This window comes from Accipiter gentilis, chromosome W (genome assembly GCF_929443795.1).
Source record: "Accipiter gentilis chromosome W, bAccGen1.1, whole genome shotgun sequence".
Classification (NCBI taxonomy): Eukaryota; Metazoa; Chordata; class Aves; order Accipitriformes; family Accipitridae; genus Astur; species Astur gentilis.
The window spans coordinates 550,929-839,286 of record NC_064918.1 but is presented as its reverse complement, the minus strand read 5'-3'; the positions used below and the strand labels follow the sequence as shown (position 1 = coordinate 839,286).

The 288,358-nt window shown below is 45.2% G+C and overlaps 2 protein-coding genes across 5 annotated transcripts; both read left to right on the top strand.

Annotated features, from left to right (window-relative positions):
• The first annotated feature begins 71,903 nt into the window (after positions 1-71,903).
• Positions 71,904-240,764, top strand: LOC126035374 (uncharacterized). Its single transcript, XM_049793912.1, has 2 exons — positions 71,904-72,494; positions 239,927-240,764. The coding sequence occupies exon 2, from the start codon at positions 239,932-239,934 to the stop codon at positions 240,667-240,669; it is 738 nt and encodes a 245-aa protein (XP_049649869.1). The 5' UTR covers positions 71,904-72,494; positions 239,927-239,931; the 3' UTR covers positions 240,670-240,764.
• Positions 120,958-278,392, top strand: LOC126035252 (amyloid-beta A4 precursor protein-binding family A member 1-like). 4 transcript variants are annotated; one of them, XM_049793582.1, is made up of 13 exons: positions 120,958-121,096; positions 187,181-188,385; positions 211,943-212,041; positions 215,581-215,620; positions 219,389-219,534; positions 251,351-251,383; positions 252,294-252,380; positions 253,025-253,210; positions 269,842-270,021; positions 270,798-271,010; positions 273,968-274,087; positions 274,724-274,864; positions 275,220-278,392. In XM_049793582.1, exons 2-13 carry the CDS (start codon positions 187,234-187,236, stop codon positions 275,289-275,291), a joined length of 2,469 nt encoding a protein of 822 aa, XP_049649539.1. In that variant the 5' UTR covers positions 120,958-121,096; positions 187,181-187,233; the 3' UTR covers positions 275,292-278,392. The 4 variants fall into 4 exon arrangements, with proteins under 4 accessions (XP_049649539.1, XP_049649541.1, XP_049649540.1 ...); XM_049793584.1 differs by lacking the exon at positions 211,943-212,041; XM_049793583.1 differs by lacking the exon at positions 251,351-251,383.
• Positions 278,393-288,358: the final 9,966 nt, after the last annotated feature.

Sequence of the window (288,358 nt, the reverse complement as noted above, 5' to 3'; positions counted from 1 at the left end):
TTCAGCCAAGGCCTAGTCTTGTTGCTCAAACTGACATTCTTTCACACAGAACTCTGCTCGCACAACTTTTCCATAGACCCATGTCCTTTTTCATCAAGCCAATTCCCAACAAGCCGGGACATTTGCAATTTCAGTGTAAAGAGGGGTGAAACAAAGTAGAAGTTGGGCCTAATATATGCCCTCGTTGTCATAAAGGGAGACATTATGCTAACCAATGTAGATCTCGTTTCACAAATGAAGGTGTAGCTCTGCCACCTCGAGGTACCTCGTCGCCAGGAAACTACAAGAAGAGTGCGAGGAGCGGTGCGAGCGGTGCGATGACCCCAACAGCTCCAAAAGGATCCCAGAACGGCACCAAGAAGGATGTCTGGCAGAATTGCCAGCCTGAACAGCTGGAAGTGCCGGAGTGGATGTCTCAACAATAGAAACCATTCTACTATGGAACTCTCAGGTACGCCATGTGCCAGTAAATGCACAAGGACCATTAGGTAATGGGCTTAGTGCCCTGTTGTTGGGATGGTCTAGTATAACATTACAAGGAATTTTTGTGCTTCTTGGGGTGATTGATGCGGACTACACAGGTCGCATTCATGCTATGATTTGGATGCCGTCTCCACCAGTATCGATACAGGAAGGAAGCAGAATTGCACACTAGTCCCTTTTAAAGCAAATGTACCATGTAAGGTTAATCAACAGCATGGCAATGCAGGGTTTGGATCTACAGGATTAGAAGCTCAAATTATGTGGTCAATGGAGATCAATAAAATAAAACCTAGTATATCAGTAGAGTTACAAAATGCAAAGAACAGGCCAGAAAAAATAAAATTACAAGCATTAGTGGATGCTGGAGCAGATGTAACAGTTCTGTCATGGGAGGACTGGCCTGTCACTTGGGAGCTTTCTGAGATGGATTTGAAAATGTTCAGTGTGGGAGGATTATCAAAAACTCGACAAAGCAAATATATGATTCAATTGATTTGTCAAAATTTAATTTGTTATATCAAACCTTATGTGACCAATATCCCTATGAACCTGATAGGTAGGGATGCACTAAGTCAAATGGGATGTGTGCTTATTACAGGAGACAATTTTGTGGTGTGGCCATTGACAGGCGACCATGCCTAAAACTGAAATGGAAAACAGAGGAACCGGTTTGGGTAGATCAATGGCTGCTGATCTTGAAACAGTTAGTACAGGAGCAATTGGAGCAAGGGCACTTGGTGAATACCATGAGCCCTTGGAATACACCAGTTTTTGTCATTCCAAAGAAAAAATCTGGGAAATGGAGTCTGTTGCATGATTTAAGAAAAATAAATGAAGTAATGGAAAATATGGGAGCCCTTCAATTAGGCTTACACATGCCTACTATGATTCCACAAGGATGGAATATTTTGATTATTGATTTAAAGGATTGTTTCTTTACAATATATTTAGACCCGAAAGATGCGCAAAAATTTGCCTTTTCTATCCCCACCATAAACAAACAGGAACCCATGGAACGTTATCATTGGGTAGTTCTGCCACAAGGAATGAAAAATTCTCCAACTATATGCCAATCCTATGTATCTGTCCTGGTTTCAGCTGGGATAGAGCTAACTGTCTTCCTAGTAGCTGGTACAGTGCTATGTTTTGAGTTCAGCATGCGAAGAATGTTGATAACACTGATGTTTTCAGTTGTTGCTCAGTAGTGTTTAGACTACAGTCAAGGATTTTTCAGCTTCTCATGGCCAGCCAGGGCACAAGAAGTTGGCACAGGACACAACCAAGGCACCTGACCCAAACTGGCCAATGGTGTATTCCATACCATGTGACGTCCCATCTAGTTTAGGAACTGGGAAGTGGGGGGGGGGGGGCAGGGAATCGCCGCTCGGGGACTGGCGGGGTGTCGGTCGGCAGGTGGTGAGCTATTGCCCTGCGCATCATTTGTACATTCCAATCCTTTTATTAATACTGCTGTCATTTTATTAGTGATATCATTATCATTATTAGTTTCTTCTCTTCTGTTCTATTAAACCGTTCTTATCTCAACCCAGGAGTTTTACTTTTTTTCCCGATTTCCTCCCCCATCCCACTGGATGGGGGAAGTGAGTGAGCAGCTGCGTGGTACTTAGTTGCTGGCTGGGGTTAAACCACGATAGTATCCCAAGCTCTAAAAGGGTTTAGACAACAAAATTCAGACTTGATTATTTATCACTATATGGATGATATCTTGATAGCAGGGAAAACAGAGTTATCTGAAAAGCTCAAAGAATTGACTACACTATTTTCTGATTTTGGTTTAAAAATAGCACCAGAAAAGATACAAAAATGCAACCATGGAAATATTTAGGCTGGAAGATTTTAGAAAAAACTATAGTTCCACAAAAATTGGAAATTACAGACAAGATTGAAACATTGAATAAAGTGCAAAAATTACTGGGGACAATCAGTTAGGTTCAAACACTGTTGGGAATAGATAATGAGCTTCTGACCCCTTTATTTGAAATGTTATGAGGCGACACTACCTTAACGGCACCTCGACAATTGACCCCTCAAGGTAAACAAGCATTACAACAGATAGGAGATATAATATCCCAGAGTCAGGCTTTTAGGATTAAAGAAAATCTTGACATTAATCTTAGCATTTTAAACCGAGAAAAACAACCCCTGGGGATCATATATCAATGGGAGGGGAGTCACAAAGACTTGTTAATAATAGAATGGATCTTTTTAGCTCACCAGGCCCAAAACCCCATGTTTTCTGGAACTGAAATTATTTCAGAATTAATTATAAAGGGGAGACGTCGGATTATTGAGATTTGTGGACAAGAACCACACACGATTGTCGTTCCTTTGACTCAAGGATATTTACAATGGTGTCTACAGAATAGCCTAACTTTACAAATTGCTTTTGCAGATTTCGAAGGAAAGATAGACATTCATCTTCCTGCACACAAAATGTTTACCTTGCTACAGAATATACAACTAGAAGAAAAAGACTTGTGTGCAGAGTTACCTACTGATGGTCCTACGGTATTTACAGATGGCAGTGGAAAAACAGGAAAGGCAGTAGTAGTTTGGAAAGAAGGTCAGGTATGGAAAAATCACATTGTCGCATGTGAAGGCTCCCCCCAAGTGGTGGAACTTCAAGCTGTAATAGAAGTATTTAAAAAGTGGCAGGATGTTGAGGTCAATATTATTGCTGATTCTTTATACGTGGTAGGTGTAGTAAAACGCTTGAGACAGGCTCATTTGAAAGAAATTGATAACATCACATTGTTTGGAAAATTTAAGATGTTGCTATTTCTGTTAAACCAACCGACAAAGTGTTATTATATAATGCATGTGCGAAGTCACACCAGTTTGCCTGGATGGATCACAGAAGGGAATAAACGAGCTGATTTACTAGCTAATCCTGTATGGACTGGGCCACCTCCCAGTAAACTTCTACAGGCACATGGAGCTCATAGTTTTTTCCACCAACCAGCGAAAGTATTAGCCAAACAGTTTCAAATTTCTATAGCAGATGCCAAAGCCATCATTCAATCCTGTGCTGAGTGCCAGAAATTATCTGGGCATGGAGATGGCGCTGTAAATCCTAGGGGTCTGCAATACTTGCAATTGTGGCAGACTGATGTGATTCATGTACCAGCTTCTGGAAAATTGTGTTATGTTCATGTTTCTGTTGATACATATTCCTTGATGATATGGGCCACAGCACTTGTGGGCAAAACAAATCGACATCTACAAACACACTTACAACAAGTATTTGAAGTAATGGGTGTCCCGGCCCAGATAAAAACAGAGAATGGACCATGTTTTATAGCACAATGGACTCAGGATTTTTTTCAGCAATGGGGAGTTACTCATATTACGAAACACAAAAAGGGGGAGTAGGGAATCTCTCTCCACATGAAAAGTTAGATAAAGCCAAAATTAGGGGTAAGGTCATGGTTTTAGTTAAGAATCTAGAAACAGGGCAATGGGAAGGTCCATTTCCATTAATAACCTGGGGGCAAGATTATGCTTCTGTTTCCACAGATGCAGGCCCACAATGGACTCCCACTCGATTTGTACGACCATCATTATCTGTAACATCCTAGATGGTGCAGCAACATGAATACCAATTCAGACAAAAACTAGCGTGTAGGTCACCTTGGCCAACATAACAAGTCAAGATTCTTTGTGCATTGCAACCACATCACAAAGACCATGAACCAATAGACAGGATGGTTATGACTCGTGCAGCGCACCTGGCCAGTGAGCGCATGCGTCATAGGTTGCAACTGAGGCGGATTTTGGCACCCGCTGGCCACGTGTGCTGCAACCCGTTCCTCTGCAAATGTATAAACACCGGGATTTTCCGAAGAGCATCGGGCTGGTGTACAGCAAGGCCATTGTTGCCTTCGTGGGGACGCCCATGGAAAGCTGGCACCTACCGATTGCTGGGCTGAGTTCGCAGAGCAAGACGGCACAAGAATGTACGGATGGTCCATCCTTGTATGTTGCAATGTGTTTAAAAATTAATTGATAGATCAAGTAAGGCTGTGTTAATTGACAAAAAACAAAAAAGGGGGAATTGTGGACACATATTTAGCTAACAGTCACAAGAGCATTCCAGATGCCTTTAGAAGGCCTTGAACAGAATAAACAAGAAGACAAAAAAAAAGAAAGATCCCGATTAGGAGAACACAGGTGCGCATTCCACGATAAAAGGAACTTGGCACTGTTGTGGAGGATCCACAGGGGAAATCACGCACAGACCAATGTGATCAAGTGAAGTCCATTTACTACAACTTTTAGCACAGTTATATACCTTATGTGCTTGTGCATGTGCCTTATACAATACTCTAATTGGTCCAATACCCCGGTTCACGTGACACTATCTTATCCTCTATTGGCTGTGCAAGCTTCTTCACGAGGTGTCCAGCAGTTACTTATCTCATTCTTCGGCATCCAGGAGTTGCTTGTCAGGCTCTTCTTATCTTCCTTTTTCCCAGCATACAAGGGCACAGCGTCCTTGTCATCTCCTGCACTTTGTAAACTTATGCTTCGTTCCCACCTAACGGCTGGATTGCTCACATGCCCTCGCCCAGCCAAGAACTCCTCAACATGGCACAACCAACCTCAATTCGGCAGTTTATCTTGACCAATTAGACTGAGACAAGATTCGCATGTTTTCGTTGATATAACCAATTATATCTTATGTTTATACACGTGTACAGTGTCGATATAACCAATCATATTTTATGTTTGTGTGTGTGGACACCAAATGCTTGCATGCAGCAACCAATCAAAGCTTCTAAGCAACTTAGAGAATTGTATAAGAATGATCAACTAGGCTCAATAAACTGGTGACTTTGATCATCATATTGGTGTCCTGTTGTCCATCCCCGCATGGAATTTCACAACACAGGATATTGACCTTGACAAGATTACAGTGTTCCTGTGAGAGAACAAGAAAGGATGAGAAGCATGCCTGGGAAACTAAGCTTAAGGAATGTGTTGACCGTTTGCAGTTGTGATAAGGAACCTGAAAAAATGACACAATGAGGGGTGAGAAAAACAACTTCTGACAACTTTCTGACCAATGAGGGACAGACATATGTACAAGGTAACAAGTATAATGGGTATAAATTTGCTGGCTTGTAGTAATAAAAAAACCTTCTTTGCTTGTACTATAAGAATGTGTACTTGATGTTTGTCCGTCTCGACCACGACAATTGGTGACCCCGATGTGATGATGTAAATAATGCTTGTGAGTGCGAGAAGTACAGTGGAGACAGAGCCCAGCATAGCTTGAGAGCGGCGGGAAGAGCTGCTAGTCCGGACCCATACTTGACACCTGGAGATAAACAGGTGAGCTGTCAGGAACATGGGCGGGACCCTCAGTAAAGAGGACGCCGGAATTGTAAATATGTGGAACATAATATTGCAAAAGAGAGGACTTAAAGTAGGAGAGTTGATGTTGCGGAAAATGCTCTTATGGGGCAAGCAACACGGATATAAAGCAGATACATTGACTGCATTTAGTGTGCCTGTGTGGCAAGGACTCGGGGACAAGCTGTTTGACAGTGCATCCTGAGGGTCTAAGGAGGCAGCCAGCCTCCTGATAACGTAGTACCTGCTCCTTGAAACCGTCAAAGACATTAGAGAACAAAAGGATAGGATGAAGGAGCCAGACGTCCCTATCGTGGGGGGAGGACAGTCCTCTCCCACAGAGGATGTGGGCTCTGTTGCCCAATCCTCTGGCAAGCGTGCAGGGCAGCCAAAGCCACAGGGCCCACAAAAGAACCCTTTCGTTGATGACTCTGATGATGAGCAGCCCTCAGGATATCCTCGGACTATTAAAAATAGAACATATAAGCGGCCCCAGGACTCGCTTCCTGGTCGTGATGTATGCCCTGCTGAAACGGCAGAGGCGCCGGTTAACCTGTCCGCCCCCCTTGCCGCCTGATTCAGAGGATCAAGAAGGGATGAATAGCCCCCCCCGGGCCTGTACCCCCCTCTGCCAGCTGAAACATCAGAGGGTTGGGGATGATCCCATGGACAATGATATGGGGGATCCTGAATCTGGGGGGGTCTGCTGGAACACTGAAGGAGGGACAATTACAGGGAGGCTCGCATTGCCAAGGACAGCCCTGGGTCCTTCCGCCGGCTTGAATTACTGTCAGTCCCCACAACCCCCTGAAATTCTGGCAGCAGGTGAAAGCTTGAGCTCTGCAAGAAGGAAATTGGGACCTATCCGAGCAAATTAACGTTCCTGTAACAGCAGGCAACTCCGGTGAAATGAATTTAAGAGGGACTGGGGCGATGGCTTTCCCCATGGTACGGGGTGATCCAGGGCAAGGAATTATGGATGAACATAGACCATATTCCTGGAAAGTTATACAGGATTTACAAAAGGCAACTGCACGATATGGTCCCAACTCCCCCACAGTTATGCAATTAATAAGCCTATTAACTATGGAAGAAATGACACCTTATGAAGTTGCTCAAATTATTTTCCAACCTGTGCAATGCGCCATTTTTCATAGTATCTGGACACAGAGAGCAGAGGTGCAAGCAGTACACAATTTGCAGCTTTCACAAACTGATTCACGTTATGGTAACAGAGCTGATGTTCTGACTGGGACTGGTCAATTTAATAATCCTCAACATCAGGCTCAATGGCATCCGCTTGTATTGGAGCAAGTAAAGACTATTGGTGTAGAAGCTTTGATCCGAACGGTGGAGCTGGCGGAACCTAAGGCAAGATATACCATGATTAAACAGGGGGCTAAGGAACCGTTTCTGTCGTTTGTAGAGAAATTGATGGGGGCTATAGAGTGGCAGGTATTTGATACACATATATGAGAAATGCTGGTAAAACAGTTAGCCCATGACAATGCTAACGCAGATTGTCAAAAGGTGATTGAGGCGCTCCCTGGGGATCCAACCCTAGAAGCTATGATTACGGCTTGCGGGAAGGTGGGCTCTGTTGAACACAAAATGTCTGCATTAGCTACAGCTATGTCTGCAATGCGTATGTCTAATCAGAAATGTTACTGCTGCGGGCAGACTGGACATGTCAAGGCTAACTGTCCCACTAAAAATAGAAAAGGAGGAGCTGGGCAGGTGGCCGCGGGAGCAGCTACATGTCTTAAGTGCGGAAAGCTGGGACACTTTGCAAAGCAATGTAAATCTAAATTACATGCTAACGGTCAACCCCTCCAGTCGGGAAATGGCAGAAAGAGCGTGAAGGGGCGTGTGCAGACACAAATGCCCTACCACTCCAGCAACCCCTTTCTGGTACAACAGCCAGCGCAGACACCACAAGCCTTTGTGACAAGTTACGGGGACAAACCCAAGGAGCAGCCGGGATGGATGTATGCACCGCCCACACAGTAACTTTATCTACCCAAGGAGTGCATAAAGTGCCCCTGGAAGCCTGGGGACCGATTGGTTAAAGGATTAAGTGCCTTACTAATAGGACAATCAAGTAATACTTTGCAAGGGTTAATGATGCATGTGGGAGTTATTGATGCTGATTATCATGGGCAAATATCTGCAATGGTATCTACTGCAACCCCTCCAGTCACTATAGAAGGAGGCACACGAATTGCTCAACTCGTACCATTTATGAGCTGTGTGCCTGCGACAGAACAGGTAACTCATGGTACTCAAGGTTTTGGGTCCACTGGAAAGCCGCAGGTATTTTGCTCACAGCGCATTATGGAAAGCAGGCCAGAAATTACCTGTACCCTCTGTTGCGTCCCAAAGTTGGAGCGACTCAGGTTTGTGGATTTCCTTTGTCAGAATTACGGTGAAACGACACCAGGGGAGTTCAACCAACAATCAACATCTATTCAACCTAGCTAACTTTGTCCAAGTACACATGAACTTGTTAATATGAACCTTGCAACATGTCATTAAGCAGCTGTTTGAGAAGAGGAGGGAAGTATAGAAAAATGAAATGGAAAAAGGAACATGAAATGTATCAGGAGAGCCCTCCCGTTGAGTTACGAGGTTCAAAGCAGACCCCCTTGCTTTCTGGACTCCTTCTCAGAGAGGAGCTCAGGGGTGGCTAGATCCACTCCTAGTCTCAGACTTGGTCAACGGTTTATGTTTAAAAGGATGAGGTGTAGGGACTGTGGAAAAGAGAGAAGGAAAAGAGGGAGAGAGTGAATGAGAGAAAGAAAGAAAGAAAGAAAGAAAGAAAGAAAGAAAGAAAGAAAGAAAGAAAGAGAGAAGAGAAGGGTTTCACCAGTCCTGGGTCCAGCATTGGTCCAGCCAGCGTAGAGATCCAGTTCAGGAGGGTGCGTGCCAAGGACTCGTTCTCCCTTCTTTTATAGTTTGTTAGTCGATGGTCTCGACATGCGCAGTCCCATTCCCGGGGTTCTCTGGAATCGGTTGGAGAGCTTCGGCGGGGGGAGTTCATTACAGAGTTGCCTCTCTTTTTCTGCTGGCATGACCGCTTAAGATAGAAGCACAGTCCCAACTTCTGTGGGGCCTTCTTCCTCCAGGCACATATGCTGTGCTCCTTCTCCTGGTCACTTAAGATAAGAACTTGCGGCTTTGGAAAAGCGTGGTCCCACCCTCCGGGGGGCCCTCTCCTTCGGCCACATTGTCCTGTTCACAAAACTCCAGCATTTTCACAGAGGCTGTTTTCTTCACCAAAGTTCTTCAATGAATGTTTCAGACATTGACTATAATTTGTCAGACTGTCACACCCTCACTATGGCAAATGCATCCCCATCACAGATAAAATTGATAGGTTTGCTGGACTCTGGGGCTGATATGACCATCATAGCGCAGCGTAACTGGCCCCCTTCGTGGCCATTGGTTGTAAATGCGGAAGGAGTGTTGAGTGTAGGTGGAGTTTCAAATAGTTTTATTGCAGCAAAACCTGTGCTAAAAAGCAACCCAGAGGGACAGAAAGCCACTGTGAGGCCATATGTCACCACTTTGCCACTTAATTTATGGGGTCAAGATGTGTTGGATCAATGGGGGGTGCGTCTTACTACGGATTTTTCATAGGGGCCACTGTGCTGCAGGGCGTGGAGCGCCCGACACTGGCACTGACCTGGTTAACAGATAAACCAGTGTGGGTGGATCAGTGGCCCCTCAATCAAGAAAAACTCCTCGCCTTGAAATCTTCAGTTGCAGAACAATTGGCTGCAGGATATATTGAGGCCTCTCATAGCCCATGGAACACACCAGTGTTTGTGATCAAAAAGAAATCTGGAAAATGGAGGCTATTGCATGATTTACGAAAGATTAATGAGGTAATAGCAACCATGGGGGCATTGCAGCCAGGGTTACCTTCTCCAACTATAATTCCAATGCAATGGGAAATTATTGTAATGGACTAAAAAGACTGTTTTTTCACCATCTCTTTAGCCGCACCTGATATGGAGAAGTTTGCTTTCACTGTACCCTTAGTGAACAACAGTGAGCCGGCGAAAAGGTATCATTGGAAAGTTTTGCCTCAGGGAATGAAAAATTCTCCCACCATTTGTCAGTGGTTTGTGGCAAAGGCCTTAAGTCCAGTTCGTGCTGCATTCCCAACATGTTATTCTTATCATTATATGGATGACATTTTGTTAGCCGCTCCATCTCAACAGATGTTAAGCAAAATGGAAGTCACAGCACGTGATTCACTACAGTGATTAGGCCTAGTTATTGCACCTGAAAAGGTACAGCGTCAACAGCCGTGGCTGTATTTGGGTATGAAAGTATTAAATCAGACAGTTGCACCACAACCCATTCGGTTACAATTGGAGATAAAAACTTTAAATGATGTACAAAAATTGGCCGGAGTGATCAGTTGGGTTCGACCCTATTTAGGGTTGCCATCATCGAAATTACAGCCACTTTTGGATTTATTGAAGGGTGATATAGATATTGCTGCACCGCGGGCATTAACCCCTGAGGCAAAACAAGTAATTACAGAAGTAGAGCAAGCAATTGTGCAGAGACATGTGTGGAGAATTGATCTGACAGTTTCAATTCAGGTTTTTGCATTAACAGACAAATTGGTACCTTTTGCCATGATCGCACAATGGAATTCTGATTGGCCGGATCCATTGCATGTGTTAGAATGGGCCTTCTTACCGTTCAGACCAAACAAAACTGCCCCAGGTCTTTTTGAGCTTTTAGCCCAGATTATCATAAAGACCCGAGTTCGATGTATGGAATTGATAGCCAGAGACCCAGAATGTATCACTGTGCCTGTTAAAACCGATTATTTTGAATGGTGTCTCGCTAATAGCTCCACATTGCAAGCAGCCTTGGCAAATTATACTGGGCAAATTGGGTATCATCTTCCCTCTCATCCGTTAATTAAAATGGGAAGTCAAATACGCTTTGCACAAAAGCAACTAAGTCAATCAGAGCCGGTGATTGGTCCCACGGTGTTCACTGACGGTTCAGGGAAAACAGGAAAAGCAGCCATTGTGTGGCATGATGGCCAGCAATGGCAAGAGAAGATAGAACAGCAAGAAGGCTCCCCTCAAGTTGTAGAACTTTGAGCAATGGTGATGGTGTTTCAACATTTTCCAGGTCCTGTAAATGTTGTCACCGATTCAGCTTATGTGGCAGGTTTGGTTCAAAGATTGGATAAGGCTGTGCTTGGTCAGGTGGGAAATGAAAAGTTATTTGGGGTGTTGAAGCTGTTATGGATGGAGATTCAGGAACGCCGCTCCCCATATTATGTCATGCGTATTAAAAGCCACACAAGCTTGCCTGGTTTTATTGTGGAAGGGAATGCTCATGCAGATGCTCTCGTATCAGGGGTGGTAATAGGTCCAGTACCAAATGTGGGACAACAGGCAATCGAAGCTCATCGGTTTTTTTCACCAAGGGCATCAGGCCTTAAAGCGGCAATTTCGATTGTCGAACTCTGAGGCTCGTGCCATCATCACTGCGTACCCTGACTGTCAGGGCTACCATGTACCTCATTATTATGAAACCAACCCTAGAGGCCTTCGTAACTTGCAAATCTGGCAGACTGACGTGACACATATTCCTGAGTTTGGGTGGTTGAAATACGCTGTCCTGGTTTCAGCTGGGACAGAGTTAACTGTCTTCCTAGTAGCTGGTACAGTGCTATGTTTGGAGTTCAGCATGCGAAGAATGTTGATAACACACTGATGTTTTCAGTTGTTGCTCAGTAGTGTTTAGTCTAAAGTCAAGGATTTTTCAGCTTCTAATGCCCAGCCAGTGAGAAAGATGGAGGGGCGCAAGAAGTTGGCGCAGGACACAGCCAGGGCAGATGACCCAAAGTGGCCAGCGGGGTATTCCATACCATGTGATGCCATATCTAGTGTATAAACTGGGGGGAGGAGGGGTGGGGGATCGCCACTCGTGGACTAGTTGGGTGTCGATTGGTGGGGGGTGAACTATTGCACTGCGCATCATTTGTACATTTCAATTCCTTTATTACTACTGTTGTCATTTTATTAGTGTTATCATTATTAGTTTCTCCTTTTCTGTTCTATTAAACTGTTCTTATCTCAACCCAGGAATCTTACTTCTTTTCCTGATTTTCTCCCCCATCCCACTGGGTGGGGGGGAGTGAGTGAGCAGCTGCGTGGTGCTTAGTTGTTGGCTAGGGTTAAACCACGACAGTCCATTTTGGCACTCAACGTGGGGCACGAAGGGTTGAGATAACGACAAACCTGACCAGAGCTTGTTAAAACAAATTTGTTCTAAGCGTTCATTATGTTGATTTATGTGTTCTTAGAGTTGTTGCTCTGGTTTTTAAAGCTCTGTTATGTATCACCTCGCTTGCTGTACGTAGTTCCTCTTCTGCTGCTTATCATCCGTGGGAGGTGGATTAAGGTTTTCGCTTTGATGTATGGTATAACACTGGTTTATGGTATGATAAAGTCATTGACTGTGGGATTAATCCAGTATTTGCACTTAGCATTGCCACCTTTATACTGTGGGAGCCATCTGTGGGAAACTATTAATAATTATACAATTTACCTTTCCTCCATGGAAAACCAGTCTATGGGTGGGGTACCTTTCTTCCCCTCTCCTTTCTCCTTCAGTCCAGTTACAATGGTGTTTGAGAATTTTGAAAAATTTGAATACTGCTGGGATGTTGGGACTAGCAGGGTCCTAGCCCTACTGCTAGGAATTAGCATACTTCTGAATGTGGTTCAGCTCTCGTTTAAGGTTAAACAACTATTTAAGAAGATCACCCAGAGATCTTCCCCAAGGCTGGATAATTATGAGTGGCAGGGTGTGTGGGGTAGTATGGGCAAGTACCTAGAAAAGTGGGCACCTCCAATGTTTTGGAAATTCACCCCTGAACAAGTGCAGGGTCCAGAAGAACTAGTAAAATATTTGGAAAAGGTATGCTGTCACCCCGGCAGCTCCAGAGAGATACAAATCACTGCAACGTGCTGGGGCCTGGCCCATGCCTATCGAGCCCTGCTCAACACCACTCAGTACCCTCAAGGGGAAGAGAAAGTCTCTAGACCTAACAACAAAAGGATGAGCACCGCAGCCACCCAAACCTCAGCAACAGGCACTGCAGCCCCTCCAGCCGCGGCAACAAGCACGGCAGCTACCCAAACCTTGCCAACGGGCACTGCGGTCCCTCCAGGCCCAGTGACGAGCACTGCTGCTACCCAAACCTTGGCGACAGACACTGCGGTTATCCAGAACCCGGCGAGCGATACTGCAACTGAACCAGCGGACCAACCTGCACTAGTATCAGTTGCCCCCATACAGAAAAAGAAATATACAAAAAAATCAGTTCGCTTAGCAAAGGATGAAGGTGAACCAGGGTCATCATGGGAACAGGAGGAAGAGGCAGAACCAGAGGTAATAACCCGGTCCCTATGCCTGAGTGAGCTGCGGGATATGTGAAAAGATTTTGGCTGCCGTGTAGGTGAGCATATTATCACCTGGCTCCTCCGATGCTGGGACAATGGGGCTAATAGCTTGGAATTAGAAGGTAGGGAAGCCAAGCAGCTGGGGTCGCTTGCCAGGGAAGGTGGCATTGACAAGGAAATTGGAAAAGGGACTCAAGCCATCAGCCTCTGGAGGCGACTCCTGTCAAGTGTGAAGGAAAGGTACCCCTTTAAGGAAGATGTTATATGTCAATCAAGCAAGTGGACCACCATGGAAAAAGGTATCCAATATCTGAGGGAATTAGCTGTGCTAGAGACGATTCATCATGACCCGGACAACCCACAATTACCCAAAGATCCAGACGAAGTCCCGTGCACACGACCCATGTGGCGGAAGTTTGTACGGAGCACACCATCGTCCTATGCCAACACATTGGCAATAATGTCCTGGAAGGATGAAGAGGCACCAACAGTGGATGAAGTGACTCGCCAACTCCGTCAATACGAAGAAAATCTCTCCTCCTCCCTACAAGCCTGCATTTCAGCTGTGGAGAAGCTGTCCCAGGATGTCCAACAAATCAAAGAGGATATGTCCTACTCCACACTTGTAAGGACCAATGTCTCAGCTATTAGGAGTGAGCAGTCTTCTGCCCAAGAGAGAGAATATAGAAGGTTGTATTGGTTTTGTTTGGCAAGGTTTTGGTAGCGGGGGGGGGTTACAGGGGTGGCTTCTGTAAGAAACTGCTGGAAGCTTCCCCTGTGTTCGAGAGAGAGAGCGAGCCCATATTAGCCGGCTCTGAGACGGACCCGCCGCCGGCCAAGGCCAAGCCAATCAGTGATAGTGGTAACGCCTCTGTGATAACATTTTTAAGAAGGAAAAAAAGTTGGGACGGAGAGAAACTGCCGCCGGAGTGAGGAGTGAGAACATGTAAGAGAAACAAGCCTGCGGACACCAAGGTCAGTGAAGAAGGAGGGGGAGGAGATGCTCCAGGCGCCGGAGCGAAGATTCCCCTGCAGCCCGTGGTGAAGACCCTGGTGAGGCAGGCTGTCCCCCTGCAGTCCAGGGAGGTCCACGGTGGAGCAGATATCCACCTGTAGCCCGTGGAGGACCCCACGCCGGAGCAGGTGGGTTCCCGAAGGAGGCTGTGACCCCGTGGGAACCCCGCGCTGGAGCAGGCTCCTGGCAGGACCTGCGGATCTGTGGAGAGAGGAGCCCACGGAGCAGGTTTTCTGGCAGGACTTGTGACCCCGTGGGGGACCCGCGCTGGAGCAGTGTGCTCCTGAAGGACTGCACACCGTGGAATGGACCCATGCTGGAGCAGTTCGTGAAGAACTGCAGCCCGTGGGAATGGCCCACGTTGGAGGAGTTCGTGGAAGACTGTCTCCCGTGGGTGGGACCCCACGCTGGAGCAGGGGAAGAGTGTGATCAGCCCTCGTCCTGAGGAGGTGAAGCGGCAGAAAATAACGTGTGATGACCATAAACCCCATCCCTGTCCCCCTGTGCCGCTGGGGGGGCTTGGTGGTGAAATCCGGGAGGGTAGTTGTGCCCGGGAAGAACGGAGGGGTGGTGGGAAGGTGTTCTGAGATTTCATTTTACTTCTCATTACCTTGCTCTGGTTGATTTGTAATAAATTGAGTATGTTTTGCAAAATTGAGTCTGTTTTGCCCGTGACGGTAATAGTGAATGATCTCTCCTGTCCTTATCTCGACCCGCGAGCCTTTTGTTATATTTTCTCTCCCCTATCCAGCTGAGGATGGGGGAGTGATAGAACGGCTTTGGTGGGCACCTGGTGTTCAGCCAGGGTTAACCCATCACAAAGGTACACACCGCGAGGTGCCCTGTGGTTTTACCTATGTGATCAGGGAGAGGACATGAGGAAATGGGATGGAAAACCTACCTCGGCCCTAAATGCACGGGTATGTGAGTTGTGAGAAAAAACCACCACAAAAGGGGATTATCCCAGGAAAAATGCCACTCCAGTTTCCAAACAGAGTAGAAGGGCTGATTTTATTTCCGATCCTCTTGAAGGGACTTCTGAGCCAATTTTACGAGAAGTGAATACTGAATACTCTGACCAGAATTAGAGGGGCCCTGCCTCCAGCCATGTGGAGGAAAGGGATAACCGGTTTGTAGGGTTTAAGGTTATTCCATGCGGGGCCCGGAAGATAGAACACCAATATGATGATTACAGTCACCACTTTATTGAGCTTAGCTGATCATTTTTATACAATTCTCGAAGTTCCTTAGAAGCTTTGATTGGCTGCTGCATGCAAGCATTTGGTGTCCACGCGCACAAGCATAAGCGGTGATTGTTTACATCGATACTGTCCACGCATATAAACATAAGATAAAGTTAGTTATACTCACTCTGTACACGCGCATAAACAGAGGACATAATTGGCTATGTCAACTAGAGCATGTGAAACTTGTCTCAATCCAATTGGTCAAGATGACCCCTGAATTGAGGTTGTTTGTGCCAAGTTCCCTTTATCGTGGAATGTGCACCTGTGTTTTTCTAATTGGGATCTTTCTTCTTCTATCTTCTTGTTTATTCTGTTCAAGGCCTTTTAAAGGTGTCTGGAACACTCTTGTGACTATGACCTACTTTCAGGCTCATATAATTGAACCCTACACCGGGTCTATTGGACTGTGTGGATTCAATGGCCTGGCACATCAGACCCATTGGACTATAAGACTCTAGTAGACACCGGCTCACAGTGCACTCTAATGCCATCAAGTTATAAAGGGGCAGAACCCATTTGTATTTCTGGTCTGACAGGGGGATCCCAAGAGTTAATATTGGAAGCTGAAGTAAGCCTAACTGGGAATGAATGGCAGAAACACCCCATTGTGACTGGTCCAGAGGCTCCGTGTATACTTGGCATAGACTATCTCAGGAGAGGGTATTTTAAGGACCCAAAGCGGTATCGATGGGCTTTCGGTATAGCTGCCTTGGAGACGGAGGGCACTGAACAGTTGTCTACCCTGCCTGGTCTCTCTGAGGACCCTTTGACTGTGGGGTTGCTGAAGGCTGAAGAACAACAAGTGCCAATTGCTACCATGACGGTGCACCAGCGGCAATATCGGACCAACCGAGACTCTCTGATTCCCATCCACAAGTTGATTCGCCAACTGGAGATCCAAGGAGTGATCAGCAAACCTCACTCACACTTTAATAGTCCCATATGGCCAATGCAGAAGTCTAATGGGGAATGGAGACTAACAGTTGACTATTGCGGCCAGAATGAAGTTACGCCACTGCTGAGTGCTGCCGTTCCAGATATGCTAGAACTTCAATACGAGCTAGAGTAAAAGGCAGCCATGTGGTATGCCACAATTGACATTGCTAATGCGTTTTTCTCAATCCCTCTGGCAGCAGAGTGTCGTCCACAATTTGCCTTTACTTGGAGGGGTGTCCAGTACACTTGGAATCGACTGCCCCAGGGGTGGAAACACAGCCCCACCATTTGCCATGGACTAATACAGACTGCACTGGAAAAAGGTGAAGCTCCGGAACACCTGCAATACATTGATGACATCATTGTATGGGGCAACACAGCAGAAGAAGTCTTTGAGAAAGGGAAGAAAATAATCAAACTCCTTCTGAAAGCCGGTTTCACCATAAAAGAAAGTAAGGTCAAGGGACCTGCACAAGAGATCCAGTATTTAGGAATAAATTGGCAAGATGGACGTCGTCAGATCCCAATGAACGTGATTAATAAAATAGCAGCTATGTCTTCCGTGACTAATAAAAAGGAAACACAGGCCTTCTTAGGTGTCGTGGGGTCTTGGAGAATGCATATTCCAAATTACAGTCTGATTGTAAGCCCTCTCTATCAAGTGACCAGGAAGAAGAATGATTTTAAATGGGGCCCTGAACAACAACAAGCCTTCGAACAAATTAAATGGGAGATTGTTCATGCAGTAGCCCTTGGACCAGTCTGGGCAGGACAAGATGTTAAAAATATGCTGTACACTGCAGCTAGAGAGAATAGCCCTACCTGGAGCCTCTGGCAGAAAGCACCTGGGGAGACCCAAGGCCGACCCCTGGGGGTTTGCAGTCGAGGATATCGAGGACCCGAGGATCGCTATACTCCAACTGAAAAAGAGATATTGGCAGCATATGAAGGAGTTCAAGCCGCCTCAGAAGTGGTTGGTAGTGAAACACAGCTCCTCTTAGCACCCCGACTGCCAGTGCTGGGCTCGATGTTCAAAGGGAGGGTCTCCTCTACACATCACGCAACTGATGCCACGTGGAGTAAGTGGGTCGCACTGATCACACAACGGGCTCGCATAGGAAAACCCAGTCACCCAGGAATTTTAGAAGTGATCACAGACTGGCCAGAAGGCAAAGATTTTGGAATGTCGCCAGAGAAGGAGTTGGAACAGGCTGAAGAGCCCCCGCTGTATAATAAACTGCCAGAAAATGAGAAGCAATATGCCCTGTTCACTGATGGATCCTGTTGCATTGTGGGAAAGCATCGAAGGTGGAAAGCAGCTGTATGGAGTCCTACACGACAAGTTGCAGAAACTGCTGAAGGAGAAGGTGAATCGAGTCAGTTTGCAGAGGTGAAAGCCATCCAGCTAGCATTAGACATTGCTGAAAGAGAAAAGTGGCCAGTGCTCTGTCTCTGTAGTGATTCATGGAAGGTGGCAAATGCCCTGTGGGGGTGGTTACACCAATGGAAGCAGAGCAATTGGCAGCGCAGAGGTAAACCATTTGGCCTGCTGCACTGTGGCAAGATATTGCATTCCGTCTAGAGAATCTGGTTGTAAAACTACATCACATAGATGCTCATATACCCAAGAGTTGGGCCACTGAAGAAGATCAAAACAACCAGCAGGTGGATCAGGCTGCCAAGATTGAAGTGTCTCAGGTGGGCCTGGACTGGCAACATAAGGGTGAGCTATTTATGGCTCAGTGGGCCCATGATACTTCAGGCCATCAGGGAGGAAATGCAAAATATAGATGGGCTTGAGATCGAGGGGTGGACCTGACCATGGACACTATCGCACAGGTTATCCATGAATGTGAAACATGTGCTGAAATTAAGCAAGCCAAGCAGTTAAACCCCTGTGGTATGGAGGACGATGGCTGAAATATAAATTTGGGGAAGCCTGGCAGATTGACTATATCACACTCCCACAAACTCACCAAGGCAAGCGCTATGTGCTGACAATGGTGGAAGCAAGCACCGGATGGCTGGAAACATATTCTGTGCCCCATGCCACTGCCCAGAACACTATCCTGGGCCTTGAGAAGCAGGTCTTGTGGCAACATGGCACCCCAGAAAGAATTGAGTCAGACAACGGGACTCATTTCCGAAACAACCTCATAGACACCTGGGCCAAAGAGCATGGCATTGAGTGGGTGTATCATATCCCCTATCATGCACCAGCCTCTGGGAAAATCGAGCAATACAATGGACTGTTAAAAGCTACATTGAAAGCAATGGGGGGGCGGAACTTTCAAACATTGGGATATACCTTTAGCAAAAGCCACCTGGTTAGTCAACACCAGAGGATCTGCCAGTCGGGGTGGCCCTGCCCAATCAGAACTTTTACATACTGTAGAAGGGGATAAAGTCCCTGTAGTGCACATGAAAATTATGTTAGGGAAAACAGTCTGGGTTACTCCTGCCTCAGGCAAAGGTAAACCCATTCATGGGATTGCTTTTGCTCAAGGGCCTGGGTGCACTTGGTGGGTGATGCGACAAGATGGAGAAGTCCGATGTGTGCCTCAAGGGGATTTGATTTTAGGTGAAAATAGCCAGAACTAAACTGTATGATATTAGTTGCTATATACCCCTGCTACTGTATGTTATCATTGCTATAATTTTTATATGCTATATCCATAGTACTATAGTAAGAATCATTTGGATCAAGCAAGAATGAACTGTGATAAAACTGAGCAAAGCGCAGTAGTAATGGAACCAGACCTGACTCCAGCATGCAACAATCCAACGGTGCACATCATCCTCCTGCTGCGTCAAATGTCATCTGCTCGTCACACCGCACCGAAGCCCAATTCTGCTCTACCGACTGAGACGCCTTTGCACCATCCCTCCTGACCAGAAAGACTGGTATGACAGATCGAGCCCAGAGTTGGGAACTAAATGGTCTCGACGAACATTTTATGAACACGACCCATAAACTAACGGAATGATATCTCTGTATGTGTATACATATATATATATATCTATCATTGTTTATATGTCTCAAAGGGATGGAAAAGGTGATGATGGTTGATCAGGATGTAACTAAAGGTATGGGAACTGAGCATGACGTCAGTGGTATAGAATAAGTGGTGGATACTGTCCTGGTTTCAGCTGGGATAGAGTTAACTGTCTTCCTCATAGCTTGTACAGTGCTATGTTTTGACTTCAGTATGAGAAGAATGTTGATAACACACTGATGTTTTCAGTTGTTGCTCAGTAGTGTTTAGACTATAGTCAAGGATTTTTCAGCTTCTCATGCCCAGCCACGGCACAAGAGGTTGGCACAGGACACAGCCAGGGCACCTGATCTGAACTGGCCAACGGTGTATTCTATACCATGTGAGGTCCCATCTAGTTTAGGAACTGGGAAGTGGGGGCAGGGAATTGCCGCTCGGGGACTAGCTGGGTGTCAGTCGGCGGGTGGTGAGCAATTGCCCTGCGCATCATTTGTAAATTCCAATCCTTTTATTACTACTGTTGTCATTTTATTAGTGTTATCATTATCATTATTAGTTTCTTCTTTTCTGTTCTATTAAACCGTTCTTATCTCAACCCATGAGTGTTACTACTTTTTCCCAATTTTCTCCCCCATCCCACTGGATGGGGGGGATTGAGTGAACGGCTGCGTGGTGCTTAGTTGCTAGCTGGGGTTAAACCACAACATACGCACATGTGTCTATTGATACTTTTTCTTATGTTGTTATTGCCACCGCTCATACAGGTGAAGCCGCCAGGGATGTTATTCGACACTGGCAACGAGCGTTTTCTGTGGCTGGTGTACCTCAGCAGATTAAGACTGACAACGGTCCATCCTATCTTGCTACCAAGGTGACTACCTTTTTGCAGCTTTGGGGAATTACCCATGTCACCGGTATCCCTCATTCTCCCACAGGACAAGGCGTTGTAGAGCGCGACCATGGAACTCTAAAGCATATGCTTCAAAAACAAAGAGGGGGAATGATGGGTGAGGGCCCGGAGGCTCGACTTAACAAGGCCACGAATGTATTAAATTTTTTGCAGGTCACTGATGATGTTCAACAACCACCAATGCTGCATCATTTTGGGTCATTGACAAGTATATCTGGTGTGACCCCCAGAGTTGAGGTTCAGATACGGAACTGCAGATGGGTCAATGGTCTGCACTTGTGACTTATTAACCTGGGGTCGAGGTTATGCTTGGATCTCCACAGATACTAGACCGCGATGGGTGCCGGCACAACTGGTAAAACCCTACTCAGAAGTGTCATCGTCTGCTGCAGTCTCCTCAGAGTAGTGGTTGCAATATAGGTACCATCGCAGCCCAAGATGAACGCATGGGTAACGCTTGCAAATGCTATGGGCCAAGAGGGATGCTGGCTAAGCACGCAAAGCAATGCTACATCACAAGCTCTTTCTGGATTATTGCTAGATATAGATTCTATATGCCATGCTATGCTATAAAACAGATCAGCTATTGATTTTCTGTTGTTGGCCCATGGCCACAGTTGTGAAAACCTTAATGGTATGTGTTGTATGAACCTATCAGTTCATTCGGTGTCAGTGTCCCAGAGTATCCAACAGCTGCGAAAGGAGGTGCAGAAGCTGATAGAAGATGTTGGGTGTTTATTGGGTTGGATGGCTTGTTCTCTCAATGGGGGATTGGAGGATGGTGAAAGGGAGTATTGAAAACAGGATTATTAATATTGGCAATTATTATCAATGCACTGAGCATCCTCCCATGTGTGCTGTCCTTGATGCAAAGGGCTCTGCAGCAGACAATTCACATGGCATATTTGGAGCAAAAACAAAAAGGGGGAATTGTGGAGGACCTCGGCTGGACCAAGGGGCCTGGGGAGGATATTGGCCTTGACAAGATTGCAGTGTTCCCGTGAGAGAACAAGAAAGGATGAGAAGCATGCCTGGGAAACTAAGCTTAAGGAATGTGTTGACCGTTTGCAGTTGCAATAAGGAACCTGAAAAAGTCACCCAATGAGGGGTGAGAAAAACAACTTCTGACAACTTTTTGACCACTAAGGACAGACATATGTACAAGGTAACAAGTATAATGGGTATAAATTTGCTGGCTTATAGTAATAAAAAAACCTTCTTTGCTTGTACTATAAGAATGCGTACTTGTCGTTTGTCTGTCTCAACCACGACATGAAGACCCTTCGATTGTGGGGTTGCTGAGGGTTGAAGAACAAGTGACAATTGCTACCACGACGGTGCACTGGTGGCAATATCTCTCCAACCGAGACTCTCTGATTCCCATCCACAATTTGATTCACCAACTGGAGAACCAAGTAGTGATCAGCAAAACTCACTCACACTTTAATACTCCCATATGGCCAGTGATAAAGTCTAATGGGGAGTGGAGACTAACTGTTGACTATCGTGGCCTGAATGAAATTATGCCACTGCTGAGTGCTGCCGTACTGGATATGTGTCCTAGTTTCAGGTGGTAAGAGTTAACTGTCTTCCTAGTAGCTGGTGCAGTGCTATGTTTTGAGTTCAGTATGTGAAGAATGTTGATAACACTGATGTTTTCAGTTGTTGCTAAGTAGTGTTTAGACTAAAGTCAAGGATTTTTCAGCTTCTCATCCCCAGCCAGCGAGAAAGCTGGAGGGGGACAAGAAGTTGGCAGAGGACACAGCCGGGGCACCTAACCCAAACTGGCCAACAGGGTATGCCATCCCATGTGATGTCCCATCTAGTATAGGAACTGGGAAGTGGGGGCAGGGAATCGCCGCTCGGGGACTAGCTGGGTGTCGGTCGGCGGGTGGTTAGCAATTGCACTGCGCATTGTTTGTGCATCCCAATCCTTTCATTATTGCTGTTATCATTTTATTAGTGTTATCATTATCATTATTAGCTGCTTCTTTTCTGTTCTATTAAACAATTCTTATCTCAACCCAGGGGTTTTGCTTCTTTTCCCGATTTTCTCCCCCATCCCACTGGGTGGGGGGGGGGGGGGAGTGAGTGAGCGGCTGCATGGTGCTTAGTTGCTGGTTGGGGTTAAATCACAACAATATGCTAGAACTTCAATACGAACTAGAGTTAAAGGCAGCCAAGTGGTATGCCACAATGGACATTGCTAATGCATTTTTCTCAATCCCTCTGGCAGCAGAGTGTCATCCACAATTTGCCTTTACTTGGAGGGGTGTCCAGTACACTTGTAATCGATTGCCCCAGGGGTGGAAACATAGCCCCACCATTTGCCATGGACTAATCCAGGCTGCACTGGAAAAAGGTGAAGCTCCGGAACACCTGCAATACATTGATGACATCATCGTATGGGGCAACACGGCAGAAGAAGTCTTTGAGAAGTGGAAGATAATAATCCAAATCCTTCTGAAAGCCGGTTTTGCCATAAAAGAAAGAAAGGTCAAGGGACCTGCACAGGACATCCAGTTTTTAGAAATAAAATGGCAAGATGGACGTCATCAGATCCCATTGGACGTGATCAACAAAATAGCAGCTATGTCTCCATCAACAAATAAAAAGAAAACACAGGCTTTCTTATGTGTCGTGGGTTTTTGGAGAATGCATATTCCAAATTACAGTTTGATTGTAAGCCCTCTCTACCAAGTTACCCGGAAGAAGAATGATTTTAAATGGGGCACTGAACAAGAACAAGCCTTTGAAGAAATTAAATGGGAGATTGTTCATGCAGTAGCTCTTGGACCAGTCCAGGAAGGACAAGATGTTAAAAATGTGCTCTATACTGCAGATGGGGAAAATGGCCCTACCTGGAGCCTCTGGCAGAAAGCACCTGGGGAGATGTCCTGCTTTCAGCTGGGATAGAGTTAATTGTCTTCCTACTAGCTGGTACAGTGCTATGTTTTGAGTTCAGCATGTGAAGAATGTTGATAACACTGATGTTTTCAGTTGTTGCTAAGTAATGTTTAGTCTGAAGTCAAGGATTTTTCAGATTCTCATGCCCAGCCAGCAAGAAAGCTGGAGGGGCACAAGAAGTTGGGAGGGGACACAGCCAGTGCAGCTGACCCAAACTGGTCAATGGGATGTTCCATACCATGTGACATCATGTCCAGTATATAAACTGAAGGGGAATGGGGATGGGGGGAATCACCACTCGGGGACTAACTGGGCGTCAATCAGCGGGTGGTGAGCAATTGCATTGTGCATCACTTGTATATTCCAATCCTATTATTATTATTATTTGTAGGGATTGGCGCTCGGAACATCTCGCGATGTACGGAAAGAGAAGGGTTAAAGGAGGCGGGATGACCGACAGACAGTATATAAGGGCGTGACGCAGTTGAATAAACGCCATTTGCAGCATCCTCATATTGGTGTCAGTGCTCTGTGGCCCAGGGTATGGTGGACCCTGTGCCGAGTCCCACGGGGTGATCAGACGGATGTCTACAAGTGGTGACCCCGACGTGATTGGACATCGGCGGATTACGCGGGGCGTAATCGAAGGCCTGGCCAGGCATGGAAGGAGTCCTGAAGGTGTTGGACTCGTGCTCTAGAGAGGTAAAAATCCCTATGGGACAAAAAGAAGCGAAAGCTTGCCTAGAGCGGCTCCTGAAAGAGGAAGCGATAGAGCGCCCGGGGGACATATTGTCTCCTGAGTGCTGGCCGAAATGCACCGCGGCTTTAGCGGAACGCGCTATGGCGACGCAGCATGGTCCGGAGTTAAAGACGTGGGGGCGGATTAGGGCGATTTTCAGGAAAGTGCGGGAGGAGGGCTTAACATGGAAGGAAGCAAAGAGATTGATGCACGCGCAGGCGGATCGGGGCGTGCAGGCGGATGGGGAGGCGCGGACAGAAGGGCTGACGGAGGTAGCGGAGCAGACGCCTCTGGTGCTCCCAGTGCAGCCGTCGGCACCGGCCGAACCACCGGGATACCCTTGGGAGGAGTTTGAACGGGAGCGTGAACGGGCGAGAGAGGAGGAGCGGGAGAAAGAGCGACAGTTAATTCAGGAGGCAGAGGAACCCGTGGCTGAGCAAAGGAGACAGGAGAAGGAGAGGCAGAGACTAGAGGAGGCGGAGAGGGCTGTGATGAAGGGATCAGAAAAGGAGCAGGTAGAGGAGGGAGCGGTTCCCCTGTATGATCCGGAGGATTGGGTGCCGGGACGTGTTTTGCGAACCGTGCCACAAGCTCACCCTAAGATGGCGCCGACATCCGCTTTCTCCCCGGATGTCTCTCCGGAGGTCGGGAGAGGCGGAGCACGGCCAAAGGAAGGAGGAAGGAAAGTCAGGACACCCCCTCTTACGCGCGTAGCGGAAGAGGGTGGGCCGGACTCAATCGAGGGGTCGGCTCAACGGTTAGAGGAGGCGTGGCAACTGGTGGGCGGAAACCGCTGTCGTCCGCCGCACATAGCGGTAAAACAAAAGGCTATCTCCGGCTGTAAGGCGCAGTCGGCAGCAGCCAGTGAAAAGGCAACGCCTATGCCTTTAACACCTGCGCCCGACCCAGCTACAGATCCGCTGCAGATGTTGCAGCGAGTAGTAGAGGAGATGCAGGAGCAGGTGAAGCAACAGCGGCAGCTGCTACAAGCAGCTGGGGAACAGAAAGGAGTTCCCGATTCACCGAAGGTCACGTTGCCAGACTGGAAAATTGTAGCAAAGGAATGTGTTATGGACGGCATACGCTTTGAAGGACCCCCTTTAGTTTGCCCAGTCCGAGCTGGTCCAGGTGGTGTAGGGGTGGAGTGGTCTCCGTTAGATAGCAAGCTTTTGCAACAAGTGAAGAAGACCGTGGATGATTACGGCTTAGGACATCCCATGACAGGCTCTCTTTTAGATGTGGTTTTTTCAGGTTCACTGACTCCCTGGGATTCGCGACAGTTTTGCAGTATGATTTTGACTCACACCTTTTTCTTGATTTAGAAAGAAGCTTGGACAAACAGATTACAAGCAGCACTAGTTGAGACCCAACAAGAAAGACCCAGAAACAGGAAAGTGGGAAGGTGGGAGGCGCTTGGTGACACAGGGAAGAGGGTATGCTGCAGTACAATCATCAGAGCACCCAGACTCACGTGTGCGCTGGGTGCCGGTACGGTGGTTGAAACCAGACCTCAGTCAATAACGATTTGTTGTGAGTTATTTTGCAGGATGCCGTTCAAAAGATCGTCTGAGTACCTGCACTGTGGTCGTTGTGACCCTTGGGTGCTTGTCAAGTATGACCGCTGTGGACAACAACTCTGGAGACGCACCAGCCGAACATCAAAATGGTGTGACCGATGTTTTGAACACCGCAGATCCACTTTACAGCAACCGCTGTGTGTACCCCATAAGCAGGGGACTATGATATGCTTTTAGACAAAGCCAATCAATTACAGGAGGCAGGTGACAGTGGCTTGACAATCTCCTCTCGTCGACCTGGCAATGGCTCCTGTCTTTGATTGACTGAAAAACGTTGACCCTATTTGGAATCCTTTTGGTGGTGGTTATTATGGTTTGTTGTGGGATACCAGCACTGACTGTTTGCGTGCGGAAACTCTTTATACAGAGTGCGGGTACCCACCAGTACACGAATTACCATGAGGTGGTGGGATCACTTATAGCTGTAACGCCAGTTTGTACCGTCGGTCATCCGCCATAGTGAGGGGGGACTTGTAGGGATTGGCGCTCGGAAGATCTCGCGATGTACGGAAAGAGAAGGGTTAAAGGAGGCGGGATGACCGACAGACAGTATATAAGGGCGTGACGCAGTTGAATAAACGCCATTTGCAGCATCCTCATATTGGTGTCAGTGCTCTGTGGCCCAGGGTATGGTGGACCCTGTGCCGAGTCCCACGGGGTGATCAGACGGATGTCTACAATTATTGTAATTTTAATATTGTTATTATTACCATTAGTAGTTTCTTCCCTTCTGTTCTATTAAACTCTTCTTATCTCAACCCACGAGTTTTTCTTTTTTTTTCCCGTTTCTCTCCCCCATCCCACTGGGTGTGGGGGGGAAGTGAGTGAGCGGCTCTGTGGTGCTTAGTTGCTGGCTGGGGTTAAACCATGACAGAGGGCAACAAAGCTGGTGAAAGGGCTGGAAGGCATGTCCTATGAGGAGCGGCTAAAGAATCTGGGTTTGTCTAGTTTGGAGAAAAGGAGGCTGCGGGGTGACTTCATTGCTCTCTACAGCTTCCTGAGGAGCGGAAGTGGAGAGGGAGGTGCTGATCTCTTGTCCCTGGTATCCAGTGACAGGACGCGTGGGAATGGTTCAAAGCTGCATCAGGGGAGGTTCAGACTTGACATTAGGAAGCATTTATTTACCGAGAGGGTGGTCAAACACTGGAACAGTCTTCCTAGAGAGGTGGTCAATGCCCCATGCCTGTCAGTGTTTAAGAGGCATTTGGACAATGCCCTTAATAACATGCTGTAACTTTTGGTCAGCCCTGAAGTCATCAGGCAGTTGGACTAGATCATTGTAGGTCCCGTCCAACTGAAATATTCTATTCTCTTCTATTCTTTTCTTTTCTTATCCCACACTCAGACCAATGCCAAGCCAGTCTCTGAACAATGGCCTCCTTAGAAGCCAAAAAACCCCACCACCTTCTTCCTCTATCCCAATTTTTTATTGCTGAGTGTGAAATTATATGGTATATTGTGGGAGCAGCTCGGAACACCTGGCATTTGTTTTCAAGAGTGACCGATAGAATTTGTTGTGCTGCATGTTTGCCAAGCCTTGAAGAACTAGTTTCACAAGGTCAGGTTGGAGGATGGCCTTGTGTAGGCCTGGGAAGATGTGGCTGAAGACAGTCAGGAGTATGTATATGGAATGTTTTTATCTTTAACTGTTCTGAGGACTGGCAAAAATCCCAGCTGAGCCAGATATGTGCTCCTGTGTTGGTATTATTGGCTGTATGCTGTTAGTTCTTTCTAGATCTTTGTTGAAACATATATAAGTTTGATCTTTTAGTGAAATAAGGGGAATCTTGCACAGAGAGCTTGAGCGCTTGATTCAGTTGACGCAGTATATGAAATATCTCTTTGGTCAGTTTGGGTCAGCTGTCCTAGCTGTGTCCCCTCCCAACTTCTTGCACACCCCTAGCCTACTCATTTAGGGGGCAGACTGCCAAACAGAGAAGGCCTAGAAGCTGTAGAACCACTGTTCAGCCATATCCAATACATTGGTTTGTTATCCTGGATAGAAATTGTCAGTATACTCTTCTCCCTTTCTCATCAATTGTATGGACTCTCTGACGTATGTTTCCAGCCTTTCTTTTTGACTACTGGGGTGATTACTGTAGTTGGGGTTTGGATACCTGTCTCAACCATGATGTCCTCATATATAGAGGCTCTCCTTCCTCCACTTCTCTGTGCTGAACAGAGTCTTGGTAGGCATGGGCTAAGCCCCAAAACAGTGCTAAGAGCTGCTGAGTCTCACTGGGATCACAGAATATTTTGGGTTGGAAAAGACCTTATTTTGGGTTTGTGTGGCAGGGTTTTGCTAGCAGGGGAGGGGGCTACAGGGGTGGCTCCTGTGAGAAACTGCTAGAAGCTTCCCTGGCTCCAAGTCGGACCTGCCTGTGGCCAAGGCCAACCCAATCGGTGACAGTGGTAGCATTTCTGGGATAACATATTTAAGAAGGGGAACCTGCAGCAGGGGAGGAGATTGGAATGTGAGAGAAACACCTATGTAGACACCAAGGTCAGTGAAGGAGGGGGAGGAGGTGCGCCGGAGGAGGTTATTCCCCTGCAGCCCGTGGTGAGATGGCATGCTGTCCCCCTGCAGCCCATGGAGGTGAACAGTGGAGCAGATGCCCACCTGCAGTCCATGGAGGACTCCATGCCTGAGCAGATGGATGCCCCTGAAGATGGCCATGACTCCATGGGACAGCCCGCGCTGGAGCGGCTTGTGCCTGAAGGACTGCAGCTAGCAGAAAGGACCCATGCTGGAGAAGTTCATGGAGAACTGTCTCCCGTGGGAGGGACTCCACACTGGAGCAGGCGGAGTGAGGAGTCCTCCCCCTGAGGAGGAAGGAGCGGCAGAGACAATGTGTGATGAACTGACCGCAACCCCCATTCCCTGTCCCCCTGCACCGCTGGGGGGAGAAGGTAAAGAGAACTGGGAGTGGAGTTGAGCCGGGAAGGATGGAGGGGTGGGGGGAGTTGTTTTAAGATTTGGTTTTACTCCTCATTATCCTTGTTTTGATTTGATTGGTAGTAAATTAAATTGGTTTTGTTTTTTCCCCAAGTTGAGCCTGTCTTTTGCCTGTGACCATAAGTGGTGAGTGATCCCTCCGTGTCCTTATCTCGACCCACGAGCTTTCCTTTATATTTTCTCATCATCATCCCACTGGGGCCATGGGGCAGGAGTGAGTGGCTGCATGGTGCTTTGTTGCCAGCTGGGCTTAAACCACAACAGACTTTAAAGGTCATCTAGTCCAACCCTCCTGCAAATAACAAGGACATTTGCAACTAGATCAGGTTGCTCAGACCCCCGTCCAACTTGACCTTGAATGTTTCCAGGGATGGGGCATCCACCACGTCTCTGGGCATCCTGTTCCAGTGTCCTACCACCCTCATAATAAAAACGTTCTACCTTATATCTAGTCTGAATCTACCCTCTTTTAGTTTAAAACCATTACCCTTTGTCCAATCACTACAGGCCCTGGTAAAAAGTCTTTCTCCATCTTTCTTATAAGCCCCCTTTAAGTATTAAAAGGCTGCAATAAGGTATCCCCAGAGCCTTCTCTTCTCCAGGCTGAACAACCCCAACTGTCTCAGCCTTTCCTGATAGGAAAGGTGTTCCAGCCCTCTGATCATTTTTGTGGCCCTCCTCTGGACCTGTGTGGTGGGTTGACCCTGGCTAGATGCCAGGTGCCCACCACAGCCATTCTATCACTCCCCCTCCTCAGCTGAACAGGGGAGAGAAAACATAACAAAGAGCTTGTAGGTCAAGATAAGGACAGGAGAGATCACTCACCAATTACTGTCACAGGCAAAACAGACTCAGCTTGGGGAAAATGAACTCAATATATTACAAATCAACCAGAGTAAGGTAATGAGAAATAAAACCAAATCTCAGAACACCTTCCCTCCACCCCTCCCTTCTTCCCAGGCGAAAATCGTACTGCGCAGAATCACATAAGAGAGGTTAACTATCCGACAAAGTGAGGAAGACTATGGAAGACCACCAGAGGGCTTATGAAGACCACCAGAGACTTTCCCACGCCTGCGTAAAGGGATATTTACATATGCTAATGATTTATCGGACAGTTGATGATTATGTATGACATTTCCCAGAAATTTAGTGAATATGTTTAACAGGTATGTATTTAACCTGCATGATTAAACCAGACAGGTGCACACACTAGGTGGAGTGATCCCCTGTGTGCCCAGCACTGCAATAAAGAAGTGCCTGCTTCTTAACTTCTCATTGCTGTTAAGGAGTTTTATTCCGGATTTCGGCAACAGTTTTGGCGACCCAGTTGGGACCTTGCGAGTGAGACTGGATGAGATCAAGTGTTGATCGAGCTCTGGCCAGCACTGAGGGATTCTCGGGGAGAACCATCGATCTCGACTCATAAAGCTCCTCGCAACGTTCCCTGGAGAAAGGGTAAGGCACTTCTTCTTTGAAACTTGTTTGGGTAGCTGTTGGAGTGGCGGAGGAATGCACATAAGTCGACCCAATATGAGTGATAGAAGTGATTCAACTTTATTTGCACGGATAGCTCATATTTATACAGTTTGCGATAATTATGCCTACTAGTCCTAATATGATTGGTACATTGCTAATGTTTATTCATTACTAAAACACACCCACTTGTGGTTGGCAGCTACGCGTGTTCAGTAACTTTCTCATGAGAACTTCTTCAAAAGTTACTTGTGAAGTTATGCCAAGGTCACACCGTCCCTGTCTTTCTCCTGATAACAGCGAGACCAGCTGTTGTTTTTCTCCCAATATCAGTAAAGCCAGCTATTTTCAGCCAAGGCCTAGTCTTGCTGCTCAAACTGACATTCTTTCACACAGAACTCTGCTCGCACAACTTTTCCACAGGCCCATGTCCTTTTTCAGCAAGCAACTTCCCAACAATTCCCCCTTTTTCTTTTTGTGCGAGTAGAGCTTGGTGTGTCAGCTTTGAGACTCCTCTCATCATGTACCCATACGCAATTTTAACTATTACACAGATTAATATCAATATACCCAACCATCGTAAGGCTTCCTTAATCAATTACATTAGCCGTGGTGTTATCCCACCAAATATTGACTGTAACACCCCATCAAACCAACTAGTTTCTTGCTGGATCTTTGTGTATGTTTCTTCAGCCAATTTATCTGTTTGTGAATAGATTGAGGTAAAATTTTAACACCTGCTGTATTGCCCTTTGCAAAGATCTGTGAACACAATTAATTAAACACAGTAAAAACAACATTATACCTAATAAAATACATAAGCACACAAAAAGAGGTTTGATTAATAGCTTTAGCTAGTGACACCCAAACATTCTTACTGTCCCATGGCGTTAACCGATGTGGATCAATCACCGGTGTCACTGTCATGCTGCTTACTACAGTCAGTGTGTTCCATATCAATCTCAGCATAAGGTTTCAAATTTATGGGTAAATCAGGAACGTATCTGCCAGACATGGAGGATGTGATTTTTTGTCCAATTGCTGTCAAGGCTTGCCGTCCCGGTGCACTTAGTTGTCTTGTAGAAGTTAAGCTATCGCTGCCCCTCAATAAATCCAGCAGCGGCTGTAAGTCTGTATTTGTAATACCACAACAAGGTCGAATCCACTGTAGGTCTCTGTTTAAATCTTTCTCCCTCTTTTTGTTTTTGAGCAATCCAGGCTTACTTAATAACTTGGGATGCCATTTTCCTTAATAAGCTGAACAAGGTAAAACTATTACAATAGCTACAATCACAGTAACTACAATAATGCCCATAATTCTTTGAGCCAACCTGTTACCCCTAATGACCCAGACCATGAGGACTATGAGGAAAATGAACCATCCATACATTCTTGTGCCATCTTGCTCCACGAACTCAGCCCAGCAATCGGTAGGTGCCAGCTTTCCGTGGGCGTCCCCACAGAGGCAACGATGGCCTCACCGTACACCAGCCCGATGCTCTTCGGAAAATCCCGGTATTTATACATTTGCAGAGGAACGGGTTTTAGCACACGTGGCCAGCGGGTGCCAAAAGTCCGCCTCGGTTGCAATCTATGACGCATGCGCTCGCTGGCCAGGCGCGCTGCACGAGTCATAGCCATCTTGTCTATTGGTTCGTGGGCTTTACGATACAGTTGCGATGCGCAGAGAATCTTGACCTGTTTATGTTAGCCAAGGTGACCCATACATTAGTTTTTGGCTGAGGTGGTATTCATATTGCCACATCATCTATGATGCTCCAGATGATGATGGTCATGCAAATCGAACAGGAGTCCGTCGTGGGCCTGTATCTGTGGAAACACAATCAAACTCATTCCCAGGTTATTAATGGAAATAGACCTTACCCCTAATTTTGGCTTTAACTAACTTTTACATTTACCCCACACTGTCTTCCCGTAATCACACTATGTTTAATCAAATTATGCTTAACACACTTTTTACCTAAAGCAAGTTCTATATACAATAAGGCACGCTGTTCTAAAAACCTCTCTGAAGGACTCAGTGTCCGCTAGTAATACTCTATTAGTTAGAATCTGTCGGATCAGTGGCTTCAGCACCCGCCGGTGCCGTGCCAGTCGCCATTGGGACAATTCCGGGTCCAGCATCAGTGCGAAGCCATGGCTTGACCCACTTAGCCGGGATCTCCCAGTAAGTTTTACTTCTGCTGATCCGCACCATTTCCCGGATTCTGGGTCCTTATACATTACCATGATTCCTGTACTTTGTTGCGTCCTTTCTGCCTGTAAAAGAACATGATGCACTACCATTGGTGGGTCTTTGTGATCACCTGTCAATCTAAGATAATTTAGCACAAATAAGTCTTTGGCCAATCGTTCCTCTGGGAGTAAGCCCTGGGTTCCCCCTTTTTGTTTTTGCAGCATGTTCTTTTAGGGTTTGGTTGGCCCATTCGATAATAGCCTGTCCTGTGGGAAGATGTGGAATACTGGTACCATGATGAATTCCCCACAAATTACAAAATCGAGCAAATCGTGTAGAACCGTAGGCTGGGCCGTTGTCCGTCTTAATTTCTTTAGGCACACCCAGTACTGCAAAAGAAGCGTGAAGATGTCATTCAATATGTAAGGCCTTTTCTCCAGTTCGTGCCGTGGCCCACATGGCAGCAGGATAGGTATCAATACACACATGCACAGAACGCTTTGCACCAAACCACGTGACATGGGTGACATCCATTTGCCACAACTGCAATGGCAAAAGACCTCATCGGTTAACCCCACGGCCCAAGCCCAGCCCTTCCTTTTGACAATCAGGACATGCTTTAACGATACCTTGGGCATCAGTGAGTGGTAAGTCAAATTGCTTTGTTAACATCCTAGCGGGTTGGTGCAAGAACGCATATGATTGCCATGCTTTGTTGAAAACGATTCCCTGGAGGAGGCTCCCGTGGCGCTGCAACCAATTGGTCAGCTCTGTCATTTCCCGTTTCTCATCTGCACAGTGTTCTCATACCCAAGAGTTCTACCAGAGGGGTCATATCGCAATTAGTGATACCGCAAAGATTCCGCACCCACTGGATATCTCCCACAAGCTTCTGGACATCATGTAACATTGAAATTTCTCATGTTATTTGAACCTTCTGAGGTTTAACATTGCTAGCATTTATGTGCCACCCCAAATACTTCCAAGGTGCTGCCTTTTGCACCTTTTCAGGAGTGATTATTACTCCGCGATGGCTTAAGATGTCCTGCAATTGAGTTAAAATCTCATCCTGTGGCAAGTTACTGAGGTAACTGCTTTCTTACAGGCTCTGATGCCCAGGCCACATACACCTGACGCATCGTGGGGGAATTGCGCATTCATTGCGGTAACACGACCCAATGGTATCTCTTATAGGGTTCTGCCTTGTTAATCGATGGTACCGAAAAGGCGAACCGTTCAGCGCCATCTGGGTGCAATCTTTTAGATTTATAATTAACAAATCCCATTCTTCTGGAAGCATAACTGGAGATGGCAAACCTGGCTGCAGGGCTCCCATACTGTGCATCACCACATTCACAGCTCTGAGATCATGTAACAGTCTCCGCTTCCCACTTTTCTTGGGAATGGTAAATATTGATGTATTCCATGGACTAGTAGAAGGAACAACATGTCCCGCTCTCAATTGGTCCTCAACTAACCCTTGTATTTTTAGTAGCCTTTCAGAATTTAGCAGCTACTGATCAATCCAAACAGGTTCATCTGTTTTCCAGTTAATTTTCAGAATCGGCTACCCCTCAGTGACCGCTCCTAAAAAGGATGCGTCACTAACATTGCCTTCATTTGGCTCAATAAATCATGGCCTACGAGGCCAAACAATTCAGTTGGGGTAGTCATGACATACGGACACGTTGTAATGTGTTCACCATCGGGGAACACAAATGTAATCGGTAGCTGACTTACTAAGGTGGCTTGTGTGCCCCCTATCCCTGCAATACCAAAGTTTGGATTGATCGATGGCCATGATGGAGGCCAAATGCATTGTGAAATAATCATAACATCAGCACCTGTATTGATTGTCATCGGTTTCTTGACAACAACTCCATCGGGCCCTTCCAATTGCACTACCTTTTCTGGTTTACCTCTTGTTGTGTCCATGGCAAAGTATACCTGCGGTTTCCCTGTGGAGCCGAATCCACCATCTCCACGTTGTACTTCACCTGGGTTCGGAACACACGACCTGAATGGAACTAATTGTGCTATTCTGGTACCTTTAGGAATAGAAACAGGAGGGATTAAAACATGAATCATAATTTTCACAGTCCCACAATAATCTGCATCAATAAGCCCTGGGAGCACCAGAATTCCTTCTAGAGCTGTTGAAGATTGCCCCATTAAAAATGCACTAAGTCCAAACCCCAATGGTCCCTTTATGTTGACTGCGGTTTCCACATCCACTCTGGAGCTTCCTGCGGTGGCGGATCTGGTGGTTGCGAGGCTGCCTGAGGGCTGGCACCTCAAGCCCCTTGCATTCGTGTCGTCGCGCGAGGGGCCTTCGCAGTCAGTGTAAAGTTTCCCTTCTTCCTGTATTCTTGGTGGTATGGTTATCTTTCTTACACTTGTTGCAGCACTTACTGTTAACAGTACCTGTACATTTGCTCCTAATGTGTCCACGTTTGCCACAGTTAGAACACTTGACCAAGGGTGTCTTACTGGCCTTGTGTTTCTTTGTAGCTCCTTGGAGAGCTGTGGCAGCATAGGCTACTTTCTGTGAGTCCACTGATCGATCCGTGTATTCTATCATATCAATGATGTCTGCATTTTTCGGCAAATTACACAATGCTTTGCGTGTCTTTTCAGTAGCATTTTCAAAAGCGAGTATTTTGAACATGTTTTCTTTCATGCCCTCGTTCATGTCAGGGTGGTCATAAATTGTATTCTCCTGTTTCACCTGGGTAAAAGCATGGCTGTACATATTGTCTGGTATGGTAAGAAAAGCTTGATACGCCAAGATCTGTGATAGATTATGAACCTCAGTGACACATTGTAACTGAGCGTTCCCTGATGCGAAGGGTCCAGTACCCATCGGCATCTGCGTGGTTACTCCCCATAGGGGATCTGTTTGTTGTCGTGATGTTGCTTGTTCCCTATCACAGAGCTTCTCCCACTGCCAGAAAAACACTAACATTCGGGCGGGTGTCAAAATCAACTGTGCTAGCTGTTTAATATCTTGAGGTATCAGCGTATCAGCAGAAAAAATGAATTGCAGTATTTGGTGAGTTAACGCAGATTTGATTCCGTACTGACTCACAGCATTCCTTAATTTCTCAATGACCTTCCAGTCAAACACCTCCCATTTTTTCTGTCCATTTGATGCAATAACTGGGAATGCTTAGAGCATAGTCCCTTCTATAATGGCATCTGTTATTACACCCCTCCAATGTCTCTGCCTTTCTTCTGCAGCGGCTATTACAGGCGGCTCCGCGTCTATCACGGGTGCGGTTGGTTTCCCCGTCTCTTTTCCCCATTTCCTTTAACAATTCTAACATCGTCTCTTTTTGTTCTATTATTAGAGTAGCCAAGTCCTTGTTTGCATTATTTGAATCAGGGTGTATGCTAGGTATAATTTGTTCATGTTGAACGGTGGTATCTGAGGGCTGGTTTTTCGTAGGCAGATTTTTACTCACTCCCTGATTCTGTAGGGTTTCCTTTAATCGTACGGTTAGGGAGGCTTGGGAACTGTCGGATGGCTGATTAATATCGGCAGTCCCAGGGAGTGGAGCAGAAGTCAAGGGCACGAGAATAGGCAAACAAGCTCCAAAAAGTCTCTCTCGCTGCATTATGTTTTTCTCCCCGCTTTTCCCTTTCGCTTGCGGTTGGAGAGAGCGAGCAGCAAAAGCAGACGCAGACGCTTTACGATCTGCTTTCATTTTTTACAGAGTTGTCTTAATCAATTTCCATAAAGTTGCAAGATCTTTAACTTCTTTAGACCCGTCACTAATTTCATCCCATAGGGAGGTTCCGATAGCTTTCTGGGTACTAAGCTCAAAAGCTGTACCCACACTAATTGAAAGGTTTCTGTCCTTGCTTCATTAGTTTTTTTAGCTGATTTATCATCATCAGTTACTATATCCCATAATACGTCTCCTAATCTACGCCATTCACTCTCCTCAAATAATAAATCCGGATTCTTAAAGCATCCCTTAATGCGACCCAGCGCGACTAACCCCGAAATTTGCTTAATGCAGTTTACTCCCCGCTTTTCTAAAAAGCACTGTAATAATTTTAGGGCTACCTCTTGATCCATTGCCGGCCGGCTTCTTGATACTCCTGGGTGCTACCTTGATTAAGGCACCTCGGTTAAAAAGTCTTTGCAGCCTTTTTCCAGTAGCCCTCACTGACGGCGAACCCCTTTTGGACGGTCCAGGCACGAGAGTTAACACACCAACCAAGACGATCAGCGTTCGGTTAATCTTTTGCCCCCCGGTCGCTGCTACCGGTGCTTCTCAGTGTCTGTCGCTCCAATTCCCCTTTCTTCGGTCCCCGTTCGGGCGCCATTTGTTGGAGCGGCGGAGGAATGCACATAAGTCGACCCAATATGAGTGATAGAAGTGATTCAACTTTATTTGCACGGATAGCTCATATTTATACAGTTTGCGATAATTATGCCTACTAGTCCTACTATGATTGGTACATTGCTAATGTTTATTCATTACTAAAACACACCCACTTGTGGTTGGCAGCTACGCGTGTTCAGTAACTTTCTCATGAGAACTTCTTCAAAAGTTACTTGTGAAGTTATGCCAAGGTCACACCGTCCCTGTCTTTCTCCTGATAACAGCGAGACCAGCTGTTGTTTTTCTCCCAATATCAGTAAAGCCAGCTATTTTCAGCCAAGGCCTAGTCTTGCTGCTCAAACTGACATTCTTTCACACAGAACTCTGCTCGCACAACTTTTCCACAGGCCCATGTCCTTTTTCAGCAAGCAACTTCCCAACAGGTAGCCTGCCCGTAAGGCATGGTGAAAGTTTCACAGGGTTGGGGCTGAGAGGATACCCGTTTGTGTAGAAGCCTAGGCGTCTGCCCGTAAGTCATAAGCAAAAGCTATTGCAGGGTTGGACAATTTTGGGAAACAAGGGAACCTATATGCTATAGAATTCTCAAAGGTAGTGCCTCCAACTGAGGTTGGAAGTTTTAAGTGCGAGTATATTTTGCTGATTAATAATCATGCCAGGGATATTGGTTATGGCTCTTGCCTAGGGAAGTCGGCTTTGTCCGTGCCTTGGACAAGTAGGTGGACTCCATTACCTGGCAACAATCATTATTTGCATTTGTTTGATATCTGGTATTTGATACATGCATTTGGTATTTGAAACTTTGTACTTGATACTTGGCATTAGAAACTTGGTTTGGTATTTGACATTTGATATTTAATTATTGACATTTGATACTTGATATTTGATATATATATTTAATAGATATTTGGGTTTTGATATATAAACATAATGGCATTAGCCAAATTATTTAAGAGTAAGAGTATGGGAAATTTATCCACTGATGGAAAGATACCAAAACCATCTCTGTTGGGATGTTTGTTGGCACATTGGGGTGAATTGCATGATGACTTATATAAAAATAAAATGATTGAATATTGTAATCATTTGTGGCCCTTGTATGTTTTGGAAGATCAGGAAAAGTGACCAACAAATGGAACTTTAAGCTATAATACTATATTACAGTTAATGTTATTTTGTAGAAGAGAGTAAATGGAATAAAGTGCTATATGTAGATTTTTTTCTTTCAAGTGAAAGTATCTGACGAAGACCGGAGGGGAGTCTTCCAGTAGAATCTCTGGTTACAACTAAACTGGTAGAACAGAAAATTGAATTTGAATTGACACTAGAGTCACCTTTTCAGCTTTAAATACCTTAGAGGGAGAATTAAGTTCTGAAGAAATTGGTGGTGTTGGTGAAACAAGTGAATGAGAAACTAGACCCTTTTTTTTAAATCTTTAACAATGAAATTAGGAAAGCAATGGGTCACTCATCAGTTTTTGTACGTGACAAATTCTCTTAAACTCCTGCTAAGGAGAGATTTATTTGAGAATTTAGAGGCAGAAATTAAATGTTAAAAATTGAGAGATTAAAATTTTAATTCCAGAAACTAAACATATCGAAGCAGTGGCTTTGTTGTTGCAGGACGGTCACCGAAAGCAGAGGATCATACCAGTCAAAGTAAATAATGCTATAATTCCAGTCCTCTGGGCTGGGGAAGTTCCTGGTAAATCCAAAAGAGCAGAGCCTGTGAGAATTGATTTAAAGCCAGGATCGAGTCCAGTAAGAATTAAACAATACCCCCTAAAACTGGAAAGTCAGAAAGGGTTAGTACCGATAATACAAAAATTTCTAAAGTACAAATTGTTAATAGAATGTGAATCCAAATATAATACCCCAATTTTGCCTGTTAAAAAGGCTAATGGAAAAGATTACAGGCTGGTTCAAGACCTTAGAACAATAAGTCAAATAGTACAAGATATTAATCCGGTAGTAGCAAATCCTAATACTTTGTTAACAACCCTAACAGAGAAACAAGAATGGTTCACAGTGTTAGACTTAAAAGATGCCTTTTTCTGTATTCCCTTGGATCCCAATAGTCAAGAGCTTTTGCTTTTGAATGGGAAAATCCTGAGACTGGGAAAAAAAATGCAATATACATGGACAGTCTTGCCTCAAGGCTTTAAGAACAGCCCTACCATTTTTGGAAATCAATTGGCACAAGAATTAGAGATTTGGAAGAAAGAAAATAATCAAGGAATCTTGTTGCAATATGTGGATGATTTATTAACTGCAGCTGAGATGGAAGAACAATGCACAAAATTAACTATTAACTTTTTGAACCTTTTGGGTATCAGTAGATATCGAGTGTCAAAAGTAAAAGCCCAAATAACCCAGAGAGAAGTAACTTATTTGGGTTTTGAAATCCTGAAAGGACAGAGACAATTAGAAACTGAGAGAAAGGAGGCAATTTGTCGTCTCCCTGAACCTAAGACTCTAAAAAAATTGCGAACATTTCTGGGAATGGTTAGGTGGTGTCACCTGTGAATTGCAAATTATGGCTTGCTGGTCTGACCTTTATACGGCAGCTCAAAACCTCAAACAATGGATTTATAGATTGGACTGATGCCGGGAAAGTTGCTTTTAAACAACTAAAACAGGCTTTAATGGAAGTGCCAGCCCTAGGCCTGCCAGATCTCACAAAGACATTTGAACTCTTTACTCATGAAAGAAGAGATATAACTCTGAGTGTCCTGGTCCAATATCTGAGACCAAGTCGGCGAGCTGTAGCCTACTTCTTGAAACAATTAGACAATGTGAGTCTGGGATAGCCTGGTTGTCTGAGAGCCATGGCTGCAACTGTGCTACTGATCCAGAAAGCTTGTAAGTTCACCTGAAGACAAAGGATTACTGTGTATGTTCCCGATATGATAACTATTGTGTTAAAACAGAAAGGGGGCATTGGTTATCCCCTGGTAGAATGCTGAAATACCAAGTGGTGTTGCTGGAGCAAGATGATGTTTACTTAAAAACTACGACCATCGTTAACCCTGCTGTGTTTTCAACAACTGATCAAGTTAAAGGAGAACTGTAACATGACTGCTGGCAGACAATCGAAGGAGTTTACTCCAGCCAACCGGATCTCTGAGATGCACCACTGAAAGAAACAGATTGGGAACTATATACCAATGGAAACAGTTTCATCCATGAAAAAAAACCACGGTTATCAAGATATGCAATAACTCCTACTGAGGAGGTAATTGAATCTTGAGCTTTACCTTCAAATATCTGCCCAAAAGACTGAATTGATAGCTCTTACTTAAACACTGGAACTAAGTCAAGAAAAACGAGTCAACATTTGGACAGACTCAAAGTGCTTTTGGAGTAATACATACACATGGAACAATATGGAGAGGAAGAGGACTGTTATCTGCACAAGGAGCCACCATTCAACATGCAGAACAAATATTGAAATTGTTAGAAACCATCCGAAAACCAATAATGGTCATGATAATATACTGTAAAACACATCAGTTAAGTAAGACTGTTCCTGAAAGAGATAACCGATTGGCTAATAAAGCTGCTAAAGAGGCTACAGAAAAAGGCATCCTAACACTAGTTTCAGAGAAAAGTGTAAATTTGCCTAAAGAAACTCCAAATTATAATGAAAAAGATGAAGAATTAATTACTAAATTACAGACTAACAAAATGAAACAGGATAGGCTGTAACACTGATAAGTCAAATAATAGTCCCACCCACAATAATGAGAGAAATTGCCCTAGCTGAACATAACAAAGTATATTGACGAACAGAAAGCAAAATATGACAAAGATTGTTTAAACAATTATAAGCGGATGTAAAATTTATATATAAAATTATCCCCAAATGAGTAATAAGATTATCTTTGGAAATATTAAATAAGGAAAACTTTTTTTTTAAGAGAATTGTCCTGAAAACAAGGATATATCCTAGTTTTAGTTGATATTTTATTGGGTGGCCTGAGGCTTTCCCTTGTTGCACCAACAAAGCAAGAAAAGTAGTTAAAGTCTTGCTCAAAGGGATAATACCAAAATTTGGAGTGCCTGTAAGAATGTCATGCGGCAATGGCCCTCATTTTATAATAAAGATTATGAGACAAGTTGAGCAAAGTATTAACTACAGATTGAGACTATCACCCCCCATATAGACCACAAGCAAGAAAAAAAAAAAAAAGAAAAAAAAGAACTATACCCTTAAACAACAGTTGAGCAAAATTTGTCAGGAAACCTCACTCACATTACCCATAAGAGTCTTATGTTTTTAGTATTTTGAGTACCTTTGGAGATATGTTTTTAAAAGGGTGTTATGATTTCTTTAAGAAATTCTTTTTAAGAACTGTGTCAGTATGTCTCCACAGCTGGACCCTTAGAATTAGACATAACAGCGCATCCCTTCTGACCAGGAGATTAATTTAGACAAACAGAAGAAATCACACATCTTAAATACAACTGTATGAAAATTTATACTTGTAACTCTTTTGTAACCCAAAAATCCAAAAACTTTATCTAGTAGCTAAAGCTCTAAGATAGGGATATATTTATAGAAATTATAATAATATTTTAAATTATATTTGGCCCTTTTTTTTAATAATGGAAAAATTTCACTTGGAATTGACTGTATTAAAGGAGAGGTAAAAAGTTTAAAGTTAACTGTTTGGGTGAATAGTGATAATATATGATCTATTCACCTTTTTATGAAAGACATGATTATTAAGAAACATGGAGTACGTAGATACATTGGACTTTTAAATTATTTATGTTATATCTACATACCAAATGTGACAGATGATATAAACCATCAGATAGACAGAATAAAACATGTAACTCAAAAACTTTAGATTTTTTTCTGACTGGATGGTTGACTGAGCTTTTATAAAATATAATTTTGATAGTTACTATCATTGTTATAATCTGTGTCACTTTTAACTGCCTTAAACAAGCTGTGACACGATCTATATTGAGATGAAGATACTAAAGTTAGTTTTAAACAAAAGAAAGGATACAATTTGTGTGATTTGTCTAATTTTTTTTAAGAAGAAAATCAATCATAAAATTATAATCATCTAAGCTGTTACAAGACAGCAAGATGAATAAACAATCCCAGAATTTGTAATTAGTACAATTATAGTGAAAGTATTGAAATTATTTTCAAAACTTTCAAAGGGGGGAAATGTTACAAATATTCTGATAAGTTAAAATTTTATATAAGCTGGGTTTGATCATGTGATGGGTTGACCCTGGCTCAACACCAGGTGCCCACCAAAGCCGTTCTATCACTCCCCCATCCTCAGCTGGATGGGGTTTATGGTCATCACACGTTATTTTCTGCCGCTTCACCTCCTCAGGACGAGGGCTGATCACACTCTTCCCCTGCTCCAGCGTGGGGTCCCACCCACGGGAGACAGTCCTCCACGAACTCCTCCAACGTGGGCCATTCCCACGGGCTGCAGTTCTTCACGAACTGCTCCAGCATGGGTCCATTCCACGGTGTGCAGTCCTTCAGGAGCACACTGCTCCAGCGCGGGTCCCCCACGGGGTCACAAGTCCTGCCAGAAAGCCTGCTCCGTGGGCTCCTCTCTCCACAGATCCGCAGGTCCTGCCAGGAGCCTGCTCCAGCGCGGGGTTCCCACGGGGTCACAGCCTCCTTCGGGAACCCACCTGCTCCGGCGTGGGGTCCTCCACGGGCTACAGGTGGATATCTGCTCCACCGTGGACCTCCCTGGACTGCAGGGGGACAGCCTGCCTCACCAGGGTCTTCACCACGGGCTGCAGGGGAATCTTCGCTCCGGCGCCTGGAGCATCTCCTCCCCCTCCTTCTTCACTGACCTTGGTGTCCGCAGGCTTGTTTCTCTTACATGTTCTCACTCCTCACTCCGGCGGCAGTTTCTCCCTGTCCCAACTTTTTTTCCTTCTTAAAAATGTTATCACAGAGGCGTTACCACTATCACTGATTGGCTCGGCCTTGGCCAGCGGCGGGTCCGTCTTAGAGCCAGCTAGTATGGGCTCGCTCTCTCTCGAACACAGGGGAAGCTTCCAGCAGTTTCTTACAGAAGCCACCCCTGTAACCCCCCCCCGCTACCAAAACCTTGCCAAACAAAACCAATACAGATCAAAAGGTAAAGATTGTAGAATATAGGGGTTTGAAGCTCGCAATGTAGTCATCGAAACTTAGGAACATACAAAATGTGCTGTATACAGTCATAAGAAAATAAGTATTGTCTAAAATTAGTTAACCATAGAAACTTTGACAGATTTGTTAGTTTGTAGTATTTTGTCCTAAGAAACTAAGAGAGATCGTTATGGACCTTAGTTCTGTTGCTTAGAAACCCCACTTGGATCAAGATTCCAGTTAGTGGAATTAAGTAAGATTATCCAATGAATGTTTTAGTATAAGAATATTGAAAAGGTGGTGTGACTGATGGCCAAACACTAGAAACGTTAAATTCAAGAATTAACATTGAATGTACTTTTATGTAAATCTAATACATGATGGTGAAAATCATACTGTGCAGAATCACATAAGAGAGGTCAACTATCGGACAAAGTGAGGAAGACTATGGAAGACCACCAGAGGGCTTATGAAGACCACCAGAGACTTCACCAGGCCTGCGTAGAGGGACATTTACATATGCTAATGATTTATCGGACAGTTGATGATTATGTATGACATTTCCCAGAAATTTAGTGAATATGTATAACAGGTGTGTATTTAACCTCCATGATTAAACCAGACAGGTGCACACACTAGGTGGAGTGATCCCCTGTGTGCCCAGTGCTGCAATAAAGAAGTGCCTGCTTCTTAACTTCTCATTGCTGTTAAGGAGTTTTATTCCGGATTTCGGCAACAGTCCTGAGAAATTGGGATGTGACAACCTGGCTCCCAGGCTACTTCACTTACTGTCTGGCTAGTCCAGTTTGATCTTTGCTAGTGATCACACACTCCACTCACACACGCACACTTGCTCCAAGTTACTGACACCACAGACACGAGCCCCTGTGACCTGAGGTTCCACTCCATTTGCTGGCACTCAGACCCCCATACACACACATGCTGACAGAATAGAGAGTCCCTCACCCAGGAAAAGAGTTAGAAATGAATATAATAAGAAAGGGAAGACTGCACTGACTAGGTGCAGAGCAAGGCCAGACTAGCATACTGACCAGCTATTTACACACGACAGGCTCTCTTTATTCTCTTACACCTCTATTTTCCCATGCTTGTTCCTCCCTTAATCACCTAGATCTATCCCTTTCCCCACCTTTGGTTCTTCCCCTAAGCTTCCCATAATAAGACCTGTGCAATCCTGAAATGCTCTTCTCCTCCATCCCATAATGTGTCCCGTACCCCTAGGCAATAACCCCCCTTCAGTCCCAGAGCTGCTCTTGTTGACTCATCTTGATTGGTGTCACACCTAGACCATGGGACTGAGACTTTCCTGGGACAGTTCTGGGAGGGGCCCAGAGGATGTCCTTTCCTCTGAGTCTTTAATTTGGGTTCCCTCCCCGCCTGCCTTTGGGTTTCCATGCTCCTCTAGGCTTTTAGAGATGGGCCTTTGATTGCTGATGGGTCCTGTGATGGTCCTGGAAGGAGCCAGGGCAGAGTATTATTTGGGCTTCCTCTCCCCCCTGCCCCATGCTCCCGCTGCCATTGCCTGTCTGTGCTCCTTTATGGCTGTGCAGATGAGCTTTTATCACGTAACATAAAAAACACCAAGAGAACAACATGAAAACCACTGTCATAGCATTTTGAGTGAAAGATTACAGAGATGAGAGTGGAAAGCAGGCTACAGAGTTGCATAAAGAAGTCCCTTAGCAATACAAAAGGCTAAGTCCCCTAAGGCACTGTGTGTGGTGGTGCAACAAAACCAAATCTTTTTCAGCAAGAACCTAGTCATTTTGTGTTTGAAAATACCCTCCATATCACAAACCAGAAGAGAGACTGGTAGTAGTTGCTGAATCCAATAGCCCAATAGAGGCAAGGTCGCTGCAGCTCCATGTCGCCAGGTCCAGCCAGTAGCAAGGCTGAGAATGTATTCCCAATAGGCACCCATATACACAATACATATGTGTATATATATGTAAACACACACACACACAAACACAGAGCTGACCACACAGATAAAAACAAACAAAAACCACAGCACTCCAAAACACAAACAGCACCAAAGGCCTCATCCTGTTCCCCTCTCTGGCTGAGCAGGACGGAAGTTGTGGTGGGTTTACCCTGGCTGGACACCAGGTGACCACCAAAGCAATTCTATCACTCCCCCTCCTCAGCTGGACAGGGGACAGAAAAATATAACAAAGAGCTTGAGGGTTGAGATAAGGACAGGAGAGATCACTCACCAATTACCGTCACGGGCAAAACAGACTCAGCTTGGGGAAAATTAACTCAATTTATTACAAATCAGCAAGAGTAAGGTAATGAGAAATAAAACAAAATCTCAGAACACCTTCCCTCCACCCCTCCCTTCTTCCCGGGCACAACTTCATGCCCGGATTCTCTACCAACCCCCCCCCAGCAGCACAGGGGGACGGGGATGGGGTTTACGGTCATCACACTTTATTTTCTGCTGCTTCATCCTCCTCAGGGGGAGGGCTCATCACACTCTTCCCCTGCTCCAGCGTCGGGTCCCACCCACGGGAGACGGTCCTCCACAAACTTCTCCAACGTGGGTCCTTCCCACGGGCTGCAGTTCTTCACAAACTGCTCCAGCATGGGTCCTTTCCACCGTGTGCAGTCCTTCAGGAGCACACTGCTCCAGCGTGGGTCCCCCACGGGGTCACAAGTCCTGCCAGAAAACCTGCTCCATGGGCTCCTCTCTCCACAGATCCGCAGGTCCTGCCAGGAGCCTGCTCCAGCGCGGGCTTCCCACAGGGTCACAGCCTCCTTCGGGAACCCACCTGCTCCGGCATGGGGTCCTCCACGGGCTGCAGGTGGATATCTGCTCCACCGTGGACCTCCATGGACTGCAGGGGGACAGCCTGCCTCACCATGGTCTTCACCACAGGCTGCAGGGGAATCTCCGCTCCGGTGCCTGGAGCATCTCCTCCCCCTCCTTCTTCACTGACCTTGGTGTCTGCAGGGTTGTTTCTCTTACATGTTCTCACTCCTCTCTCCGGCGGCTGTTTCTCACTGTCCTAACTTTTTTTCCTTCTTAAAAATGTTATCACAGAGGCGTTACCACTATCTCTGATTGGTTCGGCCTTGGCCAGTGGCGGGTCCGTCTTAGAGCCAGCTGGTATAGGCTCTCTCTCGAACACAGGGGAAGCTTCCAGCAGCTTCTTACAGAAGCCACCCCTGTAACCCCCCGCCCCCCCCGCTACCAAAACCTTGCCACACAAAGCCAATGCAGAAGTCCACTAGTGAGAATATATATACATATATACAAGGTGGATCCCTCCAGCAACTCAGACACTCAGTCTGCCCCTGGATCCCAGGTTCCCCAGTTGCTGGCACCTGAACATACATGCCCCTAAGGCCACAGCCCCACATGCACACACACACACGTACTATGGAGCCCTCCAGTAACTGTCTTTAGGTGCTCAGTCTATTCAGTAGAAGCATAGAATCATAGAATATTTCAAGTTGGAAGGGACCCATAAGGATCATCAGGTCCAACTCCCTGCTCCTCGCAGGACTACCTAAAAATAAACCATGACTTGAACTCTGGCAGGCTTGGTGCCATGACCACTTCCCTGGGGAGCCTGTTCCAGTGGCCAACAACCCTCTCAGTGAAGAACCTTCTCCTAATGTCCATTCTGAACTTCCCCTGACACAGCTTCATGCCATTTCCTCGTGTCCTATCACTGGTCACCAGAGAGAGATCAGCACATCCCCCTCCACTGCCTCCCTTGAGGAAGTTGTAGTCTGCGATGAGGTCATCCCTCAGCTTTCTCTTCTCCAAGCTGAAAAAACCAAGTGACCTCAGCTGCTCCTCATAAGTCTTGCCCTCAAGGCCTTTCACCATCTTGGTCACCCTCCTCTGGACACACTCTAATAGCTTGATGTCCTTCTTATATTGAGGAGCCCAAAACTGCACACAGTACTCGAGGTGGGGTCGCACCAGTGCGGTGTAGAGTGGGACAATCACCTCCCTTGACCGGCTAGCTATGCTGTGCTTGATGCACCCCAGGACACGGTTGGCCCTTTTGGCTGCCAGGGCACACTTTTGACTGATATTCAACTTGCCATCAACCCAAACCCCCAGATCTCTTTCCACAAGGCTGCTCTCCAGCCTCTCATCCCCCAATTTGTATGTATAACCAGGGTTACCTTGTCCCAGGTGGAGAATCCAGCACTTGCTCTTGTTAAATTTCATATGGTTGGTGACTGCCCAGCTCTCTAGTCTATCCAGATATCACTGTAAAGGCCTCTCTACTCTCAAGGGAGTCCACAGCTCCTCCTAGTTTAGTGTCATCGGCAAACTTACTTAATCTAGATTCGATTCCTGCATCCAGATCATTTATTAAAACATTAAAGAGCACTGGCCCTAAAATTGAGCCCTGGGGAACGCCACTGGTGACTGGCCGCCAGCCTGATGTAACCCCATTTACTGTAACTCTTTGAGCCTGACCTGTCAGCCAATTGCTCACCCAACATATTATGGACTTGTCTAGCTGTGTGCTGGACAGTTTATCCAGAAGGATACTGTGAGAAACAGTATCAAAAGCTTTGCTAAAATCCAAACCCACCACATCTACTGGCTTCCCTTGGTCAACTAGATGGGTGACCTTGTCATAAAAGGAAATTAAGTTGGTTAAGCAGGACTTTCCCCTTGTGAACCCGTGCTGGCTATGACCAATGACTGCATTGTCTCTCAAGTGTTTTTCAATAACTCCCAGCATAACCTTCTCCATAATTTTACTAGGCACTGAAGTGAGACTGACAGGCCTGTAATTACCAGGGTCTTCCTTCTTACCCTTCTTGAAAATTGGGACAACATTTGCCAGCTTCCAGTCAACTGGGACCTCTCCAGACTCCCAAGACCATTTAAAAACAATGGAGAGAGGTCCCGCAATGACATCAGCCAACTCTTTCAGTACCCTGGGATGAATCCCATCAGGCCCCATAGATTTATGCACATCCAGCTGGAGCAGCAAGTCTCAAACAAGTTCAGGGTCAGCTGGAAGTTTATCATTCCCCCAGTCACAGTTGTCCAACACAGGAGCTTCACCCTGTTCCAGTGCAGTCTGTATCAATCCATGGCAAATGGTAGGGATGTGTTTCCACCCCTGGGGCAGTTGATTCCAGGTGTACTGGACGCCCCTCCAAGTAAAAGTAAAACGTGGCCGTCACTCTGCTGCCAAAGGGATCGAGAAAAAATGCATTAGCAATATCAATTGTGGCGTACCACTTGGCTGCCTTTGACTCTAGTTCATATTGAAGTTCTAGCATATCTGGCATGGCAGCAATCAGCGGCTGCATGACTTCATTCAGACCACGGTAGTCTGCTGTTAGCCTCACTCTCCTTTAGATTTTTGCACTGGCCATATGGGACTATTAAAGGGTGATTGAGTCTTACTGATCAGTCCTTGACTCTCCAGTTGACAAATCAGCTTATGGATGGGAATCAGGGAGTCTCGATTGGTACAATACTGTCACCGGTGCACCATCATGGTAGCAATCGGCACCTGCTTTTCTTTAACCTGCAGCAACCCCACAACAGAAGGATCCTCTGAGAGAGTAGGCAAGCTAGACAGCTGTATAATCATCTCCGTACTCAAGGCAGATATACACACTGGTACCCTTTTGGTTCTTTGAAATACCCTCTCCTGAGGTAGTCTATGCCAAGGATACATGGAGCCTCTAGACCAGTCACAATAGGATGCTTTTGCCACTCATTCCCAGTTAGGCTTACCTCAGCATCCAACACAGCCAGCTGTTGGAATCCCCCTGTCACTCCAGAAATACAGATGGATTCTGCCCCTTTGTAATCTGATGGTAGTAGGGTACACTGTGCACCAGTGTCCACCACAGCTTTATACTCCCGTGGGGCTGATGTGCCAGGCCATCAAACCTACACAGTCTAGTAAACCTGATTGCCCCTTTTTTCTGCCTGGCCAGAGGCAAGGCCCCTTTATTCCTGGTTGGAGTATTCATTACTTGATTTTTGTAACTGCAAACCAGAAGTCCCTTCATCAGGGTCAAAAGTACAATCAGCCCTTCTACTCTGCCCAACAGAAACTGGAGCAGTAATATTCCTGGATGGATGCTTTTTTGGCTGTTGTTTTTTTCTTGTAATTCCTGTACTTGAGCTTCTAGTCTCCAGATAGATTCACCATCCTACTTCCTCATGTCCTCCCCCTGTTCACACAGATAGAACCACAGGGTGGCATGTGGTGTATGCCACTGGTACCCTCTCCCTTGAGCAGAAAAACGTTGACTCTTAATAGCTGAGATATTGGCCGTTATGAGTGAGGAAGAAGACATATCCTTTCTGAATTGCTGGGACAATCGTTTGGGACAGTTTCTCCACAGCTAAGACACAGGTCTGTAGGGAGGAAGTGAGAGTCTCTTCGATTTCTCAGAGTTGACTGGCCAATCCATCCACAGTTGGTGCCTCTGTGTCTGTTCAGCTCATTATCGCCAGGGTGTTGGTGTATGATGTCAGTGCACTTTGTACAAACTTTTGCCACATGGACCACGTGCACCAGGTTTCATTTGGGTCTTTGGATGCCTGGTTGTCGTCCAGGTTGCTGTAGATCACCTCCACCATGGCTAATTCCCTCAGTTGCTGGATACCTCCCTTAATGGTGGTCCGCTCGCTTCGGGAATTTGCAAGATCTTCCTTGAGGAGATACCTTTCCTTCACACTCAACAGGAGTCACCTCCAGAGACTGAGGACTGTTGCCCCTTTTCCAAATGCAAGGGATCCTAGCTGCCGGGCTTCCTTACCCTCTAATTCCTGACTATTGGCCCCAGTATCCCAGCATTGGAGCAACCAGCTGATAATTTGCTCTCCTGGATGACGGCTGAAATCTTTTCGCATATCTCGCAGCTCACTTAGGGATAGGGATTGGGTGGTTTCTGTCTCGTTTATGATTTCAGTGTCTTCCCCCTCCTGTTCTTGTGACTGCTCTGCTGCAGAACAGGCTGTCTCTTCTGACTCTCCCTCCTGCTCCGTCTTAAGAGAAGCTTCTTCCTCCCTTACTAAACGAGTTGACTTCTGCTTCCATTGTTTCTTCTTGACTACCACTATAGGGGCGACTAATATAATTGAGGGTTGGGTCTCCGATTTAGCCACAGTGTCTGTTTGCATGTCTTTGGATCCAGACACCCTCTCTTCTCCTTGAGGGTGCTGAATAGTGCTCGGTAGGCATAGGCCAGGCCCCAGCATAGTGCGATAAATTGTTCTCTTTGGAATAGCCAGGGCATCCTTTTTTCAAACATTCTATCACTTCATCAGGATCCCACACTTCTTTGGGGGTGAAGTCCCAGACCATTGGAGGTGACAGCCTTTCTATGTACCTGCCCATATTCTCCCACATGCCTTGCCACCCATAACCACACTGCCTCGGGGCATATCCCTGGGTGATATTCCTAAATAGTTGGTTAAAAAAAAAAGAAAAAATATTCTTCAGAAGTACCAATAGGAGTATTTTGGTTACCCAAGGATGTTCAAGATACTGAAGACTTATTGTAACAAGGGAGAAAACATCCTCCATATGGGAGAAGGTGGTGAAGGTGCCATTCTGTGTTTCCTCCACTGAATGCCTCTCAGGAAAAAAATGTAATTTTTAATTGTCTCCATGAGATGGTTCCCAATGCCAGGGATGGCATCAGTGCAGAGCCCAAATATCAGATGAAGCTCAAGGCCAGTGCTTTTATCATAATTCTCCCAGGCAAAACACCACCAAGTGGTACACAGCACAGCAAATTGCAAAAGCTGTCTTTAACACATACAGCAAAAAAGGGAGTGTGGCACAGATCAGATAAACCAGCGTTGAGAACAGGTAAGTCAATATTGCGACCAGAAACAGTTAAACAGATATAATAAGTTCCCTCTAATATGCTCTAGTCAAATCTGTTGTTATCGCAAATCTTTCAAGCTACATGTTTGGCACCAAAACGGACTGCCAAGGTTTAACCCCGATAGGGAGCTAAGCTCCACACAGCTGCTCGCTCACTCCCTCACCCAGTGGGATGGGGGAGAGGATCAGAAGGGTAAAAGTGAGAAAGCTCATAGGTTGAGATAAAGGCAGATTAATAATTAAAAAAAAAAAGAAAAAGAAAAAGAAAAAGAAAAAGAAAAGAAAACAACAAAGACAAACAAAAAATCCCAAGGAAAAGAAACAAACAAAACCCAAGTGATGCAAAAACCCCTCAAAAATTGCTCGCCACCAACCAAACAATGCCCAGCCAGTCCCTGAGCAATGGTAGCCCTGGCCAACCTCCTCCCCCCCCCCCCCCCCCCCAGTTTTTATTGCTGAGCACAGTGTCATATGGTCTGGAATATCCCTTTGGTCAGTTCGGGTCACCTGTCCCAGCTGTGTCCCCTCCCAACGTTTTGTGCACCCCCAGCCTACTTGCTTGCGGAGCAGTATGAGAAGCAGAAAAGGCCTTGTTGGAGAATTTTTATGGTACCCCTTGAGGCAAATTAAACACACGTTTGTGCTTAAATAAAAAAATAATAATAAAAAAAAATGAACAATGCACTGGACAGAATTCTACTGCCATAAGCAGTTCTACAAGGAGTCTGCAAAGATGCGTCATGAGCTGATTCCATATATACATTTGCACCAGCACCAATCCTGTGAGCGGGTTGCATGGGGCACCTCAGCATGGCCTTGGGTCCATCCCCCAGCAGCAGCTCTGCTGCCCAAAGGTGGCCCCTTGATTGATCCCTGCATTCCAGGATGGCTACAAGACAATGCTGCAGCTGTTTCTTATGTCATCACCAAGGGAAGCTTCACTCTCTTACAGGGAATCCTACTGTCTCTGGCATTCCTGCTTTCATCCAGTTTAACCCCTTCTTGCAGTCGAGCCTTCTTGCCCTCCATGCCAGATCATTCCTCGGTCACTAATTACCACTGCTGAGCAGTTACGATTTGAATTTCCCCTTCATTCCCCCTTTTGTGAGTAGTTATTACTCACACACATTCATCATTACAAGTCTTTCAAATTCCTCCTTATGCTTCTTTCTATAGATTTCCATTTCCAAAAACATTTGCTTTGCCTCACCTAGGTGTATTCCCTTTGCTCCCTCCTTCATTTATTTACAGTTTAATTTCAGGAACCTTCAGATAAAGAGGTTCTTTCTCTTAAAGGTCTGCTCATGACTCTTGAGAGCCCAGGATTGATCACTGCGTGGGCTGTGCTGTCCCATCATCCGTTCTTGCCTTTAGATTTTGTAATCATTTATAGTCATTAGTCCAAGGACTTCTTCCTTTTCTTCTTCCTTATCCTCCAACATATTCAGCATTATTGTCCTGGCCTCTGCTTGCGTTATGCCTTGTTCTATCCTTTTTACATACCAATTAGCTACAACATAAGATCAACTGAACTAATACATACATAACCACCAAAGTTGTTAATCCCAACAAATTGTACTTCAATGCTGTCTTAAGCAGCTTCCTAACCATCCTTCCATGTCTGGGAGCCATCCCCACCAGTCAAAAAGTTTTTCTCCAGGTATTTCATGCAGTATCTGAAGTTTACCTCAAATTTTATGTACGTCCATTTCTATTCTCTGATCTTGGTCTGCATATGTACAGCAAGTGGTGTTAACCAATATACACGCACCTTTCTTGAGCAACGAGCACATAATCTAATGCCATTCTGTTTTGCAGGGCTACCTGAGATGCCTGTTTTACCTCTAACTGTAAGGCTGAAACAGCATTACCCATCTCTTCCGTTGCAGTAGATATATTTACAATAGCCCTTTCTAATTCTGATAGTCCTAGCCAAAGGATGAATGCTCATGCAAACTGGTGGAAGCCAGTTTGTCAAATAACAAGTGGATTTTGCACAGACCATTTTATACTTTGGTATGCTGGGGTAAGTTGTGCCCATCATTCCAGAAGAGGTCTGGACGTATTGAAATGCCAAGAAAAACAACCAGCCCATCCTAATGTACAGGTGTTAGTCCAATTAACAGGCAGTATCTTAGAGGCCTTAGAGCCACATACCCCTTGTAATCCTTCATTCCTTAAGGGATGACATGGGGCACCATAGATTTATGCACATTCATCTAGAGCAGCAAGTCTCAAATAAGTTCAGGGTCAGCTGGAATTTTATCGTCCCCCCAGTCACGGTCTTCCAACACAGGCCTCTGGGGGTCCCAGGGCCCATCATCAGTGTTGAAGATGGAGAAAAAGGCAGCATTAAACATCTCTGCTTTGTCTATGTCCCTATTTGTAAGGTGACTGACCTCATCAAGCAACGGACCAATGGATCTCTGATCCTCCTTTTGCTATTAACATATTTTAAAAAGCCCTTTTTGTTGTCCTTCACAGTGCTTGCCAGCTTGAACTCTAATCGAGCTTTGGCTGCACGAATTTTCTTCCTACAGTGGCAAACAGCATCTCTGTAGTCCCCCCATGTCGGCTGTCTTTGCTTCCAATGTCCATACACTTTCCTTTTCCACCTAAGTTCTAGAAGATCCCTGCTCATCCAAGCTGGCATTCTGCCCTGCTTGCCTGAACTTCTGACACTTTGGAATTGCCTGCTCCTGCACTCTTAAGACATGGCGCTTTAAAAGTAACCAGCGTTCATGGATCCCAATACCTTCAAAAGCAGATTCCCAGGGGACCTGTATTGGTTTTGTGTGGCAAGGTTTTGGTAGCGGGCGGGTTACAGGGGTGGCTTCTGTAAGAAGCTGCTGGAAGCTTCCCCTGTGTTTGAGAGAGAGCCAATACCAGCCAGCTCTAAGAGGGACCCACTGCCAGCCAAGGCCAAGCCAATCAGCGATAGTGGTAACGCCTCTGTGATAACATTTTTAGGAAGAAAAAAAAAGTTGGGATGGGGAGAAACAGCCACCGGGAGAGAGGAGCGAGAACATGTACGAGAAACAACCCTGCGGACACCAAGGTCAGTGAAGAAGGAGGGGGAGGAGATGCTCCAGGCGCTGCAGCAAAGATTCCCCTGCAGCCCGTGGTGAAGACCCTGGTGAGGCAGGCTGTCCCCCTGCAGTCCAGGGAGGTCCACGGTGGAGCAGATATCCACCTGCAGCCTGTGGAGGACCCCATGCCAGAGCAGGTGGGTGCCCAAAGAAGGCTGTGACCCTGTGGGAACACCGTGCTGAAGCAGGCTCCTGGCAGGACCTGCAGATCTGTGGAGAGAGGAGCCCATGGAGCAGGTTTTCTGGCAGGACTTGTGACCCCGTAGGGGATCCACACTAGAACAGTGTGCTCCTGAAGGACTGCACACGGTGGAAAGGACCCATGCTGGAGCAGTTCGTGAAGAACTGCAGCCTGTGGGAATGGCCCAAGTTCATGGAGGACTGTCTCCTGTGGGTGGGACCCCACGCTGGAGCAGGGGAAGAGTGTGATGAGCCCTCCCCCTGAGGAGGATGAAGCGGCAGAAAATAACATGTGATGACCGTAAACCCCATCCCCGTCCCCCTTGTGCTGCTGGGGGGGCTTGGTGGTGAAATCCGGGAGTGAAGTTGTGCCCGGGAAGAAGAGAGGGGTGGAGGGAAGGTGTTCTGAGATTTGGTTTTATTTCTCATTACCTTGCTCTGGCTGATTTATAATAAATTGAGCTAATTTTCCCCAAGCTGAGTCTGTTTTGCCCGTGACGGTAATTAGTGAATGATCTCTCCTGTCCTTATTTCGACCCTCAAGCTCTTTGTTATATTTTTCTGTCCCCTGTCCAGCTGAGGATGGGGGAGTGATAGAACGGCTTTGGTGGGTACCTGGCATCCAGCCAGGGTCAACCCACCACAGGTCCTTACTAACTAGTTCCTTCAGCATCCCAAAGTCTACTCTCCCCATATCCAGGGTCAAAGTTTTGCTGACTGTTTTTCTCCTATCACCAGTGATTTGAAACTCAACTACTTCGTGATCACTGTGACCAAGACAGCCACCAATCACCACTTTGCCCACGAGTCCCTCTCTGTTTACAAACAACAAATCTAGGCACCTTTCCTAGTCAGCTCCCTTAGTACCTGCACCAAGAATTTATCTTCAGTGTGCTTCAGGAATTTTTTGGACCTGTTTGTGTCTGCTGTATAATATTCCCAGCTGATGTCTGGGAAGTTAAAATCACCCATAAGGACAAGGGCAGTTGATCTAGAGATATCCCTTAATTCCCTGTAGAATAATTCATCGGTGGCTGCCCCCTGGATCCCCTGCTCTCCCAGATACCTCACACACAGATACACATATCCAATGTGTCTCTGCTAGCAGGTCCGGACCTATGGCCTTTCCAGTAGCCAATCCCTGGATCCCTTAGTCTCCCCAGTAGTTGTCTTGGTCCCTCCAGTAACCAACACTCAAACCCTCTGGTCTCTCCAGTATCTGTCCCAGTGTTGTAATTTAACCCCATCTGGCAATTAAGCACCACACAACCGCTCGTTCACTCCCCCCTGGTGGGATGGGGGAGAGAATCAGAAGGGTAAAAGAGAAAATTTGTGGGTTGAGATAAAGACAGTTTAATAGGTAAAGCAAAAGCCATACATGCAAGCAAAGCAAAACAAGGAATTCATTCACTACTTCCCATTGGCAGGCAGGTGTTTAGCCATCTCCAGAAAAGCAGGGCTCCATCACATGTAACAGTTACTTGGGAAGACAAACACCGTCACTCCGAATGTCCTCCCCCTTCCTTCTTCTTCTCTCAGCTTTTTATTGCTGAGCATGACATCATTGTTGTGAATGGGTGATTTAGATCGCTTAAAGAACCACTGTCAATGGTATTAGCAAAAGTGGTTTTAATATGATGTTGTAAAAGTGCAACTTAACAAAGTTCAACGGCAAGGTTCACTCTATTTCTTTACAGCACAATCATTTGAACAATGATTCAAAACTACCAAGACAAAATCAAAGTTACCAAGTCACAAATCAAAGTTACAAAGGCACAAATTAAAAAGTTACCATACTACAAGGTTATGCACGATATCAGTCGCTTACCAAAGATCTGCCATTGTTAAAAGGTCTCTCTGCCTCAAGGAGCAACCTTGAGAGGTGCCCCAGCTCAAGGGGGAGATCACCGCCACACAGCCAGGCTGCTTAGCAGGGAGAGCTCAAAGAAGGCTCACTTAGGCTGTCATATTTATGGAATAAAGTTGTTGGCTTGTAGTCAAATTACATGCGATGGGAAAGGTATGCACGAGACTCCTTGTACCCACAACTTTCTTCGTTCCTTAATAAACGAGTCTTGGAAAAGCCACCTGCTATTCACATGTTAATCGCATGATCGTTGTTCCAAGCTCATATACATCAATGCTCACTGTGTCACTCTGCTCCTTTGTGGGTTTTCAGAGAACAGATTGGAACTAGAGGAGTTCTTGGCCTGGTTACGGCTTAGGCCTTTACCTCCTTTGGAGCCTGTACCAAACTACTGCTAGTTTGGTTAAGGTGTTGAGTGTATCTGTCACAGTCATATGGTCTGGAATATCCCTTTGGTCAGTTGGGGTCAGCTGTCCCAGCTGTGTCCCCTCCCAACTTCTTGTGCACCCCCAGCCTACTTGCTGGTAGGGTGGTGTGAGAAGCAGAAAAGGCCTTGACTCTGTGTAAGCACTGCTCAGCAATAACGAAAACATTCCTGTATTATCAACCCTGTTTTCAGCACAAATCCAAAATATAGCCCCATACTAATTACTATGAAGAAAATTAACTCTATCCCAGCCAAAACCAGCAAAACAGGACAGGCTGCACTGATCAGGAGCAGAGCATGGCCAGAGAAGCGCACCAATAAACCACCAATTTACACGACTGATTCCTTTTATCCCCTTTTCCCTCTGCTTTCCCACATTTGGTCCTCCCCAAATCACCTCAATCCCTCCCTTTCCCTGACTTTGGTCCTTCTTCTAAACATCCCATTATAGATCTTGTGCAATCCCAAAATCTTCCCCTGCATCCCATGAGTCCCATACCCCTGGTAGGCAATAACCCCCATCAGTCTGTAAGGTGCTATGGGGAAAACCTTTCCCTGTACTCATCTGGTGGGTGACACACCTGGACAACGAGCTGATGGCTCTCCTTTGGTGGCCCTGGGAGGAGCTGGGTCAGGGTGCTCCATTTGCCCTGATTAGGTTTTTGGGGTTCCTCCACCTGACATTGTTCCTCTGATCCTTTATGTTTATGTAGATGAGCCTTTAATCACATAACCTAACAAAGACAATAACATTACCTGTTATCAACAACCCTAAAACCTTCCTGCTGGTTCCAGCAATTACAGCCAATTAGGACATAGCCAACAGAGCAACCTATTGAAATTACACATATGAAGATAGATGGCCAAAGTAGAAGTAGAGGGCAAGGCAAAAACAAGGTATTCCCTTATGTACCTGTAGAACAAACATGAATGAGTCCAGATGGGTATACCAAATGCAAGGTACCATCTCTGAATTCAAGGGCTCTAGTAAACTTCCCATTATGTTTGACACTGTTTTGAATGAAAACAGCCCAAACTTTCTGAAATCAAGTAACTATTTTACAAAGCAACAAGTTTGTCACAGGGAAAAAATATTGATTCTGAGTGTGAATTAAGGTATTTTATGCTCAGTACACAAAATATTTCTTCTGTTATAACTTAAAAGAAATTTTCTTTTTGTGAGGTTATCTGATAAAAACTCATCTGCACACCCACAAAGGAGCTCAGACTCTAGAGCAAATATCAAGCCAGACTAGCTGGTAAATAGGTGAAGCAGCCTGGGAGCAAGGGGGTGAGTGGGTCTCTAAGGGCCAGCTCTGGGTGTGAAAACACCTGTGTGTCTTCTAAGGGTGAGAGCACAGGGGGTTGGCTATTGGGGACCGGGGCAGTTCCATCCAATTCGGGGTGTGAGAGTGCCTGTATATCTCTAGGGGCGAGAGCACAGCGGGGGGTTGGGGGGCAATTATTGGTACCTGGAAAGTCCTGGCCAGCTCTGTGTGTGTGCAACAGTCTTTACCAGCAACTGGAGTGGGACTGCGGCCTCAGGGGCTCATATATCCAGATGCCAGCAACTGGGGAGACTGGGATCCAGGGACAGCTACTGGGCAGATTGAGTGTGTGAGTCCAGCTGCTGGAGGGATCCACCTTGAACATATGCATATATATATATAGTCTCATTAGTGGACTTTCATCTTGCTCAGCCAGAGGGAAGCAGGATGAGGCCATTGGTGCTTGTTACAGATGCACACACACTCAAATCCAACAGGTGTTAAAGCTCAGATTTATTCCTCAGTAGAAAAGTTAGTTAGAACTCTGGTAACAGTAGTGAACTACAGGCTCAATGATGTAAGGGGAATTAGTACTACACAGTCGACTTAAGAATCCTTAAGATTCAAAAGTGATGACTCAAAATGCGCATATCACTCACCTAAAAGCTGAGGGCTCTCTTCCTTGAGGAGTTACCTCGGGCAGTGTCCCAACCCAAGGGGGAGTCCCCGACTGCAGACCCGCTGCTCCAAGGAGGACTGATTCTAACATGTCCTCTGGCGGGACCCTGTTTATACCCTTGTTGAATCTGATCTGTGGTCATTTTAAACCCTATTAGCCAAGAAGGTCACCTCAGTGTACCTGGCACGTCTTGATTGGCCAGTTCAACTTTCAACCTGCGGCCTCTAGGGTTTAGGGGTTTTTTTCCTCTTCTCCCTGCCTGGAGAAGTTTCATTTCTGGCTGGGGGGGGAGGGGGGGGGAGTGTACTGCCACAGTGCTGTCTATGTTTCTGTGAGGGCTCTGAGTGTCTGTGAGCTGTGTGGCCAGCCATATGTGTATATATATATGTGGTGTATATGTGTTCTCTGTGTGCATGCACCTGCTGGGAATGCCTCTTCAGCCTCACCACTGGTTGGACCTGGGGAAATGGAGCAGCAGCAGCCTCACCTCTCTTGGGCTGTTGGATCCAGCATGATATATTTTCCTCTAACATCTTTCTAAACAGACCATGGACATATGTTATAGATAGTTCTGGTCCAATATTCTGCTTTATTGACTGAATTTCTTGACCGTATGCTAGATATATCTTGTTACCTTCTGTTGTCTGATAATCACTGGACTTTTGAGGGGTTCTGTTGCTATCACTACTCCTGCTCTTCTTAGGTATGGTAAGGCTGTACCTCACTGGTAAGATTGTTACACTTGTCCTGCCTTGCTGTTGCCTTTAGCTCCTGGCTTGCCTGTACTTGTAGAGCAGTTACTGTTGCTGTCTTCTGATAGTTATTTTTTTCACTCTTGATTTAACTACTTCTGCCCAAGCTAAAAAAAAATGTAGGATGCTTGACACTCAATTGCTTTCTTTCAACTTGTTGGTCTAGTACCACAACCAGAAAATATTTTCAATTTAGAAAGCCTCTCACATATTGCAAAGCATCTTTAAAGCAGATTGTGCAGTCCTAGTAGCAGTAGACTCAGAAGCTAATGCTTCATGACATATGAAAACTTTAATTGTAACCTTTCAAGCATTAAAGGTATATGTGTGTTTGGGGGGGGGGGGGGGGGGGGGTGTTCTTTGTGGTTTTTTTTTGTGCATGTGTGCGTCCCTAGTGGATCTTGAGCTATCTGACCTTAAAGATCCATCAAGTTCAATGTTGGCCTTTTCACTCTAAGAGGACTTCTGTGCCTTTGGCCCAAGGCTTGAAAGTAGCAAGTTCCAATAAAACCCAAACCCCACCAAAAACAGGCCACCTGATCAAGGGGAGGGTGTTGATGAAGTGTTCTTACTTCAACTACAGGAAGCATCATGCTCACAGGCCTGATCCTGCTAAGGGATTTCAGCCTACTTGCTGGTGGGGCAGTATGAGAAGTAGAAAAGGCCTTGACTCTGTGTAAGCACTGCTCAACAGTAATGAAAACATACCTGTATTATCAACACTGTTTTCATCACCAATCCAAAACATAGCCCCACACAAACTACTATGAAGAAAATTAACTCTATCCCAGCCAAAACCAGTACAGTATGTTAGTCAGAAAAGGAAGACAAAATAAATTGTACCCACCCCCCTCCACCCCCTCCCCAATAAATGAGACAGAGGATCTGATGGCAACTGACATGGAGAAGGCTGAGGTACTCAACAATTTTTTTGCCTCAATTTTCACTGGCAATTCCCCCATCTCTCGAGTCTCTGAACCTCAAGGCAGGGACTGGGGGAACAAAGTCCCATCCATCATAGCAGAAGACCAGGTTTGAGACCACCTGAGGAACCTGAACATACACAAGGCCATGGGACCCAACAAGATGCATCCCAGGGTCCTGAGGGAATTGGCAGATGTAGCTGCCAAGCCGATCTCCATCTTATTTGAAAAGTCATGGCAGTCAAGCAAAGTCCCCAGTGTCTGGAAAAAGGGAAACATCACAACCATTTTTAAAAGGAGTAAAAAGGAGGACCCTAGGAACTCCCAACCAGTCAACCTTACCTCTGTGCCTGGTAACATCATGGAACAGATCCTCCTGGAAGACATGTCAAGGTATATGGATGACAGAAAGGTGATTAGAGACAGCCAACATGGCTTCACCAAGGGCAAATTGTGCCTGACTAATCTGGTGGCCTTCTACAATAGAGTGATTGCTTTGGTGGATAAGAGAAGAGCAAGTGATGTCATCTATCTTGACTTCTGCAAGGCCTTTGATACAGTCCCCCACAACATTCTTGCTGCTAAACTGGAGAGATGTGGATTTGATGGATGGACTGTTAGATGGATAAGGAATTAGCTGGATGGCCACATCCAAAGAGTTGCAGTAAATGGCTCTGTCCAAATGGAGATCAGTAACAAGTGGTGTCCCTCAGGGGTCCATATTGGGATCAGCACTGTTCAATATCTTCATTAATGACATAGATAGTGGGATTGAGTGCACCCTCAGCAAGTTTGTGGATGACACCAAGCTGAGTGGTCCAGTTGATAAACTATAGGGAAGGGATGCCATCCAGAAGGACCTTGACAGGCTTGAGGAATGGGCCCATGCAAACCTCATGAAGTTCAACAAGGCCAAGTGCAAGGTCCTGCACCTGGGTCAGGGCAATCCCCAGTATCAGTACAGACTGGCTGCTGAATTGATTGAGAGCAGCCCTGCAGAGAAGGACTTGGGGATACTGGTGGATGAAAAATTGGACATGAACTAGCAAAGTGCACTTGCGGCCCAGAAAGCCAACTGTATCCTGGGCTGTATCAAAAGAAGTGTGGCCAGCAGGTCGAGGGAAGTAAATTTGCCCTTCTACTCTGCTCTGGTGAGACCCCACCTGGAGTACTGCATCCAGCTCTGGTGTCCTTGGTACAAGAAAGACATGGACCTGTTGGAGCGAGTCCAGAGGAGGGCCACAAAAATGATCAGAGGGCTGGAACACCTCTCCTATGTGGAAAGGCTGAGAGAGTTGGGGTTGTTCAGCCTGGAGAAGAGAAGGCTCTGGGGATACCTTATCACAGCCTTTCACTACCTAAAGGGGGCCCACAGGAAAGCTGTGGGGAAACTCTTTATCAGGGAATGTAGTGATAGGATGAGGGGTAATGTCTTTAAACTGAAAGAGGGTAGATTACATTAGATATAAGGAAGAAATTCTTCACTATGAGGGTGGTGGGACACTGGAACAGGTTGCCCACAGAGGTTGTAGATGCCCCCTCCCTGGAAGTGTTCAAGGCCAGGTTGGATGGGGCGTTGAGCAACCTGGTCTAGTGGAAGGTGTCCCTGCCCATGGCAGGGGGGCTGGAACTAGATGATCTTTAAGGTCCCTTCCAATCCAAACCATTCTATGATTCTATGATAAATTAAGGATTCTGGTTGTACCTGTGAAATAGGGCACTACCATGTAGAGCGGTAGCTTGAAAGAGTACCTACAAGATATAGTAATAGCTGTTGCAGAAATAACCAGAATACAATTTAGATTAGGTTGCAGTGATTAAAGAGGCACTTGGGATGACAACAAGATGGTTCCAAAGCAATGGCAAAAAAGGAACTCTTTATTGTCTCTTACAGCATACTTATATGTTACTAACACAGGAGCGCATATCTGGCTAGGCTAGGATGTTTGCCAGTCCTCAGAACAGTTAAAGATAAAAACATCCCATACACATACTCGTGACTGTCTTCAGCCACATCTTCCCAGGCCTACACAAGGCCATCCTCCAACCTGACCTTGTAAAACTAGTTCTTCAAAGGCTTGGCAAACATGCAGCACAACAAATTCTAACAGTCACTCTTGAAAACAAATGCCAGGTGTTCTGAGCTGCTCCCACATCTCCCCCTTTTTTGTTTAGGAACATCAGATTCACGAGGAAGGCAGCGAGGACTCTAGCTTCGAACCGATGCAATCCTCGTACTGCTCCTCAGATTATTCTGATTGCTGCAAAGACAAAACAATTAATAACCCTCCAATAGCAATATAAATTTGGATACACAGATTTAAACCTTCAAACCATGGTTTTGGATTTAATCATTTAACACTATTAGACAATTCTTTGAAAAACATTTTGTTCTGCTAATTTTGTATATTTCCCATTTGATCTTGTAATATCTGTGCAAGACCTTAGATATCTCCTGGAATGTTAGTAGCAAATGCACCTTGTAAATGCGCCTTCACCTAATCCCAATCACATACACTTTCATTCCCTTGTAAAAGACTTACATACAGCCCTTGTTTTCGAAATTCCCAATCACAATGTAATTTCATTCTATTTTGTAATGCACTCTGTCTATCTCTATGTGATGGGTTGACCCTGGCTGGACACCAGGCACCCACCAAAGCTATTCTATCACTCCGCTCTCCTCAGCTGGACAGGGGAACGGGAAATGAGGTTTGCAGTCAGTTCATCACATGCTATCTCTGTCACTTCATCCTCCTCAGGGGCAGCACTCATCACACTCTTCCCTTGCTCCAGCATGGTATCTCTCCCATAGGAGACAGTCCTCCACGAATTCTCCAGCATGGGTCCTTTCCACGGTGTGCAGTCCTTTAGGAGCATACTGCTCCAGCGTGGGTCCCCCATGGGCTCATAGGTCCTGCCAGAAAACCTGCTCCGTGGGCTTCTCTCTCCACAGATCTTCAGGTCCTGCCAGGATCCTGCTCCAGCGTGGGCTTCCCACAGGGACACAGACTTCTTTGGGCACCCATCCGCTCTGGCATGGGGTCCTCCATGGGCTGCAGGTGGATATCTGCTCCACCGTGGACCTCCATGGACTGCAGGGGGACAGCCTGCCTCACCATGGTCTTCACCACGGGCTGCAGGGGGGATCTCTGCTCCAGCACCTGGAGCACCTCCTCCCCTCCTTCTTTACTGACCTTGTGGTCCGCAGGGTTATTTCTCTTACATGTTCTCACTCTTCTCTTCAGCTGCCGTTTCTGTGTGCCGCAAACCCTTTTCTCTTCCCACTCTCCAGCTGTTTTTTTCTTTTCTCTCTTTTTTTTTTTTTTTTTTTTTTTTTTCTAATACATAGAGGCACTACCACTATCACTGACTGGCTCAGCTTTGGCCAGCGGCAGGTCCATCTTAGAGCCGGCTGGCATTGGCTCCATCAAACACACGGGAAAACCTCCAGCAGCCCCCACGGAAGCCACCCTTGTATCCTCCCGCTACCAAAAACTTCCCACACAAACCCAATACACTAGAAGCTAAATTACCGCTGCTTCTAAAGCTTCCAGTTGTGCTAGTATTGTTGATCAATTTGTAGCTGGGTATTCATTCCAACCGTAACATTTTCTAATACATTAGCTACTGTGTGAGCAGTCTGAACGGGTTTCACAAGCGCCGTGGTAGCAACGGCGGCAGTGTCGTGAATTAACCCCAGCCAGCAACTAAGCACCAAGCAGCCACTCACTCCCCCACACACCCAGGGGGAGAAAATCAGGAAAAGAAGTAAAACTCGTGGGTAGATAAGAACAGTTTAATAGAACAGAAAAGAAGAAACTAATAATGATAACACTAATAAAATGACACTAATACTGATAAAAGGATTGGAATGTACAAATGATGTGCAGTTCAATTGCTCACTACCCACTGATCCAAAACGAGCTAGTTCCCGAGAGGCGATCCCCTGCCCCCACTCCCCCCAGGTTATACACTACATATGGCATCACATGGTATGGAATACCCCATTGGCCACTTTGGGTCAGCTGCCCTGGCTGTGTCCCATCCCAACTTCTTGTGCCCCTCTAGCTTTCTCGCTGGCTGGGCATGAGAAGCTGAAAAATCCTTGACTTTAGACGAAACATTACTTAGCAACAATTGAAAACATCAGTGTTATCAACATTTGTCTCATACTGAAGTCAAAACATAGCACTGCACCAGCTACTAGGAAGACAATCAACTCTATCCCAGCTGAAACCAGGACAGTATCCACCCCCTTATTCTATACCACTGACGTCATGCTCAGTTCCAATACCTTCAGTTACATCCTGGTCAACCATCATCACCTTTTCCATCCCTTTGAGACACATAAACAATGATAGATATATATAGATATGTATACACACAGAGAGATATCATGCCTTTAGTTTATGGGTCGTGTTCATAAAATGTTCGTCGAGACCATTTAGTTCCCAACTCTGGGCTCCATCTGTCATACCAGTCTTTCTGGTCAGGAGGGATGGTGCAAAGTCCTCTCAGTCGGTAGAGCAGAATTGGGCTTCAGTGCGGTGTGACAAGCAGATGACATTGGATGCAGCAGGAGGATGGTGTGCACCGTTGGATTGTTGCATGCTGGAGTCAGTTCTGGTTCCATCACTACTGCGCTTCGCTCAGTTTTATCACAGTTCATTTTTGCTTGATCTAAGTGAATCTGACTGTAGTACTATGGATATAGCATATAACAATTATAGTAATGATAACATACAGTAGCAGGGTTATACAGCAATTAATATCATATAGGTTAATTCTGGCTATTTTCACCTAAAATCAAATCCCCTTGAGGCACACATCGGACTTCTCCATCTTGTCGCATCACCCACCAAATGCACCCAGGCCCTTGAGCAAAAGCAATCCCATGAATGGGTTTACATTTGCCTACAGGCAGGAGTAACTCAGACTGTCTTCCCTAACATATTCTTCATGTGCACTACAGGGACTTTATCCACTTCTACAGTACGTAAAAGTTCTGACTGGGCAGGGCCACTCCGATTGGCAGATCCTCTGGTGTTGACTAACCAGGTGGCTTTTGCTAAATGTGTATCCCAATGTTTGAAGGTTCCACCCCGTATTGCTCTCAATGTAGTCTTTAACAGTCCATTGTATCGCTCAATTTTCCCAGAGGCTGGTGCATGATAGGGGATATGATACACCCACTCAATGCCGTGCTCTTTGGCCCAGGTGTCTATGAGGTTGTTTCGGAAATGAGTCCCGTTGTCCGACTCAATTCTTTCTGGGGTGCCATGTTGCCACAAGACCTGCTTCTCAAGGCCCAGGATAGTGTTCTGGGTGGTGGCATGGGGTACAGAATATGTTTCCAGCCATCCGGTGCTTGCTTCCACCATTGTCAGCACATAGCGCTTGCCTTGGTGAGTTTGTGGGAGTGTGATATAGTCAATCTGCCAGGCTTCCCCATATTTATATTTCAGCTGTCGCCCTCCATGCCACAGGGGCTTTAACTGCTTGGCTTGCTTAATTTCAGCACATGTTTCACATTCATGGATGACCTGTGCAATAGTATCCATGGTCAAGTTCGCCCCTCGATCATGAGCCCATCTATACGTTGCATCTCTTCCCTGATGGCCTGAAGTATCATGGGCCCACTGAGCCATAAATAGCTCACCCTTATGTTGCCAGTCCAGGCCCACCTGAGCCACTTCAATCTTGGCAGCCTGATCCACCTGCTGGTTGTTTTGATGTTCTTCAGTGGCCCGACCCTTGGGTATGTGAGTATCTACATGACGTATTTTTACAACCAGATTCTCTAGCCGGGACGCGATATCTTGCCACATTGTGGCAGCCCAGATGGGTTTACCTCTGTGCTGCCAGTTGCTCTGCTTCCATTGCTGTAACCACCCCCACAGGGCATTTGCCACCATCCATGAGTCAGTATAGAGATAGAGCACTGGCCACTTTTCTCTTTCAGCAACACCTAATGCTAGCTGCATGGCTTTCACCTCTGCAAACTGACTCGATTCACCTTATCCTTCAGCAGTTTCTGCAGCTTGTCGAATAGGACTCCATACAGCAGCCTTCCACCTTTGATGCTTTCCCACAATGCGACAGGACCTGTCAGTGAACAGGGCATATTGCCCCTCATTTTCTGACAGTTTATTATACAGTGGGGCCTCTTCAGCACACGTCACCTCCTCCTCTGGCGACATTCCAAAATCTTTGCCTTCTGGCCAGTCCGTGTTCACTTCCAAAATTCCTGGGTGACTGGGGTTTCCTATGCGAGCCTGCTGTGTGATCAGTGCGGCCCACTTACTCCACGTGGCATCAGTTGCATGATGTGTAGAGGAGACCCTCCCTTTGAACATCCAGCCCAGCACTGGCAGTCGGGGTGCTAAGAAGAGCTGTGTTTCAGTACCAACCACTTCTGAGGCAGCTCAAACTCCTTCATATGCTGCCAATATCTCTTTTTCAGTTGGAGTTTAGCCGGCCTCAGATCCTCGATATACTTGACTCCAAAACCCCATGGGTCAGCCTTGGGTCTCCACAGGTGCTTTCTGTCAGAGACTCCAGGTAGGGCCATTCTCTCCAGCTGCAGTATAGAGCACATTTTTAACATCTTGTCCTGCCCAGAATGGTCCAAGAGCTACTGCATGAACAATCTCCTGCTTAATTTGTTCAATGTATTTTGTAGCTCAGTGCCCCACTTAAAATCATTCTTCTTCCGGGTGACTTGATAGAGAGGGCTTACAATCAGACTGTAATTTGGAATATGCATTCTCCAAAAGCCCACAACACCTAAGAAAGCCTGTGTTTCCTTTTTATTGGTCAGTGGAGACTGTTGCTAAATTCCATGCGGGGACAAACGACAGGACACCAATATGATGATCAAAGTTGCCAGTTTACTGAGTGTAGCTGATCATTCTTATACAATTCTCTAAGTTCCTAAGAAGCTTTGTTGGCTGCTGCATGCAAGCATTTAGTGTCCACGAACACAAACATAAAATATGATTGGTTATATCGACACTGTACATGCGTATAAACATAAGATATAATTGGTTATACTAACTCTGTACAGGCGCATAAACATAGGACATAATTGGTTATATCAACTAAAACATGCAAAACTTGTCTCAGTCTAATTGGTCAAGATAAACTGCCGAACTGAGTTTGTTTGTGCCAAGTTCCCTTTATCATGGAATACGCACCTGTGTTATTCTAATTGGGATCTTTCTTTTTCTGTCTTGTTGTTTATTCTCTTCAAGTTCTTCTAAAGGCATTTGGAATGCTCTTATCACTGTGAGCTACTTTCAGGCCCAGTCACTAAGTTCCATATAAGTGACTCTTAACAGGAGACAAAGCTGCTATTTTGTCAATCACGTCCATTCGGACCTGACGACGTCCATCTTGCCATTTTATTCCTAAAAACTGGATCTCCTGTGCAGGTCCCTTGAACTTACTTTCTTTTATGGCAAAACAGGCTTTCAGAAGGATTTGGATTATTTTCTTCCCTTTCTCAAAGACTTCTTCTGCTGTGTTGCCCCATACGATGATGCCATCAATGTATTGCAGATGTTCTGGAGCTTCACCTTTTTCCAGTGCAGTCTGGATTAGTCCATGGCAAATGGTGGGGCTGTGTTTCCACCCATGGGGTAATCGATTACAAGTGTACTGGACACCCCTCCAAGTAAAGGCAAATTGTGGACGACATTCTGCTGCCAGAGGGATTGAGAAAAACGCATTAGCAATGTCCATTGTGGCATACCACTTGGCTGCCTTTGACTCTAGTTCGTATTGAAGTTCTAGCATATTGTTGTGGTTTAACCCCAGTGTCCTGGTTTCAGCTGGGATAGAGTTAACTGTCTTCCTAGTACCTGGAACAGTGCTATGTTTTGAGTTCAGTATGCGAAGAATGTTGATAACACTGATGTTTTCAGTTGTTGCCCAGTAGTGTTTAGACTAAAGTTGTTGGAGCGGCGGAGGAATGCACATAAGTCGACCCAATATGAGTGATAGAAGTGATTCAACTTTATTTGCACTGATAGCTCATATTTATACAGTTTGCGATAATTATGCCTACTAGTCCTAATATGATTGGTACATTGCTAATGTTTATTCATTACTAAAACACACCCACTTGTGATTTGCAGCTATGCGTGTTCCGTAACTTTCTCATGGGAACTTCTTCAAAAGTTACTTATGAAGTTATGCCAAGGTCACACCGTCCCTGTCTTTCTCCTGATAACAGCGAGACCAGCTGTTGTTTTTCTCCCAATATCAGTAAAGCCAGCTATTTTCAGCCAAGGCCTAGTCTTGTTGCTCAAACTGACATTCTTTCACACAGAACTCTGCTCGCACAACTTTTCCATAGACCCATGTCCTTTTTCATCAAGCCAATTCCCAACATAAAGTCAAGGATTTTCCAGCTTCTCATGCCCAGACAGGGCACAAAAGGTTGGCACAGGACACAACCAGGGCACCTGACCCAAATTGGCCAACGTTGTATTCCATACCAAGTGATGTCCCATCTACTATAGGAACTGGAAAGTGGGGGCAGGGAATCACCACTCGGGGACTAGCTGGGTGTCGGTCGGCGGGTGGTGAGCTATTGCCCTGCGCATCATTTGTACATTCCAATCCTTTTATTACTATTGTTGACATTTTATTAGTGTTATCATTATCATTATTAGTTTCTTCTTTTCTGTTCTATTAAACTGTTCTTATCTCAACCCAGGAGCCTTACTTTTTTTTTTCCTGATTTTCTCCCCCATCCCACTGGATGGGGGGGAGCTGCGTGGTGCATAGTTGCTGGATGGGGTTAAACCACGACAGTCCATTCTGGCGCCCAACGTGCGGCAAGAAGGGTTGAGATAACGACAAACCTGACCAGAGCTTGTTAAAACAAATTTGTTCCAAGCGTTCATTATGTTGATTTATGTGTTCTTAGAGTTGTTGCTCTGGCTTTTAAAGTTCTGTTATGTATCACCTCCCTTGCTGTATATAGTTCCTCTTCTGCTGCTTATCATCCGTGGGAGGTGGATTAAGGTTTTCGCTTTGATGTATGGTATAACACTGGTTTATGGTATGATAAAGTCATCGGCTGTGGGATTAATCCGGTATTTGCACTTAGCATTGCCACCTTTATACTGCGGGAGCCACCTGTGGGAAACTATTAATAATTATACAATTTACCTTTCCTCCATGGAAAACCAGTCTATGGGTGGGGTACCTTTCTTCCCCTCTCCTTTCTCCTTCAGTCCAGTTACAATGGTGTTTGAGAATTTTGAAAAATTTGAATACCCTTGGGATGTTGAGACCAGCACGGTCCTAGCCCTACTGGTAGGAATTAGCATACTTTTGAATGTGGTTCTTGTTTAAGGTTAAACAACTATTTAAGAAGATCACCCAGAGATCTTCCCCAAGGCTGGATAATTATGAGTGGCAGGGTGTGTGGGGTAGTATGGACAAGTACCTAGAAAAGTGGGCACCTCCAATGTTTTGGAAATTCAGCCCCGAACAAGTGCAGGATCCAGAAGAACTAGTAAAATATTTGGAAAAGATATGTTGTCACCCCGGCAGCTCCAGAGAGATACAAATCACTGCAACGTGCTGGGGCCTGGCCCATGCCTATCAAGCCCTGTTCGACACCACTCAGTACCCTCAAGGGGAAGAGAAAGTCTCTAGAGCTAACAACAAAACAATGAGCACTGCGGCCACCCAAACCTCAGCAACGGGCGCCGCGGCCCTTCCAGGTCCGGCAACGAGCATTGCAGGCACCCAGACCTTGGCGACAGGCACCGTGACCCCTCCAGCACCGGCAACGCGATCTCAGGCTACCCAAACCTTGGCAATGGGCACTGCGGTCCCTCCAGCCCCAGCGACGAGCACTGCTGCTACCCAAACCTTGGCGACAGACACTGCGGTTATCCAAACCCCGGTGAGCGATACTGCAACTGAACCAGCAGACCAATCTGCACCAGTATCGGTTGACCCGTACAGAAAAAGAAATATACAAAAAAATCAGTTCTCTTAGCAAAGGATGAAGGTGAACCAGGGTCATCACAGGAACAGGAGGAAGAGGCAGAACCAGAGGTAATAACCCGGTCCCTATCCCTGAGTGAGCTGCGGGATATGCAAAAAAGTTTCAGCCACCATATAGGTGAGCATATTATCACCTGGCTCCTCCGATGCTGGGACAATGGGGCTAATAGCTTGGAATTGGAAGGTAGGGAAGCCAAGCAGCTGGGATCGCTTGCCAGGGAAGGTGGCATTGACAAGGCACTTGGAAGAGGGACACAAGCCATCAGCCTCTGGAGGCGACTCCTGTCAAGTGTGAAGGAAAGGTACCCCTTTAAGGAAGATGTTATATGTCAATCAAGCAAGTGGACCACCATGGAAAAAGGTATCCAATATCTGAGGGAATTAGCTGTTGTAGAGACAATTCATCATTACCCAGACAACCCACAATTACGCAAAGATCCAGACGAAGTCCCGTGCACACGACCCATGTGGCAGAAGTTTGTACGGAGCGCACCATCGTCCTATGCCAACGCATTGGCAATAATTTCCTGGAAGGATGAAGAGGCACCAACAGTGGAGGAAGCGGCTCGCCAACTCCGTCAATACGAAGAAAATCTCTCCTCCTCCCTACAAGCCTGCATTTCAGCTGTGGAGAAGCTGTCCCAGGATGTCCAACAAATCAAAGAGGATATGTCCTACTCCACACTTGTAAGGACCAATGTCTCAGCTATTAGGAGTGAGCGGTCTTCTGCCCAAGAGAGAGAATATAGAAGGTACTCACCACAAGGTGCCCTGTGGTTTTACCTATGTGATCAGGGAGAGGACATGAGGAAATGGGACGGAAAACCCACCTCGGTCCTAAATGCACGGGTACGTGAACTGCGAGGAAAAAACCCCACAAAAGTGGTGTCCTGGGTTCAGCTGGGATAGAGTTAATTTTTACAGGAACCTGGGAGGTGGGGGCATAGCCGGGGCAGCTGACCTGAACTAGCCAAGGAGCTATTCCATACCATGTGACATCCTGCCCAGTATATAAATGGGGAGCAGGCCGGGGGGTGGTCTCTGTTTTCGGTGGGGGAAGTGGCCGAGCGTCGGGTCCCAGGTGGTGAGCAGTTGCACTGTGCATCACTCTTTTTGTATACTTTTTTTTTTCATTAGTGCCGTTGTTGTTGTTGTAATCTCTTTGTGTTTGTCCCAGTAAACTGCCTTTATCTCAACCCTCGAGGTTCCAGTTTCTTTTTCTTTTCTCTCCTCCGTCTCCTCCCCATCCCACCGGAGGGGGGCGGAGGAGTGAGCGAGCGGCTTCGTGGTCCTTTGTTACCGGCTGGGCTGAAACCACGACAGTCCTTTTTTGGCGCCCAACGTGGGGCAGAAGGGTTGAGATAACGACAGATCTGGCCAGAGCGTGTTGAAACAAATTTGCCAAACGCATTTCTTAGATACATAGATGTTAGTCACAATGTTGTTTCATTTGTTTACATGGTGGCGTTTTGTAAGCTCTTATATGCTCTATGTATTGCCTGTAGTTGCGTATCTCATCTTTGGGAGAGTGATTGGGATTATCATTTTGCTGTACTGGGCAATGTCAAATTATGAAATGATTACATCACTGGTCATGAGGTTAAGCTGGTATCTGTATGAGGCAGTGATAATATTTCCATACTTTGGGCGCCTTCTGTCGGATTTTATTGGTAATTACACCCAATCCATGGGGAAATTAGGGGGGGATACCTCCCCCCATCCGTTCACCTCCCTCTTCTCCTTCCGACTAATTACAACAGCTTTTGAGAATTTTGAATATCCTTGGGATGCGCAAGCCAGTGTGCTGTTAGTGCTATGCCTTCTGAATATGTTTCAGTTCTTCTTTAGGGCTACAAAAAGGCTCTTTAAGAGTACCACTCAGAGATCTCCCCCAAAGCTGGATACTCATGGGTGGCACGGCATGTGGGAGCATATGGGCAAGTATCTAGAGAACTTCTCACCGCCAGTGACTTGGAAGTTCACTCCCGAACAACTACAGAACCCTCATGAAGTGACAGAATATTTGAAAGAAAAATGCTGTGTCTATTCCAAAGACATACAACTCGCCTCACTGTGCTGGGCCCTGGCCAGTATCTACCAAACACTGCTTGATATTATGCAGCACCCTCGGGGGGAAAAGGGGGAAAAGATGGAAAACAGGACAACATGCACCGTGGCTACCCAAACCCTGACAACAGACACCGTGGCTGCCCCTACCCCGACAACAAGCACCGTGGCTGTCCCTACCACGACAACAGGTACCATGACTACCCCTACCCCGGTGACAGACACTGCAGCTAAACCAGAGAACCAGCCTGTGCCAGTATCAGTCGCCCCTGTACAGAAAAAGAAACACACAAAGAAATCAGTTCGCTTAGCGAGAGATGAAGATGAACCAGGGTCATCGCGAGAACAGGAGGTAGAGGCAGAACCTGAAATAATTACCCGATCTCTATCCATGAGTGAGTTGCGTGACATGCGAAAAGATTTTAGCCGCCACCCAGGTGAGCACATTGTTACCTGGCTGCTCCGATGCTGGGATAGCGGGGCTAGTAGTGTGGAATTAGAGGGTAAGGAAGCCAAGCAGTTGGGATCTCTGTCTAGGGAAGGGGGCATCGACAAGGCGATTGGGAGAAAAACACAAGTCCTCAGCCTCTGGAGGCGACTTCTGTTAGGTGTAAAGGAAAGATACCCCTTCAGGGATGAAGTTACATGTCACCAAGGCAAGTGGACCACCATGGAGAGAGGTATCCAGTACCTGAGGGAATTAGCCATGCTGGAGGTGATTTACAATGATCCAGAAAATGCGCAATCACCCACAGATCCAGATGAAGTCCAATGCACGCAACCCATGTGGCGGAAGTTTCTACGAAGTGCACCACCAACCTATGCCAACTCATTGGCAGTAATGTCCTGGAGAGAAGGCTATGGACAAACGGTGGATGAATTGGCTGTCCAACTCTGGCAATACGAAGGGAGTCTCTCTTCCTCCCTACGGGCCTGTGTCTCAGCTGTAGAGGAGTTGTCCCGAGAGTTCCAGCAATTCAAAGTGGATCTGTCCTCCTCCTCACCTGTACAGGCCCGCATCGCAGTTATTGGGAGTAAGCGTTCCTCTGCCCAAGAGAGAGGAGAGAGAAAGTACACTCGACGGGCTAACCTGTGGTTTTACCTGCGTGACCATGGAGAGGACATGAGGAAGTGGGATGGAAAACCCACTTCAGTCTTGGATGCACGGGTACAGGAGTTGCGAGAAAAAGCAACCAGAAAAGAGAATTCTTCTTGAAAAACTGCTGCTCCAGTTTCCCGTGAGCAGTCCCCCAGATGCAGTAGATGGGCCGATCTCATTTCTGATCCTCTTGAAGGGACTTCTGATTCACGTGTGCAAAAAGTGAGTAATGGACATTCTAACCAGGATTAGAGGGGCCCTGCCTCCAGCCAGGTGGAGGAGAGGGACAACCGAGTCTACTGGACAGTGTGGATTCGATGGCCTGGCACATCAGACCCACAGGAATATAAGGCTCTAGTGGACACTGGTGCACAATGTACCCTAATGCCATCAAGTTATAAAGGGGCAGAACCCATCTGTATCTCTGGTGTGACAGGGGGATCCCAAGAGCTAACCATATTGGAAGCTGAAATGAGTCTAACCGGGAATGAGTGGCATAAACACCCCATTGCGACTGGCCCAGAGGCCCCGTGCATCCTTGGTATAGATTATCTCAGGAGGGGGTATTTCAAGGACCCAAAAGGGTACCGTTGGGCCTTTGGTATAGCTGCCTTGGAGACGGAGGAGATTGAACAGCTGTCTACCCTGCCGGGTCTCTCCCAAGACCCTTCGGTTGTGGGGTTGCTGAAGGTTGAAGAACAACAGGTGCCAATTGCTACCACGACGGTGCACCGGCGACAATATCGCACCAACCGAGACTCCCTGATCCCAATCCATAAGCTGCTTTGCCAACTGGAGAGCCAAGGAGTAATCAGCAAGACTCACTCACCCGTTAATAGTCCCATATGGCCCGTGCAGAAATCCAATGGGGAATGGCGACTAACAGTAGATTATCGTGGGCTGAATGAAGTCACGCCACTGCTGAGCGCTGCTGTGCCAGATATGTTAGAGCTTCAATATGAACTGGAATCAAAGGCAGCTAAGTGGTATGCCACAATTGACATTGCTAATGCATTTTTCTCCATTCCTTTGGCAGTGGAGTGCAGGCCTCAGTTTGCTTTCACTTGGAGGGGCGTCCAGTACACCTGGAATCGACTGCCCCAGGGGTGGAAACACAGCCCCACCATTTGTCATGGACTGATCCAGGCTGCACTAGAAAAAGGTGAAGCTCCAGAGCACCTGCAATATATTGATGACATCATCGTATGGGGCAACACGGCAGAAGAAGTTTTTGAGAAAGGGAAGAAAATAATCCAAATCCTTTTGAAGGCTGGTTTTGCCATAAAAGAAAGTAAGGTCAAGGGACCTGCGCAGGAGATCCAGTTCTTAGGAGTAAAATGGCAAGATGGGCGTCGTCAGATCCCTGTGGACGTCATCAACAAAATAGCAGCTATGTCCTCACCGACTAATAAAAAGGAAACACAGGCTTTCTTAGGTGTTGTGGGTTTTTGGAGAATGCATATTCCAAATTACAGTCAAATTGTAAGCCCTCTCTACCAAGTTACTCGGAAGAAGAACGATTTTAAATGGGGGCCTGAGCAACGACAAACCTTTGAACAGATTAAGCAGGATATTGTTCACGCAGTAGCTCTTGGGCCAGTCCGGACAGGACAAGATATTAAAAATATGCTCTACACTGCAGCTGGGGAGAATGGCCCTACCTGGAGCCTTTGGCAGAAAGCACCTGGGGAGACCCGTGGCCGACCTCTGGGGTTTTGGAGTCGGGGATATCGAGGATCCGAGGCTCGCTATACTCCAACTGAAAAAGAGATTTTGGCAGCATATGAAGGAGTTCGAGCCGCCTCAGAAGTGGTTGGTACTGAAACGCAGCTCTTCTTAGCACCTCGACTGCCAGTGCTGGGCTGGATGTTCAAAGGGAAAGTTTCCTCTACGCATCACGCGACTGACGCCACGTGGAGTAAGTGGATCGCACTGATCACACAGCGAGCTCGCATAGGAAACCCCAGTCGCCCAGGAATGTTAGAAGTGATCACGGACTGGCCAGAAGGCAAAGATTTTGGAATGTCGCCAGAGAAAGAGGTGACACGGGCCAAAGAAGCCCCGCTGTATAATAAACTTTGCAGAAAATGAGAGGCAATATGCCCTGTTCACTGATGGGTCCTGTCGCATTGTGGGAAAACATCGAAGGTGGAAGGCTGCTGTATGGAGTCCTACACGACAAGTTGCAGAAACTGCTGAAGGAGTAGGTGAATCGAGTCAGTTTGCAGAGGTGAAAGCCATCCAGCTAGCGTTAGACATTGCTGAAAGAGAAAAGTGGCCAGTGCTCTATGTCTATACTGACTCATGGATGGTGGCAAATGCCCTATGGGGGTGGCTACAGCAATGGAAGAAGGGCAATTGGCAGCGCAGAGGTAAACCCATCTGGGCTGCCGCACTGTGGCAAGATATCGCTGTTCGGATAGAGAAGCTAGTGGTAAAAGTACGTCATGTAGATGCTCATATACCCAAGAGTCGAGCCACTGAAGAATATCAAAACAACCACCAGGCAGATCAGGCCGCCAAGATTGAAGTGTCTCAGGTGGACCTGGACTGGCAACGTAGGGGTGAGCTATTTATGGCTCAGTGGGCCCACGATACCTCAGGCCATCAGGGAAGAGATGCAACATATAGATGGGCTCGAGATCGAGGGGTGGACTTGACCATGGACACTATCGCACAGGTCATCCATGAATGTGAAACATGTGCTGCAATTAAGCAAGCCAAGCGGCAAAAACCCCTGTCGCATGGAGGGCGATGGCTGAAATATAAACAGTGGGAGGCCTGGCAGATTGACTATATCACACTCCCACGAACACGCCAAGGCAAGTGCCACGTGCTTACAATGGTGGAAGCAACCACTGGGTGGCTGGAAACATACCCTGTGTCCCATGCCACTGCCCCGAACACTATCCTGGGCCTTGAAGAGAAAATTTTATGGCAACACGGCACCCCAGAAAGAATCGAGTCGGACAACGGGACTCACTTCCGAAACAACCTCGTAGACACCTGGGCCAAAGAACATGGCATTGAGTGGGTGTATCACATCCCTTATCACACACCAGCCTCCGGAAAAATTGAACGGTACAATGGACTGCTGAAAACTACATTGAGAGCGATGGGGGGTGGAACTTTCAAGCATTGGGATACACATTTAACAAAAGCCACCTGGTTAGTTAATACTAGAGGATCCGCCAATCGGGCTGGCCCCGCCCAACCAAGAGTTCCACATACTGTAGAAGGGGATAAAGTCCCTGTAGTGCGCATGAGGAGTATGTTAGGAAAGACAGTCTGGGTTAGTCCTCCCTCAAGCAGAAGCAAACCCATTCAAGGGGTTGTTTTTGCTCAAGGACCTGGGTACACCTGGTGGGTGATGCAGAAGGATGGGGAGGTTCGATGTGTACCTCAGGGAGATTTGATTTTGGGAGAGAATAGCCAGTGAATTGGGCTGTATGATATTTAACTGCTAAATAACCTGCCAATGCATGTCATTGTATCTATAGTGTCTATATGCCATATCAAGGGTATTATTGTGAGAATTATCCAAATGACTACAGGATGGACTTTTGAAACTGAGCCAAGTACAACAGCGATAGAACTTGAACTGGCACCCACCAATTTCCTCAAGATCAACATCTTCGACCTGCAGACCAGGGGCATGAGTTACACCAAATGTACTAGCCACAAGTTCCAGAGGCAGCATACAACAACCCAACATCTCACACCATCTCTCTCTTATCCTGAAGAACTGTTACAACAGATAGAACCCCAAAATCGATGGACACATTAGAGGGATAGCCCATAGGCTAAAGGAACACAGTGTGTGTGTGTGCGAGGTCAGGGGGTGGAGTCCATATACTTATATATAAGACAAGGAAAGTTGTAGTGGTTGATTGTAAAAAAAATGTAAGATCTGGGCATGATGTAGATGGTATAGAATAAGGGGTGGATAATGTCCTGGGTTCAGCTGGGATAGAGTTAATTTTTACAGGAACCTGGGAGGTGGGGGCATAGCCGGGGCAGCTGACCTGAACTAGCCAAGGAGCTATTCCATACCATGTGACATCCTGCCCAGTATATAAATGGGGAGCAGGCCGGGGGGTGGTCTCTGTTTTCGGTGGGGGAAGTGGCCGAGCGTCGGGTCCCGGGTGGTGAGCAGTTGCACTGTGCATCACTCTTTTTGTATACTTTTTTTTTTCATTAGTGCCGTTGTTGTTGTTGTAATCTCTTTGTGTTTGTCCCAGTAAACTGCCTTTATCTCAACCCTCGAGGTTCCGGTTTCTTTTTCTTTTCTCTCCTCCGTCTCCTCCCCATCCCACCGGAGGGGGGCGGAGGAGTGAGCGAGCGGCTGCGTGGTCCTTTGTTACCGGCCGGGCTGAAACCACGACAAGTGGATTCTACCAGGAAAAATGCTGCTCCAGTTTCCAAACAGAGTAGAAGAGCTGACTTTATTTCCGATCCTCATGAAGGGACTTCTGAGACAATTTTACGAGAAGTAAATACTGAATACTCCGACCAGAATTAGAGGGGCCCTGCCTCCAGCCAGGGGGAGGAAACGGATAACCAGGTCTATTGGACTGTGTGGATACGATAGCCTGGCACGTCAGATCTACAGGAGTATAAGTCTCAAGTAGACACTGGTGCACAGTGCACTCTAATGCCATCAAGTTATAAAGCGGCAGAACCCATTTGTATTTCTGGTGTGACAGTGGGATCCCAAGAGTTAACTGTATTGGAGGCTGAAGTAAGCCTAACTGAGAATGAGTGGCAGAAACACCCCATTGTGACTGGTCCAGAGGCTCCATGTATCCTTGGCATAGACTATCTCAGGAGAGGGTATTTTAAGGACCCGAAGGGGTAATGATGGGCTTTTGGTATAGCGGCCTTGGAGACGAAGGGCACTGAACAGTTGTCTACCCTGCCTGGTCTCTCTGAGGACTCTTCGACTGTGGGGTTGCTGAAGGTTGAAGAACAACAAGTGCCAATTGCTACCACGACGGTGCACCAGCGGCAATATTGCACCAACCGAGACTCTCTTATGCCCATCCACAAATTGATTCGCCAACTGGAGATCCAAGGAGTGATCAGCAAAACTCGCTCACCCTTTAATAGTCCCATATGGCCAGTGCAGAAGTCTAATGGGGAATGGAGATTAACAGTTGACTATCGCGGCCTGAATGAAGTTACCCCACCGCTAAGGGCTGCCGTTCCAGATATACTAGAACTTCAATATGAGCTAGAGTCAAAGGCAGCCAAGTTGTATGCTACAATTGACATTGCTAATGCGTTTTTGTCAATCCCTCTGGCAGCCGAGTTTTGTCTACAGTTTGCCTTTACTTGGAGGGGTGTCCAGTACACTTGGAATCGATTGACCCAGGGGTGGAAACACAGCCTCACCATTTGCCATGGACTAATCCAGACTGCACTGGAAAAAGGTGAAGCTCCGGAACACCTGCAATACATTGATGACTTCATCGTATGGGGCAACACGGCAGAAGAAGTCTTTGAGAAGTGGAAGATAATAATCCAAATCCTTCTGAAAGCTGGTTTCACCATAAAAGAAAGTAAGGTCAAGGGACCTGCACAAGACATCCAGTTTTTAGGAATAAAATGGCAAGATAGACGTCGTCAGATCCCAATGGACGTGATTAACAAAATAGCAGCTATGTCTCCCCTGGCAAATAAAAGGGACACACAGGCCTTCTTAGGTGTCGTGGTGTTTTGGAGAATGCATATTCCAAATTACAGTCTGATTTTAAGCCCTCTCTATCAAGTGACCAGGAAGAAGAATGATTTTAAATGGGGCCCTGAACAACAACAAGCCTTTGAACAAATTATACGGGAGATTGTTCATGCCGTAGCCCTTGGACCAGTACAGGCAGGACAAGATGTTAAAAATGTTCTCTACACTGCAGCTGGGGAGAATGGCCCTACCTGGAGCCTCTGGCAGAAAGCACCTGTGGAGACCCAAGGCTGACACCTGGGGTTTTGGAGTTGAGGATATCGAGGACCCGAGGATCACTATACTCCAACTGAAAAAGAGATCTTGGCAGCATATGAAGGAGTTCAAGCCGCCTCAGAAGTGGTTGGTACTGAAACACAGCTCTTCTTAGCACCTCGACTGCCAGTGCTGGGCTGGATGTTCAAAGGGAGGGTCTCCTCTACACATCATGCAACTGATGCCACGTGGAGTAAGTGGGCCGCACTTATCACACAACGGGCTCGCATAGGAAAACCCAGTCACCCAGGAATTTTAGATGTGATCAAGGACTGGCCAGAAGGCAAAGATTTTGGAATGTCGCCAGAGGAGGAGGTGGCATGGGCTGAAGAGGCCTCGCTGTATAATATACTGTCAGAAAATGAGGGGCAATATGCCCTGTTCACTGATGGGTCATGTCACATTGTGGGAAAGCATCGAAGGTGGAAGGCTGCTGTATGGAGTCCTACACGACAAGTTGCAGAAACTGCTGAAGGATAAGGTGAATCGAGTCAGTTTGCAGAGGTGAAAGCCATGCAGTTAGCATTAGATATTGCTGAAAGAGAAAAGTGGCTAGTTCTCTATCTCTATACTGACTCATGGATGGTGGCAAATGCCCTGTGGGGGTTGATACAGCAATGGAAGCAGAGACACTGGCAGTGCAGAGGTAAACCCATTTGGGCTGCAGCACTCTGGCAAGATATTGCGTCCCAGCTAGAGAATCTGGTTGTAAAAGTACGTCATGTAGATACTCACGTACCCAAGGGTCGGGCCACTGAAGAACATCAAAACAACCAGAAGGTGGATCAGGCTGCCAAGATTGAAGTGTCTCAGGTGGGCCTGGACTGGCAACATAAGGGTGAGCTATTTATGGCTCAGTGGGCCCATGATACTTCAGGCCATCAGGGAAGAGATGCGACATATAGATGAGCTCGAGATCGAGGGGTGGACCTGACCATGGACACTATCACGCAGGTCATCCATGAATGTGAAACATGTGCTGCAATTAAGCAAGCCAAGCAGTTAAAGCCCCTGTGCTATGGAGGGCAATGGCTGAAATATAAATTTGGGGAAGCCTGGCAGATTGACTATATCACACTCCCACAAACTCACCAAGGCAAGCGCTATGTGCTGACAATGGTGGAAGCAACCACCGGATGGCTGGAAACATATTCTGTGCCCCATGTCACCGCCCAGAACACTATCCTGGGCCTTGAGAAGCAGGTCTTGTGGCAACATGGCACCCCAGAAAGAATTGAGTCAGACAATGGGACTCATTTCCGAAACAACCTCATAGACACCTGGGCCAAAGAGCATGGCATTGAGTGGGTGTATCATATCCCCTATCATGCACCAGCCTCTGGGAAAATTGAGCGATACAATGGACTGTTAAAGACTACATTGAGAGCAATACGGGGTGGAACCTTCAAACATTGGGATACACATTTAGCAAAAGCCACCTGGTTAGTCAACACCAGAGGATCTGCCAATCGGAGTGGCCCTGCCCAGTCAGAACTTTTACGTACTGTAGAAGTGGATAAAGTCCCTGTAGTGCACATGAAAAGTATGTTAGGGAAAACAGTCTGGGTTACTCCTGCCTCAGGCAAAAGTAAACCCATTCATGGGATTGCTTTTGCTCAAGGGCCTGGGTGCACTTGGTCGGTGATATGAAAAGATGGAGAAGTCCGATGTGTGCCTCAAGGGGATTTGATTTTAGGTGAAAATAGCCAGAATTAACCTATATGATATTAATTGCTGTATAACCCTGCTACTGTATGTTATCATTACTATAATTGTTATATGCTATATCCATAGTACTACAGTCAGATTCACTTAGATCAAGCAAAAATGAACTGTGATAAAACTGAGCAAAGCACAGTAGTGATGGAACCAGAACTGATTCCAGCATGCAACAATCCAACGGTGCACACCATCCTCCTGCTGCGTCAGATGTCAGCTGCTTGTCACACCGCACTGAAGCCCAATTCTGCTCTACCGACTGAGAGGACTTTGCACCATCCCTCCTGACCAGACAGACTGCTATGACAGATGGAGCCCAGAGTCGGAAACTAAATGAACTCAACAGATGTTTTAAAAACATAACTCATGAACTAAAGGAATGATATCCCTGTGTGTGTACATATATATGTCATTGTTCATATGTCTCGAAAGGATTGAAAGCTGGTGATGATTGATCAGGATGTAACTAAAGGTATGGGAACTGAGCATGACGTCAATGGTATAGAATAAGGGGTGGATACTGTCCTGGTTTCAGCTGGTATAGAGTTAACTATCTTCCTAGTACCTGGTACAGTGCTATGTTTTGAGTTCAGTATGCGAAGAATGTTGATAACACTGATGTTTTCAGTTGTTGCCCAGTAGTGTTTAGACTAAAGTCAAGGATCTTCCAGCTTCTCATAGCCAGATAGGGCACAAAAAGTTGGCACAGGACACAGCCAGGGCACCTGACCCAAACTGGCCAACGGTGTATTCCATACCATGTGACGTCCCATCTACTATAGGAACTGGAAAGTGGGGGCGGGGAATCACCGCTCGGGGCTAGCTGGGTGTCGGTCAGCAGGTGGTGAGCTATTGCCCTGCGCATCATTTGTACATTCCAATCCTTTTATTACTATTGTTGTCATTTTATTAGTGTTATCATTATCATTATTAGTTTCTTCTTTTCTGTTCTATTAAACCGTTCTTATCTCAACCCATGGGTTTTGCTTCTTTTCCCAAATTTCTCCCCCATCCCATTGGGTGGGGGGGGATTGAGTGGGCGGCTGCATGGTTCTTAGTTGCTGGCTGGGTGTCGTGGTTTACCCCAGCCAGCAACTAAGCACCACGCAGCCTCTCACTCACTCCCCCCCACCCAATGGGATGGGGGAGAAATTTGGGAAAAGAAGCAAAACCCATGGGTTGAGATAAGAACGGTTTAATAGAACAGAAAAGAAGAAACTAATAATGATAATGATAACACTAATAAAATAACAACAGCAATAATGAAAGGATTGGAATGTACAAATGATGCGCAGTGAAATTGCTCACCACCTCTGAACCGACACCCAGCTAGTCCCCGAGTGGCGATTCCCTGCCCCCACTTCCAAGTTCCTACACTAGATGGGACGTCACATGGTATGGAATAACCTGTTGGCCAGTTTGGGTTAAGTGCCCTGGCTGTGTCCTGTGCCAACTTCTTGTGCCCCTCCAGCTTTCTCGCTGGCTGGGGATGAGAAGCTGAAAAATCCTTGACTTTAGTATAAACACCATTTAGCAACAACTGAAAACATCAGTGTTATCAACATTCTTCGCATACTGAACTCAAAACATAGCACCGTACCAGCTACTAGGAAGAAAGTTAACACTATCCAAGCTGAAACTAGGACACATATCCAGAATGGCATTACTCAGTGGTGGCGTAACTTCATTCAGGCCACAATAGTCAACAGTTAGTCTCCACTCCCCATTAGAATTTATCACTGGCCATATGGGACTATTAAAGGGTGAGTGAGTTTTGCTGATCACTCCTTGGATCTCCAGTTGGCGAATCAACTTGTGGATGGGAATCAGAGAGTCTCGGTTGGTCCGATATTGCCGCTGGTGCACCGTCATGGTAGCAATTGGCACTTGTTGTTCTTCAACCTTCAGCAACCCGACAGTCAAAGGGTCCTCAGAGGGACCAGGCAGGGTAGACAACTGTTCAGTGCCCTTCGTCTCCAAGGCCGCTATACCAAAAGCCCATCAATACCCCTTCGGGTCCTTAAAATACCCTCTCCTGAGATAGTCTATGCCAAGGATACATGGAGCCTCTGGACCAGTCACAATGGGGTGTTTCTGCCACTCATTCTCAGTTAGGCTTACTTCAGCCTCCAATACAGTTAACTCTTGGGATCCCCCTGTCACACCAGAAATACAAATGGGTTCTGCCCCTTTATAACTTGATGGCATTAGAGTGCACTGTGCACCGGTGTCTACTTGAGACTTATACTCCTGTAGATCTGACGTGCCAGGCTATCGTATCCACACAGTCCAATAGACCTGGTTATCCGTTTCCTCCCCCTGGCTGGAGGCAGGGCCCCTCTAATTCTGGTCAGAGTATTCAGTATTTACTTCTCGTAAAATTGTCTCAGAAGTCCCTTCATGAGGATCGGAAATAAAGTCAGCTCTTCTACTCTGTTTGGAAACTGGAGCAGCATTTTTCCTGGTAGAATCCCCTTTTGTGGTGGTTTTTCCTCGCAGTTCACGTACCCGTGCATTTAGGACTGAGGTAGGTTTTCCATCCCATTTCCTCATGTCCTCTCCCTGATCACATAGGTAAAACCACAGGGCACCTTGCGGTGAGTACCTTCTATATTCTCTCTCTTGGGCAGAAGACCGCTCACTCCTAATAGCTGAGACATTGGTCCTTACAAGTGTGGAGTAGGACATATCCTCTTTGATTTGTTGGACATCCTGGGACAGCTTCTCCACAGCTGAAATGCAGGCTTGTAGGGAGGAGGAGAGATTTTCTTCGTATTGACGGAGTTGGCGAGCCGCTTCCTCCACTGTTGGTGCCTCTTCATCCTTCCAGGACATTATTGCCAATGCTTTGGCATAGGACGATGGTGCGCTCCGTACAAACTTCCGCCACATGGGTCGTGTGCACGGGACTTCGTCTGGATCTTTGCGTAATTGTGGGTTGTCTGGGTCATGATGAATCGTCTCTAGCACAGTTAATTCCCTCAGATATTGGATACCTTTTTTCCATGGTGGTCCACTTGCTTGATTGACATATAACATCTTCCTTAAAGGGGTACCTTTCCTTCACACTTGACAGGAGTCGCCTCCAGAGGCTGATGGCTTGTGTCCCTCTTCCAAGTGCCTTGTCAATGCCACCTTCCCTGGCAAGTGATCCCAGCTGCTTGGCTTCCCTACCTTCCAATTCCAAGCTATTAGCCCCATTGTCCCAGCATCGGAGGAGCCAGGTGATAATATGCTCACCTATACGGTGGCCGAAATCTTTTTGCATATCCCGCAGCTCACTCAGGGATAGGGACCGGGTTATTACCTCTGGTTCGGCCTCTTCCTCCTGTTCCTGTGATGACCCTGGTTCACCTTCATCCTTTGCTAAGAGAACTGATTTTTTTGTATATTTCTTTTTCTGTACGGGTCAACCAATACTGGTGCAGATTGGTCTGCTGGTTCAGTTGCAGTATCGCTCACCGGGGTTTGGATAACCGCAGTGTCTGTCGCCAAGGTTTGGGTAGCAGCAGTGCTCGTCGCTGGGGCTGGAGGGACCGCAGTGCCCGTTGCCAAGGTTTGGGTAGCAGCAGTGCTTGTTGCTGGGGCTAGAGGGGCTGCAGCGCCTGTCGCTGAGGTTTGGGTAGCCACAATGCTTGTTGCTGGGTCTGGAGAGGCTGCAGCGCCCGTTGCTGAGGTTTGGGTGACCACAGTGCTCATTGTTTTGTTGTTAGGTCCAGAGACTTTCTCTTCCCCTTGAGGGTACTGAGTGGTGTTGAACAGGGTTCGACAGGCATAGACCAGGTCCTAGCACCTTGCAGCAATTTGCATCTCTCTGGAGTTGCCAGGGTGATGGCATACCTTTTCCAAATATTTTACTAGTTCTGGATTCTGCACTTGTTCGGGGCTGAATTTACAAAACATTGGAGGTGCCCACTTTTCTAGGTACTTGCCCATACTACCCCACACACCGTGCCACTCATAATTATCCAGCCTTGGGGAAGATCTCTGGGTGATCTTCTTAAATAGTTGTTTAACCTTAAACAAGAACCACATTCAAAAGTATGCTAATTCCTACCAGTAGGGCTAGGACCGTGCTGGTCTCAACATCCCAAGGGTATTCAAATTTTTCAAAATTCTCAAACACCATTGTAACTGGACTGAAGGAGAAAGGAGAGGGGAAGAAAGGTACCCCACCCATAGACTGGTTTTCCATGGAGGAAAGGTAAATTGTATAATTATTAATAGTTTCCCACAGGTGGTTTCCGCAGTATAAAGGTGACAATGCTGAGTTCAAATACCGGATTAATCCCACAGCCAATGACTTTATCATACCATAAACCAGTGTTATACCATACATCAAAGCGAAAACCTTAATCCACCTCCCACGGATGATAAGCAGCAGAAGAGGAACTACATACAGCAAGCGAGGTGATACATAACAGAACTTTAAAATCCATAGCAACAACTCTAAGAACACATAAATCAACATAGTGACCAGTGACTATTAGACCAATATAATGAATGTTTATAACAAATTTGTTTTAACAAGCTCTGCTCAGGTTTGTCATTATCTCAACCCTTCGTGCCCAAGTTGGGCGCCAAAATGGACTGTCGTGGTTTAACCCCAGCCAACAAATAAACACCACGCAGCTGCTCACTCACTCCCCCACAACAAGTGGGATGGGGGAGAAAATCAGGAAAAGAAGTAAAACTCCTGGGTTGAGATAAGAACAGTTTAATAGAACAGAAAATGAGAAACTAATAATGATAATGATAACACTAATAAAATGACAACAGTAGTAATAAAAGAATTTAAATGTACAAATGATGCGTAGTGCAATAGCTCACCACCCACCAATCGACACCCAGCTAGCCCCCGAGTGGCGATCCCCCACCCCCCAGCCCCCCAGTTTATATACTAGATATGGCATCACATGGTATGGAATACCCCGCTGGCCACTTTGGGTCAGCTGCCCTGGCTGTGTCCTGTGCGAACTTCTTGTGCCCCTCCATCTTTCTCACTGGCTGGGCATTAAAAGTTGAAAAATCCTTGACTTTACACTAAAAACTACTTAGCAAAAACTGAAAACATCAATGTTATCAACATTCTTCTCATACTGAACTCAAAACATAGCACGGTGTGATGGGTTAACCCTGGTTGGACACCAGGTGCCCACCAAAGCCGTTCTATCACTCCCCCATCCTCAGCTGGACAGGGGACAGAAAAATATAACAAAGAGCTTGAGGGTTGAGATAAGGACAGGAGAGATCATTCACTAATTACTGTCACGGGCAAAACAGACTCAATTTGGGAAAATTAACTCAATTTATTACCAATCAACCAGAGCAAGGTAATGAGAAATAAAACGAAATCTCAGAACACCTTCCCTCCACCCCTCCCTTCTTCCTGGGCATAACTTCACTCACGGATTTCTCTACCACCACCCCCCAGCGGCACAGGGGGACGGGGATGGGGTTTACGGTTATCACATGTTATTTTCTGCCGCTTCATCCTCCTCAGGGGGAGGGCTCATCACACTCTTCCCCTGCTCCAGCGTCGGGTCCCACCCACAGTAGATGGTCCTCCATGAACTTCTCCAACGTGGGTCCTTCCCACGGGCTACAGTTCTTCACGAACTGCTCCAGCATGGGTCCTTTCCACCGTGTGCAGTCCTTCAGGAGCACACTGCTCCAGCGTGGGTCCCCCACGGGGTCACAAGTCCTGCCAGAAAACCTGCTCCATGGGCTCCTCTCTCCACAGAACCACAAGTCCTGCCAGGAGCCTGTTCCAGTGCGGGGTTCCCACGGGGTCACAGCCTCCTTCGGGAACCCACCTGCTCTGGCGTGGGGTCCTCCACAGGCTGCAGGTGGATATCTGCTCCACCGTGGACCTCCATGGACTGCAGGGGGACAGCCTGCCTCACCATGGTCTTCACCATGGGCTGCAGGGGAATCTCTGCTCCGGTGCCTGGAGCATCTCCTCCCCCTCCTTCTTCACTGACCTTGGTGTCTGCAGGGTTGTTTCTCTTACATGTTCTCACTCCTCTCTCTGGCGGCTGTTTCTCTCTGTCCCAACTTTTTTCCTTCTTAAAAATGTTATCACAGAGGCGTTACCACTATCTCTGATTGGCTCGGCCTTGGCCAGTGGCGGGTTCGTCTCAGAGCCGGCTGGTATTGGCTCTCTCAAACACAGGGGAAGCTTCCAGCAGCTTCTTACAGAAGCCACCCCTGTAACCGCCCCCCCCCCCCCAAACCAATACACACCGTACCAGCTACAAGGAGACAATTAACTCTATCCTAGCCGAAACCAGGACAGGCAGTGGCTGCAATAATGATAGCTGATATTATAAAGGCAATTAGCCATCCTATAAATCGTTTTGGGCGACTAATTTTCTGCTTTTAATGCCTTGATAATTGACTTAATCCTTATTCCCCTTCCCACGATTTGGTCATATTTACAGGGATCCACAATTCAGCACGACATCACATTGGCATGATTACTGTAAGACTTAGTTCAGATATATTCTTATGAGTAAAACAGCTAAAATACCAAGGTTAACTCGGATTAGTTTCAAAAGTATGGTTACATAAAGCGATATCTACAAATTGAGTTGCTACAAAAACATAAGGATGTGAAGTACATATCATCACTGAATCTTTGTGATTCTGTGTCAGGTTCAAATTTATACAAGCAATTGTTCTTTCGATAATCACCATGAGCTATTTGTCATTTTATAAATGTCATACCTATCACCCATGACTTCATGGAAAAAGGTCCAATATTATTATTATACTGAGCTTGTAATACTGGCCAAGACAATCCTCCCTCAGACCATTTCAGGAAATAATGTGTGTCATTGACACGGATCCATTCTTTCTTTTTTTCTAGTGGGCCAGGAGGTAGTATCCATACCCCTCCTGTCCACTTTGTGTCATTTACTAGAGACAGGAATCTCAGAATCCCACCATGTTACTGGCCTAAACAAGGGAGGGTCAGTAACATGGGCCCAATAAAAATGTTGCCTGAGCAATGGTGACAATGTAAAGAAAAAGGATCAGAATTCTTACAATACTGTTGCTGGCCACTATTGCCAGGTATGCTAAAAAAGGTATTTGGAGTAGGATACACATTGCATCATCACACTAGCTTGTTGCTGCATTCTCTTCAAATGTCTCCACGTGATAGCTTTTTCATTCTTGATGCGCCGCTTCCTCCTCATTTGTTTCTCCTCTTTCAAATTCAGAGTCCTCATCTGCAGAATTGGTTGTCCGAGTGGTTTTGCCAGCTCATGATATGGCTTCACGTGTTTAGCTGGAATCCACTTGGTTCCTGTGGGAAGAAGAACACAAGCATACCCTCGCCCCCAAGTTATTAGTTCAATAGGACCAAGCCATGAGTGAGTTACTAATGGATCTCGATATAATACTTTTGGTCGTTCGGTAAACTTCCCATGTTCACCAGAATAATGCTTTTCCATGGGTGTGACAGATTGTTGAGAATTCACATTTAAAAAAATTAAGGTATAAATTGCATTGTCTAATTGTTCCTGTGGGCTCATATTCCCCCTTTTTTGTTTTAATAGCATATTTTTTAAGGTCGCATGGCTGCATTCAATTATACCTTGTCCTTGTGGGTTATAGGGTAGCCCTGTGACATGAGCTATACCCCTTTGTTGCAGAAACAGTTGTGTGCTTTTAGTGGTGTAACCAGGCCCATTGTCGGTTTTAATCATTTTAGGAACCCCAAGAATTGCAAAACAACAGGTCCAATGTTTTTTAATATCTTTTACCTTCTCCCCTGTGTGTGCAGATGCACACAGTGCTCCAGAAAAGGTATCTACAGATAGATGTACAAGCTTAAGACGGCCAAAAGAATTTACATTAGTAACATGTTTGCCATATTTGATTAGCTTGTAGGCCTCGAGGTGTAACACCACTAGGAAAATTGTGTGGTGCCAGTTGCTGACAATCAGGGCAAGAGCGAATAATGTCCTTGGCTTGAGATAAAGAAATCTTAAATTGTTTGTGCAAGCCAGCAGCATTTTGGTGAAAACAGGAATGAGATGCTCTCACATAATCAAATTGTAATACAGCTACTGTCAATGAAACTGCTATTGCATTACCTTTTGTCAAGGGTCCTCGTAAAGTGGTATGAGATTGAATGTGAACAATAAATAAGACATGTTTTCGATGGGAAATCAAAGACTGAATTTGAAAAAGCAAATCAAAGAACTCTGTCATTAATTTCTTTCACAAAGGCACCTGTATTGGTTTTGTGTGTCAAGGTTTTGGTAGCGGGGAGGGTTACAGGGGTGGCTTCTGTAAGAAGCTGCTGGAAGCTTCCCCTGTGTTCAAGAGAGCCAATACCAGCCGGCTCTGAGACGAACCCGCCACTGGCCAAGGCCGAGCCAATCAGAGATAGTGGTAACGCCTCTGTGATAACATTTTTAAGAAGGAAAAAAGTTGGGACAGAGAGAAACAGCCGCCAGAGAGAGGAGTGAGAACATGTAAGAGAAACAACCCTGCAGACACCAAGGTCAGTGAAGAAGGAGGGGGAGGAGATGCTCCAGGCACCGGAGCAGAGATTCCCCTGCAGCCCGTGGTGAAGACCATGGTGAGGCAGGCTGTCCCCCTGCAGTCCATGGAGGTCCACGGTGGAGCAGATATCCACCTGCAGCCTGTGGAGGACCCCACGCCAGAGCAGGTGGGTTCCCGAAGGAGGCTGTGACCCCGCAGGACCCCCGCGCTGGAACAGGCTCCTGGCAGGACCTGCAGATCTGTGGAGAGAGGAGCCCATGGGGCAAGTTTTCTGGCAGGACTTGTGACCCCGTGGGGGACCCACGCTGGAGCAGTGTGCTCCTGAAGGACTGCACACGGTGGAAAGGACCCATGCTGGAGCAGTTCGTGAAGAACTGTAGCCCGTGGGAAGGACCCACGTTGGAGAAGTTCATGGAGGACCATCTACTGTGGGTGGGACCCGACGCTGGAGCAGGGGAAGAGTGTGATGAGCCCTCCCCCTGAGGAGGATGAAGCGGCAGAAAATAACGTGTGATGACCATAAACCCCATCCCCCTGTGCCGCTGGGGGGGGTGGTAGAGAAATCCGTGAGTGAAGTTGTGCCCGGGAAGAAGGGAGGGGTGGAGGGAAGGTGTTCTGAGATTTCGTTTTATTTCTCATTACCTTGCTCTGGCTGATTTGTAATAAATTGGGCTAATTTTCCCCAAGCTGAGTCTGTTTTGCCCGTGACGGTAATTGGTGAATGATCTCTCCTGTCCTTATCTCGACCCTCAAGCTCTTTGTTATATTTTTCTGTCCCCTGTCCAGCTGAGGAGGGGGAGTGATAGAACGGCTTTGGTGGGCACGTGGCGCCCAGCTGGGGTCAACCCACCACAGCACCATTAATACATTGGACAATATTAACAACATACTCAGAGTCACATACTATATTGTCGTGGTTTAACTCCAGCCAGCAACTAAATACCACGCAGCCGCTCACTCACTTCCCCCATCCAGTGGGATGGGGGAGGAACTCGGGAAAAAAGGTAAAACTTCTGGGTTGAGATAAGAACGATTTAATAGAGCAGAAAAGAAGAAATTATAATGATAATGATAACACTAATAAAATGACAACAGTAGTAATAAAAGGATTGGAATGTACAAATGAGGCACAGGGCAATAGCTCACCACCCGCCGACTGACACCCCGCCAGTCCCCGAGCAGCGATTCCCTGCCCCCCCCACACTTCCCAGTTCCTAAACTAGATGGGACGTCACATGGTATGGAATACACCGTTGGCCAGTTTGGGTCAGGTGCCTCGGTTGTGTCCGGTGCCAACTTCTTGTGCCCTGGCTGGCCATGAGAAGCTGAAAAATCCTTGACTATAGTCTAAACACTACTGAGCAACAACTGAAAACATCAGTGTGTTATCAACATTCTTCGCATGCTGAACTCAAAACATAGCACTGTACCAGCTACTAGGAAGACAGTTAACTCTATCCCAGCTGAAACCAGGACAGTATCCACCCCTTATTCTATACCATTGACGTCATGCTCAGTTCCCATACCTTTAGTTACATCCTGATTAATCATCACCACCTTTCCAGTCCTTTGAGACATATGAACAATGATATATATATATACACACACAGAGATATTATTCCTTTAGTTCATGAGTTATGTTCATAAAACATTAGTTGAGTTCAATTAGTTTCCGACTCTGGGCTCCATCTGTCATACCAGTCTGTCTGGGCAGGAGGAGTGGTGCAAAGTCCTCTCAGTCGGTAGAGCAGAATTGGGCTTCAGTGCGGTGTGACGAGCAGCTGACATTTGACGTAGCAGGAGGATGGTGTGCAACGTTGGATTGTTGCATGCTGGAGTCAGTTCTGGTTCCATCACTATTGCGTTTTGCTCAGTTTTATCACAGTTCTTTCTTGCTATAGTACTATGGATATAGCATATAACAATTATAATAATGATAACATACAGTAGCAGGGTTATATAGCAACTAATATCATACAGTTTAATTTTGGCTATTTTCACCTAAAATCAAATCCCCTTGAGGCACACATCGGACTTCTCCATCTTTTTGCATCACCCACCAAGTGCACCCAGGACCTTGAGCAAAAGCAATCCCACGAATGAGTTTACCATTGCCTGAGGCAGGAGTAACCCAGACTGTTTTCCCTAACATAATTTTCATGTGCACTACAGGGACTTTATCCCCTTCTACAGTATGTAAAAATTCTGATTGGGCAGGGCCACTCCGATTGGCAGATCCTCTGGTGTTGACTAACCAGGTGGCTTTTGCTAAATGTGTATCCCAATGTTTGAAAGTTCCACCCCCCATTGCTTTCAATGTAGTCTTTAACAGTCCATTGTATCGCTCGATTTTCCCAGAGGCTGGTGCATGATAGGGAATAAGATACACCCACTCAATGCCATGTTCTTTGGCCCAAGTGTCTATTGGGTTGTTTCGGAAATGAGTCCCATTGTCTGACTCGATTCTTTCTGGGGTGCCATGTCGCCACAAGACCTGCTTCTCAAGGCCCAGGATAGTGTTCCGGGCAGTGGCATGGGGTACAGAATATGTTTCCAGCCACCCGGTGGTTGCTTCCACCATCGTCAGCACATAGTGCTTGCCTTGGCGAGTTTGTGGGAGTGTGATATAGTCAATCTGCCAGGCTTTCCCAAATTTACATTTCAGCCATCGCCCTCCATACCACAGGGGCTTTAACCGCTTGGCTTGCTTAATTGCAGCACATGTTTCACATTCATGGATAACCTGCGTGATAGCGTCCATGGTCAAGTCCACCCCTCGATCTCGAGCCCATCTATATGTTGCATCTCTTCCCTGATGGCCTGAAGTATCATGGGCCCACTGAGCCATAAATAGCTCACCCTTATGTTGCCAGTCCAGGCCCACCTGAGCCACTTCAATCTTGGCAGCCTGATCCACCTGTTCGTTGTTTCGATGTTCTTCAGTGGCCCGACCCTTGGGTACGTGAGCATCTACATGACGTATTTTTACAACCAGATTCTCTAGCCGGGACGCAATATCTTGCCAGAGTGGGGCAGCCCAAATGGGTTTACCTCTGCGCTGCCAGTTGCTCTGCTTCCATTGCTGTAGCCACCCCCACAGGGCATTTGCCACCATCCATGAGTCAGTATAGAGATAGAGCACTGGCCACTTTTCTCTTTCAGCAATGTCTAATTCTAGCTGGATGGCTTTCACCTCTGCAAACTGACTCGATTCGCCTTCTCCTTCAGCAGTTTCTGCGACTTGTCGTGTAGGACTCCATACAGCAGCCTTCCACCTCCGATGTTTTCCCACAATGCGACAGGACCCATCAGTGAACAGGGCATATTGCCTCTCATTTTCTGACAGTTTATTATACAACGGGGCTTCTTCAGCACGTGTCACCTCCTCCTCTGGCGACATTCCAAAATCTTTGCCTTCTGGCCAGTCCGTGATCACTTCTAAAATTCCTGGGCTACTGGGGTTTCCTATGCGAGCCCGTTGTGTGATCAGTGCGATCCACTTACTCCATTTGGCGTCAGTCGCGTGATGTGTAGAGGAGACCCTCCCTTTGAACATCCAGCCCAGCACTGGCAGTCGAGGTGCTAAGAGGAGCTGTGTTTCAGTACCAACCACTTCTGAGGCGGCTCGAACTCCTTCATACGCTGCCAGTATCTCCTTTTCAGTTGGAGTATAGCTATCCTCGGATCCTCGATATCCTCGACTGCAAACCCCAGGGGTCGGCCTCGGGTTTCCCCAGGTGCTTTCTGCCAGAGGCTCCAGGTAGGGCCATTCACCCCAGCTGCAGTGTAGACCACATTTTTAACATCTTGTCCTGTCCGGACTGGTCCAAGAGCTACGGCATGAACAATCTCCCGTTTAATTTGTTCGAAGGCTTGTTGTTGTTCAGGGCCCCATTTAAAATCATTCTTCTTCCTGGTCACTTGATAGAGAGGGCTTACAATCAGACTGTAATTTGGAATATGCATTCTCCAAAACCCCACGACACCTAAGAAGGCCTGTGTGTCCTTTTTATTAGTTGGGGGAGACATAGCTGCTATTTTGTTAATTACGTCCATTGGGATCTGACGACGTCCATCTTGCCATTTTATTCCCAAAAACTGGATCTCCTGTGCAGGTCCCTTGACCTTACTTTCCTTTATGGCAAAACCGGCTTTCAGAAGGATTTGGATTATTTTCTTCCCTTTCTCAAAGACTTCTTCTGCTGTGTTGCCCCATACAATGATGTCATCAATGTATTGCAGGTGTTCCGGAGCTTCACCTTTTTCCAGTGCAGTCTGGATTAGTCCATGGCAAATGGTGGGGCTGTGTTTCCACCCCTGGGGCAGTTGATTCCAAGTGTACTGGACACCCCTCCAAGTAAAGGCAAATTGTGGACGACACTCTGCTGCCAGATGGATTGAGAAAAATGCATTAGCAATGTCAATGGTGGCATACCACATGGCTGCCTTTGACTCTAACTTGTATTGGAGTTCTAGCATATCTGGAACGGCAGCACTCAGCGGTGGGGTAACTTCATTCAGGCCACGATAGTCAACGGTTAATCTCCATTCCCCATTAGACTTCCGCACTGGCCATATGGGACTATTAAAGGGTGAGCGAGTTTTGCTGATCACTCCTTGGCTCTCCAGTTGGCGAATCAATTTGTGGATGGGAATCAGAGAGTCTCGGTTGGTGCGATATTGCCGCCGGTGCACCGTCGTGGCAGCAATTGGCACTTGTTGTTCTTCAACCTTCAGCAACCCCACAACCGAAGGGTCTTGAGAGAGACCAGGCAGGGTAGACAACTGTTCAGTGCCCTCCGTCTCCAAGGCAGCTATACCGAAAGCCCATCGATACCCCTTCGGGTCCTTAAAATACCCCCTCCTGAGATAGTCTATGCCAAGGATACACGGAGCCTCTGGACCAGTCACAATGGGGTGTTTCTGCCACTCATTCTCAGTTAGGCTTACTTCAGCTTCCAACACAGTTAACTCTTGAGATCCCCCTGTCACACCAGAGATACAGATGGATTCTGTCCCATTATAACTTGATGGTATTAGAGTGCACTGTGCACCGGTGTCTAATAGAGCCTTATACTCCTGTGGGTCTGACGTGCCAGGCCATCGAATCCACACAGTCCAATAGACCCGGTTATCCCTTTCCTCCACCTGGCTGGAGGCAGGGCCCCTCTAATTCTGGTTAGAGTATTCAGTATTCACTTCTCGTAGAATTGGCTCAGAAGTCCCTTCAAGAGGATCGGAGATAAAGTCAGCCCTTCTACTCTGTTTGGAAACTGGAGCAGCATTTTTCCTGGTAGAATCCACTTTTGTGGGGTTTTTCCCTCGCAGTTCACGTACCCGTGCATTTAGGACCGAGGTGGGTTTTCCGTCCCATTTCCTCATGTCCTCTCCATGATCGCATAGGTAAAACCACAGGGCACCTCGCGGTGAGTACCTTCTATATTCTCTCTCTTGGGCAGAAGACCGCTCACTCCTAATAGCTGAGACATTGGTCCTTACAGGTGGGGAATAGGACATATCCTTTTTGAATTGCTGGAAATCCTCGGACAGCTTCTCCACAGCTGAAATGCAGGCTTGTAGGGAGGAGGAGAGATTTTCTTCGTATTGACGCAGCTGGCGAGCCACTTCCTCCACTGTTGGTGCCTCTTCATCCTTCCAGGACATTACTGCCAATGCGTTGGCATAGGACGAGGGTGCGCTCCGTACAAACTTCCGCCACATGGGTCGTGTGCATTGGACTTCGTCTGGGTCTTTGGGTAACTATTGGTTGTCCGGGTCATGATGAATCGCCTCTAGCACGGCTAATTCCCTCAGATATTGAATACCTTTTTCCATGGTGGTCCACTTGCTTGATTGACATATAACATCTTCCTTAAAGGGGTACCTTTCCTTCACACTTGACAGGAGTCGCCTCCAGAGGCTGATGGCTTGTGTCCCTCTTCCAAGTGCCTTGTCAATGCCACCCTCCCTGGCAAGTGATGCCAGCTGCTTGGCTTCCCTACCTTCTAATTCCAAGCTATTAGCCCCATTGTCCCAGCATCGGAGGAGCCAGGTGATAATATGCTCACCTACACGGCGGCCAAAATCTTTTCGCAAATCCCGCAGCTCACTCAAGGATAGGGACCGGGTTATTACCTCTGGTTCTGCCTCTTCCCACGGTTCCCGTGATGACCCTGGTTCACCATTATCCTTTGCTAAGCGAACTGATTTTTTTGTATATTTCCTTTTCTGTACGGGGGCAACCGATACTGGTCCAGGTTGGTCCTCTGGTTGAGTTGCAGTATCGCTCGCCGGGTTCTGGATAACCGCAGTGTCTGTTGCCGAGGTTTGGGTAGCAGCAGTGCTCCTTGCTAGGCCTGGAGGGGCCGCAGCGCCCATTGTTGAGGTTTGGGTGGCCGCGGTGGTCATCGTTTCGTTGTTAGGTCTAGAGACTTTCTCTTCCCCTTGAGGGTACTGAGTGGTGTCGAACAGGGCTCGATAGGCATGGGCCAGGCCCCAGCATGTTGCAGTGATTTGTATCTCTCTGGAGCTGCCGGGGTGACAGCATACCTTTTCCAAATATTTTACTAGTTCTTCTGGATCCCGCACTTGTTCAGGGGTGAATTTCCAAAACATTGGAGGTGCCCACTTTTCTAGGTACTTGCCCATACTACCCCACACACCCTGCCACTCATAATTATCTAGCCTTGGGGCACATCTCTGGTTGATCCTCTTAAATATCTGTTTAACCTTAAACGAGAGCTGAACCACATTCAGAAGTATGCTAATTCCTAGCAGTAGGGCTAGGACTGTGCTAGTCCCAACACCCCAGGAATATTCAAATTTTCCAAAATTCTCCAACACCATTGTAACTGGACTAAAGGAGAAAGGAGAGGGGAAGAAAGATACCCCACCCATAGACTGGTTTTCCATGGAGGAAAGGTAAATTGTATAATTATCAATAATTTCCCACAGGTGGCTCCTGCCGTATAAAGGTGACAATGCTGAGTGCAAATACCGGATTAATCCCACAGCCGATGACTTTATCATACCATAAACCAGTGTTATACCACACATCAAAGCAAAAATCCACCTCCCACGGATGATAAGCAGTAGAAGAGGAACTATATACAGCAAGCGAGGTGATACATAACAGAGCTTTAAAAGCCAGAGCAACAACTCTAAGAACTCATAAATCAACATAATGAACGCTTGGAATAAATTTGTTTTAACAAGCTCTGGTCAGGTTTGTTGTTATCTCAACCCTTCCTGCCCCACGTTGGGCGCCAAAATGGACTGTCGTGGTTTAACTCCAGCCAGCAACTAAGTACCACGCAGCCGCTCACTCACTTCCCCCATCCAGTGGGATGGGGGAGGAACTTGGGAAAAAAGGTAAAACTTCAGGGTTGAGATAAAAACGATTTAATAGAGCAGAAAAGAAAAAATTATAATGATAATGATAACACTAATAAAATGACAACAGTAGTAATAAAAGGATTGGAATGTACAAATGATGCACAGGGCAATTGCTCACCACCCACCGACCGACACCCCGCCAGTCCCCGAGCAGCGATTCCCTGCCCCCCCCACTTCCCAGTTCCTAAACTAGATGGGATGTCACATGGTATGGAATACACCGTTGGCCAGTTTGGGTCAGGTGCCTTGGTTGTGTCCTGTGCCAACTTCTTGTGCCCTGGCTGGCCATGAGAAGCTGAAAAATCCTTGACTATAGTCTAAACACTACTGAGCAACAACTGAAAACATCAGTGTGTTATCAACATTCTTCGCATGCTGAACTCAAAACATAGCACTGTACCAGCTACTGGGAAGACAGTTAACTCTATCCCAGCTGAAACCAGGACATATATTTAAGGGCTCATGTGAAAACAAGTTGAGGGCATGCAAAAGTGCCCAGAATTCAATTTTCTGAGTAGATCTGTCATGTTTTGTTACTGAATGTTTCCACTCAATGTTGTCATGCCACGCTACAGCTGGTTTTCCTGTTTTTCCAGAGCCATCTACAAAAACAGTTTTAGCATCATTAACAGGTTTCCATTTAACAATTACATATTCAGCTAGCGGTAAATTTATTAAGTTATGTAAGAATTTATCGGATGGATAGGAAAATGTAATTCTGCCTACAAAATCAGCTAATGCAATCTGAAACTGTTCAGAATTTTCTAAAAGGAATTGATAATTAGATGTAGTGAGTGTCAAATTAATTATTTCTGGATCATAACCGGTAATACTTTGTACCCAAGCATGGCCTTTCATTATAAGAAGAGCATACAGTTCAGCTAGATTAGTGATTGTTTTCTTTAGCGTGTTGGGGAGAAAAATCCATTCCAAATAATATACTTTGTAATTTCTAGCTGTCCTATTAATCCAATTGGTTGATGCTCTGTTCTGAGTACAAAGAAATGGACAGGCAAAGAACTCCTTATGCGATCTGCTTTCATCTTTGAAATGTGTTGAGTAACTTATTTCAGCTCTTGCTCTGCAGCAGAGGTCAATGTTCACTTCGAAGAGAGATCAGAATCACCCTTTAATAAATTAAAGAGATTACACAGTTGATGATTAGCTAATCCAAGCATAGGGCGAACCCAGTTAATAGCTCCTAACAGTTTTTGTGCATCTTTGAGGGTGCTGATTTGTACATTTAGTTTCAGTGTCTGAGGTTTAACATGTCGTTCAGATAAAACCCACCCTAGATATTTCCAGGGTGGTATGGACTGAATTTTATCTTTTGCAATTTGCAATCCATGAGCTTGAAGTGCTATCAGTAATCGTTCTAAGGTTTGATCAATATATGTTTGTTCTTTAGCACTGATAACAATATCATCCATATAGTGATAAATGATACTAGAAGGGAACTGTTGTCGAATGGGTGCCAGAACGGCAGCAACATACAGTTGACAAATTGTAGGGCTATTCATCATTCCTTGTGGCAACACAGTCCACTGATATCTATCCATTAGCTGTGCATTATTTACAGGAGGCACAGAAAAAGCAAAATGTTCACAATCTTCAGGATGGAGAGGGATAGTGAAAAAGCAATCTTTTAAATCAATTATAAAAAGGTTCCAATCTGCTGGTAAAAGAGTAGGATTTGGGATTCCTGGTTGTAAAGATCTCATTGGTTGCATTACTGCATTAATAGTTCTCAAATCATGCAATAGTCTCCATTTCCCTGATTTTTTAGGAATAACAAAAATTGGGGTATTCCATGGGCTATTAGACCGAACAATGTGCCCTGTTTGAAGCTGTTCCTGGACTAGTTGTATGGCATGAGTTAACTTTTCCCCTTTTAATGGCCACTGATCAACCCAAACTGGTTTTTCTGTTAACCATTTCAGTTTGAGCAGGGGTTTAATGTCAGTGACCGCTACAATAAAGTTGACTTTTCCGTGGTTAATGTCATGTCCCATTGCTGCAACAAGTCTCATCCCCATAGATTCATGGGTGTTTGTATTACATAAGGTTGAATCCATGCGCCCTTTTTTTCAGGGCCAGTTACAGCTAACAAATGAATGCTCCGAAGTGGTACTTGCAACCCCCCTATTCCTGTGATGGTAGTATGTACTGGTTCTAAAGGCCAATCAGGTGGCCAAACATTTTGAGAAATAATCGAAACACTGGCACCTGTATCTACTAGTCCCAAAAATGTTTTTCCCTGTATTTGAATTTCTAATGTGGGCAGTTTTGTAGTAATAGCTTTTGTCCAAAAGACATTTTCATTTGTGCTACCAAAGTTTCCTTCACCTCAGGGAACTTGTTTTGAATTTGGAACCCAATATGGAAATAAAAGAAGCTGAGCAACTTGTTGTCCTGGCTGCAGAACGTGATAGCCAAACAGGACAGTAATCATAATTTTTAATTCTCCTTGATAATCAGAATCAATAACACCTGGTAGTACTAATATACCTTGTTTGGAAGTACTAGAGCATCCTAATATTAAGCCAACCATGCCTTTTGGAAGGGGACCCCAAATTCCAGTACTAATTAATTTTATTTCATTCGGTGTATTTAATACTACTTCTGTGGTAACTGCAAAGTACAAGCCAGCACTTCCTGAGGTTGCTGAGCATAGGTCTGTGACTCTGTATCATTTAAGTTGGTTAACAACTGATTCATCTGCATCATATGAGGCAGGGTCCTGTAATTTTGAGGGGCGCAGGACCAGATGCTCCTTCTCCCGTTTCCCGACAATGGGCGACCATGTTTATTAAATTTTGAGCGGCATTGATTGCTCCAATGATAACCCTTTTGGCATCTAGGACATAATTGAGCTGGCTTTTTGTCTCCTGGGTTTTGTCACTTTTCAGGACAGTTTTTACTGATATGTTGTCACGGTAGAGACGGACACGACAACTATTAGATCATGCAAAATGGCTACTTTATTGTTCTAACACACTTTTTTATCCCCTTCTTCAGAGTATGTGTTAGTATATGATTGGTTTAGTTAGTAACTAACAATTCATGATTGGTGAGTTCGTCAGGACGGTTCTTCTTATCATTATCTTGTTTTTGTACTGCTCTTCTCGGATCTTTCCAGACTTTCAAGGATACGCTACAAGCTGCTCAAGGTCACGCTGTTCTCGAACTGTCAGGCATTCCACAGACCCGTTGCATCCCCCGACAATTCCCCCTTTTTGTATTTGTGCTAAAAATATCGTCCCGGCTGCCCTCTGCAGGGCCCTTTGCAGAAGGCTGAAAAGACAGGGCAACATCAGGAGCATAGTTATCACAACCAAGATCACTACCCCCACAGTCTTGAGCAGAGATATCAACCATCCAGACAATCCCCAACCCTCAAACATCTTTGTCAGCCAATCTAATTCATTGCTTTCTGTCAGCTTCCTGACTCCCTTCTTTAATTGTTGAATACTACTGAAAATGGATTCTGTGTGATCGGATAAATTCATACAACACATCCCTTCAAACTCATCACAACCATGTCCTTGTGCTAAAAGCAAGAAATCAATTGCAGCTCTATTTTGTAGTGTAGCATGTCTGACACTATCAACGTCTAACAGTAAATCAGATAATACTACACCAGTCTGTATTCAGGGACCCCAGAATTTGTGATTCCTGGGGTGGCAATGAGGGTGAATGCCCAATCCGTGGAAACCAGGCATTCCCATCCATTGAGTCCATGACCTGCTGCACAGGGGTCTCCATCAATAAGTTCTTAAACTTTGTTGATGTCAGTGGAACCCCCTATTAAACCTGTGAAAAAGGGATTGCTTGGTGTTACTGTACTGAGGTATAAGCAATCTTGTCTGGTCACGTCAGCCAGGGTCATCCAGATGTTTTCTTTGGTTTGCGGCGGTATCCATGACTATGTCCATCCGAGGACTGTGAGGAAGATGAACCATCCGTACATTCTTGTGCCATCTTGCTCCGCAAACTCAGCCCAGCAATCGGTAGGTGCCAGCTTTATGTGGGCATCCCCACGGAGGCAACGATGGCCTTGCCGTACACCAGCCTGATGCTGTTCGGAAAAATCCCGGTATTTATACATTTACAGAGGAACGGGTTGCAGCACACGTGGCTAGCGGGTGCCAAAATCCATCTCAGTTGCAACCTATGACGCATGCGCTCGCTGGCCAGGCGCGCTGCACGAGTCATAGCCATCCTGTCTTGGTTCATGGGCTTTGTGATGCGGTTGCAATGCACAGAGAATCTTGACCTGTTATATTGGCCAAGGTGACCTACACGTTAGTTTTTGGCTGAGGTGGTATTCATATTGCCGCACCATCTAGGATGTTCCAGATGATGATGGTCATACAAATTGAGTGGGAGTCCATTGTGGGCCTGTATCTGTGGAAACACAAGCATAACCTCGCCCCCAGATTAATAGCTCACATGGTCCACTCCGCTGACCAGTAACTAAATCTTTAACATGTACTTTGATGCCTTTTTGTAAATTCTGTGTTGAAAAAAGAGAAGAGAAATGTTGAAAAAGAGGAGGTAGAGAAGAATTATCCCCATAATGGAGAAAGTTAAGAACATAAACTGCTTTATCTAAACATGCCTGTGGTGGCTCCCCAATCATTCCCCCTTTTTGTTTTTGAAGCTGCTGCTTCAACATGCCATGTGCACGCAGCTCTACTACTTGTGGAGAACCATTTTGATATACTACTTTGCTGTTCCAGTTGTAGTTTTCATACCATACTACTGCTGCTTTACCTGTTTTTCCAGAACCATCTGTAAAGACACTGGGGCCTTTCACAGGTTCTGGCTGGCTTAAATTTTTCTGACCAAATAGTATTTCTTGAGCAAATTTTGGTAGCGGGTGTGATGGTAGATGATACGAGATCTGCCCTTGAAAACCCGCCATAGCCGCTTGCAGCTCGTAATTGTTTGCCAGACACCATTCAAAATACCAATTTTCAACAGGTAAAACAATCGTAGCTGGATCACATCCTGTTAGTTCTACACATTGTTTTCTGGCTTTTATGATTACATCAGCAATAAGTTCAAACAAGCCAGGAGCAGTTTTTCGTGGCCGGAATGACAAAAACATCCATTCTAAAATATGTAATGGGTCATCCCACTCAGAATTCCACTGCACCAAAGCACCAAATGGCACAGTTTTGTCAATTAGTACAAAGAATTGTACCAATTTTGCAACTGCAAATTGGTCATTCCAAGATAGGGCCTGATCCAGTTCAAGGATCCCATCACTTTCTGTACATTGAGTGCCTTAACCGCAAGGCTGAGTTTCACAGGTTGGGGCACAACCTGCTTGCTTGTAATTGTCATTCCCAAATATTTCCAGGGTTCTATTTTTTGCACTTTTTCAGGGGCAATAACTAACCCATATTGTAACGCATTCGTGGCCAAATTTTTCATGTCATTCAACTGCTCCTTGTTGTCTGATACTAACAGAATGTCATCCATATAATAACAATAACTGGTAGGGAATTTTTCCCTTACAGGTGACAGAGCTTGTGCTACAAACCATTGACAAATTGTTGGTGAATTTTTCATGCCCTGCAGCAGAACTCTCCACTGATATCTTTTTGCCGGTTCTGCATGATTGATAGAAGGCACAGAAAATGCAAATTTTTCTTTGTCTTGGGAAGCTAATGGAATTGTAAAAAACCCAATCCTTAAGGTCCATGAAAACGATTTCCCAATCTTGAGGGATCATGGCAGGTGAAGGCATGCCTGGTTGCAGAGCCCCCATTGTGGCCATGACAGCATTGACTTGCCACAGGTCATGCAAAAATTGCCATTTCCCTGATTTCTTTTTTATCACAAACACTGGAGTATTCCATGGACTCTCAGATGGTTCAATGTGTCTGGCAGCTAGTTGTTCTGCTACCAGTTCTTGCAAGGCCTTTAATTTTTCAATTGATAGGGGCCACTGATCCACCCACACAGGGTTATTTGTTAACTGTTGAGGATTTCTTGGCTGGGCAAGGGCACGTGAGCAATCCAGCCGTTAGGTGGGAACGAAGCATAAGCTTACAAAGTGCTGGAGCAGACAAGGACGCTGTGCCCTTGTACGCTGGGAAAAAGGGAGATAAGAAGAGCCTGACAAGCAACTCCTGGATGCTGAAGAATGAGATAAGTAACTGCTGGACACCTCGTGAAGAAGCTTGCACAGCCAATAGAGGATAAGATAGTGTCGCGTGAACCAGGGTATTGTACCAATTAGAGTATTGTATAAGGTACATGCACAAGCACATAAGGTATATAACTGTGCTAAAAGATGTAATAAATGGACTTCACTTGATCACATTGGTCTGTGCATGGTTTCCCCTGTGGATCCTCTGCAACAGTTAACCAAGTTAAAACAAGCATGGGTTGTCTAACACCCTGCAGCACAGTGGCCCCCGTTAAAAATCCGTGGTAATTCTCACCCCCCATTGCGACAAGCAATCCCTCCCCCATAAATTGAAGGGAGCTGCCGTCACATATGGTTTAATGACTGCTTGTTGGCCCTCAGGATTGGTAATCAGAACTGGTGTGGCTGCGGTATTTGCTTGTGTGGATCCTCCCAGCCCCACTACTCCCATACCAGCCTCCTCTGTTGGCCAGGTGGACGGCCACAGATAATCGGCAATAATACTCACATCGGCTCCGGTGTCCAGGAGCCCTGAAAGCCTTACTGTATTCGGAGATCTTCCGTGATTCGACAGCGTGCACGTCATATGTGGTCGGGAAGATGAAACAGTCTGAGACCAGCAGACCTGAGGGGGTCCAGTAGAGCCAAAGCCTCCATCGCATCACAGTCGCTGTTCTGCTTTCGAAATACAACTCAAAAAAAGAATAAGTTGAGCAATGCGAGTACCTTTTGGGACTGTTACTGGTGGGTAGGGGGTTGAAACCAGCGTGCAAATTTGACCTGTAAAATCAGCATAAATAACTCCTACATGCACAATTAGTCCATTTAACGTGCTACTTGATCTTCCCAGTAGCAATGCACTCAGTCCTCGTCCGATAGGACCCCTTGCATTAAGAGGGACCTTAACGATGTCTTTTGTGACTATAGTGACTGTGTCGGCAGTGGATACATCCAACCCTGCTGAGCCAGCTGTTGCGGCTGACAATTGTTCACAGAGGGGAGTTGGCCGGCTGTCGGGAAGGGATTTGTTGTCCTCGCGCGCACTCTCGCGCTCTTTTTGTGGTTTCCCTGTAGCAGCTGCCCATTAACATGAAATTTGGAATGACACTGTTTTGCAAAATGTCCTGATTTTCCGCATTTGTTGCAATTAATCTCCGGTGGGTTGTTCACCGGTTGTTTACCTGGTGATGTTTTGTATGGACAAGTTACCTTTATGTGCCCGTCTCTGCCACACCCAAAGAATTTTCCTGAATTTCTCATAGCATTGGCTAGGGTGGCCACCGTGTGTTCCACTGTCCCAACCTTAGAACATGCAGCTACCATGTCTGGAACAGAAGGATCTCCTGGTAAAGCCTGTATTATCTTTTGACAGTCCTCATTAGTATTATCTTTTGCTAACTGTTTGCACAGCATTTGTCTTAACACCTCGTCTTCTACCTGTTTTTCCAGTGCAGCATATATTTTTTCCACAAACTGTAAAAAGAGTTCTCTGGGGCCTTGGTGGATAGCAATGTATTTTTGCTTCGGACCTGCCATTTCCATGGTTCGCTTTAATGCCATAAGCCCTAGATTTTGTGCCTGTTCGAGAACTATGAGGAGGCCATGTAGCCTGCAGCTGAGGGTAACTAAACGGCCCTTCACCAAGCAAAGCATCCTCTCCAAGGCCTAATCTCAGGTCACCCTGTGGCAGTCGTAAATTATTCTGTTGTAGGGTTTAGGGTTCTTCCATGCGGGGTCCGGACGATAGAACACCAATATGATGATTAAAGTCGCCAGTTTATTGAGCCTAGCTGATCATTCTTATACAATTCTCTAAGTTGCTTAGAAGCTTTGATTGGCTGCTGCATGCAAGCATTTGGTGTCCACGCGCACAAGCATAAAATGTGATTGGTTATATCAATACTGTACACACATATAAACATAAGATACAGTTAGTTATACTCACTCTGTACACGCACATAAACAAAGGACATAATTGGCTATATTAACTAGAGCATGCGAAACTTGTCTCAGTCTAATTGGTCAAGATAAACTGCCGAATTGAGGTTGTTTGTGCCAAGTTCCCTTTATCATGGAATGTGCACCTGTGTTTTTCTAATTGGGATCTTTCTTTTTCTATCTTCTTGTTTATTCTGTTCAAGGCATTCTAAAGGTGTCTGGAATGCTCTTGTGACTATGAGCTACTTTCAGGACCAGTAACTAAGTTCCATATAATTGACCCCTACATCTCCCCCTTTTTTATTTTTTTTTGTTTCAATTAACACAGCCTTACTTGATCTATCAATTAATTTTTAAACACATTGCAACATACAAGGATGGACCATCCGTACATTCTTGTGCCGTCTTGCTCGGCAAACTCAGCCCAGCAATCAGTAGGTGTCAGCTTTATGTGGGCGTCCCCACGGAGGCAACAATGGCCTTCCCGTACACCAGCCTGATGCTCTTCGGAAAATCTCAGTATTTATACATTTGCAGAGGAACGGATTTGAGCACACGTGGCTAGCGGGTGCCAAAATCCACCTCAGTTGCAACCTATGACGCATGCGCTCGCTGGCCAGGCGCGCTGCATGAGTCATAGCCATCTTGTCTATTGGTTCATGGGCTTCGTGATGCGGTTGCAATGCACAGAGAATCTTGACCTGTTATATTGGCCAAGGTGACGTACACGTTAGTTTTTGGCTGAGGTGGTATTCATATTGCCGCACCATCTAGGATGTTCCAGATGATGATGGTCATACAAATCGAGTGGAAGACCATTGTGGGCCTGTATCTGTGGAAACACAAGCATAATCTCGCCCCCAGGTTATTAATGAAAATGGACCTTCCCATTGCCCTGTTTCTAGATTCTTAACTAAGACCATGACCTTACCTCTAATTTTGGCTTTAGCTAAATTTTTTTGTGTAGAGAGAGTCCCTACTTTTTTTTTTCTTTTTTTTTTCTTTGATGATTAAATGACAACATATCAGGGTATCTTAATACTACTTCCACATTCGGCTCTTATCAATAATGTTTCACCAGATGCTGATCAACATTAAATCATATATATTTGCTATAATAACTCTAAGCTGCTTATTCTCTATATGATTAGTTATAGGTTAGTTGGTTAGTTAAATTTCTATTACAACGATTACACACACCAAAAAAAAAAAAAAGTTGGTTTTTTTTTTTCTATCCCTTCCACCCACTTGCACTAAGATACATATCCAAGGCCGGCATCGTACTCCGTGTTTTTCACACACGTTCTTAATTTCCGCATTGACTGCTGGTCTCCGTCGTGATTTGTCTAGGCAGTCTATCTAGGGCTTCGGGACCTGCTGAAGTCTCCACTGCCTCTTGTTCTCGATCTTCTGAGTTGTTTGTGACATCTGGTCGCTCAGTCCATGGCTTGACCCATTTTGCTGGTATCCAATGGGGCTGTTCGTTACCACAATAAGGCCAAATCCACTGTAGGTCTCCGACAAGTTTTTGTACATCACGTATATTTCGTATGTCTTTGTGTAGCGACAGCTTTTGTGGACAGAGGCTTCCGCAACTTGCAAACCCAGATATAGTGTTAACGGCATTCTGTCTTTTTTAAACCTTGATCGACAGTCGCTGGCTTTGTGTCCGAACTTGTTGCACCTCTCACAGACCCCAGGAAAGTTTGACCGGCTGCCATTAGTTAGTGCCGGCACAGATCGAGGCTGCGTTGCTATGCGTTGAGGGCACGCACGTCTCAAATGCCCCGACTGACCACACCAATGATGCGCTGAGGGGTCTTTGTATGGGCTGTAGTCTCCTTTTCCCTGTTGCACTATCAGTCGTAATGCTACCGCAAGCGCTGCAGCGTGAGCTTCAGCATGTATTTTAGCTCTCTCTTGTTCCTGTATCAGAGGCAAGTGATTACAAGCCTCGATGATATCCACTAATGTAGCTGTACGTGGAAGCGACGCAATGATTTGTCTGCATTTTGCATTTGCGTTTTGAATAGCTAAGTCCTTTCCAACCGCAGCTTTCGCTTTGGGGATTAAGGTGGGCGATGCATTGACAGCAGTTTTTAAACGGTCAAGGAATTTCATGTACGGATCCTCTTCCCCTTGTATACTTTGAGAATATGGCGGAACCGGTTTTCCCACTTGCGGCACCTCTGAAATAGCTTCCAGAGCTAGTTGTTGCGCCAATTGTAAAATCTCTGGTCTTAATGCAGCCTGAACGGGACCAGTAGCAAACTGTCCCGTGCCAAGTAACATGTCTACACTGACAAATGCAAGTGGATTTTGTGCCCCAGCATCTAAATTTCTCACGTGGGCTTCTGCTTTCTGTCTCCACCAATATGAAACAACAACCTCTGAGTTGGTTCAAAGAACATTTCCACCAAAATCTTTATATCCGCTGGCACTAAGGTTTGTGCCTTAAAAAAATGTTGTATCATTTGTTGTACATACTTATTGTCTATTCCATATTGCATAATGGCTTTTTGCAGTTCTCGAACTGTTTTCCAGTCCAGAGGCGCCCATTGTCGCTTTCCTCCTGGTTCAGTGAACACGGGAAATGATCCGACAGTAGGTGGCAGTATTATTCCTTCTATAGTGGCTTGCTCAATAATTCCTCGCCAACGCTGTCCCGGCGAAAAAGATGGATGGCTGGGTGGTGGGGGGGGGGGCGTCCTGCCCGGGCTGGTTCCGTGTTTTGTAAGGGTGGGTCTGTTAGCCGTCGCATTCCTTTGTATCTATCCTCGTATCTCCATTTAGACCCTTTTTCCTCATCGGGCATTAATTCCCCTTTTTGTACATACAGGTTAATCAGTTCTTGCATTTTATCCTTGGGGGGGGGGGGGTTCTTCCCCATTGCCCACCACTTTAGCAAAAGAATCCATACTTTCTACGATTGCATTTGCTGCTTTTTCATATGCCTTTTACGTCAACGGCTGCCCACATTTACCCCCGTCTCTTTTTCGCATTTCCTCCAGCAATTCTAACATTTTCTCTTTTTGCTCTATTATTAGAGTAGCCAAGTCCTCGTTTGCATTATTGGAATCAGGACATAGGTGATTTTGAGCTTCCTCAGTATTTTCTAAGTCCCGTTGGGCCCCCCAATCATCAGTGTCCATGGGCAGGGGAACGTCTTCCGCTCGTAATAGCGGCTGACTTGTCTTTTTCGGAAAAGGATTTACCATCGCCTGTTCCTCGGGTGTTAATGGGGCCATGGGAACATCGGCGTTATTTCCCCTCCCCCAAAAATTCAGCTCTTCTACAGGAAAAGCCGCAACCGGTGTTTTCTTTTCTTCTAATGGCGGCGCCGTTAGCGGCAGGGGGGGGCTCCTGTGCTCCGCGTACTGTCTCTGCTGCCGAACAATACGCTAGGGGAGCAGGAGCATTAATAGTTCGAATTTCTGTCGCTAAAGCATGTTTTAGCGCATCCTGAGCAGCACTTTCTGATGTTATTTGCTGCATCATTTTGAGACACTTTTTCCAATGTGCTGCCAGACGTGCAGCTATTTTATTTCCTTCTTGTATAGAGTCCCATATTTCCCTTCCTAATTTCTCCCAAATAGACAATGAAAAGAGAGCCTCAGAGTCCTTAAAAAATCCTCTTCTTTGGCCCCACTGTAACAAATCCTTTTTAATATCTATTTTTGTTTCTTCAACCAGCCTCATAAATGTCTTTACGGCTGCTTTTTCCTTCACAGATGCTGCGATACCCATGCCGCCCTTTTTACCAACGTAAGCTTACGATTTACCTGCCTCTCTCGAGCAGTCCTGCCTTTCTCTAGCAGCCCGGTGCTTTCTTTCAAGCCCACCGGAATCCGCAGCAATTCCCCTGCCTTTTCAGTAGCATTGCCTATTATTTCTCATTGGATCACGTCGGAGGTTGCCAAATGTAGGGTTTAGGGTTCTTCCATGCAGGGTCTGGACGATAGAACACCAATATGATGATTAAAGTCGCCAGTTTATTGAGCCTAGCTGATCATTCTTATACAATTCTCTAAGTTGCTTAGAAGCTTTGATTGGCTGCTGCATGCAAGCATTTGGTGTCCACGCGCACAAGCATAAAATGTGATTGGTTATATTGATACTGTACACACGTATAAACATAAGATACAGTTAGTTATACTCACTCTGTACATGCGCATAAACAAAGGACATAATTGGCTATATTAACTAGAGTATGCGAAACTTGTCTCAGTCTAATTGGTCAAGATAAACTGCCGAATTGAGGTTGTTTGTGCCAAGTTCCCTTTACCATGGAATGTGCACCTGTGTTTTTCTAATTGGGATCTTTCTTTTTCTATCTTCTTGTTTATTCTGTTCAAGGCCTTCTAAAGGCATCTGGAATGCTCTTGTGACCATGAGCTACTTTCAGGCCCAGTAACTAAGTTCCACATAATTGACCCTACATTCTGTGCTGCTGTGCGTGCCATCTGCCTCCAAGTAGATTGAAACACTTGCAATTGTACAGGCTGAAACAGCACTTGTGCGAGATGCATAATGTCATATGGACACAGCAGATCTGTGCTGATTATTTGAATAAATTGCATCAACTCAGAAGAATAGATTCCAAATTTTTGTACTTTATTCTGCAAATCCTACACCACTTTCCAGCCGATTGGATTGTGCTCATCGTGCTGGTTTGTGCCTGCAGCAGCTTTGAAAACAGGAAATGTAGCAGGAGCCTCTGCTGCTTTATCTAGAAGCTTTAGAAATGCTGGTGTTAGAGAGCACGGGCTGAGGCGATCTACTAGATCCCAGGTGCCAGTGTAGGCAGCATATCTCTTAACTCCCTCCCAAAACTGATCAGGGGATCTTGGGACTACAGTTATTGTGGATGGGAGGAGAGTCCATGGCAGAGGTTCTTTCGTTATGGTTTTATCTGCGAGCTGCAGAGATCACATAGCGTCAATTAGAGCTTCTTCTGCCTCACTTTCATTTCGGCTCTCACTTTCCAGCTCAGTGTTATTCGCCGGATTCGCCGTATTTTTCTCCTCAGGGGGGGCTGATGGAGCCACCCCTTCCACTGCTGCACCACTAGGTAAGGAGGGCCTCTCATCACCCAGTAAAGTATTTAATGGCGTAGGAGGAGGAGGTGGATAAGGGTATGATCTGATTTTGCCCATGAGGGGTTTTCTGTCCGGAACTGCTGATACTGCAGCATCGGCTTCAGTTGTTCCTTGGTCAGAATCTTTTTCCTTCCTAACATTTTCTGGTTTCATATCTTTCTTTTGCTCATCATTCGCATCACATTCTGCTTTCCATTCCTTCAGGGTCTCGCGTAATAGATGCCATACGATCGCCAACTTACACAGCTCTTTCTGTCCTTTAGAGATCTCATCAAATATTTTCCATCCCACTGCTTGCCATGCACCCACACTGAATGCAGTAAGTGTTGTGGCTGCAAAGCCTTGCATCTTACACCATATTAAAATACTTTCCAGGCTTTGTTCTGGGGTTTTAACCCCTTTTCTTTTTAATAGGGCTTTCCAGGTAGACAAAATCGTCTCCTTTTCTTTTGTTAATTGCTGCCCCATTCTAACAGTTTGGTCCCCGGTGGCTCACCTTTTTAGGTGTCGAAGTTCAGGTCCAGACCAAGCAGATTCCCACTGCTCTCAGCTTCACTGCGCTCCGTCTCCGCAGCTCTTCTTACCGATAGTATACTCCTCTGCAGCTCTCGTCACCACTGGTATACTTCTTGCTAGTGCTGGATTTATCGCCTTTAAATGATCTGTTCACCCAAATGCATCGGGGTCACCATTTGTCGCAGTAGAGATGGACACGACAAGTAATAGATCATGCAAAATGGCTACTTTATTGTTCTAACACACTTTTTTATCCCCTTCTTCAGAGTATGTGTTAGTATATGATTGGTTTAGTTAGTAACTAACAATTCATGATTGGTGAGTTCGTCAGGACAGTTCTTCTTATCATTATCTTGTTTTTGTACCGCTCTTCTCGGATCTTTCCAGACTTTCAAGGATACGCTACAAGCTGCTCAAGGTCACGCTGTTCTCGAACTGTCAGGCATTCCACAGACCCGTTGCATCCCCCGACAATATGTCCCTCTTTTCCACAATTGAAACATTTCAGAGAAGTCTTTTGTAATTGAAGTTGTGATATCACAGCTGCTAACGTGGATGCACGGTGAATTTCCGTGCCTATATTTTGACATACCTTTATATATTCACCTATGTCAGTAGCCTTGTCTTTAACGGGCATTAGTGCCACCTGACAATCGCTGTTAGCGTTTTCAAATGCTAATTGGACTAATAGTGCATTAGCAGCTTCAGCATTATCAATTTGTCTTTGAATTGCATTCTGCAATTTGTCAATAAAGGACAGATAAGATTCTTGTGAACCCTGTCGAATTGTAGCAAAAGATCCTGCTCGGTTCCCTGTCTCAGGCACTCGCTTCCATGATCGAATAGCAATCTGGGAAGCTTGTGTAAAAAGTCGATGATCTTGTATGACTTGATTTTGAGGGCTAATAAATTGCCCTGTTCCCATTAACATATCAATACCAATAGGAACACCATTCTCTAGATTTTCCGTTGCCTGCACGGTAGCTAATTCATGGTATTCTAATTTCCAGAGTACTGTGCTGAGGTAGGCACTGGTTTCATTAACATAAACCAGTCCCAAGGTGTCATTACATAAGAATTCCAGATAGCATCTACAATTCCAACTGTAAATGTGCTCTGTAAACCATTTTCTGTATGGACTTTCTTAATTCTTTAAAAACCTGATAAGGCAAGCCATCATGAACAGGGTTTTGATTTTGGCAAAATATTACAGAGAAAGCAAAAGTAGTAAGATCTCTTTGTGACATAGCCTTCTTCCCTGCACCGCTGTAAAGCAGGAGCCACAGGATTAGACAGGGGCATAGAGGTAGAGGGATTAGCAGGAGAAGGAGATACAGGCAGTGCAGCAAAGTCAGGTTCCGTTTTAAGTTCTGAAAATCCTGGAGAGGGAGTACCGGGCGATTGGGGGCGGGGGGGGGGGGCGGGGGGGCCGGCGGCGGCGAAGCGGGCGTGGCGGCCGCGGGAGGCATCGGCGAGGCGGCGGGGACCCATATGCGGTGGTGAGGGCCGGCAACCCCGCGGAGCCCGTGCTGCCCGCCCGCTGCCTGCCTGTCTGCCTGCCGGCGGGATGTGTGCGTTAACGGTGTTGGTCCGGACGGTGGTGGAGGTAATGGGGGATATAAATCTGGTTCTTGTTCGGGGTCTACTGGAGCCAATGGAATAATATCATCAGAATCATGGTTATTATCACCATCAGCCTCAGGTTTTTGTTCCGCATTGATATAGAGAACGAACTGCTAATTGCTTAATGATTGTCTCTCAGTAACTTTACATACCAAAGACTGGTGTTTGTCAAGGATTAAGCCTGTCTGAGACTGGTACTTGGGAATGATGAGCAAGAAGGAACCATGAACAATCACAAAACTTAATTAAATGTTTGATGAATTTACGATCTTGTTGAGAAGGCACAAGGAGAGGCCTTGCTTGAATAGATAGGGCCAGAAAAGATAAGAACTCCTGCCTTTGTTCTCATCCTTGTAGATAATTTAGCTTAAACTAACCATATGGTTCTACACCACTAATGAAAACTTAGCTAATAAGAGCACTAACAAACACTGATGTACCAAAACAAGTAAAAGACCATACTGTGCAGAATCACCTGAGGAGGGTCAAACAGCGGACAAGTGAGGAAGACTATGGAAGACCACCAGAGGACTCCTGAAGACCACCAGAGACCTTCAATGCGCCTGCGTAAAGGACATTTGCATGTGCTAATAGTTTCCCAGAAAACTAATGAATATGTATAACATTTCTCAGAAATCTAGTGAATATGTATGTAGAACATGTACTTAACCTGCACAATTAGACCCGACGGTGTGCACAATAGGTGGAGCGATCCCCCATGCATCCAGCGCTGCCAATAAAGAATACCTACTTAATAGTTAATCAAACTATTGAGTTAATTTCTTTGAATCAGCATCAGGCTCAGAAGCCTTTAACAGTTGTAAAGCAGCAAAAAGGAATTTCCACGTTATAATAGCTGAATCAGGAATTGCAAGCCCTAGCTCCTTTCTTGTTTGCAAGTGTTCCCACACTCTTTCCAAAAGCTTTATATCAAAGGTACCATTCTGCAGAAACCAATTACAATGTTCTTTTACCAAGAACAATAACTGTTCTAGTTGCTTTTCAGTAAGCTTAAATCCTACTGCACGAACTATTTGTTGCAAAACCTTTAGGTATAAGTGATGCTCTTGTGATACATCTTGTCCCATCATGCTATTCTACACAACCCCATAGCTTTTCCGTTCAATGGACACTACTGTTCCTTATTTGTAAGGAATTGTGGCCACAATTACTCACCTGTCAGGTTGCGGGTCGCTGGAAAGTTCCTCCGAGCTTTCTGAAGTCTCCTGGCTCCTCACACGGGGCACCAAAACTGTGGCAGTGAAAGAGGCACTTGGGATGACAAGATGGTTCCAAAGCAATGGCAAAAAAAGAACTCTTTATTGTCTCTTACAGCATACTTATATGTTACTAACACAGGAGCGCATATCTGGCTAGGCTAGGATGTTTGCCAGTCCTCAGAACAGTTAAAGATAAAAACATCCCATACACATACTCCTGACTGTCTTCAGCCACATCTTACGAGGCCTACACAAGGCCATCCTCCAACCTGACCTTGTAAAACTAGTTCTTCAAAGGCTTGGCAAACATGCAGCACAACAAATTCTAACAGTCACTCTTGAAAACAAATACCAGGTGTTCCGAGCTGCTCCCACATTAGGTCAGGCAGTTTATTACAATAGCTATAGGAGAGAACACAGAGCAGTCAAGTGACAGCCTCCACTGGTATGAACTCTATCCAAATGAAGCAATTACAGAGTTTATATACCTTTAGGTTATACAACCCCTTCTTGACCAAAACTGCGTCAGATAGATAAGCATGATATGATAAACAACAGCAACTGAAATCCTTCAGATAAAAGGATGCACTGACTAGAGGCTCCTTACAACAACTACTTTGTTGATTAAATCATACTGACTGGCAAGACCATTAGCTGCAAATGTTTCTTAAATAGTTGTCCTGGTTTAACCCCAGCCAGCAATTAAGCACCATGCAGCCACTCACTCACTTCCCCCCCACACCCAGTGGGATGGGGGAGAAAATCGGGAAAAAAAGTAAAACTCGTGGGTTGAGATAAGAATGGTTTAATAGAATAGAAAAGAGGAAACTAATAATGATAACAATAATAAAGTGACAGCAGTAATAATAAAAGGATTGGAATATACAAATGATGCACAGTGCAATTGCTCACCACCCACCAACCAACACCCAGCTAGTCCCCAAGCGGCGATTCCCCGCCCCCACTTCCCCATTCCTAGACTAGATGGGACATCACATGGTATGGAATAACCCATTGGCCAGTTTTGGTCAGGTGCCCTGGCTGTGTCCTGTGCCAACTTCTTGTGCCCCTCCAGCCTTCTTGCTGGCTGGGCATGAGCACCTTAGACTTTAGACTAAACATTACTTGGCAACAACTGAAAACATCAGTGTTATCAACATTCTTCTCATACCTAACTCAAAAACATAGCACTATACCAGCTACTAGGAAGACAATTAACTCTATCCCAGCTGAAACCAGGACAGAACATCTCACCTCCAGTGTCTTGGAATTTCACTCCCGAACAACTACAGAACCCTCATGAAGTGGTAGAATATTTGAAAGGAAAATGCTGTGGCTATTCCAGAAACGCACAACTTCCTGCACTGTGCTGGGCCCTGGCCAGTATCTACTGCTTGATATTTGGCAGCACCCTCAGGGGGAAGAGAGGGAAAACAGAGCGACAGGCACCGTGGCTACCCCAACCCCACCAAAAGGCACTGCAGCTAAACCAGAGAACAAACCTGTGCCAGTATCAGTCGTCCCTGTACAGAAAAAGAAACACACAAAGAAATCAGTTTGCTTAGTGAGAGATGAAAGTGAACCAGGGTCATCATGAGAACAGGAGGAAGAGGCAGAACCTGAAATAATTACCCGATCTCTATCCATGAGTGAGTTGCGTGACATGCGAAAAGATTTTAGCCGCCACCCAGGTGAGCACATTGTTACCTGGCTGCTCCGATGCTGGGATAGCGGGGCTAGCAGTGTGGAATTAGAGGGTAAAGAAGCCAAGCAGTTGGGATCTCTGTCTAGGGAAGGGGGCATTGACAAGGCGATTGGGAGAAAAACACAAGTCCTCAGCCTCTGGAGGTGACTTCTGTCAGGTGTGAAGGAAAGATACCCCTTCAGGGATGAAGTTACATGTCACCAAGGCAAGTAGACCACCATGGAGAGAGGTATCCAGTACCTGAGGGAATTAGCCATGCTGGAGGTGATTTATAATGATCCAGAAAATGCGCAGTCACCCACAGATCCAGATGAAATCCAGTGCACACAACCGATGTGGTGGAAGTTTCTACGAAGTGCACCACCAACCTATGCCAACTCATTGGCAGTAATGTCCTGGAAAGAAGGCTATGGACAAACAGTGGATGAACTGGCTGTCCAACTCCGGCAATACGAAGAAAGTCTCTCTTCCTCCCTACGGGCCTGTGTCTCAGCTGTAGAGGAGTTGTCCCCGGAGTTCCAGCAATTCAAAGTGGATATGTCCTCCTCCTCACCTGTATAGGCCCACATCACAATTATTAGGAGTAAGCATTCCTCTGCCCAAGAGAGAGGAGAGAAAAAGTACACACGACGGGCTAACCTGTGGTTTTACCTGTGTGACCATGGAGAGGACACGAGGAAGTGGGATGGAAAACCTACCTCAGTCCTAGATGCACAGGTACGTGATTTGCGAGAAAAAGCAATCAGAAAAGAGGATTCTTCTTGGAAAACTGCTGTTCCAGTTTCCCGTGAGCAGTCCCCCAGACAGAGTAGAAGGGCTGATCTCATTTCTGATCATCCTGAAGGAACTTCTGATACATGTTCACGAAAAGTGAGTAATGGATACTCTGACCAGGATTAGAGGGGCCCTGCCTCCAGCCAGGTGGAGGAGAGGGACAACCAGGTCTACTGGACAGTGTGGATTTGATGGCCTGGCACATCAGACCCACAGGAATATAAAGCTCTAGTGGACACTTGTGCACAATGCACCCTAATGCCATCAAGTTCTAAAGGGGCAGAACTCATTTGTATTTCTGGTGTGACAGGGGGATCCCAAGAGTTAACTGTATTGGAAGCTGAAGTAAGCCTAACTGGAAATGAATGGCATAAAAACCCCATTGTGACTGGTCCAGAGGCTCCGTGTATCCTTGCCATAGACTATCTCAGGAGGGGGTATTTCAAGGACCCAAAGGGGTACTGTTGGGCCTTTGGTATAGCTGCATTGGAGACAGAGGAAATTGAACAGCTGTATACCTTGCCCAGACTCTCTGAGGACCCTTCGGTTGTGGGGTTGCTGAAGGTTGAAGAACAACAGGTGCCAATTGCTACCACGACGGTGAACCGACGGCAATATCGCACCAACCGAGACTCCCTGATCCCCATCCATAAGCTGATTTGCCACTTGGAGAGCCAAGGAGTGATCAGCAAGACTCACTCACCCGTTAATAGTCCCATATGGCCCATGCGGAAATCTAATGGGGAATGGAGACTAACAGTAGACTATAGTGGCCTGAATGAAGTCACGCCAGCGCTGAGCGCTGCTGTGCCAGCCAGATATGTTAGAGGTTCAATATGAACTGGAATCAAAGGCAGCTAAGTGGTATGCCACAATTGACATTGCTAATGCATTTTTCTCCATTCCTTTGGCAGCAGAGTGCAGGCCACAGTTTTCTTTCACTTGGAGGGGCGTCCAGTACACCTGGAATCGACTGCCCCAGGGGTGGAAACACAGCCCCACCATTTGCCATGGACTAATCCAGACTGCATTGGAAAAAGGTGAAACTCCAGAACACCTGCAAAACATTGATGACATCATCGTATGGGGCAACACGGCAGAAGAAGTTTTTGAGAAAGGGAAGAAAATAATCCAAATCCTTTTGAAGGCTGGTTTTGCCATAAAAGAAAGTAAGGTCAAGGGACCTGCGCAGGAGATCCAGTTCTTAGGAGTAAAATGGCAAGACGGGCATCGTCAGATCCCAATGGATTTGATCAACAAAAGAGCAGCTATGTCCCCACCGACCAATAAAAAGGAAACACAGGTTTTCTTAGGTGTTGTGGGCTTTTGGAGAATGCATATTCCAAATTACAGTCTGATTGTAAGCCCTCTCTATCAAGTTACCCAGAAGAACAACGATTTTAAATGGGGGCCTGAGCTACAAAAAGACTTTGAACAAATTAAGCAGGAGATTGTTCATGCAGTAGCTCTTGGACCATTCTGGGCAGGACAAGATGTTAAAAATGTGCTCTATACTGCAGCTGGAGAGAATGGCCCTACCTGGAGTCTCTGACAGAAAGCACCTGGGGAGACCCAAGGCTGACCCATAGGGGTTTGGAGTCAAGTATATCGAGGATCTGAGGCCGGCTAAACTCCAACTGAAAAAGAGATATTGGCAGCATATGAAGGAGTTTGAGATGCCTCAGAAGTGGTTGGTACTGAAACACAGGTCTTCTTAGCACCCCGATTGCCAGTGCTGGGCTGGATGTTCAAAGGGAGGGTCTCCTCTACACATCATGCAACTGATGCCACGTGGAGTAAGTGGGCCGCACTTATCACACAACGGGCTCGCATAGGAAAACCCAGTCACCCAGGAATTTTGGAAGTGAACACGGACTGGCCAGAAGGCAAAGATTTTGGAATGTCGCCAGAGGAGGAGGTGACGTGTGCTGAAGAGGCCCCACTGTATAATAAACTGTCAGAAAATGAGGGGCAATATGCCCTGTTCACTGACAGGTCCTGTCGCATTGTGGGAAAGCATCAAAGGTGGAAGGCTGCTGTATGGAGTCCTACACGACAAGTCGCAGAAACTGCTGAATGAGAAGGCGAATCGAGTTAGTTTGCAGAGGTGAAAGCCATCCAGCTAGCATTAGACATTGCTGAAAGAGAAAAGTGGCCAGTGCTCTATCTCTATACTGTCTCATGGATGGTAGCAAATGCCCTATGGGGGTGGTTACAGCAATGGAAGCAGAGCAACTGGCAGCACAGAGGTAAACCCATCTGGGCTGCTACACTGTGGCAAGATGTTGCTGTTCGGATAGAGAATCTGGTTGTAAAAGTATGTCATGTAGATGCTCATGTACCCAAGAGTTGGGCCACTGAAAAACATCAAAACAACCAACAGGCAGATCAGGCCGCCAAGATTGAAGTGGCTCAGGTGGGCCTGGACTGGCAACATAAGTGTGAGCTATTTATGGCTCAGTGGGCCCATGATACCTCAGGCCATCAGGGAAGAGATGCAACATATAGATGGGCTTGAGATCGAGGGATGGACCTGACCATGGACACTATTGCACAGGTCATCCATGAATGTGAAACATGTGCTGCAATTAAGCAAGCCAAGCGATTAAAGCCCCTGTGGTATGGAGGGCGATGGCTGAAATATAAATATGGGGAAGCCTGGCAGATTGACTATATCACACTCCCACAAACTCACCAAGGCAAGCGCTATGAGCTGACAATGGTGGAAGCAACCACCGGATGGCTGGAAACATATTCTGTACCCCATGCCACTGCCCAGAACACTATCCTGGGCCTTGAGAAGCAGGTCTTGTGGCGACATGGCACCCCAGAAAGAATTGAGTCAGACAACGGGACTCACTTCCGAAACAACCTCATAGACACCTGGGCCAAAGAGCATGGCATGGAGTGGGTATATCACATCCCCTATCACGCATCGGCCTCTGGAAAAATCGAACAATACAATGGACTGTTAAAGACTACATTGAGAGCAATGGGGGGTGGAAATTTCAAACATTGGGCTACACATTTAACAAAAGCCACCTGGTTAGTTAATACTAGAGGATCTGCCAATTGGGCTGGCCCTGCCCAACCAAGACTTCCACATAATGTAGAAGGAGATAGAGTCCTTGTAGTGGGCATTAAGAGTATGTTAGGGAATACAGCCTGGTTTAGTCCTGCCTCAAGCAGAGGCAAACCCATCCAAGGGATTGCTTTTGCTCAAGGACCTGGGTACACTTGGTGGGTGATGAAGAAGGATGGGGAATTTCGATGTGTACCTCAAGGAAATTTGATTTTGGAAGAGAATAGCTAGTGAATTAGGCTGTATGATATTTAACTGCTAAATAACCTGCCAATGCATGTCAATGTATCTATAGTGTCTATATGCCATATCAAGGGTATTATTGTAAGAATTACCCAAATGACTGAAGGATGATCTTTGAAACTGAGCCAAGTACAACAGTGATAGAACTTGAACTGGTGACCAGCAATTTCCTCAAGATCAACATCTTTGACCTGCAGACCAGGGGCATGGGTTACACCAAATGTACCAGCTGCAAGCTCCAGAGGCAGCATGCAACAACCCAACACCTCACACCATCTCTCCTATCCTGAAGGACTGTTACAACAGATGGAGCCCCAAAGTCATGGACTAAATAAAATTGATGGACACATTAGAGGGATAGCCCATCGACTAAGAGAATGCTATTTGTGTGTGTGGGGGGGGGTCTGTCCATATACATATATGTATATAAGACAAGGAAAGTGGTGGTGATTAATTGGAAAACGTAGGATCTGGGCATGATGTAGATGGTATAGAATAAGGGGTGGATAATGTCCTGGGTTCAGCTGGGATAGAGTTAATTTTCACAGGAACCTGGGAGGGAGCACAGCCGGGGCAACTGACCTGAACTAGCCAAGGAGCTATTCCATACCATGTGACATCATGCTCAGTATATAAATGGGGAGCGGGCTAGGGGGTGCTCTCTCGGCTTTCAGTGGGGGAAATGGCAGAGCATCGGGTTCTGGGTGGTGAGCAATTGCACTGTGCATCACTCTTTTTGTATATTCTTTTATTAGTACCGTTGTTGTTGTTGTAACTTCTCTTTTTGTGTTGTCCCAGTAAATTGTCCTAATCTCAACCCTCGAGGTTCCGTTTTTGTTGGTTTGGTTTTTTTTTTTGATTCTCCTCCCCATCCCACTGGAGGGGGGCGGGAGGAGTGAGCGAGCAGCTGCGTGGTTCTTTTTTACCGGCTGGGCTGAAACCACGACATGCAGTTTTTTTGCATTTGCTGTATTTTTAAGTTCAAACATGTTAACATGTACTGTCTGTGATGTGATTTGGGTTAGTTTGTGTCGTGGTTTAACCCCAGACAGCAACTAAGCACCATGCAGCCACTCAATCACTTTCCCCCCACACCCAGTAGGATGGGGGAGGGAATCAGGAAAAGAAAGGTTTAATAGAACAGAAAAGAAGAAACTAATAATGATAACACTAATAAAATGACAACAGTAATAATAAAAGGATTGGAATATAGAAATGATTCACAGTGCAATTGCTCACCACCCGCCAATCGATACCCAGTTAGTCCCCGAGCAGCCATCCACCTGCCCCTGCTCCCCCCCAGTTTATACACTAGATGTGACGTCACATGGTATGGAATACCCCGTTGGCCACTTTGGGTCAGCTGCCCTGGCTGTGTCCCCTCCAACTTCTTGTGCCCCTCCAGCTTTCTTGCTGGCTGGGCATCAGAAGCTGAAAAATCCTTGACTTAGTCTAAACATTACTTAGCAACAACTGAAAACAGCGGTGTTATCAACATTCTTCGCATACCTAGCTCAAAACCATAGTACTGTGCCAGCTACTAGGAAGACAATTAACTCTATCCCAGATGAAACTAGGACAGTTTTTTAGGGGAGAGAAATAAAACAAACTTGTCAAAGTGCACATAGGAAGCTTTCTACTGTAGCGTGTTTTCCTGCATGGGCTCATAGTGACTAAAGCAAGCTGCATACATACCCTTTCCTAAGCAACAGAATCCGATTTGATGCATTTGTTGCTCTTGCTGTTAGAGAGTGGCTATGACACTACACCATCCTCTTCTATTGGGGGAAGAAATAGCTAGTTTCCTGCGTGCATCAGCTGCGCCTACCTGAAAAAAACAGCTCATCCTGCACCCCTTTTCTCGGTGTGTTAGAGGCTGGAGAGAGAAAGCTGGTCACGTGGAGGGAGGCGGGGTAAGAGAGGAGTAGGCAGGAGCAGGCTCTGCTGGTGATTGTCAGAGTAGGAGGAGAAAGAAGATGGTGGAGTTGGTGATAGCAGCAGTTGAAGGAGAGGCTTGTTTCCTAGGTTTCCAGTTGTTATTTGTGCTGTCAATTTCACTGGTGTCATAATTGCTGTCCTGCGTGCTGAGGTAGTCCGCACGGAATCAAGTCAAGGTATAAGGCAGCTGTTCTCTTTAGGGCTTAACTAGATAGGGGGAGGTTTGGACTAGGAATAAGATGGGTGGGGGGAAGGGAAGGGAATGGAATCTCTGTCGGTTACAAGTCTATTTGCATGTTGTACTGATCATGATCATAGTTGTTAAGCTTTCCTGAGGAAGGATAGGGCTCATTTGGAGTAACAGTAGGAGAGTCTGGATGGCTGCATGTAGATTCATGTGTATTGTGCTGGGGGTATATTATAATCTGTGATGTGTATAAACTGTGTAATGTTGTAGGAGTATACTCTTTGCTTCACGGGATTTCTTTTCAGCTAATGATGGTGCAATTGGAAAAAAAATATGAGGCAATGGCGGCCATTAGCATCAGGAGTGCAGTGCTGGGGCAGGTACTTGGTGTGTAAATCATGCACCAATGAGAACATGGGAATGGATGACAGTAGGTTGTAAGACTCTGGGTGTGTATGAGAGAAATTTGCATCTGCTTTTTAAGCTGTAGCGAAAGATATAAAGATATATTAATGCCCTGGGTCCAGATGCAAATAGTGGCTTCAACAAATAACTATGTGCGCTGGGTTATTTTAATAATAGAGAGATGCATGGAATATTACTGTACAGAACTATTTATACTCTACCATAATTTTTCTTTTTATTCCTCCTCTGATTAAAAGGAGAAATGGAGGTCAAGAGGAAACTGAGGAGCAAGCAAAACATGGTTGCAACAAGACAGGGAGTGAAGATGTGTCCTGACAGGGTCCTACTAGACTGCTGGCTTGTGGGAGGGGTTCAAGGGAGAGGAGACCTTCCCACCCCTATTTGTAAGCTTCCCTTCATCTTTGAGTTGGGAGAGGGAGCTAACCAGCTGTTAGTATCAAATACTAATTTTAGGAAAGGGAGACCTCTTGATTCTTCCTGGAGGAGCATCTGTATAGCTTCTGGTGCGATTAGGGTGTGGATTGCTTAAGTTATCTTCCTGATTGGTGCAGCCATAAATATTTTACTTTTTTTTTCTAGGAAGTTTAGTCTTAACAGAAGCCATTTACTGCAGCTTGTTTCACTATCATCTCATGTAGAGCTGCATTTGGAAAGAGACTGAGGACTTGAGCCTGGGATGAAAGAATTATTTTTTTTCCTTTCCCTTTTTGTGGCCTTATTGGGCTGTAGAATTATAGTTTATCTTAGCATGCCCTATGGATCTGACTGTCATAGCCACTAAGAAACTAAAGTAGAAAGGCTGGAAGGCATAGATTTTTCCCAAACTCTGCATATTATTAAGGGTGAGCTAACATGGGTGTGGGGCAGATCAGACATAGCATTAATTCTTAACTTTACTATGTGTTACCTTATGTCAGGTGATAAGAATACATCTATATGGCAAGGATTTTGTTTCTTCTTTTTAGACATGGCTCACGGGCTCCCAAACAACTTGCTCCCTAACATATTCCAGTCACAATGGTTTAAATTCTACTGCATTGCATTCAAAATCTGAACTGACTGTCCTTATCTCTGCAGCCTGTACCTGTCATACTTCCAGAAATGGATGTGTAATATATTTTTTTACAAATGCTGAAAATAGCAAAGAATGTTTATTTTCTAGGTATTGCAATTGTGATATACAACTAATAAAAAATGAGGTGCATGTTTACCTTTTGAGTCAAAAAAGGCCCCCCAAAAAGCCCACCACTGTGAGTGCACAGAAGTATGCTTACTTAGCATTTTTAATTGCAGTAATTTCTAATGGTGTATGTAGCTCTTCTGTCCAGCTAGTTCAAAACATTTTATATTTTTCTGTTTGTTTCAGCTTTTCCTCCAACTCTTAATTTAAAATAGGATATTATAAGATTTTCAATAATTAACTATGTAAGAATTTAAGATTTTATGCCTGTGTAGTTGTTCAAATCTTGTTCTTGTTAGTTCTATGGAACCACAGTCTAAATAGAGGAAGAAACAGTTGTTTGTTCTGTTTAAAAGAAACAACTGTTTCTTTTAAAAACTATTCCTTACTACTTGCGAGTGACTGCCACCACTTCTAAGGACAGTTACTGAGTGATTCTGTTCTGTCAGTGTATTTGTATATTTACACTGAAAAGTTAAGTCTCCAGTAAGTATTAATGCAAGACTGTGGAGAAAACTGTACAAAAGCAGTAAATCCAGCATTCTAATACATTTTTAGAAGGATTTTATGTACGTCTAACGGATGAAATGCAAACCAGTGTGTTTGGAAGAGGAAAAGCAGCCTATGTTTATTGGGGGGGTGGAGGATGTAATTTGGTTGTGGTGGGGCTGGGGGAGATTTGTGGTGGTTTGTTTTTTGTTTTTCTGGTTTTGGGGTGTTTGTTGTTTTGGTTTGGGTTTTTTCTTGTGGGTTTGTTTTTTTTTTAAGAGGTTTATGAGCTTCAAGGCCAAACTGTTTTACCAAGTAATGGCTGACTGAGGCTAGTTGTATTATATGAATCCTATAATTCATGGTCTAGGTTTACTGGACCTTTTTAGATGTAGTTCAGTGATACACTTATCTTATATTCATTGTTCTCACTTAAAATACCAGTATTGTTTTTCTGACTATTCTGTCTTCTAACAGATGCAAGGCCTGCCTTTTATAAGGCTATTACAGACAGTGTTCATAGATTGGCCTTTCGGTTAAAAAAAACCTGAAAGAATGCCAGGGAAAGTAGATTTAGTACAGCTTGCTATCAAAAAAAGATAGCTGTGGTGTATTGTATTGAAGAGATGTCCTGTTTAGAATTACTCTTTCAGTTTTATATATACTTTAATACAGTATACATAGCTCCTTTTGTTATAGAATAAAACAGTTCAGGTGGAAAGGACCTACAACAATCATCTAATCCAACTGCCTGACCACTTCAGGGCCGACCAAGTTAAAGCATGTTGTTAAGGGCATTGTCCAAATGCCTCTTGAAACACTGACAGGCATGGGGCATTAACCACCTCTCTAGGAAGACTGTTCTGGTGTTTGACTACCCTCTCGGTAGAGAAATGCTTCCTAATGTCAAGTCTGAACCTCCCCTGATGCAGCTTTGAACCGTTCCCACGCGTCCTGTCACTGGATACCAGGGAGAAGAGATCAGCACCTCCCTCTCCACTTCCCCTCCTCAGGAAGCTGTAGAGAGCAATGAGGTCACCCTGCAGCCTCCTTTTCTCCAAACTAGACAAACCCAGTGTCCTCAGCTGCTCCTCATAGGACATGCCTTCTAGCCCTTTCACCAGCTTTGTTGCCCTCCTCTGGACACATTCAAGGACCTTAACATCTTTTTTAAACTGTGGGGCCCAGAACTGCACACAGTACTCAAGGTGAGGCCGCAACAATGCTAAATACAGAGGGATAATCACCTCTCTTGACCAGCTGGTTATGCTGTGTTTGATGCACCCCAGGATGTGGTTTGTCCTCTTGGCTGCCAGGGCACACTGCTGACTCATATTGAGCTTACCGTCAGCCAGCACCCCCAGATCCCTTTCTGCAGGGCTGCTCTCCAGCCACTCGTCTCCCAATCTATACTTGTGTCCAGCATTACTCCATCCCAGGTGCAGAATCCGGCATTTGTACTTGTTAAATTTCATGCCACCGATGATTGCCCAATGCTCCAGTCTATCCAGATCCTTCTGCAAGGCCTCTTGTCCCTCGAGAGAGTCAACAGCAGCTCCCAGTTTGGTATCATCAGTAAACTTGATGTCATCTCCAAATGTGTAGTTATAAGTTTGTAATTCCTTATATCTTTGGCAAGAATGGGAGCATTCTTCACATTTTATTGTTTTATAGCTGTCCCAATGTATATTTAGATAATAGGAAGTAATGCTTTGGAGGAGATTCTGTGATGCTGAATGTGATGGAGTAGTGATGCCTGAGGTGAAAATTCTGGTGTAGTGAATTGTGCCCTTCCTCGCTATTCCAGGATGGTTAAAGTGGGTATGGATTTTCTGAGGTAAATATGAAAGTCTTTTGCTGTGTGTGGATATTAAAAAAATCCATAATGCTTTTAATTAAGAGAAATCTTACTGCTAATTTCTAGGCTAAGCTTTGTGAGAATTTAACCAAGGAACAGCTATTAAAAGCATGATTTATCTGAATTGATTTTTGCAGCGGAGGATCCACAGGGATCATCACACACAGACCAATGTGATCAAGTGAAGCCCATTTACTATAACTTTCAGCACAGTTATATACCCTATGCGCTTATGCACGCACCTTATACAATGCTCTGATTGGTACAATATCCTGTTTCACATGGTGCTATCTTATCCTTTATTGGCTGTTCAAGCTTCTTCATGAGGCATCTTGCAGTTGCTTATCTCGTTCTTCGGCATCGGCATCCAGGAGTTGTTTGTGAGGCTATCCTTATCTTCCTTTTCTCAGCGTACAAGGACACAGCGTCCTTGTATGCTTCAGCACTTTGTATGCTTATGCTTCGTTCCCAGCTAAAGGCTGGATTGCTCACATGTCCTCGCCCAGCCAAGAAATCCTCAACAATTTTAATGGAACAAGGGGTTGACTTTTTCTTTGTTAGTTTAAGCCATAGACATACAATATTTATTATTCTTAAATTAAGAAAAATCAAGCTATAAAAGCCTGCAACGTGAGAATTATGTTTGCCTATGAAATGTTCTTAACCTTCTGTTATTACAAGTAGCACTTATTGGTACTAGAGCAGAGATGAAAGGCATGATTATGGGTGGGGGAATAGAATCTCATTTTTTTCTTTTCTTTTTTAATTTTTTTTTTTTATTTCCTGTATTTAACATAAAGCCATTTGTAGTGCTTTAATTCGTTTTAGGTTGTGGGGTGGGGTTTTTTTGGTTGTTGTTTTTTTTTTTTAATGGGAAATACTTTATTTGACATATTTGCTGATGGCAAAATAAGGGCAATAGATAGTAAACCTAAAAATATCAGATAGCAAAAGTAATATGTATTCATTGCCATGTTGCTGTATAAATGTGAGGACAGGATTAGAATCTAAAACAAATTCCCATCTTTTAAAAAAATGTTTCTAGATTAAGGTTTTGGAGTCCTTCAGGCTGACGAAATCAAAACAGAGGCTAAAACTTATCTCTTGTCTTTGTGCCTAGGTATTGCAAGTATTTTTTCCTTTGTACATGAATAGCTCTATTGACTGTAATTGGTTTTGATTCTTACTAGACTGTGCATGAGAATTGCAACCCCCCCCAGGTGTTCCTGATAGTTTAATGTATGTTGCCAGTAGGCAGTGCAGCATAATTGAGGCATAACTTCCTATATGATTATATCAGCGTACATATGTCAGACTCCGTGATGTTGTAGTACCACACTTTAAATGTCGTTTTCTTATTGCAGTAGAAGCTGAAAATTTCTACTTGATATGAGATCTAGCAAGTTATTCTCTGATCATTTATCTCTAATGTAGGGAGGGCTGCTGCTACTACCACCATTAATAAAGTAGAATTTTCCATGGTCTAAGTGTGTATAAGCAAGCACTGCTGATAGTCAGTGGGGTTACTAGCTTCCTTTCTGGAGTATACAAAAGCAATGTGATAGAAGTATTTAAACCAATGAATAGTCTACATGAGATAGACCAGGAACTTCCCTTTCTGCTATCTTGTAGTGAAAGGAGATGACATTCTGTGAAATGAAGACAATTAAAAAAGCAAATATTTTAGACCTGTGACTTTCATGGCTCTGGCTGCTCTCTCCCCATGCTGTCATTATTCAAAATCTTGCTCATAAGTCAGTGATTAAGTAACACTTGGATTCAGCTTTGCGTGTTTTTTTGTTTGTTTTTTTTTTTTTTTTTTTTTTTTTTAATGAGCACTTATATAAAACCTATTCTCTGTGGGTAGAAAACCATCTTATCCCACATTGGAGAGAGTTAGAGTGGGAGACTTCCAAACAAAATCTGTGGGGAAAGGTCATGGCAGATGAGTAGTGTACCCCCGAGGTTTTGGGTGAATCCTTTTAAGTAATAATTTGTCTTCTCAACTAGTTATACTATTATAAACCTCTGTGACACCCTCTTTGAGCACTGAGAGTATCCCTTCTGAATTTGATATTCAAACTTTCAGCTGTAAAAGATGAGTGCAGATGAGAAATATCGGGATAGCAGAGCTGTGGAGTCTATTAAAAAACTAGTCATCCTCTATCAAGATAATTTGAGCAGGTTTCTGAAATGAATTTTATTGTATTTTTCTTGTAGTGCTTGAGATGTATGCCTTGGGAGGAAATGCTTTTCTGTGTGTGTGGTTGAGGTAACAGATTGATATATGGGAGATCTAGATTTGATTCCCTGCATTGATCTGGCTAAGTCATTGAATTTTTCTAATTATTTTATCTTTTGCAGGTAGCAAAATAAGGTGGTTTCTATTCTTTCCACTTTTGCCTTTCTGGAATCAATAAGTGCTTCATCAAAATCTTATTTGAGAAGAAAAGCCTTTTGCTCAAAACTTGGTTTTACTTCTGGGGATTGAGGAGGGATAGAGTAAAATAAAGTAATATTGAAGGGGAGAGAAGAAACCCAAATGTAATGGACAGTTTTTAATATACAATACATAATACATGAAAACAATTCTGGAAGCAAATCCAACTGCTTTATTAATGAAGAGCTAGTATCTGTAATTAGCTATTGAACTGATTTCTGGTTGTGTTTTCTGGAGGTTTTTTTGGTTTTGTTTTTTACCAAGGTATCTCAGCCTCTTGATCTTCCTTTTGCTTATAGACTAGCGTCCTGGTTTCAGCTGGGATAGAGTTAGTTGTCTTCCTAGTAGCTGGTACAGTGCTATGTTTTTGAGCTAGGTATGAGAAGAATGTTGATAACATGGATGTTTTCAGTTGTTGCTAAGTAATGTTTAGACTAAAGTCAAGGATTTTTTTTTCAGCTTCTGATGCCCAGCCAGCAAGAAGGCTGGAGGGGCACAAGAAGTTGGAGGGGACACAGCCAGGGCAGCTGACCCAAAGTGGCCAATGGGGTATTCCATACCATGTGACATCACATCTAGTATATAAACTGGGGGGAGGAGGGGCTGGGGGAATCGCCGGTCGGGGACTAACTGGGTATCGATTGGTGGGTGGTGAGCAATTGCATTGTGCATCACTTGTATATTCCAATCCTTTTATTATTGCTGTTGTCATTTTATTAGTGTTATCGTTATTATTATTATTAGTTTCTTCTTTTCTGTTCTATTAAACTGTTTTTATCTCAACCCACGAGTTTTACTTCTTTTCCCAATTTTCTCCCCCATCCCACTGGGTGTGGGGGGGAAGTGAGTGAGTGGCTGCGTGGTGCTTAGTTGCTGGCTGGGGTTAAACCACGACAACTAGAAAAGGAATATACACAGTTTGGAAAGTGATAAAAAGTTTATAAAGCAGTACTGAGTTTACCTGAACTGAAATGAAGAATACATCCTTTGTGAACCTGCAAAAGACCACTGTCAGAAGTGGTTTAATACTTCTGTAAAATTTAGTTCATGGAAAAGTAAGTAAAACTGACTGAAATGAGCTGTAGAAGAGGCTTTTAAAAAAACAACCAACCCTCCTCCCCCACTTCTTGCAAGAGGAGAATTTTTAAAAGATTGTGATGTGTTGGCTGCACCTATCACTATTTTCTGTACCTTTTTTCACCAATGTACTACATCAGGTACATCTTTGGGATTACTTTAGTTGCTGCAGATGACAGAGAATGTTATCTTCTGTTTGCACTAGGTATAAGGATAATGGACTAATGCTGGGATAGTTGCATTGTTTGCTCATCAGACATTTCAAAGAGGAGATTGTCCTGTGTCAAAACTGTCATTGGATAAATTGCCCGCCTGATTATTTTGCTGAACAGTTGTTGATGCTTTGAACCAAGTAGTAATGGGGAAATGACTTTCTGAAAAATATATGTTAAAGTTGCAACTATAACCTCTGTTCTGTTAATTAAAATAAGGCTCATACAGTCAACTTTGGCAAAAATAATTGGTTCCCTATACCAAGAAGTTGCTACTAATTTTTATACATGGTAACTAGTTTCTTATTTAAGGAGGAAGAATTAGAAAATGTCAGAACCACTGTTCAATTTCAGGAATTTCTTCATATACTTTTCCCCCCCTTAACCTAAAAACCTTTTAGACTGCTGGGGGGGAGGGAGGAGGTACAGTTTGCAGCAGTTATGCCAAGGAGGAGAGAGAAAAAAAATATCATATTGCCAAGAAACCTTCCAGATACTAAATCTCCAAGAAACAAAAAGGATTTACTAACAAGTTCTATGGTTGGTTGGTTGGTTGGTTGGTTTTTGTGCACTAGTTACTAGTTCATGTAGCAAATGCTTCAAAAGTTTCATTGCTCCTTGGAACAGAAAAGTTAGCCAGTATTTGTTTTTTAGAGGCTATTATGGAAAAATCCCAAACACTTAAATATTGAAGAGATTGTAGATGTAAAGAAATCAGAGGTGATTTCTATAGTAATTTATCAGACAGGGATCTTTCTACATACTTTTTCTGCTAGTTTTTCCCTGCAGCATCTGCATATGCAATTAAAAATGTTGTCTAGGTTACCCGAATTCCTCTTTGTAGAGGGCTTGATATAAGGTATATAGAGGAGTGTCAAATTTAGTGCTTGAACTGATTAATTTGCTAATCCATTAATTTTTTCTTGTCTGAATTCTCTAGCAATGCCTTCTGAGCCTTTTTAAACTCCTAAAAAGGAGCAATTTAGTATGTAAAGCAAATTTATATGTTATAGAAAGAAAAATAGAATAGAAAATAAAATTACTAACTCACAATTGGTAATGCTATACTTTGTCAGCTATAACTCAAAATGCATGAACTGTACAGTGCCTTGAACATTGTGTAACAAGTCCATGTAGCAGCCTCACAGTTGAGCATAGAAGCATTAGATTGTTCTAGTATTCTTTCTAGTTTGATATGTGGTATGTCATGAGAATTTAGAGGTGAAGTAGTCACAGAAGCATGGCATTCTCTAAATAACTTAAATTTTATGTCACTGAGAGGGAATGGGTATGGTACATGAGTTACTATCACCTTTTAGTCTCCTGCTCCAAATGTTCTAAGGATGTGAAGTTATTAAGAGTTTATCTGTGCTGCTTTGTTTCTTTCCTGCACATACCTCCACCATTAGAGCAGGGAAGGTGTAATCCAGAGCTTTTGGATAAGCCTCCTTATGGAGGGTTGACATTGGCTGGCTACCAGATGCCCACCTGGCTGCTCTCTCACTCCCCTCTCCTCAACAGGATGGGGGAGAAAATGCAATGGAAAAGCTCATGGGTTGAGATAAAGACAGAGAGGTCATTTAACAATTTCTGTCACAAGCAAAACAGACTAGACCTGGGGAAAATTAATTTATTGCCAGTTAAAAATAGAGTAGCATGGTGAGAAAAAAACACCTCCCACCCCTAGCAACACAGGGGGAATGGGGGGTGCAGTCTGTTCATAACACTGTCTCTGCAGCTCCTTCCTCGCTCTTTCCCCTGCTCCAGTGTAGGCACTCTCCATGGGTTGCAGTACTTCAGGAACTGCTCTAGTATGGGTCCTTCCTGCAGACTGCAATTCCTGCCAAAAAACCTGCTCCTACATGGGCTCTCCACGGGTGTCACGTCCCAGTTTCTCAGGATGATGACTCGGGTTTTCTCATTCCCAGGTCAGGATTAGGGTGAAATGACACCAGGGATACTTTAACTCACAAAACTCAACTTTTATTTGCTCACCACAAGAATTGGCATGCTCACCACAAGAATTGGTATGCTCACAACAAAAATTGGCATGAAACTATGTCAGTAAACTGTGAAACATGTGCTAACCATACATCACCAAACATATACTACAGGCCTTGCTTATTTGGGGATCAGTTCAGGGAAGACAATAAGGAGAGCCCTCCCGTTGAGACACAAGGTTCAGAGTGGACCCCCTTGCTTTCTAGACTCCTCAGAGAAGGGGCCTAGGGGCGGCTGGATCCACTCCTAGTCCCAGACTTGGTCAACGGTTTCTGTCTGAAGGGATGAGGTGTAGGGATTACAGAAAAGGAAAAGGGAAAGAGAGAGAGATAAGAGAAAGATTTCACTGGTCCTGGATCCAGCATTGGTCCAGTCAGCCGAGGGGTCCGGTTCCGGTGGGCTTGCATGCCCAGGGCTTCAGTTTGTGTCCTTTTATCATCTCCTTGCCCCTCCTTCAGGCGGGCACTCGAACTCATTAGGCTGATTAGGTAGCCTTTGGGCCGTGGGCTTGGGGGGTCGTTTAGGGAGTAGCTTCCCCTTCCCTGCAGTCGCCATACATGGTGAGCTGCCATGATCAGCATATAGGAACAGCACAACAAAACAGGGAGCTGTGCACCCTGCTGCATGCCCTCCCCCTCCTGTTGCTGATGGGCGCTGATGGGTTTCTTTTCACCTGTGGTTCCTTGCTGTGCAGGGTTCCTTGTTATGCAGAGTTCGTCGTTAAGCAGAACTTGCCCCACCACAATGTTTGAGACATTAACTCCTTCAGTCTCTCACAAGGGGGTGCAGCATCCTTCAGGGCACATCTATCTGCTGCAGTGTGGGGGTCCTCCATGGGCTGCAGAGTGGATATCTGCTTCACCATGGTCCTCCATGGGCTGCAGGGAGACAACCTGCTTCACCATGGTCTTCAGGGGAATCTCTGCTCCAGCACCTGGAGCATCTCCTTCCACTCCTTCTTCACTGACCTTGCCTTGGTGTCTGCAGAAATGTTTTTCTTTTTTTTTTTTTTTTCTTCTTTTTTTTCCCTCTTTTTCTTCTCCCTGCGGTGGGTTGATTCTGTCTGGATGCCAGGTGCCCAACAAAGCCACTCTATCACTCCCCTTCCTTTGATTCAAAGAAATTAACTCAATAGTTTGATTAACTATTAAGTAGGTATTCTTTATTGGCAGCGCTGGATGCATGGGGGATCGCTCCACCTATCGTGCACACCGTAGGGTCTAATTGTGCAGGTTAAGTACATGTTCTACATACATATTCACTAGATTTCTGAGAAATGTTATACATATTAATTAGTTTTCCGGGAAACTATTAGCATAGGCAAATGTCCTTTACCCAGGCGCATTGAAGGTCTCTGGTGGTCTTCCATAGTCTTCCTCACTTGTCCGCTGTTTGACCCTCCTCAGGTGATTCTGCGCAGTATGGTCTTTTACTTGTTTTGGTACATCAGTGTTTGTTAGTGCTCTTATTAGCTAAGTTTTCATTAGTGGTGTAGAACCATATGGTTAGTTTAAGCTAAATTATCTACAAGGACGAGAACAAAGGCAGGAGTTCTTATCTTTTCTGGCCCTATCTATTCAAGCAAGGCCTCTCCTTGTGCCTTCTCAACAAGATCGTAAATTCATCAAACATTTAATTAAGTTTTGTGATTGTTCATGGTTCCTTCTTGCTCATCATTCCCAAGTACCAGTCTCAGACAGGCTTAATCCTTGACAAACACCAGTCTTTGGTATGTAAAGTTACTGAGAGACAATCATTAAGCAATTAGCAGTTCCTTCTTTATATCACCTTGATACCGAAAAGCCAGTCGAAGACACTCTCTAAGACTCGTTTTGGAGTTTTAGAAAGCAGGCATTCTTTATTGCAGTGCTGGATGCATGGTGGGGATAATTCCACCTAGTGTGCATGCCAGAGCTTCAGCTCAAACAGGTTATATGGAGTAACAATTACATACTAATCAGATTAGTATACATATACATAAAAATTATTGTAACTGATTGTCATAATACTGCCTACATCCAGTCACGTGCAATGGTCCTTCATCTAAGGGCTGCTTTTACGACCACTGACCCATTTGAAATTCTGTTGTCTGACCTTCAAGTCTTTGTTCTTGTCCTTGTTTGATCTTGAAGTGTTACCAAAATCCAGAATAAAACTCCTTAACGCCAATGTGAAGTTAAGAAGCAGGCACTTCATTTATTGCAGTGCTTGGGACACAGGGGATCGCTCCTCCAAAGGTGTGTCCAACTTAGTATCAAAATCCATCAGTTTTTATAGACTTTTTCTGTCAGGTCATTGTTACATAAGCTCTTTACATAAAAATCCATACTATGCTTGTTCTTAAATTTAACCTTTATAATGATTGGTCCTTTGATTATATAACCTTATCAATATTCTTATTTAAAAACAACCATTGGTCAGTTACACTTAGCTCTACTGATTGGAATCTTTGATACTCAAATCAAGATGGGAAGGGTAAGGGGGTTTCCAAGCAGCAAACTGGTGTCCATGATGGTTTCCTTAGTTTCTTGAAACAAAACATAGAAAACCCAGTAACTTCCTGGTGAGGTTTCTATGGTTAGCTATTTCAAACTTTAACAATATTAAGGTTCCTATAGTCACACATAACACAGTTCCTAAAGTTTCTATGGCTACATTTCAAACATAACAATCTGTCCTGGTTTCAGCTGGGATAGAGCTAACTGTCTTCCTAGTAGCTGATACAGTGCTATGTTTTGAGTTCAGCATGCGAAGAATGTTGATAACACTGATGTTTTCAGTTGTTGCTCAGTAGTGTTTAGACTACAGTCAAGGATTTTTCAGCTTCTCATGGCCAGCCAGGGCACAAGAAGTTGGCACAGGACACAACCGAGGCACCTGACCCAAACTGGCCAACGGTGTATTCCATACCATGTGACGTCCCATCTAGTATAGGAACTGGGAAGTGGGGGGGGCAGGGAATCGCTGCTCGGGGACTGGCGGGGTGTCGGTCGGCGGGTGGTGAGCTATTGCCCTGTGCATCATTTGTACATTCCAATCCTTTTATTACTACTGTTGTCATTTTATTAGTGTTATCATTATCATTATAGTTTCTTCTTTTCTGTTCTATTAAACCGTTCTTATCTCAACCCAGAAGTTTTACTTTTTTTTCCCTATTTCCTCCCCCATCCCACTGGATGGGGGAAGTGAGTGAGCGGCTGCATGGTACTTAGTTGCTGGCTGGGGTTAAACCACAACACAATCCTATACATTATGCTTCACAATTTTACTTCTTAATCAAACCTAACTCTTCTATGTGATTAAATTTTGATTTCTTTACCAGAATATTTGCAACAGAAGCTTAAGGCAGTTTCAATCACATGTGGTCAGTTTCAACATTGTTCTCATCTAGTGTACAGGAACATCTAGTCATAAGAGCCAAGAACTGCAAAACTTAGGAGTAACTACCTCTACTAGTTAATTGCTTGGCTAGACTTTTGTCTATTGTTTCAATCATAGTGTTAGTATAAGATTTCTAATAACTATTTACCAAATCTCACTTTTACAGTCATCTAGCAGCAAACCAGTTTCCATGGTTGGTACAAAATATTAAAACCATCAAAATATTTAGACGTACCATACAGAATGTATGGAAATATGCTATCATCCTCAGCTGGACAGGGGAGAGAAAATATGATGAAAGGCACATGGGTCGAGATAAGGACAGGGAGAGACCACTCACCAGTTACTGTCATGGGCAAAACAGACTTTACTTGGGGGGAAATAATTTAATTTATTACTAATCAAATCAGAGTAGGGTAATGAGAAATAAAACCAAATCTTAAAACACCTTCCCCCCACCACTACCTTATTCCCAGGCTTAACTTTACTCCTGAATTCTCTAAATCTCTGAATTTCTCCTCTCCTCAAGTGGCACAGGGGGATGGGAATGGGGGTTGTGGTCAGTTCATCACACAATGTCTCTGCTGCTTCATCTTCCTCAGGGGGAGGACTCCTCACTCTTCCCCTGCTCCAGCATGGGGTCCCTCCCATGGGAGACAGTTCTCCACGAACTTCTCCAGCATGGGTCCTTCCCACAGGCTACAGTTCTTCATGAACTGCTTCAACATGGGTCCCTTCCATGGGGTGCAGTCTTTCAGGAATGGACTGCTCCAACGTGGGTCCCCCACGGGGTCACAAGTCCTGCCAGCAAACCTGCTCCAGCATGGGTTCTCCACGGGGTCACTGCTTCCTTTGGGTGCATGCACCTGCTCTGGTGTGGGGTCTTCCATGGGCTGCAGGTGGATATCTGCTCCTCTGTGGACCTCCATGGGCTGCAGAGGGACAGCCTGCCTCACCTTGGTCTTCACCACAGGCTGCAGGGGAATCTCTGCTCCGGCACCTGGAGCACCTCCTCCCCCTCCCTCTTCACTGACCTTGGTGTCTGCAGAGTTGTTTCTCTCACATGTTCTCACTCCTCTCTTCTGACTGCTGCTGGTGTTGCGCAGCTTTCCCCCCCCCCCTTCTTAAATGTTATCACAGAGGCACTACCACCATTGTTGATTGGCTTAGCCTTGGCCAGCAGTGGGTCTCTCTTGGAGTTGGCTGGCATTGGTTCTGTCGGACATAGGGGAAGCTTCTGTCATCTCACAGAAGCTACCCCTGTAGCCCTCCCAGCTACCAAAACCTTGTCACAGAAACCCAATACACTCCCTCCTCTCTCACAACTGCTCTGTAGTGTTGTTGGTTTTTTACCCTTTCTTAAATATGTTATCACAGAGGTGCTACTAGCTTTGCTCATTGGCTCAGCTTTGGCCAGTGGTGGGTCCATTACAGACCCAGCTGGAACCAGCTCTGTCTAGTACAGGAGAAGCCCCCGCTACCAAAACCTTGCTGTGTAAATCCAATATGCTCCTCCAGAACAATTGTCTGTGCTTGTGGGTTTTTTTGTTGGGTTTTGTGGGTTTTTTTGTTAAGTGTTTTTTCTCCCTCCCAGCACATACCAGAATTGTCTAATGACTTAGAGCTGGACTGATATAGTCAAGGTGTCACTTCAGCTAGGTAATAGTTCTGGGCAGGCTTCACTCTGACATTCCATCCCTCAGCTTATGCTGACTATCAGTATTTATATCAATATCTTTAATTGTTTAGTAGCAAAAAATGACTACGCAGCAATATCCTGACACTTCTGCGAGTGCAGTAGTTGATCATGGAGATGCCCATCTCCTGGCTGGATTGAAGCAATCAATTGTTCACTAGTTAGGCTGTGCTATGGCAACCTCTGCCTCACAGGTTTTCTAAAGGATGTGGATCATCCCACATGATAAGTTGCTGCAGTCAGCAGATGGTATACTGTGTATAACCACATAAGCAGAACTAGACAATACATAATTCAGTTAGTATGAACAACACTACAACTGGGTGTAACATTAGGTGTAGCACTCCTGTGGTTGTGGGGGAACATTCAAAGAAAGCATCTCTCTTCAAACTAAGGTACTTGGCAGTTGTAAACTTAAACAAATCATCTTTTCTTCATTATGTTGAATGGCGAGGTTAATTGAGCCTTGATGGTTCTGACCCTGTTTCAATGGGTGGGTTATTTCCCATGCAGTCTGCTGCTCATGTTCTAGGTGGTCCTGTCCTGAAGCTGTAATACAGGTTTTGTCCCATATAATGGGGTCTCAGTTGATAAGTCTGCTGCAATTCTTGCGTTTCTGTTCCATGCATGGTCTTATTACAAAAGTTCTGCCCATTCTTGCAGTTTGGTTAAGGAACATATGTAGGACTTGTTCCTGTAACACAGTATTTTATAGGTGTTGTCATGGTTTAACCCTGGTAGGCAGCTAAGCCCCACACAGCTGCCCCTGTGGGATGGGGGAGAGAATCGGAGGGTAAAAGTGAGAAAACTCATGGGTTGAGATAAAGACAGTTTAATAATTAAAAAAAAAAAGAAATAGAAAACAAAGAAGAGTGAAAAATCTAACACCAAGAAACACAACTGATGCAAAAAAACCCCAAAAATTGCTCACCATCAACTGACCAATGCCCAACCAGTCCCCAATGAATGGTAGCCCTGGCCAAACGCCCCTCCCCCAGTTCTTATTGCTGAGCACAATGTCATATGGTCTGGAATATCCCTTTGGTCAGTTGGGATCACCTATCCTGGCTGTGTCCCCTCCCAACTTCTTGTGCACCCCCAGCCTACTCACTGGCAGGGCAGTCTGAGAAGCAGAAAAGGCCTTGATTCTGTGTAAGCACTGCTCAGCAATAACGGAAACATCCCTGTATTATCAACACTGTTTTCAGCACCAATCCAAAACGTAGCCCATGCAAGCTACTTTGGAGAAAATTAACTCTACCCCAGCCAAAACCAGTACATTCACCACCCCTTATTCCACACCATTTATGTCATGCTCAGGTCCCACACTGTCCAATACATCCTCATTAACCACTACCCCCTTCCCATCCTTTGATATATATATACACAGATATAAATCCCTTAGTCTATGGGCCACCCCTGTGAAATGTCCATTGAGTTCATTTAGTCCGTGACTTTGAGCTCCATCCTGTTATGGTGGTCACGTGGGACAGGAGAGGTGGTGTGTTGTATAGAGTTAATAGGCACATAAGCCACCTCAGGTCAGGTCACCGCTGCACTTGCACGGCTGTTTGTGAGGCTCATCCTTTATTGGTTCGGGTGGTTTCTGCTATAGTCTTTCCTATAACATACAACTCAAATCATGGGTTACAACAATTTAAAGTTATATCCATTACAATCTCTGCCCCTGGTTCCTTTGGGCCAGGTTATAGGGTTTAACACGGCAATGAACTCCTCCCCTTGCCTCTAGCCTGGTGTTTCATTAAAGGGTAAAGGAATTTGGCAGCCAGTAATCCCCCTTGCATTGCAGTTTATCCTCAGATGTCAGAAGGCCTGGGGGCAGCTAGGTTTAGATTCTGAGTAATGTCCAATTCAGCGCTATAAGTCCGGTCGCGTCACAATGACGGATGCACTTATAGCACACTGCACTCTTGGCTTAGTGTGATGGGTTGACCCTGGCTGGACGCCAGGTGCCCACCAAAGCCGTTCTATCACTCCCCTTCCTCAGCTGGACAGGGGAGAGAAAACATATAACAAAGAGCTTGCGGGTTGAGATAAGGACAGGAGAGATCACTCGCCAATTACCGTCACGGGCAAAACAGACTCAGTTGGGGGAAAATTAACTCAATTTATTACAAATCAGCCAGAGTAAGGTAATGAGAAATAAAACAAAATCTCAGAACACCTTCCCTCCACCCCTCCCTTCTTCCCGGGCACAACTTCATGCCCGGATTCTCTACCAACCCCCCCCCAGCAGCACAGGGGGACGGGGATGGGGTTTACGGTCATCACACTTTATTTTCTGCTGCTTCATCCTCCTCAGGGGGAGGGCTCTTCACACTCTTCCCCTGTTCCAGTGTGGGGTCCCACCCACGGGAGACGGTTCTCCACAAACTTCTCCAACGTGGGTCCTTCCCACGGGCTGCAGTTCTTCACGAACTGCTCCAGCATGGGTCCTTTCCACCGTGTGCAGTCCTTCAGGAGCACACTGCTCCAGCGTGGGTCCCCCACAGGGTCACAAGTCCTGCCAGAAAACCTGCTCCATGGGCTCCTCTCTCCACAGATCCGCAGGTCCTGCCAGGAGCCTGCTCCAGCGCGGGCTTCCCACGGGGTCACAGCCTCCTTCGGGAACCCACCTGCTCCGGCATGGGGTCCTCCACGGGCTGCAGGTGGATATCTGCTCCACCGTGGACCTCCATGGACTGCAGGGGGACAGCCTGCCTCACCATGGTCTTCACCACAGGCTGCAGGGGAATCTCCGCTCCGGTGCCTGGAGCATCTCCTCCCCCTCCTTCTTCACTGACCTTGGTGTCTGCAGGGTTGTTTCTCTTACATGTTCTCACTCCTCTCTCCGGCGGCTGTTTCTCACTGTCCTAACTTTTTTTCCTTCTTAAAAATGTTATCACAGAGGCGTTACCACTATCTCTGATTGGTTCGGCCTTGGCCAGTGGCGGGTCCGTCTTAGAGCCAGCTGGTATAGGCTCTCTCTCGAACACAGGGGAAGCTTCCAGCAGCTTCTTACAGAAGCCACCCCTGTAACCCCCCGCCCCCCCCGCTACCAAAACCTTGCCACACAAAGCCAATGCAGAAGTCCACTAGTGAGAATATATATACATATATACAAGGTGGATCCCTCCAGCAACTCAGACACTCAGTCTGCCCCTGGATCCCAGGTTCCCCAGTTGCTGGCACCTGAACATACATGCCCCTAAGGCCACAGCCCCACATGCACACACACACACGTACTATGGAGCCCTCCAGTAACTGTCTTTAGGTGCTCAGTCTATTCAGTAGAAGCATAGAATCATAGAATATTTCAAGTTGGAAGGGACCCATAAGGATCATCAGGTCCAACTCCCTGCTCCTCGCAGGACTACCTAAAAATAAACCATGACTTGAACTCTGGCAGGCTTGGTGCCATGACCACTTCCCTGGGGAGCCTGTTCCAGTGGCCAACAACCCTCTCAGTGAAGAACCTTCTCCTAATGTCCATTCTGAACTTCCCCTGACACAGCTTCATGCCATTTCCTCGTGTCCTATCACTGGTCACCAGAGAGAGATCAGCACATCCCCCTCCACTGCCTCCCTTGAGGAAGTTGTAGTCTGCGATGAGGTCATCCCTCAGCTTTCTCTTCTCCAAGCTGAAAAAACCAAGTGACCTCAGCTGCTCCTCATAAGTCTTGCCCTCAAGGCCTTTCACCATCTTGGTCACCCTCCTCTGGACACACTCTAATAGCTTGATGTCCTTCTTATATTGAGGAGCCCAAAACTGCACACAGTACTCGAGGTGGGGTCGCACCAGTGCGGTGTAGAGTGGGACAATCACCTCCCTTGACCGGCTAGCTATGCTGTGCTTGATGCACCCCAGGACACGGTTGGCCCTTTTGGCTGCCAGGGCACACTTTTGACTGATATTCAACTTGCCATCAACCCAAACCCCCAGATCTCTTTCCACAAGGCTGCTCTCCAGCCTCTCATCCCCCAATTTGTATGTATAACCAGGGTTACCTTGTCCCAGGTGGAGAATCCAGCACTTGCTCTTGTTAAATTTCATATGGTTGGTGACTGCCCAGCTCTCTAGTCTATCCAGATATCACTGTAAAGGCCTCTCTACTCTCAAGGGAGTCCACAGCTCCTCCTAGTTTAGTGTCATCGGCAAACTTACTTAATCTAGATTCGATTCCTGCATCCAGATCATTTATTAAAACATTAAAGAGCACTGGCCCTAAAATTGAGCCCTGGGGAACGCCACTGGTGACTGGCCGCCAGCCTGATGTAACCCCATTTACTGTAACTCTTTGAGCCTGACCTGTCAGCCAATTGCTCACCCAACATATTATGGACTTGTCTAGCTGTGTGCTGGACAGTTTATCCAGAAGGATACTGTGAGAAACAGTATCAAAAGCTTTGCTAAAATCCAAACCCACCACATCTACTGGCTTCCCTTGGTCAACTAGATGGGTGACCTTGTCATAAAAGGAAATTAAGTTGGTTAAGCAGGACTTTCCCCTTGTGAACCCGTGCTGGCTATGACCAATGACTGCATTGTCTCTCAAGTGTTTTTCAATAACTCCCAGCATAACCTTCTCCATAATTTTACTAGGCACTGAAGTGAGACTGACAGGCCTGTAATTACCAGGGTCTTCCTTCTTACCCTTCTTGAAAATTGGGACAACATTTGCCAGCTTCCAGTCAACTGGGACCTCTCCAGACTCCCAAGACCATTTAAAAACAATGGAGAGAGGTCCCGCAATGACATCAGCCAACTCTTTCAGTACCCTGGGATGAATCCCATCAGGCCCCATAGATTTATGCACATCCAGCTGGAGCAGCAAGTCTCAAACAAGTTCAGGGTCAGCTGGAAGTTTATCATTCCCCCAGTCACAGTTGTCCAACACAGGAGCTTCACCCTGTTCCAGTGCAGTCTGTATCAATCCATGGCAAATGGTAGGGATGTGTTTCCACCCCTGGGGCAGTTGATTCCAGGTGTACTGGACGCCCCTCCAAGTAAAAGTAAAACGTGGCCGTCACTCTGCTGCCAAAGGGATCGAGAAAAAATGCATTAGCAATATCAATTGTGGCGTACCACTTGGCTGCCTTTGACTCTAGTTCATATTGAAGTTCTAGCATATCTGGCATGGCAGCAATCAGCGGCTGCATGACTTCATTCAGACCACGGTAGTCTGCTGTTAGCCTCACTCTCCTTTAGATTTTTGCACTGGCCATATGGGACTATTAAAGGGTGATTGAGTCTTACTGATCAGTCCTTGACTCTCCAGTTGACAAATCAGCTTATGGATGGGAATCAGGGAGTCTCGATTGGTACAATACTGTCACCGGTGCACCATCATGGTAGCAATCGGCACCTGCTTTTCTTTAACCTGCAGCAACCCCACAACAGAAGGATCCTCTGAGAGAGTAGGCAAGCTAGACAGCTGTATAATCATCTCCGTACTCAAGGCAGATATACACACTGGTACCCTTTTGGTTCTTTGAAATACCCTCTCCTGAGGTAGTCTATGCCAAGGATACATGGAGCCTCTAGACCAGTCACAATAGGATGCTTTTGCCACTCATTCCCAGTTAGGCTTACCTCAGCATCCAACACAGCCAGCTGTTGGAATCCCCCTGTCACTCCAGAAATACAGATGGATTCTGCCCCTTTGTAATCTGATGGTAGTAGGGTACACTGTGCACCAGTGTCCACCACAGCTTTATACTCCCGTGGGGCTGATGTGCCAGGCCATCAAACCTACACAGTCTAGTAAACCTGATTGCCCCTTTTTTCTGCCTGGCCAGAGGCAAGGCCCCTTTATTCCTGGTTGGAGTATTCATTACTTGATTTTTGTAACTGCAAACCAGAAGTCCCTTCATCAGGGTCAAAAGTACAATCAGCCCTTCTACTCTGCCCAACAGAAACTGGAGCAGTAATATTCCTGGATGGATGCTTTTTTGGCTGTTGTTTTTTTCTTGTAATTCCTGTACTTGAGCTTCTAGTCTCCAGATAGATTCACCATCCTACTTCCTCATGTCCTCCCCCTGTTCACACAGATAGAACCACAGGGTGGCATGTGGTGTATGCCACTGGTACCCTCTCCCTTGAGCAGAAAAACGTTGACTCTTAATAGCTGAGATATTGGCCGTTATGAGTGAGGAAGAAGACATATCCTTTCTGAATTGCTGGGACAATCGTTTGGGACAGTTTCTCCACAGCTAAGACACAGGTCTGTAGGGAGGAAGTGAGAGTCTCTTCGATTTCTCAGAGTTGACTGGCCAATCCATCCACAGTTGGTGCCTCTGTGTCTGTTCAGCTCATTATCGCCAGGGTGTTGGTGTATGATGTCAGTGCACTTTGTACAAACTTTTGCCACATGGACCACGTGCACCAGGTTTCATTTGGGTCTTTGGATGCCTGGTTGTCGTCCAGGTTGCTGTAGATCACCTCCACCATGGCTAATTCCCTCAGTTGCTGGATACCTCCCTTAATGGTGGTCCGCTCGCTTCGGGAATTTGCAAGATCTTCCTTGAGGAGATACCTTTCCTTCACACTCAACAGGAGTCACCTCCAGAGACTGAGGACTGTTGCCCCTTTTCCAAATGCAAGGGATCCTAGCTGCCGGGCTTCCTTACCCTCTAATTCCTGACTATTGGCCCCAGTATCCCAGCATTGGAGCAACCAGCTGATAATTTGCTCTCCTGGATGACGGCTGAAATCTTTTCGCATATCTCGCAGCTCACTTAGGGATAGGGATTGGGTGGTTTCTGTCTCGTTTATGATTTCAGTGTCTTCCCCCTCCTGTTCTTGTGACTGCTCTGCTGCAGAACAGGCTGTCTCTTCTGACTCTCCCTCCTGCTCCGTCTTAAGAGAAGCTTCTTCCTCCCTTACTAAACGAGTTGACTTCTGCTTCCATTGTTTCTTCTTGACTACCACTATAGGGGCGACTAATATAATTGAGGGTTGGGTCTCCGATTTAGCCACAGTGTCTGTTTGCATGTCTTTGGATCCAGACACCCTCTCTTCTCCTTGAGGGTGCTGAATAGTGCTCGGTAGGCATAGGCCAGGCCCCAGCATAGTGCGATAAATTGTTCTCTTTGGAATAGCCAGGGCATCCTTTTTTCAAACATTCTATCACTTCATCAGGATCCCACACTTCTTTGGGGGTGAAGTCCCAGACCATTGGAGGTGACAGCCTTTCTATGTACCTGCCCATATTCTCCCACATGCCTTGCCACCCATAACCACACTGCCTCGGGGCATATCCCTGGGTGATATTCCTAAATAGTTGGTTAAAAAAAAAAGAAAAAATATTCTTCAGAAGTACCAATAGGAGTATTTTGGTTACCCAAGGATGTTCAAGATACTGAAGACTTATTGTAACAAGGGAGAAAACATCCTCCATATGGGAGAAGGTGGTGAAGGTGCCATTCTGTGTTTCCTCCACTGAATGCCTCTCAGGAAAAAAATGTAATTTTTAATTGTCTCCATGAGATGGTTCCCAATGCCAGGGATGGCATCAGTGCAGAGCCCAAATATCAGATGAAGCTCAAGGCCAGTGCTTTTATCATAATTCTCCCAGGCAAAACACCACCAAGTGGTACACAGCACAGCAAATTGCAAAAGCTGTCTTTAACACATACAGCAAAAAAGGGAGTGTGGCACAGATCAGATAAACCAGCGTTGAGAACAGGTAAGTCAATATTGCGACCAGAAACAGTTAAACAGATATAATAAGTTCCCTCTAATATGCTCTAGTCAAATCTGTTGTTATCGCAAATCTTTCAAGCTACATGTTTGGCACCAAAACGGACTGCCAAGGTTTAACCCCGATAGGGAGCTAAGCTCCACACAGCTGCTCGCTCACTCCCTCACCCAGTGGGATGGGGGAGAGGATCAGAAGGGTAAAAGTGAGAAAGCTCATAGGTTGAGATAAAGGCAGATTAATAATTAAAAAAAAAAAGAAAAAGAAAAAGAAAAAGAAAAAGAAAAGAAAACAACAAAGACAAACAAAAAATCCCAAGGAAAAGAAACAAACAAAACCCAAGTGATGCAAAAACCCCTCAAAAATTGCTCGCCACCAACCAAACAATGCCCAGCCCGTCCCTGAGCAATGGTCGCCCTGGCCAACCTCCCCCCCCCCCCCCCCAGTTTTTATTGCTGAGCACAGTGTCATATGGTCTGGAATATCCCTTTGGTCAGTTCGGGTCACCTGTCCCAGCTGTGTCCCCTCCCAACGTTTTGTGCACCCCCAGCCTACTTGCTTGCGGAGCAGTATGAGAAGCAGAAAAGGCCTTGTTGGAGAATTTTTATGGTACCCCTTGAGGCAAATTAAACACACGTTTGTGCTTAAATAAAAAAATAATAATAAAAAAAAATGAACAATGCACTGGACAGAATTCTACTGCCATAAGCAGTTCTACAAGGAGTCTGCAAAGATGCGTCATGAGCTGATTCCATATATACATTTGCACCAGCACCAATCCTGTGAGCGGGTTGCATGGGGCACCTCAGCATGGCCTTGGGTCCATCCCCCAGCAGCAGCTCTGCTGCCCAAAGGTGGCCCCTTGATTGATCCCTGCATTCCAGGATGGCTACAAGACAATGCTGCAGCTGTTTCTTATGTCATCACCAAGGGAAGCTTCACTCTCTTACAGGGAATCCTACTGTCTCTGGCATTCCTGCTTTCATCCAGTTTAACCCCTTCTTGCAGTCGAGCCTTCTTGCCCTCCATGCCAGATCATTCCTCGGTCACTAATTACCACTGCTGAGCAGTTACGATTTGAATTTCCCCTTCATTCCCCCTTTTGTGAGTAGTTATTACTCACACACATTCATCATTACAAGTCTTTCAAATTCCTCCTTATGCTTCTTTCTATAGATTTCCATTTCCAAAAACATTTGCTTTGCCTCACCTAGGTGTATTCCCTTTGCTCCCTCCTTCATTTATTTACAGTTTAATTTCAGGAACCTTCAGATAAAGAGGTTCTTTCTCTTAAAGGTCTGCTCATGACTCTTGAGAGCCCAGGATTGATCACTGCGTGGGCTGTGCTGTCCCATCATCCGTTCTTGCCTTTAGATTTTGTAATCATTTATAGTCATTAGTCCAAGGACTTCTTCCTTTTCTTCTTCCTTATCCTCCAACATATTCAGCATTATTGTCCTGGCCTCTGCTTGCGTTATGCCTTGTTCTATCCTTTTTACATACCAATTAGCTACAACATAAGATCAACTGAACTAATACATACATAACCACCAAAGTTGTTAATCCCAACAAATTATACTTCAATGCTGTCTTAAGCAGCTTCCTAACCATCCTTCCATGTCTGGGAGCCATCCCCACCAGTCAAAAAGTTTTTCTCCAGGTATTTCATGCAGTATCTGAAGTTTACCTCAAATTTTATGTACGTCCATTTCTATTCTCTGATCTTGGTCTGCATATGTACAGCAAGTGGTGTTAACCATTATACACGCACCTTTCTTGAGCAACGAGCACATAATCTAATGCCATTCTGTTTTGCAGGGCTACCTGAGATGCCTGTTTTACCTCTAACTGTAAGGCTGAAACAGCATTACCCATCTCTTCCGTTGCAGTAGATATATTTACAATAGCCCTTTCTAATTCTGATAGTCCTAGCCAAAGGACGAATGCTCATGCAAACTGGTGGAAGCCAGTTTGTCAAATAACAAGTGGATTTTGCACAGACCATTTTATACTTTGGTATGCTGGGGTAAGTTGTGCCCATCATTCCAGAAGAGGTCTGGACGTATTGAAATGCCAAGAAAAACAACCAGCCCATCCTAATGTACAGGTGTTAGTCCAATTAACAGGCAGTATCTTAGAGGCCTTAGAGCCACACACCCCTTGTAATCCTTCATTCCTTAAGGTCTTATCATATAACAATTCTTATGGGTTAATATATGACCAGTAATAATATAAACCCAAATGCAAAATCCCAGAGCAAAGCAAGCTACAATTTCTAAAAAACAATCTACATGTTCAGTTAATAATAAAAGGGTCATCAAAGTCTATTTGCAGGGTTATAGATTGTACTTCTGTTGATACTTGATCAAAGGAAGTTCATCCAGATAATCCAGCTCTGCTGTGATAGGTGATACACTCTGCATTGTGTCTGAAGATAGTGTGACCCTTTTATACTGGGAAGTGTGGATCCAGTTGAGCAGGCCTTAATGTAGACCCAGTCTCCTGATTTCAAGGAGTGACAGACTTCAGTGGTGGGTTCTGGTAAAACTTTCAGCTGTATGTGGAAAGCCCTTAAACATTTCATCAATACCGGACAATATTTTAGAAGAGTATTATTTGTTTGTTTTAAGTTTAACTTTATGGGAGTTAAGGGTGCTATGTATGGCAGTCACATGGGTCTGCCCATTAAAATCTAGTGAGGTGACTGCCCCTATTTTCTATTCACAATGCTTCTCATATATATCAGTGGGAGAGGTAACACATCCAGATAGTTCATTTTCTGTACAAATTTTTGCCAATTTGGTTTTAAAATAGGGCGTTTTTCTTCTCTACAGCCCCACTGGATTGGGGGTGATGGGCAAAATGACATTTTGGTTCTATTTGTAGGGCTGCATAAATTTTGTGTATTACTTGTCCAGCAAAATGGGTCCCCTTATTGCTATCTAGTATTAAGGGAATACTAAACCCAGGGATTAGTTCTTTCAGCAATTTTTTTGCAACAGTTGTTTCATCTGCATGTTTACAAGGACAGGCCTCCATCCTGAGGACATATCTAAAATGACAAGAACATACTCAAAGTTACAGCTTTTAGGCATCTGAATAGTCAATTTGCAAATTTACAAATGGTCCCCACAGTTTAGGGTATGCAGCTATACTTGTCTTCTCCTTCTATCTTATATTATTTTGTTGAAAAGTTGCCCTAACAATATGAAGATTCAAGAATTTGAACAGTACTTTGTTAGAAAGCTTCAGTCATTTACACCTTAATTTCTGACAAAATGAAAGCCCCTTCCTGATTGTTCAAGCTATAGAACTATTTAATTAAAAATGTGTATGAATTATACAAATCTTAAATTTATATGGACTACTTAAAAGAAAATGAAATCATATTTAAAGTTCTTCAATTTTCCTTTTTCAGTCTTAGCTGTATCTTCAGATATAGCAACATTTTAATGATGTATTCATTAGCTCAGTGACTTCACTAAAGCATTCTATTGCTCCCGTCACATTCCAAATTAACATTAATAGAAAAATAACTGAAAAATATACACACAAGAAAAAATTTGGAGCAAACCAATCCTGTTAAAGAGCTGCAATCATCCCCCCTTTGTTGGTGTAGGCCACTGAATGGGTCACATGAGCAAATCTCTTATTCTTCTTGCTGTACTCCCAAAGCCATTTTGCCTGCAGTTTGCAGGGAACTGTAAATCACTCCATCCAGGCTCATGGCATGGTATCTCCTGCTTCCTTGGGTTGTTGTAGTACAATTAGTGTGATCAAGTGAACTATAGCTTGAAACCAGGATGGGAGAGAAGAGGGGTTTAAGCAGTAGGAGAGTTTCCCTACTTCTCCTTTACTATCTTCTCAGGAATATCTCATAGGGAGAAATCCCTGGGCACATCACAGGAGTTTGAGCAACCCTGATACCTGATCAGAAAGTAACTCCCGAAACACACAAAGTATGTTTAGAGAGGAGACATTGCTTTATTCTGCGCAGGATGAAAGGCGGAAGATTTCCACAAATCAAGCACACCTAGTGAGGTTTTTCAGTTCATACTTATACACTACAGTTAAAACAACACACCGATTTAATACATGTGTTCTGCCTAACTATTGCATATTCATTATGCTGAGCAAGCATGATGTGTTGTTCTCTTGAGCAATCATCCCAGAGTCTTCTACACCTGTGCGGGGGTCTCTGGTGTTCTTCGGTGGTCGTTTGGGGAAGAATACCCCTACTCCTCTTGTCCTTTTATGTTCATGTGTATCTGAGGACACCAGGGTCTTTATTTCTCTTGCCAACCCCTCATTTCTCAATGCTGAAGGAGGATGTATGTCCTTAATTAGCAAGTCTGTGACTCTTTAAGCATCCTCTATTGTAAGCAGAATCTTAAACTAGATAAGCTTTACCCTAAACAGTCCTTGAATAGCAAATATACCACACTTCTCATGGTTTAGGTTTTTTTAAGGCTTGAGGCAACAACCCCACTTTCTTCATCCTTAAAAACCTAATCTCAAATCAGTGGTGGTTGAGTAGTTAGTTTAGCTGCTATTCAACATGAAACGGAACCTTTTAAAGAAAAGTTCCTGCTGCTTTGGTGAATGAGCCTGGTATACCTCGATCTCCGGTGGGAGGGTCTGAACGTTACCTCAGCCCCTTACTCTGTGCTGACCCCCGTCACCACCGAGTGCTGCTGCCGCGGCAGCCTTTAGCGCTGACATTCGGGGGGGTGGGGGTGTCGTGCAGGACTGCACCAAAACTGTCACCTGGCCCGTCCCTTTGCCGGATTGTTGTTGTTCTTAAGGGCAGAATCTTTTAAGGACCCCAGAAGGATCCTAGCTCCTTGTATCGGCTTTGTGTGGCAAGGTTTTGGTAGCAGGGGTGGGGTGGGTGGGTTATAGGGGTGGCTTCTGTAAGAAGCTGCTAGAAGCTTCCCCTGTGTTTGAGAGAGAGCCAATACCAGATGGCTCTAAGACAGACCTACCGCCAGCCAAGGCCGAGCCAATCAGCAATAGTGGTAACGCCTCTGTGATAACATTTTTAAGAAGGGAAAAAAAAGTTGGGACAGACGGAAACAGGTGCCAGAGAGAGGAGTGAGAACATGTAAGAGAAACAACCCTGCGGACACCAAGGTCAGTGAAGAAGGAGGGGGAGGAGATGCTCCAGGCACCAGAGCAGAGATTCCCTTGCAGCCCGTGGCAAAGACCATGGTGAGGCAGGCTGTCCCCCTGCAGTCCATGGAGGTCCACGGTGGAGCAGATATCCACCTGCAGCCTGTGGAGGACCCCACACCGGAGCAGGTGGGTTCCCGAAGGAGGCTGTGACCCCGTGGGAACCCCGCGCTGGAGCAGGCTCCTGGCAGGACCTGCAGATCTGTGGAGAGAGGAGCCCACGGAGCATGTTTTCTGGCAGGACTTGTGACCCCATGGGGGACCCACGTTGGAGCAGTGTGCTCCTGAAGGACTGCACACGGTGGAAAGGACCCATGCTGGAGCAGTTTGTGAAGAACTGCAGCCCGTGGGAAGGACCCACGTTGGAGAAGTTCATGGAGGACTGTCTCCCGTGGGTGGGACCCCACACTGGAGCAGGGGAAGAGTGTGATGAGCCCTCCCCCTGAGGAGGATGAAGAGGCAGAAAATAACATGTGATGACCATAAACCCCATCCCTGTCCCCCTGTGCCTCTGGGGGGGGGTTGGTAGAGAAATCCGTGACTGAAGTTGTGCCCGGGAAGAAGGGAGGGGTGGAGGGAAGGTGTTCTGAGATTTCGTTTTATTTCTCATTACCTTACTCTGGCTGATTTGTAATAAATTGAGTTAATTTTCCCCCAACTGAGTCTGTTTTGCCCGTGACGGTAATTGGTGATCTCTCCTGTCCCTATCTCAACCCTCAAGCTTTTTGTTATATTTTTTGCTCCCCTGTCCAGCTGAGGAGGGGGAGTGATAGAACAGATTTGGTGGGCACCTGGCGTCCAGCCAGGGTCAACCCATCACACTCCTTAGAGGAGGAAAAGTTTAAAAAAAGAACCACAAAGTCAGTCGTATATCTCCTTGGATCAGGAACTTATCTGAGCATCCTTGGAGAGAAGGATCTCTTGTGCCACTAGCAATCGAACTGGCTGACCCTGGGTTGTCCTGTCCAGCCACCTCTTGTTTACAAACATGATGGTATGCATCTAAGGAGATTTAAATTTCCACTAGGTATATTATTTGCAGAGTTAGGTGATGTTTGTTCCCCTATAATTCATCAGTTTCCTCTGTAATACTCTGTTCTACTACTTAGCTCCATCAGGTTTAAATCTCTCTAAGGTGAGGCTCTTCCTTTGCAACTGTGAATTTCCCTTTTCTACCCGATTCTTCACAAATTTTGAAATTTGGTTTGTAGAGAGCTCAGCCTTATCCTGATCCTCTCAGGTTTCCTCCTGCTTTATAGCCAATATCATTCTCGATTTGATAGGAAGTGATTTGTTACTTGCAGGAGGTCTTGTACATACTCTGAGTAAGCCTCTCCTCAACTCCCAAACTACAAATCCCAGTCACTAGGCCTGCAGTCTGAGCCATTTACACCTCCTGTTGTCCTTCTAATGTTCTGTAAACATCTTTTCAATCCAATTGTTCCAATTAACCCAAGGATTTACTAGAACAGGTCCAGTTTGGGTGCCGCATAAGCATAAAGTTCAAAAGGTCGGTTACAAATTTAACACTATAGGCACATTAGCAAAGGATCAGTCCCCTATCACATAAGAATTATATATGCATAATCTCTGGAGTACTCACAACTTGATAAAATCCTGTGGCTACAAAACTGTTAAGGGATGTTAGCAGCATAGCTTCCTCCTCCAGCAGCCTTGGCCAGGACCCTCCTGCCACTGGAGCCCAGCCCCAGGGTCTCTGCCCAGGCTGGGGGATGTGGCTGCTGCTTTCCCAGGTTCAAGCTCAACCAGTAGCAAAGCTGAGCACATATCCCAGAGACACACACAGAGGACATACACAGGACATTGACATGGCTGGTTGCACAGAGTGCCACAGACAAGGCATTGTCAACACCACCCACATATAGGGTTCATAGAAAACAAACACAGACAGCCAGGTCCCCTTCTTCCCCTTTGTCTGGTAGGGATACAAGTTCACTAGTGAAAGCACGCACACACAAAATTACTTTCTAGATTCACAAGCACACGCACAGTTGCAGATCCCTCGACTAGCAGCATGGACCCTTCTGTCCTCTCATAGCTGCCTGGATCTTGGCCCTCTATTAACCCTGCACCACCTGGTCTATAAGGTGGGTGTCTAGCATCACCGGAGGATTGTGATACAGGGGTAGGACTGATGCAGTAGGTTCTAAGCTTGGGTACAGAGATTTAGGTGTTGCAACTGAAGCTTTAGAAGGATCCTTATTTTTATTTTCACCTAATTTAATCTTTTCCTTTGTTTTCATTTTTGCATTATTATCTTGTAAGGTAGCTATAATAGACTTCTGCTGGTAATTTTTCATCTCCTGGCCCCACAGAAACCAAGCATTCATTTCTCTTGATTTATTGTCTTCAAGGTAATGGCAAAGAGAAGTTAATTTATCCAGGTCAAAGGTTCCCTCATCTAGAAATTGCAGTTCTAGTTTAGCATAAGCATAGCCCTTCCACTGGTGGGCAAGTTGGACTCATTGCCTGCCCCCATTTTTTCCCAATCATGCACCGTAATTATGGCACATGGAGCCTAACAGGCTTTTAGGATCTGGACAGGAGGAACCTTGACCCATTTTCCCAATTAGTTTTTGACCTTTCTCAGTGAGGGATGTCATGGTTTAATACATAAGGTGATATTTATACATAGATGTGTGAGCACACACAGACCATGCATAGACATTACATTTGTATATCAGGGATTTGTTATTGATCACTATTTAAAAAAATAGGAACTATGTCCATCCTCACTTTAGAGAAACAGGGTTTCTCTTTTTTGGAGATTAACACCTTTAAATTGGACCCATTTCAGTTTCTAATTTTTCCTCTTTTTTGTTTTTCTTTTCTCTTCATACTTTGGTAGATGCGTTAGTATCCAGCAGAATACAAGGACTCTTTATTTGCTAATCAACTCTCAAATTTACCAAACTTTCAATTTACAGTTTAAATATGAAATTTAATTTTTAATTTAAATTAGAATTTGGCAATAAGTTTGTATTTCTAAATTACTATTTCTTTTTGCTTTGCATCTCCCCTTTTACTACCTTTAGGGGTATTGGGAAGTCACACTGGTAAGGGTAACAGTTTAAATGGTACCCAATTTACTGCACGCACTCCTGAGCTCTTTAGGGGAGTGTCACGACCCGGACTGGACAGACTAGGGTGTCCTGTTGAATTCAGAATTCCCTTGGGCTAAATTAAGGTGAAACTACACTAAACAATCAGTTAAACATTTTATTCATGACAGAAGCAAACTGAACTTGGGAGGCATAACAGTAGGTAGCAGGGTTTCTCACAACAGGAACTGGCATGAGACTACCTCAGTAAACCATGTAATACAGGGTAACCATATACATCAATTCAGGGAAGAAGGAGATCCCTCCCATTGAGTCATGAGGTTCAGAGCAGACCCCCTTGCTTTCTAGACTCCTTCTCAGAGAAGGGCCTAGGGACGGCTAGATCCACTCAGTCCCAGACTTGGTCAACGGTTTTATGTTTTAAAGGGATGAGGTATAGGGATTATGGAAAAGGAAAGCGAGAACAAGACAGAGAGAGAAAAAGGGGAAGAGAAATATTTCACCAGTCCTGGGTCCAGCGTTGGTTCAGTCAGCCGAGGGGTCCAGTTCCGGTGGGCTTGCATCCCCAGGGCTTCAGTTTGTGTCCTTTTATCATCCTTGCCCCTGCTTCAGGCAGGCACTTGAACTTATTAGGCCAATTAGGTGTCATGCATGGTTTGTGAGCCTTTGGGACTTGGGGGTCATCTGGGGAGTAACTTCCCCTTCCCTGCATGGTGGCCTTTTGTCATGCATGGTGAGCTGTCCTGCTCAGCATATCAGAACAGCATGGTAAATTGCCCTGCTCAGCATATCAGAACAGCATTATCAGAACAGAAAGCTATGCACCCTCTGGCATGCCCTCCCCTTGGGCTTCTTTTTACCTGTGGTTCCTTGCTATGCAGAGCTCATCCTTAAGAAGAACTTGCCCCACCACAATGTTTGAGACATTAACTCTTATCAGTCTCTCACAGGGAGGGGTTTGGTATTACTGTTCATTTAAATTTTGCAGATTGGTTAGATTTGGAGGTAGTTTTACAAGGATCCAGATTTCAAGTCTTCACTCTTCTGTTGAATAAGCCAGTTCCTCAGCCTAGCATTTTATTCTAAAAAGGCAGGGAATAGATTATTCTTATTATTTGGTTCTTCTAAGGGCATAAGTTTTAAGGATTCCTGGGGAGGGGAAGGGTGTCCCTAGCTGCTGCTGCCTTTTTTTTTTTTTTTTGGTTGTTTGGGTTTTTTTGTTTTTAAAGAAGCCTTTTCTTTTACCCCCTTGGCTCAAGGTCCTTCTCCAAGCATCCTTGCAACAAAAACTTCCTATCTTGCTGACAGAGTTATACCAGATTATCAGGCCCTGGTGTGCTCTGTTCAACCACTTCTTGTTGACTAGCAGGGGTGGCAAGTATTTGTCTAGTGACAGGAGCAGTGGGATATTTCATATTTTTACTAGCTATATTATTTACAGGATTAAGTAATCTTTTATAGCAAAATGAATCAAAAAAAAGGGGGAGGTGATACCAAAAAGCCAGTTGAAGAAACTAAGACTCATTTTGGAGTTTTAGAAAGCAGGCATTCTTTATTGCAGCACTGGATGCACAGGGGATAATTCCACCTAGCATGCATGCCACAGCTTCAGCACAAACAGGTTATATGGAGTAACTAATTACATATTAATCAGATTAGTGTACACATACATAAATATTATTGTAATTGTCATAGTACTGCCTACATCTGATCACGCGCAATGAAAAACTCATTTGAGTCAAAGGACTACTTTTGCAAGCACCAACCCATTTGAAGTTCTTGCTGGCTGTCCTTGAAGTCTTTATTCCTGTCCTTGTTCTTTGATCTTGAAGCTTAGCACAGTTTCAATCACATGTGGTCAGTTTCAACATTGTTCTCATCTGGCATACAGGAACATCTAGTCATAAGAGCCAAGAACTGCAAAACTTAGGAGTAATTACTAGTTAATCACTTGACTACACTTTTGTAATTACCTCTACTAGCTAATCCCCTGGCTACACTTTTGTCTATTGTTTCAATCATAATGTTAGTGTCATAAATTGCGACCACAAGGGATCATAATCCAATTAAAATTTTATTGATTATAGCAAGTAGAATATGAGCAAATACAGCGCTGGACGGCAGGGGAGTCTGCGCTCCACCAACTGCCATCCTGAGCAGTTCAAACAGTCCTTTTTTTATACACCTTTACTCCCGTGATCATGAAGTAGTGGAGGTACTTTGCGCATGCTTCAGTTGTTAGGGGGTCGTTTTCTGCCTCTTGGTAGTTGTTGGGGCCGAGGTGAGAAGTTTTCCTCCTTTGTTTCATAGTTGACTCCTTACTCATATGTCCTTATATGGGGTTGTTTATCCTGTCGGTTCCTGGAAGTCTGGCGGTTATCTCGTACAAGCGGTATCTGGTTTAGTTTGTGTAAACAATTGTGGTTATCTTATCTTACACCGATGTCTGGCAGCTGTTTGCATAAACGATCTCATATCTTTTGTTGCCTCCTAACTAACCTTTACATTGGGCTTAACATAAATCTTAATAAACAATACCCTAGTTCATAGTTTCTCACATTAGTATATGATTTCTTATAATTTATCAAATCTCACTTTTACAGTTATCTAGCAGCAAACTAGTTTTCATAGCAGGTACAAAATATTAAAACCATAAAAAATATTTAAGCAAACCATACAGAACATATGGACATAGACCATCAGAGGGGATTATTGGAGAAAGGGAGATGAGAGACAGACAAAAGAATTAGGTGGGTCTTCATAGGAAAGTGGAGCTGATCGCTGCATGCTTTACTTTTTTTACAAAGGTTTATAATTTGGGGTTTTTCTGTATAACTCGGAGTCTGAATGCTTGGTTCTGTAGAAGTTGAACTTCTCTTTAGGTTGAGGAGACATCCTTTTGCAATTGTTTATTTTCCTTGTATAACAGATTTTCTCACATTCCAGGGACCAGTTTGCAGAGAGTTCAGCCTCTGGGTCTCTGCCTGCTTTACAGCCAATATAATATGGGTCAATAATTGTGGTGGTGTTTTGCTTTCAATAGACCCTGAATATACTCCTTCAAGTGAAGGTTACACATTTTGGTTGCGAACTCTAATGATTTGGGCACATCTGCAAAAGGCGCAGTCCCTTCCTCATATGGAGTTCTGTACCTGCCATTCCCTCCTCACAACAGTTGTTAGGAACAGCCAAGTCCTGTGGACTTTGGTTTAGGGGCATCTCACCTCTTGCAGCTTTCTAGGGCTTCTGCTTTTCCCAGGTCTGACCATAAATTCCCAATAAGCACAGGTATGGTCAACCATCAATAGATCAACAAAGATGGAAGAACAGTGCTTTTACAGCCACCACATATGCATATAAACATGGACAAGACAAATGTCCTGATCCTCTTCTTACTCTCTGGCAAATCAGACTCAGTGCTGGCCAGCAGATCTCATGCACTCATTCACAAACATCTCAGATAGCTTTTTATATTCCTTGGCTTGTACTCACAAACAAGATGACAGATACTGCAGTATATCTGCATACTGTTCACCTGGCACCCTGAAACAAGTGTTAGTTTTAACCAACTGGGTTGCAATCCCAGTTCCTTGGTTACAAATGCTATAGTGCTCTGCATCCGACCATGCTATGAGGATATACTCTTCTTTTTGGGAAACATTTCTATCTCTCACATCACACAGACCCCACATACACCTATCTCTCACATCACACAGACCCCACATACACCTGCCAAACAATCATACCTAATACAGGGTTCCATACAAACATTTGTTCCTGATTATATGTCCTCACCACAAACAAAAAATTCTGTGCAAATACCTGTACTCACCCTATGAACAGACAAGGTCTCAAAACAAGCATGCCAGGGGCTAGGGTCCTACTCAGATTGTCAAAACACAGTATGTGAAAAGGCTTGGGTTGTACACTCAATACACAAAAGATCCCCACAAATGCATTCAGTGTGGAAAAGAATAGGATTCCCTGCAAACAAAGGTGCCCAACGTTAAAAAAGGAGAGTTCAATACCACTGATACTTAATATACAGAAGAACAGGATTGCTCAGCATCAGGAAGACACTCTTACCTTTGTGACCCTTGGTTAAGAATTCAGGCATTTAGGGGTGTCGTGGTTTAAGCCCAGCTGGCAACAAAGCACCACAGAGCCGCTCGCTCGCTCACTTCCCCCACCCCCCGGCCATGGTGGGATGAGGAGAAAATATAAAGAAAGGCTCGTGGGTCGAGATAAGGATTGGGAGGGATCACTCACCACTTATGGTCACGGGCAAAAGACAGGCTCAACTTGGGGAAGAAACAAAATCAATTTAATTTACTACAAATCAAAACAGAACAAGGATAATGAGAAGTAAAACCAAACCTTAGAACACCTTCCCCCCACCCCTCCTTCCTTCCCGGCTCAACTCCACTCCCTGTTCTCTCTACCTCCTCCCCCCGAGCAGCACAGGGGAACAGGGGAGGGGGGTTGGGGTCAGCTCCCCACACCTTGTCTCTGCTGCTCCTTCCTCCTCAAGGAGAGGACTCCTCACTCCTCCCCTGCTCCACCGTGGGGTCCCTCCCACGGGAGACAGTCCTTCATGAACATATCCAACGTGAGTCCTTTCCGCGGGCTGCAGTTCCTCACAAACTTCCCTGGCGTGGGTCCTTTCCGTGGGCCGGTCTTTAGCCACAAACTGCTCCAGCGCGGGCTTTCCCATGGAGTCACAGCCATCTTCGGGGGCCTCTGCTCCCCCACTCACCTCCATGGGCTGCAGGGGGACAGCCTGCCGTCTCACCACGGGCTGCAGGGGCATCACCTCCTCCCCCTCCTTCCTTGCTGACCTCGGCATCTACTTAGGTATTCCTCTCACATTCCAATCCCCCTACTCACTACCGGTTCCCCTTCTTAAGTATGTCCTCCCAGAGGCGCTACCACTGTCACTGATTGGGTCGACCTGGGCCAGAGGCGGGTCCAACTTGGAGCCGGGGGAGCTTCGAGCAGCTTCTCACAGGAGCCACCCCTGCGGCCCCTCCCCTGCTACAAACACCACCCCCCCCCCCCCGCACCACACAAACCCATAACACTATGCCACTTGTAAACATTCCCCTGTGCAAGAGAGGTGGGCTTTGGGCTTGGCTGATGGAGGGATATGTTGAGCAATAGCCCAATCCTGTTGATCCCATGAACGTGATATCCTTGTGGAGGGACTAAGGGGGTAAACAACTACAGTTGCTTGGGCTGTTGGAGTGTGTTTACAGGCAAGAGGGGAGGGATGCCAAAAAGGTGGTGATCACTGATGCTATGGCCTGAACACTCCAATGGGTAGGCAGGGTTAATAACACCCCTCTGTTATCACCTGTTAATTTGGTGGGATGCCTTATTGATCAAGGAGTGACCTATATGTATCATATTGGGGGGGGGGGGGGGGAGACAGGACAGAACATGCCAGAAGATTAGTGTGAGATCAGCAGCGTAGCTAAAAGAGTCAAAGAGTTTAGCTGGCTGAGTCCAAGGTGTTGCGTTAAAGGGTAGAGAAGTTTGGCAGAAAATAAACTCCCTTGCGTTCGAGCTTTTCCTCAGATATCAGAGGGGCTGGGGGCAGCTAGGCTTAGATTCTGAGTGATGCCCAATTCAGCACTATAAGTCCAGTCGCATTCAATATATTGAATCATCATGATTACAGATGCACAAATAGCGCACCATACTTTCAATTTAGTCACGTTCAACGAACTAAAATGGCCAGACTTAGGGAGTTTGGTCGCGTTCAAGGAACTATCATGGCTAGATTAATGAATAGTACAGTTTATTAAAGCAACAGGAGTACAGGTTCTTTTGGATTGCCAGTGATAAATACACTGTCTGCAAAGCATGTGCAAATAATAATAAAGTTAACTACAAGCACACTAAATTATGGTAAAACTCTATAGACATTTCTAAGTTTCCCAGGGAAGCACTTGGTATAACTGAGGGTTCGAATCTTACCCAATAGGTGTCCCTATGGGGGGAAAGGGAGGTTCAGCTTGTCAACTGATCCCAGAAGTCAGTGATGTCCTCCTGACTTGTATATGATGGTATCTTCCCTAGCATTCCTCCTCTCTTAAGCCCTTTTATAGTTTCTTATTTTTTAGGTGGAGCTTGAGTGAGTCTAGTCATGCATACCTTTACTTTAATTGGTATAAAGTTCCCTCACTTTGCTTTTAAAGGTACATGCTAGAGAAAATTCAGAGCGCATGCTCAGTGAAGGGTGGTCGCACCTTGGAAGCAGGTAGCTTTTAGGATGGAGGTGTGATTTGGTATTATAATGATATTATAATGAGCAAAGTTCACCCAGAGAACATCATTTAGTGTGTCACTACTCCAGAACTGGGCACTTAAGATATAAATCAGAACTAAGACAATAGTATTGACAGAACCCCCATTATTTCACCTCCTTGCTTCAGTGGATTCAATGCAGGGACCTTCCATTCTTGTTCCAGTAGTTCCAGTTCCAGTTCCCTGCGATGATATCACAGAGCCTGGCCACGGTGTCTCCGCTCTGCTCCACCCTCCATGTTGTTTCTCAGAGTCAGCATACGAAGCTCCCCTGGTGTTGCTAACATTTAAGGTTGCAGGTTATGTTGCTTAGGGAATTATTATGGAACAGATTTCTTGCATATCCACTGCATTCCACCCTGGAGGTTTACCTTCCCTTAAGAGGGGGGGATGACATATCGATAAGTCATCTCTAGCAATTATTCCACACAAGGTCAGCTCCTTCACTGATAAGACCTGTTGTGAAGAGAGCTAGAAGTGAGAACCTGACTCTTCTTTTCCCTTGCGAGCTGCTTTTAAGCTGAGGCCTTACCGCTGGCCCCTGCCTGTGCTACATTGCAGTTGTGTTTGTGCCTGGTCTCAGACCTCCATCATTCTGACTGATCTGGACCTGCTGGCTTGGCTTCCTGGTTTGGCCTTGGACCTGCCTCATCACTACAGACTTGCTGGGTGAAGACTGGACTGTGTCTGACCCCAACTACTGTCTCTGGCCCTAATCCTGACCAGACTTAACCGCTCCGCATTATGGCTCCTTTTTAGTGAGGTCACTGCTCCTGCTTGCCTTATTGTGCTCCACTCCTGGCTCACATTTGATTGCAGAGCAGCCAGCCCTTGCTGCTCCCTGACAAAAATGAGTCAAAGGAGAATCAGGTGCCTCTTCCTTTTATATTGTCTGAATCCTGATGGCTTCCCATGAGGGAATATCCTCTTAGCTTGAAGTTTTCAAGTATAACCAATTCCTCAAGAGGAATTTATTTACTGAATGTGTGACAGAAGCTAACTGGAAATTTACTAGAGTTTCAACACTTTTTCCTCTAGTTTTTCATTGGATTAATTTTGTGCTCTTGACTTTAGGTTTGGTCAGGGTAAGAAGCAGTAGGTCTTTAGATCAAGAGCTACTGCTTACTTGTCTTGATAACTGCTAAAATTATTTCTTTGTCACAAATGCCTTTAAGAAGTTAAAAAAATATTGCTTAACTGTTCTAGAGGCACTTCAAATCTTCCATATGCTCTGTATTCTACTTCTTTAGCTAGTTTTGGCTGGGATAGAGTTAATTTTCTTCATAGTAGCTAGTATGGGGCTATGTTTTGGATTTGTGCTGAAAACAGTGTTGATAATGCTGAGATGTTTTTGTTACTGCTGAGCAGTGCTTACAGAGTCAAGGCCTTTTCTGCTTCTCACCCCACCCCACCAGTGAGTAGGCTGGGGGTGCACAAGAAGTTGGGAGGAGACACAGCTGGGACAGCTGACCCCAACTGACCAAAGGGATATTCCAGACCATATGACGTCATGCTCAGCAATAAAAAGCTGGGGGAAGAAGAAGGAAGGGGGGACGTTCAGAGTTATGGCACCCGTCTTCCCAAGTAACCGTTACGCGCAATGAAGCCCTGCTTTCCTGGAAATGGCTGAACACCTGCCTGCCAATGGGAAGTAGTGAATGAATTCCTTATTTTGCTTTGCTTGAATGCACAGCTTTTGCTTTCCCTGTTAAACTGTCTTTATCTCAACCCATGAGTTTTCACACTTCTACCTTTCTGATTCTCTTCCCCATCCCACTGTGAGGGAGGTGAGTGAGCGGCTGTGTGGTGCTTAGTTGCCAGCTGGGGTTAAACCATGACACTTTTAATGCTTTTTTCTGCTCTGAAACAATCTGGAACAGCATTCTATAAGTTGCTGCACTCAGTTCAAGGAGCCTAATTGGGGATGATCTCTCTAATAAAGATTAAACACACCTGGTTAATACGTGGCTCAGAGGCTGGTGCCATCGGTGAAATTTTGGGGGTTTTGATCATGGGGAGGTTTACACGGCACTGGGCTTGCTAGCGACAGATGGTATCCAGCTATCTCAAAGGGGTAAAAGAATCCTCGCTCGTGAGATGGCGAGGCTCATAGAGAGGGCTTTAAACTAGGTTGGAAGGGGGTAAGGGATAAATCTAGGTGCACCAGAGATGAGCCTGGGGACAGCATGCCGATGTTAGGGGTGGATTCGATAGGCCAGCTCAAATGCATCTATGCCAATGCACGCAGCATGGGCAATAAACAGGAGAAGCTGGAAGCCATTGTGCAGCAGGATAGATATGACTTAGTTGCCATCACGGAAACATGGTGGGACGACTCCCATTACTGGAGTGCTGCAATGGATGGCTATAAGCTCTTCAGAAGGGATAGGCAAGGTAGAAGAGGTAGTGGGGTGGCTTTCTATGTTAGGGAGTGTTTTGACTGTACAGAGCTACACGATTCTGATGACAAGGTGGAGTGCTTATGGGTGAGGATGAGAGGGAAGGCCAACAAGGCAGATATTGTGCTGGGAGTCTGTTATAGACCATCCAACCAGGTTGAAGAGGCAGAGGAATCATTCTACAAGCGGCTGGCAGTAGTCTCAGAATCGTGTGTCCTTGTTCTAGTGGGGGACTTAAACTTTCCAGATGTCTGCTGAAAATACAACACAGCAGTGAGTAAACAATCTAGGAGGTTCCTGGAATGTGTGGAAGATAACTTCCTGACACAGCTGGTAGGTGAGCCAACCAGGGGAGGAGCCTTGCTAGATCTACTGTTTACAAACAGGGAAGGACTGGTGGGAGGTGTGATGGTCGGAGGCCGTCTCAGGCTTAGCGACCATGAAATGAAAGAATTTTCAATTCTTGGTGAGGCAAGGAAGGTGGTCAGCAAAACCACCACTATGGACTTCTGGAGGGCAAACTTTGGCCTCTTCAAGGCACTGGTTGAGAGAGTCCCTTGGGAGACAGTCCTGAAGGGCAAAGGGGTCCAGGAGGGATGAACATTCTTTAAGAAGGAAATCTTAATGGCTCAGGACCAGGCCATTCCCATGTACCGCAAGACAAACCGCTGAGGAAAATGACCAGCCTGGCTGAACGGGGAGCTTTTCCTAGGACTCAAAAAAAAAAGGAGAGTTTATCATCTCTGGTGGAAAGGGCGGACAACTTGGGAGGAGTACAGGGATCTTGTTAGATCATACAGAGAGAAAATTAGAAAGGCAAAAGCTCAGCTAGAACTAAATCTGGCCACTATTGTAAGGGACAACAAAAAATGTTTTTACAAATATGTTAACAGTAAAAAGAATCCCAAGGAGAATATCTTTACTTTCATGGATACAGGAGGGAACGTAGCAACCAGTGATGAGGAAAAGGCCGAGGTACTTAATGCCTTCTTTGCCTTGGTCTTTAATGGGGAGACCAGTTATCCTCAGGGTACTCCGCCCCCTGAGCTGGAAGGTAAGGATGGAGAGCAGAACATACCCCCCTTAATCCAGGAGGAAATAGTTATTGACCTACTACACCATTTGGACACTCAGAAATCTACGAGACCTGATGGGATCCATCCAAGAGTACTGAGGGAACTGGCAGAGGTCCTTGCCAAGCCACTCTCCATCATCTATCAGCGATCCTGGTCAACAGGGGAGGTCCCAGAGGACTGGAGGCTTGCCAATGTGACTCCCATTTACAAGAAGGGTCGGAGGGAGGATCCGGGGAACTACAGGCCTGTCAGCCTGACCTCAGTACCAGGGAAGATTATGGAATGGTGTATTGTTTTTGTGTGGTAAGGTTTTGGTAGCGGGGGGGGTGGTGGTGGTGGTGGTTATAGGGGTGGCTTCTGTAAGAAGCTGCTAGAAGCTTCCCCTGTGTTCGAGAGAGAGCCAATACCAGCCGGCTCTAAGACAGACCCGCCACCGGTCAAGGCCAAGCCAATCAGCGAGAGTGGTAATGCCTCTGTGATAACATTTTTAAGAAGGGAAAAAAAAGTTGGGACAGACGGAAACAGGTGCCAGAGAGAGGAGTGAGAACATGTAAGAGAAACAACCCTGCAGACACCAAGGTCAGTGAAGAAGGAGGGGGAGGAGATGCTCCAGGCACCGGAGCAGAGATTCCCCTGCAGCCTGTGGTGAAGACCATGGTGAGGCAGGCTGTCCCCCTGCAGTCCATGGAGGTCCACGATGGAGCAGATATCCACCTGCAGCCCGTGGAGGACCCCACGCCGGAGCAGGTGGGTTCCCGAAGGAGGCTGTGACCCCGTGGGAACCCCGCGCTGGAGCAGGCTCCTGGCAGGACCTGCGGATCTGTGGAGAGAGGAGCCCACGGAGCAGGATTTCTGGCAGGACATGTGACCCCGTGGGGGACCCACGCTGGAGCAGTGTGCTCCTGAAGGACTGCACACGGTGGAAAGGACCCATGCTGGAGCAGTTTGTGAAGAACTGCAGCCCGTGGGAAGGACCCACGTTGGAGAAGTTCATGGAGGACCGTCTCCTGTGGGTGGGACCCGACGCTGGAGCAGGGGAAGAGTGTGATCAGCCCTCGTCCTGAGGAGGTGAAGCTGCAGAAAATAATGTGTGATGACCGTAAACCCCATCCCCGTCCCCCTGTGCCTCTGAGGGGGGTTGGTAGAGAAATCCGTGAGTGAAGTTGTGCCCGGGAAGAAGGGAGGGGTGGAGGGAAGGTGTTCTGAGATTTCGTTTTATTTCTCATTACCTTGCTCTGGTTGATTTGTAATAAATTGAGTTAATTTTCCCCCAACTGAGTCTGTTTTGCCCGTGACGGTAATTGGTGAATGATCTCTCCTGTCCTTATCTCAACCCTCAAGCTCTTTGTTATATTTTTCTGTCCCCTGTCCAGCTGAGGAGGGGGAGTGATAGAACAGATTTGGTGGGCACCTGGTGTCCAGCCAGGGTCAATCCATCACCATCTTTTTGGTGGAGAATGTGGACAATGTGAGGAATTTGAGTTAAGGATAGTAACTGGGAGAGGTAACGGGCAAAACATGGACTGAACGCAGCTAGAGAGTTAAGAGTTGCTTGATGAGTGGGGAATTTTTATTGTTGTAATTGTGGTGAAGGGACGAGGGGCGGATTGTGTGTAAATTGTCCACTTTTTTTCTTGTTTTTGTGATGATTTTATTTTGATTTTGGTGTGGGGAATTCTTTTTGTTGATGTGAGTGAAGATTTTGTGTGATGAATATAGTTTTTAATGATAGTTCTTAAAAATGTGATGCACAGAGGCGAGGGGTGGAATGTATTGGTTTTGTGTGTCAAGGTTTTGGTAGTGGGGGAGGGTGTTACAGGTGTGGCTTCTGTAAGAAGCTGCTGGAAGCTTCCCCTGTGTTCGAGAGAGCCCATACCAGCCGGCTCTAAGATGGACCCGCCGCCGGCCAAGGCCGAGTCAATCAGCAAAAGTGGTAACGCCTCTGTGATAACATTTTTAAGAAGGAAAAAAGAGAGCACTCACATGGCAAGTCCAGGGCAAGCAGGGGATCAGGCCTAGTCAGCATGGGTTTATGAAAGGCAGGTCCTGCTTGACCAACCTGATCTCCTTCTATGACCAGGTGACCCATCTAGTGGATGAGGGAAAGGCTGTGGATGTTATCTACCTGGACTTCAGCAAGGCCTTTGACACTGTCTCTCATCGCATATTCCTTGAGAAGCTGGTGTCTCATGGCTTAGACAAGTGTACTCTTCGCTGGGTGAAAAACTGGCTGGCTGGATGAGCCCAGAGGGTAGTGGTGAATGGGGTTAAATCCTGTTGGCAGCGGGTCACAAGTGGTGTTCCCCAGGGTTTGGTGTTGGGCCCCGTTCTATTTAATATCTTTATCAATGATCTGGATGAGGGGATCGAGTGCACCCTCAGCAAGTTTGCAGACGACATCAGGTTGGGAGGCAAGGTCAATCTGCTTGAGGGTAGGGAGGCTCTACAGAGAGATCTGGACAGGCTGGATCGATGGGCTGAGGCCAATTTTATGAGATTCAACGAGGCCAAGTGCCGGGTCCTGCACTTCAGTCACAGCAACCCCATGCAGCGCTACAGGCTTGGGGAAGAGTGGCTGGAAAGCTGCCTGGCAGAGAAAGACCTGGGGGTGTTGGTTGACAGCTGGCTGAATATGAGGCAGCAGTGTGCTCAGGTGGCCAAGAAGGCCAACGGCATCCTAGCCTGTATCAGAAATAGTGTGGCCAGCAGGAGCAGGGAGGTGATTGTTCCCCTGTACTCGGCACTGGTGAGGCCGCACCTCGAGTACTGTGTTCAGTTTTGGGCCCCTCAGTACAAGAAAGACATTGAGGTGCTGGAACGTGTCCAGAGAAGGGCAACCAAGTTGGTGAGGGGCCTGGAGCATAAGTCTTATGAGGAGTGGCTGAGGGAGCTGGGGCTGCTTAGTCTAGAGAAGAGGAGGCTGAGGGGAGACCTTCTAGCTCTCTACAACTACCTGAAGGGGGGTTGTAGTGAGGTGGTTGCTGGTCTCTTCTGTCAGGTAGCTGGAGATAGGATGAGAGGAAATGGCCTCAAGTTGCAGCAAGGGAGATTTAGGTTAGATATTAGGAAAAACTTCTTTACTGAGAGGGTTGTCAGACATTGGAATGTGCTGCCCAGGGAAGTGGTTGAGTCACCATCCCTGGAGGTATTAAAAAACTGCATAGACGGGGTACTCCAGAGCATGGTTTAGTGGGCATGGATGATGGTTGGACTCAATGATCTTGAAGGTCTTTTCCAACCTAAATGATTCTATGATTCTAAAGTTAGCCTCGCATTATAATATTGATATTCACTTAAATGCTATTCTAATTTCTCTTTTTTCTTTGGAAACTGACTTCTTAATAATCATGATTTAAACACAGTGCAGTAATTCCAGTGGTAAAAATTGTAGGTTGTCTTGGCAGCTAATTTAAGATATAATCTAGAATTAACCCAGAAAAAAAACCCAGTAAGCTATCAGTGAATAATTGTGTGGTAAAAACTGAACAAGAAAATCAAATTTCCTTAGCTTAGGCTTTTATACTAATAATTTTATTTACAATGCTTAAGCTGTAACTTCAATTGGTGAGAACAAAGACATTTATTCTCTGTACCACTTGCTATTTAGGATTTGTTCATGTCTTTTTTTATAATTTTTGATCCAGTCTGTGTGTGAAATCCATTGTTACAGAGATGGTCATCTGTGGAGGCTTGCAAAGATTTTTGTCTTCACTGTTTTTGGTTTGCTACTACTTTGTGTTATAACATTGGGCAACTTTCTATGGTGGTAGATAGATGGTATCAAATCCCTCTTGAGTCCATTGGCTCTGTTTCTTCTGTTGCCAAGACTTTATTGCTAAGAAAGGCCTATTCCTTTCCTGAGTGGAGATTGCTCATGCACATTCTTTTCTCTCTTTCTCTCTCGTGTCGCAGAGATCACTGTCACTTTGTTCTCATTCACTTCTACACATTTATGAGGTCTGGTGTGTCTGAATTGAAGATTTGCATCTGAATCGTGTTTTTTAAAACTTAAAGCTAGAGCAAAACAGAATAGAAATTGGAAATTGGGACTTCCAATTGGAAGAAAAGGTGAACATTATTGGGGGGGGTGACTTAATTCTAGGTCTGTTTCTTTTTTTAATAATAAAGGAACTTGTGGATATTGCCTATGTCAGGTGCAGGATCCTTTCAGTTCCGTTTTCATCAGATAGAGGGCGATATGTGGGCAGGCAATGAAGGGACTTTTTTATCCTGCATCTGTTAGATTGACTTCATTGTTGACTGCATAGTAGCTGTATATCAAGTAGTCACTAAGTATAGGTTTAATGTATTAAGGGATGTTAAGACAGGTGCTGCCTCCAGCTGCTCTGGCTCAAGACTCCCTCCTGCCTGGTAGCTGGAGCCCAGCCAGGTGTGCCCAGGGTCTCTGCCCAGGCTGAGGGACGCAGCTGCCACTTTCCTGTTTGCAAGTTCAACCAGTAGCAAAGCTGAACACATAACACAGACACACACACAGACACACACACAAACACACACACAAACACAGGATGCATGCAGGACAGTGGCACAGCCAGTTACACAAACTCCCACAGGCAAGGTGCTGCCTTCAAGAGCACCTACATATAGGACTTGCATAAAATGTAAGCGCAGGCAGCCAAGTCCCTTTCCTCCTCTTTGGCTGTGAAATGAAGAATCGTGACTCAACAGCACTTTGATGATGCTGTTAAACAGATATTCTTTATTAGCAGTGCTGGGCAGCACTGGGGATTGGTCCACCACAAGTGCTCCAACGAAACGATGATTTCAAACAAGTTATATTTACAAAGTTGTTACATATTCATGTTATTTCCCTGGAAATATTTTACATAAACCCGCCCATTCTAAAAAAATATCATCAGGTTACAGTCTTTTATTTCATGGTCTTTACTGCCATCTAGTGTCCTTTCAAAAATCGCAGCCTCTCCCGTGGTCGTTTACTTTATGTGGTGGTCGTATCATCTTCATCGTTTGCCCTTTAGTTGAACTTTTCTTGTTGGCAGCTCCTGACGCATGCGTTGTTCATTATTACTTACATCAAGGTTTTACTTCTCTTTGTTCTTCTTATGATTGACTTATCTGTTTGCACATCTATGGGTTTTGGTTCTCCATATCATGAGAACATAATTATTCATTGTATAACTTCTACACAGTTCTTTGTTCAATTACAAAACCCAATTAATTTTTCGTTAAAGTGTAATCTAAACATTCTACTTAAACAATATGTTATTGATTAGTGTTAATACATAGGTCAAGGGGTCTTGGGCATGATTAAAAGAAACTTAATTACATTGTACAATATTCAGCAGCTTCTTTTCAGCTGTCAGCAATAGAAGTTCACTAGTAAAGGCACACACAATACTCTAGATTCACAAGCACATGCACGCTTGCAGATCCCCGAAGTACTGGCACAGCCCCTCTGTCCGTCCAGTACCCCTGCCTGGATACCAAGCCCTCTTACCTGTGTCATGAGTCCCCTACTCGCTGGCTAGTCCAGCTTGATGCTCGCTAGCAAAAATGCATGCACTCCACATTCAGAAGTCCCCCTGGCCGTACCAGCATGGACCCTTGCCTGCCTGATACTCCTGCCCAGACCTAGAGCTTCCTACTGTTGTCCCAAAATGGAGTTCTTTACCCCAGTGTGCAAAAAGCTGATTACACACAGAGCTGAGATATTGGTTTATTTCATGTCTGCACAGAGATGGGTGCCAGGTGGTGACTCCACAAATCTAGCACACCTTGGTTAACATGCAGAAGACATTTATACATTCCGAGCAACAGTTATCAGTACTTTTACAGTTTCGCTCAGTCACCCTTGCTCCTATTGGTTCTCGCAAGCCTCATCTCCACTTAAAGTCACTGCGTCCTCCTTTTTTACTGCTCATGTTCAGTGAGGAAGGGGCTTCTGTTGGTAGGGGGCTTTCACTACCCGAGGGCGAGGTTTTTACTATGTTAATTAGGATAGTTCACTCAAAGTTCAAGTAGCTCTTTGATTTTATCAGCAGTAGTTTCCCTGGTGCTTATCTGGGTACTCCCTTCTCTCAGGGTCCTGCCTCTTTAGCTCCTCACAGGTGTTAAGTAGCATCCTTTGTTTTATTTCTTGCATATCTCCAACAATTCCCCCTTTGAGACTTAGATAAATAATTCATATTTCAAATAAGTCTCACTTAGATCTTTTCATTCTAAAATCTCCATTCTTAGGAGGCTTCAGGATTTTCCAAAACTGCTTGTCGGTTCCTTCCCATTGCCATATGTCTTGTTGGAATTGTTCTCTATTGTTTTTGGGAGGCTTTCGGGTCTGAGGAATTTATCTCCCTCTGTCATGAGCATGCATACCCTGGGTGATTGCATTAGAGTTATTTGCTTCATCATGAGCCAAATCTTAAAGTACAATATGATTATAAGCAGTAAACATAAACATGTTAGTGATACTAAGATCACAACAGGATGTAGCATGAGATGTATGCCTGTTGTCGTAGATGACCATCTGAGGAGGGCTTCCCACCATCTATGTTCTCCATCGTTCTTCACCTGGGCCAAAACATGATGTATCTCTTCTGTGCCATGGTGAACGGTGATTAAAATCCTTTGTCCATCATCTTGTTACCAAAAATCTGGTTACGAAAACTCTCCAAGACCAGTTTGAGGTTTTAGAAAGCAAGCATTGTTTATTGCAGCACTGGGTGCACATGCAAATCATTTCGCAAAGGTGGTGCACCGTGTTCAAAAACTATACAGCTTTTATGTTTACATTACATCCATATTCATTAGATTTCCAAGAACTACTTAACATATGCTAATCTATTTGGTGCATGCTCTTTCTTATTCCAGGAAAAGAGTCAGTGGTCTTCTGAGGTCTCTGGTAGTTGTTGGTAGTCTCTCTGGGCTGTCCTCTGGATGAACCCAGACCTTAGAGCATGTGCCCTTCTAAGCAGAAGCTGTTTATCTAAGCTAGAGCCTGAGGAACCAGTTAGAAGCAGTCTGCTTCCCTTTACTCTCTCTCTTATCTATTACAGAGTTATCAAGTATGTACTGTTACCGAAAAAGCCGGTCAAAGACATTCTCTAAGACTCAATTTTGGAGTTTTAGAAAGCAGGCATTCTTTATTGCAGTGCTGGGTGCATGGGGGATCGTTCTACCTTTCTTGCACACTGTTACCTACAACAAGCAGAAATTTATATTATTCCAGTCATACATATTCATATTATCATTTACATAGTGCCCACCCTTTGGTCACACGCAGTGTGGGTCATCTCTTTCTCCTAGTTAACTGGCCTTGGCAAGTTTTAATTACAAAAACTCAGCAGAACTCAAAGCTTATCATCAGGGCCCAAGGCACACCAGGCCCAAGGCTGTAGGGTTTAGGGATTAATCCGTGCGGGGCCCGGACGACGGAACACCAATGTGATGATTAAAGTCGCCAGTTTATTGAGCTTAGCTAATCATTTTTATACAATTCTCTAAGTTGTTGAGAGACTTTGATTGGCTACTACATGCAAGCACTTGGTGTCCACACGCACAAGCATAAGCGGTGATTGGTTACATCGGTACTGTCCACGCGCACAAACATAAGACATAATTGGTTGTGTTAATTAGAGCATACAAGACTTGTCTTAGTCCAATTGGTCAAGATAAGCCCCTGAATTGAGGTTGTTTGTGCCAAGTTCCCTTTATCGTGGAATGTGCACCTGTGTTTTCCTAATTGGGATCTTTCTTCTTCTATCTTCTTATTTATTCTGTTCAAGGCCTTCTAAAGGCGCCTGGAACAATCTTGTGACCATGAGCTATTTTCAGGTCCAATAACTAACTTCCATATAACTGAACCCTACATCTCCCCCTCTCTCACTTTTTTTTTTTTTTGATAGCATATTGCTGTCTTGTTCCGCAAACTTAGCCCAGCAATCAGTAGGTATGGTTTTGCTGCACACCAGCCTGATGCTCTTCGGAAAATCCCGGTATTTATACATTTTCAGAGGAATGGATTTTAGCACATGTGGCCGGCGGGTGCCAAAATCCACCTTAATTGAAAACCTATGACGCATGCACTCGCTGGCCAGGCACACTGCACAAGTCATAGTTATCTTATCAATTCGTTCATGGGCTTTGTGCTGCGGCTGTAATACACTGAGAATTTTAATCTGTGATGTTAGCTAAGATGACCTACGCATTAGTTTTTGGCTGAGGTGGAATTCGTATTGCCGCACCATCTATGATGCTTCGGGTGATGATGGTCGCATAAATCAAACGGAAGTCCATCAGGGGCTTGCACCTGTGAAAACATAAGCATAATCTCGCCCCGAGGTTATTAATGAAAAATGGACCTTCCCATCGCCCTATTTCTAGATTCTTAACTAAGTCTATGACCTTACTTCTAATTTCAGTTTTAACTAACTGTTTAGCAAAAAATATTTTTTTTTTGTTTTTGGTTTTTTTTGTTAATGAATGACTACATATCAGGTATCTTAAAACTACTTCCACACTCGGCTTCTGTGAGTAATGTTTCGCCGAGGACTGATTAACATTAAACTATACATATATTTACTTATTCTCTACAGCACTTATTCTAAACTGCTTAGCCTCTATACAATTAGTTATAGGTTAGTAGGTTAGTTGATTATGATTAGTTGAATGTCTGTTACAGTGGTTAAAAAAAAATTTTTTTTTTTTTTTTTTGATGATTTACTCTCTTTTCTACCCACTCGCACTAAAATACATATTCAAAAACGATATCATACTCCATGTTTTTTACACGCATTCTTAATCTCCACATTGACTGCCGGTCTCCGTCGTGATTTGTCTAGTCGGTCTATCTAGGGCTTCAGGACCTGCTGACATCTCCGCTGCCTCTTGCTCTTCTGAGTTGTCTGTGGCATCTGGTCGCTCAATCCACGGCTTGACCCATTTCGCCGGTATCCAATGGGGTTGTTCGTTACCTGTGGAAACACAAGCATACCCTCTTCCCCACGTAAATAATTTGCAAGGTCCTTGCCACTGCTGTAAAACTGGATCGAATACTGAAACTTGCAGCTGATTTTTATCAACATCTTTGTTCCCACACATATGCCTATTAATTGGGATCTGATCCTCAGTACCACGTGGCTGTAGCCAATTCAAAACATACAGTGCTTTACTTATTAACTCTTGGGGAGTACAGTGCCGCATATCTTCCCCCGTTTTTAAAATGTTTAAACGATCCTTTAAGGTCCGATGTGCACGTTCAACAATAGCTTGACCAGTGGAATTGTGGGGTACGCCAAAATTATGAGCTACCCCCCACATCTGTAAAAATGTTTCTAATGACTGTGCGCGATATCCTGGGCCATTGTCTGTTTTAATTTCTGTTGGCACTCCCATGGCGGCAAATGCTGCCAAAAGGTGCTTAATTACGGCTTTAGCATTGGTTGATATATGAACAGTAGCCCACATAAGGTTTGAATATGTGTCAATAGATACATGAATAAATTTATATCTCCCAAAACTGGGATATTCCGTAACATCTGTTTGCCAAATTTGCAATGGTGATAATCCCCGGGGGTTCACCCCTTGTGGTTGTAAGCTTGGAATATTCGCATAGTCTGGGCAAGCAGCAAGAATAGCTCTGGTTTGCTGCAATGGAAGATTAAATTGTTTACTCAGCGCTTTTGCCGACTGATGATAAAATTTATGGGATAGCAGTGCTTGTCCAAACAAATCAGGTTTGGGTGTATTAAAATAGATGTTTGCATTGGCTACTACCAGTTGATCCGCGCGCGCATTACCTTCCACAATGAATCCCGGCAGCGTTGTATGGCTACGAACATGATCGATAAAAAATAAGTCTGTCCGTTCTTCTAGTAACATCCATAATTTTAAAAGTGTCATAAACAGCTGCTTATTGTTTACAGTTTTTAGTAGGGACCTATGCATACGTTTGACTATCCCCATGACATATTGAGAATCCGAAATAATGTTCACAGGTGTTTTATCCCACTTTTTAAAAACAGAGCATACGGCTAATAGCTCGAGCACTTGTACTGACCCCTCTGACAGAATGACTTTGGATTTCCAGGATCCGTCCTGTAAATATACAAATCCTGCTTTACCTGTCTTGCTGCTAGCATCAGTAAAAACGGTAATGGCTTCCAGCGGCTTATTGCTGCAGATAGAGTGCGGTTCCATTGTTAACATTGTTTTAAATAATGGGTGGGGGGGGTAGTGATTATCTACTTCCCCCTTGAAGTCCAGCAGAGCTACTGCAAGGCAGTCATTTTTCGTCATGGCATTACTCACAATATCAAGTGATACAGGTAAAATGATTTTGTCCATTTGCTTCCCTGAAATTTGTATCGCCCTTACCCCTGCTTTTTGAATGCACATCCCCAGAGCTTCAATTCTAGTGACTACCGTTTTTGACATGCTAGCAGGCAAGAATATCCATTCTAGTATTACCAATGGGTTTTGTTTTTGCTGCTCATCCCACTGACCCAGAATTCCCGCAACTTCCTTGTCTGAGTTATATACATACAAATTTATGGGCAAATCAGGGATATATTTGCCAGACATAGATGATGTGATTGTCTGCTCAATTGCTGTCAAGGCTTGCTGCCCGGGCGCACTTAGATGTAGTACAGAAGTTAGGCTATTGCTGCCCCGCAATAAGTCCAGCAGTGGTTCTAAGTCTGTATTTGTGATAGACAATAAGGCCGGATCCACTGCAGGTCTCCGACAAGTTTTTGTACATCATGTACATTTCGTATGTTTTTGTGTAGTGATAGCTTTTGGGGGCGTACAGAGGCTTCCGCAACCTGCAAACCCAGATATTTCCAGGGTGCTGTCAGCTGAACCTTTTCTGGGGCTATGACTAAACCAAATGCCCCAAGGTATAACGTCAGGTCAGCTAACACTTGTTCAGGTGAAAGTTGTTGTGCACAGACTAGCAGGTCATCCATGTAATGATATATCAGAGCCTCCTTCCATTTCTTGCGAAATGGCTCGAGAGCGATGTTAACAAACCATTGACATATAGTCGGTGAATTTTTCATGCCTTGTGGCAAAACGACCCAGTGATACCTCTTAGCCAGCGCATGCCGATTTACGGTCGGGACGGTAAAAGCAAATTTCTCACAGTTATCTGGGTGTAACGGAATTGTAAAAAAACAGTCTTTAAGGTCAACAACAATTAAAGGCCAGTCTCTGGGGAGCATAGTAGGGGTTGGAATACCAGGTTGTAGGGATCCCATATCTTGTATTACTTTGTTCACTGCACGCAAGTCCTGCAGCAAACGCCACTTACCCGACTTTTTCAAGATGGTAAATATGGGAGTGTTCCACGGGCTTGTGGAAGGAACCAAATGTCCTGCTTCCATCTGTTCAGCCACGAGTTGCTCTAAAACAGCGACCTTTTCTGTTACCAGCAGCCATTGATCAACCCAAATGGGTCTGTCCGTTAGCTATTTTAATTTTAGGGCTGGTCGCTTGTCAATGGCCGCTTCTAAAAATGCGTGGTCAATCTAACCCCCCATTGCGCCAAAGCGTCCCGACCCAAAAGCCACACGGTAGTATTCAAAACATAAGGCCTTACATGTGCCGTCCTCTTGTCTTCACAGTCCTCAATCGTTATGAAATTTACGCTAATTTGTGTGGAACTCTGGCCTCCAATACCTGTTACCACGGTGTTGACATTTTGTAATTCCCAGCCCTCGAACCACTCTTCCTTTGGAACTATGGTCACATCAGACCCTGTGTCGAGGAGGGTTTACCGAGCAGAGATTTTCCCAAAGGTCCATATAGATTGAATTGACGAACGGGTTTGGCAGATCCAATTATTTCTGTGAAGGCCACGAATGGGGTGTCAGTAGATCCGAATCCCCCACCCCCTCGTTCGGCGTCTCTGACACAGGGGACGCTAGCCCTGAAGGGCACTAATTGAGCAATTCGGGTCCCAGCCATAATGGTTACAGGAGGAACAAACACTTTCACCATAATCGAAATAGTTCCTGTGAAGTCAGCATCAATAACTCCAGGCAAGACAAATATTCCTTGTTTAGAAACAGAAGAGCGTCCCAAAAGCAATGCACTTAGTCCAAGACCCAAAGGCCCAGTAGCATTCGATGGAACAACATGAACTTTGTCATCAGTTATTGTCGTGTCAGCGGCAACGGCCAGGTCGACTCCTGCGCTTCCTTTGGTGGCTGCCTTAAGTTTTAAGAGACAACCGGGTACTCCATCACCCCCGTCTGAGAGGCACTTGATGTTTTGGCGCCCCTCATCTTGGCGCTCGTTATCCCGTTTCCCTGATTGCTGAATGTTAATGGTGTTCCGTCTTTCTTAAACTTTGACCGACAGTCGCTGGCCTTGTGTCCGAACTTGTCACACCTCTCACAGACTCCAGGAAAGTTGGATCGGCTGCTGTTAGTCTGTGTCGGCACAGATTGAGGCTGCGTTGTTATACGTTGGGGGCACGCGCGTCTCAAATGCCCCAGCTGACCACACCGATGACACACGGGGGGGTCTTTGTGTGGACCGTAGTCTCCCTTCCCCTGTCGCACCATCGGTCGCAATGCTATCGCGAGTGCAGCAGCGTGAGTTCAGCATGTATTTTAGCTTTTTCTTGTTCCTGTATCAGAGGCAAGCGATTACAAGCCTCTATAATATCCACTAACGTAGCTGTACATGGAAGCGACGCAATGATTTGTCTGCATTTTGCATTCACGTTTTGAATAGCTAAGTCATTTCTGACTGCAGCTTTCGCGTCAGGGGTTAAAGTGGGTGACGCATTGACAGCAGTTTTCAAACGGTCAAGGAATTTCATGTACGGTTCCTCTTCCCCTTGTATGATTTGAGAATAGGGTGGAACCGGCTTACCCACTTGCGGCACCTCTGAAATAGCTTCCAGAGCTAGTTGTTGTGCCAATTGTAAAACCTCTGGTCTTAATGCAGCCTGAACGGGACCAGTAGCAAACTGTCCCGTGCCGAGTAACATATCAACACTGACAAATGCAAGTGGATTTTGTGCCCCAGCATCTAAATTTCTCACCTGGGCTTCCTCTGCTTTCTGCCTCCACCGATCGTGAAACAGCAACCTCTGAGTTGGTTCGAAGAACATCTCCACCAAAATCTTTATATCCGCGGGCACTAAGGTTTGTGCCTTGAAAAATTGTTGTATCATTTGTTGTACGTACTTATTGTCTATTCCATATTGCATGATGGCCTTTTGCAGTTCTCGAACTGTTTTCCAGTCCAGAGGCGCCCATTGTCGTTTCCCTCCTGGTTCAGTGAACACGGGAAATGAGCTGATAGTGGGTGGCAGTATGATTCCTTCTATAGTGGCTTGTTCGATAATCCCGCGCCAGCGTTGTCCCGGCGAAAAAGACGGATCGCTGGGTGGTGGCGGTGGGGGTCCTGCCCGGGCTGGTTCCATGTTTCGTGAGGGCAGGTGTGTTAGCCATCGCATTCCTTTGTATTTATCCTCGTATCTCCCTTCAGACCCTTTCCCCTCATCGGGCATTAATTCCCCCTTTTGTACACACAGGTCAATCAGTTCTTGCATTTTGTCCCTGGGGGATTTTTCTTCCCCATTGCCCACCACTTTAGCAAAAGAATCCATACTCTCGATGATCGCAGTTGCTGTTTTCTCATATGACTTTCTCGTCAACGGCTGCCTACTTTTACCCCCGTCTCTTTTCCGCATTTCCTTTAACAATTCTAACAATGTCTCTTTTTGTTCTATTATTAGAGTAGCCAAGTCCTTGTTTGCATTATTTGAATCAGGGTATATGCTAGGTATAATTTGTTCATGTTGAACAGCGGTATCTGGGGGCTGTTTTCTCGCAGGCGGATTTTTACTCACTCCCTGATTCTGTAGGGTTTCCTTTAATCGTACGGCTAGGGAGGCTTGGGAACTGTCGGATGGCTGATTAATATCGGCAGTCCCAGGGAGTGGAGCAGAAGTCAAGGGCACAGGAGCAGGCGGACAAGCTCCAAAAAGTCTCTCTTGCTGCATAATGTTTTTCTCCCCGCTTTTCCCTTTCGTTTGCGGTTGGAGAGAGAGAGCAGCAAAAGCAGACGCAGACACTTTACGATCTGCTTTCATTTCTTGCAGAGTTGTCTTAATCAATTTCCATAAAGTTGCAAGACCTTTAACTTCTTTAGACCCGTCACTAATTTCATCCCATAGGGAGGTTCCGATAGCTTTCCAGGTACTAAGCTCAAAAGCTGTACCCACACTAATTGAAAGGTTTCTGTCCTTTTTAATATTTGTCTCTGTTTTTTCAACCAGCCTCATAAATATCTTTCCGGCTACCTTTTCCCTCGCAGATGCTGCGATACCCATGCCACCCTTTTTATCAACGTAAGCTTACGATTTTACCTGCTTTTCCCAAGCAGTGTCCTGCCACTCTTGAGCAGTGCCGGTGCTGTCTTTCAAGCCACCGTGGTCCGCGGCAATTCCCCCACCTTTTCAGTAGCGTTGCCTCTTGTTCCTCTTCGGATCACGTCGGGGTCACCAAATGTAGGGTTTAGGGATTAATCCGTGCGGGGCCCGGACGACGGAACACCAATGTGATGATTAAAGTCGCCAGTTTATTGAGCTTAGCTAATCATTTTTATACAATTCTCTAAGTTGTTGAGAGACTTTGATTGGCTACTACATGCAAGCACTTGGTGTCCACACGCACAAGCATAAGCGGTGATTGGTTACATCGGTACTGTCCACGCGCACAAGCATAAGCGGTGATTGGTTACATCGGTACTGTCCACGCGCACAAACATAAGACATAATTGGTTGTGTTAATTAGAGCATACAAGACTTGTCTTAGTCCAATTGGTCAAGATAAGCCCCTGAATTGAGGTTGTTTGTGCCAAGTTCCCTTTATCGTGGAATGTGCACCTGTGTTTTCCTAATTGGGATCTTTCTTCTTCTATCTTCTTATTTATTCTGTTCAAGGCCTTCTAAAGGCGCCTGGAACAATCTTGTGACCATGAGCTATTTTCAGGTCCAATAACTAACTTCCATATAACTGAACCCTACACAAGGCCTCCTGTCTGTTGGCACCTCCAACACATACCACTGACAAAGCTCAAGGTGTTTTTCTTATCTAATTAGTACATACCAAAATTTTGAGGTTTTCAAGCAAGCAAAAGTTTGTTAGTACAGTGATACAGTAAAATTTTCCTTCTCCTGCCTTTGTTCAAGGCATAAACTCCCCCCCTTTTATTGAGACTTTGGACATACAAGTCCAAAGCCTCAATACCCAAACTTAATTTTCATGTACATTCGACTACAACAGCTATAGCATTGAATCATTACACAAGCTAAGATGCACACTCAGATTACAATTATTGCAATACTGAATAGATTTTTCAACCAAGTCCAATTAGGTAGCCATGAGGTAAGTTTATAGCATAACTCCTCAAATCCCCAGGACGTATTGTCCTTCGTAACCTGATGTAATAATTTTGTTTGTTTCCAAATCTCTGCTAGATCAGTAGAAATTCTGCCACTTTGATCTACATATGTGCAGCAGCTCATATTAACAATTGTACAAACACCTCCCTGTGAAGCCAACAGTAAGTCAAGAGCCATTCAATTTTGCATCACTACATGAGACAAAGTAGATATTTCAATTTGTAATGCCTGTATGGCATCACTGGTTCTGTTTTCAATGTCCTGTACTACAGCTGATATATTTACTATTGCCTTTTCCAATTCACTAATTCCAAACCAAGGGATAAACCATCTGGCAAAACTGTGGAATCCTGTGGGAAGATCTATAAGCGGGTTATGAACCCTCCTGGTTCGTTGAGAAGAGTTTTCACCCATCCCCTCTGTTCATGCAATTTGTCAATTATTGTTATATTGGGGACTACGGCTCCTAATGTGCGTGCTCCTTGCCAATTGTGAGGTAGTACTTTTTGAGCATGTGTTCTGCATAACCAATACCAACTGCTTCCTTCTGGGACTTGGAGGCCAAAGTGATTTGATGTGTCTATATGACTTAGTGTGGGCCTCCAATATGATCCGGTCCTGTTGCATCCTGGGAAACATCCTGCAAAAGTTTTGTCATTTCGTCTAGTAGTGTAACTATCACACCCATCATCCCCAGACTTAAGGGTGTGGGTGCTTGGAGACTAATTACCTGGCCCATATAAGCATACAGTGGAATTCAGATTATCTTTTATCATGGTAAATTGTAACTTTCCTTCTTGTCTTTTTCCAGAGAGGCTTGGCCACCATCCATTGCCTGGATGTCCCTTACCATATTGTGGATTGTTAAATAATGATACATTTATTGGCAGTGGCACTCCTATCAAGGGTAGGACTCAGCTATGTCTGGAGGTTGGCATTTGGGTACAAATCCAACAATCACTTTTGCAGAGTATTTGAGTTATATTCTGTGTTAAGATTAAGTGGAGGTTCTGATCCAAAGATAATATCTGGCACTGTTACGGATACACGCACAACCAAATCCAACAGGTGTTAAAACTCAGATTTATTCTTCAGTAAAATGTTAGTTAGAAGTCCGGTAACATTTCTGAACCGCAGGATCAATGATGTAAAGAGAATTAATACTACACAGCTGACTCAAGAATCCTTAAGATTTAAATATGATGGCTCCAAAACATGCTTATCACTCACCTAAAAGCTGACGGCTCTCTCCCTTGAGGAGTTACCTCGGGCGGTGCCTTGACCTAAGGGGGAGTCCCTGACTGCAGACCCACTGCTCCGAGGAGGACTGCCCACATGTCCTCCGGCGGGACCCTGTTTATACCCCTGTCAAATCTGACCTGTGGTCATTTAATCCCTATTGGCCAGGAGGGTCACCTCAGTGTACCTGGCACATATCAATTGGCCAGTTCAAATTTCAACCTGCGGCCTCTAGGGTTTGGGTTTTTTTTTTTCCTCTCCTCCCTGCCTGGAGAAGTTTTGTTTCCTGTTGGGTGTGGGTGTGGGTGTACTGCCACACAATCCACCCCGTGACCACAGTCACGATTCGACTGGTTTCCTTGGAGTGGTGGTACAGTCACCTCTTGCCTCCAAAGTTAAAAAGGAGCGCAGTCTGATGAATTTGATGCTCATTGTGGGTCATCATTCCATTCTGGTCTAGAATTAAAGTGGAATATCTGACACAGGAATATCCAGTGCACGAACAGGTCCTAAGGGAGTATACTTAACCGTTAGTACAGGCTTCACTACCATGTGTTTGATAGAACTTATTGCAATATAGATTACAGTAATCATAACTACAAGCATTATTAAAGATTGGAGAAGGCTGGTCATCCACCCCATGAAAGAAAATCTGAACATATCAAAACTTTTCCCAACCAGTTGGACCCTGATGCACAAGCAATTGCCTCTGAATCTCTTGCCATATTATCTCATTGATTCAGTCTTGAAGCTACATTGACACGTTTGGAGTGAACACAGCAGTTGTCCATCGACAGGTTCAAAACTTCACATACACCCTTCTCTTTCATTAGCATCAAATCCAATACAGCCCGATTTTGATAGTCATTTTACCAGTATGTTATAACCGATTGTTTGAGAGTCCCCAAATTGTTAGATGTAGCATTGGCTAAGGTTGATAGCTGTAAAATCGGTTCTAGAGTGCTCTGTCAGTGTTTTCTTGGGTATCATACATAGTCCCCCTATGGAATTTCAGGGCATAGTGTAGTACCGTTCCAACTCCACCCTGTGATCTCATGGGCTAGTTGGAGGGTAGTCGCATCTGGTGACCAACTATAAACAACATGAGTATAACCTCCTCCCCCATACAATCTGAAACTCCAACTATAATTGTTACATTGCTCCCATGTGAGCTCAAGGGGTCACGATATATTAATGTCCATCATTTTTGCCACGACATTATCAGCCAGATCTTCACCATCCACGCCTGCCACCGTCATCGCTACTGGTAGAAGCACTGGAATGGCTCGTTTCTTCATGGTCCTGTAAAAAAGCACAAACTAGGCCTTGGTCTTAAAACCGGGTCACAGGGTTAGAAGTCTAGGATTATCCACCAGGCACTGATGCGGTGAGTCTTTCCGTTCCCGTCTAAGGCTTCCCAGGCATACAGGCCTCTGGGTTTTGCTAAGGTCATAGGAACAATATCAATGGAGGGCAGTTTCACCATGACAGGTTGGCCCACATATGTCTCCAGTGGGAACTGGTGTCTCTGGTTGTCTGGTATAGAGTCCTTGCCCCTTAATGGTCCTGTAGGACCAAATGCTTGAATTTTTGGACTACCGTAATTTCCCCATCGGTTACTAACAGTAAAAACTGCCTGTGCTAAATGTGTGTCCCAGTTATGGCGTGAGACATCAGCATGTTTTTTGATCAAGCCATTGGTTCGCTCAACTATACCATTAGCTTGGGGGTAATATGGGGTGTGAAACACCCATTTGATGCCTTCCCCTTGCGCCCAGTCTTGTACCACTGTGGCTGTGAAATGTGCCCCATTATCACTTTGAATACATTCAGGAATAGGTAGAATACCAAACCATTCTCGCAAAGCCTGGACTGTCTGGTCTCCAGAAGCTGTGCCAACAGCCGTTGCCATAGACAATCCTGATACTACCTCCACTCCTACCAAAATATATTTCCTCCCATGGGATGGTTTCAGAGGACCAATGTAATCCACCTGCCACGTGCTCCAAAGAGCCTTGCCTTGCCTGATATGCTGGGCTGGAGCTTGGTTTGGGTGATTAGCCTTAACCCTTATTTGGCATTGCGGGCAAGCTGTGAGAATTGATTCACAGGTTTTCATAGACACTGGCCAACCCTGAGATAGGCATTCATAATAGAGACCTGCTTTCCCTGAGTGGCCTCGCTTGATATGCAACCATTCAGCTAGTCTATCCCAATCTTCCTTCTCACTGGTGACCATCCTGATTTGGGCCAGGTGGTCCACCTGCTGATTCCATTTCGCAGCTGGCGTTCCATGCCTAGCATGTCCCTTCACCCATCCCACCCGTAAAGGTCGGGATCTCCCTATTGCCAGGAGACATTGCCAGTCCTCTGTCCTCCACGCTTTCACACGACCTACTTCCCACTTACTAGATTCCCACTGACATATCCACTCTGTAGCGCCCTTAAAGGTTGCGTAAGAGTCAGTATAGATGATGGTAGCACCATTCTCTACGACCAGTAATAAAGCCCGTAGTTCTCCTACTTGTGCACTACCTTCACCCTCTTCCTCAACTGTCTTCCCAGTACCAATTTCCAATGACACTGCTTTATAGTGCCATTTTGATCTCACTCGATGGGCAGACACATCAGTGAACCACACTCCCTGCACATCTGAGCCTGCCACAAATTCGGGTGCCTCCTCAATCAGAGAAGGTTTATAAGGTCAACCCAACAAGGTCGGATCAGGGTTCACAGGTTGCTATAGTTTGAAAACCTTAGTCGGACCCTCCTTTAGTGGGAGCAATTGGCTTATCCCTTCTAGGTATGCATACCATTTCCTAACTGTGGCCTTTTGGGCTACTCCCTCGGGAGGAGGTGACCCACTGAGGATTGAATTTAAGAGAGGGAAAGGACCCTGTACTATAACATCCTGTGAGGTACGCAGCTTTTCAGCCTCTTTAACTGCTCTAGTGAGGGAAAGGACCCCCTTCTCCCAATCTGAATATCGTTGCTCAGTCTCTTTAAATGAAGTGGAAGAGAATAATAACGGTCTAGCTGGTCCCTGTGGCCCCTTTTGAAACACGCCACAGTATGAGGCACGTTCAGTGAATCCCCATTCCACCCTTAATGGATCTCACTGGTGCAATGGGCCTAGTCTCTGATAAGCCTTAAGCTCATCTTTCAGAGTGTTAAGGGCTTCCATATGTTGCAAAGTCCAATTCCATTTCCTGTTCTTTCGGGGCAAGTCATAAAGAGGGCGGGCAATCACTGAAAACCCTGGTGTATGTTTTCTCCAGTAGCCCAAAGTACCTAACAGCTGTTGTAATTCCGTTTTATTGCCTGGAGTCTGTCCCTTTTCAATAGCTGATAGAGTATCGTCAGGTACCACAACTACTCCAGCTATCCACCATGCCCCCAGGAATTTGACTTCTTGTCCAGGACCTTGACATTTAGAAGATGGAACGTCTAGCCCATTCTTGACTAACAGATTCCAGATAGCCTCAGCCACTTGCCCTACCTGTTCCTTGTTATCCCCACCGATGAGGATATCATCTATATATTGATATATGTGAATGCCTGATGGTACTTCCACACCATCAAGGAGCTTGGCTAAAGCATTGTGGGCAATAGTGGGGGAGTGCTTATATCCCTGGGGAAGTCGATTAAAAGTGTATTGTGTCCCTTCCCAAGGGAAGGTGAACTGGGGTTTGTCCTCTTCCCTTAGGGGAACCATAAAAAACATATCCTTGACATCTAAAGCAGCCATCCATGGGTGGGCCACGGCCTGTATTGCTGTTATTACTGAGGTAATACTTGGAACAGCAGCGGTTAATGGTGGGGGTATTACTGTTCAATCTCCTGTAATCAATTCTTAGTTGCCACCTTCCATCTGATTTGTGGACTGGCCAAACAGAACAATTATAAGGGGAATGTGTGCGACATGATCTCTCTTTTCTCCAGATCATTAATTACTTCCGAAATGCCCCATTTGGCCGCGGCTTGAAGTGGGTATTGGGGGACACAGGTTACTTTAGATTGCAGTAGTGCAGGAGCAACCTGCAATGTTCTCACATGGATAGCCTCTGCCTCCCTGACTCCGAAGCTCCACACCCTGCCATTGGGTAGGTACCATTGTTTGCCTGCCAGCACATCAAATCCCAGTATATTTCCCTCATAGGGGCTTAAAGTCACTTCCACAGCTGTCATTCTCTTTTCCCCCAGTAACCAAAATTGAGTTCGAGCTATGGGGCATTTTTCTGTCGCCCCTGTCACTCCTATAATGTTTATACCCTTTCTCGATGGTTTCATTCCCAGCTCACTAGCTTGTCGTTCATTTAAAACACTAATTTGGGCTCCATGTATCGATTAAGAATTCTAAACTTATCCGTCTTGGACCCACAGGAATGTGTATATAAGGCTCTTTATCAGCAGACCATTGGCAGGTATTCACCATGCGGACTGGGCGGCCTTGAACCCCAAACCGCAGCTTCTAGTTTTTCAGCCCTTCCAGTTCCTCTCGCAGTGCCGCGAAAGGGTCGCGTTTCTCTTCCCGAGGGGGCGGGGTTGCTGGCGCTTCCCTTTGGTCTCTAGCTTTCCCCTCCAGCAATTCCACTCCCGGATGTCGTCAGTGGACTGCCCGTGCAGCACGGCTCGGCGTGCCCCCAGCGCCGGTGCCTTCCTCCAGAGAGCGTTCCTTCTGGGATCGTAGTTCCGACCCGACCGGCTGAGACCGCTCAGGGCGGAGTTTACAACTGGCTGGCCGGACCTTCCTGCTGCCCTCCGTGCCACCGCTCGGCTCCGCCCATCCCATCTCGCGCCCGTGAACTACTATGCTGTGCTGTACTTCCGCCCAGGTCATCACGTGCGCGGGCGGCCTCTGGGGGTTCTGCTGATTGCGTTCAATGGCCCCCTGGATTCTTTCTCTGACGGACTGGACGTGTATCTTTAAAGCGTCCGGCAGACCTCTAATAAGGGGTCTGAGGTGGCGGGGGTCCACCGGTGCAGTCATCGGTATCCCTTGCTGCCCTCTATCATACATAGCCTGAACACAGGCGGCTTTTTGCACTCCCTCCGTTAACTCCGACAGTCCCTTTACCCGGATAGTAATAGGTTCTCGTCTCTCCCTGGGGTCCACACCCCCAGCCCAGTAAGCTACTCAGGACGTTATCGACTGATCACCCGCCGGTCCGTCACTCAGAAACACTCCCGGTCCCCAGTAACCTCTCGCTTTGCTATCACTCAATAATATCCAATCTCCCCCATTAAAGAAACTCTCCACAAATGCTTCAGTTTTGGTTTCGCCCAGCTTGCATGAAAACCTAGCTTGCTGAGTTTGGGTCCCGACCAAGGGGTTGTGCGAATAGTGGTTCGGGGGCTCCCACCGTGTGGACCCGTGTGCCTTTCTGTTTTAATAAGGCGTCGCATGTCCCTTTCCTCCAATTCCTCTATCTCTTCAGAGCTGTTTTCATCAGAGTCTCCCCAGATGTCCCCATCCCAATCCTCAGGGTCCGTACCCATCATTAACTTTCAGATTTGGGTAATACTAGGGTGGGTTTTTTTTGCTTGTGCTAGCATAATTTCAATGTTTCATTCCAATAGACGTGTCTGCTCCCTTGCCCATTCTATCTCTGGGGGGGGAAGGGCTACAGCCGTGCTTCCATAATAATCCCTCTATTAACACCATCCTGCCGACTATGCCAACTTAAAATGTTACAGAGGCACGCACAATCAAATCCAACAGGTGTCAACGCTCAGCTTTATTCTTCAGTAAAAAGTTAGTTAGAACTCCAGTAACATTTGTAAACCACAGGCTCAATGATGTAGGGGGAATGAGTACTACACAGCCAACTTAAGAATTCTTAAGATTTAAAATGATGACGCAAACTACGCATGTCACTCACCTAAAAGATGAGGGCTCTCAACCTCGAGGAGTTACCCCGGGCAGCGTCCCGACCCAAGGGGAGAGTCCCTGACTGCAGACCTGCTGCTCTGAGGAGGACTGACTCAAAATGTCCTGCAGCGGGACCCCCTTTATACCCTTGTCAAATATGATCTGTGGTCATTTAATCCCTATTGGCCAAAAGGTCACTTCAGTATACCTGGCGCATCTCGATTGGTCAGTTCAATTTTCAATCTGCGGCCTCTAGGGTATGGGTTTTTTTTCCTCTCCTCCCTGCCTGGAGAGGTTTTGTTTCCTATTGGGGCGGGTGTACTGCCACAGGTACACATTGGATTTCCCCATCCTTCCGCATTACCTACCAAGTGCAATTGAAAGGAGTAACCCATGCCGTTTTTCCCAGCCAGTTCCTTATGTGCAGTACGGGGACCTTATCTCCTTCTGCAGTAGGTAGGGGTTTTGTTTGTGCAGGGCCAGGTCAGTTAGCAGATCCTCTGGTGTTATCAGCCACATGGCTTCTGCTAAATTTGCATCCCAGTGCTTGAATATCCCAGCACCCATGGCTCTCAGTATAAGTTGTAATAGTCCATTGTATTGTTCAATCTTCCCAGAGGCTGGTGCGTGATAGGGGATGTGATACAATCAATACCATGTTCCTTGGCCCAGGTGTCTATGAGGTTGTTTAGGAAAATGAGTCCCATTGTCTGACTCAATTCTTTCTGGGGTGCTGTGCTGCCACAGACCATGCTTTTCAAGGCTCAGGATGGTGTTTCGGGTGGTGGTATGGGTTACAACAATTTAAAGGTATTTCCATTACAATTTCCACCCCATCCCCAGTAGTCCACACATGGCCTCAAGTCTCCATCCTTCTTTACAAAAAAATACAAGGGCACCAAGGGGTGGAGTATCGAATAAAACCCTGGGCTAAGCCATCCTCACTATAAGCTGTCAAGGCCACCACCTCTGGCCGTGACAGAGGATAGATACGACCCAAGGGGAGAGGAGCGTCTGGTAACAGCACTATAGACCAATGATACACCTGATGGGGGGGCAGAGGGTAGGGTCGCTACTTGCTTTTGCTCAAAGACGTGCAAAAATCCCTAACTTCTGGCGGCAGTGCCCCCAACAACCAGCAGATGACTCGGGGACACCCGGCAGGCACTAGCCTGGAACCCTGGCCAACTACCGCTGCCAGAGCCCCCTGTACCCCGCCGGCCATGGCAGGAGGAGGGAGAGCAGGAGCAGCCCCCGCCTCAGCGGCAGGAAGGTAAATTCGTCTCTGTGCCCAACGAGTCATCGGATCGTGCTGGATTAACCAAGGCATGCCCAAGATGATTGGATAAAAGGGCATAGAGAGGACAGAAAAAGAAATAAACTCCCAGCATCCTGAGGTGACAGAGAGCTGCAGAAGCGGGGTCTGCCACTCAGTGGGACCTCCTCCCCTTGCCCCCGTGGCGGGTTCTCCCTCAGTTGGGGAAGCACTTTCTCCCTTGAGGTGTTACCTCGGGCGGCGTCCTGACCTAAGGGGGAGTCCCTGACTGCAGACCCACTGCTCCAAGGAGGACTGATTTCCAAAATGTCCTCTGGCGGGACCCTGTTTATACCCTTGTCGAATCTGATCTTTGGTCATTTTAATCCCCATTGACCGAAAGGTCAACACTTCCATGTACCTGGCACGTGTCAGATTGGTCAGTTCAATTTTCAACCTGCAGCCTCTAGGGTTTGGGGTTTTTTTCCTCTCCTCCCTGCCTGGAGAAGTTTCATTTCCATCAGGTGGGGGGAGGGGCAGGGGGTACTGCCACACTATTTTATACATTGAATTATTTTTCAGTTATTATTGGTTTCTTACATATTTTATAGCATCTTTTTATAGCATCATTCTATATCAAAATATTTTTCTGACAGGCATTTCCCCCCACACCCCCTTATATTTGGTAGTAAACCACAGGCTAAAATTATATTTTTCTCATGGGTACATGATTAGACTTGAAATACATGAGATGGTCTTATGACACTACATTTTAAAACATTGGACAAGGTTCAGAATAGCTGCAATTGGCAGGTAAAAGCTGTACCCTCTGAGCTAGGTAAACTTGGTTGCTCTGAGAAACATCTAGAGGATAAGCTGTATTCTTATAGGTTATTCTTATAGGTTCTTCTTTCCATGCTGTATATAATTATGATCATTGGCAGACCTCTGTTGTAATTATGTCATCATTTCAGATGTTTTTACTCTGAGCAGAATGCATTTGGTAAAACTAAAATGTCTCACTAGTCTCAATGTGGCAAGGGTCACAGTTATGAATATTTGTAATGTCTATTCCCTGTTTTAGGAAAGACATTTGGGGCAGAAGTAATTTTGCATAATTTTATATGCATTTCATGAAGATGTGTATACTGGAGCTAGCTATCTTCTGCTTCTCTAGGGAAGAGAAATGGGCACTTTGCATTGCACCCTGAAAGTGTCTTTTTCTCTCCATTGACTAAAAGGTGCCCTAGGATGAGGATCTCAGTTGAAGATATCATGTTGGAAATGTCTAGTCTGCAAAGGTATCATATATCTGACCAATTGCAGACTACTGCAATGGGATAAAATCTCTTTGTCATTTTACACTGCCACATCCTACCACAATATCTCTACCACAATCGAGCCCCTGGTAAAAGTCAGTTGCTTTGATGTGCATCTTGTCTGCATTGTCTAGATGTCAGGCCTGTCCATAGAAGCACCTCTTGGACTGGTCTGAGATAGTGGATTCTTTCCCAGAGAATTTGTCCATAAAACTGTAAACTGCAATTCTCAAAGGAATTGTGGTCCCATCTCTGAATGAATGGTGCTGGTAGAAATCAATTTGCTTTGGAAGGTCATGCTGTTGTGCTGGTTGTCCTCTGACTTCAGAGCTGATGAAGCCAAAACTTTGTCTGTTGGAGAAGCAAAGGTGCCTTTTGCTACTCTGGGGTTTGTTGACTCCACATTGTGGGGCTTTTTTGTTTGACTGTTTTGTTTGTGGTTGTGTTTTGGGTTTTTTTAATAACACCACTCTTTTAATTTCTTTCTAGTCCTGGTAGACAGAATGTCTATAGAATAAGTGGCCCACACACCAGAACTTTCCATGAACCATTTGGTCATACCATCTGAGGTGGAGGTGAATGAAGAGCCAGCAAATGAAGATATGAATGAATCAGTGGAAGCTGACTTGGAGCACTCACAGGTAGAAGAGGAACAACGGTCTGTGATCTGCTATTCAAGGCACAGAAACAGCAACCAAGGGGTACCGTCTGGGCAGGAAGAGGAAGGGATGCTAGCTCGATCAGCCAGCACTGAGAGTGATTTCCACTATCACATGGACATGGTAGAAGGGGATGTTATAGCCACAGCAGAGGATGGCTATGATGTAGATATAGTACAGGGGAATGAGGATGAGAGTACATATGCAATGCAGTACAGGCCTGAGTCTGAGGAGTACACAGAAAATGCTGAAGCAGAGCACACTGAGGCTGTTCATAATCGAACACTGCCTGATCATGTACATTTCTACTCCACTGAACACGAGGAAGCCATGAATGCAGCATACTCGGGTTATGTCTACGCTCATGAGCCCCTCCACCAAGGAGAGGATGAGCGGTATGCTGAGCCCTATGCTGACTATAGGCAGCAGGAGCATGTATATGAGGAGATAGGGGATTTGCTGGACCTTGATGTTAGGGAAGGGCTTCAGCTCTATGAGTGGGAAAGGGAGGAAGCTGACAACTATCGCAAGGAAGCTCTTGGTGCCCGCCTTCACCATTATGATGAACGATCTGATGGAGAGTCGGACAGCCCTGAGAAAGAGGCAGAGTTTGCTCCATATCCAAGAATGGACAGCTATGAACAAGAGGAAGATATTGATCAGATTGTGGCAGAGGTGAAACAGAGTATGAGCTCTCAGAGCTTTGGCAAGGCTGCTGAAGATATGCTAGAGGCAGAGCAGAGCTTGGAGCATGCTCATGCTCTCCCTGGCAGGGGGCATGAAAGCAATGGTCAACTGTCACCTGGCTCTAGGGCCACAGCCAACTCAGGAGAGTCAGTACAGAGGTGCAGAAAGGAAAAAAGGGATGCAATATCACTGGCCATCAAAGATATTAAAGAAGCTATTGAGGAAGTGAAGACAAGAACTGTTCGTTCTCCTTATACCCCTGATGAACCAAAAGAACCTATTTGGGTGATGAGGCAGGACATTAGCCCAACCAGGGACTGTGCTGATCAGAGGCCACTAGATGGAGATGTAAGTATACAGAGCTATAGGCTCACATGTTAAAATTAAAGTAAAAGGGATCGTGTAATACACATTACAGTGAAACTGAGAGTTATACTCTTCTGTGACTCATTTTATTCCTCAGTAAAGTATGTAATGCTGTATCTTTTAATTTTTTACTCAAAAGGATACATAAGGAGTATACATATATGTTGTCAGTGCACCAAATTTTCCTTTATGAAACACTGCTGACTTCATTAGAGTTGCACTAGAGATGAATTTGACACAGAAAGCTCTACTGACTTTTTTTTTTAAACAAGTGCTACTACATTATTTTTTTTCCTAACATCCACTGGATAATTAGAATAACTACCAAATAATTTACCTTACGGTATAGAACCTTGTGTGTTCCTGTTAATTCTGAACTTGTCAGTTTTATTTTCTGTCAGATTATAATGCTAACAGTTTCTATCAAAAACTTCTTAATATTATTTACTATTTCTATAAAGGTAATATCACAGATGCAGATCTGAAAAGATTCAGGCTCCTTATCTGCTTGCAGTCTCTAGAGATTTGCTATGAATACTATTATATTATATTATAGATCAGTTGGAAAGGACATACAACAAACATCTAGGCCAACTGCCTGACCACTTCATGGCTGACCAAAAGTTACAGCATGTTATTAAGGGCAATGTCCAAATGCCTCTTAAACACTGACAGGCATGGGGCATTGACCACCTCTCTAGGAAGACTGTTCCAGTGTTTGACCACCCTCTCGGTAAATAAATGCTTCCTAATGTCAAGTCTGAACCTCCCCTGATGCAGCTTTGAACCATTCCCACGCGTCCTGTCACTGGATACCAGGGAGAAGAGATCAGCACCTCCCTCTCCACTTCCCCTCCTCAGGAAGCTGTAGAGAGCAATGAGGTCACCCTGCAGCCTCCTTTTCTCCAAACTAGACAAACCCAGTGTCCTCAGCTGCTCCTCATAGGACATGCCTTCTAGCCCTTTCACCAGCTTTGTTGCCCTCCTCTGGACACATTCAAGGACCTTAACATCTTTTTTAAACTGTGGGGCCCAGAACTGCACACAGTACTCAAGGTGAGGCCGCAACAATGCTAAATACAGAGGGATAATCACCTCTCTTGACCAGCTGGTTATGCTGTGTTTGATGCACCCCAGGATGTGGTTTGTCCTCTTGGCTGCCAGGGCACACTGCTGACTCATATTGAGCTTACCGTCAGCCAGCACCCCCAGATCCCTTTCTGCAGGGCTGCTCTCCAGCCACTCCTCTCCCAATCTATACTTGTGCCCAGCATTACTCCATCCCAGGTGCAGAATCCGGCATTTGTTCTTGTTAAATTTCATGCCACCGATGATTGCCCAATGCTCCAGTCTATCCAGATCCCTCTGCAAGGCCTCTTGTCCCTCGAGAGACTCAACAGCACCTCCCAGTTTGGCATCATCAGCAAACTTACTTACTAAGGGCGCATTCAACTCCTGCATCCAGATCCTTAATAAAAATATTGAACAGGACTGGCCCTAGAATTGAACCCTGAGGAACACCGCTGGTGACTGGTCGCCAGCCAGATGTACCCCATTCACTACAACCCTTTGAGCCTTGCTGTTCAGCCAGTTCTTCACCCAGCGCACCATGTACCTGTTCATCTCACAGTTGGACAACTTGTCCAGAAGGGTGCTGTGAGGGACAGTATCAAGAGCCTTACTAAAAATCCAGAAACCTAGATCCACCACCTTCCCTTCATCCACTAAGCAGATGACCTTATTGTAGAAGGATATTAAATTAGTTAGACAGGACTTTCCCTTTGTGAACCCATGTTGACTGTGCCTGATGATTGCACTGTCCTTTAAATGCCTTTCAATAGCACCAAGCATGGTCTTCTCCATAATTTTTCCAGGTACTGAGGTTAGACTAACAGGTTTGTAGTTCCCTCATGCCCTTCTTGTAAATTGGAATAACATTGGATAGCTTCCAGTCATTGGGGACCTTCCAGATTCTCAAGACCTTTGGTAGATGATTGAGAGGCGTCCTGCTGTAACATCCACTAGCTCCTTCAGTACTCTGGGATGAATCCCATCAGGCCCCATGGACTTATGAACATTTAACTGATACAACTGGTGCCTCACAATTTCAGTGTCCACAAATGGAAAGTCACTGTTCCCACAGTCATGGTCCTCCAACTCAGAGGGCCGGGCAGCCCAAGGTCTATCAGTATTATTACAGCATTGAATGCCTCTGCCTTTTCTTTATCCCTATTAGGTGACCATCTTCAACAAGTATCAGTCCAATGTATTCTTTAGACCTCCTCTTGCTATTAACATACTTAAAAAAGCCTTTCTTGTTGTCTGACACAACCCTGGCCAGTTTCAACTCTAGTTGAGCTTTGACCTTTCGTGTCTTTTCCCTGCATATGTGAACCACAGCTCTGTAATCTTCCTGTGAAGCCTGACCTTGCTTCCAGAGATCATGCAATTTCTTTTTCCTTCTGAGTTCCAAGAGGAGTTCCCTGTTCAGCCAAGTTGGTCTTCTGCCCCGCTTGCTTGACTTGTGACACAGTGGAATTTCCTGCTCCTGTGCGTTTAAAAGGTGGTTCTTGAAACCTAACCAGCTCTCATAGACCCCTAATACTTCAAAGGCAGATTCCCAGGGGACACTGCTAACTAGCTCCCTGAGTAGCTTAAAGTTTGCTCTCTTGAAATGGATTTCAAGTAGTAACTCTGCTGACTTTTTTTCTCATAGCACCAAAAATTTTAAACTCTACCATTTTTTGATCACTGTGGCCAAGTCCATCCATGTGGCCTCCTATCATCACATCCCCCATGAGTCCTTTTCTATTCACAAATAACAAATCTAGGACTGCATCTTTCCTAGTTGGCTCACTGAGTACTTGTGACATATTATTGTTGTAATCTCTCTCCTTTGACCTGAGTGTTAAAGGCCACTATTCAGGTTTACAGTCTTAGATTCTATTTTATTAATTCTGTACTTCTTGGTATCAAGCCTAATCTGCATCAGAATAGGTTCATAGCCTATCATTCCAGTTCTCATTGCTGCTCTGTGAAGGTGTCCTGGTTTCAGCTGGGATAGAGTTAATTGTCTTCCTAGTAGCTGGTACAGTGCTATGTTTTGAGTTCAGCATGCGAAGAATGTTGATAACACTGATGTTTTCAGTTGTTGCTAAGTAATGTTTAGACTAAAGTCAAGGATTTTTTTTCAGCTTCTGATGCCCAGCCAGCAAGAAGACTGGAGGGGCACAAGAAGTTGGAGGGGACACAGCCAGGGCAGCTGACCCAAAGTGGCCAATGGGGTATTCCATACCATGTGATGTCACATCTAGTATATAAACTGCAGGGGAGCGGGGGTGGGGGGATAGCTGCTCGGGGACTAATGGGGCATCAGTCAGCAGGTGGTGAGCAATTGCACTGTGCATCACTTGCATATTCCAATCCTTTTATTATTACTGCTGTCATTTTATTAGTGTTACCATTATCATTATTAGTTTCTTCTTTTCTGTTCTTATCACAACCCATGAGTTTTACTTTTTTTTTTTTCCCCCTATTCCCTCCCCCATCCCACTGGGTGTGGGGGGAAGTGAGTGAGCAGCTGTATGGTGCTTAGTTGCTGGCTGGGGTTAAACCATGACAGAAGGTCATCTTAACTATTAAGTTTATGAATTTTTCTAAAACTCCTGATAAAGTAAGTTCATAAGCAACTTCTAACTGTGTTAAAATTTATACCTGATATGAAAAGGACAAATAGACTAAATTTGGTGGGCTAAAATAATCCCTAATGTGAATCCACTCAGTTATCTCCAGGATGACTGCACTGTAAACATCTGCATCGCTCTTTGTTGCTGCAGAACACTTTTTGGTGACCTATTTTCTTGTTTGGAAGAACATGGAATGATAGAAGTTTGTTGTTGTTGGGGTTTTTTTTTCTTTTTAAATCAATATCAATTTACTTTTTAAATAAAATGTTTGTAACCTAGGTGTCAGGGCCTGGAGCACATTCCCTCCCTTCTGGGAGTTTACCTGGCTGAGTCCAAGGTCAGCTCCTTCGCCAATAAGGGCTGTCGTGAAGAAAGCTGCTAGTGAAGGCCTTCCACTTCTTTCCCCTGGGAGCTGCTTTTAAGCTGAGGCATTACCATTGGCCCCTGCCTGTGCTACATCACAGCTGTGTAGCAACTATGTCTGTGCCTGGTTCTGGATCTCTACAATTCTGACCGTGACCTGGACCCACTGGCTTGGTTTCCTGGCTTGGCCTTGGACCTGTCTTATCACTATGGACTTGCTGGGTGAACACTGGACTGTGTCTGACCCTGACCACTGTCTCTAGCCCTGATCCTGACGCAGACTTGCTGCTCTGCATCTTGGCTCCTTGTTGCTGAGGTAACTGCTCCTGCTTGCCTTATTCTTGTGCTCCATTCCTGGCTTACCTTTGCTTGTGGAGCAGCTGGCCTTTATTGCTCCCTGACACTAGGCTCCCATCAGAAATACCCAAAACACCTTGGTCTCTTCTGCATCAAAGTGAATTCAGATGATGAAAAATTGATTACATGCATTTTAAACATGAGACATACCTATACTTTTCCAGCTATGTTCAAACCAAGTAACTAGTACTCTGTAAGTAGGAACAGATTTAGAAGCATAGTGTTTCAACTGTGGAAAAGCATGCTAGTAGTTTCCTGACATTTTTTTTCCCATGGAAAACCATCGGAAACCCATAGTAATGACTATGTTCTAATTCTTGTGTGCGTTCCTACAGATTTCAGTCATTTCTTCCACGGTTCAAACCACAGTAAGCAAATGCTAGCAGCAGTTGCTGCATGCTGAGGAGTGCAAGGCTTGCGAGGTACCTGGGGGGTGGGTGTCTGAGAGGATTTCTGTGCCTCCGACACTCTTGGGCTGTCTGTGGGGAAGAAAGTGGCTGATAGGCGACAGGTCTCGCGAGAGGGGTGGGCAACAGTTGGGTGGTGCCGGCTGTCCCTGTGGCCATTTCAAACTGCATATAACCAGCTCCTAGGGAGTGCCAGTGATCTGGGAGCTGTGTAGGCAGTTTGTGTGGCAGGGCATACAAACAGGGACTGGTGTCTGTTGGGGGTGGTCTCGGCAGCTTGTGCAGCAGGGTGTGTGGGAAGGGCTGCACTCTCTGCCAGTTATCGAGCTGCTGCCTGCTCTGCTCACCTTCTGGCTTAGGCTGCAGCCCTGATGGTCACCCTAGCTAGCTGGTGACTGTGCAAGCCTACCCAGCAGCTTGAGGTCTCCAGGGAATTAGAAGGGCTTATTAGGCAGTGCTTTGAGGTTGTCAGAAGCATGCTGGTAGAGACCAGGACAAGGGTTGTGCTCTGCAGCAGTCAGGAATCAGCTACCTAACCAGGCTAGCCTGGGATGAGTGGAGGCAGCCACCCAGACAGGGCTTCCTATTAGGAAAGCTGCTGTCCAGATGCAGGGCTGCAAAGACTGCACCCCCCACCTCCTGGGTGGAGGAGGGTGCAAGCTCCACCTGTGCAAGGTGTGCTCAGGTGTAGTCACTCAGGAAGCGAGTGGAGGAGCTGCAGGAGGAAGATAGCAGGCTATGCTGCATTAGGGAGGGTGAACAAGAAAGAGAGTATTATTTGAGATATTGCAAGAAGAAATACTAGGTCCCCGTAACACTGACCTCCAAGGACTACCAGACAAAGAGCTTTAACAATGAACAGACAACACGTTGGAGAAGGAGGCACCACGGTCTCTGGTGACCTGTGGGAACAGGATGTCACTTCACTCCCCTTCCTCATGTGCCAACCAACAACAAATATGAAGTCTTGGCAGTGGAAAAATCCAATGAGCAAGATTCACAGGGACAAACCACACCAGCAGAATGCAGCGACTAAATCAAGCGCTCAAGCTCTCTGTGCAAGATTCCCTTTATTTCACAAAAGAATCCAACTTATATATGTTTCAACAAAGATCTAGAAAGAACTAATGGCATACAGCCAATACTACTAACAGAGGAGCGCATATCTGGCCCAGCTGGGATGTTTGCCAGTCCTCAGAACAGTTAAAGATAAAAACATTCCATACACATACTCCTGACTGTCTTCAGCCACATCTTACCAGGCCTACACAAGGCCATCCTCCAACCTGACCTTGTAAAACTAGTTCTTCAAAGGCTTGGCAAACATGCAGCACAACAAATTCTAATGGTCACTCTTGAAAACAAATGCCAGGTGTTCCGAGCTACTCCCACATCTCCCCCTTTTTTGTTTAGGAACATCAGATTCATGAGGAAGGCAGCGAGGACTCTTGCTTCAAACTGATGCAATCCTCGTACTGCTCCTCAGATGATTCTGATTGCGGCAAACACACAAATGATTAATAACCCTCCAATAGCAATATAAATTTGGATACACAGATTTAAACCTTCAAACCATGTTTTTGGATTTAATCATTTAACACTATTAGACAATTCTTTGAAAAACATTTTGTTCTGCTAATTTTGTATATTTCCCATTTGATCTTGTAATATCTGTGCAAGACCTTAGATCTCTCCTGCAATATTAGTAGCAAATGCACCTTGTAAATGCGCCTTCACCTAATCCCAATCTCATACACTTTCATTCCTTTGTAAAGAAATTACACAGAGCCCTTGTTTTCGAAATTCCCAATCACAATGTAATTTCATCTATTTTGTAATGCACTCTATCTCTATGTGATGGGTTGACCCTGGCTGGACACCAGGCACCCACCATAGCTATTCTATCACTCCCTCCTCAGCTGGACAGGGGAATGGGAAATGAGGTTTGTGGTCAGTTCATCAAACGTTATCTCTGTCACTTCATCCTCCTCAGCAGCAGCACTCATCACTGTCGTGGTTTAACCCCAGCCAGCAACTAAGCACCACGCAGCCGCTCACTCACTCCCCCCCCCATCCAGTGGGATGGGGGAGGGAATAGGGAAAAGAAGTAAAACTCATGGGTTGAGATAAGAACGGTTTAATGGAACAGAAAAGAAGAAACTAATAATGATAATGATAACACTAATAAAATTACAACAGTAGTAATAAAAGGATTGGAATGTACAAATGATGCGCAGGGCAATTGCTCACCACCCGCCGACCGACACCCAGCTAGTCCCCGAGCAGCGATTCCCTGCCCCCCCCACTTCCCAGTTCCTAAAACTAGATGGGACATCACATGGTATGGAATACACCGTTGGCCAGTTTGGGTCAGGTGCCCTGGCTGTGCATGAGAAGCTGAAAAATCCTTGACTTTAGTCTAAACACTACTGAGCAACAACTGAAAACATCAGTGTTATCAATATTCTTCACATGCTGAACTCAAAACATAGCACTGTACCAGCTACTGGGAAGACAGTTAATTATATGCCAGCTGAAACCAGGACAATCACACTCTTCCCCTGCTCCAGCATGGGATCTCTCCCATGGGAGACAGTCCTCCACAAACTTCTCCAGCATGGGTCCTTTCTGCGGCGTGCAGTCCTTCAGGAGCATACTGCTCCAGCATGGGTCCCCCACGGGATCATAGGTCCTGCCAGAAAAACCTGCTCCGTGGGCTTCTCTCTCCACAGTTCTGCAGGTCCTGCCAGGATCCTGCTCCAGCGCAGAATTTCCACGGGGTCACAGCCTCCTTCAGGCACCCACCTGCTCTGGCGTGGGGTCCTCCACAGGTTGCAAGTGGATATCTGCTCCACCGGGGGCCTCCATGGACTGCAGGGGAACAACCTGTCTCACCATGGTCTTCACCACAGGCTGCAGGGGAATCTCTGCTCCAGTGCCTGGAGCATTTCCTCCCCCTCCTTCTTCACTGACCTTGGTGTCTGCAGGATTATTTCTCTTACATGTTCTCACTCTTCAGCTGCCATTTCTGTGTGTTCCGCAACCGCATTTCTCTTTCCCCTCTCCAGCCATTTGTTTTTATTTTTTTTTTTTCTATCTCTCCCTCTCCTCTTTTCTTTTTTTTTTTTTTTGTGTGTGTGCACAGATGTGCTACCACTATCACTGATCAGCTCAGCTTCGGCCGGCAGCAGGTCCGTCTTAGAGCCAGCCGGCAGTGGCTCTGTCAGATACAGGGGAAAACCTCCAGCAGCCCCCACAGAAGCCACCCCTGTAACCCCCTGCTACCAAAACCTTGCCACACAAACCCAATACACTCCAAGCCAAATTACCACTGCTTCTAAAGCATCCAATCATGCTAGTATTGTTGATCAATTTGTACCTGGGTGTTCATTTCAGACGTAACAGGTTTTAATACATTAGCTACTGTGTGAGCAGTCTGGAGGGATTTCACAAGCGCGATGGTAGCAATGGCGGCAGTAGCTGCACTAATGATAGCTGATATTATAAAGGCAATGAGCCATCCTATAAACTGTTTTGGGTGACTAATTGTCCGCTTTAAAAGCCTTGATAATTGACTTAATCCTTATTCCCTTTCCCACAATTTGGTCATATTTACAGGGATCCACAATTCAGCATGACATCATATTGGCATGATTACTGTAAGACTTAATTCAGATATATTCTTATGAGTAAACCAGCTAAAATACCAAGGTTAATTCAGATTAGTTTCAAAAGCATGGTTATGTAAAGCGATATCTAGAATTATTATTTTTTCCTGTAGCAATTTGAAGTCCAAAGGTGTGCAAAGAATTTACAAGAGGTTGCACAAAACTTTCCAAATACTGTGTTGTTTCTGTTGCAATTAAAATATCATCCATATAATGATACATTATAGCATTTGGAAATGCATCTCAGCTCGGTTGAATAGCCGCAGCAACTACTATCTGACATATAGTAGGACTATTCATCATGCCCTGAGGTAGCACTGTCCACTGATAATGCTGCATAGGCTCGGCGTTATTTACACTAGGCACTGAAAAGGCAAAATGTGCACAATCATCAGGATGTAAAGGAATCGTGAAGAAGCAATCTTTTAAATCAATGACTTGTAATTCCCGCTCTTTAGGGATCATTGTAGGATTTGGCTTCCCCGGCTGGGTAATCCCCATAGGTTGTAACACTGCATTTATCGCTCGTAAATCCTGTAATAATCTCCATTTCCTGACGTTTTTGGAATAACAAAAATCGGTGTATTCCATGGACTAGTTGAAGTGACAATGTGTCCTTGCTGCAACTGCTCTGGAATTAATTTATGTGCTTGTATCAATTTGTCCCCTTTTAACGGCCACTGATCGACCCAAACAGGCGCGGAGGTTAGCCACGTAAGTTTGAGCAGGGGTTTTACATCAGTGACCCTTAGGATAAATTTGAATTGACTGTGGTTAGGGTAATGTGCCATTGTTTCAATAAATCTCTGCCCCACAAAGTTACAGATGAATCAAGTACATAAGGCTGAATCCATGCTTCATGCTTCTCAGGCCCCTTTACTGACAAAAGTTTGGCACTTCGCATGGGCTGTCAAGTGCCTCCTATACCAACAATTGTAGAAAGAGCCATTTGCAATGGCCACGAAGTTGGCCAGTCCTTTTTTGATATTATAGAAACGTCTGCTCTGGTATCTAGCAATCCTGAAAACCATCTACCCTCAATTTGCAAATTTAAAATTGGCTGTTGCTGTGTTATTTCCTGTGACCATAATACAAAAGACTCCCGGTGCTATCAAAGCTACCGTTGCCTCGAATATTTTGCATGTTTTGAGGTAGCCAGCAAGGAAGCAGTATTAATTGAGCTATTTTTGTGTTCGCTGGAATTGTACATGGAATTTGCATTGAAGCTAGCATGATTTTAATTTCCCTTTGATAAGCTGAATCAATAACTCCAGGGTATACAATTATTCCCTGTGTCATAGCACTAGATCGTCCAATTCTTAATCCTAACATGCCATCAGGCAAAGGTCCGAATATTGCAGTCCCCACAATATAAATCCTCTGTTCTTTTATTGAGAGGTCGGCTGCTGTTGCCAAATCCAGCCCGGCACTCCCTGTAGTTGCGGGCTGGAGGTCATAGATGGTTCTTGCGTGCTGCCTGTTTGTGTAGCAGTCCCATCGGTTAGTGGTGCCTGCACTGAATTCCAGACCCTGTTGGTTTGCGGGGTACTGGGTCTCGCGCCCCTCCTGTAGTTTCCCTGGAAGAGATTACCTTCTTTGTCAAATTTTGATTTGTGTTGATTCACCCAATGATATCCTTTACTACAATGAGGGCAGAAGTGATTTACAGGTTTATCACGTTTGGATTTCTGTCGGTTAGGACATTGCTTAGCCATATGTCCCAATTTTCCACACTCAAAGCATTTCATAGTAACTTGATTAACATTTAGTTGCTGTGACAGTGCAGCAGCTAACATGTTAACTCTATGAGTGTCTGTCCCTACATTTTGACATATCTTAATATACTGCCCAATGTCAGTAGCTCTTCCTCTAACTGTTTTCAGTGCAGCCTGACAGTCTGTATTTGCATTCTCATAAGCCAATTGAAATAATAATGCTTTTGCAGCTTCCAGATTTTCTACCTGCCATGTTATTGCGGCTTGAAGGCAATCAATAAAAGATATGTATGGTTCCTGAGAACCCTGTCGTATAGAGGCAAATGAAGCGGTTCCTTGCCCAGTTTCGGGTACGTGTCATAAAGCCATGATCGCAATATGAGTGGCTTGATCGAAAACTTGCTTTGGCAAAGCTGCTTGTGCCTGAGGTGTAATATAAGGGCCTGTTCCTTGTAACATGTTTTGATCTATAAGTATCCCTGATGACAAGTTGTCCATAATTTGTTCCACTGACAAATCATTGTATTCTAATTGCCATACAGAATACTGAGCAGAAGTCAACACCATTTTCACAAGCAGTTTCCAGTCCCAAGGAGTCATAGTATAAGTCCCTCCAATTGTTTCCACTAGTCCCATTGTAAATGAATTGTGTAACCCATTTTCACAAATTGATTTCCGTAATTCTTTTATCATTTCATAAGGTAAACTGTCATGCTGTGGTGGATTATGGGGTTTGTATATAACAGGAAAAGTAAACATGGTATCTCCTTGCTGTAGAGCTTTTTCTCGACAGCATTGCATCAAGCTATTTTTATTTTTTCCCAAATCATTAAGTGAATCATCACATTTAGCATCAAACTCTGTTAAAGGCAGAGCTGAAGGCACTATAGTTTTTTCTCCACACCTCTGTAAAGCAGGAGCCACAGGATTAGACAGAGGCATAGAGTTAGAGGGATTAGTAGAAGAAGGAGATACAGGCAGTACAGCAAAGCCAGGTTCTGTTTTAAGTTCTGCAAACCCTGGAGAGGGAGTACCAGGTGATTGGGGTGGGTGGATGGGGGACGGCGGTGGCATGGTGGCGGCCGTGGCGGCTGTGGCAGCCGTGGTGGGTACAGAGACCGCAGGAGGCAGTGGCGGCGAAGCGGGTGCAAAAGCGGCGGGAGGCAGCAGCAAGGCGGCGGGGACCTGTATGTGGTGGTGAGGGTCGGCAACCCCGTGGAGCCTGTGCTGCCCGCCCGCTGCCTGCCTGTCTGCCTTCCAGCGGGGTGTGTGCATTAATGGTATTAGTGCAGGCGGTGGTGGATGTAATGAGGGATATAAATCCGGCTCCTTTTCAGAGTCCACCCTGCCTGATGCAGAAGAATTATTATTGGAATCAGAATCCTGCTCATTAGCAGCCTGCTTACAAACTGTCTCCTCAAAAGCAATATCAGGTTGTATTGGTATGATTTTCACTGCCGGCTGTAAATGCACCAGCACAATATAAATAAATCTCCATGTCATAATTAAATTTTCTGATACACCAAATGCCAAACTTTTTCGTGTTTGTAAACGCTCCCTGACTCTTTCCCAAACCTTGCTATCAAAAGTTCCCTCTGTGGGAAACCAGTTACAGTTATCCTTTACCCATATTAAAAGCAAAACAATTGGTCCCTCTGTTACTTTATACCCAGAAGCCCATAAAATCTGCTGCAAAGCGTTTAAGTAGAGCTTATGCTCCTGGGAAGCTGACTGCCCTATGCTACCGCAATCTCGCAACTCACCTGTTCCACAGGGGTTGCTGTCTCCTATTTTCTCAGAGTCATGGCCACTTCTTCAAAACTCTCCCCGTTAGATTGTGTGGTCTCCGCAGTGGAGGGGAATCACCTCTTTCCTTCTTCTCTCCGTCACGTTGTCTTCTTCCCTTGATCACGTCGGGCTCACCATCTGCGGTGACTGAATCAAGCGCTCAAGCTCTCTGTGCAAGATTCCCTTTATTTCACAAAAGGATCAAACTTTATATAAGTTTCAACAAAGATCTAGAAAGAACTAACAGCATACAGCCAATACTACTAACAGAGGAGCGCATATCTGGCTCAGCTGGGATGTTTGCCAGTCCTCAGAACAGTTAAAGATAAAAACATCCCATACACATACTCGTGACTGTCTTCAGCCACATCTTCCTGGGCCTACACAAGGCCATCCTCCAACCTGACCTTGTAAAACTAGTTCTTCAAGGGCTTGGCAAACATGCAGCACAACAAATTCTAACAGTCACTCTTGAAAAAAAATGCCAGGTGTTCTGATCTGCTCCCACAGCAGAACATACTAAATGCTGCAATAGGAAGCAGTGAGTGCTAGTAGTGGGTGACTGCTGAGAGGCACTGAGGCACCCATCTGCTGGCTTGATATACAGTCAAGGGGAGTTTGCTGCTTGCCAGGAGCCAGGATCTGGGATGTCCCAGAGAGACCGCCACAACTGGTTAAAAGCACAGGCTACTATCCCCTACTTCTTTTCCATGTGGGCACCAATGACACGATAAAGCATAGCCTGGGCAAGATCAAGCAGGACTTCAGAGCCCTGGGGGTCCAAGTGATCTCCTCTGTCTTGCCAGTCAGGGATAGAGGCGCAGGCAGAAGTCGACGCATCATGCATCATTGATCAATACCTGTCTTCGTGGCTGGTGTCGTAGCCAGGGCTTTGGTTTCTATGATCACAGGGTGTTCTTTGATGAATACAGCCTATTGGGGAGAAATGGGATCCACCTATCTAGAAGAGGCAGGAGAATCTTTTCTAGCAGATTGACTGACTTAGTGAATCGTGCTTTAAACTAACAAACTTGGGGGGGGGGGGGGGGAGAGTGTCCAAAACTGTGACACCTGCATATTCATAAGCAACAGGTTGGATGAGCACACCTAACAAGAGCAGTGTGGAATGCTCCCTAACCCTCTCCAAAGGTGAGAAGCCTAAGTCCAGCCACCTCAATTGCATGTATAGCAACGCACATCATCTGGGCAACAAACAGGAGGAACTGGAGCTCTGTGCCCAGCCTGAGAGTTTTGGTATCATAGGAATCACAGAAACTTGGTAGGAAAACTCACGTGACTGGAAGACCACAACGGATGGCTAAAAACTCTTTTGGAATGATAGGATGGGAAGAAGAGGAGGTGGAGTTGCACTTTACGTAAAAGAGAAATTTGAGTGTATGGAGGTGAGCTATGGATCAAGATTAGAGGGATCGTCACCAATGGGGATCTTATGGTAGGTATCTGTTACCGACCTCCCAATCAGGATGATGAGGCTGACGAAACCTTACTTCAACTGCTCAAGGAAGTCTCAGACCAACAGAACCTGGTCCTCATGGGAGACTTCAATTACCCAGACATTTGTTGGGAAAACAACAGTGGTGCACAAGTTGTCCATCAGGTTCTTGGAACGCATTGAGGACTGCTTCCTGCTACAGATGCTGGACATGCCAACTAGGAACAGCACGTTGCTGGATTTACTGCTTACAAACTGATGAGACTTACTTGACAAAATAACTACCAATGGTAGCCTTGGAAACAGCGGACACAGCATCATGGAGTTTAAGATTTTGCTGCACACACTGAAGACCAGTAGTAGGACAAAGGCCCTGGATTTTAGAAAAGCCAACTTCAAGATGCTCAGAGCCCAGCTGCTAGGGATTCCATGGGAAGCATCAATGGAGGGCAAAGGAGCTTGCGAGTGCTGGGAGTTATTCAAGAATAGCATCCTGGAAGCGCAAGAACATCTCCATCCTCTACAAAGGAAAAGGAAGAAGGCGGAACAAGAGACCACCCTGGCTTAACAAAGAGCTTTTGGGTATGCTTACAAGCAAATAAAGCAGCATACCGGCTATGGAAAGGCATCCAAATAGCCATCGAGGACTACAAGAACCTTGCAAGGGCATGCAGAGATGCAGTCAGGAAGGCTAAGGCTCAGCTAGAACTGAAATTGGCCAAAGATGTCAAGTACAACAAGAAAGGGTTCTTCAGGTACATGAGCAGTAAGCAGAAGCACAGGGAAGACAGAGGCCTATTGCTGAACAGGGCAGGGAAAGTAGTTACTAATAATGCTGACAAGGCAGAGGTTCTCAATACCTTCTTTGCTTCTGTCTTTACTAATGTAGCTGGACCCCAGATCACAGGATCAAAGCACTACAACAATGCATGTGTTGACCCACCGGTAGTGGAAGAAGGGCTGGTCTGTGGCCTCTCTTGCAAGGGCTCAACCCACATAAATCTACAGGCCCAGATGGAATCCACTGCAGGGTATTAAGAGAAGTGGCTGACATTGTTGCCCAAGACCACTGTCTATAATCTTTTAAAAGCCATGGAGATCAGGGGATATCTCTGATGACTGGAAGAGGGCAAATGTCATACCCATCTACAAGAAGGGCCCAAAACAAGGCCCAGGGAAACTACAGGCCCATTAGTCTTCAATCTCTGAGAAAGTAATGGAACGAGTCCTCCTAGAAACTATCACAAGCCAAATGAAGCAGGTGATTGCGAAAAGCCAGCCCAGATTTACCAAAGGCAAATCATGCCAGACTAACCTGATCACCTTCTACAACAAAATAACATTTTCTGTCAACATGGGGAGAGCAGTGGATGTTGTTTACCTGGACTTCAGCAAAGCATTTGACACTGTTTCCCACAACCTTGTCCTGGACAAACTGGCAAGATACAGACTGGATGGGTGGTCTGCGAGGTGGGTGGGAAATTGGCTAACAGGCCACATTCAGAGGGTGGTGGTCAATGGTTTTTACTCAGGCTGGCATACTGTCACAAGTGGGGTCCCCCAGGGAGCGATACTGGGCCCCATGCCATTCAACCTCTTCATAAATGATCTGGATGATGGGATTGAAAGCACCCTCACCAAGTTTGCTGATGACACCAAACTAGGTGGTGTGGTGGACACGTCAGAAGGGAGAGCCATCTTACAGGGAGACCTGGACAGGCTGGAAGAGTGGGCTAGCAAGAACAGTATGAGGTTTAACAAAGACAAGTGCAAAGTCCTGCACCTGGGTCAGAATAACCAAAGAGCCCAGTACAGGCTAGGATCCATGTGGCTGGGGAGCAGCCTTGCTGAAAGGGACCTGGGGTCCTGGTGGATGACAAGCTGAACATGAGTCAGCAGTGCGCCGCTGCAGCAACAAAGGCAAATTGGATCTTGGGCTGCATCTGCAGGGGCATTACCAGCAGAGATAGAGACGTGATCATCCCACTCTGCTCAGCGCTTGTCAGGCCGCACCTGGAGTACTGTGTCCAGTTCTGGTCCCCACAATTCAAGTAAGATGCAGAAAGACTGGAGAGGGTCCAAAGGAAGGCCATGAAGATGAGCAAAGGGCTGGAGAACCTGCCCTGTGAGGAAAGGCTGAAGGAGTTAGGTCTCTTCTCCCTGGAGAAGAGAAGGCTCAGGGGGGACCTTGTCAAAGTATTCCAGTACTTAAAGGGCAGCTACAAAGAGGACAGAGGATCTTTCTTCACAAGGAACCACATGGAGAAGACAAGGGGCAATGGGTACCAGTTGCACTGGGAGAGGTTTCATCTTGACATAGGAAAGAAATTTTTTACAGTGAGAACAATTACTCACTGGAACAACCTCCCAAGGGATGTGGTAGAGTCCCCATCGCTGGAGGTTTTCAAGATGTGATTGGACAAGGTGCTAGATAATCTCATCTAGGCTTCCTTTCCCATGAAAGGTTGGACAAGATGATCTTTTGAGGTCCTTTCCAACCTGGGCTATTCTAAGATTCTGTGATTCTATGTATTTTTCTCCAAAAGAAATGTTTTGTAGGTATATAAAAAAGAAAAATGCTACCAGCTCAGTGCCTATGGACATTTCTGTGATAATAAACTGTGGTAGTCATGTGATGTAGAAGGTAGGTAACAAACTTCTGTGAATAAATAATCTATTCAGGTACCTATTTAATATTTAATGATGTGAAGTATTTACTGACAAGTGCCTTGTGCAATCTCATTTAGTGATGTATACTTTCAGAGGGGATGAGTGAGCTCCAGACATCTCATTTCTGTTGCAGTTGTATACTTGTGCATTTGAGGAAAATTGAAAGATATGTTAGTATCCTTGGGCTAAATGTGTTTGAAGCTTGAGAAAAATCCTAACTCAAGAGAAATGATCAGATTGCTTATCTTTCTAACTTCCATTGACCAGAAATATTTTTTAGGCAAGACGTGGCCATCACTGGATATGGACTCGTAAGTGCCTCCTTTTCATAGAATCATACAAGAATAGAATAGACTATTTCAGTTGGAAGGGACCTACAATGATCATCTAGTCCAACTGCCTGACCACTTCATGGCTGACCAAAAGTTGCAGCATGTTATTAAGGGCAATGTCCAAATGCCTCTTAAACACTGACAGGCATGGGGCATTGACCACCTCTCTAGGAAGACTGTTCCAGTGTTTGACCACCCTCTCGGTAAATAAATGCTTCCTAATGTCAAGTCTGAACCTCCCCTGATGCAGCTTTGAACCATTCCCACGCGTCCTGTCACTGGATACCAGGGAGAAGAGATCAGCACCTCCCTCTCCACTTCCCCTCCTCAGGAAGCTGTAGAGAGCAATGAGGTCACCCTGCAGCCTCCTTTTCTCCAAACTAGACAAACCCAGTGTCCTCAGCTGCTCCTCATAGGACATGCCTTCTAGCCCTTTCACCAGCTTTGTTGCCCTCCTCTGGACACATTCAAGGACCTTAACATCTTTTTTAAACTGTGGGGCCCAGAACTGCACACAGTACTCAAGGTGAGGCCGCAACAATGCTAAATACAGAGGGATAATCACCTCTCTTGACCAGCTGGTTATGCTGTGTTTGATGCACCCCAGGATGTGGTTTGTCCTCTTGGCTGCCAGGGCACACTGCTGACTCATATTGAGCTTACCGTCAGCCAGCACCCCCAGATCCCTTTCTGCAGGGCTGCTCTCCAGCCACTCCTCTCCCAATCTATACTTGTGCCCAGCATTACTCCATCCCAGGTGCAGAATCCGGCATTTGTTCTTGTTAAATTTCATGCCACCGATGATTGCCCAATGCTCCAGTCTATCCAGATCCCTCTGCAAGGCCTCTTGTCCCTCGAGAGACTCAACAGCACCTCCCAGTTTGGCATCATCAGCAAACTTACTTACTAAGGGCGCATTCAACTCCTGCATCCAGATCCTTAATAAAAATATTGAACAGGACTGGCCCTAGAATTGAACCCTGAGGAACACCGCTGGTGACTGGTCGCCAGCCAGATGTACCCCATTCACTACAACCCTTTGAGCCTTGCTGTTCAGCCAGTTCTTCACCCAGCGCACCATGTACCTGTTCATCTCACAGTTGGACAACTTGTCCAGAAGGGCGCTGTGAGGGACAGTATCAGAGGTTGGAAGGGACCACTGGAGATTGTCTCATTCAGCCCCCCTGCTCACATCAGGGGCAGCTAGAGTGGGTTGCCCAGGATATTGTCCAGTTGGGTTTTGAATATCTTGAAGGATGCAGACTCCACCATCTGTTCCAGTGTTCAATGACCCTCGTGGTGTATTTATAAAAAAAAGTATGGAATTTCCTATGTTTCAGTTTGTGCCCATTGCCTCTTGTCCTGTCACTGGGCACTACTGAGAAGAGTCTGGCTCTGTTGTCTTTACACCCTCCCATCAGCTATTTATATAGATTGATAAGACCCCCCTGATCCTTCCCTTCTCCAGGAGCATCAGTCCCAGCTTTCTTATCCCCTCCTTGCATGAAAGATGCTCCAATCCCTTAATAGACTTCATGGCCCTTTGCTTGACTGACTCCAGTATGTCTGTGTCTTTCTTGTACTGGTGAGTCCAGAACTGGATACAGGATGCCAGGTGTGGCCTCACCAGTGCTGAGTAGAGGGGAAGGATCACGTCCTTCTGTCTGCTGGTGACACTCTTCCTAATGCATCCTAGGATGCTCTTGGCTGCCTTTGCTGTGCAGGCACATTGCTGGCTCATGTTCAACTTGATGTCCATCAGGACCCCCCAGGTCTTTTTCTGCCAAGCTGCTTTCCAGCTGGGTGGCTCCCAGCATGTCTTGGTGCCTGGGGTTGTTCCTTCCCAGGTGCAGGACTTGGCATTTCCCTTTGCTGAACTCTGTGAGGTTCCTGTCTGCCCATTTCTCAGTTTGTCAAGGTCCCTCTGGATGGCAGCACAACCCTTTGGAGTATCAGTCACTTCTCCCAGTTTTGTATCATCTATTTTTAAATATAGTATCAGGTTCATTTTGCACAGCAGCAAAAAAATTGACACTGCATGGAAAAGACTATGCAGCTGCAGTTAGATTAGATATTCTGTGCATAGAACTGGAGAAGTGCAGTTCATGCCCTCCTGAATAATGCATGATAGACCAGGATGGATTTTTTGGCACATATACACATCAGAGAGAATGGCATACAGGGATTCCCTTTAGAAAAGGCTATGGTTCTCCTAGGTATATACTTCTCATCCCTCTGGGAGGGCAGGGGCCTATATCTTCAAAGTAGTCTCCTAAGGAAGAATGATCAGCAAGAGCTATCTCCATATGGAAATTTTATGTTGTGAATGCTCTTAGCTGAGTATGGGAAGGAGGCATTTAAAGGTACAAATAGAAGATGTATGTAGTGCACAAATCATAGGTCTTGAGATATACTGCTGCAAAAAAATTGGTAAACAGCATCACTTCTAAACCGAGCAGATTTTAGTATTAGAAGACATTCTAACCAACTGGGTTGAGCAGGATAGGTTTGATGCAACACAGTGCTATTGTCTTTCCTATTATGTGTTTTTTTATTAAATCCCATTGTAAAGGGCAGTGAAGGACTCTCAGGTGAAGTGGATCACATTGTTACACTGAAACAATGCAATTAAGATGGAGAAATTTTGGATGTACTGGGCTAAAAGTGAAATGTAGGTAGGTCTTCAAGGAAGAGAAAAAAAAAGGTTGCAGGTGCTTATTATTATTAAGATTCCTGGAAAAAAGCGCTTTATAAGTCAGTAGCAAAGTTCTCTATGGTAATAGTAGAAAGACTGACATTCATTTATTGTTTGTATCATGACAAAGTTTTAGTTAGGCTTCTAAAGCAGTTCTGTTAACTCTTAAAGAAGCTGTATTGGACATTTGCTTTAGAAATTAGTTTATAGTGTTTTCAAGTAGCTGTGTAAATTGTCTGTCCTCCATGATTTATCAAATATTTCTTGCTATTGGTATAAAAGCTACTTATGGGCTGTAGTGTATGTTGTATATTGTACCTCTGTGCTTTCATTTTTCTGAGGAAGACAAACAGGCAATTATTCTTCAAAGACAAATCTTGGACATACAAGCATTTTTGGGAATAACTCTAATTGCACGTCTTGTAGCACACTGTAGATTTTATGATGCTTGGATTTGGGGCAGGAAGGGGGATTGGTCAGGCTGCAGTAGTTCTTTCAGAAACTGTTGTAGCAAACATGGAAAGACAGTTCCTAGAAGGCAGCTGTATGATCTTTCTGATAGGTCAATAAGAATAATATTCTGTAGACAAGACTAGCTTAGGATTTTTGTGATGCTGCTGGAAAAACCATTAACATATTTTAAACAGTGCTGAATTTCTATATGTCAGCAATTAGATTAGTTTATGTAAAAGTTTTATTATTATTTTGGCATATGAATATGAGAGCCTTCAGACTTTCAGAGAATTCTTTGTGGATACATTTGGTGTTGAAGGATCGTATGCTTTATTTTTTTGTCTTTGCTTACTGCTTAAAGCTCAGTCTTCCAATATCTATATATGATGTCATTGTTAGGTTGACAGCATTTCACACCTTTTATGTTTAACCATAATATAAACAGTATTATGTATCTAATGGGAATAGGAATGTGATGGGAATGTTTTCCTAAGGGAATAGGTGTATTGGGTTTGGGTGGCAAGGTTTTGATGAGAAAATGCCAGAAGCTTCCCCTATGTCCGACAGAGCCAATGCCAGCCAGCTCCAGGACAGACCCACCACTGGCCAAGGCTGAGCCTATCAGCGATCATGGTAGTGCTTCTGTGATACCATATTTAAGAAGGGGGAAAAAACCCCTGCACAATAGAAACTGCAGCCGGAGAGAGGAGCGAGAACATGTGAGAGAAACAACCCTGCAGACACCAAAGTCAGTGAAGAAGGAGGGGAGGAAATGCTCCAGGCGCCAGAGCAGAGTTTCCCCTGCAGCCTGTGGTGAAGACCATAGTGAGGCAGGCTGTCCCCCTGCAGCCCATGGAGGACCATGGCGGAGCAGATATCCACCTGCAGCCTGTAGAGGACCCCACGCTGGAGCAGGTGGGTGCCCCCGAAGGAGGCTGTGACCCCGTGGGAACCCCGTGCTGAAGCAGGCTCCTAGCAGGACCTGTGGACTCATGGAGAGAGAGGAGCCCACGCTGTAGCAGGTTTTCTGGCAGGATTTCTGACCCTGCGTGGGACCCATGCTGGAGCAGTTTGTGAAGAACTGTAGCCCATGGGAATGACTCACGTTGGATAATTTCATGGAGAACTGTCTCCTGTGGGAGGGGCCCCACGCTGGAGCAGGGGAAGAGTGTAAGGAATCTTCCCCCTGAGGAGGAAGGAGCAGCAGAGACAACGTATGGTGAGCTGACTGCAAGCCCCATTTCCATCCCCCCTGTGCTGCTGGAGGAGAGAAGGTAGAGAAACTCAGGAGTGAAGTTGAGCCCAGGAAGAAGGGAGGGGTGGGGGGAAGGTGTTTTAAGATTTAATTTTTATATTCTCATTATCCTACTCTGATTTGATTTGTAATAAATTAAATTAATTTTTCCCCAAGTCGAGTCTTTTTTGCCCGTGATGGTAATTGGTGAGTGATCTCTCCTGTTCTTATCTCGACCCACAAGCCCTTTGTTATATTTTCTCTCCCCTGTCCAGCTGAGGAGGGGGAGTGATAGAACTGCTTTGGTGGGCACCTGGCATCCAGCCAGGGTCAACCCACCACAATAGGAAATGCTACTTGTGCAGTTGAGTCAGCACAGAACTGTAACATTTTATATCACATGGTAAGTTAGGAAGTATATAACTCTCTCAAAGTCCTTGTGAGAGTGCGAGGGATCTTATGGGTGATAGATGATTCATAATTTTCATAGTGCAAGTATATTCCCATATTCTAGGTGTCATTTCACAAAATCACCTTTTTTATATGTCTTTTTTTGCCCCACAGTTGTGAAAGAAAAAAAAAAGCAGCAGCAAGGGCTACTGTTTACCTAGGATGCATCTGTATAAACAATTGCTTTCTAACTCTTTGGTAGTCTCTATTAGTTGAATGTGATTCTGGAATTTCTTTTTAGTAAACATACAAGATAGGCCTTTTCAAGAAATGAGGAAAAGGAGGGTGGGGTGGATTTTTTTTGTTGTTGTGTTTTTGTGAAGAAAAAGCAGCAGAAATAAGATTTTGTAGTATAATATTTGATATAGTTCAAGATTTAAGATGGGGTGGGAATGCAGCCAAGAATTTGCTTCTGGGTTATTGCTGCTGCCATCTCAAAGCAGAAATATAATCATATTACAGTGTTATAACACTAGCTGGCTTAGAGAAGGAATGCAATAATTGCTTATGAAGCTAGAAGGAGAGTATTTGACTGTTTTACTATTAGTGAAAAACTACTGATCTGGCAAAACAAGGACCAAGATTACCATGTTGAAGGAGACTGTAGAATTTCAGGGATGCTGGGCAAAAAAACCCAAACAGTGTGCATAACTGAATACTAAAGCTTCCTCTGAGGGTTCACCTTGTGGCATCTGCACTGCCACATCTCCTAAAGATATGGTTTTGACATACTTGCTGGGTCAAAGCTTTACACTCTTTTACATGCTGTATTTTTGTATCATACTTGCACTAAAGTACTTACTATTCTTGACTTTAGATACCTAGCTATAGCTCTTTAGTATTAGCAGCATTCCATAGGAGTCTCCTATTAGTATGCTAGCATTTCTCATAGCAGCTTACCAAAGTATTTGCTGGGGGATCACATAGAGATAGAAAATTCATGATACAGGTTTTCTGTGCTGTTTGCTTTATTTTTCTAATATGACTTTTCCAAGTATATGATACCTGATGGAGGTTTTATAGTTAGAACAGAGAAGAACATTCTTTATGATAGTGAATGAGTGCAGGAAATAGTCTGAAAGATGGTTTCTCCATTAAGATTTAGTCAAAGTTTTGGTAGTGGGCAGGGGACTGCAGGGGTGGTGTCTGTGGGAAGAGGTATGGGGCTGCCCTGTGCTGGACACAGCTGGTTCCAGCCAGCTTGTTGATGGACCCACAGCAGGATGAAGCTGAGCCAATCAGTGAAGTTGGTGGTGCCTCTGTGAAAACATTTAAGAAAGGACAAAACCACCAGATGATGAGCAGAGGAGTGAGGGGGGAAAAAAAAAGTGAAAAACAGTAGTATGAACAGCAAGGTCAGAGAAGAAGGAGAAGGAGGAGGTTCTCCAGGCTCCAGAGCAGATATTCCCCTGCAGCCTGTGGAAGAGATCATGCCGGAGCAGATATCCACACTGGGGTCTATGGAGGACCCCATGCCAGAGCAGGTAGATATTTCCTGAAGGAACTGAGGCCTGTGGAAAAACCATGCTGGAGCAGATTGTTCCTGACAGGAACTGCAGCTTGTGGAGAGGACCTATGCTGGAGCAGGGGAAAAGTGTAAGGAGGAAGGAGTGGGGGAGAGGAACTGTTATGGACTGACCTAAATCCCCTGTTCCCCATCCCCCCTGCATTGCTCAGGGTGTGGGGAAATAGAGGAGTCAGGAATGAAGGAGTGAAGTTGAGCCTGGGAAAAAGGGGTGGGGAGAAGATGTTGTTTTAATTTGTCTTTGTTTCTCACCATCCAAATCTATTTTAATTGGCAGTAAATTAAATGACTTTTCCTCAAGTCAAGTCTGTTTTGCCCGTGACAGTAATTGGTAAGTGATCTTTCTGTCTTTATCACAACCCATGAGCTTTTCCATCTTCTCCCCCTGTTCTGTTGAGGAGGGGGAGTGAGAGAGCAGCTGGGTGGGTGTGTGGCAGCTGGCTGAGGTCAACCCACCACAGTTGTCCACCACTGAGGGAAGCTATTAATTTTTCAACATGTTTAATTTAATAGATTATTGACAATGAAAAAAAGTTTTCTGTGATGATTTAGCTGTTTAGATAAGTCTCAACATCCCAATAGACTGTGGATTATCATTGCAATGAAAAGGAAGAGCTATAACACTTCAGAAAGTGTTTGTCATGTTCTGGTGTTTTCCTAATTTCTTATTCCCACTGCCAAACCAGAGATATTTCTACATCGGTCACTCAAATTATGTAATTTTATTTTCTTACCATGTCTAGTCTCTATCTCCTGATTCTTCTTCATCCTGGGGTGCTGAACCAAGTAGGCAACATCATCAGGATGTCTGCAGTACAGCAGAGACCTCCACTAATAAAGAGGTAGTGCAATCTTTTTAAAAGCCACCGTCTTGTCTGTATTGCTTATGCCTTTCTATTTTTTTTACCTCTTTGTACATGTTTAATCTCCACTCTTGTACCAAAACAGTAACAAAAAGAAAAAACTGATTTGACCTTTTTCCTTTGTGCTTGCCTCCCTGTCTGACTGAATGCATAACATACTATATCTAAGACCATTTGTGAGGGCATTCCTTACTCTGTGTTTGGCCACAACAACACTTGTTTAACAGGCTAGAGGGTATTGATTTATTGAGGAACAGCTGCCAACGTCACCTCTGTATTCAGGGCAAGAGGAGCTAGCCCTCTTCCTTATCTCTGCAGAATATCTTGCCATAAAGAAAATAACATTTCTCAGCCAGGTGAATAGGCCCTTCCAGTGTAGTAATTTAATGCTGCCTACTATTTTACTGATGGGCAAACTGACCCATAGGAACAAGTAAGTGATTTCTCAATAGCCTGCCAATGATTCACAGGCAGAACTGAAACTAGAATCTAGGAGTCCTGACTCTGGGCTCCTTGAAAGCAAGCTATACACTTCTTTTTTTTTTTTTTTTTTTTTTTTCCCCAAGGCCTGTACCTGGCAGGTTTCCACACTGCAGTAGTTCCACTGAGATGAGATGAGAAATGCTTCTCACTGAGATGAGAATTTTTTTTTTTCAAACTTCAATGTTAGATTTGTTAACAGAGATCTGTAAGCAAGTAGACACAGTTGCTGATAGATAACTTGTGCATAGCTATCAGCTAACAGCATGATATCTTCTACAAATGGATAAACCAATCTACTGTAACCAGAAATATTGGTTGAAATTTAAACAAGACTTATTCCATTCTTTTTTTTTCTTCTTCTTTATCATCTAAGGGAAAAAAAGCTTGTAGCCTGTGTATATATATTAATTTAAATCTATGCTTGCATTTAGAAGGGGATGGAAGCTTTCAGAAGACATGGGAATTTTGTCCTTAATTTATCCTGCACCAAAGCCTTCAACAGTATTGGATTGTGTCATTATAGCTTGCTAAAGCCTCTGGCTTTATTAAGTTTACAAATGTAGTTGCTTTATGACAATTCTAAAGGCTGACAGTTGTTAGATATCATTAATCTTACTCAAAGGAAAAAACAAACAAGATGCTACCCATTTTAGTTTTCAATATGTGATCACATACAGTGTTAAAAGTAATAAATTTCAGAGTAGTTTCAGTCAGATGTGTTGTGGGGTGCTGGGTTTTTTTCCACACAAATAAGCAACACTGCTTGGTTTAGAACCTCACTTACAAAAATAATAATGACAAAGCCTCATCATTTTGGGAAACACTTTTAGGTCTTAACAAAACCTTTATTTAAAATGTAAATTTTACAGTGTTCAGTTGATGGAAAAAAACAGTAATTCAACATTAATGACCTATTTTTTTATTACTCATGGATATATAATTAAAATTTATTTCCCTTTTTTAATAATGTTATCTGATACCTTGTTATTGCTTTAGTTTTATCAGTGTTTCTTGACATGGATAATGAATGAAAAAAATTGACTGTGTAGAGCCTTTCTAATAAAAACATTAATTTGATGTTAGTTTACACAGCTTTATCCTGAAATTAAGTTTTATTGGCTAGTCAGATTACTGAATATCTGTCAAACCTGTAATTATATACATAAAATTTGGTTAGGCCTTGAGTCTTTTAAAAAAAATATATGTATGCTTTGAAAAGGATACTTATGTGGATAAGCTGCCTCTGATTTTCTGGAAGTGTACAGTTGTTTTGTTCTCTAGGCCTGTCAGAATCCAGCTAATTGAATCTCTGCTAGCATCACAGTAGGAGCAATTGGATGCAATTATTGAAGTGGGGATAGGTGGTGCAGTAAAAATAAAGTCATCGCAACAGATTGAATAGCCAAAGAACAGCCAATCCTGATTTGAAAATAAATGCTTGTGTTCTCTCAGCACTTGATTTCCCTTAACCATTTTGACAGCAGGCAGTCATTACTTAGTCAAAAATTTCTCTCTGCTGTTGTTGTCTCTGAGAAGAATCATAGAATCATTTAGGTTGGAAAAGACTTTTAAGATCATTGAGTCCAACCATAAACCTAACACTGCCAAATCCACCACAAGATCTTTCATGGTTTTGCTGGACAATTCAGCAACTCTCTTTCATGAGGAAAGGCCAAATATTTTAAGGTTCTCTAGGCTCTGTTTTCTGTTTCATGTACCTTTTGTTTTTCTGCCACCAATTATTTTACAGTGAGGACAGTGTAGTAGGATGAAAAATATTACTTATTTCCTCGCATCCTTGTAAAAATAAATGGAAAAGACTCACTGGATTAGTCATTTACCTGTCACGTAAGTGTGCACTTCCCAAGTGATTGATTTGTCACAAGCATACAGAACCTGTTAAACTGCCTATCATAAAGGAAAATGACTTGGTATATATGTGAATATGTAAATGCAACTGAACCTCTTCTGAGACACTGGACTTTATCCTGATCATACATGGATCTTGTTTTGAGATATATATATATATATATGAGTTACTCCAAATTTAATGCATTGTAGAATGAGGTTCAGGTTTGTCAACATCTTGTAATGCTTGGCTTATCCAAACCTTTTATTTCAAAAAGGTTTAATAGCAGCATATGCTTTAGTATACTTATTACCATGGTTTTTATACAAAGTTGTCTTTAGTAAATTCTCCCATATCTATATATTGTTGAATATAACAAAATGGTGAGTCTTCCTGAAGTTATAATTTCTAGATGTTTATACTGTTACCACAGAGTCTTTCATAGAAAATTACAATTGGAAATGAGGCATTATTTTAATCTGTGTGTTTACAAATGTAGGATGGACATTTTGGGGTTTTTTTCTATTAGTCCACCTTTCATGAAAGTGAGACTTTACTTGATTAAACAAACAAGGAATAAATACCTTGCTTGCAGTTTTCATTGTCTAAATCACGCACGTTTATATGTGCTTTTGTGCTTGTTACAGCATAAACATAATCAGTGTAGGACTGTTATTAAATGCATTTACTCTGGCAGATATAGGTGGCTACATAGCCTGTCAAGAACAATCCTAATAAGTAATTAAATTTGGTTCATAATTAACAGAGCAGGTCAATGCTTTTTGTCATGAATAATAATAGTATTGGTCCATTTTAAATATCTCCATATGTATTTATTTGGAAAATGTCTTTGAGAGATTATGTATTTTCCTATATTTCTGTTTGTTAAAGAGAGCACAGCACTAATTAGTAGTCAGGAAGCATGTTGCCAAACACCAAGAGCTAATTCAAAATAATGTAGTGTGTTGCCTGCTTGATGAATGTGTTAATAGAATATAACATAGAGGGTTATTATCCCTAAATAATAATTGGTCAGACTTTTAATTTAAAAGTAAATATTTTCCTAATAAACTCTCACCATCTTTTGCTAATAACTATTACTGTGATTTCATTTTTATGGAGGGATTTTTAATGTGTATTTAAGCATACTTTGTTCTGTTTGAAATCCTATTTGTCTTGATTACAGTCCAGAAAAAGCTTGGCTTCTTTTCCAACATATGTTGAAGGTAAGATATATTTCATAACTTAAGGTTTTTTCATCATATGAAGAACTCCAATGTTTTTAATGTATATAACTTTATTTTTATGTGCAGAACATAAAACTTGCTAAGATTGGATGAACTGATTTAGATTAAACTGTGTCCAACCTGGAACTTGAATTAAACCCTAGTAGGCTTTTTTGGAAGTTGAGTAAAATCTCTCTCTTATTTTGTAACATTTTATTGATGGCTCCTGCCACCTTTCTACTGGGTTGTTATCGATATCATTTAAATTGCTGATTAAAAAAACCCACATAATGTATGTGAATATGTGTGTAGAGAGTAATTTGTTGTCTGATAAGGAATAGAGGTTAGACAAAACAGTCAAAATCTCCACAAAACTGAGATATAATTGGCGGGCAAGTAGGAGGAAATTTGCACTGATTTTCAGGTACTTATCCTCTGATTAAATAACCCTTATGCTTTATAGAATGGAAAAAAAAAAAAGCTGATGCCATTTAATTTGGAATGTCTTCGAATTCCTTGATTGCTTTACAGTGTACTGTCTTTAGACTGTAAATTTTAGCATTGGTTTAGTCTTTAAAAGTATATGTTGTATATTTTAGAACCTGTGACCAGATGAACTGGTGTAAATTACATAAGATTGCTTTGAAACTAGCTGAGGTTTGGAAATTCAAACCAATGAAGGATCTGTCTCTGGTAGACAGCTCTCTCTGTCATGGACCATCTTAAAGTGTGACCCTGCCCCCCAACAAATAAAAAAATCTCTTAGCATTCTCTGAGATATTGGTCCAGTGGGTAGTTGCTTAAAACACTGAACACACTATTTTTATGCAGGTAATTGATAGTCTGAGAAAAACTTTCACCTGCACTACACTTTTATTCAGCAGATAATTTCATACTCTAACATAATGTACAGAAGGGGACTTGTGATCACACTTGCAGAACAACAGTATTGTTCTTCACATCTCATAAAAATAAAACATGTTCCCCTCTGCTTTTGAATATGCTTCCAGTCTTATCTGTATCTCTTTCACCCTATGTTTAAGATTTTGTATTTTGATCAAGAACTATGCTATAAAGGGTTTGGTAATGGAAGTAGTGATAAGGCCTTTATGCATAGAGTTACAAATATCGGCAATTAAAATACTGTATAGTTTCAGGGCTTGAGCAATAATATGCCAATATGTAGCACTTCTAGATGCTATGTGGTTGGTTGGAAGTGATTGGTAAGATGCTGATGCCTTTAGGCCTGGAACAGGCACCAACATAGTGATATCAGGATGCTTACTCTATCCCATCTGGGTGTTCCCCTGATAGCCAGGGAAAGCACCCTAACCCCCCCCAGTTGTCCTGATCATGGAATCAGGTTTGACATGTATCATATGGTCAGAACAACAGGTTTTGTTCATTGTCCAGATTTAGACTGCAAGTGACTGATCAAGCACAGGGTTCCCAATGGGGGGCCACAAACACCACAGATCGCATGATTTACATACTTTATTATCCTTTTTCCCACTGCTTGGCTGTCCTTTTTGTCATCCTTGTATCTCCCTTTGTAATATCCATGCCTGGACTTGGGGCCCCTCACCCACACCTTGAGTCTTTCCAGATGCAGGTCTCCTACTTGCCAGCTAGTCCAGGTTGATGTTTGCTAGCAAATTACACACTCACACACACAGAGTATTAAAATTCATTAAGGAAATATAAACACCCTGATTCCTCCAGTTGCTGGCACCTAAACCTATGGGCCCTGTGACTTGTGGCCCCTTCTCCAGTTGCTGGGACTTAGACCTTGCAGCGCTCACATAGGATAAAGGGTGAGAGCACACAGAAAAATTAATTAAGGAAAAGGATTTAATAAGAAGACAGGACAGACTGCAGTGATCAGGCACAAGGCTCAGTCAAACAAGTGTACTGACTAGCAGCCAGCTTACATGCGACCAGCCTCTTCTATCCCCTTTTCTTCATTTTCCCATGCTTGTACTTCCCTTCCCCATCTACCTTGATCCCCCCCATTCTCCACCCTGGTCTCCTCCCAAATAAACAACCCACCTCTACTTTTTCCCCACTGGTCTGTTTTGCTACATCTGTACCCAAATTTGGTATTTCTGATACCAGTCTCTACACACTCAGCCTTATATGCTACAGTTACCCAGGCACTGCTGGCCTTGCAAGATTCTACTCCCCCAAAGGCCCCCCAGTGCTCCCTGTCAGGTGTCTGTGAAGTCTCACGTAGCTCCCCCTTAACCACCAGTGCACTCCAGCCATCCCCCATGGCGCTGCCTGTAACTTTTGGCAGCTTCTCACTCTGTTACCTGTCACGTCCAGCAATTTCTCATGTCACGGCCATTAGTTTTCCACATCCTGTTCAATTAGCTGAACCTTGGGCCACAGCCTAATCAGTGGCCCAATCATTTGCCTGCAGCCCTAACAATATAAATTCCATTCCTTTGGGTTTCATTCTTGAAAGTGACTAGTGACCATAATTACTTTGATTTTTTGGGGGTGTCCATTTATGTAGTATCTGAACAGATTGAGCACACTTAAGGTACCTCAAAATCAGTAGTCATAAACTTTCATCTATAAAGAAGCCATAAATTGGGAAAGCTTCATGATAAAGTTTGTGTATTTACTCATATCTGTGTGTGTATTATGAGTGTGATTAAGATTTAGCTCTAGCTACTAATTTTTTTATTAACTTAATAATGACATATTCTTTTGGGGGTAAAGTTATCAGTCCTTGTTAATGTCATCTTTGGTGAATTAGAAGAAAATTGGCATTTTTGTGTTATGTTCAACTTCAGGCTTTAGCACCTCTTAAATCTCAGGCTAACTCGAGTTGACTAAAAACTCTGTTCTAAAAGGATCAGGTTTTGTTCCTAGCAAAACAGAGAGCAAAACCAGTTTATACTTCTTGATAAAATATAGACAATTTTACCAATTCTCTCAAATTTGCTCAAATGATGATTATCTGTACATTTTCACTGGCCTTGAACATAGATTTTTTTTTTTCTTACTTGTAGCAAAATAAGAAGCTTCTTGCATAAACCTTCCTTTTTCTCAGATCATGAGAATTTTAACATATAGAGAGAAAAGCCCTGTCTTCTGCAGATATAATTCCCAAACACCTGAAAACCTGTATTTTATACATGTTTCTCTGTACTGACTTGTGAGGTGATTTTTACTTTGACTTTTATCTTTACGCAGAAGCTGATGAGAGCTGAAGTCATTAAGTATCTTGCAGGACTAAGACGGTAGCTTTTTCCAAACACAAGAGCCCTTGTTCTGTATATTTACCATCAAAATCTTTTTAACACCTCCCCACCCTAACACAATACCCTTGTTGGGAACAAGTGTGATTTTGATAATATTGATCTCCTCTATTGTGTGTGGGTGTATCATAATTGTAAAGCACTCTTGAGGAGATTCCACTACCTGTTCCAAGTGCTGAGCGAACAATTTAAATATTCTTGTTTCTATGTAAGAACAAAACTAAAGAGGTTATTTTGCTCTAGAGTGAACCCTGCCTTATAGGAGAATGATCTATTGTGAGAAATTGAATTAGCAATTAGTTTCTGCTGGAGAGGTATTGAGAAGACATGCTCGGTGTTTTGTATGCCTTGATTAAAAGTACTGTTTGTCATGCAATCATGCTAAAGTGAAGTAGTTCAGAGGAGCATTTACAGCTCTTAGGTACAGGCTCAAGTAGTCAGAATATTTTTATTTTTTTTTACCATGGTTTAATGTGATTTTTCCCCCCTGTATTTGGAGTTCCTGGACCTTGTGATCCTGAAGACTTGATTGATGGAATAATTTTTGCTGCCAATTACCTCGGCTCCACTCAACTCCTTTCTGACAAAACTCCCTCCAAGAATGTGAGAATGATGCAGGCACAAGAGGCTGTCAGCAGAATCAAGGTGAGGGATGACTCTTGCTGTTTCTCAAGTTGCTGTTTTAAAGCTGCAGATGTGAACTTCTTGTATACTTAAGTCTTCTCACATTGGGTTATCTGTGGTTTCAGAAACATTAAGTGACTAATCTTTCTTTTTGCAAGATAAACCACTTATTTAATGCTGCTTTTGGAACAAGGGTGAAAGGAAAAAAGTTCCAGATAATTCTAATTTGTACAGTACAACTTCTGCTCTGTTCTGTTAGCCAAAAATCTATAATTGTCAGGGCAGGCCCAAAATGAGAGACAAAGACATATGATTCAAAGACTCTAGGCAAGTAATAGCTCAAAGACGCTGACCTCTGCCTGCTAGCCAGTTTTATTAGCTCTTCTGATAACAAACCAAGGGCACATGTAGACATCATCTCCTTTGAACAACTACAAGCATAAACCTGACACCATCCCCACCCCCTCACCAAGGGTGTGCCCCCACACCCTTCAGTGGACCTGGCTTAGCAGAATAATGGATATGAAAAGCCTGAACCTTAGCTGGGGTATGCACCTCTGACGCAGCTCCCAGGAATAGTCCTCTGGGCCATACCCTGCCCAATCAATCAAAAACTGCAGGGTACCCCAGGATATCCTGGAATCCAAAATAGCCCAGACGTGATATTCTCTCTGGCCCTGGACTGTAATTGGAGGCGGAGGTCAAGGTTGCCGCTAGAAGGGATCTGGGTGAATGGGTTTTAATAGGGAGATGTGAACAACAGGGTGAATCTTGAGAGCATGTGGAAGCTGCAGAAAAAACACGACTGGACTAACCTGGGCACGATTTTATATAGGCCAAGATAACAGTAGTCTAAATTAGAAAAAAAAGCACCAAATGAACATGTTCACCAGATAACAGAACATAGTCCCCAGCTGCAAAGCCTGGTGCTGGTCACCAACATCTATCTGCGTAGTCTTTGTTAAGCAGCCTTTGCTTTTTCCAGCTGTGCTTGAAGAAGAAAATGCATATGCCACAACTGCTCAAGGGAAATGGCTCAAGGGAGTCGTCAGGGGTGTAAAAGTCAGTTCTTCACCAGCTGAGGAGGGACACAAGGATGCTTACCATAGAATTGCCAAGGGAATTTATTCTCTTATTTTAGCTATGCACACAGGGGTGCCCCAGCCTAATGCATGGAGGACTCTGATACACAGGAAAGCAGGGTTTATATATGTTACAATACAGTTGTGTAGACCAATCAGTTACTGTTGCCCGCATAATCAGTATGTAATTGTCCCATTGTTATGGAGGCTCACACAATCAAATCCAACAGGTGTTAAAACTCAGATTTATTCTTCAGTAAAATGTTAGTTAGAAGTCCGGTAACATTTCTGAACCGCAGGATCAATGATGTAAAGAGAATTAATACTACACAGCTGACTCAAGAATCCTTAAGATTTAAATATGATGGCTCCAAAACATGCTTATCACTCACCTAAAAGCTGACGGCTCTCTCCCTTGAGGAGTTACCTCGGGCGGTGCCTTGACCTAAGGGGGAGTCCCTGACTGCAGACCCACTGCTCCGAGGAGGACTGCCCACATGTCCTCCGGCGGGACCCTGTTTATACCCCTGTCAAATCTGACCTGTGGTCATTTAATCCCTATTGGCCAGGAGGGTCACCTCAGTGTACCTGGCACATATCAATTGGCCAGTTCAAATTTCAACCTGCGGCCTCTAGGGTTTGGGTTTTTTTTTTCCTCTCCTCCCTGCCTGGAGAAGTTTTGTTTCCTGTTGGGTGTGGGTGTGGGTGTACTGCCACACAATCCACCCCGTGACCACAGTCACGATTCGACTGGTTTCCTTGGAGTGGTGGTACAGTCACCTCTTGCCTCCAAAGTTAAAAAGGAGCGCAGTCTGATGAATTTGATGCTCATTGTGGGTCATCATTCCATTCTGGTCTAGAATTAAAGTGGAATATCTGACACAGGAATATCCAGTGCACGAACAGGTCCTAAGGGAGTATACTTAACCGTTAGTACAGGCTTCACTACCATGTGTTTGATAGAACTTATTGCAATATAGATTACAGTAATCATAACTACAAGCATTATTAAAGATTGGAGAAGGCTGGTCATCCACCCCATGAAAGAAAATCTGAACATATCAAAACTTTTCCCAACCAGTTGGACCCTGATGCACAAGCAATTGCCTCTGAATCTCTTGCCATATTATCTCATTGATTCAGTCTTGAAGCTACATTGACACGTTTGGAGTGAACACAGCAGTTGTCCATCGACAGGTTCAAAACTTCACATACACCCTTCTCTTTCATTAGCATCAAATCCAATACAGCCCGATTTTGATAGTCATTTTACCAGTATGTTATAACCGATTGTTTGAGAGTCCCCAAATTGTTAGATGTAGCATTGGCTAAGGTTGATAGCTGTAAAATCGGTTCTAGAGTGCTCTGTCAGTGTTTTCTTGGGTATCATACATAGTCCCCCTATGGAATTTCAGGGCATAGTGTAGTACCGTTCCAACTCCACCCTGTGATCTCATGGGCTAGTTGGAGGGTAGTCGCATCTGGTGACCAACTATAAACAACATGAGTATAACCTCCTCCCCCATACAATCTGAAACTCCAACTATAATTGTTACATTGCTCCCATGTGAGCTCAAGGGGTCACGATATATTAATGTCCATCATTTTTGCCACGACATTATCAGCCAGATCTTCACCATCCACGCCTGCCACCGTCATCGCTACTGGTAGAAGCACTGGAATGGCTCGTTTCTTCATGGTCCTGTAAAAAAGCACAAACTAGGCCTTGGTCTTAAAACCGGGTCACAGGGTTAGAAGTCTAGGATTATCCACCAGGCACTGATGCGGTGAGTCTTTCCGTTCCCGTCTAAGGCTTCCCAGGCATACAGGCCTCTGGGTTTTGCTAAGGTCATAGGAACAATATCAATGGAGGGCAGTTTCACCATGACAGGTTGGCCCACATATGTCTCCAGTGGGAACTGGTGTCTCTGGTTGTCTGGTATAGAGTCCTTGCCCCTTAATGGTCCTGTAGGACCAAATGCTTGAATTTTTGGACTACCGTAATTTCCCCATCGGTTACTAACAGTAAAAACTGCCTGTGCTAAATGTGTGTCCCAGTTATGGCGTGAGACATCAGCATGTTTTTTGATCAAGCCATTGGTTCGCTCAACTATACCATTAGCTTGGGGGTAATATGGGGTGTGAAACACCCATTTGATGCCTTCCCCTTGCGCCCAGTCTTGTACCACTGTGGCTGTGAAATGTGCCCCATTATCACTTTGAATACATTCAGGAATAGGTAGAATACCAAACCATTCTCGCAAAGCCTGGACTGTCTGGTCTCCAGAAGCTGTGCCAACAGCCGTTGCCATAGACAATCCTGATACTACCTCCACTCCTACCAAAATATATTTCCTCCCATGGGATGGTTTCAGAGGACCAATGTAATCCACCTGCCACGTGCTCCAAAGAGCCTTGCCTTGCCTGATATGCTGGGCTGGAGCTTGGTTTGGGTGATTAGCCTTAACCCTTATTTGGCATTGCGGGCAAGCTGTGAGAATTGATTCACAGGTTTTCATAGACACTGGCCAACCCTGAGATAGGCATTCATAATAGAGACCTGCTTTCCCTGAGTGGCCTCGCTTGATATGCAACCATTCAGCTAGTCTATCCCAATCTTCCTTCTCACTGGTGACCATCCTGATTTGGGCCAGGTGGTCCACCTGCTGATTCCATTTCGCAGCTGGCGTTCCATGCCTAGCATGTCCCTTCACCCATCCCACCCGTAAAGGTCGGGATCTCCCTATTGCCAGGAGACATTGCCAGTCCTCTGTCCTCCACGCTTTCACACGACCTACTTCCCACTTACTAGATTCCCACTGACATATCCACTCTGTAGCGCCCTTAAAGGTTGCGTAAGAGTCAGTATAGATGATGGTAGCACCATTCTCTACGACCAGTAATAAAGCCCGTAGTTCTCCTACTTGTGCACTACCTTCACCCTCTTCCTCAACTGTCTTCCCAGTACCAATTTCCAATGACACTGCTTTATAGTGCCATTTTGATCTCACTCGATGGGCAGACACATCAGTGAACCACACTCCCTGCACATCTGAGCCTGCCACAAATTCGGGTGCCTCCTCAATCAGAGAAGGTTTATAAGGTCAACCCAACAAGGTCGGATCAGGGTTCACAGGTTGCTATAGTTTGAAAACCTTAGTCGGACCCTCCTTTAGTGGGAGCAATTGGCTTATCCCTTCTAGGTATGCATACCATTTCCTAACTGTGGCCTTTTGGGCTACTCCCTCGGGAGGAGGTGACCCACTGAGGATTGAATTTAAGAGAGGGAAAGGACCCTGTACTATAACATCCTGTGAGGTACGCAGCTTTTCAGCCTCTTTAACTGCTCTAGTGAGGGAAAGGACCCCCTTCTCCCAATCTGAATATCGTTGCTCAGTCTCTTTAAATGAAGTGGAAGAGAATAATAACGGTCTAGCTGGTCCCTGTGGCCCCTTTTGAAACACGCCACAGTATGAGGCACGTTCAGTGAATCCCCATTCCACCCTTAATGGATCTCACTGGTGCAATGGGCCTAGTCTCTGATAAGCCTTAAGCTCATCTTTCAGAGTGTTAAGGGCTTCCATATGTTGCAAAGTCCAATTCCATTTCCTGTTCTTTCGGGGCAAGTCATAAAGAGGGCGGGCAATCACTGAAAACCCTGGTGTATGTTTTCTCCAGTAGCCCAAAGTACCTAACAGCTGTTGTAATTCCGTTTTATTGCCTGGAGTCTGTCCCTTTTCAATAGCTGATAGAGTATCGTCAGGTACCACAACTACTCCAGCTATCCACCATGCCCCCAGGAATTTGACTTCTTGTCCAGGACCTTGACATTTAGAAGATGGAACGTCTAGCCCATTCTTGACTAACAGATTCCAGATAGCCTCAGCCACTTGCCCTACCTGTTCCTTGTTATCCCCACCGATGAGGATATCATCTATATATTGATATATGTGAATGCCTGATGGTACTTCCACACCATCAAGGAGCTTGGCTAAAGCATTGTGGGCAATAGTGGGGGAGTGCTTATATCCCTGGGGAAGTCGATTAAAAGTGTATTGTGTCCCTTCCCAAGGGAAGGTGAACTGGGGTTTGTCCTCTTCCCTTAGGGGAACCATAAAAAACATATCCTTGACATCTAAAGCAGCCATCCATGGGTGGGCCACGGCCTGTATTGCTGTTATTACTGAGGTAATACTTGGAACAGCAGCGGTTAATGGTGGGGGTATTACTGTTCAATCTCCTGTAATCAATTCTTAGTTGCCACCTTCCATCTGATTTGTGGACTGGCCAAACAGAACAATTATAAGGGGAATGTGTGCGACATGATCTCTCTTTTCTCCAGATCATTAATTACTTCCGAAATGCCCCATTTGGCCGCGGCTTGAAGTGGGTATTGGGGGACACAGGTTACTTTAGATTGCAGTAGTGCAGGAGCAACCTGCAATGTTCTCACATGGATAGCCTCTGCCTCCCTGACTCCGAAGCTCCACACCCTGCCATTGGGTAGGTACCATTGTTTGCCTGCCAGCACATCAAATCCCAGTATATTTCCCTCATAGGGGCTTAAAGTCACTTCCACAGCTGTCATTCTCTTTTCCCCCAGTAACCAAAATTGAGTTCGAGCTATGGGGCATTTTTCTGTCGCCCCTGTCACTCCTATAATGTTTATACCCTTTCTCGATGGTTTCATTCCCAGCTCACTAGCTTGTCGTTCATTTAAAACACTAATTTGGGCTCCATGTATCGATTAAGAATTCTAAACTTATCCGTCTTGGACCCACAGGAATGTGTATATAAGGCTCTTTATCAGCAGACCATTGGCAGGTATTCACCATGCGGACTGGGCGGCCTTGAACCCCAAACCGCAGCTTCTAGTTTTTCAGCCCTTCCAGTTCCTCTCGCAGTGCCGCGAAAGGGTCGCGTTTCTCTTCCCGAGGGGGCGGGGTTGCTGGCGCTTCCCTTTGGTCTCTAGCTTTCCCCTCCAGCAATTCCACTCCCGGATGTCGTCAGTGGACTGCCCGTGCAGCACGGCTCGGCGTGCCCCCAGCGCCGGTGCCTTCCTCCAGAGAGCGTTCCTTCTGGGATCGTAGTTCCGACCCGACCGGCTGAGACCGCTCAGGGCGGAGTTTACAACTGGCTGGCCGGACCTTCCTGCTGCCCTCCGTGCCACCGCTCGGCTCCGCCCATCCCATCTCGCGCCCGTGAACTACTATGCTGTGCTGTACTTCCGCCCAGGTCATCACGTGCGCGGGCGGCCTCTGGGGGTTCTGCTGATTGCGTTCAATGGCCCCCTGGATTCTTTCTCTGACGGACTGGACGTGTATCTTTAAAGCGTCCGGCAGACCTCTAATAAGGGGTCTGAGGTGGCGGGGGTCCACCGGTGCAGTCATCGGTATCCCTTGCTGCCCTCTATCATACATAGCCTGAACACAGGCGGCTTTTTGCACTCCCTCCGTTAACTCCGACAGTCCCTTTACCCGGATAGTAATAGGTTCTCGTCTCTCCCTGGGGTCCACACCCCCAGCCCAGTAAGCTACTCAGGACGTTATCGACTGATCACCCGCCGGTCCGTCACTCAGGAACACTCCCGGTCCCCAGTAACCTCTCGCTTTGCTATCACTCAATAATATCCAATCTCCCCCATTAAAGAAACTCTCCACAAATGCTTCAGTTTTGGTTTCGCCCAGCTTGCATGAAAACCTAGCTTGCTGAGTTTGGGTCCCGACCAAGGGGTTGTGCGAATAGTGGTTCGGGGGCTCCCACCGTGTGGACCCGTGTGCCTTTCTGTTTTAATAAGGCGTCGCATGTCCCTTTCCTCCAATTCCTCTATCTCTTCAGAGCTGTTTTCATCAGAGTCTCCCCAGATGTCCCCATCCCAATCCTCAGGGTCCGTACCCATCATTAACTTTCAGATTTGGGTAATACTAGGGTGGGTTTTTTTTGCTTGTGCTAGCATAATTTCAATGTTTCATTCCAATAGACGTGTCTGCTCCCTTGCCCATTCTATCTCTGGGGGGGGAAGGGCTACAGCCGTGCTTCCATAATAATCCCTCTATTAACACCATCCTGCCGACTATGCCAACTTAAAATGTTACAGAGGCACGCACAATCAAATCCAACAGGTGTCAACGCTCAGCTTTATTCTTCAGTAAAAAGTTAGTTAGAACTCCAGTAACATTTGTAAACCACAGGCTCAATGATGTAGGGGGAATGAGTACTACACAGCCAACTTAAGAATTCTTAAGATTTAAAATGATGATGCAAACTACGCATGTCACTCACCTAAAAGATGAGGGCTCTCAACCTCGAGGAGTTACCCCGGGCAGCGTCCCGACCCAAGGGGAGAGTCCCTGACTGCAGACCTGCTGCTCTGAGGAGGACTGACTCAAAATGTCCTGCAGCGGGACCCCCTTTATACCCTTGTCAAATATGATCTGTGGTCATTTAATCCCTATTGGCCAAAAGGTCACTTCAGTATACCTGGCGCATCTCGATTGGTCAGTTCAATTTTCAATCTGCGGCCTCTAGGGTATGGGTTTTTTTTCCTCTCCTCCCTGCCTGGAGAGGTTTTGTTTCCTATTGGGGCGGGTGTACTGCCACAGGTACACATTGGATTTCCCCATCCTTCCGCATTACCTACCAAGTGCAATTGAAAGGAGTAACCCATGCCGTTTTTCCCAGCCAGTTCCTTATGTGCAGTACGGGGACCTTATCTCCTTCTGCAGTAGGTAGGGGTTTTGTTTGTGCAGGGCCAGGTCAGTTAGCAGATCCTCTGGTGTTATCAGCCACATGGCTTCTGCTAAATTTGCATCCCAGTGCTTGAATATCCCAGCACCCATGGCTCTCAGTATAAGTTGTAATAGTCCATTGTATTGTTCAATCTTCCCAGAGGCTGGTGCGTGATAGGGGATGTGATACAATCAATACCATGTTCCTTGGCCCAGGTGTCTATGAGGTTGTTTAGGAAAATGAGTCCCATTGTCTGACTCAATTCTTTCTGGGGTGCTGTGCTGCCACAGACCATGCTTTTCAAGGCTCAGGATGGTGTTTCGGGTGGTGGTATGGGTTACAACAATTTAAAGGTATTTCCATTACAATTTCCACCCCATCCCCAGTAGTCCACACATGGCCTCAAGTCTCCATCCTTCTTTACAAAAAAATACAAGGGCACCAAGGGGTGGAGTATCGAATAAAACCCTGGGCTAAGCCATCCTCACTATAAGCTGTCAAGGCCACCACCTCTGGCCGTGACAGAGGATAGATACGACCCAAGGGGAGAGGAGCGTCTGGTAACAGCACTATAGACCAATGATACACCTGATGGGGGGGCAGAGGGTAGGGTCGCTACTTGCTTTTGCTCAAAGACGTGCAAAAATCCATAACTTCTGGCGGCAGCGCCCCCAACAACCAGCAGATGACTCGGGGACACCCGGCAGGCACTAGCCTGGAACCCTGGCCAACTACCGCTGCCAGAGCCCCCTGTACCCCGCCGGCCATGGCAGGAGGAGGGAGAGCAGGAGCAGCCCCCGCCTCAGCGGCAGGAAGGTAAATTCATCTCTGTGCCCAACTGATACCGAAAAGCCGGTTGAAGAAACTCTCTAAGACTCGTTTTGGACTTTTAGAAAGCAGGCATTCTTTATTGCAGCACTGGATGCACAGGGGATAATTCCACCTAGCATGCATACCACAGCTTTAGCACTAGCAGGTTATATAGAATAACTAATTGCATATTCATCAGATTAGTATACATATACATAAAAATAATTGCAACTGATTATCTTAGTACTGCCTACATCCGATCACGCGCAATGGTCCTTCATGTAATGGCTGCCTTTACGACCACTGACCCATTTGAAATTCTGTTGGCTGACTTTCAAGTCCTTGTTCTTTGATTTTGGAGCTTAACACAGTTTCAGTCACATATGGTCAGTTTCAACATTGTTCTCATCTAGCGTACAGGAACATCTAGTCATAAGAGCCGAGAACTGCCAAACTTAGGAGTAACTACCTCTACTAGTTAATTGCTTGGCTATACTTTTGTCTATCATTTCAATCATAGTGTTAGGATAAGATTTCTAATAATTATTTACCAAATCTCACTTTTACAGTCATCTAGCAGCAAACCAGTTTCCACAGCTGGTACAAAATATTAAAACCATCAAAATATTTAGACATACCATACAGAATGTATGGAAATATGCTATCACAATGAACCATTGGATCATGCCGGATTAACCAAGCCATGCCCAGGATGATTGGGTAAAAGGGCATAGAGAGGACAGAAAAAGAAATAAACTCCCAGCATCCTGAGGCGACAGAGAGCTGCAGAAGCAGGGTCTGCCACTCACTGGGACCCCCTCCCCTTGCCCCCGTGGTGGGTTCCCCCTCAGTTTCCTGACTCCACAATGGTGGGTGCTGAAAGGGGCGATTCAGAAAAGGGCAGAAAATCCCAACTGTCCCCAAAGATAGCCAAACCAACCCTCTTCTCTGCTGAGTCCTCAGCAGGGGGAGAAGTGTACCAGGCAAACCCTGCCCCTCTTTGCATTGCTTCCCCCACCCCGATGCCTGTTCTGCCCCCCTGCCAAGCAGAGAGGGCCTCCGGCGGGAACGGGGACCGAAGTCAGAGCAGAACCAGGCAAGAGCAGGAGCTACACCCCTTCAGATGCATGTTTAATGGAAGCCTGCAAATCTGACAGTGCCAACCCCCGTGCTACATCTCTACAGATGTCACTGGCCAAATCAAGAATATAGAGGTGTAACAAAGGGTCATCCCCACAGTTCAGCTCTGACAACATGTGGATTGACATAGAATCATAGAATCATTTGGGTTGGAAAAGACCTTTAAGATCATCGAGTCCAACTGTAAACCTAACACTGCCAAGTCTAGCACTAAACCATCTCCCTAAATGCCATACCTACATATCTTTTAAATACCTCCAGGGATGGTGACTCAACCACTTTCCTGGGCAGCCCATTCCAATGCTTGACAACCCTTTCACTGAAGAAATTTTTCCTAATATCCAATCTAAACCTCCCCCGGCACAACTTGAGGCTGTTTGCTCTTGTCCTACCTCTTGTTACTTGGGCAAAGAGACTGACACCCACCTTGCTACTTTCAGGTAGTTATAGAGAGTTATAAGGTCTCCCCTCAGCCTCCTTTTCTCCAGGCTAAACAACCCCAGTTCCTTCAGCCGCTCCTCATAAGACTTGTGCTCTAGACCCTTCACTAACTTCATTGCCCTTCTTTGGACACGCTCCAGCACCTCAATGTCTTCCTTGTAGTGAGGGGCCCAAAACTGAACACAGTATTCGAGGTGCGGCCTCACCAGTGCCGAGTACAGGGGGACAATCACTTCCCTAGTCCTGCTGGCCACACTATTTCTGATACAAGCCAGGATGCTATTGACCTTTTTGGCCACCTGGGCACACTACTGGCTCATATTCAGCCAGCTGTCAACCAGCACCCCCAGGTCATTTTAAGCTGGGCAGCTTTCCAGCTGCTCTTCCCCAAGCCTGTAGTGCTGCATGGGGTTGCTGTGACCCAAGTGCAGGACCCGGCACTTGGCCTTGTTGAACTTCATACAATTGGCCTCGGCCCATCGATCCAGCCTGTCCAGATCCCTCTGTAGAGCCTTCCTACCCTCAAGCAGATCCGCCCTGCCTCCCAACTTGGTGTCGTCTGCAAACTTACTAAGGGTGCACTCGATCCCCTCATCCAGATCATCGATAAAGATATTAAACAGAACTGGCTCCAATACTGAGCCCTGGGGAACACCACTTGTGACTGGCCACCAACTGGATTTAACTCCATTCACCACAACTCTTTGGGCCCAGCCATCCAGCCAGGTTTTTACCCAGCAAAGAGTATGCCCGTCCAAGCCATGAGCATCCAGTTTCTCCAGGAGAATGCTGTAGGAACCGATGTCAAAGGTTTTACTGAAGTCCAGGTAAACAACATCCACAGCCTTTCCCTCGTCCACTAAGTGGGTCACCTTGTCATAGAAGAAGATCAGGTTGGTCAAGCAGGACTTGCCTTTCATAAACCCATGCTGACTGGGCCTGATCACCTGCTTGTCCTGTACGTGCCGTGTGGTGGCACTGAAGATGATCTGCTCCATAACCTTCCCCAGCACCAAGGTCAGACTGACAGGCCTGTAGTTCCCCGGATCCTCCTTCTGGCCCTTCTTATAGATGGGTGTCACATTTGCTAACCTCCAGTCAACTGGGACTTCCCCAGTTAGCCAGGACTGCTGATAAATGATGGAAAGTGGCTTGGTGAGCACTTCTACCAGCTCCCTCCATACCCTTGGCTAGATCCCATCTGGCCCCATAGACTTGTGTATGTCTAAGTGGTGTAGCAGGTTGCTAACCATTTCCCCTTGGATTATGGGGACTTCATCCTGCTCCTTGTCCCTGTCTTCCAGCTCAGGGGGCTGGGTACCCCGAGAACAACTGGCCTTACTATTAAAGACTGAGGCAAAGAAGTTCCTCATCCTTTGTCACTATGTTTCCCCCCACATCCAATAAAGAATGAAGATTATCCTTAGCCCTCCTTTTGTTGTTAATGTATTTATAGAAACATTTTTTATTGTCTTTTACAGCAGTAGCCAGATTAAGTGCTAGTTGGGCTTTGGCCCTTCTAATTTTCTCTGTGCATAACCTCACGACATCTTTGAAGTCCTCCTGAGTTGCCTGCCCCTTCTTCCAAAGGTCATACACTCTCTTTTTTTTTTCCTGAGTTCCAGCCAAAGCTCCCTGTTCAGCTAGGCCAGTCTTCTTCCCCACCAGCTCATCTTTCAGCACATGGGGATGGCCTGTTCCTGTGCCTTTAAGATTTCCTTCTTGAAGAATGTCCAGCCTTCCTGGACTCCTTTGCTCTTCAGGACTGCCTCCCAAAGGACTCTGTCAACCAGTGTCTGAAAAAGGCCAGAGTCTGCCCTCTGGAAGTCCAAGGTAGCAGTTCTGCTGACCCCCCTCCTTACTTCTCTGAGAATTGAAAACTATCATTTCATGATCACTATGCCCTAGTTAGCTCACTCACCAACTGTGTCAGGAAGTTATCTTCCACACACTCCAGGAACCTCCTGGACTGTTTCCTCTCTGCTGTATTTTATTTCCAGCAGACATCTGGTAAATTGAAGTCCCTCATGAGGACAAGGGCTAGCAGTCCTGAGACTTCTCCTAGCTGCTTATAGAATATTTCATCTGCCTCTTCATCCTGGTTGGGTGGTCTATAACAGGCTCCCACCATGATATCTGCCTTGTTGGCCTTTCCCCGATCGTTACCCATAAACACTCAACCCTTTCATCACCATTGCCAAACTCTACAGTCAAAACACTCCTTAACATACAGGGCTACCCCACCACCTCTCCTTCCTTGCCTATCCCTTCTGAAGAGTTTATAGCCATCCATTGCAGCACTCCAGTTGTGTGAGTCATCCCACCATGTTTTTGTGATTGCAACTACATCATAGTTTTCCAGCTGCACAGTAGCTTCCAACTCCTTCTGTTTGTTGCCCATGCTGCGTGCATTGGTGTAGATGCACTTCAATTGGGCCATTGATCCTGCCACCTTTTTGTGGGGACAAACCTTAATTCCTATGTGACTGTTCTCAGGCACTTCCGTGGTTTCTAACACATCAATAACCCTTGCGTCTTTGCTGCCACATGGATCTCCATTCCCTAACTCCACTGAGATGGCAGACCGTGGGACCTCGCTAGCACACTGTCCCTCAAGCATTGGCTTGCTGCCCCCAGGCTTATCTCTAGTGAGATAAACTTGGGAAATCCACTCCGCCCCCTCTGGTGCAGACTGAGCAGAGGGTTAGAAAATGAGGTTGAAGCACGAGTTCCCCAAAGAAATCCATCATCCTCACAAGCAAGGAGGTAGAATCATCCAAAACCCCATCTCCTTGAGCATGCAAAGGCCTAGCCCACTGTAAGGCCTTGCCCCCTAAATGGGACAAAATAAAGCTGACCTTTGCGCAATCACTGGGAGAAGCACTATCCCAACCCTCCAAGAAAACCGCCATAAGAAATGCAAAAAGAGAGGGAGGGTTCCATATCCCCAGTAAATGGGGAGGGAGAGAACAAGCAGGGGAAAAACACCACCACGCAAAAGAATAGTAGTAGGGGGAGAACAGGGAGGTGAAACAGAGCCTGCCCTTTCTAGAGCCTTCATACAATGACAAAGCTGCTCTATTGAGGCTTGAGTCTTCTCCCGTATCTCTCCCAGTAACCATCTCTCATCCTCAGTTCTCAGTTGTATATGTTCTGCACAACACTGCAGAACTTTAACACCATCCTCTGCAGACACACCTGCAGGGGCTTGGGGAACAGACCTGGTATTCCCAGCAGGGAGGGTCTCTTTAAGCTACTTGTCAGGACAGGCCCAGGACAAGAGACAAAACCTTAGGATTCAAAGGCTCTAGCAGGCAATAGCTCAAATAGGCTGACCTCTGCCTACTAGCCAGTTTTATTAGCTCTCCTGATAACACAACAGCAGCTGAAGACACAGTATTTACAAAAATTCATCTTCTTTGAATGTGTAACCTTGGTAATGCCTCGGTGGTCTGTTATACATTACCTTTAAGTTGTGTGAAAACTGGTTTGGGGAAAACCAATATAACCATCATGTATCTAGTAGTGCTTCATCTCACAGTAGTTATTAGCGCTGCCTTTGCTTTTCTCCATTACACTGCCTTTATCTCAACCCGAGTTTTTCATCTTATATTCTCCCCCTGTCCTGCAGAGAAGGCAGACTGAGAGAGCAGGTTGGTGGGCACCTGGTGGCCAGTCAAGGTCAACTCACCACACTCACTTCACAAATTAAAGCTCTACTGTGTGCACCCTAATAAATGAGTAGGTATGCACATGGATCTAGCAAATTTATTTTGGAGTTGAGGTCCATGTAATTGCATTTCTGTCTTGCTAAACCCTAGGATGTATATAGGAACTTTCTGAATTCATGAGTGAATTTCAGAAGATCACTTCTTTATTGGAATGAACTGAAGGGCATGTAATGCCACTACACATTTGTTTGATGGTTACTTCTTTTCTGCTTCTAGGTGAAATTCATGAAACTTACTTAAAAAACCCTGGGCCTTAGGGTGTCTAGTAAGGCGTTTGATACTGTCCCTCACAGCGCCCTTCTGGACAAGTTGTCCAACTGTGAGATGAACAGGTACATGGTGTGCTGCGTGAAGAACTGGCTGAACAGCAGGGCTCAAAGGGTTGTAGTGAATGGGGTACATCTGGCTGGCGACCAGTCACCAGCGGTGTTCCTCAGGGTTCAATTCTAGGGCCAGTCCTGTTCAATATTTTTATTAAGGATCTGGATGCAGGAGTTGAATGCGCCCTTAGTAAGTAAGTTTGCTGATGATGCCAAACTGGGAGGTGCTGTTGAGTCTCTCGAGGGACAAGAGGCCTTGCAGAGGGATCTGGATAGACTGGAGCATTGGGCAATCATCGGTGGCATGAAATTTAACAAGAACAAATGCCGGATTCTGCACCTGGGATGGAGTAATGCTGGGCACAAGTATAGATTGGGAGAGGAGTGGCTGGAGAGCAGCCCTGCAGAAAGGGATCTGGGGGTGCTGGCTGACGGTAAGCTCAATATGAGTCAGCAGTGTGCCCTGGCAGCCAAGAGGACAAACCACATCCTGGGGTGCATCAAACACAGCATAACCAGCTGGTCAAGAGAGGTGATTATCCCTCTGTATTTAGCATTGTTGCGGCCTCACCTTGAGTACTGTGTGCAGTTCTGGGCCCCACAGTTTAAAAAAGATGTTAAGGTCCTTGAATGTGTCCAGAGGAGGGCAACAAAGCTGGTGAAAGGGCTAGAAGGCATGTCCTATGAGGAGCAGCTGAGGACACTGGGTTTGTCTAGTTTGGAGAAAAGGAGGCTGCAGGGTGACCTCATTGCTCTCTACAGCTTCCTGAGGAGGTGAAGTGGAGAGGGAGGTGCTGATCTCTTCTCCCTGGTATCCAGTGACAGGACGCGTGGGAATGGTTCAAAGCTGCATCAGGGGAGGTTCAGACTTGACATTAGGAAGCATTTATTTACCGAGAGGGTGGTCAAACACTGGAACAGTCTTCCTAGAGAGGTGGTCAATGCCCCATGCCTGTCAGTGTTTAAGAGGCATTTGGACATTGCCCTTAATAACATGCTGTAACTTTTGGTCAGCCATGAAGTGGTCAGGCAGTTGGACTAGATGATCATTGTAGGTCCCTTCCAACTGGAACTATTCTATTCTGTTGTAATTTTAGATTCAAGATTATAAAGTTCTTTTTTAATGGGCAACTTAAAAGAAGCTTTGTCTCCTGTACAAGAATCATCCCAGTAGGGGGTTAGCCTTCCTTGGCAAGGGTACACTCCTGCCTCATGGTCAACTTGTTATCCATTAAGATGCCCAGATCCTTTTCATGAGGTTCCTCTCTGCCCATTTCTCCAGCCTGTTGGAGTCCCTCTGAATGGCAGCACACTCATCTGGTGTATCAGCCACTCTTCCCAGTTTTGTAGCATCTACGAACTTGCTGACACACAGGGTACACTCTGTCCTGTCATCTAGGTCATTAATGAAGATGTTAATCAGTACTGGAGCCAGTATCAACCTCTTTGCCACACTGCTGTTAACCAGCCTCCAGATAGACTTTGTGATTCTGATCACAACCCTTTGAGCCTGTCACTTCACAGTTTCCAGTCCACCCAAATGTCCACTTATCTAGTTGGTACTTCATCAGTTTGTCTATGAGGGTGTTATGGGAGACCGTGTCAAAAGTCTTACTAAAGTCAAGATAAACAATAGCCACTGCTCTCCCCTCATCCACCAAGACAGTCACCTCATCGTAGAAGGCTATCAGGTTGTTCAGACATCATTTCCCCTTCATAAATCCATGCTGACTACTCCCGATCACCTTCTTGTCCTTCATGGGCCTGGAAATGGTCTCCAGGATTAGTTGCTCAATCACCTTCCCAGGGATCAAGATGAGGCTGAACAGGCCTGTAGTTCCCTGGATCCTCGTTCTTGCCCTACTTGAAGATAGGACTGACATTTGCTTTCCTCCAGTTGTCAGGAACCTCTCCTGATTGCTATGACCTTTCAAAAATAATTGAGATTGGCCTTGCAATGACATCAGCCAGCTCCCTCGGCACTCGTGGGTACATCCCATCATGCTCCATGGACTTGTGTTTGTCCAGTTTCTTTAAATATTCCTTAACCTGATCCTCCTGCACCAATCACAAGTCTGCCTTGCTCTGGACTTTCCCACTCGTTTCAGGGACATGGGGTTCCTGAAGGCAAGTCTTACCAGTAAAGACCAAGGCAAAGAAGGTATTGAGTACTTCAGCCATGTCCTTTGTGACCAGGTCCTCATTCCCATTCAGCAGAGGGCCCACATTTTCCCTAGTCTTCCTTTTGCTGCTGATATACCTGTAGAAACCTTTCTTGTTGCCTTTCATGTCCCTCACCAGATTCAAATCCAGGTGGGCTTTGGCTTTCCTAACCCCATCCCTGCACACTTGGATTGTGTCTCTATATTCCTCCCAGGTCACTTTTCCCTGCTTCCACCTCCTGTATGCTTCCTTTTTATGTTTGAGTTTAGTCAGGAGCTCTTTGTTCATCCATGCAGTCCTCCTGCTGCCTTTGCTTGATATCCTGCTCTTTGGGATGGACTGTTCTTGAGCTTGGAGGAAGTGATCCTTGAAAATCAGCCAGTTCTCTTGGACCCCTCTTCTCCCAAGGACCATCTCCCATTGGATGCTTCCATGCATATTCCTGAATAGGCCAAACCTGCTCTCCTGAATTCCAGAGTTGTGATCTTGCTTAATGCTTTGTTTCCCTCCTTTCGGGATCCTGAACTCATCTGCCATCTCATGGTCACTGCAGCCAAGGCTGCCCCTGACCTTCACATCCCTGACCAGTTCTTCCTTGTTTGTAAGTATGAGGTCTAGCAGAGCACCTCTATGTTGGCTCCTCAATCATCTGCATCAGGAAGTTGTCATCAATGCAGTCCAGAAACCTCCTGGATTGCTTGTGGCCTGCTGTGTTATCCCTCCAACAGATATTGGGGTGGTTCCAGTCCCCTATGAGGACCAGAGCCTGCGAACATGAGGCTTCTTCCAGTTGTCTGAAGAAGACCTCATCTACTTCTTCCTGATCAGGTGATCTATAGCAGACACCCACCACAGTGTTGTCCACATTGGTCTGCCCACTATTCACGACCCATAAGCTCTCAGCTGGCTCATCACCCATCCCTACTCAGGGCTCCATGCATTCCCGCTGCTCTCTCACATAAAGGGCAACTGCCCCTCCTCGACTTCCTGGCCTGTCCTTCCTAAAGAGCCTGTATCCATCCACTGCAGCACTTCAGTTATGTGAGCTATCCCACCATGTCTCCATGATCCCAATGAGTTCATAACCCTGTAACTGCACACAGAACTCTAATTCCTCCTGTTTGTTCCCCATGCTGTGTGCATTAGTGTACAGACACTTCAGAGAGGCACCCAGCTGTGCTGGTTTCCCAGAAAGGGTATGAGAGCTTTCCCCACAGTTCTGTCTGGTAGGCACTTTCTTTTTTATGTGGATACCCTTGGGGTGGGCCCCCTTCAGCCCTGTTTTGTTGATTACAAGGTCCTTTCTGTTCACATTATCCCACACTCTTCGCTTGCCAACCTGGTCCACCCTTTCCTCAGGTGATTGTTGGTCACTCTCTTCCTTCCCTGTCCTTCCTAGTTTACCCCAGGTTGGCCAGCCTGTTGGCAAAAAAGCTTTTGCCCCATTATTCAGGTGGATCCCATCTCTTCCAAGGAATCTTCAATCCTCAAAGAGGGTCCCATGGTCATAAAAACTAAAACCCTGTTGCCGACACCAACTGTGCAACCTATTGTTGACCTGCAGGATCCATCCAGTCCTCCTCAAGCCCTTCCCCCTCACCAGCAGGATAGAGGAGAACACCACCTGGACCTCCATGCCCTTGACCATTGCCCCCAGAGCTACGTAGTCACGCTTGATACATTCCAGGTCACCCCTGGCAGTGTCATTGGTGCCCACATGGAAGAGCAGCAGGGGATAATAGAGCCCATCAAGCCTCAGCTGTCTTGCAACAGCATCCTGGATCCAAGCCCCAGCCTCCATCCCCTACAGCAGGGAGTCTCCCACTACTATCGCTTGCAGTTTCCTCCTGTTTTTCCTGCATGTCTTAGGTCCAGCTGGCTTGAGTGCATTGTTGGACAAAGCTTCCAGGCCCTTGTCATCTATGAGGGCACTGACTCTGTCCTGTGACTGCAAATTTTGAGGTGGAGCAGGAGCCTTCCAGCCTTTGCCATCTCAGAGATTTGGTTGACCTCCTCCTTCTCATGTCTGATGCTGTGCAGTCTTTTGACATCCTCCTGCAGCTTCCTTGGCAACACAGATCCTCAATGAGCACACAACTCCTGTGGACTAGAAGACTGTCTCCCAATGCCCTGGCCTCAGCAAGAGGCCCCAAGCACCCCCTGCAGAGCTGCATTCTCCTTCTGGAGCTCTGTCTGGGTCAAAACCTGTGATGTTACAGGGTGTCCTGGGTTCAGCTGGGATAGAGTTAATTTTTACAGGAACCTGGGAGGTGGGGGCATAGCCGGGGCAGCTGACCTGAACTAGCCAAGGAGCTATTCCATACCATGTGACATCATGCTCAGTATATAAATGGGGAGCGGGCCGGGGGGTGGTCTCTGTTTTTGGTGGGGGAAGTGGCGGAGCGTCGGGTCCTGGGTGGTGAGCAGTTGCACTGTGCATCACTCTTTTTGTATACTTTTTCATTAGTGCCGTTGTTGTTGTTGTAATTTCTTTGTGTTTGTCCCAGTAAACTGCCTTTATCTCAACCCTCGAGGTTCCAGTTTCTTTTTCTTTTCTCTCCTCCGTCTCCTCCCCATCCCACCGGAGGGGAGCCGAGAAGTGAGCGAGCGGCTGCGTGGTCCTTTGTTACCGGCCGGGCTGAAACCACGACAGTCCTTTTTGGCGCCCAACGTGGGGCAGAAGGGTTGAGATAACGACAGATCTGGCCAGAGCGTGTTGAAACAAATTTGTCGAACGCATTTCTTAGATAAATAGATGTTAGTCACAATGTTGTTTCATTTGTTTACATGGTGGCGTTTTGTAAGTTCTTATATGCAATACATATATTGCCTGTAGTTGCGTATCTCATCTCTGGGAGAGTGATTGGGATTCTCATTTTGCTGTACTGGGCAATGTCAAATTATGAAATGATTACATCACTGGTCATGAGGTTAAGCTGGTATCTGTATGAGGCAGTGATAACATTTCCATACTTTGGGCGCCTTCTGTCGGATTTTATTGGTAATTACACCCAATCCATGGGGAAATTAGGGGGGGATACCTCCCCCTGTCCGTTCACCTCCCTTTTCTCCTTCCGACTAATTACAACAGCTTTTGAGAATCTTGAATATCCTTGGGATGCGCAAGCCAGTGTGCTGTTAGTGCTATGCCTCCTGAATATGTTTCAGGTCTTCTTTAGGGCTACAAAAAGGCTCTTTAAGAGTACCACTCAGAGATCTTCCCCAAAGCTGGATATTCATGGGTGGCACGGCATGTGGGAGGATATGGGCAAGTATCTAGAGAACTTCTCACCACCAGTGACTTGGAAGTTCACTCCTGAACAACTACAGAACCCTCATGAAGTGACAGAATATTTGAAAGAAAAATGCTGTGGCTATTCCAAAGACGTACAACTCGCCTCACTGTGCTGGGCCCTGGCCAGTATCTACCAAACACTGCTTGATACTAAGCAGCACCCTCAGGGAGAAAAGATGGAAAACAGAACAACAGGCACCGTGGCTACCCCAACCCCGACAACAGACACCGTGGCTGCCCCTACCCCGACAACAAGCACCGTGGCTGCCCCTACCCCGACAACAGGCACCGTGACTACCCCTACCCCGGTGACAGACACTTCAGCTAAACCAGAGAACCAACCTGTGCCAGTATCAGTCGCCCCTGTACAGAAAAAGAAACACGCAAAGAAATCAGTTCGCTTAGTGAGAGATGAAGATGAACCAGGGTCATCGTGAGAACAGGAGGAAGAGCCAGAACCTGAAATAATTACCCGATCCCTATCCCTGAGTGAGTTGCGTGACATGCGAAAAGATTTTAGCCGCCACCCAGGTGAGCACATTGTTACCTGGCTGCTCCGATGCTGGGATAGCGGGGCTAGTAGTGTGGAATTAGAGGGTAAGGAAGCCAAGCCGTTGGGATGTCTGTCTAGGGAAGGGGGCATCGACAAGGCGATTGGGAGAAAAACACAAGTCCTCAGCCTCTGGAGGCGACTTCTGTTAGGTGTAATGGAAAGATACCCCTTCAGGGATGAAGTTACATGTCACCAAGGCAAGTGGACCACCATGGAGAGAGGTATCCAGTACCTGAGAGAATTAGCCGTGCTGGAGGTGATTTACAATGATCCAGAAAATGCGCAGTCACCCACAGATCCAGATGAAGTCCAATGCACACAACCCATGTGGCGGAAGTTTCTACGAAGTGCACCACCAACCTATGCCAACTCATTGGCAGTAATGTCCTGGAGAGAAGGCTATGGACAAACGGTGGATGAATTGGCTGTCCAACTCCGGCAATACGAAGGGAGTCTCTCTTCCTCCCTACGGGCCTGTGTCTCAGCTGTAGAGGAGTTGTCCCGAGAGTTCCAGCAATTCAAAGTGGATCTGTCCTCCTCCTCACCTGTACAGGCCCGCATCGCAGTTATTGGGAATAAGCGTTCCTCTGCCCAAGAGAGAGGAGAGAGAAAGTACACTCGACGGGCTAACCTGTGGTTTTACCTGCGTGACCATGGAGAGGACATGAGGAAGTGGGATGGAAAACCTACCTCAGTCTTGGATGAACGGGTACAGGAGTTGCGAGAAAAAGCAACCAGAAAAGAGAATTCTTCTTGGAAAACTGCTGCTCCAGTTTCCCGTGAGCAGTCCCCCAGACGCAGTAGATGGGCTGATCTCATTTCTGATCCCCTTGAAGGGACTTCTGATTCACGTGTGCAAAAAGTGAGTAACGGATATTCTAACCAGGATTAGAGGGGCCCTGCCTCCAGCCAGGTGGAGGAGAGGGACAACCGAGTCTACTGGACAGTGTGGATTCGATGGCCTGGCACATCAGACCCACAGGAATATAAGGCTCTAGTGGACACTGGTGCACAATGTACCCTAATGCCATCAAGTTATAAAGGGGCAGAACCCATTTGTATCTCTGGTGTGACAGGGGGATCCCAAGAGCTAACCGTATTGGAAGCTGAAATGAGTCTAACCGGGAATGAGTGGCATAAACACCCCATTGCGACTGGCCCAGAGGCCCCGTGCATCCTTGGTATAGATTATCTCAGGAGGGGGTATTTCAAGGACCCAAAAGGGTACCGTTGGGCCTTTGGTGTAGCTGCATTGGAGACGGAGGAGATTGAACAGCTGTCTACCCTGCCGGGTCTCTCCCAAGACCCTTCGGTTGTGGGGTTGCTGAAGGTTGAAGAACAACAGGTGCCAGTTGCTACCACGACGGTGCACCGGCGACAATATCGCACCAACCGAGACTCCCTGATCCCCATCCATAAGCTGATTTGCCAATTGGAGAGCCAAGGAGTGATCAGCAAGACTCACTCACGCTTTAATAGTCCCATATGGCCCGTGCAGAAATCCAATGGGGAATGGCGACTAACAGTAGATTATCGTGGGCTGAATGAAGTCACGCCACCGCTGAGCGCTGCTGTGCCAGATATGTTAGAGCTTCAATATGAACTGGAATCAAAGGCAGCTAAGTGGTATGCCACAATTGACATTGCTAATGCATTTTTCTCCATTCCTTTGGCAGCGGAGTGCAGGCCTCAGTTTGCTTTCACTTGGAGGGGCGTCCAGTACACCTGGAATCGACTGCCCCAGGGGTGGAAACACAGCCCCACCATTTGTCATGGACTGATCCAGGCTGCACTAGAAAAAGGTGAAGCTCCAGAGCACCTGCAATACATTGATGACATCATTGTATGGGGCAACACGGCAGAAGAAGTTTTTGAGAAAGGGAAGAAAATAATCCAAATCCTTTTGAAGGCTGGTTTTGCCATAAAAGAAAGTAAGGTCAAGGGACCTGCGCAGGAGATCCAGTTCTTAGGAGTAAAATGGCAAGATGGGCGTCGTCAGATCCCTGTGGACGTCATCAACAAAATAGCAGCTATGTCCTCACCGACTAATAAAAAGGAAACACAGGCTTTCTTAGGTGTTGTGGGTTTTTGGAGAATGCATATTCCAAATTACAGTCAAATTGTAAGCCCTCTCTACCAAGTTACTCGGAAGAAGAACGATTTTAAATGGGGGCCTGAGCAACGACAAGCCTTTGAACAGATTAAGCAGGAGATTGTTCACGCAGTAGCTCTTGGGCCAGTCCGGACAGGACAAGATATTAAAAATATGCTCTACACTGCAGCTGGGGAGAATGGCCCTACCTGGAGCCTTTGGCAGAAAGCACCTGGGGAGACCCGTGGCCGACCACTGGGGTTTTGGAGTCGGGGATATCGAGGATCCGAGTCTCGCTATACTCCAACTGAAAAAGAGATCTTGGCAGCATATGAAGGAGTTCGAGCCGCCTCAGAAGTGGTTGGTACTGAAACACAGCTCTTCTTAGCACCTCGACTGCCAGTGCTGGGCTGGATGTTCAAAGGGAAAGTTTCCTGTATGCATCACGCGACTGACGCCACGTGGAGTAAGTGGATCGCACTGATCACACAGCGAGCTCGCATAGGAAACCCCAGTCGCCCAGGAATGTTAGAAGTGATCACGGACTGGCCAGAAGGCAAAGATTTTGGAATGTCACCAGAGAAAGAGGTGACACGGGCCGAAGAAGCCCCGCTGTATAATAAACTGCCAGAAAATGAGAGGCAATATGCCCTGTTCACTGATGGGTCCTGTCGCATTGTGGGAAAACATCGAAGGTGGAAGGCTGCTGTATGGAGTCCTACACGACTAGTCGCAGAAACTGCTGAAGGAGAAGGTGAATCGAGTCAGTTTGCAGAGGTGAAAGCCATCCAGCTAGCGTTAGACATTGCTGAAAGAGAAAAGTGGCCAGTGCTCTATCTCTATACTGACTCATGGATGGTGGCAAATGCCCTATGGGGGTGGCTACAGCAATGGAAGAAGGGCAATTGGCAGCGCAGAGGTAAACCCATCTGGGCTGCCGCACTGTGGCAAGATATCGCTGTTCGGATAGAGAAGCTAGTGGTAAAAGTACGTCACGTAGATGCTCATGTGCCTAAGATTCGAGCCACTGAAGAACATCAAAACAACCAGCAGGCGGATCAGGCCGCCAAGATTGAAGTGTCTCAGGTGGACCTGGACTGGCAACGTAGGGGTGAGCTATTTATGGCTCAGTGGGCCCACGATACCTCAGGCCATCAGGGAAGAGATGCAACATATAGATGGGCTCGAGATCGAGGGGTGGACTTGACCATGGACACTATCGCACAGGTCATCCATGAATGTGAAACATGTGCTGCAATTAAGCAAGCCAAGCGGCAAAAACCCCTGTCGCATGGAGGGCGATGGCTGAAATATAAACAGTGGGAGGCCTGGCAGATTGACTATATCACACTCCCACGAACACGCCAAGGCAAGTGCCATGTGCTTACAATGGTGGAAGCAACCACTGGATGGCTGGAAACATACCCTGTGTCCCATGCCACTGCCCAGAACACTATCTTGGGCCTTGAAGAGAAAATTTTATGGCAACACGGCACCCCAGAAAGAATCGAGTCGGACAATGGGAATCACTTCCGAAACAACCTCATAGACACCTGGGCCAAAGAACATGGCATTGAGTGGGTGTATCACATCCCTTATCACGCACCAGCCTCCGGAAAAATTGAACGGTACGATGGACTGCTGAAAACTACATTGAGAGCGATGGGGGGTGGAACTTTCAAGCATTGGGATACACATTTAACAAAAGCCACCTGGTTGGTTAATACTAGAGGATCTGCCAATCGGGCTGGCCCCGCCCAACCAAGAGTTCCACATACTGTAGAAGGGGATAAAGTCCCTGTAGTGTGCATGAGGAGTATGTTAGGAAAGACAGTCTGGGTTAGTCCTCCCTCAAGCAGAGGCAAACCCATTCAAGGGGTTGTTTTTGCTCAAGGACCTGGGTACACCTGGTGGGTGATGCAGAAGGATGGGGAGGTTCGATGTGTACCTCAGGGAGATTTGATTTTGGGAGAGAATAGCCAGTGAATTGGGCTGTATGATATTTAACTGCTAAATAACCTGCCAATGCATGTCATTGTATCTATAGTGTCTATATGCCATATCAAGGGTATTATTGTGAGAATTATCCAAATGACTACAGGATGGACTTTTGAATCTGAGCCAAGTACAACAGCGATAGAACTTGAACTCGCACCCAGCAATTTCCTCAAGATCAACATCTTCGACCTGTAGACCAGGGGCATGAGTTGCACCAAATGTACTAGCCACAAGATCCAGAGGCAGCATACAACAACCCAACATCTCACACCATATCTCTCTTATCCTGAAGAACTGTTACAACAGATAGAGCCCCAAAATCGATGGACACATTAGAGGGATAGCCCATAGGCTAAAGGAACACGATGTGTGTGTGTGTGCGAGGTCGGGGGGGGCGAGTCCATATACTCATATATAAGACAAGGAAAGTAGTAGTGGTTGATTAGAAAAAAGTAAGATCTGGGCATGATGTAGATGGTATAGAATAAGGGGTGGATAATGTCCTGGGTTCAGCTGGGATAGAGTTAATTTTTACAGGAACCTGGGAGGTGGGGGCATAGCCGGGGCAGCTGACCTGAACTAGCCAAGGAGCTATTCCATACCATGTGACATCATGCTCAGTATATAAATGGGGAGCGGGCCGGGGGGTGGTCTCTGTTTTCGGTGGGGGAAGTGGCGGAGCGTCTCCCGGGTGGTGAGCAGTTGCACTGTGCATCACTCTTTTTGTATACTTTTTCATTAGTGCCGTTGTTGTTGTTGTAATTTCTTTGTGTTTGTCCCAGTAAACTGCCTTTATCTCAACCCTCGAGGTTCCAGTTTCTTTTTCTTTTCTCTCCTCCGTCTCCTCCCCATCCCACCGGAGGGGGGCGGAGGAGTGAGCGAGCGGCTGCGTGGTCCTTTGTTACCGGCCGTGCTGAAACCACGACACAGGGTCAGTTGTTCCAATGGCTGCTAGGGACCATGCCCTGTGGTGTATCACCACCATTGCTGAGGAAGTATATTCTGTTCTGAGCAGAGTTGCTGGTCCCCTTCTTTGTGTCCTTCTGTGCAAACTGCTGCATCTGATGGATGTTTCTGTTGGCAGTGCTCTGCAGCACAGATTTAATTTAGGTTGGAAGGGACCTCTGGAAGTTTCTGGTCTAACCTCCTGCTCAAAGCAGGGCCAACTTAGAACAGATTGCTCAGGGCCTTTTCCAGTCATGTTTTGGATATATCCAAGGACAGAGATCCCACAACCTCTGGGCTCCTGTTCCAGTGTCTGACCACCCTCGTGATGAAAAACATTTTCCTCATATCTAATTGCAATTTCCCATGTTCCAACTTGTTCCAGTTGCTTCTCATCCTATCCCTGCGTGCCTCTGAGAAGCTTGGCTCTGTCTTCTCTATACCCTCCCATTAGCTAGCTGTAGACAGTAATAAGATCTCCTGAGCCTTCTCTTCTTAAGGCTGAACAAAACCAGCTCTCTCAGACTTTCCTCGTATGTCATGTGTGCCAGGGCCCTAATCATGTTGGTGGGTTCTGTTGGACTTGCTCCAGTGTGTCCATGTCTTTCTTGTACTGGGAGGCCCAAAACGACATGGTACTCCATATGCAGTTTCACAAGTGGCAAAAAGAGGGGGCAGAATAATTTCCTTCACCCTGCTGGTGCCCCTCTTGCTAATGCAGCCTACTATGGGGTAGGTTGCCTTTGCCACAAGGGCTCCCGCAAGGGCTCACTGCTGCCTCATCATCCACTTGTCCACCAGGACCCCCAGGTCCTTTTCTGCAAAGCTGCTTTCTAGCCAGTTGGCTCCAACCTGTCCTGTTGAATGGGGTTATTCCTCCCCAGGTGCAGGATTTGCTTTTGCCTTTCTTGAACTTCATGAAATTTGTCAGTTCATTTCTCTAGCACCAATATTCCTGTTGCCTAGCTGCTTTGTGGAATGCTTCTTAAACTGTACAACTCTTAAATGTATTCAAACAGTAATTGTGCTTTCAGCTATATCATTTAAATATATACCTGCTAAAATACAGAAGGAGGGCACTTGTAAAAGAAACAGGGTTATAGGGTTGCATACTGGAGATCATGGTTTAGGTCAAGTAGACCATCCACTCTGAATTCCTTAAGTCTCTTTGGAATGTTTTTTGTTCTTCGGTCTCCCAAGGATAATGTGTTTCCTGCAACATTGGTGAATGCTTTTTAGAGGTTACTTCTACACTGACATGAAAAAATCCTATGGCATACTTTTGCATTTACTTAAAACTGTCATGCCATACAGCTGAGCATAATGAACACTAGTGATGTTTGTATACCTTTGTAAAGTGCCTCTGTGCAAAATCCTAAATTGCTTCCATTTTGGAAAAAATGGGACCTCATCAACCTTTGAACCAACAGAATATTTTTCAAGCCTTTAGTTTAAAAATACTGTGATGTCATAAAACCAGCTTTATCTGTTATGCAACCTCCTCCATGCACTGCAGTTTGGAAATACTGCTCTAAAATACTGCTTTTAAAGAAGTCGTGACAGACTCTGAAGCCACATTTCTGGACTATGTTTCTTCAGATTTTATTTGTGAAATTTCACTTAATGGATGGGATAGCACAATGGAGCTTTGTTTTTTAAACAGTCTGTAATGCAATCAGAAATAATCAAAAAAACATTTTTCATGGGCTATATAAAAAAAATAAGAGCCTGCAGGTTGCAGTTTGGGAGTACCTGCTCTAGATGAAGTAGCTTCTGGGTTAACTCAGGTTTGCTCATAATTTAAAACTAGGCCAGAACCTTTAGAACATTTGGATTCCACCCTCTTATGGTTATCTTGTTCTTGTAAGGTTATTTCAAATCATTGCTGTGACAGTTGTGCAAACCTCCCTATTTAGTGTGGTAAGAGACTGAGGTTGTGCTTGTTTTCCAAAACCAAAAGACTTATTTGAATACTTCACCAATAATAAGCAGCTTTGTTAATCTAAAAACTGATGTAAATTGATTTCTTTTGGATGAAAGCTGCTCTTGGTAACTTTCACCTCCTGCAAATATGGTGCAAAGTATTTGGTGGAAGCTTAGCAGATTTGTTTTCAGTGTCTGCACTCGGTCTGTCAGCTTATCAAACTGTTATATGTTGTACAGTACTTTCTGAAAATGCAAATGTCAGATTGGATTAGTTTAAAATTAGGTCAGTTGTCAGTATCATTTCCCACTGTCCTAGTGCTTACCCTATGCTCTACCATGAGCTTTCATACAGGGTGTTTGTTCCTTTTGTTCTTACTTTAATAGAATACATGTGAGATGGGTTAACCCTGGCTGAACACCAGGTGCCCACCAAAGCCGTTCTATCACTCCCCCATCCTCAGCTGGACAGGGGAGAGAAAAATATAACAAAAAGCTTGCAGGTCGAGATAAGGACAGGAGAGATCATTCACTAATTACCGTCACAGGCAAAACAGACTCAATTTGGGAAAATTAACTCAATTTATTACAAATCAACCAGAGCAAGGTAATGAGAAATAAAACGAAATCTCAGAACACCTTCCCTCCACCCCTCCCTTCTTCCCGGGCACAACTTCACTCACGGATTTCACCACCAAGCCCCCCCAGCGGCACAGGGGGACAGGGATGGGGTTTATGGTCATCACACGTTATTTTCTGCCGCTTCATCCTCCTCAGGGCGAGGGCTCATCACACTCTTCCCCTGCTCCAGCGTGGGGTCCCACCCATGGGAGACAGTCCTCCATGAACTCCTCCAACGTGGGCCATTCCCATGGGCTGCAGTTCTTCACGAACTGCTCCAGCATAGGTCCATTCCATGGTGTGCAGTCCTTCAGGAGCACACTGCTCCAGCGTGAATCCCCCACGGGGTCACAAGTCCTGTCAGAAAACCTGCTCCGTGGGCTCCTCTCTCCACAGATCCGCAGGTCCTGCCAGGAACCTGCTCCAGCGCGGGGTTCCCACGGGGTCACAGCCTCCTTCGGGAACCCACCTGCTCCGGTGTGGGGTCCTCCATGGGCTGCAGGTGGATATCTGCTCCACCGTGGACCTCCCTGGACTGCAGGGGGACAGCCTGCCTCACCATTGTCTTCATCACGGGCTGTAGGGGAATCTCCGCTCCAGCGCCTGGAGCATCTCCTCCCCCTCCTTCTTCACTGACCTTGGTGTCCGCAAGCTTGTTTCTCTTACATGTTCTCACTCCTCACTCCAGCGGCTGTTTCTCCCTGTCCCAACTTTTTTTTCCCTTCTTAAAAATGTTATCACAGAGGCGTTACCACTATCACTGATTGGCTTGGCCTTGGCCGGCGGCGGGGTCCGTCTTGGAGCCGGCTGGTATGGGCTCGCTCTCTCTCGAACACAGGGGAAGCTTCCAGCAGCTTCTTACAGAAGTCACCCCTGTAACCCCCCCCCCCCCCCCCCCCCTTGCTACCAAAACCTTGCCACACAAAACCAATACAACATGAAACAAAAAAAAAGAACAGTTCTTTTGTCTTGTGGCTGCAAACACTGTCTGAACATTCCACAATGATGTATACTTATTTTATCATAATGGATTTACTGTGGTTTGAGAGTATGTGCTTAGCTAGTCCTGCGAGGAGCAGGGAGTTGGACTCGATGATCCTTATGGGTACCTTCCAACTAGAGATATTCTCTGATTCTGTGATTGTGATTTTAAAGCAAAAATGACTTGGTGGTGTGGTAGGATTTGTCAGATCATGCCTCTTGCATAGACAGTTGCTTTCATGGCTTATTTTCCTTTGTTAGATGGTTACAAATGTCAACTTCTTTCATGACATTTCTTTAGCATGAATTATTTCTTAAACATGAGTAGCTGTTCTATACCATTACATTAGTTTTATGAAATATTAGAAAATCATTCATTAAGAAGCTTAAATAAATCTGCAGTCTGATGCTATTCCCATTGAATTTGAGAGCAGAGTTCTGAATGAAGTGCATAATAGGGTATTTTGAGTCACCTTTGACATAGTGTCTGCACTGTGGAGTTCTAGCTCAAAATTTTTTTCCTTTCTATTTTTGACACGTACTTTTCTTTTTTTGTGTGCGAGATCCATCATTGTGTATAGTTTCTAGTTTTGTCTGGAAAAGAATCTGATTTTGGGGAACAGTTGCAATTGCTTATCTGTGGAGTTTAAAAAAATAAAAATAAATCCTACCAGTGTGTGCAGAAACTGTTGTTCAGGATATGTATGTTATTTCTTAATATCAGTGTCAATTAATTTAATGGAGAGCCTTCAGTATGAGCCAGTTCCAATTACTTTTGCAATAGCCTGGTGATAGCAAACTATAGCATATTTCTCTATCTGAAAAAGATTATTAGTAATGTGAAAATGCTTGGGTTTATTTGTAAATAAGAAACAGAATCTAATTTTTCAGTGGCTTCTTTCACACTGGTTTAAAGTAAATCTGGCAGACTTAAGTTGTGAGCATGAACATAAAATGTTGAGTGCGTCCATGATTCAGGCTTTCTGTTTGCAGTTCCTAATACTAATTAGTCATAAATCTTTATCTATAAAGTGTTACCCTGTAGTCCTGTAATACTGTATTTCCACTGGTAGTTTTGTGTTGTTTGCAAGGCCTCAGGACTGAAGTTTGTCAGGCCTGCTCTGTTTGAACTTTTCTTGATCTGTCCATAGCTTTGTTTTAACTTGGTTTAGCTGTAACAGCAATTTTTATAATTGATCAGGTGTCTATGGATAATATGATTTTCCTTTGTTTATCTTTGTATGGTGCCACCATGGTTTTATGATTCTAACATAATAATGTAGTGTAGAGAAATACAGGCCTGGTATGATAGCAGAGGCCTTGAGAATTTGAGACACAGGATGTGGTGTAGAGAAGTACAGGCATGAGATGATATGAGATGGGGCACAGGCTTTTGGCACCGGAGACCCCATGGCTATAAACTCACCAGTGGTCAGTTAAAGAAATGCAAACCTGGAGATGGACAAAACTGATTTTAGGGGTAACAGAGAATATTGAAATAGTACCTAGCATCTGTAAAAAGCCACCATATATAGTAAATTCGGATGAACCTGGAGCTGCAGACCAATGAAGAAAGAGCAAAGATTGTAAAAGCATGTTAGCAAACACAAACAAATTACTCCAAGTGGATCCTGGAGTGAAGAAGAAGCCACCAACATGAACACCATATTCTTCCTGGTGAAGGACTCCAGATGCTGACAACTTGCTGTAGCACTCCCACACCCCACACCCCACACTCCCCCACCAGAATGAAACCACCTACTTCAGGCCCAAGAAGAGCAGTGGAAGGGTGAACACAACACCAAGAACAGGGGTAGAAACTAAGGAGTGGGTGTATAACAATTTGATCTTTACTATTATTCTTTCTTTTTCTGTAATAGTTAGATCCAGACTAATAATGGTTAGACTGTTAAGACTTCAATTATACTAACAATAAATTCTTGAATATATATATTAAAAAAAAGAGGTGTGCTTCCCCTTTGACTGTAAACAAGATTTTGAGCATAATAGGTCTTGTTCTGCCCCCTCACAGAACACCTCTTAACTTAATTATCTAAGAAGAGATGTTCATCTTGGAAGTAAAAAGGATATCTGCCAGTTGGGTGAATCTTGCATTTCTTCAATAAGCAGGTCTATAAGTTCAGGTCTTTAGAGTCCTTGGGTTTATACTTAAACCAACTGCAAAGCAATAGAATGGCAATGATGCTTATTTTCAATCATTGTTGTCACAGTAATAGTACATAAGAGGTTTTCATGGGATTAGGATGAAATATCTTTGGTTATAAAGCAGTTAGAGTTACAGTAATACTGCTTCATGATAAGAGTCAATTTCAGGTGTTTATTATCTCCCCCATTCTTGGAGGAATGTGATGGCATAGAAATATCCTTATGAAGGTGTTGCAGAAAAACCTGGTCTCCAAATGCATGGGCATATTTGCATAGGAGGAGATGTAGTTTGGGGCAGAAGGGTTCAGTCAGATATAACTTCTATTTTTTTTCCAGGAAAATTTAACATATTTCTGTGTTTGGGATTAAAGATTGCATGCTTTGTGATTTATGATTCCATGTGTGTGCAAGACCATTAAGCAATTTGTATTTAAATTCTTTAAATCTGAGAAAGTTGGAATAATAATGGGTGGGATTCTTTTCTTGCATCTTATGCTGACTTTACTTTGAGAAGCCACTCTGAATTTGTACTGCTGTAAATGAGGAAAGGCTCTTGGAGAGTGGGGGAGGAAACTGTTTCTTCAGAGTAATGTTTAAATGGGGAAAAATTCCTTTTATATACTCTCCTGGTGCAGATCTCTTCATTTTTTAAAAAACTGTTAAACATGAAACTTTTCTTTTTTCTCAAACCAAAAAGAAAAGGAGGAAATTAATCTAAGCAGAGACTAATTCAGAACAACTAATAGATTGAGCCCTGGCATTAGTGTATAGATTCCTGTTTGACTTAAGAGTCTTTGCAAGTTCTTCTCTAACTATTTTCCATCTCTGTTTATTACATGCTAAACAGATGGCCCAGAAATTAGCCAAAGGCAGGAAGAAGGTGCAGTACAACCACCATCAGCTTGATGTTATGTCTGTTCTTTTGTTTGCTTTGTTGGTTGTTTTTTTTTTCCTTTTTATTTTGTGCTTTGCTTTTCTGCATACAGCAAGGTTTTTTAGGTTTATTTCTGAGCTACCATATCAGTTAACATTTCTCAGGAATCAATTGCATGGTTGGCTGTCATTAGCCATTGCTTATCATTAGCCATTTTGTGTTAGAAATAGGGTAAAGATTGGACTTATCAAAGGGATACAGGTAATACCGAAAACACATACCAAAGAAATAGGACTGATGTGTCAAAGGTTTTATTCTGTAAACTGGCAAAGTAAAAAAAAATATGCTTTTTTATTCCTCTATAGAGTGTTTTGCTTGATTCACAGCTGTGTCAAATAAAGGAAAAAAGTATAGACACACAATTATATGCTGACTGACTCATATTTTAGTAATATGTTATGATTATGGAGTTCTTAAATAGTTATCAGATTTTTTGAAAGGCACTTAAAATTGTAAGCATTTGCTTTTTGTTTACGAAGGTACGGCTTCTGGAGGGAGTTAGCATGTTAATAGTATGTCGTCTGACTGTGAAGACCCTCTTGCCAGAACTGCACTAGAAGTTATTTAAAACTGCACCTGTGGTACACATTTTTCCATTATTTTGAGCAGTCACTGTTGTTAAGCCCCTGTATGGGAAGGGAGGTCAGAATGGCTTTTATGGGATTAAAAATTTTACAAATTGCATCTAACCCACTTTCATATCTAATACAGGGTTTCCATATCTTTTTGTTTATCTTTAGCTTCTGCAATCTAATTGTTTTGAATTGCTGTTCTGGTGACTGTGTCTTGTTTGTGATCTAATATCATTATTAAAGGTGTTACCTAATGTTACTGACTCTATTCCATTTATTTGCAGGCTCCAGAAGGTGAATCTCAACCCATGACTGAAGTGGACCTCTTCATTTCTACACAGAGAATAAAAGTATTGAATGCAGACACACAGGTATGGACAAAGAAGCACCTTTGCCAGGTCAGGCCTTGTCAGTGTTATAATAATAGTTCTTTGAAATAGACCTTCATCTACCTGCCAAAATTTGACTTTCAGGGAGTGCTGGCTCTTATAGTTCCCTCCAAGACTTCCTGGTCAGAAATCTATGCTCAAGAACCATGTCACACATGGAATTAATCAGAGTTGTCTGATTTGGCAGGTATGCAAATTGCAGTCAGCCCAAAAGATAAGAAGCTTTGTTCATATTACACAGCATTCTAGGCAGTCTAGTACCATAATATGATGAGTACCAATTGTCCCCAGACAAGCCTAAAGTATTTGGTTGTGATAATTCATTTGAAGTCCTTAGTCCTCAGCATGTTGTGTGTGTTCAGGCCAAGATACCCAAGTCTTTGTGTTCTTTTCCAGAGTAACTTTCATTTTCAAAATGTGCTTTTTCTTGGTTTGCTTTTTTTTGAAAGTGAGGCTGTTGGTTCCTCTTGGCACCTCCTTTCATACAGGAAACTTTTTTCCTTTTTGTAGACATTTACTTAATAAAGGTGTCATACTGCCATTAATCTCTTCATAAAACACCAAAAGTGCAATAAGAATTTGCTTAAAACAGTGTCTGATATGATACCATTTTTTCTATCCTCCAGGAAACTATGATGGATCATCCTCTGAGGACCATTTCTTACATTGCGGATATAGGGAATATAGTTGTTCTGATGGCGCGTAGACGAATCCCGCAATCAAATTCCCGGGACAATGTGGAAGCATCTCACCCTTCCCAAGATGGAAAAAGGCAATACAAAATGATTTGCCATGTCTTCGAGTCTGAGGATGTAAGGATTTTTTTTTACCTTGTGATTTTTCTAGGAGATAAACTGTGAGCACATCTTGACAGGCTTGAAAGTCTATAGCAGATGGTCCTCTTTGGCTTGTTTGTTAATTGCAGAAAAATATTTCATCGAAGTAGAAGAAGCACTTGCTTTCTCTTTGCATGAGGGAACCCTGTGCTTTACTTGAAAAGCCAGTATTTATAGAACTTCCTTTATTTCAAGTTAATTTAATACTTTCCTACAGACAGTGAGGGGCAGATTCTAAAAGAACACTGTTGCCACAGCTTACATATACCAGCTCAGGATTTGTGACAGTGAGCATTCATCAAAGCAGCTTATTTTCATAGGGAGCTTCCATTTCCTAGTGTTGCCATGAGGATCGCTGATATATGCCATAAAGGAATGTTTGGGGGTTTTTTTGTTTCTTGGGGTTTCCTTTTGATATGATGATGGAGTTCAGAAGGAGTAGCCAAAATTATTCCCCCCCCAGTATGATCTTCTCCATAATTTGTCCAGGTACTGAGGTTAGTCTAACAGGTCTGTAGTTTCCTGGGTCTTCCCTCATGCCCTTCTTGTAAATTGGAATAACATTGGATAGCTTCCAGTCATTGGGGACCTTCCAGATTCTCAAGACCTTTGGTAGATGATTGAGAGGCGTCCTGCTGTAACATCCACTAGCTCCTTCAGTACTCTGGGATGAATCCCATCAGGCCCCATGGACTTATGAACATTTAACTGATACAACTGGTGCCTCACAATTTCAGTGTCCACAAATGGAAAGTCACTGTTCCCACAGTCATGGTCCTCCAACTCAGAGGGCCGGGCAGCCCAAGGTCTATCAGTATTATTACAGCATTGAATGCCTCTGCCTTTTCTTTATCCCTATTAGGTGACCATCTTCAACAAGTATCAGTCCAATGTATTCTTTAGACCTCCTCTTGCTATTAACATACTTAAAAAAGCCTTTCTTGTTGTCTGACACAACCCTGGCCAGTTTCAACTCTAGTTGAGCTTTGACCTTTCGTGTCTTTTCCCTGCATATGTGAACCACAGCTCTGTAATCTTCCTGTGAAGCCTGACCTTGCTTCCAGAGATCATGCAATTTCTTTTTCCTTCTGAGTTCCAAGAGGAGTTCCCTGTTCAGCCAAGTTGGTCTTCTGCCCCGCTTGCTTGACTTGTGACACAGTGGAATTTCCTGCTCCTGTGCTTTTAAAAAGTGATTCTTAAAGACTGACCAGCTGTGGTGGGTTGACCCTGGCTGGATGCCAGGTGCCCACCAAAGCCGCTCTATCACTCCCCCTCCTCAATTGAACAGGGGAGAGAAAATATAACAAAGGCCTTGTGGGTTGACTTAAGGACAGGGAGAGATCACTCAACCAATTACCGTCATGGGCAAAACAGACTCGACTTGGGGAAAATTAACTTAATTTATTACCAATCAACCAAAGTAGGGCAATGAGAAATAAAACCAAATCTTAAAACATCTTCCCTCCACCCCTCCCTTCTTCTCAGGCACAGCTTCACTCCCGAATTTCTCTACCTACCCCCCACCAGCAGCACAGGGGGATGGGGAATGGGGGTTATGATCAGTTCATCACATGTTGTCTCTGCCACTTCATCCTCTTCAGGGGCAGGACTCCTCACACTCTTCCCCTGCTCCAGCACAGAGTCCCTCCCACAGGAGACAGTCCTCCATGAACTTCTCCAACGTGGGTCCTTCCCACAGGCTGCAGTTCTTCACGAACTGATCCAGCATGGGTCCCTTCCACAGCATGCAGTCCTTCAGGAGCACATTGCTCCAGCATGGGTCCCCCACAGGGTCACAAGTCCTGCCAGAAAACCTGCTCTGTGGGCTCCTTTCTCTATGGGTCCGCAGGTCCTGCCAGGATCCTGCTCCAGTGCGAACTTCCCACGGGGTCACAGCCTCCTTCGGGCACATCCACCTGCTCTGGCGTGAGGTCTTCCATGGGCTGCAGGTGGATATCTGCTCCACTGTGGACCTCCATGGGCTGCAGGGGGACACCCTGCCTCACCATGGTCTTCACCATGGGCTGCAGGGGGACAGCCTGCCTCACCATGGTCTTCACCACGGGCTGCAGGGGAATCTCTGCTCCAGCTCCTGGAGCACCTCCTCCCCCTCCTTTTTCACTGACCTTGATGTCTGCAGGTCTGTTTGTCTTACATGTTCTCACTCCTCTCTCCAGCTGCAGTTTCTTTGCCCACCGCAACTTTTTTTTTTCCCTCCTTAAATATGTTATCACAAAGGCGCTACCACTATCGCTGAGAGGCTCAGCCTTGGCCAGTGGCGGGTCCGTCTTGGAGCCGGCTGGCATTGGCTCCATGGGACATAGGGGAAGCTTCTAGCAGCTTCTCATAGAAGCCTCCCCTGTAACCCCCCTGCTACCAAAACCTTGCCACACAAACCAAATACACCAGCACTCGTGGACTCCTAAGCCCTCAAAAGCAGATTCCCATGGTACTCTGCTAAATAGCTCCCTGAATAGCTCTAAAGTTTGCTCTCCTGAAGTCCAGGGTAGCAACTCTGCTGACCTTTTTTCTCATTACACTGAAAATTTTAAACTCGACCATTTCATGATCACTGTGGCCAAGACAGCCACCTACCATGACATCCCCCTCGAGTCCTTCTCTATTCACAAACAGCAAGTCTAGGAGGGCATCTTTCCTAGTTGGCTCACTGAGTATTTGTGACAAGAAGTTACCTCCTACAAACGTCAAGAATTTCCAAGACCTGCTCATCACAGCAGTATCATATTCCCAGTTGATGTCTGGGAAGTTGAAATGTCCCATAAGGACAAGGGCTACCGATCCAGAAATTTCTCCTAATTGCCTATAGAGTAACTCATCAGTGCTTATATCCTGACTGGGCGATCGGTAGTAGACACCCACTACATCTCCTTTGTTTTCCATCCCCCTAATCCTCACCCAGAGGCTCTCAACCACATCATCACTAACTGTAAGGGCTGTGCAATCAAACCACTCCCTTATGTAGTGTGACACCTCCACCTTGCCTGCCCTGCCTTTCCCTCCTGAACAGCCTGTAGCCCTCCACCCCAGCACTCCAGTCGTGGGACTCATTCCACCAAGTCTCACTAATACCAATGATATCGTAGCTCTGGGAGCTGACCAATGCTTCCAGTTCATCCTGTTCCTCATGCCGAGTGTGTTGGTGTACAAGCATTTCAGGTATGCTCCTGAGCCCTCCATGCTCCCAGGAGCTGTGTAAATGTTCCCACTAGAATTGCCACCCTCAGGCGATGCCATGCCAACCCTTGGCTTACCTACTGAAGCTTATTTTCATAGGGAGCTTCCATTCCTTAGTGTTGCCATGAGGATCACTGATATATGCCATAAAGGAGTGTTTGGGGCTTTTTTTGTTCGTTGGGGTTTCCTTTTGATATGATGATGGAGTTCAGAAGGAGTAGCTGAAAGTATTCCCCTCCCAAAAAAAAGCTGAATCAATAATGTTGGGACTTCCAATAGAGTGTCCTTTGTAATTACAAGGTCTCTTTATAATTCCTTGGTTGCTGTTTAAATCAGGTGATGGTCATCTTCCTCTTCACTGTTATCAATTTGGGGCAAATGCCCTCTCAGACAGTTGTGGATGTCCTATTCACACTCACTGTTACACTCACCCACTGTGGTGGGTTGACCTTGGCTGGCCACCAGGTGCCAATCAACCTGCTCTCTCAATCTGCCTTCTAGGCAGGACGGGGGAGAAAATAAGATGAAAAATTCATGGGTCGAGATAAAGGCAGTTTAGTGAAGAAAAGCAAAGGTCATGCGCAGAAGCAAAGCAAAGCAAAAAGACTTATTCTCTACTTCCCATCAGCAGACAATGTCCAGCCACTTCCTGGGAAGTAGGGCCTCAGTATGAGTAGCAGTTGCTTCGGAAGACAAATGCCTGAATAATTAATGACTCCCCTCCTCTTCCTTTCTCTCAGCTTTTATTGCTGAGCACCACATCATATGGTATGGAATAGCCCTTTGGTCAGTTTGGGTCAGCTGTCCTGACTATGTACCCTCCCAACCTCTTGCTTACCCCCAGCCTACTGGCCTTTGGGGGCAGGGAGGGTTGGAGAGACAGCCTTGATGCTGTGTGAGCACTGCTCAACAGTAGCCAAAACACTGGTGTGTTATCAATACAGAGTATAGCACTATGAAGGCTGCTATGGGGAAAATTAACTCCATCAGGCCCAATACACACCTGGACCAAAGAGTTTGGCATTGAGTGGGTATATCACATCCCCTATCATGCACCAACCTCTGGGAAAATTGAATGATACAATGGACTGTTAAAGACTACATTTTCAGCCATGGAGGGTGGGACCTTCAAACATTGGGATACACATTTAGCAAAGGCCACCTGGTTAGTTAACACTAGGGGATCTACCAATCAAGCTGGCCCTGCCCAGTCAGAACTTTTACGTACTGTAGAAGGGGATAAAGTTCCCATAGTGCACATGAAGTATATGTTAGGGAAGTCAGTCTGGGTTAGTCCTGCCTCGGGCAAAGGCAAACCCATCCGCGGGAATGCTTTTGCTCAAGGACCTGGGTGCACTTGGTGGGTGATGCGGAAGGATGGGGAAGTTCGATGTGTGCCTCAAGGGGATTTGATTTTGGAAGAGACCAGTCAGTGAATTAAATTGTATGTTATTAATTGCTGAATAACCCTGCCACTGTTTGTCATCACTACTACAGTTGCTATATGCCATATCAATGATATTACAGTAAGAATCACCCAAATCACTGAAGGATGGACTTTGATGAAACCGAGTGAAGTGCAGCAGTGATGGAACTTCAACTGGCTTCAGCAACTGGTCCCCAGCAACTTCCTCAAATTGACATCTGTCGTGGTTTAACCCCAGCCAGCAACTAAGCATGATGCAGCCACTCACTCACTCCCCTCCCACCCTGTGGGATGGGGGAGAAAATCGGGGGAAAAAAAGTAAACTCATGGGTTGAAATAAGAACAGTTTAATAGAATAGAAAGGAAGAAACTAATAATGATAATAACAACAATAATAAAATTATAATAATAGTAATAATAATAAAAGGATTGGAATATACAAGTGATGCACAATGCAATTGCTCACCACCTGCTGACCGATGCCCAGTTTATTCCCAAGTGGTGATTCCTCCCAGCCCCACTCCCCCCCAGTTTATATACTAGGCATGATGTCACATGGTATGGAATACCCCTTTGGCCAGTTTGGGTCAGGTGCCCTGGCTGTGTCCCCTCCCAACTTCTTGTGCCTCTCCAGCATTCTTGCTGGCCGGGCATGAGAAGCTGAAAAATCCTTGACTTAGTCTAAACACTACTTAGCAACAACTGAAAACATCAGTGTGTTATCAACATTCTTCTTATACTGAACCCAAAACATAGCACTATACCAGCTACTAGGAAGAAAGTTAACTCTATCCCAGCCAAAACCAGGACAGCATCTTCAACCTGCAGATCGTGGGCATGGGCTACTCTAAATACACCAGCCACAAGCTCCAGATGCAGCATGCAACAATCCAACATCACACACTATCTCTCCTGCCCTAAAAGACTGTTATGACAGATCGAGCCCCAAAGTCATGGATTAAATGAACTCAATGGACATTTTAGAGGTTTGGCCCATAGACTAATGGAATGATATCTCTGTGTGTGTGTGTGTATATATATCTGTCCTGGTTTTGGCTGGGACAGAGTTAACTTTCTTCCTAGTAACTGGTATAGTGCTATGTTTTGGGTTCAGTATGAGAAGAATGTTGATAACACACTGATGTTTTCAGTTGTTGCTAAGTAGTGTTTAGACTAAGTCAAGGATTTTTTGGCTTCTCATGCCCGGCCAGCAAGAAGGCTGGAGAGGCAGAAGAAGTCAGGAGGGGGCACAGCCAGGATAGCTGACCCGAACTAGCCAAGGGGATATTCGATACCATACTGACATCATGCTCATTATATAAACTGGGGGAGCTGGCCGAGGGAGGAGGGATTGCGGCTCGGGAACGGGCTGAGCATTGGGTTCTGGGTATGAGCAATTGCATTGTGCGTCACTCGGTTTATATAATCTTTTATTAGTATTATTATTATTACTTCTCTCTTTGTGTTGTCCTATTAAATTGTTCTTATCTCAGCCCATAAGGTTTTACCTTTTTCTTCTGATACTCCTCCCCATCCCACTATGGTGGGGAGGAATGAGCGAGTGGTCGCGTGGTGTTTTGTTGCCAGCTGGGCTTAAACCATGACACTAGTGAAGGTACACACATGACACTCTGTAGATTCACAAACATATGCACATTCACAGATTCACTGACTACTAACACAGCCCCCTCTGTCCGTCCAGTACCACTGGCTGACCCCAGGCCCTCTTACCCACTTAATGGGTCCCCTAATTGCCAGCTAGTCCAGCTTGATGCTCACTAGAAAACATGCATGCACTCACACACTCATCCCACATGCACTCCATATTCAGAAGTCCCCTTGGGTGTACCAGCACAGACCATCCGCCCGCATGATACCCATGCCTGGACCCCGGGGCCTCCTACTAGCTGTCGAGTCCAATTTGAAGTTTGCTAGCAAATTACGCATGCACAGCCCGATGCACACTGGGTTTGAGGAAGATACACTCAGCCCCTGCCAGCAGCTGGCACCAGGCAAATGGACTGTGACCCATGGTCCCGCTCCAGCTGCTGGCACTGAGCCCCTCGCTCACCTCAGGCCAGTCCACCAGTAGATGCTTTTGGGGACACACCTCATTCCCACCCCAGTATATGGTGTCCGAGACCTCCACCCACTCCAGTAGCTGACAGCACAAGCCAAGGGTGAGTATACCCCTGGTCTGACTCCAGTAGCTGGCACAAAATCCACTCTCACTGGTCTCACCAGTAGCTGGCATTCAGTCTTCATGGCACAGGTGCACACAAGATAGAGAGTGAGATTACACAGAGACATAGTTAAGAAAAGATTTAATAAGAAGACTGGCCTGGTTTTACATGCAACTGGCCTCTTTTATACCCTTTTCTGTCTATCCCCGTCTTTGTTCCTTTTTGCTCCCCCTTGCCCCTGCACATCCCCTCATGGGTTTGTAGAGCTCTATCGATTCCCTCACCCCTCCCAGTCCAGGATCCCCCCTGGTTTACAATCTTATCAGTTGCAAAATCCAAGTTGATCTTCTTGGAAGTGGCACCTGTAGTTTCTTGACAGCCCATCAATTAGTGTGACTGACGAGGTTTGTTTCTTGTCATTGTCTCCATGTTTGTTTTGTCAGGTGTCTGTATATTTTGCTTCTGGTTTCCCCCTTTTCCCCTTAGTTTTCCAATCAACAAGATCTCTGATCAGATAACCTTCCTGGAATAAACCTTCTCATACTCTCACGTGCCTCATCTATTAGTGGGACTAACCAGGTTTGGTTCTCCTCACTGCCTCCCTTATCATTTGTCGGTCAGGTTTGTGTCCCTGTATGTTCTTGTTTATGGCTGCCTCCTTTTCTTATTTTCCCTTGTTGCACTGAAAAAGGTCCTTGACCAGATACCCTTAAAGGAGCAGACACTCTCCTTCCACATACCCTTACACTGAGCAACCTGCTCTAGCTGATCCTGATTTGAGCAGGGGGGTTGGACTCCAGATTTCTAGGGCTGATCCCTAGAGATCCCTTCCAAGCTTAACTATTCTGTGATTCTATGATTCTAAGAACACAGAATTCCAATTATGCCACATAAAGACAGTTCAGAGTTTTAAAGCCATTTTAAAAAAAAAAGTTTATTATTTTCCAGTCTGGAACATTTGTATCTCCTTTTTTTGATGAAATGGAATTGGTAAAAAGCTTTTCCTGTGTGCATTGACTGCAATGTTTCTTTGCAGACTCTTTGACCCCTTTCAAAATCTGCTTCCTGGTTCATACAATCTATTTTGGTTTTGACAAGAGAAGAACATCTCTCTCCAGGTTGCAAGCTCTGATCCAAAATTAAGCAGGGCTACCTATGTTCATATTTCCCTAGAACTTGTTCTCCAGTCCTTTATGCAGCGCTGTGTACTTCTCTGATTTTTGGCAGGTGCCTTCCCCCTGCCCCTCCACCCAGCTCAGCCAAAGTTGTTTGCAAGACTTTCATGTTACTGCCTCACAAAAGAGAAAAGCAAGAAGCATGGGGAAGGAGGTAAACATTTTTTTAATGCAAGAAGAGTATACAGCCATTCCCAAACTGCTGCTCCAGATGTTCACTAATGGGGACAGTTCCTTTCCACCTAATAGAAAAATCACATCAGCCCTGCAAGCAATTGGTTCTCAATGTAACAACACTGAAGTGCCTGGAGCCCTGGGGCAAAGTGATCTTGTGTCTTGGAGAATGAAGCATTTATTTTGTGGCAGTGTTAGGCACTGACAATGGGAAGGCAGGTGGTAGTGTTGTCCTCTTGGTTCTTCCTGCACACCATGGAGACAGTGAGCACTGGGGAAGCACCACTCTGTGTATACATGCAGCTCAGTGTGGACTTTGGGGCTTACCTAGTAAACATGGATGCCTTGCAAACTGGAAGTCCCCTGGAGCACTTTTGAGAGCACTGAATTTTGGTGGGTGTGCGCAGCCCCAAAGAGAAGAGTAAGGCTTCAGCTGATGCCCAAATGTTTTGTGGAAAGGCATGTCTGCTCTCAGTTTAGGCCAGGTACCAGTCATAAGAGACAGTCAGGAGAGTGATTATTTCCCTTCTAGCCTTTCTTAGTCAAGGCAGCTAGCTTTGCACAGTCCATTGCTGCGAGATCAGAGGGTCCAGTCCCTCTCTACCCTTTGCTAGCTGTGGTCCTTAACTAGTTTAGCCTGCTGCAGTGTGGTTGCATAGGTGAAGATGAAAGCATGAAATGGCATTGTGGTGGGTTGACCTTGGCTGGCCACCAGGTGCCCACCAAGCTGCTCTCTCACTCTCCCTCCTCAATGGGACAGGGGAGAGAAAATAAGATGAAAAACTCGTGGGTCGAGATAAAGGCAGTTTAGTGAAGAAAAGAAAAGGCTGCACAAGGAAGCAAAACAAACAAAAAAAGATTTATTCTCTGCTTCCTATCAGCAGGTGATATCCAGCCTCTTCCTGGGAAGTAGGGCCTCAGGACTTGTAGCGGTTGCTTCAGAAGACAAATGCCTGAATAACAAATACTCCCCCTCCTCCTCCTTTCTCTCAGCTTTTATTGTTGAGCATGATATCATATGGTATGAAATAGCCCTTTGGTCAGTTTGGATTAGCTGTCCTGGCCATGTTCCCTCCCAACCTCTTGCCCACCCCCAGCCGACTGGCTCCACAGACAGCCTCGATGCTGTGGGAGCACTGCTCAGCAGTAGCCAAAGCATTGGTGTGTTATCAACACTGTTCTAGCTACAAATACAAAGCAGAGCACTATGAGGGCTGCTATGGGGAAAGTTAACTCCATCCCAGCCAGACCCATTATACCCACTCACACTAGCATCTTATCGTCTGTTCTTACTGAGGCTATTTTACCAAGTGTGGGTGCACAAGCACCCCCACAGAGGGCTGAGTTGCCTGTTATCAGACCTGATGTCCAGTTCTCACTAATTAAAACACAAACATTTTGAGAAAGAAATATCAATGCACATAACTTACTGATTTTATGTAGTTTGGGTTTTTTTAAAAAATAAACTAAATAACATGGGGTAAAATCATACACAAATACATCAAAATGAAGTTGGGAGATATAGAGTTGTCAGTCTTATAATCAGGTTAGTCCCAAATAAAATGATCTCACACAGTGCCATGTAATTGACAAGACAGTAAATCTCATTTATTGATCAGCCCTCCAAATAACGGGATATTATGTCTCCATGGTGACCACCATGTTTATGCCGAACAGATGGTTCATATAGAGGGAGAGGAATCACTCCCATGTGAAAATTAATGCTTACACTATAGCAGTCATGCCAGTTAAGGCATCCTGCCCAAATTACAGATGGTGATGTAATAGCCTATTTCTACTTCTTGTGCCTTGCACCTCACTTAGGGTTCAAAAAGACTTTGCAGTACAATTCAGAATATATTAAACTAATTAATAAAAATTTAAGTGAAAATAATAATTTCTCACTAATGCCTTAAATGCCTTCAGAAAAATTTGTAAGGGCTTCCAGATGGGAAAGTTTCCTTTAAGAAGTGTCTGGTTTTATGTATTTGGGAACCTGTTCTGAAGGCACTATGTTCATATAAATTCTGTTGTTGCAGGTACATATGCAACCTACTGCTGGGATTCTCAGTGTTTTTGCTTTACCTTTTTAGAGGTAGTCCTCTACCAAACCAAATTTGACAGAAAACCTTAAAGATTGATTTTTATGCAAAATAGCATATAAGCCGCTCTTCTTGCAATGCCCTTCATGAAACTGGTATGGAAATAGAAAGACTAGACTATGTTTTTTGTTGTTTTGGGGTGGTTTGGGTTTTGTTTGTTGGGGTTTTTTTCGGGGGGGGTGGGGCAGGGCAGGCACATCACTACATCACTAGTGATCACATCACCTGATGTGCTGTCTAGTTTGAGGCTGTTGCTTCTGTATTTCAAATCACACATTTTGTATGTTACTGGACTCTCTCTCACTGGCCAGTTCAAAAAGCAAAGATCAAATTGTCAGATGCCAGAGGCAGTGGTTTCTTTTCTTTCAGAATATGATAGCCTTCATGGATCTATTTCTCAGTATTTTCTTAGCTATTCAAAATGTGTGCTTCCATTAGAGGATTGTTGTCATTACCTTCTGTGGTTTGGTCAGATGATTTCATATTTTTTTTGGACATGATCCTTCCTGTGCCAGAAAATATTATCCTGGAAAGTACATGTCTGTAGGTCTAAAAAAAAGCATTGATTACTTAATAGTCTGAACATATTCTGAGGATTTTCAGGACATGAACATTCCTCAGTAATAGAGTAGTTAAAAAATAGCTTATAAACATTCTAAAAAAACAAAATAAGTAGGAAAAAATATAACTCGGAAAGAGTTAAGATAGAAATGTATCTGTTAGCAGCAGAGATTTCTACTCTAGAGTTTGTAAATCCAATGGAGTAGTAGAGCTTCTTTTAAATATAAATCTCATATTTCACTGTCATCTTTTCTTCTTCTGGGACAGTTGGGTATCTAGAAGAATTTATCTAGTTAAGCTGACTGTGATATGTCTTAAGTCTTCAAATGGGTGATGGCCAAAATGTGTCCCTGCTGGGAACTGTCCTTATCTTAAAAAAATGCAACAACAACAGATTTTCCAAGTGTAGTTGGCACTGGATATTCAGAAGAGCTCAGATCCTAAAACATGGCCAAATGCTGGGTGTCTAAATGGCAGTTGATCTCTTCTTGGATGTCCATCTCAGTGTATGCACCTGAATGTACAAGTCCATATTTATCTCCTCTCTTGCAGATAGCATGCTGAGCTAATGAGTTGCAGTGCACTCATCTTCCTGCCATATTGTTCTTGCCATCAAATTGTTTTGATTTGAAAGTTTGCAAAATAACGGAAGTCCAGACTCTGTGTGCTGTTGACCTTTTCAGTGCCAGTGATCATGTTTTTGTCATCAACAGGTTTAGCGCTAGCTTGAGTAAATATAAGATACAAACAGTTTTTATTTTGGGATTGGGAACCTTTTCCTTACTGGGGCCTGAATTGGACTGCATGTAAAAACACAGCTTAGCTGTGTTCCTACATCCCCAGCACACCCCCACACCATAGGCTATGGAGTCCTCGCATCTTCTTTCCTTCACCTTCCCCCTAATCAGAACTACACACCAGAGGGCATTTTCATTCCACACTATGACCAGCACCCCTAAACTCCATAGTGCTTCCTGCATCCAGCACTCTGGTTATGCACAGCACTGCTCCACACTCAAGTTTCCTGCACTGCTCCCATCAGCTCTGCAGTCATGCCATGTTACTTTCCACTTGTAAACAATATGTATATCATTCCAAGTTTACCTTGATTGCCTCACAACAAAGGATTCCACTAGTCTGCTCTTATCAGTTGCTTCCTTGCGTGGCACAGAGATCAGAGCTTTCCCTTTACATGCCTTTGTTTTCCTACCCATCCATGCCTCTACCACCAGTAGCAGGTGGTAGGAGCTAGAATCATATAGTGGTTTGGGTTGGAAGGGACCTTTAAAGATCATGTAGTCCACCCCCCCTGCCATGGGCAGGGACATCTTTCACTAGATTAGCTTGCTCAAAGCCCCTTCCAACCTGACTTTGAACACTTCCAATGATGGGACATTGACACCCTGCCCCTTGACCAATATTGGCAGCGTAGACAGACTGCCAACACCCTGCCCCCTGACTGTCATCACCAGCATAGGCAGGATGCTGCCCACATTATTCATGTAAGGTATGATTCTCTCAAATCACGCTACCATTGGTGGAGCCATGGGGCGGCACAACTCTTACCCACATTCAGAAGGCATTTGCACAATTGGCTGTTGCTGCCAGATGACCCGGACACCAAGTGTCCCTGGCAGTCCACCATAGCCATGGCATCGCTTATGATCCTGTGTTTGCTATTGGTGATTGGGTGAGTTGCTGCATGGGTGTGTTGTTGCTCATCTTTCCTACTGCCTCAGTAAAGCTTTGTTTTATAACATGTTGTCAGACTCCATTACCATTTGGATCACAGGCATCCACAACTTCTCTGGACATCCTGTTCCAGTGTCTCACCGCCCTCACCGTAAAAAAATTTCTTCCTTATATCTAATCTAAATCTACCCTCTCTCAGTTTAAAACTGTTGCTCCTTGTCCTGTCACTACAGGCCCTGGTAAAAAGTCTCTCTCCATCTTTCTTATAAGCCCCCTTTATATAGTGAAAGGCTGCAATAAGGTCTCCCCAGTCTTCTTTTCTCCAGACTGCACAAGCCCAACTCTCTCAGCCTTTCTTCATAGGAGAGGTGTTCCAGCCCTCTGATCATTTTCATGGCCCTCCTCTGGACCTGCTCTAGGGACCCCAGAGCTGGATGCAGTACTCCAGGTGGGGTCTCACCAGAGCAGAGTAGAGGGGCAGAATCACCTCCCTCAACCTGCTGGCCATGCTTCTTTTGATGCAGCCCAGGATACGGTTGGCTTTCTGGGCTGCAAGCGCACACTGCCGGCTCATGTCCAATTTTTCATCCACCAGTATACCCAAGTCCTTCTCCGCAGGGCTGCTGTCAATCAATTCACCAGCCATTCTGTATTGATACTGGGGATTGCCCTGACCCAGGTGCAGGACCTTGCACTTGGCTTTGTTGAACTTCATGAGGTTTGCATGGGCCCACTCCTCAAGCCTGTCAAGGTCCTTCTGGATGGCATCCCTTCGCTCTAGTTTATCAACTGCACCACTGTCCTGGTTTCAGCTGGGATAGAGTTGGTTGTCTTCCTAGTAGCTGGTGCAGTGCTATGTTTTGAGTTCAGTATGAGAAGAATGTTGATAACACTGATGTTTTCAGTTGTTGCTAAGTAATCTTTAGTCTAAAGTCAAGGATTTTTCAGCTTCTCATGCCCAGCCAGCAAGAAAGCTGGAGGGGCACAAGAAGTTGGGATGGGACACAGCCAGGGCAGCTGACCCAAAGTGGCCAACGGGGTATTCCATACCATGTGACATCACATCTAGTATATAAACTGGGGGTGGGGGTGGGGGCAGGGGGATCACCGCTCAGGGACTAACTGGGCGTCAATTGGCGGGTGGTGAGCAATTGCACTGTGCATCATTTGTATATTCCAATCCTTTTATCATTACTGCTGTCACTTTATTGGTGTTATTATTCTCATTATTAGTTTCTTCTTTTCTGTTCTATTAAACCGTTCTTATCTCAACCCATGAGTTTCACTTCTTTTCCCAATTTTCTCCCCCATCCCACTGGGGGGGGGGGGAGGGGGGGAGTGAGTGAGCGGCTGCGTGGTGCTTAGTTGCTGGCTGGGGTTAAACCATGACAACCACTCAGCTTGGTGTCATCTGCAAACTTGCTGAGGGTGCACCCAATCCCACCATCTATGGCGTTAATGAAGATATTAAACAGTATTGGTCCCAGTATGGACCCTTGAGGGACACCACTTGTTACTGGTTTCCTCTTGGACATTGAGCCGTTGACTGTAACTCTTTGAATGCGGCCATCCAGCCAATTCCTTATCCATCTAACGGTTCATCCATCAAACCCATATCTCTCCAGTTTAGCAGCAAGAATGTTGTGGGGGTCAGTGTCAAAGGCCTTACAGAAATCTAGGTAGATCACATCCGTAGCTCTTTCCTTGTCCACTGATGCAGTCACTCCATCGTGGAAGGCTGCTAGATTAGTCAGGCATGATTTGCCCTTGTTGAAGCCATGTTGGCTGTCTCTAATCACCTCCCTATCTTCCATATGTTTCAACATAACTTCCAGGAGTATCTGTTCCATGATCTTACTGGGCATGGAGGTGAGACCGACTGGTTGGTAGTTCCTGGGGTCCTCCCTATTACCTTTTTTAAAAATGGGTGCAATATTCCCTTTTCTTCAGTCACTAGAACAGCTCACAGGGAGTAATGCAGCAGTGAGTGAAAGCTATGGAGCATCCAGTAGGTTTAGGAGCAGAGTAGCCAAGAGCAAGCTATAGGCACAGGAGAGAGCCATATAGACTAGGCAGAGTGGGCTGGAAGCCCACTGAACTTCATTGATGAAATTCAACAAGGACCAATGAGAAGTTCTTCACCTAGGGAGGAAGAAACCCTGGCCACAAAACATGCTGGGGACTGACTAAAAACAGTCCTGGGGACTGACAAAACACCCTGGAGAGCAGCTCTGCTGAAAAGGCCCTGGGGGTCTTGGCAGACAGCAATGCTGAACATGAGCCAGCAGTATGCCCTGGCAGCAAAGGCGGCCAACAGCATCCTGGGCTGGATTAAAAGGAGCATAAGCAGTAAATTGCTGGAAATTATTCTTCGTCTCTACTCAACACTCTTTAGACCACCTCTACAACACCACGTCCAGTTTTGCCCCCCCAATACAAGAAAGGCATTGACAAACTGGAGTGAGTTCAGCAGAAGGCTATCAAGATGGTCAGGGTGCTGGAGCACTTGCCCTATGAGGAGAGGCTGAGGGAACAGGGCTGGTCAGCCTGGAGAAGAGAAGGCTTCAGGGGGCCCTAACATCTGCCTTCCAATATCCATGAGGAGATCATCAAGAAGACAGAGCCAGTCTCCTCACAGTGGTGCATGGTGGGACTATGACAGCTAACAGGCATACATTGAAACAAGAAAGGTTCAGACTGGATACAAGGAAAAACTTTTTCATCATGAGGACTGTCAAGTATTGGAACAGGTTGTCCAGAGGGGTTATATAGTCTGTCCTTGAAGATTTTTCAATACCTGACTAAAAACCCTGAGTAACCTGGTATGACCTCATAGCTGATTGTTTTGAACAGGAGGTTGGACTAGACACCCTCTGAGGTCCCTTCCAACCTGAATGATTCTGTGATTGCATACCACTTCCAGTCATGTTAAGGGCTGGATCTGCTCAATGGGCCAGTTGTTTCCACCCTTTCCATACTTTATGTGTCAGTAACTTCAAACACAGTTGTAGGAATTTTAAAGGAAATCATGGGCGAGAAGGAAGAGTAGGAAATACCATAACATCACAGCATAGCTGAGGTGGGACGGCACCTCTAGAGATTGTCTAGGTGAACCCCCCATGCTCAAGCAAGGTCCACTACAACAAGATGCCCAGGACTGTGTCCAGTTGTCTCTAAGGATGGAAACTCAAACCTCTCTGGGCAACCTGTTCCAGTATTCAACCACACCCTCACAGTAAAAAAGTGTGTTCTTAGGTTTAAGTAGAATTTTCCGTGTTTCAGTTTGTGCCCATTGCCTCTTGTCCTGTCACTGGGCACCACTGAAAAGAGTCTGGCTCCATCTTCTTTACACCCTCCCATCAGCTATTTATATGTATTGATAAGATCCCTCATGAGCCTTCTCTTTTCTAGGATGAACAGTCCCAGCCCTCTCAGCCTCTCCACATGTCAGATGTTCCAGTCCCTGAATCATCTTATTGGCCCTATGCTGGACTCTCTCCAGTATGTCCATGTCTCTCTTGTACTGGGGAGCCCAGAACTGGACACAGGACTCCAGGTGTGGCCTCACCAGTGCTGAGTAGAGAGGAAGGATCACCTCCCTCGACCTGCTGGCAACACTCCTCCTAATGCAGCCCAAGATACTTTTGCCTTCTTTTAAAGGCCTTCTCATTATCTTTTAAAATGCTGTTGTGTGTTTTCTATAAGGTGTTTTTATTTTTTATTGATGGCTTGCCTTTGTGCCAGAGGTGAAAACTAGTATAGGTGAGAGCTCAAGTTCTCCCTCTGGAGTCTCAATTTCAAGTAATGCAATGGGTATACCTTTATGTTGGCAGTAGTTAGCTGTGAAAGGAAGGCTTTACTTGTGTTTCTTATGTGTAGTTACTTGTTCAGCTGGGTTCACTGCATGGATGACTATGCTGACATTCTGTTTTGCTTTTTTTTAATTATTACTTCAGGTTCATTTTTTTAAAAAATTATTACAGTTCCTTAATTGTAGGCATGAACCATTTTGCAGAATGTTTATAACAGAGAAAGTGTCAGTGAATGAAATCATCAGAATGTTTGATGTTCTTCTTTTCTTCTTTGGGAATTACTACAGGCACAGCTGATTGCACAGTCTATAGGTCAAGCATTTAGCGTGGCCTACCAGGAATTTCTGAGGGCAAATGGAATCAATCCAGAAGACCTAAGCCAGAAGGAATATAGTGACTTGCTCAATACCCAGGACATGTACAATGATGACCTGATTCATTTTTCCAAATCTGAAAACTGCAAAGATGTATGTGTCTGCTTTTTTTCCATAACACCATTAAGCTCATGTATCCTGAGTTCAGGCCTGTACTGGCAACAATTAGAAAAATATTAGTGCCTCCAATAAATAACCTCACTGAGGTAATTTCTATCCTTCGCAGTAGGTTTATCCTGTGGGCAATTCTGTTTTAAGAGCAAAGCAGTGAACTCTAAATTTATCAGTAGTTGAATGATTTACTGTCTCTGTGTGTTCTTTTTACCAAACAATTTTCACATTTGAGACATTACATGTCAGTGAAGTGGATATACAGTAGACAATATAAAATTTTTTGAGGCACTGAGATTGATAAGAGTGGTTGACCCCAGATCTTAAAAGGCTATATATTTGCTGCTGATATTATTAATAAAGATGAAGTAGTGTAACACTGCAACACATGGGTAACTGTTTCTGAAAACACAGTCACAAGTACCTTAAATCCCTCCTTGACTTAGTTCTGTCCACCAAAGTCCATCATGCCAGGGTTTCTTCTATACCAGCTCCCTCCAGCCATATGAACACGAGTTTTATTGGGGGGGGGGGATTTTGAATTAAAGAAAATCTCTAGTTTTAATGTTATTTGATGGTTGAAGGCATTTAAACTGTGTTAAAATATATACCCTATTGTGTTTTGCCTTTGAATAAGAAAGGCATTTTGCAAATGAGAAGCCTGTGTTTGTTTATATGGAAACATATGGGGGGTGGGATCATCAGTTCCATAGATGAGAAAAAAGCTTTTGTTTGAAACTCTCTTTCTTATGATTCAGGTTTACATTGAAAAGCAAAAGGGAGAAATTCTAGGTGTAGTGATTGTGGAATCTGGCTGGGGATCCATTTTGCCTACAGTTATCATAGCCAACATGATGCATGGAGGACCAGCAGAGAAGTCTGGGAAACTAAATATAGGGGACCAGATCATGTCAATTAATGGGACCAGTTTGGTTGGCTTACCACTCTCAACATGCCAGAGCATTATAAAGGTACAGAGAATATTCCTGGATATTACATGTTTTAAAACCTTTATTGGAGTAGTGGGAGAGCAAAAAGTATAGAACTATTTGTTGTTTGTTAACTCTGATCTTGTGCATTTTATAGCAGTTTCCTTTTGATGACCTTAAAGTAGAGGGAAAATTCTGTTTTACCTATTTTCTGAGCCCTAAGAAGGGAGCTATGCATTTAGCTGCTTAGACCAGGGCATGGTGCAGGACTTCAGGCCCCAGGGGAATATTTGGATCCAGAAGGAAGATGTCTGTTACTATCTGGAGGCGCCTAAACCCCATAGGACAGTCTGAGACACAGGTGCCTAAAATCTGCTTTGGTGCATTTTTAGCCATTTAAATGATTGCTGTGATCTAGTTTCTAGAGAACTGAGTCATTTTTTTAAAAGCTTGGGGTTTTAAAACATATTTTAACATTTTTCTAAACTTTGAATTTAAAAGAAAAATTAAGCCTATTTATTTTCTGTAGAAACAACTTGAGTGTATTGGAAAGTATAATGTTTCTTTGTACTTGGCTAAATGGTGGGATTTTTTAATTGGAAGAACTTTCTTTTAATTCACATGAGAGCATGTAAATGCAAAAAGCAGGCGAGTCAACTGGAAATGAAGAGCCTCTCGGGTAGATGCAACATACAAGAGAATGGGTATTTAAACATCAAAGTTTCAGGAGGGGGAAGGTGCAACCTTTGAGAATGTTGGAAATTCAGCTAAATTGTCTTCTGGGTTACCTATTAAAGTAGTCAATCACCACAGAACTGCTGCATATTGTAGCATGTAGACATGCAATGTAATGCTATATATGACTATAGAAATCCTTCTGTGTCCCCTGCTGGGTAGTGGTGTTCTGCAGTAAAAAAATGTTTGTTTAGTAATTCACAAAATAAGTATGTCTTTGTTGCCCATGGATTCCTTTCTTAATGCTTGAGCTAAAAAATTCGCTATAAGGATCTGATATTCTGGTTTCTGAAAATGTAAACACTGTGGACTGACAAGTAATAGATATTTAAGTCTCTGAGACGAACCATTCTGGATTCAGTGAATTCAAATGATATCTTGTGAATACCGTATATTAAAACCTTGGTAACAGCACTCTTTTTTTTTTTTTTTCCCTGAAGCAGAAAAACCCCTCAGGTATCTCTGTGCCAACTTCAGTGGAACAAAGCTCACCACCCTTCATGTTATCAGCTTTGTCATACTTGTTTTCTATCCCACATGAGTTTTATTTCTAAAACTGATGTATGCTTTTCTCATACAGATGGACTTTTGCTGTGATGCATTAAGAATCTTCTGTACTTTCTCAAAATGAAAACAATCAAAAAGCTAGCTTTGCTGTCTCCTGCCTTTAGAGGCCTTTCTACTCCTTTTTCATGGACACATGAGGCTGTTGTCAGAGGAACTGCTAACCATTTATCTTTCTGTTAAGAAGGTAGTCAATGCATGTGCAGGTCTTTATAGCCATGCATCTAGAACTGTTTATGTAACATTTTTGGATAACACAAATGAACCCCCAAATGAAACATCAGTCACCCAAGTATATATTTCAATGTTACAGAAATATAAGACTGTAAACTTTTTTAGTATGCTATAAGGACTCCTATGAAAAGATAAGCATTTTATATAGATGAGGAGAATATCTTGCAAGTACTTCACACAAGGTTATTTTTAAATTAGAGATGTAAGCCTTGTTACTAATTGACTATAAACCATTTACAAACTGACAGATCTAGGAAGAAACTTTCCATATGTGATGGTTATTCCCCAATTGTATTATGCTACTTATGTCTTTTTCAGAAGCATCTGGTGCTAACTACTATCAGAAACAGATTCAGGGACTGTGCAACTGTCATGTCCAGGCAGTTAGAAGCATTGACTTTTCATCCCAGCAGAATGTCAGTCTCAAGTCAGTACCAAGTCTAGAGTTAGGCTCAACAAAATCAACAGCAGTAAACTGCATGTAGAGACATCAGTATATTACCTTAGCTGTAATAGGAGTTATTTTCTGGATGAAATCCTAGTCTTGTTGAAGTCAGTGGCAGGCAACCCATTGTTTTCAATGGGACCCATATTTGACTTTGTGCATATGAAAGAAATTCAAAAGCAGGTGTTGGAATTGATAAACGTTAACATGATTGAAGCTTGAAGCTACAATACTCTCTACATAGCATCTCTTTCCCATATAGGTTCTGTTTATTGAAGGCTAAATGTGTGTAAATGCAACATTTAAGGGTAATGTGTGCTCAGTTCTATATGTTGTATAGAAAAGAGTAATCTAACACTGGAGTTGGATTTATCTACAAGAAACAGCTCTGAACGCTTGAATATGTGTAATGGTCAGACTCTACAGTTATCTCCACTTTTATGTTTGGGTTTTCCTTCTTCATTTAGTTCTTCTGGTAGCAAAGATTTAACAGTGAGTGTGATAAATCCAGTTTTGAAGGGAGGGGTAATGTAAATGTGAGTATTGCTTATACATGGACTTGACGTTTGCATTACAGAATTGAATATAACTACACCAGGAAAGCCACTTATTTGTAACTATCTATCTTAGCTGCATATTTTAAATTTCATTTCCCAGCCAGAATGTTTGGCAGTTTTCTGGTCAACTGCATAGACCTGCTTTTTATTTCCTTTGCTTCCTTTAGAACAATAATTTCTGTTCTCAAATGAAGAAATTGCTAACAGGAAGCTAGATTTCTTAAAATAACCACATCAGCTTCTTGACAAGAAGAGGTTTATACTACATCATTCAATTCACTGAGCATCCTGTTGCTTGTGTCTGGTATTCAGGAATCCTGTTTCATAATGATACATACAAAGAACTGCTTATTCAGGGCTATTCCCATGTTAACATTCTAAATATTGTTTTTCCTAGTGCTCATGTTAAATTGTTTCACCCCATCTTTGTCAGCATTTTTCATGGTGATGGTTATTTTTTGCAGGGTTTGAAAAACCAAGCCCAAGTTAAACTGAATGTAGTTAGATGTCCTCCGGTAACCACAGTCTTGATCAGGAGACCTGACCTCAGATACCAGTTAGGCTTCAGTGTACAGAATGGGATTGTAAGTAGCTTCCATACTTTCTGGTGATGCTTTTACATATGTTAAAGTTTACATATGTAATGAATTGTATTTTTTCCCTCACTGCCACAGGGTCTCAGTACACATTTTAAGTCTAAGATATAAAAGCTGAACTGGTTATTCATCTGACTTTTTTCCCAGTCAAAAGTAGGAAAAGAAACTTTATTTCATAGCTTTAGAATCAATCAGAGGAGTAAAAAGGCTGGTTTAGGTTAAAGAAACAAAAGTGTATGGAGAAGGCTGCTTTCAGTCTTTATCATTTGTGCCTCTGACCAAACCATTGTATGTGGTCTCAAAAGAAAGAGTCTGTCTTTGACTCTCTCTTAATCCAAGATTTATGTACTTTGAACTTTTTGTAAACTATGGTGCTTCATACACTTAAATTTTTAAACCAGGAAGTAACAAGTATAATATGGATAGCTTTTGGTGGATGGTTTCTTTGGCTTTTGGAAGAGAATGTGTAGTACTCAATTGCTAATAAATGTTACTTTGAATCAGCGATCCACTACATTTTAGACTTTGTTGCAAACAAATTTATTTAAATACTGAATTATCGTTTGTGGTCAAAAGCCTCTGTTCCATATCAAAACTGCGATAATTTTGTCCTTTCCCTTCCAGATCTGTAGCCTTATGAGAGGAGGTATAGCAGAGCGAGGAGGAGTGCGAGTTGGTCATCGTATCATTGAAATCAATGGGCAGAGTGTTGTAGCAACACCTCATGAGAAAACTGTTCACATTCTCTCAAATGCTGTTGGTGAGGTAGGAGCAAGCAGCGTGCCTAGACAGTATTGCATATTTCTTCATCATTGCCTCTTTTGGATTGTTACTGTTCAAACATAAATACTAGAAGTGAGAACCACCAAGGGTTTTTTTATTATTGAAGTGTCCACAACTTCAGATAAAATTGAGATGGTTGGTAGATACTCAACACCTTAGAGAATCCTTTTTCCCCAGACCTTAGTATGGATATGAAAATTCTTAGGCTTTCCCTTTCTCTTCTGTCCTATGTTACCTCAGCTAGTTTCTTCCCTAGTGTTCCCTAGGCTATGGGCTCTCATGGTTTTGGTAGCATGCCTAATAGGAGTATTGATTAACACATCTTATTACCTTCTAGATTCATATGAAGACAATGCCAGCTGCTATGTACAGACTGTTGACTGCACAAGAGCAACCAGTTTATATCTAAGGCTGACACCTCATCTTTACAACATGCATGAAGGATAGTTTTCCTCATTACTGTTTCTGTTTCTAGTGCTGCATTTGTGTCCACAGATACATTTCTCTCTCTCCCCAACATTTGCTGTGTATAGAGGGGGAGGGAAAATATAGCCATGAGACATTTTGGTTGCATCTCTATACAAGTAAAGCTTTATGCAACTCCACACACAGAGTAAATAGCAGCAGCAGCAGCAGTGTCCATGGTAAGATTCACAAAAAGAAGACTTACATGCCTATGAAGAATGAGTAACTGATGCTGTCATAAAACCCATTGTACAAATGCACACCCTTTAATTTCTGTTCTTCAGTAAGTAGAACCCCAAAAGGTGCTCTGTAAGTTGGTACAGACAATGCAATTTTGATGTGTTTCAGCAAATAATTCAGGAGACATGATTTTTTGCAGTTGGGTCCCCCAGGTTTCTAATTTTTAAAATACTTCTTTTTCAAATGCAATGTGTCTTTTATATGCCTATTTCAGAGGTTAAATAAGGGGGGGGGGAGTGATCCCTAAATATCCAGCAAGAGTAATATTGAGGGGCTCTGCTGAGAAGCTATACTTTCTAAGCTCTTAATTACAGATTTGGTGCACACAACTGTGTGCTTGTGTATACTGACATTTTTAAATTGTGCTTGATATTTATGAAGCTTGAAAATAATAGGTCTGCACACTGTTCTAAGTAATTTTGTTACACTGAGCCAGTTTAAAAGTATTTTTTGTTGAAAGATGTCTAGTTTTATTGACATTTTTCTTTAGACATAGATAAATGGGACAAGTAAAGGTAAGGTGGGAATACATTTATTTATTTATTATATAAGTTAATTTGTGATTTTTTTTTCCATATGACGCTTAGAGGATGTGTGAGTACTATATGGATTTGTATGAAGAAGATATGTAGAGATGAATGAAATGCAGGATTTGATTGGTCTATAACTTATATCAGGGACAAAGGGGAAAAACAGTAAAAGAATAAAACAGCTGATGGCTCTTTTTCCTCGAGAAGAAAATATTCCATTTTGTGTAGCTACATTCTGTCTGTACTGCATACTGCTGTGTACACTGAATTTGAACCATATATTTAGACCAGGCTGATGCCTTGAATCTTCTGAAAGCAACAGTTTCTTCTGTGTCTTATTGTGATGTAAAGGCTCAGTGTGATTAAAAACAAGACCAGAATACATATGGGGGAAAAAATAAATCCCATCTTTTTCACTTGAAAAATGGTGTGATGCTTATAGCCATTAGTTTCTCAATTACTGTGGAATGGACTGTGCAGTGCATTGTGTTTGGAGACTAGTAATAATACCTGGACTTTATTCCAGAGATTTCATGGATGTGTGTGTACATATGCACACTTCTGTTGATGAGAGCCATGAAAACTCTGTTTTTATCTGAGCACTTGGTTTCCATCTGTGGTCAGAAGTTTATTGATGCCTTTCAGAAACCACAGACATACATGGGCTGAACAGAGAGAGAGAAAATAAGCTTTATATTTCAATGGGCAGTAAAGGAGATAATGGAACAGAGTATAAGCTATTGTAGTAAGTGAATACATTTTAGTTTGAAAGTAGTGTACAATGACTTGATTTACTGCAGTTCTTGTTGTTGCATAATTTAATCTCGAACTCTGGAATAGCAGATTTTGCAAGCAAATGGTATTCGCATTCCAGGTTAGTATTTACCTCTGCTATCAGACTGATGTAAATAGATTGTGAATGACTTGTGATTATAGTTTTTAATTGTAGACATCTGGCTTATGGAGATAATTTGAAATTTTTCATAACTTCTTATAAATATAGTAATCTATCTAAATATGATATATAACCATATACTGTTTAGTAGGTTATATACAGTGCAGCCTTTCCATAAGTTGCCTGAGGAAACTCAACAGTCTTGAAGACAGTTATCACACTTCTGATTCCTTCTGTGTTTTACACCTTCAACTTCACTTGTTTTTGTGGTTCTGTCCAACTCATGTTGAGGGGTCTTCCCATTGACTTCAGTGGGAGATGAAGAAAACCTAAGCACACAAAAAATTGAATCATTAAAAACAAGGTTGTTTTCCTGCAATCAAGCTTATACCTAGTTATAAGCACCTGAGTACCTAACATGTTGACTTCATGGTGAACAGATGCTTAAAGCTAAGCATGTGAATGCTTGTAGGATTGGAGCCTAGTGAAGAATCTTCATTGTTCCAATTAATTGTAATATGTGTATAAGATTTCTACACTGGGAAGTTTCCAGTGTGCAATCCTGATAAGTCTTGTAAATAATCCCAACATTTTAGTTTGCAAAAGTAAAGATAGTTGGAAGAAAAATGAGCTCAAAAGGAAGAGTTGGCAATTTTCTACAGTAGTGCAGTAGTTTAATAGATTAAATGTGTGAATTCTCCATGGATTCAAAAGAATAAACTGCCATTTTATATTCCTTCTTCTCTAAAAGGTCTGAAAAGTTTTTCCCCTCTTCACTATTTCATATATTCTTATTAATGCTTCAGTGTTTACATTAAGGAGGAAACATCCTTTTTATTTTTATTAGCAAGTTTCCCCACTTATTTTGAATCTTGTTTGATTTGAGATTTGGTTGGAATTTCCAGATTTGTTTTCTGTGGTTTTTCCTTAATTTTCTAAATGAAATCAGTTTCTGAAGATGGCAATGTGCATGAGATCTCTTGTACATACTTTGTGCAGTACTCAGACTCTCTTGTATTATTGTTCTGTAAAAAGGTTGAATAGGAATTATTATAAAGTATTGGGAAAAGTATAGTATTGTATTTGTAATGATATTGTTCTTTGTAAACACTGAATTTGGTGATCTCTCTCTATATAAATGAGCCTAGAATGTGAGCCTGCACATCTGAATGTAATTCCTCCATTGTTTTTTGTCACAGGTCTTTGACCCTTTCTCTGTATTGGAGCTGCAATGGTTTCATTTGGGGAGGGAACGAGTTTGGGTTGAGGGGGAGTTGCCATCTATTTTATTGTGATGTATTTACTGTGCTACATTATTTAGCAGAGCACTAATGTCTATAAGAATTGCAACAATAAAATACAGAACAAAAATACCTCAGACAAGGCTAAGAGTTTGCTGATAATAATTTAGAAAGTGGCTTGCCAAAATTGAATGAATGTATGCTAAGAAGGTGTCCAAATTTATCTTCTGCCACTTAATCTGCAGTAATGTATATGTGCATCTGTGGCAGTACACACACACACACACACACCCCCAACAGGAAACAAAACTTCTCCAGGCAGGGAGGAGAGGGGAAAAAACCCCAAACCCTAGAGGCTGCAGGTTGAAAATTGAACTGACCAATCCGACACACGCCAGGTACATGGAAGTGTTGACCTTTCTGTCAATGGGGATTAAAATGACCACAGATCAGATTCAACGGGGGTATAAACAGGGCCCCGCTGGAGGACATTTTGAGTCAGTCAGTCCTCCTCGGAGCGGCGGGTCTGCAGTCGGGGACTCCCCCTTCGGTCAGGTCGCTGCCCTAGGTAACTCCTCAAGGGAGAGCGCCCTCATCTTTTAGGTGAGTGATATGCGCATTTTGAGTCATCATTTTAAATCTTAAGAATTCTTAAGTTGGCTGTGTAGTACTAATTCCCCTTACACCATTGAGCCTGTGGTTTACAAATGTTACCAGAGTTCTAACTTTTTACTGAAGAATAAATCTGAGCTTTAACACCTGTTGGATTTGATTGTGCGTGCCCCCGTAACAGCATCTGCAGAATCAAACACATGATATTAACTATGTATTTAAAACAGCATTGTTTTAGGGTAATAAATGACACAACTGCTCCTAAAATATATCAGTTACTTAGCTAAGGTTGTGTCCTAGCTTTCGTTTTTAATTATTGCCACATGTGGATCTTTCCATAAATATGTTCACTATTTAAATATGCAATGCATGTGGCAGAAATGTTATTTCATGGTGTAACTTTAAATATGTTTTTCACTTATAAAACAGCATGGTGGGTTGACCACAGCCAGCAGCAAAACACCCACCCAGACTCTTGCTCATTGCCTTCTCCTATGGGATGGGGAGAAAACAGAAGGAAGTCAAGAAGACTCATGGACTGAGAAAATAACAATTTAATAGGGAAAGCAAAAGCTGCATGTGCAAGCAAAGCAAATAGAGGAATTCATTCGCTACTTCCCTTCAGCAGGCAGATGTCCAGCCACTTCCTGGAAAGCAGGGCCTCAGTACATGTAACAATTCCTTGGGAAGACAAACGCCATAACCACAACTGTCCTCCCCTTCCTCCTCCTTTCCCTGAGCTTGTACTGCTGAACATGACATCATATGGTATGGAATAGCCCTTTGGTGAGTTTGGGTCAGCTGTCCTGGCTGTGTTCCCTCCCAAACTCTTGCCCAGCCCCACTCTACTTGATGGGGGCAGGGGGGGAGAAGAAGAGAAAAAACCTTGATGCTGTTCAAGCACTACTCAGCAATAACCAAAACACTGCTGTGCTATCAACACTGTTTTAGCCACAAATGAAAAGCATAGCAGCATACAGGCTGCTATGAAGAAAGTTAACGCCAAACCATACAGACCCAGTACAGTTTCATGCCTATACTACTAATTACTAATCTAGCAGCCTTCCACGATGGAGTGACTGCATCAGTGGACAAGGAAAGAGCTACGGATGTGATCTACCTAGATTTCTGTAAGGCCTTTGACACTGACCCCCACAACATTCTTGCTGCTAAACTGGAGAGATATGGGTTTGATGGATGAACCGTTAGATGGATAAGGAATTGGCTGGATGGCCGCATTCAAAGAGTTACAGTCAACGGCTCAATGTCCAAGAGGAAACCAGTAACAAGTGGTGTCCCTCAAGGGTCCATACTGGGACCAATACTGTTTAATATCTTCATTAACGCCATAGATGGTGGGATTGGGTGCACCCTCAGCAAGTTTGCAGATGACACCAAGCTGAGTGGTTGTCATGGTTTAACCCCAGCCAGCAACTAAGCACCACGCAGCCGCTCACTCACTCCCCCCCTCCCCCCCCCCCAGTGGGATGGGGGAGAAAATTGGGAAAAGAAGTGAAACTCATGGGTTGAGATAAGAACGGTTTAATAGAACAGAAAAGAAGAAACTAATAATGAGAATAATAACACCAATAAAGTGACAGCAGTAATGATAAAAGGATTGGAATATACAAATGATGCACAGTGCAATTGCTCACCACCCGCCAATTGACGCCCAGTTAGTCCCTGAGCGGTGATCCCCCTGCCCCCACCCCCACCCCCAGTTTATATACTAGATGTGATGTCACATGGTATGGAATACCCCGTTGGCCACTTTGGGTCAGCTGCCCTGGCTGTGTCCCATCCCAACTTCTTGTGTCCCTCCAGCTTTCTTGCTGGCTGGGCATGAGAAGCTGAAAAATCCTTGACTTTAGACTAAAGATTACTTAGCAACAACTGAAAACATCAGTGTTATCAACATTCTTCTCATACTGAACTCAAAACATAGCACTGCACCAGCTACTAGGAAGACAACCAACTCTATCCCAGCTGAAACCAGGACAGTGGTGCAGTTGATAAACTAGAGCGAAGGGATGCCATCCAGAAGGACCTTGACAGGCTTGAGGAGTGGGCCCATGCAAACCTCATGAAGTTCAACAAAGCCAAGTGCAAGGTCCTGCACCTGGGTCAGGGCAATCCCCAGTATCAATACAGAATGGCTGGTGAATTGATTGACAGCAGCCCTGCGGAGAAGGACTTGGGTATACTGGTGGATGAAAAATTGGACATGAGCCGGCAGTGTGCGCTTGCAGCCCAGAAAGCCAACCGTATCCTGGGCTGCATCAAAAGAAGCATGGCCAGCAGGTTGAGGGAGGTGATTCTGCCCCTCTACTCTGCTCTGGTGAGACCCCACCTGGAGTACTGCATCCAGCTCTGGGGTCCCTAGAGCAGGTCCAGAGGAGGGCCATGAAAATGATCAGAGGGCTGGAACACCTCTCCTATGAAGAAAGGCTGAGAGAGTTGGGCTTGTGCAGTCTGGAGAAAAGAAGACTGGGGAGACCTTATTGCAGCCTTTCACTATATAAAGGGGGCTTATAAGAAAGATGGAGAGAGACTTTTTACCAGGGCCTGTAGTGACAGGACAAGGAGCAACAGTTTTAAACTGAGAGAGGGTAGATTTAGATTAGATATAAGGAAGAAATTTTTTTACGGTGAGGGCGGTGAGACACTGGAACAGGATGTCCAGAGAAGTTGTGGATGCCTGTGATCCAAATGGTAATGGAGTCTGACAACATGTTATAAAACAAAGCTTTACTGAGGCAGTAGGAAAGATGAGCAACAACACACCCATGCAGCAACTCACCCAATCACCAATAGCAAACACAGGATCATAAGCGATGCCATGGCTATGGTGGACTGCCAGGGACACTTGGTGTCCGGGTCATCTGGCAGCAACAGCCAATTGTGCAAATGCCTTCTGAATGTGGGTAAGAGTTGTGCCGCCCCATGGCTCCACCAATGGTAGCGTGATTTGAGAGAATCATACCTTACATGAATAATGTGGGCAGCATCCTGCCTATGCTGGTGATGACAGTCAGGGGGCAGGGTGTTGGCAGTCTGTCTACGCTGCCAATATTGGTCAAGGGGCAGGGTGTCAATGTCCCATCATTGGAAGTGTTCAAAGTCAGGTTGGAAGGGGCTTTGAGCAAGCTAATCTAGTGAAAGATGTCCCTGCCCATGGCAGGGGGGGTGGACTACATGATCTTTAAAGGTCCCTTCCAACCCAAACCATTCTATGATTCTATAAGACTGAAGATTTTAATGAGCTAATATAAAATAGTGCAAATGAAATCTGGTTTATTGATGGAAACTCTATATGCTTTGAGGGAAAACAATGCATTGGTTATGAAGCTCAACATGAATAAGGATAAAGTACAGTTAACACTACCAGGCAGACATTTGATTAGGACAAGAAGGGATGTAAATCAGGTGATGGAAATCTCATTTTAAATAAGAAGTGTTGGGTGTAGTGATCCTGATCAGGAGACCATTGAGGAGTTAGTGAGCCACATAATAGTTAACCTGAGTCGGTCCAGGCTTGTGCTGTGCTGCATGTACAGCTTGGCCTTCAGGGCTGTGTTGTTGTAGTAGGTTGACCCTGGCTGAATGACAGGTGCCCACTCAAGCTGTTTTATCACTCCACCTCCTCAACTGGACAGGGGCAAGAAAATATAACAAAAGTCTCAAAGGTCAATGTCACATCCCAATTTCTCAGGACGACTCAGGTTTGCTGATTCCCAGGTCAGGATTAAGGTGAAATGACACCAGGGATCCTTTAACTCACAAAACTCAACTTTTATTCACTCACCACAAAAATTGGCATGAAACTACGTCAGTAAACTGTGAAACATGTGCTAACCATACATCACCAAACATATACTACAGGCCTTACTTATTTGGGGATCAGTTCGGGGAAGACAATAAGGAGAGCCCTCCTGCTGAGTCACAAGGTTCAAAGTGGACCCCCTTGCTTTCTAGACTCCCTCTCAGTGAAGAGCCTAGGGGTGGCTGGATCTACTCCTAGTCCCAGACTTGGTCAATGGTTTATGTAAATTAAGGGATAAAGTGTAGGGATTACAGGAAAAAAAAAAAAAAGAGAGACAAGAGAAAGATTTCCCCAGTCGAGATCCATTATTGGTTCAGTCAGCCAACATACCCAGTTCCAATGGACTTGCACACCTGGGACTTCAGTTTGTGTCCTTTTATCATCCCTGCCCCTCCTTTGGGCGGGCACTCAAACTCATTAGGCTAATTAGGTGTCACGAGCAGTTTGTGAGCCTTTGGAAAATGGGTCCATGGGCTTGGGGGTCGTTTGTGGAGTAACATCCCCTTCCCTGCAGACATGACCATTGTTTGATCTTTGGCCATACATGGTGAGCTGTCCTGCTCAGCATATCAGAACAGCATATTAGAACACGGAGCTGTGCACCCTCTGGCATGCCCTCCTCACCTGTTGCTTATCTGTGCTGATTGGCTTCTTTTCACCTGTGGTTTCTTGCTATACAGGGTTCGTTGTTATGCAGAGTTCGTCGTTAAGCAGAACTTGCCCCGCCACAAAGTTTCAGACATTAACTCTTTCAGTCTCTCACAGTCGAGATAAGGACAGGGAGAGATCACTCCACCAATTACCGTCACGGGCAAAACAGACCCGATTTGGGGAAAACTAATTTATTACCAATCTGTAGGGTTTGGCGTTCGGAAGATCTCGCGATGTCACGGAAAGACAGAGGGTTAGTCGCAGCCCTATGACGCATCTATAATCCCGCCTACCCTTGTTAGCATAAAAGGAATTAACTGCACAATAAAAGGCAGAAGTTGGTGTTCATACTGTGTGTGTTATCTGTCTCTTTCCCTGGTCCGGGCCGACCAGTGATCTGATCGCGGCACCTTGATATGTAACGAACGCTACATAATGGTGACCCCGACGTGATCGGTCGCATAGGCGATGATGGATCTTGCGCAAATGATTAAGGTATTAAAGGTATTGGCTGATGAGGTGGTGTATTGGGTCTGGCTGAGATGGAGTTAGTACTCCCTATAGCAGCCCTCATAGCACTGTGCTCTGCAGCTCTGTAGCTAGAAAGGTGTTGATAACACACCAGTGTTTTGGCTACTGCTGAGCAGTGCTGGCACAGCATCAAGGCTGTCTCTCCAACATTTTTGCCCTCCCCTCAATGGCAGGCTGGGGCAGGGCAAGATCTTGGGACGGGACATAACCAGGACAGCTGACCTAAACTAACCAAACAGATATTCCATACCATATGACGTCAGCTCAGATATAAAAGCTAAGTGAAGGGAGACGGATGGGGGGGCATTTTTGTCTTCCGGAGCAAGCACTACACGTACTGGAGCCCTGCTTCCCAGGAAGTGGCCAGACATCGCCTGCTGATGGGAAGTAGAGAGTAACATCATTTGTTTTTTCTTTGCTTTCGCGCGCGACCTTTGCTATCATTTTATTAAACTGCCCTTATCTTGACCCACGAGCCTTTCGTTATATTTTTCTCTCCCCCGTTCCAGCTGAGGAGGGGGAGTGATAGAGCGGCTTTGGTGGGCACCTGGCATCCAACCAGGGTCAACCCACCACAGGTGGGTGCCCGCGGTTCGATTAGGAAGGGCCCCACAGACGAATGCATCCTATGGATGCTGCGCCGGGGAGACATTGGGTCTCCTAGAGAAGTTTTGAGCCCTCCCAAATGGGGAGAGATTCGGGAGTCTTTGCTCCAATCCGCAAGCGCGGAGCTGCTGAACGATTGCAAAGTTGGGGAAAGGTGGAGAAGGTGGTTACGGCAGGACGGAAGGCTGGGGCGTGCTGGTTGGTGGTGCGAGCTGCTTTGTTTGCAGATGAAGCGCCGCCTCAGAAACAGCGGGAGATAGTGCTCTCGGGGACAGTGAGTCAGACTCAGATGGAGTGGGCGGCCGTGGAGCGGGGTTCACAGAGTGGTCCATCTCTGATTGAGGGCATGGACACGGAGGGTACGGCGGAGACAGAGGTTTTTCCTGTAGGGATGGCACCAGCGGGGCTGGATGCGCTCCCTCCGAAGTTTCCATGGGAGGAGTTGCGGCGGGTGGTTCGGAAGGACTTAGAGGAATGCCTCTTGGACTGGGTTCCAGGCAAAGATGTTAAGGGAGAGTTATACCGTCAGTTGAGAGAGTGGGAGGAACGGCCACCCGCGGAGGTGATAACTGGGAGGCAGTGGGGGTTGGAGACTGTGGCACAGGAAGAAACACCCCCCCGCGGGGGAAATCAGGCGCCCTTGCCGGGAGAGCGGACTGAGCCTCCTGAGCCTTTGCCTGAGCCTGTGCCTGCTGAGCCGTCATCTGCATCCCCTCCGGCGCTTCCTCCGGCCCCCCCCCCCCTCCACCCTCTTGCAGCGGCGCGTGTCAGCCGGCCATGGAATGGCCGCCGCCAGCCGCGGCCGATCCCCGGGCAGAACCATCCGCGCCACCGTCCTTTAATCCATCCCGCCTCTCGGAACCAGAGACGGTGAAACCAACTGCGCCCGCGATAGACGCGGAGCTGCCTGCAGTAGCCGCTGCGGACGAGAGGGTGAGGCATTGGAGGGGAGTAATAAAAGATGCCATTATAGAAGGGACTATGCTCCAAGCATTCCCAGTTGTACAAAATAATGGACAAAAAAGATTGGAGGCGTTGCACTGGAAAGTCCTTGAGAAATTAAAGACTGCTGTGAGTCAGTACGGAATCAGCTTATTGATAAAGCCAGTAAGAAACCCTTGGTCAAGTGTTTTAATTATGGTAAACATGGACACATCAAGAGCCAATGTAGAGTTTCTGCTAACAAAAAGACAGTGCAACAGTTGTAAGAAAGATAACCATACCACCAAGAATGCAGGAAGAAGGAAACTTTACACTGAGCGCCAAGGTCCCTTGTGCGACAACACAAATGCAAGGGGTTTGGGCTGCTGGCCCTCAGGCAGCCTCGCAACCACCAGATCCGCCACTGCAGGAAGCTCCGGAGTGGACGTGGAAACCACAGTACACATTCAACATAAAGGGACCATTGGGGTTTGGGCTTAGTGCATTTTTAATGGGGCGATCTTCAACAGCTCTAAAAGGAATTCTGGTAGTCCCAGGGCTTATTGATGCAGATTATTGTGGGACTGTGAAAATTTATTCATGTTTTAATCCCTCCTGTTTCTATTCCTAAAGGTACCAGAATAGCACAATTAGTTCCATTCAGGTCATGTGTTCCGAACCCAGGTGAAGTACAACGTGGAGATGGTGGATTCGGCTCCACAGGGAAACCGCAGGTATACTTTGCCATGGACACAACAAGAGGTAAACCAGAAAAGGTAGTGCAATTGGAAGGGCCTGATGGAGTTGTCGTCAAGAAACCGATGACAATCAATACAGGAGCTGATGTTACGATTATTTCATGATGCATTTGGCCTCCATCATGGCCATTGATCAATCCAAATTTTGGCATTGCAGGGATAGGGGGCACACAAGCCACCTTAGTAAGTCAGCTACCCATTACCCATTTGTGTTCCCTGACGGTGAACATGTTACGATGCATCCGTATATCATGACTACCCCAACTGAATTGTTTGGCCTCATAGGCTGTGATTTATTGAGCCAAATGAAGGCAATGTTAGTGACCCATCCTTTTTAGGAGCGGTCACGGAGGGGCAGCCAATCCTTAAAATTAGCTGGAAAACAGATGAGCCTGTTTGGATTGATCAGTAGCTGCTAAATTCTGAAAGGCTGCTAAGAATACAAGAGTTAGTTGAGGACCAATTGAGAGTGGGACATGTTGTTCCTTCTACTAGTCCATGGAATACACCAATATTTACCATTCCCAAGAAAAGTGGGAAATGGAGACTGTTACATGACCTTGGAGCTGTGAATGCAGTGATGCACGGTATGGGAGCCCTGCAGCTGGGTTTGCCGTCTCCAGTTATGCTTTCAGAAGAATGGGATTTGTTAATTATAGATCTAAAGGATTGGGTTTTGACCATTCCCTTGCACCCAGATGACGCTGAACGGTTCACCTTTTCGGTACCATCGATTAACAAGGCAGAACCCTCTAAGAGATACCATTGGGTCGTGTTACTGCAATGAATGCGTAATTCCCCCCTGTAGCATTTGCTACATATCAAGGTGCCACGATCAGATCACTGGTCAGCCCGGACCAGGGGACGAGACAGATAACACACACAGTGTGAGTGCCAACTTCCACCTTTTATTGCGCAGTTGATTCCTTTTATACTAACAAGGGTAGGCGGGGTTACAGATACATCATAGGGCTGCGACTAACCCTCCATCTTTCCGTAACATTGCGAGATCTTCCGGCCGCTGAACCCTACATCTCCCCCTCCCTATGCCCAACTAGTTTCCACTGTTATGAACAGCTTCACCCAAAGAACTAACTGTGTAAAGTACCATAAACACAAGCACATTTCCATATCTAAGCCCAAACACTACATCTCAAACACACGCAAACATAATCCACACAGATGGTAAATGGAAAGCCAAGGCTTATTGTCTGGGGCATCCAGATTCCCGGCTGTAAGCAGCTCTACAACTCCGTCCCTGACAGCCGGATCCCATAAAGGCACACATTGATGGACTCTGAGAGGGACATCATCTGGACACGCATTGGTCTCCCCAACTGGGCCTGCATCCACTGCCAGAAATTTGTAGCGGATACCCAAGGTGTCACAAGCCAGGATAGGATGACAACAATCTGTCAAGAAAAAACACTCAAACATTACGAGGTTAGCTTGAGCCTTAGCACACTCAACCACAACCGCTTCCTTAGCTGCCTCCGGAAGGTTTGCAGCCTGTATAGCAAGCTGAAGCCGATCTAAAAAGGCTGTAACCCTCTCGGCAATCCCCTGGCAGATCTTTACCCAAGGGGAATCTGCTCTGTCCATAGCCGCGACACACTTAAATGCGGCCAAGGCGGTAGTCGCAACTGCCGCAAAGTCACGTCCGCGCATGCCCTGTGCCTGCGCCTGAGGTGTCGCAAACTGCCCCTCCCCCATGAGTTGTTCTATGGTCACTCCCGCTAGGTGGTGACCAGGAGCCTGAGCATCGGTCACGATCTTAAGGCACTGAGCTCGCCATTCCTCCTTAAACAACAACAGCAATGATGGGGGCAGTACCCCTCTCATCAGCTGCATCACATCAAAGGGCGCAACAGGCGTTGAAAGCAGACATTCAAAGTGAGCGCCTGCACAGTACTCGCGAGTTCCCGAACAGTCTTTACATCAAAAGGTGTCCACTCATACCCTCCCCGCGCCGCCGCCCGAATAGGGAGAACGACCGGCTGAAACTGCACCCCTGAAAGGCAACATTCTTTGGCAGTCAGCCGCCAGTCTGTGCCCTTTTGGGTGCCCCCTTCCTGGCCATCCCCAGCCCCCTGTGTGGGGGACATTAGCGGCACCACACGCTCCGCATTCTGTATGGCCCCCTCAAGCCTCCGCAATAGACCCTGTACTCTCTGCAAGGCGTTTGGTCCCTCCTCTGCCCGAA

What these genes read in the sequence shown, in the direction of transcription:
- LOC126035252 (XM_049793582.1), top strand. Translation starts at nt 187,234, where the DNA reads ATGAACCATTTGGTCATACCATCTGAGGTGGAGGTGAATGAAGAGCCA. An exon ending in TATTGAATGCAGACACACAG is followed by an intron (nt 252,381 to 253,024) that starts GTATGGACAAAG and finishes TCTATCCTCCAG; the next exon opens with GAAACTATGATGGATCATCC. An exon ending in ATGTCTTCGAGTCTGAGGAT is followed by an intron (nt 253,211 to 269,841) that starts GTAAGGATTTTT and finishes GAATTACTACAG; the next exon opens with GCACAGCTGATTGCACAGTC.
- LOC126035374 (XM_049793912.1), top strand. Translation starts at nt 239,932, where the DNA reads ATGGAAAGATACCCCTTCAGGGATGAAGTTACATGTCACCAAGGCAAG.